We start from the raw sequence: 276,826 nt of genomic DNA on the forward strand, positions 1-276,826 counted from the left end.
TTGCTAGGGATTTTTGTTTTTCCCTCAAACTTTGTCCCCACACCCAGAAATCTACAACCAGCCGTGAATGCAGCCCTTGGGCTGCAATGTCTGTGAAAGTGTGTGGGGGTAGGAAGTGAGTGAGTGACCGCAGCTCTTTCTGTCCATGGTGTCCCCCTATATGGAGGTCTGTGTGTCTCTGTGAAGGTGGGTCTGGCCTGGTAGTGTGGGCTTCTCCAGGTATCTGGGGATCTGAGTCTGTGGAGGCCTGGTTGTATCATGAGGCTCAGGGCATACCGCCCACCCAGCCACACACCACCTCCAGACCTTGGGGACGGGGACAGCTGGCACAGGTGGGGGCCTTGGTAGCCTGGGATAGGAGGCAAGCAAGGATTCCCCCAGCTGGACTCAGAATCTGTGTGGCAGACAAGTTCCTTCCAAGAGTGGGTGCCTGGTTGAGCCTGCTGCCCTGCTGCCTCAGTAGTCCTCAGCCAACGAACAGAACTTGTGCTGTTCTCAAGCCCCCTTCCCCCAGCCCGGGCAGGTCTGGCCCACTCAGGCCCGGGCTGAGTTGAGGTCATCATTCCTCCAGCCTGCCCAGCAGCTCCTGTGCTATCTGAGGTGGGGACCTAGGGAGGAGGTAAGTTGGAGTTGAGTCCCTGGGCAAAGAAACATGATGCCCCCTCCTACTGGAAGGGGAGCCCCAGTTGGGGATGGGGGGCAGAGAGGATAAGGCCTACCTGAGCAAGCCTTCTCCATTCTGCCAGTCGGGATGGCAGGGAGGGACTTTGGTGCCCCCTCATTTGTTTCTCCATATGTGACCCTTCCACATGTGCACCTGGCCCCATGTCTGTGTGTGTGACTGAATGATGCTATGTGTGTGCAGGGGGTTATAGCTTTCTCCAGAATCATCTGTGTGCCTGTTTGTGTGTGGAGGGCAGCCAGATGGGGGCGCATTGTCCTTCCCACCATCTCCTCAGCTTGTGTGGAGCTCTAGCCGCAGTCTCAATTATCTAAGCCAAAGAAACAGCCTTGGCTCCCCTTCCCTCCCCTCCTCTCCACTCCCCTCCCGCACAGGGCCAGGATCCCTGAAGAGAAATTAAAAGGTTATTTAAAGCCCCCGCCTCCGCCTTTCTTGTCCCTTTAAATCGAGCCTAAACGGTTTTGCTTTGGCAGAAGAAATCTTTTCTGGAGCTTTGGGGTGGGGGTGGGGGATCCTGGTGGGAGAGAAGGGTCTAAGCGGCCTAATCCTCTTACCGCCCCCTCCTCTCCTCTCCTCTCCCTTCTGAGGCCCACTGCTCCCCCCACCCCCCCGAGGCACCCAGCCCCTAACTCTGACTGAAGATCGACCCGGACCCTCAACTCTGCCTGTGGCCCCTTCTGCCCCACCCAGCACAAAATTCCTGACGCCCTCAACCCAGGCTGGGGCTCTAAAATCTACTGGCAGTATTGGCCAGCCAGCACCAGCTCCTCCCGGTGCCTGAGCCCCTAAGCAAGCAGCCCAGCTCCCAGGAGGTAGACCTGAGAGCTTCGCTTATAGACCAGAGGGACTGCCAGAAGCAGGGTCCCTCTGCTCTGGTCCCAAGACTCTGTGCCCATCCTGCGCGCAGCCACCTGGATTTGCAGCTACGTTTGAGCTGAAAATTGCACAAGGGCTCGCTACACACACACAAAGGAGTCACCACCATATGAAACCCCACAGCTGCACATGGATTCGTGGTCACGGGAGCACCAGTCACAAGGGCACACTCAACATGTGAGTCACAGTTGCAGCCACTGAGGCCAAAGGCTGGTTGCACAGTGTCCCCTCCCCACCTACCCCACACCCCCCCACACACACTTGGCCAAGGCCTCTCCAGCCACCTCCACACAGCCACATCCACAGAGCCTCCCAGAATCTCTATAGAGCAACTTGTCACCCCTGCATCCACTGGCAGTGTGGGCGTACACCTGCCCCCTGGCACACAGCTCAGACACACACCTTTTGGGAAGCCGAGCCTCTGCCTGATTGAGAGCCGGCCCCAGAACGTCCTCTTCCTATGAGCCGGTTCCCGCCTGGAGGGAGCAGAGCGCTGGTAAGAGCAGGACCATCTCAGGCCCAGGATTTTCCCGAAGTGGACCGGTCGCCGAGTGTGTTTGTTCCCCCAGTCCCGGCGACAGGTGCCTGTGCTGTGTGTGAAGCCGCGAGTTCCAGCCCGCGGCCTCCCGGCCCAGAGGCCAACATCCAGGTGCTAGACAGGTGAGCGGCTGCTAGGAGCGCAAACCAGCGCACCCGCGGGGTGTGTGGGCGGCGAGTTCAGAGTACTGGCTGTGGCGCTGCATGGTGGCGCGGGGGTGGCAGTGTTGTTGCAGGTGGTGTGGAACTGATGGGAAGAGGTATGTGTGCGCGCGTGTGTGTGCGCACAACCTTGAAGGGACAGTGGGGACGGGAGTCCGTCGGGGCTCCCCCAGGTCACCTCTACGGACTCCAGCTGCCAAGCGTCGGGGTGGGACCGGCGAGGGGGAGGTTTCTCAAGACCTTTCAACACCCCAGGGATCGGCCTGCGGCTTCCGCGGACCCAAGAGAGGCAGAGATCCCTGGACCGGGAGCCAGAGCTCGAGGAGCAGAGATTCGGGAGAGGTGACGGACGCGAGCCCGGCGCACAGACCCACCGACTGTCGGGCCACCTTGGTCGGGAGCTGGGCTGCGGCACCAGCGGGGCGGGGCAGGGCGGGGCGGGAGCGAGGCGTGATTGGCAGCCACCAGGGCCATTAGGAAGCGCCCGGGCCCGCGCCGGGCGCCCGGGAAACGCAGTTTAAAACTCCAGCCCAGGCCCCGTCGCGCGTAGATGGCAGCGGAGGCGGCGGCGCGGGCCGGGGTGACCAGGTACGAGCGGGCGGGGCTGGCGGGCCGAGCCGGGAGTAGTGCGGGACAGTCGCTGCAGGGAGGACGCGGGCCGTGAGAACCCGGGGACAGCCTCCCCTCTTGCGGTCCTGCAGTCCCGGACCCACTGGGCGGATCAGAAAGTTTGCAGGGAGCCAGGGACTAGGAGACAGACAGACAGCGCAGGGACAGAGAAAGCGGAGGGATGCCAGAAAGACCGAGTCGGGGACAGACAGAGAGACCCAGGGTGAGACAGAGGAAGAGATACCCGGGGCTGAAAACGGTGGCAGAAAGTGAGCAACTTAGGGAGACAGAAAGAGCGCAGAACTCGAAATTCCGAGGCAGAGAGAGCGGAGGGCAAGCCGTGGGTAGAAACGCGCCGAGGCGAGGACGAAGGCCTTGGCCCGCGGAGACGCAGGCACCCGCGGAGAACGCTTCGGATCCGTCACGGTTTTGCCTCATTTGGAAGATATTACTTCGCCCCTGAAAAAAAAAATACAAAAAAGGTTTGGATATTAAGCGGAGACAAATCCTTCTCAGTTTGGAAGGGGGCGGCGCGGGGAGGGAGGTGGCCGGCGTAATGCGGACCAGATGCGGCCTGGGGAGTTGCGGAGCCCTGGGCGGGGGCTGGGGAGGGGGCGCGGCCGGCAGCCCAGTTCCCAGCCTGCGGAGCGCAGAGGCCGCCCACGCCCTCCCAGCTTCCTGGTCCACGCGAACCCCGCAGTGCTCCGGGCATTGCCCGGGTCTGGCTTTGGTCTCGCCCGCGCAGATCCCGTTCAAACTCAGCTGCCACCAAGTGCGCCTTTTCTCTCTGGATTGCGATTCTGCACGAATTTTCCAGTTGAGGGTGGTTCGGCGCTCAGCCAGCCTCTGCCCTCGAAGACGCGGCCTTGGTCTAGGAACCTTCAGGTGGGTGTTTGGGGCGCAGTGGCCCTAGTTCCCTAGAATTCGTTTTGCCTCCCGCGGCCTCAGCCGGCGTGGGTCAGGCGAGCTCCGGCGAGGAACGGCAGGCTGGGGCCAGTCCCCGGAGCGGCTCTCGGGGCGCTTCTAGGGGAGCAGTCAAAGGGTTGCGAGGACTGCCAGGGTCTTTCCTCCCTAGGCTTCCCACACTGGATGGCCGTAACTCAGTCGTTGACGGCGACAGGCCAGGGGCCCTGATGGACTGTGCAGGGTCCCGGGCACCACCGGCTGAACTTTCTGGCGGTCACAAATTCCCGGAACCTGCGCAGGGGCTTCGTTGGCACTGGTGGTTCACTTAAGGAGCTTGAGGGAAACCTCCTCTTCCCCAAATTCGCACCAAATCTGGGGCCCCGACTTTTCCTGGATTCCAGCCACACTCGGTTTGGGAGGCAGTGGGCTCCTCAGGCTTGTGATTTGCGGCAGGAAGGAGTCCCGGAATGGAAGAACGGGGAGGACGAGATCCGAGGCCTTTTCACCCTCTTTGCAAGCATGCAGTTCACCAAAGCCGAGAACCCACCGGGCCTGGAGCGCAGCCTCAGCGCTGGTTCCGACCCGGGCCCCAGAAGGTCTTTTTCGTTTGAGAAAAGTCCTCGGAGGCCGGGGCAGGGTGCGCCGATATTGGTTTACTAAGGGCGCCTCCAGTTTGAGGGCGTTGGGGAAAGAGGAGGGCTTTATTGACTTGATGGACCTTGGAGGAAAGGGGCTGTCTGTACCGCAAGGGTTGTGTGCTCCACAGCCGAGGAAATTGTGCAAGTTCCTACCTGGCTGTGGCGATGGCAGGGCGACCAGAGTCCTTTCCCCTCTCTAGTGCTAGGGATTCTGTGCGCTGCAGGCGGGTCAGCTCTGTCCAACCCCTTTCTAGAAAGTTCTATGGTCTGTTAGTTTTAGGTGGGTGTAGTGGGGGTTGTTTTCAATTTTTCGGGGATTTGTGTTTCACTTACCCACATCCCTGGTTCTCCCCTCGAATGGAAAGGCACTCTGGCCTAAGGACGAATGAATTTAGTTCCTACCTCCCCTTTCTGCAAACCAGCTGTGTTTATGTGTGTCTAGGTGTTCAGAAAAAAATCGAATTTGCTGCCTAGTGAGAGCAAATTCTCTGGATAATTGGCTCAAATCTCTCTCCTGTATGGCTGGGGTAGACACACTTTTGGGAAAAGAAGCAGGGCATTGCTACTCAGGAGGGGGGTAAACACCTTACCCCACCCCTGCAGTATTTGGGGGCGCCTACTCCTGCAAGGAGGCGGGAATCTGTCAGCCCAGACCCCGAATGGAATGCAGAACAGAAAGGCAGAGGTGCAGAGGAGTGGAAACCCGCCCCAGGCGAAGGCCATGGCGAAGGACAAGCACTCGGGCCTCGGGATGGGCTCTGCCAGATAGTGGGCTTACGGGTCAGCTTCACGGGCATCGGGTGAGTGTCTGGAGGATCCCTGCACCCCTGTCCTAGCCACTTTCACATGCACAACCCCAAGTGGTCAGGAAATTTGAGCTGTTTCTCTGTTCTCAAACATAACTTGCACTTGACACCCTGTGGGCACACACCCACGCACACACTGTGGATTTTGAGCAGGAAATAAAGTTTCCACCCTCTCCTGGGCGTCAGTGCTCTGGGAGTGTACAGCCTAAAATGAGGAGTCCACCATAGCCCTTAGTGCCAGCCTCTTGGAAGCCAGGGTTCTTCTGAGGAGCAACCAATCTGGTTTGACGATTGGAGCAAGGGGACATTGTCGGTGGTTTTTGAGGGAAAGGGAGAAGCAGACCCAGAGGCGCAGTCCCCTATGTCTGAACGAATTCTGTGTGCGCACACATATTTGCCAGCTGTCTAGATTGACGGTCACACACAGACACACATACAGAGGCTGACAGGCACGCAGAGTGGGACTCCTGGGTTAGAGTCACCTGGGCTATGGGTATCACACTCAGACACACTTTGAGAAGTCACACAAGAGGCATGGGCAGATCCACTAATCACGTAAAACCCCTCTGATAGACACAGTTCCATACTCACAGGTTAAACTCACGCAGACACTCATGCTCAACACATGCAGACACCCCGTAGGACAACAGTCCCAAGTGTCACAGCCCCACCTTGCGCAGAAGCCCCAGGCAGCCCTAGGGAGGGTGCGTCTACATTTTTGCTTGGCCTCTGCGCTCCCTATTCCCGCCACTCTCTCCAGGCCTCGAAGTTACTCCTCCTCCTCCGGCCAGTCCCAGTTCCTCAAGGAGCCAGTCTTCACCTCCCCCACCCCTGCCTTCCCATTTCGCCCCCCACCCCACCCCTTTCTCACAGTCCCGCTCGGCCGCCCCGCAGTGCCCATGTAAATGACAGCAATAAATATCTAATCAAGGCCCCGGGCGACGCCACTGCTGCCCGCCAAAGCCCATTACCGAACGAGTAGGGAGGGGCGCTGGGGTGGGTTGGTGAGCTTTCGGCAGGGTGTGTGTTCTGGTCTCCACATTCATCCTGCACTGAGTGCCTCTCCTGTCTGACCTTGAGCGAGTCTCAGTTTCCCTTTCTGTAAGAAGGGCACCGAGCTGGGCTCTCCAATGTCCAGCCCTCCCGCCGTTCAGTGGCCTCTCTTTCTATTTAGTCACCTGTCCGTTCTTCCAAGCTTATTTGACTCTGCCCCAGTGTTGCCTGATGGGTGGACATCCCAGATTGGACAGACCACAGATCCCAGCTCTGGTGGCTCTGGCCCCAACTGTTCTTCGGACTTTAGCCAGGTTTTTGCTGGCAAAGGGGAGTTCCCTGGATATGACAGCGGCAGGAGGGAGCACATTTCCCAGATGGGGTCACTCCTTCCCTCTGGTCTACAGCCACTGTGGGCGCTGCTTCCATGAGCCCCGAGGCCACTGGAGCCCACTGGGTTTCCCGGCCTGTTCCAGCCTCCACAGCTCTATCTCCAGGGTTGCTTGTGCCCCGGATGAGTTGTACATCTGTCAGTGTGCAGAGCAGGAGCCGCAACCGCGCTTTCTGCGCCCGCAGGACAGACCCTCCTCCGAGTTCCTCCAGCCGTTTGGAGGCCCTAACTTGGGCCTAGAGCAGCTCTGCTCCTCAGGGTACTCTGTAGTCCCTGTTTCCCAGCCCCGGCCTGGATCTGGATGGCCAAAAGTGGACCAGGTCATCCCTGACAGACTTTGGGCCAAGGCTAACTGAGCAGGCAGGGCCACCACTTCTGTACCCTGGAGAGGCCAGGAACATCCTGGGGTCTTAACCTATGCCCTGCTCCATCTCGGCTCCGCCCAAGTCTCCTCGATCTCCAGTGTGCTAGCTGTATCTCTGCCAGAAAGGAAGCAGAGAATCAAGCAATTACCCAGACAATTCTACTCTCAAGACTTGCAGTCAGGTCCCTTGGCCTACCCCGCCACCTACCTGCTCTCAAAAGCTGATGGATGCTGGGCCAGATTCGAGAAAAAGCAACAAAAAAGTGGCCTCTCCCATCTTCTTTCCCTTTCCTGGCTGCATTTTGCTGCCTTAAAAGAACAAAAAATTAACTCCAGCCGCCTGATTTCTCTGCACCCCCAACATTAAGGACCTCGGAAAACTGGAGGACTGTAGGCGGAGGGGCCTCCCTCAGTCTCGGCCCATTAGCCTGCGGGGGGCTAATTACCCCAATTAGTGGCTGATTTATAATTAATGGCTCGGACCAAGGGATAATTGGATGTTAATGGATAACAGTTTGTATAGGGAACTAAGAGCCCCGACTCCTTCAAAGGGCCACTGGCCGGTGGTTGGCCCTGAGACCCACCGGGACCCTGGAACTCTCCCAGTGGGTTCTTCTCCTATCCACTGGGCCCCCATCCCTGAGCCAAGAGGGGAGGTGAGAATCTCCTTTGAGGAATTTATGAGCTCTGTGTGCCCGTTATGAAGTCCAGCACCTCTTCCAATCTGACCCTTGCAAAGCCACATACTTCCAAGCCCACCTGCCTGCCATGCATAGCTCCAACTCCAGGTTCACTTTGGGGGCCCTCAGTGGAGATGAAAGGAGGATGAGCAGATTATTTGACCCCCCACAGCTCATCCCCTTCCCATATGGATCAGGCAATGCAGGGTTAACGGTGGCGATGTGGGGGTCATGATACCTATGCCACTGGCTGGGGGAGGGAACATGGCCAAGGTGAGGGCAGTGACCAGGGCTCATGTAGGATGAGGTTAGAGCTTAGTCTGTGACAAGGTCAGGGTCACAGCTGTGGCCAGAAGGTGGCTTGGCTTCTGGTGAGGACATTGGATTTTCCCTGCTGGGGCAGGGCAGAGCAGGCAGGGTGAAGAGGAAACTTTGGACATTGGCCCACTCTCATCTCCCAGAGCTGGTTTCCTCTGCCCTAGGGCATGTGACCATCTGCAATTCCCCTAGAATCTGAGCCCTTCAAGCTGGAATTCATGACACTACCCCCAAAGTCCATCGCTCAACAGGCAGTGGCTCCATCTTTATTTGTGGAATGAATGTCTGATGTCCCTTGCTCTGGGCACTGGGTCCTGAGTACTAGCTGGGGAAGCAGACCCCGCCCTGGATCAAGGTTAAGAGCTCTGGTGGGCACTGATTTCACAATTTGGAGTTAGACTCCCTCGATTCCATCCCGGCTAAGCTGCTTAGCTGTGTAGCTTTGGACAAGTGATTTTACTTCTCTGGGTCTCAGCTTCCTTATCAGTCAAATGGGGATTATGAGGTTGTGAAGATTAAATGAGATGCTGCCAGTCAGGTCTCTATGAGGATAGCTGGTAATAATAGTTATTTATTATAAAACTCTGGCAAAAGGTAGGCAAATTGGCAACTACAATTTGGTAAGGATAGGAATTTAAAGAAGTCACCGGACCCAACTGGTGACTTCTGGACCGAACCACTGCTAAAATTGGATGATTTTAGAAAATTATCCAATCTTTCTCACCTTCCATTTCTGAATCTGTAAGATGGGGATGGCAGGAGAGGCTTCCTGGAGAAAGGCGTGTGCAAGCTTAATGCAAGTCAGGAGTTCTCCAGGTCATGCTGGTGGAGGGACAACATTCCCGGAGTGGGAGGCAGCCACATAGTAGCTTTGGAGAGCCATGGCTCAGTGGTGGGTGGGAGTGTACAGGAGGGAAGGAAGGGGAGATGACAGATTTGGATATGGCTCTTAAGAAATATGGCTTTGAAGGTATCAGAGAGAACTGGTCTGAGAGATGGGTTCATTTGTTTCAAATGAGGCCTGGCCCACCCCACCCTCTGGTGGAGAGCCCTTGTTGGGAAGAATCTGGCCCCTGGCAGGGGGAGGAAGAGGCTGATCCCTGGGCTTTCTGCACCTTTGAGTGCCTGATACTGACAGGAGATTTGGGGAGCATGGAGGGTTCAGCGTAACCCAGGAATGGATATGGGGCTCTTGGAGGAGCCCCTGTAAAATAAGCGGCATCTGAGAGGTAGTAGCTGGGGATGTCATCATGTCAAGCTTGCTCTCAAACTGTGTGCCTGCAGGGTCCTTGGTCAGGGTAGGATCGGGATCTCCACAGCCCTCACATCCTATCCTCCCACTGCAGATTCCTGGCAACTCAGAACTAAGAACAGATGTGGGAACAGGGTACTTACTGGGATGGGGGCTTAGCCTTCCCCATTCCCAAGCAGGCCAGCCAAAGGGACTCACCTTCCTTGAGCCTCAACTCCTCATCTGCAATGTGGAGAGCGCCTCCCTCATAGACTTGGGGTAAGAAATTAATGAGGTGCTGAAGTTGAGGATCTGGCATGTGCCAGGGACAAAGCTTCTTTTAAAATCTTGGACCCAAAAGCTCAGAGTTGGAAGGCTTCTAGGTCATCTTGTTCAGCCAGCCCCACAACACCCACTCACTCATGCACACACACATGCATACACATGAACGAATCCCTCCTTTTCGGCCTCCTTCACACGTGGCTGGCCAGCCCTGGGTTACACACTTCTCATGACAAGGTCTCTTTCCCTCCTGGTTAGTGTCATATCAGAAGAGGTCAGAGATGGTAGGACGCTAGCCAAGGTCACAAAGCAGCCTGGAGTTGGGGCAGGAGCCCTGGCTTGCTGCTCCCGGGTTCGTGTATTCATGATCTTCTACCTGCATGAGTAAAAGTCCTTTTGGACTTCAAACTGCAAAGCAGGAGGGACGGTTGCAGTGGCCTCTCCCCTCAGAGTGTCACTGGAGAACCTCCAGAGATAAAGGGGCAGCAGCCTTTCTCAGGGAAGAGAGTCCATGGCAACAGGCTACTCTCGATCTCTCCCTCTGCCATTGACACCCAGGGTTGGTCCTCACCAGGGCCTATCTCTTGGTCACACTGTGAAAATAAATACCAGATAGCTCTTCAGAGACTCAGAGACCTGGATTCCCATCCTGCCTCCACCACTTACTAGCTGTGGGACCTTGGGCAGGAGACTTTATCTCCCTGAGTCTTAGTTTTCTCATCCATATAATGGGGATAATTATACCTATCTGGAAGGGTTGTGTTGAAGTTTATTAGGTGATATACCTAGAATGAGTGAAACAAGACTTGGCACGTGGTAGATATTCAAAGACTGGTAGCTGTTGTTATTGTTGTTGATGAGATGATGTGTCTCACCATGCCTCACCGTGCCATTCTCTCAGAGAATGTTTGTTTCCTCTGCTTCTCCTTCTCTTTCCTTTCCTCTAAGTAAAGTTTTTCTGCCTTGTTTCCATTGTGAATGGGAATGAGAAGAAACAGAGGGAAAATTAAAAGTTCAGAGAAGGAAAGGGAGAGGCAAAGAGTTGGTGGGGTAGGCCTGTGGGGTGGCTGAGCAGGGTGTGACCCAAGGAAAGGTCCACTTTCTTTTTAATCAAAGACGTCTTGCATGCATTTTCATGGCACTGCTGCTGTTAATTTATAAAAAATGCCCCCTAATAAAATTCTGCTTGATTCTTCGATTGGCTAGGCATTAGGCCGCAGCCAGCAGCGATGCGGGGACATAACGGATGCATTTGCAGATTTGGAAAATTAAAGCCATCTATATGGCGCCTGTGGCGGGAGATCCGCCGATCTGCTTGCTTAATGAAATATAAAGATTCTTTTAACCAATGTAAGCACAATTCGACAGCTTGTGAAACGCGGCCGCGCCGTGATGGATGGCTCTCCTGGCTCGCCAGGAATTGCGGGGCGGCACCTTTTAAATATATAATTGATTCTGTTTGGAGTGTGCAGTGGACTGAGCCCAGGCAGGGCCCGGCCTGGGGCCAAGAGTGCAGGGCCTCTGTTTAGAGGCTCCTGCAGGCCTTGTAGGGTTCCAGCCTGGGGGGGCCTCCCTATAGGGGCCACCAGGACTCAGAACTGGATGTGGAAGGGGTTCCTGCAGCTGGGCCTGGCTGAAGACCTCAGTAGTGCAGGTCCTGGCTGCCCCTATTGCTGGGAAAGGGCCCACTGGGCAGGGGTCACCCTCTTGAGGCCTATGTCCTGGGACAGAGGAGGTAGTGGGCTAGGACTCTGGGTCTCCATTTCCTCCCGTGGACCATCCTGGGCTGTGGTGGTCCTGCCTCCCTCACAATCTCTTGGTCTAAAATTCCTTCCCATTCATTCAACATTTACTATTTACTAAGCACCAACTGTATGCCAGGCTCTGTGCTAAATGTTGCAGAAACTAAAATGGCTAAGACAAATTATTTATTTTCTGTGTTGATCTCTCTCCTTGCTTTTTTTTTCTTTCTCTGTATTTTTCTCTTGTTCTCTCTCACACCTTGTTCAGGGGTGGAAGAGCCACAATACACTGACCTAGCAGCAGGGGACAGGGCCACATGACTTTCTAGGGTACCATTTAGTGTACTGTCCCCTGGTCGCACACTTACAGACACATCATTTGCACACATGGGCTCACAGGCATGTACACCCACCAAGACACATAAAATAGCCAGATATACGCATAAACAGAGACAGATGCATATACAATCATGTGGCCGATCCCAGTTGGGTTGTGTACACACATGGCCGCACATGGACACTGAGGTGGGCTTCAGACCTATGGCTGTGTGGTACCACATGTGTACAGCTCAGATGGTAAGTAGCATCCACTGACAAGGGTCCCTCTATGGCCTCAGAGGAGAGCAGGGGCCTTGATGTCCAGCTGTAGTGAGGAAGAGGAGTATGAGCTGGAGGGAGAGGAGCTTAGCAGGGAAGATTTAGGCTTCCACACAGCTTCATCTCACAGCACACATACATGCACACAGTGTGCACACGAACATGCATACCAGAGGGAATGTGTTTTTTCTTTTCTTTTCTTTTTTTTTTTTTGAGACCGAGTCTCACTCTGTCACCCAGGCTGCAGTGGCGCGATCTCTGCTCACTGCAACCTCCGCCTCCCCGGTTCAAGCGATTCTCCTGCCTCAGCCTCCCGAGTAGCTGGGATTACAGGTGCCTGACACCACGCCTGGCTAATTTTTGTATTTTTAACAGAGTTGGGGTTTCACCTTGTTGGCCAGGCTGGTCTCAAACTCTTGAGCTCAGGTGATCTGCCCACTTTGGCCTCCCAAAGTGCTGGGATTACAGGCGTAAGCCCCGCGCCCAGCAGAATGTGCTTTTTCTTGCTGTCCTCCTATTGCCTTGGACCAAATCAGAGAAGATAGAAATCAGGGAATGGAATATGCTGGGGAAAGATCCTGTGCGACTGGGGTTGGGAAATACTAGCTAGTGGGAAGAACTTCACCTGTTGACACCTGTTTCACCACTTTCTACCTCCATGGCCTTTAGCAAATTATCCAATCTTTCTTGCCTTCCATTTCTGAATCTGTAAAATGGGGATAACATTTTCTACCTCCTACGGTGTTGGGAGAATTGATGGAGATGTCTGATGTATCAGAGGCATTTAATAAATAGTTGTGATTATTAATTCATCATCTGATCCTTATTTCCTAATCCTGCTTCTGCGCTAGACCCTGTGATCTGGGCTGGGGGCGGGGTGGGTGTCCAGAAATGCATGATATAGTTTCTGCCCTCAACGAGCTTAGTCTAGTCTAGTTGGGGAGATAGAAGTGTCATCACAGCACTCTGCTGCAGGCACTAGAATTAAGAAAATACATGGAAGGTGCTGAGTGTGGTATCTGGCACAGAGTGTGTTCAGTACATTATAGCTAGTACTGTTGTTGTTGTCATCATTGTGATCATCCTCATTTCTATGATCTGAGAATACTTATCACAGCCTGGAGTGGAGAGAGATGCCTTGTCAGAGGCGACTTGGGGAAGGCCCCATTTCTGAAGAGGGCTCAGTTGAGCTAGGCCTTATGGAGAGGGAAGAATTTGTTAGGGGAAGGGAAAGAAGAGGAATGGTGTTTCAGGTAGAGGGCCCAGCAAGAGTAAAGGCGTGGAGATGAGAAGGAGTGGTAGGTAGTCTGGTAGTGCTTGGTGCTGGGGAGGGGGAGGGCATCAGGCCATACTGGGAAGATCTCAGAGACCTTCCGAGGGCCATGGGGATGGGGCAATTGTGGGGCCCAGAGAGGGATCTCTCTGGCTTCAGTTAATAAAGCTGCATTGTGCATCAAAAACTGTGAGATCAGCGATAATTAAGTCAATTAAAATGTCACTTACCACATCAACAGCAGTGAGTTCTAAAGCAACAAAGCCCCTGAGTTTGGTGGGGGAGGGGCATTCCAAAAGCAGGAGTTGGGATGGATGAAATTGCTTCTAAACTCTGTTCCCCCTTCCCCACCTGGAGCTTGTGACACTCCAGAGCCTGGTTTCATCCTCATATCCAGCGAAAGACGTGGATACCTCCCCCCAGCCCCTACCCCCCTCCCCCAAAAAAGAAAGAAAGAAATAATATAAATGTGAAAATCACGTGTAATCCCATTTGCTATCTCCCAGAGATAACCTCTGTTAACATTTCAGGTTATAACCTTCCAGACTTTTTTCTATGCATATTTATACATACATTACAAAAATGGATCGTATCATGCATACTGCTTTGTTACCTATTTCCCCCACTCAACAGTATATTGTGAACATCAGCACATACAGATACACATCATTGTTTTAAATTGCGGTGCTGTAGTCCACTGGGAATACCTGTCCCCTCATTTGCTAAACTAATCCTCTCTCGATGGACAGTTAGGTTTTCAATTGTTTGCCATCACAGGCAGTGCTGTGATAAATATTCGCATACACATATCTCTGCATACTTGAAGGGTACGTTTCTAGAAATGGAATCATTGGGTCAAAGACGATGTACTCTCTAAAGGCTTTTGATGTAAGGAATAAATAGCTCTTCTGCCATCAAGGTAGGAGAATGACCATCTGCCACTCCCCTAGATAACCCTGTGTAATAATTTTTCTTTATATTTGCTAATCTGATCGGTAAACAATGACCTTTCTTTTCTTTTCCCTCCCCCTTCCCTCTCTCTCTCTGTCTCTTTCTTTCTGTTTCTTTCTCTCCCTTCCTTCCTTCCTTCCTTCCTTTCTTTCTTTCTTTCTTTCTTTCTTTCTTTCTTTCTTTCTTTCTTTCTTTCTTTCTCTTCTTTCTTTCTTTCCTTCTCTCTTTTTTTCTTTCTTTCTCTCTGTTGCCAAGGCTGGAGTGCAGTGACATGATCTCAGGTCACTGCAACCTCCACCTTCCGGGTTCAAGTGATTCTCTTGCCCCAGCCTCCCGAGTAGCTGGGATTACAGGTGTGGGTCACCACACCCGGCTAATTTTTTGTATTTATTAGTAGAGGTGGGGTTTCACCATGTTGGCCAGGCTGGTCTCGAACACTGACCTTAAGTGATCCCAAAGTGCTGGGATTACAAGCGTGAGCCACCCACGCCTAGCCTTTTTCTTTCTTTGGTTATAAATAAGGCTGAGCTTTTTGTCATGTCAGTTGGCTATTTGTATTTCTTCTTTAATGAGTTGTTTCTTCATTTACTTAGCCTATCTTTTACTAAGGTGACTATCTTTTTATTTATTTAGAGATGGGGTCTTGCTATGTTGCCCAGGCTGAATTCAAACTTCTGGGCTCAAGTGATCCCCTCACTTTAGCCTCCTGAGTAGCTGGGACTACAGGTGTGTGCCACCGCACCCAGCTTTATTTTTTTATTCCTAAGTAAGAGTTCTTTGTATATATCATGGATATTCCCTTTTATTTGATTTGTGCTATTTATTTTTTATGAATTCCTCTATGTCATATACAGTATATAACAGATATTTTTCCAAATTTATTGTTTGCCTTTTAGCTTTGTTTATGGTATATTCTGTTATACTGAGGTGTAAATTCTTCATCTCACCATGTCTATCACTCTTTTCTCTTAGCTTTCTGCCTTGAGGTTATGGTTATGGTGTGTGGAGTGGGCTTCTGCAAGTGAATGTTGTTGGAGGAAGTTAATGTGTGAATGCTGACTCTGAAGTCTGTAAATCTAGCCCTCAGCTCCAGACTTCTATATCCAACAGCCAATTCAACATATGCTTACTTGGAAGTTGGATTCACGTGTCAGTCATTCTTGCCATGTCCCCCAAAACCTTGGTTTCCATTCTCTCCCTCCTCAGATCTGCTTCTCCAACTCAATGCTCTTCATTCAGGAAAAGACCCATCTTCACTCAGCTGTTCAGGATGGAAACCTGAGTTATCCTTTTTTTTTTCCCCTCTTTTCCTCACATCTTATAACTAAGCTATCAGCAATCATGCTGATTCTACCTTCAAAATACCAGAATCTGACCATTTTCGGCACCTCCTCCCACTCTAGTGAAGGCAGCATGGTCACTAGCCTGGACTTCTGCAGTGTCCTAGTGGCCTGGTCTCTCCACTTTTCTTCTTGCATCTCTGCAGTTTTTTCTCTGTATAGCAGCCAAAATGAGCTTTTAAAAACAAACCATAGGCCAGGTGTGGTGGTTCACGCCTGTAATTCCAGCACTTTGGGAGGCCAAGGCAGGAGGACTGCTTGAGCCCAGGAGTTTGAGACCAGCCTGGACAACATAGTGAGACCCTATCTCTACAAAAAAAATAAATAAATTATCCCAGCATGATGGTAGTCCCAGCACACCCAGGAGGCTGAGGTGGGAGGACTGCCTGAGCCCCAGAGATTGAGGCTACGGTGAGTCAAGATTGCACCACTGCACTTCAGCCTGGGAGACACAGCGAGACCCTGTCTCAGAAATAAAAAAAACAAAACAAAACAAAAAAACCCAGATCATATTATGTTACTTCCCTCAAGACCCTCCAGGGGCTTCCCATCACACTCGGGATAAAATCCAGCTGGGATTTCCATTGGGCCGTGGGATTAGTGGGATTACAATGGGCCGTGGAGCCCTCTGGCTAGCGGCCCCTCTCCCTCTAACCTTACCTCCTTCACCTGCTCCCTCCATCTGTGCTCCAGCCACCCTGGTTTTCTTGCTGTTCTACACACACAAGCTTGTCTATGCCTCAGGGCCTTTGTCCTTGCTGTTACCTCTGCCTGGAAAGCCTTTCCTGAGAGCTCCACATGGCTGACTTCAAGTTTCTGCTCAAATGTCGGAGAGCCCTTTCCTGACCACATGTTCTAAAACAATCTCTCCTTTCCCTCTTGTCATTCTCCTCCTCTGCCTTATTTTTCTTCAGAGCCCATATTCCAGTCCGACAGTAGTACATATATTTTTATTCATTGTTATACATCCCTCTATCCAGGAATGTAAATTCCATGAAGTTAGGGACTTTGCTATTTAGTAAGTGGGTGCTTAATAAATATGTGTTGGATGAATATGTGTAATATACAAATGGATGTGAGTGTAATGTTTGTGTGTAGATGTCTCTGCTGCATGAGTAGATATCTGTGAGCATGTCTGTGTGTGGAACTGTGGGAAATGACATTCAGTTTGTGTCTGTGATTAAGGAGGCTTCTGTGAATGCCTTGCCAAGAATGTCTGCGTACGTGTATTTTTGCACGAAACGTTCATGTGCTTGCCTGCAACTGTGTGTGTTTGTGTGTAAGCTGTGGTTGTTTGATTATATATAGCCTGTGTCTGTTTCAGTGAGGAGCTGAGATACCTGCATATGTCTTCCTTTTATCAAATGGACCTGCCATTGCCCCAGCCTTCCCTTTTCACCTCCCACACTTGGGAAATAGGAAACACCTTTGTGTTTTGGGGAGACTCCAGATGCGGAGTCAATTCCAAAAATGACATTTCACACTGCTGCAGACTGGGTGAGGGTCCGGATGGGACCTTGGCAGCCTCTTGTTGAGGCTGGAGCCGTCTCAGTAGGATGGATGTCTTCTCTGATGAATGGAATATTTCCTTGGAACAATTGGCCGTGAAAGAATAAGGCTCATGTCCTTCGCCCACTTTTTGATGGGGTTGTTTGTTTTTTTCTTGTAAATTTGTTTGAGTTCGTTGTAGATTCTGGATATTAGCCCTTTGTCAGATGAGTAGGTTGCAAAAATTTTCTCCCATTTTGTAGGTTGCCTGTTCACTCTGATGGTAGTTTCTTTTGCTGTGCAGAAGCTCTTTAGTTTAATTAGATCCCATTTGTCAATTTTGGCTTTTGTTGCCATTGCTTTTGGTGTTTTAGACATGAAGTCCTTGCCCATGCCTATGTCCTGAATGGTAATGCCTAGGTTTTCTTCTAGGGTTTTTATGGTTTTAGGTCTAACGTTTAAGTCTTTAATCCATCTTGAATTGATTTTTGTATAAGGTGTAAGGAAGGGATCCAGTTTCAGCTTTCTACGTATGGCTAGCCAGTTTTCCCAGCACCATTTATTAAATAGGGAATCCTTTCCCCATTTCTTGTTTTTCTCAGGTTTGTCAAAGATCAGATAGTTGTAGATATGCAGCGTTATTTCTGAGGGCTCTGTTCTGTTCCATTGATCTATATCTCTGTTTTGGTACCAGTACCATGCTGTTTTGGTTACTGTAGCCTTGTAGTATAGTTTGAAGTCAGGTAGTGTGATGCCTCCAGCTTTGTTCTTTTGGCTTAGGATTGACTTGGCGATGTGGGCTCTTTTTTGGTTCCATATGAACTTTAAAATAGTTTTTTCCAATTCTGTGAAGAAAGTCATTGGTAGCTTGATGGGGATGGCATTGAATCTGTAAATTACCTTGGGCAGTATGGCCATTTTCACGATATTGATTCTTCCTACCCATGAGCATGGAATGTTCTTCCATTTGTTTGTATCCTCTTTTATTTCCTTGAGCAGTGGTTTGTAGTTCTCCTTGAAGAGGTCCTTCACATCCCTTGTAAGTTGAACAGACACTTCTCAAAAGAAGACATTTATGCAGCCAAAAAACACATGAAAAAATGCTCGTCATCACTGGCCATCAGAGAAATGCAAATCAAAACCACAATGAGATACCATCTCACACCAGTTAGAATGGCAATCATTAAAAAGTCAGGAAACAACAGGTGCTGGAGAGGATGTGGAGAAATAGGAACACTTTTACACTGTTGGTGGGACTGTAAACTAGTTCAACCATTGTGGAAGTCAGTGTGGCGATTCCTCAGGGATCTAGAACTAGAAATACCATTTGACCCAGCCATCCCATTACTGGGTATATACCCAAAGGACTATAAATCATGCTGCTATAAAGACACATGCACACATATGTTTACTGCGGCATTATTCACAATAGCAAAGACTTGGAACCAACCCAAATGTCCAACAATGATAGACTGGATTAAGAAAATGTGGCACATATACACCATGGAATACTATGCAGCCATAAAAAATGATGAGTTCATGTCCTTTGTAGGGACATGGATGAAATTGGAAATCATCATTCTCAGTAAACTATCGCAAGAACAAAAAACCAAACACCGCATATTCTCACTCATAGGTGGGAATTGAACAATGAGATCACATGGACACAGGAAGGGGAATATCACACTCTGGGGACTGTTGTGGGGTTGGGGGACGGGGGAGGGATAGCATTGGGAGATATACCTAATGCTAGATGACGAGTTAGTGGGTGTAGCACACCAGCATGGCACATGTATACATATGTAACTAACCTGCACAATGTGCACATGTACCCTAAAACTTAAAGTATAATAATAATAAAAAAAAATAAAACATTAACTTCTACTTAAAAAAAAAAAAAAGAAAGAATAAGCCTGCAGGAATGTGGAGTGGGGCAGGCCCTGGACTGGCTGTGTGGCCTCAACTTGTCACTGTTCTTTCTCTGAGCCTCAGTAGACTCAACTGCAAGTGGGGCTTGTCATTCTTGGCCTGCTTGCTTCTTGGAGATATGGTGAGAATAAAGGGAGGTAATGGCGGTGAATGTATGACAGTCATAACAACAGTATTCTTATCAGTATTCTTATGTTTGTGCAGGACCTTAGGGTTTATCTCATTTCTTTTTTTTATTTTTATTTTTGGAGACAGGGTCTCGCTCTGTCGCCCAGGCTGGAGTGCAGTGGTGCAATCTCGGCTCACTGCAACCTCCGCCTCCCAGGTTCAAGCAATTATCCTGCCTCAGCCTCCCAAGTAGCTGGAATTACAGGCATGCGCCACCATGCCCAGCTAATTTTTGTATTTTTAGTAGAAACGAGGTTTCACTATGTTGGCCAGGCTGGTCTCAAACTCCTGACCTCAGGTGATCCGCCTGCCTTGGCCTCCCAAAGTGCTGGGATTACAGGCATGAGCCACTGTGCCCAGCCCTGGGTTTATCTCATTTCAAAGCAAATGCCTCAGTGGGCAGTCTAGCTCTGATCTTGGCTCCAAGTGGGCCTCAATGGATATTGGTTGAATAAGTAATAAGTGTGTGAGTGAATCAATGAAGGTAAAAATGAGTAAGTGCCTGAGTAATTGAACGAAGAGATGATTGCATAAAGCAGCAAATGAATTTGTAAATCACAATGACTAACACTTTTGAGCACATACTATGATCCAGTCCTTTGTAAAGGCTTCTCTTAATCCTTGCAGCAACCCTATGAGATAGGTACTATCATGAACCCCATGTTGCAGATAGAGAAACTATGGGTCAGATAAGTTAAAGCCACAAAGCTCCTGAGTGGTGGACTTGAGGTTTCAGCCTGCCCTGGGCAGTCTGACTCTAGAGCCCAGAGCCCTAAACCCACACTGGCCCTGCCGAGTGAATCGATGAATGAGTGGGTGAATGAAGGAGTGAATGCAGGAACCCCCACACGGTAAGCCACGGGCAAGACAGGCTCCCTTCCGATGGAGGGAGCTTCTGACCCATCAGAAGGTGGGCATCCAGGGTCTGGACTGGGGGTGGGTCTCCCTGAGGGCAGAGTCTGATAGGCCTGCCTCATGGCCCCTCTCCCTTTTCCGTCTGTAGGCGGATGCCGCCATGCAGCACTACGGGGTGAACGGCTACTCACTGCACGCCATGAACTCACTCAGCGCCATGTACAACCTGCACCAGCAGGCAGCCCAGCAGGCCCAGCATGCCCCCGACTACCGGCCTTCAGTGCATGCGCTTACATTGGCTGAGCGCCTGGCTGGTAAGGGCCCTGGGGATGGGACCATGGGGACAGGACTGTGGGGGTTGGGGGAGAAGGCTCTGGAAGGCAAAGAGGAGAGGGAGCACTGGCCAAGCTTGTTCTAGGGGGCTCAAAAAGACTCAGGTCACTTAGCAACACAGAGAGATGTCAATTCAAAACTATGCATGTATATCCAGAGTGCCTTTTGTTTGCCAGCACTGTCCAGGGCGCTGGAGCTGCCCTATGCTTTCAAATTCTCAAAACAAGCCTGTGAGGGAGGCATTCATTAGCCCTATCTCACAGATGAAGAAATGAGGTAGGAGGGTAAGGGACTAGTCCAGAGTATTATGGCTGGGAAGTAGCTGGAAGAGGCTGGAATGCCCAGGCAAGGAGAGTTCAGGCACAGGGAATTGTAAATAACAGCTTCTATGTTCTGACACCAACTGTGAGTTAGGCACTGTGGGAGTCTCTCTCTTTCTGTGTGCCTCAAATCATCCAATCCCCATGTGGAGAGGTTATTATTTCCATTTTATGGACAAGGAAACGGAGGCTCAGAGAGGCTAAATCTGGGCCAAGTGGGGTTGGAACGTAACATGGCTAAAAATATGAGCTTTGGAGTCCTAGACTTGAAATCAGCACGGGCTTTCCCACTCAGCTCTCTTCTCTGAGCCTCAGTTTCTCCTTTTATAAAAAGGAGACAATGGCCATGCCCATCCCCTAGGGTGGTTGGGAGGTGATTTGTGATGACATATGCAAAGCATTCAGCAGAGCCTGGTAGGTGCTCAGAGGTCATTATTACCCAAAGCCCAAGGTAAGTACCCATATATGCCTATGAGGGACCGGCAGTCTGGTGCCCCACACCTGGTTCTACTGACTGTTGCCCTGCCCTGCCAGCCTCTCGGTGGGTGAGAAAAGGATTCAGTGGCATGGATGGGGAGTTTGATGTCCTGGGAGGTGGTGCCACCCACCCCATCCTGTCCCAGGTCCAGCCTTGAGCAGCTGGTAAACCCACATGGGCTCAGCCCTGTGCCAGGCAGGCCTCAGAAAACTTCAGGGAACTCCTAGGGAGAACAGGTGCCCATGACCCATGAGAGGGCACAACAGGAGGGTATCCAAGGTCAAATGCTGGGGCAGCTCAGAGCAGCAGGATCAGCTGGGGTAGTCAGGAAGAGCTTTCTGAAATCCACAGGGGCAGGAACCAGGCCTCAAAAAGGCCAACATGAGCAAAGGCACAGAAATGGGATGGGATCTCCACCTGGGTAGCAGCACTGGCCTGGCAGGGAGGGCATGGCCAGTCTCACTCCTTTAGACCCTGCCAGGCCTCTGGGCAGAACTCAGTGGATAAAGGTTCTCTGGACCAGTGTGGAGGCATTAGTTTCTAGTGTGGGGATGTTGGATACAGTCCTATGCACAACCTGGTGGTGACATCAGCTCCTGACAGTATTCCAGGACCCAAGGACCAGAGCACAGAGAGGAGTCAGGGACAGGGGGCTCATGTCCGCTGGTGGGGGCAGAGGAACTGGGGTGTTCAGCCCACCCCCAACTCTCTAATTCTTAGGAAGGAAGGACATGAACTCCAAGTGAGCCTTTGTATGGAGGCCTTGCCTTCCAGCAGAGGCTCTGCCGGCGGTTTAGAGAGCCTGGCTTCCCTGTGACACCTACACGCCCCCCACCCCCCACCCCCCACCACCCCTGCAGTCCCTGGAGCCAGCAGTAGGATGCTGAGCTGTTGCTCCTTCCCCAACCAGAGTGGGGCTGACAGAGCGGTCCCCACTCCTTCCCCTGCCCCAGGATGACTCAGCTCAGGGCTGAGTCAGGCCTAGGATTAAGGTCAGTCTGTGAGGGGTTCAGGACTCTCTTTTTAAACTGAAGAAGAAGTATCTCAAAGTCTGGGGCTTCCTGGATACCCAGTTGCCTCTTCCTATTCTTTTTTTTTTTGCGGAGGGGGGATGGAGTTTTGCTCTTGTTGCCCAGGCTGGAGTGCAATGGTGCCATCTTGGCTCACTGCAACCTCCGCCTCCTGGGTTCAAGCGGTTCTCCTGCCTCAGCCTCCTGAGTAGCTGGGATTACAGGGGCCCACCACCACGCTCAGCTAATTTTTTGTATTTTTAGTAGTGACAGTGTTTCATAATGTTGGCCAGGCTGGTCTCGAACTCCTGACCTCAGGTAATCCACCCGCCCAAAGTGCTGGGATTACAGGCGTGAGCCACTGTGCCGGGCCTCCTCTTCCTATTTAGGGTGCTGTGGATGACTTCCCATTCCCTGGAGGGCGGGGGAAGGACTCTGGCACCCCTTTGCAGAGGCTGAGATGACTCAAGTTCCCTTCAGCACAAACAGGGCAGGATCCACTTATGACATGATGGGAGGCAGTGAGGAGAGCGGTTACTGTCTATCCTTCAGGGGCTAGTCAAGTGAAAGGGCTGAAGGCTATACCCCAGGATGGAGGCTAGACCTCGGCCCTAGGTAGACACCTATCCTGGGTGGTTATCATGTTACCAGACATGTGGACAGGACTGTGGAATCAATGGTCCATAGTCCTGTCTCCCCTACAAACCCACAGTGGTTGGAACCAGGTCTCTTTGTCCTTCTGTTCTTGGGGAGGCAGCCACAAGGGTCAAGACTGAGTGCAACAAGCCTTACCTGAGACGTGAGCCCTGCCACCCCCACCCTCCCCGCTCCACTCTTACCCCTTAGCCAGGCTCTCTGTTCAGGAAACAGAAGAGTAGGAGCCTGAGGCCCTGCCATCAGAGACTCTAGGCCAGCTGGGATGAGGGGGTTTACATGCAGAGGACAGAGAATCAAGTGCTGGTGAATTCTGTCTGCCTAGTCAGTCCTCCCTTGACTAGACCTTGAGATGGGTACCAGCCCAGCCTGGCTTCTCATGGGCAGGGACCAGTACTCTGATGCTAAAGAAGTCTTAGTATTCAGAATCTAAGGGCTATAGGGTCTTAGAACTCCTGTGATATGGACTTACAGATTATTAGCATCATGGAGTCTCAAAGTATACTCATAGTATCCATCTTAGGGTAATACCCACCTACCCAATCCCAATGCCAAATAATGAAGACCCCCCTCAATCATATGCCTGACAGCCATTTTTGGAGTTGAGTTAGACCTCTGTGGTCCTGATAGTGCATAATGGGGTGGAGAGACCTTGAAAGCCCACAGCCATATGGAGAGGGGATGGCTGATTTCTAAGGGTAAGGGACCAGGGCCAGCTCTGGCAGCAGCCTGGGTGTCCACAGTGGGTCAGAGCAGGATAAGATTCAAAGCTATTTCCCATAATTAAATGGGCCCCCTCTCCTTGCCCTCCAACGGCTGTACATTTCAAGACATCATCTTGGAGGCCCGTTATGGTTCCCAGCACCGCAAACAACGTCGCAGCCGCACAGCGTTCACGGCTCAGCAGCTCGAGGCCCTGGAAAAGACCTTCCAGAAGACTCACTACCCAGATGTGGTGATGCGTGAGAGGCTGGCCATGTGCACCAACCTGCCTGAGGCCCGGGTGCAGGTAGGGCCCAACTCTCCTAACTAGGCCTTGCAGACAAACACCAGCCCATCAGTCTGCCCGCTTGTCCAGGAGCCAGCATGTCATCCCTGTGCCAAGGTGCAACTGATCTCTCCATCAAAGCCTTCAGTGATAGGAGGGGAGTTTGGGAAGGGACAGAGGGTGTGCATTCCCTAGAGGGGTGGGGGGATGTTATCACGTACATCCTCTCCCAGAGCACCCTGCTCCACACCAACCCCACTTCTTTCTTGCCCACCTCGGACTGCTCCTTTCCCGTCCCCAGGTGTGGTTCAAGAACCGCCGGGCCAAGTTCCGGAAGAAGCAGCGTAGCCTGCAGAAGGAACAGCTCCAGAAGCAGAAGGAGGCTGAGGGCTCCCATGGGGAAGGCAAGGCCGAGGCCCCCACTCCAGATACCCAGCTGGACACTGAGCAGCCCCCACGTCTGCCTGGCAGCGACCCCCCTGCTGAGCTTCACCTGAGTCTGTCTGAGCAGTCAGCCAGTGAGTCAGCCCCCGAGGATCAGCCGGACCGTGAGGAGGACCCCAGGGCAGGGGCTGAGGACCCCAAAGCTGAGAAGAGCCCTGGGGCTGACAGCAAGGGGCTGGGCTGCAAGAGGGGCAGCCCCAAGGCAGGTGAGGTCTGAGGGGTACCATGGGAGGGCTGGGGTCTGGGGGCCCTGAGCGTGTGAAGCAAGTCAGAGGCGAGTAATCAACTGCCCCTCAGGGGCATGGCGCATCAGAAAGGACTGACCACAGCAGGCCTGGGCCAGGTTTTCACCCTTTAGTTGCAGAGCCGTGGGAAGGTCCAGGGGGTCCTGAGGGACGGGCTGGGTAGCAGGGGTGGGATACTGCGGGAGCTCGGGGCAAAAATTATTTATCAACCATTTGGAAGTATTCCAATATTTTAACAACCAGTTGGATGTCCCAGTGCATACTGGGCGAATACTGTATTAGTACCAGAGATTCCCACGTGCAGCAGAGACTCCGAGCACATTTCTGAAGGAACAGAGCTCTGGCATGAGGCATATCTCAGATACAAACCCTAAGCCCAGCAGGGAGGGGACAGGGGCTGTGAGCTGAAGGTTGGAGTGAAGGAATGGGAGCTCTGGGCAGGGTGGGGGAGGGGGAAGTTTACAGCCCTTGAAAAGAAAAAGAGACAGACGTGGGGGCCTTGGCAGGGTCCCTGGAGCTTTCCCAAGAAGCCTGGGTCCCTTTCTCCTAGGATTCTGAGCCTTGCTTCAGGGGATGCTCTGGCTGAGATGGGATGGATGTGGTTTCAGCCGAAGCCTGTCTTGTCTATAGTGCCAAGGAGGTGAGAAGGCTGAGTGCACCTCTCCTGGCAGACCAATGCCCTTGTCCTGAGGGCTTTGTTCTTGGGTTCTCTGCTTGCAGATTCCCCAGGCAGCCTGACCATCACTCCTGTGGCCCCAGGGGGTGGCCTCCTGGGCCCCTCCCACTCCTATTCCTCGTCCCCGCTGAGCCTCTTCCGTCTGCAGGAGCAATTCCGCCAGCACATGGCGGCCACCAACAACCTGGTGCACTACTCGTCCTTCGAAGTAGGGGGTCCGGCCCCTGCTGCTGCAGCGGCGGCTGCTGCTGTGCCCTACCTGGGCGTCAACATGGCCCCGCTGGGCTCACTGCACTGCCAGTCCTACTACCAGTCCCTGTCAGCAGCCGCTGCTGCCCACCAGGGTGTGTGGGGGTCTCCTCTGCTGCCTGCACCCCCAGCAGGCCTGGCTCCTGCATCAGCTACCCTGAACAGTAAAACCACAAGCATCGAGAACCTGCGGCTCCGGGCCAAGCAGCACGCGGCCTCCCTGGGACTCGATACGCTGCCCAACTGACTGTCTGGCTTCCAACCCAGCCAGGGGTCTTAGGTGTCCCCTCCTAGCCCTGTGGTTATCCCTAGGTGGCTCTCGAGGAGTTAACTCCATGAGCCCAGGGATCCTAGGGCCTGGGGTCCTGTTCCCTGCTCCGCTTCCCCATACCCCAGCCCGAGGTGAAGCCCACACCTACACACCCTCTGCATGGCCCTGCCTGGACCCCATGGAGGCCGAATAGGGAGGAGGTGAGAGGCTGGGGTGCCCCAAGCTTCCCTCGGAGAAGTGAGAGGCTCTCCCTGGCTAGATCCTCATCTCAATAGCACCTCCTCCCTTTTCTCCCTATCCTTCTGCCCCCTAGTAAGTCTACGTGTGGAATGTGAGATATAAATATAAATATATAAAGCTATATTTTCAGGCTCCTGCCTGCCCCAGGCCCCCTGCCCCACTCCCATCTCTTCTTCCCTGCCACCCCTCCCTGCAGCCTCCGCGGCTCACTCCAGCCATCCCTTCTGTTTCTCCTTCTCTCTCCTTCCTTCTTCCCTTGATCTCCCTCTTCCTGTCTCTGTCCTGGTCCCTGCCCCCGTCTCGGCCCAGCCTCTGTATTCTCCACCCTTGATCTTTCTCCTTGTCTCTCCCGCTGCCCCTGGTTTCTTCCTTTGGTGTTGGCTGTGTTGGTATCATCAGTTCTTGAGCTATATTTTGTTTGGGGTTGTGGCTGGTTTTGGTTTTAGTAATTTTGCGACTTCCCGTTGCTCTCCTTCTATTCCCTTCCTTCTGCCCTGCCTGCCTCCCTGCACCTGCGGCCTCTCTAGGAAGCTGTTCCTTTCTATGCCCAATAGAAGCAACAAGGCCCTAGCTGGAGACTCTGGGGATCTGGAGCTGCAGGCAGGAGGTGGCACTGGCTCCCACTCCCACCCCTGCCCAGGCTGGCATCTAGAAGGCGTCATGAATTACTTTCTCTTCTCTCTTCTCAATTTTGAGGTCCTCATTCCCAAGATTGAGGAGGCAGTAGTTAATCTGGGAAGGCAGTAGAATGGCCAGCATTCCTGCCTGTAAGTCTTCCCAAGACAGAGGCCCGGTGACACAGTTCAGCCAGGACTGACCACAGGGCTCTAGAGCTCTCTTTGGTGAGACTTCCCTGGATGGAGAGCAGCAGCAGGGGAAGAGGTGCTCTCAGAGACAGCAGGGCTGGTGCTCTTCTCCCACAAGCTGAGCCTCCACGTTCAGCAGATACTGTCCAAGGCAGGGGTACGGCTGACCAGGAATGAAGGTTGAACTCTGCTCCTGAGCACGGTGCGTGCAAAGCATATAGCAGCACATAGGCTCAGGCTTCTGTAGGCTTCCTGTCCCAGAGCCAATTATGGAAGTAAGGGCTTCCCTCCAGCTAGTCACTGGAATGGAAAAGTGTGTTCCTGTTCATAGCCAGGAAACCCAGCTCAGCAAACTCCCTTTCAAAGCTGTGTGACCGGCTGGGCATGGTGGCTCACACCTGTAATCCCAGCACTTTGGGAGGCCAAGGCAGGCAATCACCTGAGGTCAGGAGTTCAAGACCAGCCTGGCTAACATGTGAAACTAATAATAATACAAAAATTAGCTGGGCGTGGTGGCACATGCCTGTAATCCCAGCTACTTGGGAGGCTGAGTTGGGAGGATTGCTGCAATCTGGGAGGTGGAAGTTGCAGTGAGCCGAGATCATGCCACTGCACTCCAGCCTGGGCGACGGAGTGAGACTCCATCTCAAAAAAAAAAAAAAAATAAATAAAAGCTGTGTGACCTTGGGCAAGCCTGTAGCCTCTCTGGGTCTGTTTCCCTGTCTGGGTTAGATGGCCTGTAAGGTCCTAGCCAGCTCTACATTCTGCATTTGCTCGCAACCTTGTAACACAGAAGTTTTTAGTTAAATTGACAACAGAAGGTTCTCAAAAGCACAATATATGAAGTAGGAAATTACTATTGCCTTTCTGTGGAGCAAGGGGTGTTGTACACACAAGCCTCACTGTAGACACTGCCTCAGTTTCCCCATAGGCATAATGGGTCCCTTCTAGTTCAGGCAATCTGGATTTGATCTTGAGTTCCAGTGCCAGCCTCTGGAGTCACTCCATTTTCATACCTTTTCATGATCTCAGGGGCTCTGGGCAGTGGGAGGTGATGGCTTGGACAGATTCTTGGTCATGCTCCCCAACTCTTGGTGGCTCACCACTGAACACTCCAAACCCTGCTTAAAGAAGTTGATCTATCTGAAAGCCAGGGTAAAGATTGCTAAGGCTTGTCTCCTCTCCCAGTGGGAAGAGAGAGGTTCTGTTGGTGTCCTGGTTGAATTGCTTTGCAGAGAAGTCAATGCCCATCACCCTTGATGGGGGTCAGCCTAGGCTGGGGCAGATGGAGAAGGCTTTGGACAGGAAAAAAGTGAGCAGGATGGTAGTCTAGGCCAGGAGAAGTGTTTGAACAAAGCAGCAGAGATGAGACTCAGTAGACCATGGGAAGGGGGTGGCTGGCTTCACGAGAGGTGGGGCTAAGGGGCCTGGAATCCAGGCTAAAGACCACACCTACATGTGGCAAGCACCAAGACAGGCATTTGAGGGTTTCCAAATCCTCAGGTCTCTTGCTGGGGTCTGGAATTTGGAAGGGGAATCCACCAGCCATGGGGGCATCAGAGGAGAGACTTAGGCAGCGCTGTGGGAGGTTGGCAGATTCCAGGAGTGACAGAGGAGGTTTTTGGTTTGGGAGGGATTTTGTGGCCAATAGCCCATCAACTGTCCTCTGGGATTAGCCCCAGGAAGTTCTGTTTCTAAAACAAAAAATAATCATCTGGATAGGTATGGGAAGCTTCCTAGCTGCTTTTAGGCTGAAGCTTTTTGTCAGTTCCTGGGTACAAGTGACTGTCACTAGGCCTTGGAATCCAACAGCCTTAGATATCACTACCTCCTCCAGGAAGCCTCCCCTGAACTCCTAAGGGGCAATGTTCTGTCATGGCTGGAGGCAGGCCCACCTTAGGAGCAGCCGAGCTTCCCTCAGATGTTTGTTAACACTTGTCCCATTCAATTGACCCAAATCTGCCAGAGAAGGCAGGGAAGGTACATGTGGTCCCTGCCCTCGGAGGGCTCTCAAGTTTAGGGCACCAGCCTTGGGTACTGAAAGCAGCTGGAGAGCAAGAGGAGAGGACACCTGTGTCTCCTCCAAGCACACTGGTAAGCGGCACCGTGCATCTCCTCTGAGCACGCTTGTAAGCAGCACCGCGCTTCCCTTCTTGTGGGCAGAGGGTACAGGCCCACCACACCTGATGCTGGAGCCCCTCCCAGGCCTGCTGGGCCAACCTGGGCCTGAAAGCCAGAGGCTCAAGCTCTGACTGTCCCTTCCAGGAATGCCTCATGCCTGGCCTCTCCCTGCTGTCTGAGTCTCCATTTCTCTGTTTCCTCACTCCCTCAGAGCATGGTCCAGGGGCCCGGATCCCAACCCCAACTCCAAGGCTGGTGGGCTCTACAGACTGCTTTCCAAACCAGCTGTTTTGTGACCATTTGTGCTTAGAGGTCGTGCCAGCCCATGGCAAAGACACTGTGTACTGTATTTATTTATTCTGTTAGTGGAAAAAAACAAGACTTAATTCACCCCTGCCTGTCCCCTCGCCTGCCCCCTGTGTAGTGCTGCATGACACTCTGTGTATCTGTCCTTCTGTCAGTCTCATTCCCTGTGATGTTGTGACCTGTTCTTTGTCTTACTTGGCGAATAAAAGAGAACCCAGCAGCCCAGACCTCAGTCCATGTTCATTCCCAGAGATGCCCGCAGTGGCCTGAGCAGGCAGTGTCTCCAGGTCTGTTCACTGCCCCTCTGATGCCATGGCCAGTGGGGAGGGAGGCGGACCTACTGCACTATTGGCCATTGTCACACTGACTGTGTAGCTCTCTCTGTGGCCCTTACTAATCTGCAGCCGGGATGCCACTCTGGAGTGGCTGCAGGGGAGCAGATAATGGGAGACAGTTCCATCTTCTCTAGGCTGTTTGGACCTCACCCAAACACAAGTGGCAGAGTAGCCTGGGACATGGGACGCCTGAGACAAGCAATGCCTGGGAGTATTCAGTGTAGCTTGGGAGACGGATGGGTCTGCAGGACAGAGAGAGGCAGGGGACTCTGTGGAAAACTGCAAGTAAGCCAGGGCCAAAGGGGAGTGGTAAGAAGAGACATTTGGATCTACAGCCAGAGCTATTTTCCAGTGGAAAGGGAAGCCTTCAGAGGCTGTGAGCTCTGTCCTCAGAGGTGAGCAAGCAGAGGATGAAGGAGGGCTTTCTGCCATGGTGCGCTGGGGTGTGTCTGTGTTGTTATAAGTCTATCTGCAGGTCTGAGAACCTGTGCTATGAATTCCTAAGTGTCTGCTTGCATCTGTGTGTGTACGAGCACATTCACGATGAGCAGGAGAGACAGCGCGAGATAGACGGCAAGACCGTACATATAGGCAATAAGTGCAGAAAAAATGCACAGCCAGGAAGTTCTTGCTGTGAAACCCTGGTCCCTCCAGCTGCATTTCAAGAAAAAGAAGACAAGAGATCTCTGCTCAGTCCTGGCTGCTTTGGCTCCACCTTCTTCCCCGGTGCTCCAGAGTGCCGGCGCAGGGCCAAGAGCCAGAAGAGGTGGTGCATGCACCTGGCTGAGGTTTAGGGGAGGTGACAGTCTCCTCTGTCTGCGGATTTCCTGGTAGGAGAACCCAGCAGACCTGAATGTATGCAGGCAGCTGTCTGCTAGGCTTCCCAGGGGCGGGCCCTGACCTCCCCACTTCCCAGGTCCACCCCAGGAGACGCATTCCTCTCTCCCCAGCGGGCTGAGGATTAGGGCGGGGAGCGTCTCCCTTTCACCTTGTCCCCTGCCTCCCTGGGAGGGGCTGAGAGATCAAATATCTGCCTCAAATCTCCCACTGCTCCCTCCCCTGGCCTGAGCCATTGACTGCCTCCTACGTACTTCAGCCCCAAGGGACACACCTTCCCTGGCATAAAGGGTACCCTGGTAACACTGCAGTTCAAATCACTCATGCACTCAGCATACACAGAGCACCTGCTGTATGCCTATGCCTGTGCTGGGAGCTGGCTACATAGAAACAAGTAAGGAAAACACTACAACACAGGGTGATATGGTGTTCAAAAAATGGAGACCTTGGGATGGGCACAGTGGCTCACGCCTGTAATCCCAGCATTTTGGGAGGCCAAGGTGGGCAGATCACCTGAGGTCAGGAGTTCGAGACCAGCCTGGCCAACATGGCAAAACCCTGTCTTTACTAAAAATAACAAATATTAGCCAGGTGTGGTGGCGTGTGCCTGTAATCCCAGCTATTCAGCTACTCGGGAGGCTGAGGCACAAGAACTGCTTGAACCTGGGAGGCGGAGGTTGCAATGAGCCACGGCACTACTGCACTCCAGCCTGGGCGACAGAGCGAGCCTCTGTCTCAAAACAAAAAACAAAAAACAAACAAAAAAAAGGATACCTGTGGGAGCACAGAAGAGGACCCCTAGCTCAGTCTAGGGAGATCAGAAAGGCCCCTTGGGAGGGAGACTTTTGACCTGAGTCTCATGGGTCCAGTGTTCACCAGGAAGTCAAAGAGAAGGGTGCCCTGGGAGAGGCATAGCTCATAGAAAGCTGCAGGATTGAGCCAGCTTGCCAAAGCCCTGAGCCCTGAAAGAACAAGGGACTTGTCTGGGTGGGGCTTGAGGATGGTGGGGGTGGTGCCAGCCAGTGAGGATGAGGAGGGAAACAAGGACCTTGGACTGAAGCCCAAGGGCCAAGGGTGTGGGAGGCACTGGAAGCTATTCCCAGTGAGGGAGTGGGGTGATCTATGCGTATTTTAGTAACCCCCACTTTCGCTGCATGGTGGCTCATGAGAAGGAGGTGGGGGCAGGAGATCAGAGAGGAGGCCAGTATCTGTCACGTCCTGGTGAGAGGAGGGTGGCATCCATCTGGACTGGGGGAGGGAGTGCAGAGCAGGGGTCTGATTGATGAGAGATTTCGGAAGGAAAATTGTTGTGGTGATTTTAAGCAGGATGGGGAGGGTCAAGGGTACTTTCAAGTCTCTGGCCAGGCAATAGGGTAGATGGAGACCCCTACTCTGTTGGAGTGGAGTGAGTGTCCGAAAATGATCCTGAGCTCAGGGTAGTCTTGTTTGCTGCATTTGAGGAGACTTCTATTTATTCAAGGGAAGATGTAGGGTCTGTCTCTGCTGCTGACACAGACTTTCTCTGTGCCTGGCACCTTACACGTAAGAAGCCACTTGGCTGGGCATGGTGGCCCACTCCTGTAATCCCAGCACTTTGGGAGGCCGAGGCGGGCATATCATGAGGTCAGGAGTTCAAGACCAGCCTGGCCAATAGGGTGAAACCCTGACTCTACTAAAAATACAAAAGTTAGCCGGGCGTGGTGGTAGGCACCTGTATTCACAGCTACTCAGGAGGCTGAGGCAGAAGAATTGCTTGAACCCGGGAGGCAGAGATTGCAGTGAGCTGAGATTGCAGCACTGCACTCCAGCCTGGGCAACAGAGTGAGACTCTGTCTCAAAAAATAATTAATAATAATAATAATAAATAAAAGAAGTCACTTAATCCTTACACAACTCTATGAGGTAGGTACTATTACTATCCTCATTTACAGATGGGAAAACTGAGGTACAGAGTGGTTAAATAACTTGCTGAGGGGCCACATAGCTAGTCATGGGCCAACCAAGGGATGAACCTGGCTGGCCTCAGAATCCATGCTCTTAGCCTTGATGGTTGTCACAGGGAGATGGTGAATGAAGCCACGTTGCTAAATGAGATTACAGAGAGAGAAGCAGAGGATGGGACCTCAGGGAAACGCTGACCACAAAGAGAAGAAGAAGCTACTGGTGGAGCCAGGATGAGCTAAGCCTGGCTTGCTGTTTACTGAGGGCAAATAACTATCCCTCTCTGGTCTGCAGTTTCCTATTCTGTTGAATAGGAATCTTTAACCAGGTCCAGCCTGCTTCCTGGGTGACTCAGAGGAGGTAAAAAGGAGAAGGCACTGGGGAGGCTGAGAAGCTGAGCAGTTCTAGGCCCAGCATGCCGTTGGTGCTCAGATAGCCCATGGTGGGGGAAATGGGAAAGGTAGGGGGCTCCCCGAAGCTTCTCTCCAAATTCCCCATGTTCTCTCTTTCTTTTTTTTGAGATGGAGTTTTGCTCTTGTTGCCCAGGCTGGAGTGCAATGGTGCGGTCTTGGCTCACTGCAACCTCCACCTCCCGGGTTCAAGGGATTCTCCTGCCTCAGCCTCCCCAGTTGCTGGGACTACAGGCGCTGACCACCACTCCTGGCTAATTTTTTGTATTTTTAGTAGAGACGGGTTTCACCATGTTGGCCAGGCTGGTCTCAGACTCTTGACCTCAGGTGATCCACCTGCCTTTGCTTCCCAAAGTGCTGGGATTACAGGCGTGAGCCACCGCCTGGCTGAGCCATGGCGCCCGGTAGTTCCCCCTTCTCTTAGGCCTTGGCCAATGTTCTTGCAGCTCAGGGGTCTGGTTCCTTAGGGGCCCTCAGGGAAGGGGCCCCTGCTGAGAGGGTCTGGGGAATGGACCCCTTTAGGGCTGGGCACTTCCCTCATCTCTTTCCCACAGAGCTGCTCTGGGCTGGAGCCCTCCACCCCCATCACTCATTCTCCTTTAGCTTCTGGGAAAGCCGATTAGGAGGTGGCCTTCTACCCGCCCCCCTGACAAGTGTGTCTGAACTTCCAACAAAGGCCCTCAGAGGGTTGCAGAGGGAGGGCTCAGCACTGGGAACCTGACACCACTGGCCAGGGATCACCCCAGCAGCCTAGGAGGCAGCTCTGTGGGGCTGCCCACCCCACGGCAGGCAGGAATGTCGCTCTGAGAGGGGACCTGGTCCCACAAAGGCCTGGGGGCTGGGCTGAGGCAGGCTGGAGAGGTCTTCACCTGGGAGGCCTCACAATAAGGAAGACAGCAAGGGCCAGCACCCAGGAAGGCACGTGGGAATAGGCATACACGCCCCCACACACTGACAGCCTCTCACACACATTCCCCATACATTCACAGCACACACGCACACACGCATCCTCTCACACCCCTGGGACATGTTGACTTCTGCACTGGACCACACAATCCCAGGGTGTCTGTCTCCCTGTCTCTCATGCCTGTGTACACAGCCCCACTGCAAACCGGCAGACACACAGCCACGCTCTGTCGCCTGATGCTCCACACACCCGCTCCACCCCCAGACATGCATTCTTCCCGGCTTGCTCACACTCCAGACAGCCCCTGAATGCTCAGTGGCACCAGCTCCCCTGTACAGACAGCCTCTCGAGCCAAACTGCTGGCCTGGTGCCCACAGAGACTTGGTGGCGGCTGCCCTGTGATTGTGGAAGATGCCACCCAAATGCCCACATAAGAGTCAGACACTGGTCCCAGCTGCCATGTGAACACCCATGTGCACCAACCCACACATCCACCCCAAGGGGCTGCCTTGAGCCCACCTCTTCACAGCATGCTCCCTCCTGCAGCAGCCTCATGGGCGTGTGACCCATGCAGTCACACAGGGCCCTGGGCTCAGAGGGCCCGCAATGTTCTGATGTCACCATCTTGAAATCTTTACATTTTAAGCAAGGGGCCCTGCATTTTCATTTTGCCCTGGACCCCATAAAATATATAGCTGGTCTCACTCCCACCCCATTTCTATTTATTTATGTATTTATTTGAGACAGAGTTTTGCATTTGTTGCCCAGGCTGGAATGAAATGGTGTGATCTTAGCTCACTGCAACCTCTGCCTCCTAGGTTCAAGCAATTCTCCTGCCTCAGCCTCCCAAGCAGCTGGGATTACAGGCGCCTGCCACCACACCTGGCTAATTTTTTTGTATTTTTAGTAGAGACAGGGGGTTTCACTATGTTGGCCAGGCTGGTCTCGAACTCCTGACCTCAGGTGATCCGCCTGCCTCAGCCTCCCCAAGTGCAGGGATTACAGGTGTAAGCCACAGTGCCCAGCCCACCCCATCTCTTTCAGCTAAGTCACTGGCCCTTCTGTGGCTTCAGAAACCCAAGGCCTCCAGAAAGCCCTCTGCTTCTCCCACCTGCCCAAGGGCCACCACTTCCTCTTCCAGCCACGGTTTCCTTCTCCACCCCATTCCTCATCAGGCAACTGAGTGTGAGGGGTGGAGGGAACTACCAAGAGCATCCTATACACACCTCCTCCTAGTGTCACCTTGGGGCTCAGTATTCTCCTTGGTAAAGTGGGGCGAATGATAATGCCTACTTCAGGGTTCTTTGTTAGGAATAAAAGATAACATCTGTAAAACACTTAGCACAATTTTGGCATTTAGTAAATGCTCAATACTTGCTTGTTTTTTTTTTTTAAATTTGTTTTTACTTTTATTATTTGAGATGAGGTCTCACTGTTATGCCCAAGCTGGTCTCTAGCTCCTGAGCTCAAGTGATCCACCCACCTTGGCCTCCCAAAGTGCTGGGATTACAGGCATGAGCCACGACGCCCGGCCAATACTTGCTTGTTATTATTGCACTTATTACATTATGATAAGTGCCACTAAACAAAAGTAGACTCAGTTCCTGGCCCTATATATAGTCTAATGGATAAAATGGAGATTACTCAAATAATCACACATATATCCACGTAAAGGAGCAGGGGTGAATGAGAAGTGCACACGTCTCTGACCTCGAAGGGCTTACGGCTAACAGGAGGGGCAATCTGAGGCTAGATTCAGGATCAATCTAGGGCAAGACACAGCTCGATTAGAGGTCAGAGTTGGAGCTCAGAATGGGCCATGGCAGGACTCAGTTTGGGGCAGGGCCGGCTCAGTCTGTGACTGGTGCCAAGTCAGTCACAGTTTCATTTCTAGCACTGACTCACTGTGGACTATTTAATAAGCTGCTAGGCTTCTGGGAACCTCTGTTTCATCATCTGTAAAATGGGGAGGTCTCTGTCTACCCCCAGGCTTGTGGGAGTTGAGTGCGGTAATAATGGAAGTGAAGGATTAAGCTTCTGTTGCCACCACTAATGACTCCAAGCCCGGCCCCCTGGGGCTCTCCTCCCCCAGCTCCTTCCAGGCCGGGGAGGCTGCGTGGCCCTCACCCATGTCTCCCGCTGCGGGAAACTGCCACCTCAGCCTGGGATCCTTTCCAAGAAGAGTCTGGAGATTTCACAAAGACCTCTGAACAACAAAAGTTGCAGAAGCGATATTTCCTCCTGGGGTTGACCGCCCCGTGGCTCCTTTATCTTGGCAGCCAGGCTTGAAGAGCTGTTCTTGGAAAGAGCCTGTGTGGGCGTGTGTGGGTGCACGTGGGTGTGAGTGTGTGTACAAGCTGCTCTTTGTTGTTGGTCTCATCTAAGCGGGACGATAGACCCGCAGGCCTGGGTCCTTCCCAGGTCACCCTGCCCATCTCCTGGCCTCTGCACAGCATGTGCTGGGCAGCCAGGAGGGAGGGAACACATTCTTTTTTACCTTAGGATTCTCCTGAAGAGAACTCCAGAACACAGGAGCCCCAGTGCTTCAGGAAGAATCCAGGGTACCTGAGGCAGAAGCTTCACGACAGGGGGCTGAGGCGGAAACTTGACGACACGGGAGATTAAGGGGAGGTAAAGGCAGGTGCTCATCGGCCCGCCCCTCGCTGTCTCCTTAGCATGCACAGCCCCTGTGGAGGCAGGGCCCGCGAGACGTCTGAAAGGTTCACCTCCTTCAGGTTTACCTTCAGTCTGCCCTCGGTAAGCTGCCTAGAAAGGACCGCGCAGCCTGCAAGCCCCAGCCTGCCTCTTGGACTGTGGGCTATTGGAAAAGCCCTTCTCTGGGCCTCAGTCCCTATTCATTTTTTTAAAGACAGGGTCTCACTCTGTCACCCAGGCTGAAATGCAGTGGTATGATCACAGCTCACTGCAGCCTCACCTTCCTGGGCTCAAGCCATCCTTCCACTTCAGCCTCCCAAGCAGCTGGGACTACAGGTACACATCACCATGCCCAGCTAATTTTTGTATTTTTTGACAGAGGTGGGGTTTCACCATGTTGCCCAGGCTGGCCTTGAACTCTTGAGCTCAAGTGATCCGCCAGCCTTGGTCTCCCAAAGTGCTGGGATTACAGGTGTGAGCCACCATGCCCAGCCCTCTGTCCCTATTTTTTTTTTAAGTGGGGCTTTGGACAACTTCTGAGCCTGATTTAAGCGCCCCACCCTGCTGGGTTGGGTGGAAGCCATAGATACATAGAAGAATAACTGAAAAAGCAGTCATTCTTCTGTCTGCCTTGTTACCTCCCTCTCCCACACTCCAGCCACCAGGGGCCTGCAGAGCCCAGGAGGATGGACAAGGTGTGGGGGAGAGGTCGCCTACTAAAGAGCCAGGCCTGTTGAAGTCTGGCCATTTCTGCTTCAGTTTCTCAGAATAGACATTCTCACCGGTCTCTAGTTCGGCTTCCATCCGGGGAGGAATCACTGATACCCAGCTCCTATCCACAAGCCTGAAGGGGTGGGCAGCTCACTACCTTCCAGGGCAGCCTACGCCAGGGCTGTTGGAAAGTTCTTCTTCATGTTGTCTGAAATCTGCCACCCAGTAGCCTCCTTATCAGGCCTGGCTTGGCCTGGGAGCCACACAGAACATGTCTATTCATGCTGTTGTGGAGTGTGTCACCCAGCTGGCGTGGCACCTCACACACTCACCGTGCCCTCTCCCCGGATACCTCTGCTCTGCCGGTCCCTCCTCCTGGGGACAGGCTTCACTCTTCAGAGCCCAGCCACATGCCACCTGCTCCAGGAAGACTTGCCAGATTATCACAGGGGAGGGAGATGCCCCTCCTCCTCTTGATGCCTCTGACCACTATATACAGTTCTCAACCACTGCCAGATGGGGCTCCCTGGGCAGAAGCTGGCATGGCATACAGCCTGGTATGGAGTTTGTGTTCAACCAGTACTGAACTTGTTAAATTAACTGGGAAGAGCATGTGAGGGACAAGCTCTGCTGAGGACCTCAGGGAACCAGGCTTCTGTCTGGGCCCTGCCATGGCTTTGCAGTACACTTGGGCAAGCCCTGGCTTTTTCTGGGCCTCTGTCTCCTGTGTAGAGGTTGGTCAGGGTGGTCCATACAGGTGCCTTTCTCAGGCAGCCTTGGTTTCCAAGAGTCTTGCTGGGTTTTGTCTTCCATGTGATATCATCCTGTGTCCTCAATTGTTCCATTCAGAGCTTCTTCCCATGCTGGGTCCTCCTGGCTGGGGGTGCAGATGGGGCTTAGAGGTCATCAGAGGGCAAAGGCACAGCAGCCTGGGGCAGTGGAGTGAGCGGATCTCCTGGGACAGCACCCAAGGACAGGTGGACCCTCTGTCCTTGCAGGCCTTCTCACTTTTCCTGCCTGCCTCCCTCATGCCATCTTTAAGAGATGAGGCTAGGTCCAAGGCAGCGGCCATGCCACAGCCTCCTGTCTCTTCCAGAGGACATGGCTCTGTCCTGGCACAGTCTCCTAGTTCTCGGCATCAACATCCAGAGTTTAGGGACCATGTCCCAGTCTCTGTGAGGTGGATGGGAAGTCAACATTAGTTGACTGAGCACCACCTGCGTGGAAGATGCAGCCCCCCCCCCCCCATCACTGGGAATACAGTGCTGAGCAGGACAGCACCTGATGTGCGAGGGGGAAGACAGACAACAAATACATAAGCAATGGAATGTACCTTTGGCAGGCCGATTAAAGGTTATGAAGACACTGTGACCAGGAGTGAGGTGGGGGCTCAATGCATGGCTGGAGGAGACAGATGGAATGACTAGACCAAGAGTGAGGCCAAGATGACCAGGCAGTGCAACTGCCAGGTGGACAGATGTGAGGAAAGAGGCTGGCCCAGGCCCGGAGGCAGGACTGAAGGCTCCTGGGGGAAGGAATGGGGTGGGGAGGTGCGATCTATTACGCTGATGACTCTGGGCCCTAATCCTGTGCCAGGCCCGGCGGGTAATGTGTGTGTAGGGGGAGGGTAGCACCCCCGCTGGGGTGTAATTTCACGCTGAAGGGCCTGATGGGGCGTCCCAGGGACTGATCCTTTCTGGATCAGAAAACCCACTTCCCTTTGTCGCATGCATGGCGATTAGCACCTTAACCCTTTGTGGGCTGGCCCAGGGCCAGCCCTGCCCCATCTCACCTCCAGCCCCTTGGGATCTTAGCCCAGAGCCCTTTGCCTTCAATCCAGCCAACTCCCCAACCTGGTCTTGTCTGCAGGGTGCAGGGAGGGAGAAGCTGTTGACTGAGGAAAGCCAGGGGCTGGATTCTCAACTCCTGTCTGTGTCCCTGTTCCCTGGCACCCAGCTCCCCGAGGCCCTTGTGCCCCCAGAGAAGTGAGCTCACCATGCCATCTTTTCAGGTTCCTGTTACAGCTTGGATCAAGTCCAGTTGCCTTCAGCAAGCCTGGGATCTAGTCTAATCCACTGCCTCGTTTGGGGATACCCCAACTCACAGCCTTCCCACATCCGCTGTGATGGGGAGCTCACTACCTGCTGGCAACACAGCCAGTACCTTCCATTCCCACTAACCTCTCATGGGGAATGAACATTGACCCCAGGAGGCCAGGACCATACTTCCAGCAACATCTCAGAGACGTCCCTGGCCACTTTGTCCGACAGCAGCATTCCAGGACTGGGTAGGTCGTCACAGTCCCCTGCATCCATCCCCTCTTTTGCTCATGTACACTGATTCTTTTCAAAGATTCACCAGGAAGTTGTCTCAGCTTCTTTGGCTCCAATGATGTTGTCCCCTTCCCTTGGGGAAGTCCCCTTGGTCCTCCCAAGGCTAACTGCAATGCATCCCTGGGGCGGCTCCGGCAAGTTCTCCCCTCGGGAGCTCCCCTAGGGTGGGGGAGAAGGCAGGGACCAGGCTGGGCCTCCCCTAAGCTCCCTGGGTCTCTAAAACCCTAGCTCCATTAAAAGAAAGCCCCTAAATGTTATTTACACTTTGGAGTCTTAAAAACCATTAACAAAAGCCACTTAATTCAATTATCTTCCCGGCTGGCTCAGTTCTCAGCTCTGAGCGCCAGCCTCCCCTTGTTGCACCCCCACCCTGCCTGTCCCCCCACCACTGTCATTGTGTCGGGCTAATGAGGTAAACTGAAGCGAGCCCTGTCCCCCCTGACAGGTTTATGAGAATTTAATAAAGCGTGGCCGGGACCAAATGAGTTGCCTCAGCCTCGGAGAGCTCATTGTCTTTGGCGTCAGCGTTTTTTGACTCGAGCTGCCCCCATCCTCCGCCCCAGCTCCTCCCTGGCTCGGCCCCCACCCCCGCCCTTGGTGCCTCCCTAGGTGAGCCTGGAGGCCAGTGGGCCCTGCAGCGGGAGGGCACCCAGGCTGAACCCTGGGGATGGCAGAAATTAAGTTGGTCAGTGTGCCCTGGGGAGGGACTATGCTGTCCTTTGCCCTCACCTACCACACCTTCACAAGCTGCAGACTCCAGGAACATACTCGGGCCTCGGGGACTTCCCACACAACTGCCTCATGCTCCTATGTCTTGGCCGCTGTCAACCTGAGGCCCTGCTGGAGCCGCCTTGAGCCTGATTCACCTTTTCTCGCCTGTTTGGAGCAAGCAGCCAAAGTGAGCTCCCAGAGGGAGGGGCTTCTCTTCCGGCCAGGGCACAGGTTGGGGGCATGGGGCCTTCAGTCTGGCCTGGTTCCACCCCTTGCATGGAATGTCCCTCCTTATTTTCCTGGAAAGCTAGCAAGGGGTGGAGCACAGACCGTGGAGCAGAAGGGAGTCCGAAGTGCAGATGAAGAGGCTGCCAGTCGGGAGGCTCCCCAGATGGACAGGCAGGCAGAAGAGGCCCCGCCCCCACGGCTGTGGGGATACCTTGAGAAGGTACCCAGCTGCCCTTCTTCCCTCATGTCCTGGGCAACCTAGAACCAGCCTTTCTCTGCCTGGCCTCTTAGGGGTCCAAGGCCGAGGAGTTTCTGGACCATTTGGAGACCCAGAATTCCTTCTCTCCCCAACAAAAGTGTTTCCAGGAATTACTTCCTTCTGAGACTAAAGCTTGGCCTGACACAAGAGCCTCTTCTGGAAGGTCCTTAACTCATTGGGGTGTTGGAAGGCAAGTCTTAGGGATCAAGGCCAGTTTGTGACCATGATAAAAGCTCAGTTGTTGTCCAGGGTCAGGATTCAATGCATATGGATCAGGGTCAGAGTTCAGGTTGGCACCAGATTCAGGGTCAGGCTCAGTGATCAGAGTGAGAGTTCAGTGTATGGACCAGGGTCAGCGCTATCTGTTCCCAGGGTCAGGGCTCAGTCTATGGCCTGAATAAGGGCTAATGTGTGTCCATGATCAGTCTGCATGCAAGTCAGGTTCACTATATGGTAATTGTCAGGGTTTAGTTTATGGACTGGGGTCAGAGCTCAGTCTGGGATCAAGGTCAGTGTTTGATGAATGGACAGGCAGGGTCAGAGCTCAGAGTGTGACTAGGGTCAAGTTCAGTCTATGATTAAGGTCAGGACACAGTATGGACTGGGGTGAGGTTTCAGTCTAACATCAAGGTCAGGGTTTAGTCTATAAGCAGTCTCAGGACTTATCTGTGACCTTGATAAAGGCTAAGTTTCTGTCCAGGATCCAGGCTCTCTCTGTAATAAGGTCAGGTTCCAGGGTTGGATGAGTCACTTAGTAAATCTGAGTGACCTAACTCCCCCTCTTCCCCCATTTCTTAGGGCCTTGGACCTCAGAAGAGGAAAAGGCAAAATTGTGCAGTCTGGTTGGGCTGAGTGGTGTCTATCTCCTGCCATGTGCCCGGGGTGCCCTCTGGTGGCAGTCCCCAACAGTGCCGATTTCCTCAGGCTTGGTCCCTCCATCTGGCCATCTCCTGCTTTGGGGAGCCTGGCCCTCAGGCTGGTCCTTTGGCGCTGATCTAGTCAACCCTTCCTTCCCGTGCCATCCCACCTCCCCACAGAGAAATAGAAAACTGTGCAATTGGTTAGGGGAACTCTCAGACATATGAAATCTTCTCCCTTCCTGCCCAGAGTTAGGCATCTTGACAAACCCGTATTACTCGGGACCTGGAATCTCAGCTGTGCGATGAGATCCACACCTTTTCCTTCCTCCTTCAGTCCACAGGTGCTTATTGAGCACCTACCTTGTGCCAGGTGGGCACCGAAGGTACAGCTGTGAACAAGTCAGAATCTGGCCTCTTCGTGCTCACATTCCACTTCTCCCTAATCCCCCACTCCTAGTCCACAGTTCTCATCAGAAGGCTCCTGGCATCACAGAAGGCTGAGTGGGATTCAGAAGTCAGCAGCATGGGCTCCCTGCTCCCCCTGGAGTCTGCAGTTAGACTATTCTATCTTCCGGGTTCTCTGTCTTCCTGTCTCCTTGGAGTTTCACCACCACCCACATGCCGACAGCTTCTACGTCTCCATCCCAGCGCCTCCTCTTCCAGAACTCAGAGCTGTGGCTCCAGTTTCTGTGGGACAGTCCCTCTGGGCTAACAGGTCTTTTGCCTTACCAGGATGTCCCTTTTTTCCCAAATCCAGATCCTCCACCATACACCCTGGTGCTCAAACCAAAATTTTAGAACTTCCTCAGGATTCTTCTCTTTCATGCCCCCAAAACTCCCCCAAGAGGTGCAGAATCTGTCTACTCCAAGCAACCACCCTAGTCCCAGTGCCCATATGTCTCACTGCTGTGACCTCCTAGCCTGCCCCTCCTAGCCTTGCTTTCCCTCTTGCCCCTCGCCACTCTGTTACTTCCACACAGCAGGTGGAGCAGTCTTTACCATCATAAATCAGATCATGTCACTTCCCTGCTTAAAACCCTCCAGTGGGTCCCATCTCACCAAGAATCAAATCCCAACTCCTCACCCGGGCTTACTAAGCCCTCCATGAGCTAAGCAATACCCCCTCCCCGCCTCTCCAGCTTCATCTTCCATCTGTGTCTCAACAGCCTTTCTTTCTTGTTCTGACACACAGAGGCCAGTTCATTCTCACCTTAGGGCTTGGCACTGGCTGTTTCCTGAGCTTGAAATGTTCCTGCTCTAGACCTTTGCATGGCTGACTCACCATTCAGAGCCCAGCTTAAATGCCACCTCTTCAGAGAAAAACCCCCAACCATCCGACAAGTGCCTCTATCTATCACAACATCCTATTGTAATTTTCTGTGTAGTGCTGTTCACTAGCTAAGCTTTTTTGGTCTCATTTGCTCACTTATTTAATTCTTTATTGTCTGTCTCCTCCAAATAGAATGTGAGCTCCCTGAGAGCTTGTTCATCATTATATTCCCTCATAGCAGGGAACATAGCAGGGCTCAGGAATTCTTAAATTAATTAGTAAAAAAAAACGATTCTAAGGCTGGGCACAGTGGCTCACACTTATAATCCCAGCACTTTGGGAGGCCCAGGTGAGAGGACTGCTTGAGCCCAGGGGTTCAATATCAGCCTGGGCAACATAGTGAGACCCTGTCTCTACAAAAAATACAAAAAATTAGCCGGGCATGGTGGGGTGTGCTGGTAGTCCCAGCTACTTGGGAGGCTGAGGTGGGAAGATCACTTGAGCCTGGGAGGTTGAGGCTGCAGTGAGCTGTGATTGTGCCACTGCACACCAGCCTCGGCAACAGAGAGAGATCCTATCTCAAGATAATAATACAAAGAGGTTCTAAGTGGCTGCCCTCATTTCTCCTAGAGGGAGAAGCATGGGGGAAACCTCATTTCCCTTAATGAGCTGCCTTGTCCGGGCCAGCAGTAGTTTCCTTGGGGAGGCAGGGGCCACTCACCACGTGTAGCACCCTAAAGCCCCCCCGCCCCCAGGCCCTGGGGAGTACCCCTCCTTTAGAAGGACCAGCTCTGTGTCCTCTACCACAGTCCCTGTGCCTCTGAGGATAGGCCCTACTGCCTCAATTCTGAGGCTTTCAGGGCCTAGGGTGGGAGTGGAAGGTTTTACCCTCCTTCCAGGGCCGGTCTGCAGCATCCCTGCAGGAACTACTGGTCCCTGCTCAAATTCCCCAAGGTCAGGGAGCTTGATGCTTCTGTGCTGTCAGAATCATGTCCTCTCCTCAACAGAAACCTGCCTCCCAGAGGCCCTTTCAGGGCCTGAAGCCTGCCTGGGAGGGGCCTGCAGAGGTGTGAGACAGAGCACACCCTCCAGCCTCACCATGTGTAGGAGAGTGGGGCTTCCCTAGGGCCTCGCTGGCCATATTGCCCTAGAGGGGCCTGTCCCTGGGTGTCACCCAGGGAAGGGGTGTGAAGTGAGGAGTCCCCACGGTGGCAGACTGGAGCTGTTGGGAAGGTGAGCCCTGGGGCACTGGATCTGGAAAATCTCTTCTGGTGTGCCCGTGGAGGAAGCGGGGCAGAGAAAAGACAAATGATGACCTTCAGCTGGGGGTGTAAGTGGAAGGGACTCCAGGGAGCCAATGTCCCGCCTTCCCTGATCCATTCTACCCACACCATTGATCCATGTCCCACTGCCCTGAGTTTTTATCGTAGGCTCACTCTTCCTCTGCAGCAGCCAGGCTTGCAGAACAGGATCTGGAAGTCTTGTGGGGGAACAGGAAAGAGAATGTAATTCCAGGCATCTAACAGCAGGTGGGAGAGGGGTTCGGCTGAGCCTAGCATTGCAGGGCTAGAATCCTAAGGTGGTAGGAGAAGGGTGGTTCTGACCACACCCCAAGGCTGCATCAGCGGTGGCCCCTCTCACCTACTGCTCTACCACAGCAGCAGGTGGCATCTAAAGCTGCAGACCAATGCACCAGAAGAGACAGGACTGGAGCCTGGGGAAGTGGCCTTCCTTACACACATACAGGGTGGGGTTGGGGAGCTCAGAGAATAGGTCATCAGCTGTAGGTACTGGGAGCTTCAAAGGTTAAGGCCCATTGACACGTGCAAATTAATAGAGATGGCCTGCTCAGCACCTGCTCAGGCAGACTTGCTCTTCTCTAGGTCAGTGGGAGAGGAGACAGCAGGAGAGACAGAGGTGGAGATGGCGCCAGAGGAAGGAAGAGCCCAGGGCTGGTGGGAAGTGTCTGGGTCATGGCAGAGTAGTAGCAAAGCCTGTCTTGGAAACAGAAAGGGAGGCTGGTGATGAAGCCAGGAGTGGATGGGCAGGGAGTCATAGCCAGCCGGGGGCAGTGGGTCAGCATGTGCCCCAGTCACTGCTTGCCTAGGTACCTGCATGGAGACGAAGGGCTGGCCCAGAGTTGCAGTGTCTCCTCCTCAGTCCCCTGACCCCTTTTCTTTTTTGCAAGGCAGCCCCTATTCCTCTACTTGGCCCCCTCACCTACCCCCTCACCTGGACGAACCACAGGCCGGGCCCAAACTCGGCAAGTCCAGCTAGCTTGGGCAGTGTCTGGGCTTTGCACAGCCCCGTGGAGCACTTCTCCCCTCACCCTGCTCAGTGACCATGCCCTCAACCACTACTGCTGCCCTCACACCTCCACATGCATGTGTGATGTCAGACTGTTACCCAAACGCTGCCACTCCCCACCTCTTACAGGAGCCAGGCAATCACACCCACAGTCACACTCCTATGTTCATCCAGTCCCCCAATCTGACCCATCTGTTCCCACATTCATGGGCACACAGTCTTAGATACAGTCTTTTACTCATAGTCACACACTCCTCTCCCTTGAAGCCGCCTTCTAGGTCTCCAGGAGGGGCTGGTACCAGGATGCTCAGGCACTCAGCCACAGGCTGGGAGGGCCCCAGAACCCAGGGTGCTTAGCCAGAGGCCCCACAGCCACCCCTCCCTCCCGGCCTGCACTGTCACAGAGGACTGACTCCAAAGGTGCTTTATTGAGGAGTAAGGCACTGCAGGAATGCATGGTGTGCCACAGTCAGGGTGGGTGGGGGCCAGCATTGCTGGCAGTGAAAGTCACACTAGGACTTTCAGGGCTGCAGAAGCTCCCTCACCACTCACCTCTGTCAGGGCCCCAGTCTCAGCTACTCTTGCTCTTAGTCAGACAGAAAGGGTGGGGAGTGCTCACCCCGGCCCTAATTCTAGGGACCATCCTGGCCCAAGTCAGAGCCACGGCTTCTCAGCCAAATGAATCCCAAAGGTCATGTTGGGGTAGAAACAAGGAAGGTGGGGAGGGGCAGGAGAGGGGACTGGAAGCCTTTCACGGTGTGTGCAAGGACAGAGACAGCCCAGGCTGACATTCAACCCTTCTCCCTCTCTTCCTCCCACCTCACTGGGGGGACTGCTGGTGGTTAGCCCCTTCAGGGTGGGTGCTCCTTGGTTCACAGTGCCCAAATGCCAGGGGGAGGTGGCAGTGTCAGGGTTCCAGGGTCCAGGGGCCTACTTTCAGCAAGCTGGATGGGTAAGGTTTACTAGAGACCAGAGACCCTGTCTAAGGGGCCAAGGCTCTGCTGCTCCCTTCTTTGGGGTGTGACCCCTGACACCATCACCACATTCTACCCAGGAGTTTGGGAGATGGAAAAGATGAGGCCACCTGAGCCCAGCACCAGACCCTTGTAAAAAAGAAAGGAAGGAAGGAAGAAAAGGTTTTCTTTTTTCTTTTTCTTTTCTTTCTTTTCCCCCCTTAAATGGCACTGAAGGAAGGGGAATGAACCCGGACAGCGGAGTCACGGCGGGGCCCTGGTCCGCTAGGGGGCGGCGCGCGCCCGGGGTGGGTTGAGCTGGACTCCTTCCGAGCGCAGCGCGCAGACGGCCGCGGGCGCCGGGGCCTCCAGGGCGAGGGGGCTGGGGCCGGGGCTGGAGCAGCCGGAGGACGCGGCGGAGACGGCAGGGCTGAGCTGCACGGCCGTGGTGTCCTGTGCCGTGGGCTCGCTGCTCTCCATCTCCAGCGCCACGGGCCCGGCGCGGCCGCCACCCTGGCCCGGGCCCGCCGCGGCCGCCGAGCGCCCACGGGGCGCGAGGCCCCGGCGGCTACACACGCAGCAGGCCGCGAAGAAGCCGAGCGCCAGCACCAGCAGCGCCAGCCCCACGACGAGCAGCGCGTTGTGCTCGGGCAAGAAGGAGGCGAAGGCGCCTGCCAGCGTCACGTTCACGCCCGCCAGCAGCGCGCACAGACCGCAGGCGCAGCACAGCGCCGGCGACGGCAGGCCGGGCACCCGGCCCCGGGCGCGTTCCGCGGGCGCCGGGACCGGTGGCCCCTCGCTCTTTTCTGCCGGCGGCATCGGCCTGCGCACGCCAGGCACGCATCAAGCTCCCTCCTGCCGCCGGCCCGGAACAGCCCAACTGCCAGGAGCCTCCTCACGCTGGTCCTGTGGGCAACTGCCAGGAGCCTCCTCACGCTGGTCCTGTGGGCACACAGCAAGAGGGCGGCGTCAGCAGGGTATCTTGACCTCCAGTCCTAGGCTCCGTCTGTAGCTACACTGAGTGCCTGGGTGGGCAGAGGTCATCTTGGCCAGCCCCCTGCCTCTGCCTCTGGGAAGCAACAAACCATCCCATATGTGAAGAATCGACTTGTTTCCCCACCTAGTTCCGGGGGTCCCTCGTGGCCAATCTTGCCATCCTCCCTCTCTCCTCACTTTTTTGTCCTCCAAACAGACGCTGCCCCTCCAACCCCTCTCCTCCAGGAAGCCTACCTGAACTCATTTGAGTGAGATAGTGGCTGGAAAGTGCTCAGCACAGTGTCCAGTTCAGCTTAGGTGCTCATCACATGATAATCATCGTCTTCAGTAGTCCTAACTAGTAAGGCAAATGGCAGCTCTTGGGATTTAGGCAACTCACTCTCTCAAGTGGAAGAGGCCTTGGAAATCATCTGACCTTGCCCCCCACCCCCACCCCCTTATTCAGATGAAGAAACCGAGGCTCCCAGAGGTCTAGCAGTTTATCCAAGATCCAGAACCAGGACCCAAATGACCATGCCACTTGGCCTCAGTATCCCCACCCTAGACTCCGGTAGGCATAGCAATGACACTGACTCTCCTGAACATCAGATGAGGCCCTGGAGTGAGTGGCCACGTGAGAGTGAGGAGCTCCTGATGGTTCAGACGGTCAGTGAGAGGGCACAGTCCCCACATCGGCTGGCTTGGGCTGGAGCAGATCTAAAGCACCAGGGCCCTTTCTAGACTGGGCATTCTATTAAATTCCAATCCTACCTCCATTCCACTCCCCATTGTTTTACTGTTGAACCTGGATTCAAAAGCCTAATTGCTGGATGCTAGAATTCCTTTCTAGGATTCTCTAGATGTCTCTGGTTCTGGGATCTATCACTGGATTCTAGAATTCTGGAAATGCATGCAGAAACAAGAGTAATAAAATTAGAGTCTAGGGATTTATGATTTCTATTTGAGAATTCTGTTCTATAACGCATAAGATCATAGTTGGTACAAAGGCCCTCAAAGGACGAGATCTTAGCTAGTGAGCTGTGTTAGAATTGTGGGGAAAAAATGCCAGAAAAGGGTCCTGGATGGGGATGAAAGGGAAGTAATCAGATGGTACCGCGGGTCTGAGGGGAGCATGCAGGGTGAGGAGCAGTGAGTGAGTGTGACCTTCACAGGGGGCCTGACTCTCCTGCTTCCATCTTCTCTTCTGTAATGTGGGGCTAATCATAGAACCCACCTCATAGGGTACAGTGATAATTAAATACTTTAAGCTAAATAAAGCGCTTAGAACAGTGAGTATTTAATAAATGTTAACCATGCCCTTGTGGTGCTGGTTGACAGAGAAGGGAGTCATGAAGTCTCAAATCTGGGAGGTTGGTCATGTTGGTTTTGGAAACAGAAAAGTTGGGCTGTCTCCCAGGTGGAGGTACCTTTCTGAGTGTCCAAACCCTATACCCAGTGGAGATGGAGAAAGCTTGATGACTGAGTGAAAATGAAGGCTAGTGTCAGATCCTTCACTTGCAACACACAGGATGCGCAGGTCAGAGGACTTGAAAGGCCACCTCCAGGCCTGTCCAGAGCTGATGACTCCAGGGCTCCCTCTCCTGGCACCATGCTGAGAGGTGGCAGCCCTACTGAGACTCTAGCCAGAATCACCTTGTTGCCGTACCAAGCTGGCAGGAAGTCAGAAATCCCCAAATCTTAGCAAAGAAAGCACATGTTGACCCTTGAGGGCATCTACAGACCACAGATTCCTGAGGAAGCTCCTCATCTGCATGAACATTTGCTCTCTAACCTGCTGCTGATGGTCCTGCCAGGCAGGGATAGCAACCACTAAAAGGGTACAGCAGTTTACAGTTTGCAAAGCACTTTTACATCTATGACATCACAATCTACTACTGCTTGATGCCTATTAATAGCCATATTTTGGCTGGGCTTGGTGGCTCACACCTGTAATCCCAGCACTTTGGGAGGCTGAGGCAGGCAGATCACTTGAGCTTGGGAGTTTGTGACCAGCCTGGGCAACATGGCAAAACCCTGCATCTATTTATTTTTTTTTATGAATAAAAAAAATTAAAAAAAATGTTTTTAATAGCCACATTTTGCAACTGAGGAGACTGAGGCTCAGAGAGGGAAGTGGATTGGGGCTCTGGTGGCTGGACTAAAAGGAAGAATAGACATTCTGAGACCAGAGTCAGAAAACAGATGAGCTGGCTCACACCCCACACAATCTTGCTTAATTTTAAAGAGAAGGATTTGATCCTCGGAGGGGCTGTGAGATTCCCAAATCTTCCCCTTTCAAGCCTCTCCCCAACCTCATTCATCAACATCTGACATAATCTGAAAAAGGCAGGGGTTCCCTTCCTGTGGGGAGGGCTCAGTATGAGGGTGCCCCGATGGAGAGGAGGGAGTCTGGTTCACCTCACTTCACATCAGCCTCCTGGAAGCTGACACTGGATGAGGGTCAGGAAGGCCCTGCGGGCTGGAGAGTCCAGGGATCTTGCCTCTCCTTTTTTTTTTTTTTTTTTTTTGAGATAGAGTCTTGCACTGTCACTTGGGCTGGAGTGCAGTGGCGCAGTCTCAGCTTACTGCAACCTCCGACTCCTGGGTTCAAGTGATTCTCTTGCCTCAGCCTACTGAGTAGCTGGGATTACAGGCACCCAACACCATGCCCAGATAATTTTTTTTTTTTTTAGTAGAGACGGGGTTTCACCATGTTAGCCAGGCTGATCTCGAACTCCTGGCCTCGTGATCCACCTGCCTCAGCCTCCCAAAGTGCTGGGATTACAGGTGTGAGCCACTGCGCCCGGCCAAGATCTTGCTTCTTTTCCCATACGGGGAAGACTCTCCTTTGCCTTTAGGTTTTAGCAGTTTTACTGTGATGTGCCTAAGTGAGTTTTTCTTTGTATTTATCCTTCTTTGTAGATATTTGCTTTGTATGTATCCTTCCTGGTGCTTCTACAATCTGTGGCTGCATCATATCACCCCACAGTTCAGGAAACATGTCAGCTCTTATCTTTTCCCCATTCTCTTTCTCCTCTCCTTCTGGGACCTTCATTGCTTGTATGTTCAGCCATTTGCTATTGCCCCACATGTCTCTTTTACACTTTATTCTATATTTTCTAGGCTTTTCCTTCCTTCCTTCTGTTTCAGTCTGGATATTTTTCTACTGAAATATTTTTCTACTATCTAGTTTACTAATCCTATTTTCACATGTGTCTTTTCTGCTGCTAAATCCATCAACGGAGTTATTGATTTCATTTGTTATAACTTTTCAGTTCTGGAATTTCCACTAGATTCTTTTTCATAGATTCCAGTTTTCTATTGAAAGATTCCCTTGTTGTTAATTTTCTTGAACATATTAAACCTTCTAGAGTCCATATCTGAAAACTCCAACATCTGGATCTCCAGTGGGCTTGTTTCTATTGTCTGTTTTATTGCTCTTGTCTGTTTTATTGCTTTTGTTCATTTGGTCTTATCTCCTGAAATGCCAGATAATTTTTTATTGAATGTCCAACATTGTGTATAAAAACTTACAGAGCTAGCATGAGGCTCTGAATGATGCCATCTTTCTCCAGAGGGGATTTACTTTTGCTTCTGACAGGCACTTAAAGGAGGACAGGCCACTTTAACCCAATCGAGGATTATACTGATTGGAAACTTTGTTCCAGTCTTCCTGAGTCTAGTCTATATCTGGTTAGCCATTATTCCTAGAGTGTTTCTTTGGTCTTCCCAATAAAAACTGTTCCCTTTTTAGTCCCCAAATTCAAATTTGACTCCCCAGTCTCATGACCACTGCCTCCTACAAACTGGAAAATGCCTTTAGGGAAAAATCAAAATCTAGTATTACTTCTCTCCACAATCTTGGCCCCCTCAAGTCCTCAGTGCCTTCGTAGCTCTCCCATGCCTTTAAACAGATTTCTTAAATGCTTAATCCAGCTTTTAAAGTTATCCTCAGCAGGTAAATTGGTCTGATAGAAGCTAGTCTACTTTAGCCAGAAACAGAAGTCTAGATGATAATCTGAAATTAGCACAATTAGATCTACAACTAAGTTATGCTATGCTAAGCACTTATAATAATATCCAATTTAATTTTTACAACATAAGATTAAGTATTACTTTTACATCTCCATTTTACAGATGAGGAAACTGAGACAGAAAAAGATTAAGTAAACTCATCCCAAACCGCTCAATTGCAGTGTGGTGCCAGGATTTGAAATCTGGTGTACTGATCCAAAGCCTGAGCTCTCAACCTAGCACAGTGCTAGATTTGCTAAATGTTTGTTGAATGACTGAGGCACAGGGCACAGGCTCTTCTGAGGCCCTGTAGATAAGCTCCTGTAATTAGAACTTACACTGCTCAAACGTCAACCACAGAGGAAGACAGGTTTTCTCTGGTTCAAGGAAGGTAAAAATCACTTTGCTTCTTCCTTGGTTTAGCAAACTAGGTTCAACAGAAAATAATTCCAGCCCAGGGGCTGAGCTTCTAAGTGCTAATTGCTAATGAATGATTGATTCTTATCTGCTCCTGGGAGGCAGAGTGACTATAAGACAAAAGGACCTCTGCCCTGGGCACAAAAAGGACTAAGAACATGTGGGTGTTGGGCTTATTCCCGAGGTTGCCCTCCGCCCTGGTTAATTGGGATCTGGGAGTGTGCAGGGGTGAGGTGTTGAGGCTGCTCAGCTGTTGTAATTCAATTTGCACCACCATTTCATCTGGTGGACTGTGGCCTCCTGTGGCTGCTGTTGCAGTGTTGGTTCTATTTTGTTGTGGGTGTTCTGGCTAGCTCTGTTGTGGGGTGTCCTTGGCACTGTTCACTAAATCTTTCTGGTTTTCCACTCTACTGAGCACAGGTTAAGATTGTACTTTCTGGCTAATTTGTGATTAGGTGGCACTGTGTGACGTTCTGGCCAGGGAATTGTGACACGTGCCACTTCCAGGCTGGCCTATTGGATTATGGAAGCAGGACTCTGAGTTGATGCTATTGCTCTCCCCAGTCCTCTAAGCCCCTTCTATTTCATTCCAAGTCCAGCCTTCAACCCCAGTGCCTGAGCAGGAGGGAGGGACATTGCTCTGACTCTTGAGTTGCGAGGACTGGAAGACCTTCACTTTAGTGAGTACTCCAAGCTGCTGAGCCCATGGAGATCATCTAGTTCAATCCCTAAATCTTCAGAAGTGGGAAACTGAAGCTTGGAGTAGAGGAGGGCTAGGGCCAAGCCAGACCAGAACCAGGCCCTTTCCCAACCAGCCAGGGCTCTGAACACTGCCATTCAGCTGCCCATGACCCTGGCCAAGCAATTCACCCTCCCTGCTGCCCTGCCTCTGGTTAGGGAGGCCTCATGGTCTCTGCATGGGGAGTCCAGTCCACAAGCAGTTTGGGGGAGGAGCAGACACTGGTTGGGCAGCCTGGGAGAGCTGGGGTCCCTCTCTGGGCCTTTGTTGTCTGAATGTGAAGGGAGGGGTATAATGAGGTTATTGTCCCCAAACTGAGGTCCCTCATCAATCAATCTGCTGCCCCACCCTCAACTACTTGAGGTTTGTAAAGGTGGAAATGAGGACCTGTTTAGAAATTACTGTCAGTGTATCAAAAGGTCTCATAAAATGGCACATTTACATATATGTATACATATATGTATATATGGCACATTTATGTATAGGTATACATATAAATGTATATGGCTGTACCTGCTCATTGTACCAGATTATTTGCTTTAGGCTGGGATTCCGTTATTTCCCTGGGAAATCAGCTGCTGCACAGGGGTTCTTGTTGAGGGGGAGGGGCACTCATATTGAGCAGCAACTCTCTGCTAGGCACTTTCCCTACATTAGCACATTTAACCTTCACTACAACCCTGTGAGCTGTTGCAGTCCTGCCCCCAGTTCACAGTGAGGACACCGAGGCTAAAGAGGTGAAGGGACTTACTCTGGTTTACTCAGCTGCAATAGGGAAAGCTGGGATTCAAACCCAGTTTTGTCAGATTGAAAAGCTCATGTTTTTGGCTCATTAGAATTGCTGTTTACTGAAAGGTACAGAGATGTTTGCTTATTTAAAAAATTTGGGCTCAAGGGGGTGGTCCTAAGTAGGTGAAGGCAAGAGCTCCTGGAGAGGGAGTCTCTGTCTGAAGTCCCTTCAGGTCAGCAGGTCAGCCTGCACCCCCCTCTGCCCCCAACCCATGGTTCTGGGATGTTTGTGTTGCACAAGAGCAGTTGCTTGACTAGAGGTAGCTGCCAGGCCTCTTGGCTCCAGATTCCTGGTCCAAAGGCCCAAGAACCTCTGGGCGTGGGGGCTTCAGTCCAGACATCAGCCAGGGGCCCCAGCCCCCTGTCCTCCATGGGAGGCTGAGCCCCTCACTTGCTCAGTCTGAGCTCTTTACCGCTCACTATGAACTCCTCTGTTCCTTTTAGTCTTAGCCCTTCTGTTCCCTCTCAGTCCCTGGAAATCTGGGCCAGCCCTCTTCCCAGCACCCGCATCCTCAGGAACCTCCCACATCACTCTTACTCATCGCCGGCTGGGGCTTATTCACTACCTTGGGAGCTCTCAGCTTCTGCCAACTGAATTCTGCATACCCAGAGCCCAAAGAGCTACCATCACCCTCACCCTAGCCAATCCATGGGCCTGTCCTCACCATAGACACAGGCATATATACATGCATACTCACACATGTGTCCATGTGCGTGTGCGCGTGCGCGCGCGCGCGCACACACACACACACACACACACACACACACACACACACACACACACACAGTCTCCAAGCTGGAAACAAGGTTTGAGGATGAAGCCTGAAGGCATGGCTTTCCAGCTCCTGTGTCTGATTCCTGGGATCTATCATCTTCCTCTCTGAGCCCATGTGCATGCACGAACACACACACACAGACACACACGCAGTGACCGGACATATCCAGAAATACAAACACAGATGCATAGATGCATTGCACACAGACAGTTGCAGACACAGGCCAACATATCACACACTGTCAGTTGCCTGCCTATCTGGTGGAGATGAGCTGCTGCCCTGGAGACTTCTCCTTGCCTGGAAGTGTGATGGTGGAGGGAAGGTGCTTGAGAGCAGGAGCCCCTGGGAGAGGTGATGGGTGAACAGGAATTCCATTCTGGCTTCTCTGATGGTGCCTCCCCATTCACAAGGGGTCTCCATGCTGGCAAAAGGCAAGCACTCACCATTCCCGTCACTGGGGCTCAGCTTTGCCATTGGTAAAGTGTGAGATTGATCTAGATGGTCTTTGCAGGCCCTGCAAGCTCTGGCTTCCAGCACAGCTGAGAGGCCCCAGTGGCACAAGACTCCGAAGGCTTCTTTGAGCGATCACAGGTCTGTGTTGGTTAGACCAAGCCTTTGTAACAATCCAGGCAAAGATGCTCCCTTCCAGTCCTTCCTGGTGCTCTCGCACTTCCCCAACAGAATCCTCAGGCCACAGTCCCCAGCAGGGGTTATATAGGTGGCCAGACTGGGATCTCTAACCTCAATCTGGGCCTCTGCGTCTACCCTAAGCAACTCAGCTGCCTGGATCCAGCCGGAGGGGTGGAGAGAGAGGACTTCAGACTGGCAGGAGTGGAACTGCCCTTCCTGTCTGTCTCCTTCCCTCCAAGGCTCTGGAACTAGCTCCACTTTCCTCTCCAGCCTGAGGAACTTCAGCATCTTTTGCCCAACGACCCAACCCCTCTGGCCTCTTAGTTTCTTGACTTCTCATCTCCAATGCTCAATTCCTTCATTCCACCTCAGCTACACTTCCTCATACCTCATTACCTTCAGGACTTTACCACCCTTGTCATCACCCTGAGCCATTCCACCTCTGAGAAACTCTGACACCCTACTCTCGACTGTAACTCCACTGCTACCTCTGTACAAACACGGGTACAGCACAAACACTGTTCTAAGCCATATATGTATACTTTTTTTTTTTTTTTGAGATGGAGTCTTGCTCTGTTGCCGAGACTGGAGTGCAGTGGTGCAGTCGGCCCACTGCAACCTCCGCCTCCAGGTTCAAGCGATTCTCCTGCCTCAGCCTCCTGGAGTACCTGGGACTACAGGTGCGCACCTGGCTAATTTTTGTATTTTTAATAGAGACGGGGTTTCACCATGTTGGCCAGGATGGTCTCAATCTCCTGACCTCATGATCCACTGGCCTCAGCCTCCCAAAGTGCTGGGATGACAAGCATGAGCCACCGCGCCCGGCCGCCTTTTATATATATTAACGCATTTAAGTGCCATGACAACCCTTAGTTAGCACTACTGCTGTTGCTAATTTATGGATTGGAAAACAGAGGACTGAGAGGTTAGAAGAATCGCCTAAGGTCACAGACATCATGGTAATACAGGGCAGAGCTGTGATTCAAACCTAGGCTGTGTGTCTCCTAAATCTGTGCCCTTCATAACTCCACACTGCCTCTGGCTGTAACTGTTCTCTGATCTCATGCAAACCCTGAAACTCTACAGTTTTCTCCACGATACTGTTGCTTCCAATTCTGTCTGCATCTATCCAAGAACCCAAACTGCCTTATTTCCATTACTCTCTTGTAACTTCACTTGTCCCTTTGTCCTTCTGCCAAAGCTGCCAGCAAAGCCTCAATTGCAACAGTCTGGCTTTCTGCCACCTCAAGTCTATGCCTAAACTGCCAAGCCTTGTAGGTGAAAAAACCACAGCGGGGCGGCACGGGCCCTTTGTACATCCACATCCCTGGCATCACTGTGGTCCTTAAGGATCCCGGGAAACCTCCCACTTCCTAGTCTGAGCTCACCAACCCGTCACTGGACTGTACCTCCCACTGGATGCACCTAAGAAGGCCTCTCCCATCTTGAAACAAAACCCTTCTTCAACCCCACATCTGCCTCCAGCTAACACTCTGTCCCTTTCTTGAAAGCACTGTCTGCAGTATATATCTCATCTCCTTGTCAAGAGCCAATCCACTCCAGTCTGGTTTCTGCCCCATCACACCACAGACTGCTTTCACCAAGGCCACCAGCTGACTCCTTTTTGCTGAATTCCATGAACACTGTTCAACCCTTAGCTAACTTGACCTCTCCAGAGCTTGGGACCTACTGAAGCCTCCCTCCTGGAAACATACTCTTCCCCTGGGATACAGTTTCCTCAATTTCATCTTCGCCCACAGAGCCCACAGACCCAGCCAGAAAATCTGGGCTTCATCCTCAGCTCCTGTCTCCTGAGGCGTCCCTCCACACATTTGCCATCTATCACAAAGCCCTGCAGACTCTCCCTGCCAAGCATCCCAGAATCCATCCCTTCCTCTCTAGTCTCACCACTGCACCATCTCTCCTCCTAGGATCGTCATGGCTGCTGCCCAGCCCTGCCCCCCTCCCCACCCCCACCTTGATTTTGCTCTTGCAGGGCTGACCTCACCAGGTGTGTGAGCTCCCTGTGCCTGAGCCCTGAGCCTACTTTCTCTTCCCCTGGCTGACCCCAGCTCTACCTTCAGAGTGCAGCTGGGATGCTGCTTCCTTCCTTCCTTCTTTCAGATTTCCAAAACTCTGCAAATCAGGGCTCTTAAACTCCCGATACCCTCATGGTGCCATGACTCCTGTGTCCAGGTCTGCAGGCCCCAGCCATCTTCCTTGAGGGCCAAGATTATGTCCACCTTGTTTGTTGCAGTATCCCCAGCGGGGGGGCGGGGGGAGGAGCGGTGCCTGCCACTCCCCAGGTGAATATTGGTTAAATAAATGGCCCAGTGAATACTGGTTAAATAAATGGTGGGGGAGGCATTGGTCAGAGAGGCGTTTTCTGCCCTCCTGGCTTCCCCTGTCTCGGATTTGAAGTTGCTCTGTGCTCTCTTCTCTCCCATCCCCTCCTCACTTTGGGCCTTGGGGAGGATGTGGAGGGGACAGGTGAGATTCTAGGGCAGAGTCCTACCCAGTTCAGAGCAGGGCGGGGTCAGAGTGGAGCAGAGGAACCCCCGAGCCAGCGGCCAGTGCCTGCGGAGTGTCTCCCCTTCTCCTGCTCCCTCTCTATCTTTCTCACCCCTGTCCTCTCACGGCTACAGGTTCTTGACCACTTGTCTGGGCACTGCTCCTGTCTCCTGGAGCTCAGGCTGGATGGAGTCTCTCCCCTAGTTCAGGTAAGCGTCCCCTCAGCCCCCTCCCGCCAGCGTCCCCCAGCTCCTTCACTTGCCTGAGCCCGTCCGTGGACACTCCCCTGCGGGTCCGACCAGGCTGACCCTTGAGCACCCTGGGTCAGCAGGAAGGAAAGACCCCGAGAGCGCAGGACCACCAAGAGAGGCCGGGCCACCTCCTCCGCCGTCCGCTGACTTCTAGGGGCTGGGCCGGCGCACAGCAAGGGGGTTGGAGGTGGGGTCGCCCTCTCCCACGCGGCTGGGTTTCCAGGCGGTGTCCTGGGCCGAGCCGCTTGGAGATCCTAGATCAGCATGTGGGTGGGAAAGGGCGCCCCGTCCTGGGCCCCCCCGCCCCTGCGCGCAGAGCAGAGACGCGCAGACCCGCTCCCACTCCGCTTGGCTCCCTTGGAGCAGCCCCGGCGGCGGCAGCGATGGGCTGGGAGGGGCCGGCACGCTGGCCTGCGCGGGTCCCCAGCCGCCTCCCGCCACCCGGAACCCCTCTCCTTCAAGCGTTGACCGCCGACCCACAGCTCCCCTTCAACCCGGGGCGAGCGGGGTTCTTACCATACACCTCCCCTCTCCGCTCGGTTCCATCCTTCTCCCGTTCTCCTCTAGGCTTCACGGTTTGCAAGCACCCTTGCAAATAACTCCTAGCCCACCCACACCGTCTCGTCCGCACTTTCCGAGAGCCAGGCACGGATATATTGCAACTCACTCTAGGGCAGGGGGCAGGGGTACAAGTCGAACTGGCTCTGCCTTCAACTTCAAATGGATTCTTCTTTCTGGAGCGGGGCTGGAGCTGTGGGGCGGGGGAGGGGGGATTTTTCCAGGGATGGACTTGTTTTCAGCACCCCTTTCCCAATCAACCACCAATCCTGCACCCTAGAAAGGGGTGTGGACATGAGCCTGTCTAGGGAGTGACTCTATCTCCTGGTGGTGTGTGTAGGAACTTTTTGGGATGAGGGCTGGGGAGGAAGTGCTGGGCAGCAGGCCCACCTCAAGGCTGGGCGTGTGGGAGGGAGGACTGAGGTGTGCTGACTTTCCAGACCCTGGAAGAGTTCAGCTGAAAGAGCATCTCTCCAACCTCTGCCTTCGTTCGTTTACTCATCCATTCATAAACCCTACCCGATGTGACTGTGTGCCAGGCAGCCTTCATGCTGACAGTGGCCCTGTGGGGGAGGGCTACCATATCCTCCCTTTGCATCTGGGGAAAGCCAGGCTCAAGGCCCCACAGCCTCTTGCCCCAGCCCCTGGGAACCAGGATGTGAGTTTTATCTCCAGACTCCAGCCCCAGCCTGTGCAGTCCTCCTCCAGGTTGGCCCAGCAGGCATGTGACTTCAAGGAATCTGCTTGGACCAAGTACTCCCCACCTTTAGATCACTTGTGTGTTCTCAGCACCCAGCCTAGGGCTGGGCACAGTCACAGTCACAGTCCTGGTGTGAGAATGGCTATTGGAAAGAACCAATTTCATTTCTTGAACAGACCACGGGAAGAGCTTGGTTCAAGGACCTGTCCCTGTCTACGCCCCTGTCCCATGCTGAAATATTGGAGGGTTCTACTCCCTAACACTACCTACCATACCACCCATGCCAGCTAGGCCTGACCTCACCTTTTCTCGAAGTGTGAGGGGGAGAAGCCACATGTCTCCACATTGACTACTCCTGTGACCACAGGGAGGGAGTGGGGAGGTTGAGGTTGGGGATGTACTTGAGCAAAATGTATTGGGATATTCACCTGGGCTGGAGGGAAGATGTTTCAGGAAGCCCACTGCAGGGAAAAAGAGGAACTAGAGTCCCAGGATCAAGAATTTCCACTCAGTTTAAGGGTCTTTTGAAGCCTTACCCAGTTCTTCCCCAGTGGACATAGCTCTTGCCGTTGTATGCTTTCATTCCTTGATTTATTCCACCTGGTCCCCAGCATCTCTCTCTGCCTGGCCCTGCCAGGCATCGGGGATTCCATAGCCCCACCCTGGGGAGAGCATGGCTGAGAGGGGTTGATGGGCAGGGGGGAGGGAACCACACTCTCCACAGCTCAGTCTCCACATCCCCCATTCCCACCCCCTCCACCCTGGGGCATCTCTGGGGCACTGAGGTGAGGATCGAAGATGGATAGGAGGAAGGGTCTCCTCATTGATTGAGGAGGGACCAGCAGCCTGAGATATTGTTGATGATAATGAAGGAAAGGAGAAGGGGCAGGGAATAGGCAGCAGCTGGGTGGAGAGGAGGGCAGTTCAAAGAGAGGAAGTTGCTTCTCTCAGCTGAAGGAAACGAAGTCTCTACACCTAGCCAGCATTTGTGGAAGGCAGCCCCTTCATGGAGGTCTGTCGCACTGTTGTCAGAGAACTGATCCCTGCCACTTGTGCAGAGGACAGCAGAAGATAGAGCCTTGGATAGGGAGAGATAGGAGACCTGGCTGCAGGCCTGGCCCCGTGATCTTTCACCATGGGACTCGATGAGTCCTTTTTCCAGTGGGGCCTCAGCTTTCCCATCTGAGATGGACTCTGTGCTTCAGAAAACTTTGGTTTTTCCAACATCCACTGGGGTGTCGTCTGGGTGCCTGGCCCTCTGCTCCCACTCTCAAGAGGGGAAATAGACAAAGGCCACTCAGATTGGTCTGTGAAGGAGGGAAACCCTGGGGCTGGGAAGCACAGTGAAGTCAGGGGAGGCTTCTAAGAGGAAGTGCCGTCTCCATTGATCCTGGAAGAAGGACGTGATTTCTAGCTTGTCTTCTGCTCACTAAACCAGGCCAGAGGCCGTATGGAGAGGGTATCTCTGTAGAGGTCAAACAACTCTGCCTGGAGGGTGCAGGTGTGGAGGGAGGAACAATGTTTTCTGTGAGGCCACACCTGGGCCTCCTTGCTCTACCCACGGTAGATGGGACTTTGAAGTGGCTTCCCAGGGAAAGCCTAGGGAATTGTTTTTACATTAAATTGAATCCATTAACATTTATTAAGCACCTACTGGTCTGGTGCTAGACACTAGAGCAGGGGCAACGTTCAGTAGACTTAAGATGGTTTAATAATTGTTTTGTGAAAAGGAAGACTTCAGCCCTGCCTGAAAGGTGGCAAGACAGAGGTTGGTGGAAGAGAATGAGGAAACCACGTGGGTAGGAGATTTTTTGAACGGGGACTTTAAAAGTGGGGTGTTTGATAGGCAGACAGAAGCAGGGAGGGTGCTGGAGAACACAGGGCAAAGCTTGGAGACAGGAATGTGTTTTGCTTGTTCAGGGAGCAGTGAGAAGATGGGAGGAAGAGAGAAGTCAGATCACAAAAAGCCTTGAGTGGTGGAGTTAAGACACCAAGGGTCTCAGGCCTGGGCTCAGCTGAGAAGTTGCCTCCTCTGACCCCCAGGCGAAGTTGTTTGTACCTGTCCCTTTGTGAGCCCCCCAAATTCCCCCATCTGATTCACTGCTGCTCAGAGCCTGTCCCTGAGGAACTGCCAGGAGTTTTGATATTTGGAAAAGAATCTTGTCTAGCCCCTCTATTGGGCTAGTGAGCTCTAGAGCCCCTGGGCTAGACCGTGGGGGTGGAGGGTCCCTGTCTGTGGTTCTTGTGGGCCTGTGGTTCACTTCTGTAGCCGGGTTAGAGCAAGGGACTGGGGCATCCTGGTCATAGTCAGGGCCTTGGACCCCAAATTCCAGAGAAACAAATCAGTAGATTGAACAGGCAACAAAGCTGAGCTGCAGTCCAGAAAGAAAGGCCAGGGCAGGAGCCTGAAACATGGGAACCCTGTGGGGGCGTCCGGCGACACCTTGCTCCAGGTCCCAGCCCACACCAGTGGAATCCATTTTGGAGAGGCTTGGCCGGGCGAGTGCAAAAGGCCCCATTCCAGACACTGTTCCCAGCCGCTCTGGGGTCTGCAGGGCCTGGCTTGTCTCCGGTCCGGGTCTCCTAACCCAGGAGGGCACTGACATAGGGGCAGCAGGCAGGATGGGAGGGCAGGGCATGGGCAGCCGCTCAGACTTTGCCTCAGCATTCCTCAGCCCCCCGGGTCCCCGGCTTCAGCTTCTCCAGGGTCCTGCTCACGGTGGACAGGCTGCTGCGGGCTCCTGGGGGAGAGAACAGGGACGAGGACTGCCTCCGTAGACAGGTCCCCATGGAGTTGTCAGGGTCAGAGGAACTCAGAGGGACCCAAGGCCGGGGTGCCTGGTTGACCCCAGGGCAGAGCTGGGATAGAATGGGGAGAGGGGAGCATCCCAGGGGACAGTTTCAGCCCAGTTTAAAGAGGTACCTCCAGTCAGGATGGCTTTCAAGAGGGCAGCAGCATAGGCCGGGGGTAGAGGCGGGACCCCGGAGCCCACTGCCTGGTTTGAGCTTTGACTGCCGCACTTCCTGGCTGTGTGGTCTTGGGCATGTCACTAAATCTCCCTGTGCCTCGGTTGCCCCTTATGTAAAATGAAACTAATGATAGTGCTGCCCTCATGTGGTTGTTGTGAGACTTAAAAGAGCGAATAATAGATGAACAGGGCTGGGAACAGTGTCTGGAATGGGGCCTTTCACTGAGTATTAGGCATCCAACCCCTGGTGGCAGAGACTGGGCTGGGACCATCTTTGAGAAACTCCTGCCCTGGAACTTTCCAGGTGTGGGGTGGAAGAACAAGGAGATGCCCAGTTTGGGGTATGAACTTTAAACTGGGGTGGTTAAAGCTAGTACCCAAAGCTGGTACCCATGGCCTCTTTAAACTGGGCTGAAACTGTCCCCTGGCATGTCCCCCCCTCCCCATTCTATCCCAGCTCTGCCCTGGGCACTGGGAACCCCAGCTTGGGTCCCTTTGAGTTCCTCTGACCCTGGGAGAGATGGGAGAGGGGAGTGGGAAAATAAACTGAGGTATAGGACCTGGGGGAGGGGAAAGGGAGGGAGGGGAAGGGGCAGGGAGGTGCCCTCATTCCAGTGTCCACGCTGGGCAAGACAGAAGCCCTCAGAGTAAGCAAGAGGAGATCAGTTCAGCTTGGAGCAGCAAGGGTCTGACTGTGCACCTGGGGAAAGTGCCAGCAGTACCGTCTCCCCGCACTGGGGAGGCCCCTTCGGCATGCCGCTCAAGGCTCCCGGGCCCCATGGAGCTGCTCAGTCAGGGAGGGGAGATGAAAGATGGATTCAGGCTGGGCACGGTGGCTCACGCCTATAATCCCAGCACTTTGGGAGGCCGAGGCGGGTGGATCACCTGAGGTTGGGAGTTCGAGACCAGCCTGACCAACATGGAGAAACCCCGTCTCTACTAAAAATACAAAAATTAGCCAGGCGTGGTGGCACATGTCTGTAATCCCAGCTGCTCGGGAGGCTGAGGCAGGAGAATTGCTTGAAACCGGGAGGTGGAGGTTGCAGTGAGCCGAGATCATGCCATTGCACTCCAGCCTGGGCAACACGAGCAAAACTCTGTCTCAAAAAAAAAAAAGAAAAAAGAAGGATGGACTCGGGAATTTCTGGAACTTACCTTCCTTGTTGCCATTGGTGCTGGATCTTCCTTCCCCGTGGTCTGCCCCTGGATGGGGATGGATTCTTAGGCTCCCTGCAGGATGAGACCACCCCAAGCCCCCTGATTACTGAGCCATTCCCCAAATCAAGCCTAGGTTGGGAAGGGAAGTCCTTCTTGCTATCTAGTCTCCATCCCTGATGCTGTCTTTGCTCCACTGCATTCCTTTAGGTCTCACATGATCTGGGCTGATTTGGGCAGGAGAAAAAGAACTGGGCCCTTGAAGGAGAAAATGGCAGATCTTTTAGGGAGGTGAGGTCCCGGGGAGAACTGGGGCCATGAGAAGCCCCATAGGATTGGTGGAGATGGCAGCCTGTATGTGGGGAGCTGAGATGAGGTGGGAGCTGTGCAGAGGCTGTGGGGTCTTAGGGGAAATAGAGGGTCTTTCATGGGGGCTCAGGGATGGAGAGGGAGTTATTTAGAGATGTTGGAGGCTTTGGGGAGTCATAAAATCTCTCAAGGGAGATGAACTTCCCAGCTCTGAGCTGGTTCAGGCACCTTTGCTGCAGGCTGGATTCTGCCGTTCTGTAGTCATGGCAACGCCTGCACAACACACACACACACAGCAGCTCTAACACAGACAGCTAGCGCGGTCTCACACATGGGCTCATCCCAGCCACACAGTGGGTCACAGACGAGCACACAAAGGGTCTGGAACAGTCCTTGGCAGAGGGGTCTGCTGGGGTCAGGGAGAGGCCTCACCTATGGTAGGCAGGATGTGGTCCAGGTTGAACCGAGCCTTCAGGAAGGGGTAGGCCAAGATGAGGAGCCCTGAGAAGAGACACAGGGGGTTCTGTGATGGGGAGGAGCCTGGTGAGTGTTGAGGCTGTGGGTGGGCTGGGAGCCTGAGGGGTGGTTTGTGAGATATGGGTGTGCATGGGAGGAGCACAGTGTGCAGACTTGGGACTGTGAGTGTGTAAATGTGAGCCTGTGGGTGTGTGCATCTGGGTTGGTGGGGGCAGTGCCTGTTTGGGGAAGAGGCTACAGACTGTGAAGGCCCCACCTGCCTGGCTCCACCGTTCCTAAGTGAAGAGCAGGTTGCTGGAATGAGCCTGGCTGACACCACCACTGCGTCTCTGCTGTCCCCACGCTTCCCCAGGGCCCCCAGGGCCGGACTGGGTGCTTGTCCTCAGCATGTTCCTCCCCACCCAGACCTGGGGAGCAGGAGCAGTGGAGCCAGTCCTGCCTTGCCCGCCCCCGCTCCATCCCCCGATGAGCATCTGTGCCAGAACCCGCAGGTGTAGATACCTAAAGCCCCCTAGCCTGATGCTTCTGGTCCTGCCTTTGGCCTGGGCGGGGGCGGGGGGTGGGGTGAGGTGAGGTGAGGTGAGGGATGGCATTCAGCGTCACTGCGGGGCAATCAGTGGGCGTGGCCCCACACAGATAGATGGACACAGCTGCTGTGGAGGCAAACAGGGAAAGAAGACGAAACCCTTTTTCTGAGCTGGAGCCTGTCTTGGCTCAGAGAGTCCTCAGGAGCTCTGTCCTTTTACCTGCCGCCATCAACCCCCTGTTCCGCCCAGATAGGCTGATGAATCCCACCACAAATCCAGGAGCCTAGAGCTTGGGGCTGGAGAGCCAGTGGGAGTAGCCAGAAAAGAGTGTGACGGCCAGCTCTCCTTCTTTTCTCCTCCCTGTGGCTGGAAGGAGCCCCAGCGCGTCGCTCCTCTCCCGCCTGTGCCCCTGATGGCGGCCTTGCTCACACCTCTAGCTTCCGTTCTCCCCAGCTGATTCCTGCTGACCCAGCCCTTCCCTGTTCCTTGTTCACCTGACGATGCCCCTGCCCCCACCTCCAGAATCTCCCTTCCCTATCCCAGCCCAGCCCCTGCTCACCCAGAACAGCAGCGCCAATAAAGACACCGCCCATGGCAGCTGCAGCCTTGGATACGGAGATGCCGATAATGATGCTGCCAGCCACCAGCCCGAGAGCCACGCAGGCCAGCTGCAGGCCGCGGAAGTCTCTGCTGCTGATGGGGATGTCCATGCAGGCCCACCCGGGGCACTGCCTCCAGCCGGTGCAGTCTGGCCCCAGAAAAGTCCTGGAAGTTTCTGGGCTCTTGGATGTCTCCTTGTTGGCGCTCCAACTTCAGGGTAGGAGTTTCTGGGCAGTAAGATGATAGGTGGGGAACCCTGGGATTTATCTGCAGTCCTATTCCACTGCTCCACTACGGGCCCCCCAGTCCCACCTTGACCAGGGATCTGTACGAGGTCACCCAGCTTACTCTTCCTCTCTCAAAGCCCTCTGAAGCTGAAGCCCACCCTTGGGACTCCTGTCTGGCTACATTTCTGCTTTGGCTGCCAGAGTTCTAGGGAGCTGGGCCTGTTCCATAGGATCCTTCCCTGCCAGCCTCCACCCAGGAGAGTTCAAGCTCCCCTGCCCAGGACATCCTGCCCCAGCTTCCTAGAGCCACTTACTTGCCACTGAACCTCAGCCTATGAAAATTTAAAGCAATGAGAGGCAGGGTGAGGGGGGAGTTGGTCCAGCGGCCACAGGCTCCTCAGAGATGTAGGCAGCAGGGAGGTGCTGAGTTATTCATGAGGTTGCAATGTGAGTGGCTGTCTGGGTCCCAGGGCCCAGCGGGCAGTCAGCCCAGGTTCCACTGCTGGTTCCTGAGGAGGAAGAACGAGCTGGTGGCTTTGCATGTCGTTCAGAAGCCAGGGATGTGAGGAGACTCCTGATCACATGCTCAGGGCCCGCTGTAATGTGCTCTGCCCTTTGGCCTGGAGGTGCACCTGGGGTCTCTGCTTGGAGTCTGAGATAGACACACAGCAGGAGGCTCAAGAGACAGGAACTGCACCTGGTATGGAAAGCGGACAGGGAGAGGCATCCCTCCAAGTCTGCTCCCTACCCCTGCCCATCCCATCCCCATCCTGTCCACCTCTGGGCTCCCAGGTAGGGCTGAGGGCGTCCTAGTTTGAGGCTTGATCTCAGGGGACTCCCTTGTCCTCAGGTGGGCTTGGTACCCACCCCCCTTTTAGTGGCCAGTGGAATGGAGAGTGAACCCTTCTAGCCACCTTGGGGATCCCGACTGGGAGTGAAAGGGAAGAGCAGTGGTGGTGCTGGTGTGGGCAGGAGGAAAACACCTAAGGGGTAGGGTAGAGAAGAGGACTTGGTAGGGGCTAGGTGCCGGGAGTGGGAGGCTGGGTCATGGTTGGTGCCTTCCCATCCGCTGAACTGAGCACCTGCACCCAGCCTGTCTGAGTTACTTGCAGGATGCCCCACCCCAAGGCTGGGCAGTGGTCACCAATGCAGCCTAGCCCTGAGCCCTGCCCCGGCCCCCAGTTCCAGCCTTTATCATTCATTGCGTTATTTGGCCCTTTATGGATTGGGGACCCCCCAGTCTCAGAATATGGCCCCGGCCTGGCCCTGCACCTGGGCACAATTCCTAGGGTCCCATAATCCTGCTCGGAGTCCCGTCGCCAGCCTCCCTGGCCTCTCTTTGGATGCCCCCTCTCTGCACTGCATCTGCAGTCTCATATTGCCAGGCTCAACTTCTTGTTCCTCCACCTGCCTCCATGGCTGCCCTGTTCTTGTTCTATCTCCTCTGTAGGCTGAGAGCCCCTTGAGGGCAGGTTCCAGGAGTGAGCTCCCCAGAATGCTGTGGCTGGGAGGGACCTGAGCTAGGCTTCTGAACATGAGGACAGAGTTCAGGGAGAGGGCTTGGACTGCACAACCACCTCCAGTCATCAAAGAGGAGGGCTGTGGACACAAGGGAACCTCTGTCTCTAACAAGAGGCATTCCTTGTATGTGGAGAAGGGGGCCTGAGAAGGCCCAGGGTCACCTGAGTTGGAGCTTCGGCTCATGATGAGTCTGTAGAGAGGGGTGACTGCAGCACACAGATGGGCCCTGGACTGTGTTCCTGTTCCCCACAGAGGGAACACCCCTGGAGCTGGGCATTCCCCAGCCACGGTGCTGCTGCCAGCATCTGCTGTGCCTCCTGCCTGGATGAGATCTGATTATTCCTCTAATTAGGCATCAAATCATAGCCCATGTCTCTGTCACACATAATTGATCCCCCACTGACTTAGTTTTAGAAGGAGCCACCAAAATAATTGTCCATGAAACGTGTTCCTTGCTCCTCTCAAAGTCTAAGGCTGAGGGCGACTCTCTCACACCCTCACCAAGATAGAAGCTCTTGGGGCCGCGTTTTCCACCTCGCACTATGGGGCTCGGGCCAGCCATTCCACCTCCCTGAGCCCACTGCCTTGTCTGGTGATGGGGATGGGGGTGGCAGAGGCACCTGTGCACTGCTTCAGATCTCAGAAAACACTGTGATCTCAAAGGAGAGGCACGTTAAGCCTTTTTCAGTTCCAAGATCACAGAACCAGGGCCGTCCCAGCTCTTCATATAGGTGGGGAATCCAAGACATGGGGAGACAGAGGAATTGCCCCAGAGTCCTCATGGATTCTGCCCCTCTGGGAAGTACTCTGGCCTATCTGCCCCTGAATTTCAACACTGTCTTAGTTGAGGTGGGAGGAACTGGCAGACCCACCTTCAGAGGGAGACATTGAGTTAAAAAATTAGTCAAGGGACCAGGCACTGTGGGATTACAATCCCAGCACTTTGGGAGGCTGAGGCGGGAGAATTGCTTGAGGCCAGGAGTTCAAGACCAGCCTGGGAAACATGGTGAAACCCTGTCTCTACAAAAACAAAAATTATCCAGGCACAGTGGTGTGTGCTTGTAGTCCCAGCTACTTGGGAGGCCGAGGTGGGAGGATCGCTTGAGGAGGAGGTTGCAGTGAGCTGAGATCACACCACTGCACTCCAGCCTGGGCGATGGGTGTGAAATCCTGGCTCAAACAAACAAACAAAACAAAACAATGAAAATCAGTCAAGGCCTGCCTCTTTCCCTCAGGACCAGGAGTGCATCATTAAAGGTTCCCAAAACAGTTGTGATGTAGAGAGGGAGGCCTGCCAATTCTTTCCTCAGTTTGGGCTATATCATCTCTGAAAAAGAAAATGTGTGTCCTTGAGTGACGTGCTCAGAGCAATAGGTAAGTGAGTTCAGGAACCTCTCTGTGAGCCATGCTGAGAGGGAGGCCCAAGGCACCAGGGCTCCATCGCCCCACCAACCCTCCACCCCTCCCAAGGATTGGAGCCTCCCCGCTGAACCTGGGTGCTCTTGGAGGCCACAGTTCTCAGGCATGGCAAGGCCACGGGCACATTGCTGAGTTCCATCACCCAGTCTCTTCTCTCTGTCTCCTGCTGAGGCAAGGACTGTGGAGCGTCTGCCCATGCTCCTTCCTTCTCAGTGCACCAAGTCCAAGTGTGGCGTGGGGGTGGGGAGGAACAGTGGGCGAAAAGGCCCCAGTTTGGTTTGGTTCTGTTTATTTTCCTTGAGGGGTGAGAACCCTGGAAAAGAGCGTGATTAATTCACCAATCCCCCGGGGGACAGGTAGCTTTCTTGGACCATTTGGAAGCTGAAGTCAGGGAAGTGGCTTCCAAGGCAACTGCTACCATGGCAACAAGAGTGCCAGCCTTTGGGGGACCTTGCTCCTCAGCCCCCTCCAGACCTGAAGCGGCTGGAGTGCTGGCATGGGACCAAGGCACCACTATTCATGGGGCTGGGTGTGGGAGGGCAGTCGGCCAGGAGGGAGGAGGCGCCCCCAGAGCCCAGGCAGGTAGACACACAGAGGGACAAAAACTGGACGGTCCCTGTGCCCAGAGGCCCTCAGACTGGAGTCCTCAGGATCCAGCTGAATCAGGGCTGGGGCTGGGGCTGGGGCCAAGGCCTGATCACTAGGTTTGAGAAGAGAGACCTGAGGTTTGAGACACTCCAACTGGCTGGGACCAGTGCTCTCCTTCTAGGCCCCGCCCACGCATGAGCTCTGGAGCTGGGGAGCTGCCTTCCATTATCGCAGATCCTATGCCTGGAAGGGGCTCTGTGGTCTCAGAGCCTCCTCAGTGCATCTGCTGGATCTGCCTCTGTCCAGCAGAGCCAGGACTTCCAAGGTCACCAGTGAATAGTGGCAGAGGCAGTACTGGAACCCAGGGCTCAGGTCCGAACTTCAGGCTCTTCCTGTTGTGCCACAGCTGCCCCTCTGGGCCAGGGACTGCATCCCGGAGGGGTGGAGCAGCCTGTCTGCCGGAGGATCCTACAGAGGGACAGAGTCCTGGCTCATCTTAAGAGGCCCAGACCTACCTCCACAGCACACAGTGCTTCTGTAGAGTGCTCCCGGAGCCAAGGACCAGGGAGGGCTCGTCTCTAGCACTGGGACCATGAGTTGTGTAATTCTGCCCTGGTAGATAACAGTAAATACAGGAGTCCCCCATTATCCCTCGGGGACACGTTCTAAGGCCCTTGGTGGATGTCTCAAACCGTGGACAGTACCAAACTCTATATATACTATCATTTTTCCTATACATACGTATCTGTGATAAAGTTTAATTTATAAATTAGGTATAGTAAGAGATTAACAAAATAGAACAATTGTAACAATATATTGTAATAAAATTATATGGCTGTGGTCTCTCAAAATATCCTATTGTGTTGTACTCACCTATTTTGACCACATAATTCACTTAATTATGGAATTAAGCGAAACTGTGGATCAATGGGGACTACTTGATTAGCTAAAACTATAATAGCTAACATTTATGGAGCACTTACTATGTGGGCCTGGAACTGCTCTCAACACTTTGCATTCATTAATTTGTAACTTTCACAACAGTACCATGAAGTAAGCACTATCATCCCCATTTAGAGTTGAAGAAACTGACTCTCAGAGATTAACTGGCCCAAGCCCCAGAGCTAGTAAGTGGCAGAGCTGGGATTTGAATGCAGGCAGCACAGCGCGGCGTCCCAAGCCTTCCTGGAGGGAATTCCAGTTCCACCATTCCTAGCTGTATAGCCCTGGGCAAGCTATTTTTCCTTTCTCTGCTTGGTTTTCATGTCAAGTGGGATAAAATAATAGTACCTACCTCAGAGGACTGCTGAGAATTAAATGCTAATGCCCGTAAACTTCTTAGAAAGTACCTGTTACTTAGTAAGTGCATGACAATGCTGGCAAAACCAAGGTCAGCCAAAACCAAGGTCATGGCGTTTAAGCAGAGCCATGCAGGATGAGAGGGGCCTTGCCAGGTGGGCCAGGCTGGGGAGGTGGGCTGAGAAAGGGCACAGCTTGAGCCAAGGCACAGATGGGGAGTTGCAGCTGGGCAGGGTGTGGGCCAGGGGTGGAGAGTGCCTGACCCAGGAAGCCCCCTTGAAGACACGTTCCTGTTGGGCCTCCCACTAGGCCGGGCTGGGGTTCAGGGTTAGAACTCACATCCTGGTTCTGGGTCTCCAGGGGCTGGGAGTCTGTGGGCCAAAAGGATCAGATTTTGCAGGTCTGTTTTCCTCACCAAGCCCACTCCAGGTAGATGAAAAAGGGATGTGAGGGTGTCAGGGTTACTGTCAAGGGAAGACTGTCAACAAACAGTATGTATCATCAACGGGGAGGCATTCATGGCGTAGGACAGCTGGGGATGTGGCCCGTCACCTGCCCCAAGTGAAGAGCCCCTAATCCCATCTCCCCTCTCTGCCATCCCGAGGGAGAGCAGCTGTCATCAGCACCCAGTCCACTGCCCACTCAGACCTCCCTTGCCACCTCCTTGGGAACTTATAAAGGTCCTTTCCACCCCAGTCCTCTCCTGTCTGGCTCTGATGATCGCCTGGGACAATGGGCACTTTAGTGCCCACTTTAGTCCTTTGCGTGATGTACATGAGGGCTGTGGATAGGAGGTGCTATTTTTCTTTGTTGCATAGTCCCGGGCACATGACACACCCTTGATAAAGGCTTAGTAATGCTTTAGACAGAGGAGAAATTTGTTTCCTGCTTGTGGGCTGCTGGGCACAGAGGACATCTATTAAAGTACATTCTGGTCTCCTGTGTCATGGTTGCTGACACCACCTCTACCACTTGATGGGGAGATCCTAGAAAGCAGAGGCTGTTTCTTACTCATTTCTGGGTCCTGGCTCAGAAGAAGCAATTGATAAAAGTTTGATGAATTTCATTTCCTCACCTAGGAAAAAAATAGCAATTTCTCCTTCACTTTGTTTTTTGGGTCAAATACGGTTTTTATTCAGGGGTCCCAATAAGAGATACCTTCTCCCCACCTGGCTGGACTTAGACCCAGTTTAGAAGGCCAGTCTCCTCCTCAGGTCTGCAGGTAAAAAAAAAAAAGGACCACCAAATAGGCCACACATAGAATTTCAGTTTTATTAAAATAAGCACAATGTATAAAAGCACCGTGGTGTTGTATAAACGTCTGCCTGACAAATGCAAATCTATTTTCTTTATGTAACTCAATAGTTCCACTTATCTGAATGGCTGTACCTTCATGCACACGGGCAGCAGGCACTGCATTGCTCAAACAGGGAAGTGAGGCTTCACCCTAGTGTGGCTTCACCTTAGGCACAGAGCACTATCTAACTGCCCAGATCTGTGCCACCCACACAAGACCTGGGGACACAGCAGCAGACACCGATGCTGTCTCTAAGTTCATCACAGGAACAGCTTAAAATCAGAATAATAGGGAACTGCTGATTAAAACCCAAGTGCATGGACATTCTAGAAAGAAGAGCAAGCCGTTCCACTCTCTGGGAAGTTCATGGGCTTGCAGTGGGAGTTTAAGGTATCATCTTTGCTGGAACAGCATGGTTAAAAACACCAAACTTTTTTTTTAAAAAAACGATACTACTGACTTTAGCAGCAATCACAAACAAAGGGGATGATAAACGAGGGATACATTTCAGTCACAGCAAAGAAAGATTATGTGCTTTTCCGTGCTGCAGACCGGAAGACTGATTTGATTTCCTGAATGAGGAAGGCTCCTTGCCCTTCCCTGAATTGAGGGGATGGCTTTGCTCAGCCAAGGGAGAAGACGGGCAAAGAGGACATCCGGAGGACAGAGGAAGGTGGAAGGACCGCCAGAGGAGGGTGACAGAGAAGAGAGGGAAGAGGCACGTGTCGGCAGCCTCTGTCAACTGATGCTTCTTGCTTCTCCCTGCAGGCTGCAGCCCCAGCCGCCACAGCTACAGCGGTGAGAGCAGGCTGGATCCCAGATCTGCAGGCGGGTGAGCAGGTGGAGCCCAGTGAAGAGATGTTCCTGCTGCAGGCAATTATGCAAAGTGAGAAGTGATTGCTTTCCTTTTCAAAGACAACCCCTTTGGAAAAAGCTTTTTCCTCCAGGACCCTAGGGAAATGGGGGTTGATGGGAACCTCAGGGCCTTCGTAGATGAAAAAGCCTGAATGGAGCCACAGAGCAGAGGCTGCTGCCTGCTCAGCAGACTTTAGCCACACAGGTTTCCAGGGGACAATGCCTGGCCAGGCCTAGGGCCTATAAGGTGTGACTGGAGCATTTCAGAGTGCTGTGGGCGGGCTCCTGTCTTCACCACGGCCTGCCTGGGCCAGGGCCCGTCTCCGGGCCAGGCGTGACTTGCAGGGAGGGGAAAGCTTCATGGAGCAGAGGCCATCAGCTAGTGCCTCTGGCTCCTCTGCTAGTTCGTTCTCTTCGTGCTGAGATAGCTGGCGGTTAAGGGCGATGGCCTCAGCTGCGAAGAGCGTCAGGTCCATTGTGCTGCTGTTCCTGCAGGGCCAGGGGAAAGCACAGAAAAGAGGGTCAGGACTCTAGGGTCAGCCAGGCCAGCTCCGGGACACTCCCACTTGCTGCTGTGGCTCTACGCTCCCACCAGATTTCCCAGAGCTGGGACGGGCTGCTCTCTCCAAAGTAGTTCTTGCCTAGGTTTGGAATCTTTCTTGACTGAGGGATTTTAATTTGAGCCCCAAGTACCATCCCTGGACTTGATGGTAGGGGCAAGCTCCCCCTTCTCCTCAGAGCACCCTCCTCTGAGCTCCCACAACTCTACATACAGGTCTACCAGAGGCAGAGACTGGGCACATGAAACACACCTGTCCCTCCCTCTCCCAGCCTGCGTGGGGAAAAAGCTCCCAGAGCAAGGCCTGCGCCGCTTATGCCACGTCCCCAGCACCTAGCTCAGGGCTAGCGTGGACAGGCACTTTGGGTTTGCAGAATAAATCTTCTAAGGCGGATCTGAGGTTTGGCATCTAAAGGCATCTGGAGGCTGCTCTAGAGAGTCAGGTAGGAACCCAAATTGGGCAATAGCAACTGGGTCACACGAATTGCGATTATGGAGGTGTATGACTTCCTTGTGTAGCTCCTAAAAGCTGGCCATGAGGCTGGTGCCAAAAAGGTTTCCCACACTGCTTAGCCCTGGCTCTTTGGGAACAGGGCAGTCCAGCTGTAAAAGGGCTCCAGAGTCAAACAGCCCAGGGCTGCTGTGTGGCCTTAAGCAAGTTAACTTGATTGCCACTCCTCACCTCTCTCATCTAGAACACCTCTCTTAAATTCATCGTGAAGATTATGGATATAATTATATCCAGCCCTTAGCACCACGTCTGACATGTGGTAAGGACTTACTATTTTTTTTGAGACAGATGCTTGCTCTGTTGCCCAGGATGGAGTGCAGTGGCGTGATCGCAGCTCACTGCAACCTCCGTCTGCTGGATTCAAGCGATTCTCCTGCCTCAGCCTCCCAAGTAGCTGGCATTACAGCACCTGCCACCATGCCTGGCCATGGTAAGGACTTAATCCTGGTGGCCACTATTATCACTGTCCGTCTAGTACCGTACGTGCCCCTCACTTCTGCTCCTTTCATTAAATACAAGGGCAGAGGGAAGCCTTGTGTGAATAACCCATGGGTAAGGTCTGTCTTTGGGCTGTAAGTTACAGTTCAATGGGCAAAACAGGTTTTTTTTCCTGCCAACAGTGCTAGGAGGGGCCTTAAGGTGCTGGAGGGCAGAGGATCCAATCTAGGTGAAGGAAGGGAAGGGTGGGAGATAGATCCAGAGTAGAGGAAAAGAGAGTGAGGAGGGGAAATGGGCAGGGAGCCCCTTTGGAGAAAGCTACCTGAGCCTAGAGATGGGCTCCCCCGGCCCCCACCCCCATGGTGGCTGAGAGCTTGAGGAAGAGCATGGCGTGGGGGTGGTCAGAGCATTTACCTCTGGAGGACTTGCGGCGTGGGGAGTCCCTTTTCTGGAGCTTGCTAGAATGGGAAGGACAGATGTGTAGGTAAAGCACTGCTCCCTCCTTTCAAGAACTGCCCCACCCAAGCCAGCAGTGGGTAGGTTACTATAGGCTGCTGGCGCAGCACAGGGAAATGGCTATGCTTGCTTGCAGGGTCAGGCCTTCCAAGCAGAGAGCAAGAAAGGTACAATCTGCAGCCGCAGCCCCCAACATAGCTGCTTCTGCATGGAGAGCCCCTCTTTCCCTTTGCCTGGCAAAGTCCTAATCATCCCCCAGGACCCAGCTCAAGGGTCACTTCCCCTGTGACGCACATTTCCCCTTCCCTGCCACCTTCCTGCCTCAGTCTCAGGCCCGGGATGGGGAGTGGGGTCTTGCTCCCTTTGTGCCCCTAGCACTTTTCAGAAGCCTTTATCATGCTGTAACTTATCCCCTTGTCTACTTCTCTCCACTAGAGCACAGAGACAGGGACTGGGTCTCACTTGTCCCTCTGGCATGTGGCAGGTGCTCACTTATGGGTCTGGGAATGAGCCAGTTAGACACTCAAACTGGGTCCCCATCTGCAACATAGGATGGCAATGCTTGCCTCCTTCCACTGGTAGGGTCACTGAGGCTGGCCAGAGCCTGGCACACCAAGGAGACCAGAAAGTCATGGGAGCATCTGGCAGACCCCTTGGAGGGCAGAGGTCAGGTATTGTGAGTAGCCAAGGAGGATTTTTAAAAATGTTTTCTAGTGAAGACATGAATTCTAAGCTTAGGGAAAAAATACGATCATTTGCCTTTCAGGCCAGCTGTACCCAGACTCCCAGACCATGAGGAGAACCTATGTGCCCCAACTCGGCCACACAACAATCAGCGCAGCACGGCCTTGCTCACTTCTGGGTGTCCTCAGCTAATGATGCTTCTATATAAGAGGAGGATGCTACAGACTTCAAATGACAATAGGATGCTTGCGGGGCTGGGTGCATGTACCAAATCCCCAGAGGACTCTGTTGGGGCTTAGTCTGTGGCCAAGTTTACAGCCAACTCTATGGCCTATAAGGGGCTCAGTCTGGGGTAACAGGAGGAGTCGATTCACTCTACACACTCAGGGATAGACGCTGTCCTCTTCAGCTGCACCAGCCACAAGGCTGGTGCTCAGCACTTGCTGGCATGACAGCTTCCTTGTGGCCATGCCACAGGCCTGAAGTGGTGGAAAACACCCCTCCCTGGAGTCACTCACCCCCTGCACCCATGGGTGCTGCAGAACTTGGGCGGCGCTAAGTCTCTGCTTTGCATCTCGCACCAGGAGCTTGGAGATGAGGTCTTTGGCTTCACTGGAGATGTGTGCCCAGTCCTTGTCAGGAAACTCATACTTGCCTTCCTGGATGCTTTCAAACAGCTTGTTCTAGGTACAAAAGATTCCTCCTGAGGCCACACTGCCAGGGATGGGCAGGATGTGCCTGTCATTGTTTTGATCAACCGGCTTCAATTGATCTCAGCTGTAGCTGCAGCTCATGGCTTGGGGATGCCACAGACTGGGGCCTCTTCCCAGACTCACCCCGCACTGTCCCCTAGATGATCAAACTATATAGAATGCCCTTGGCAGGCCAGGATGGCTATGCCCTTGGTGGGCTGGATGGGTGATGAGTGGAGATCACCCATAGAACAAAGCCCAAATTCCTTGGCTCTTCCTAGAGGACTCTCTGTGAACCTCTCAGGCCTCATCTCCCACTACCACCGACCTACTACTCCACTCTTCCTTCCTAGACACTCCAGCTATTTCATGTGCCCACATCTATGCCCGTGCTGTTCCTTCTACTTGTGATTCTTGTCCCTCTTCCGCAGGGCAGGATGCACCCTTTAAGAGTCAGTTCAGGGCTGGGCGCGGTGGCTCACGCCTGTAATCCCAGCACTTTGGGAGGCCGAGGCGGGAGGATCACAAGGTCAGGAGATTGAGACCATCCTGGCTAACACGATGAAACCCCGTCTCTACTGAAAATATAAAAAATTAGCCAGACGTGGTGGCCGGCGCCTGTAGTCCCAGCTACTTGGGAGGCCTAAGGCAGGAGAATCGCTTGAACCCAGGAGGCAGAGGTTGCAGTGAGTCGAGATCGTGCCATTGCACTCCAGCCTGGGCGACAGAGAGAGACTCCATCTCAAAAAAAAAAAAAAAAAAAAAAAAAGAGTCAGTTCAGGCATGATCTTCTAACAATCCTGCCCTGAACTCCCAGCTGGGCGGAGTGTCTGATTATCTCTATTTTACCTTGTGGCCACCGTGACAGGAGCGGGAGAGGGCACTATGAGCCCCCATCCCGATCAGGAACGCTCTCCCAGCCCAGTCCTGCTTGGCATCCCCCAACCACACTGACCCCTAGCAGGGTCTACGCAGTGCTCCCTGGGGCCGCACTCACCTGGCACACCCTGCAGACCTCGCCCCGGTCCCAGCCACAGTCGGCCCCGCAGTGACCCACGAAGGGTGGGTAGCCACTCAGCATGATGTAGAGGACCACGCCCAGGCTCCACAGGTCACAGCGCTTGTCGTAGAATGTGGCCTGGTCCGTGAAGACCTCCACTACCTCAGGGGCCATGTATTCTGCAGAGCCACACTGTGGGGGCCAGGGTTGGGGGAGGGGGAGATGGCAGAGAACAGAGAGGCTTAGTTACAGCAGAGGGGATGGCAGAGAGCAGACTGTGATGGGACTGGAGCAGGAGGCTGGAAGGATGAGATACAGATCAGGAAGGCCAGCCAGTGAGCCGCCTGATGCCACCAAGGCATCTGCAGACTGAGCTCCATCATTTTCCATCATCCAGAGGAGCAGTTCAGGTCACCTTATCCTTCCAGTTCCTCCTCCAGTAGGCAAAGACCCTTGGCCAAGAAGTTCCAGGAATCTCCCCCTGCTTCAGCTTCCTATAAACAGATATTTCATGTACAGGTACTTAAATGCACCAAGAATGTGGCTCTGGAAGGAGATCCAGTTCCACACAGCAAGATTTCTTAAAGTGAATCCTGTCGTGCTCCCCTGCTAGCTCAGAGCAGGAAGTGTAACAATTAAGAGACCGTCAAAGCTACAAAGCTCTTAGAACAAATCCAACCTTCCCACCCCTCCCATTTATAGATGGCAAGGGCAAGGCCAAGAACGGGACAGGGATCTGTTTGAGCACATCAATGGCAGCCCTAGGACCAGAATCCAATATTCCTTTCTCTCACCCTTGTGTAGAAAGCGGCTGATAGGAATAAAACACGTTCTTTTTGCTCCACTCTTCATTATTTCAGGCTCACCAAGAAACAACCACCTCCCGCCTCCACACACCCTGCAAAACTAATTTGACTGAAAGATGGTAAGTGTTCTCAAGAGAGGATATTTTCTTTGTTATTGTCAATTAGAATTAATGACTTTGAAAACAAGGTAGTCCAGTGTGTTAGAAGCTAAGAAAGAAACATTCCTGATAATGTTGTTTAGAATAAGATACAACACAGGCATATTAAATATGCCCTTAAAGGGCATGTCTTAAAAGGGTTATTAGGGGCCAGGCGTGGTGGCTCACGCCTGTAATCCCAGCACTTTGGGAGGCCGAGGCGGGTGGTTCACAAGGTCAGGAGATCGAGACCATCCTGGCTAACATGGTGAAACCCCGTCTCTACTAAAAATACAAAAAATTAGCCAGGCGTGGTGGCGGGCGCCTGTAGTCCCAGCTACTCGGGAGGCTGAGGCAGGAGGATGGCATGAACCCAGGAGGCAGAGCTTGCAGTGAGCCGAGATCACGCCACTGCATTCCAGCCTGGGCAACAGAGCAAGACTCTGTCTCAAAAAAAAAAAAAAAAAAAAAGGGTTATTAGGAAAATTTACTTGTGAAGCATACAAATCTCAAAAGAATCATAATTATACTCTATTAGTTATACAAGAGATGTTTTAGGAAGAAGTAGCTCCAAGCAGCACCATCTGGTCATGAAATGTGAAATCAGAGAAGCAAACAGGCTAACTTGGCCAAGCGATCCCATGTGCATATAGCCTGAGACCTCACAGTTCCCACCACAGAGAGACTATCCTGTCCAGTCAGGGAGAACAGCTCTCCATCCCCCATTACAAGGGGGCTGCGCTGTGCCTTCAGCAGTGGGAATAGGACTTACAGAACTACCCAAATGCTCATATGCAAAAGGGCTGGCCTGGGAGTAGGGTCCATTTTCACCTGGGTCAGGAGTCAGGGCTCAGCCTGTGTTTTTTTTATTGTTTTTTTTTTTTTTTTTTTTTTTTTTTGAGACGGAGTTTTGCTCTTGTTGCCCAGGCTGGAGTGCAATGGTGCTATCTCGGCTCACCGCAACCTCCACCCCTCGGGTTCAAGCGATTCTCCTGCCTCAGCCTCCCAAGTAGCTGGGATTACAGGTGCGCGCCACCATGCCTGGCTAATTTTGTATTTTCAGTACAATGGGGTTTCTCCATGTTGGTCAGGCTGGTCTCAAACTCCTGACCTCAGGTGATCTGCCTGCCTCAACCTCCTAAAGTGCTAGGATTACAGGCATGAGCCATTGCAAACGGCCAGCCTGTGCTTATAGATATAATTTGTCTCTTCATCAGCAGAGAGGACCCAACCCAACTAACAGTCCAAGTGTCAGTTTCGTTAGCAACTAAGGGGTCAGGGGAGGCTTGAGAGCCACGAACACAGAGCAGCAAGCAAAATGATCACTCAGGCAGCAGGAAGATAGGTCCACTTGGTTTTCCATCCTTAACCCTCTGTTCTGGACCTCCCAGCTCTGGATCAGGGAAACACTCCAAATACTTAGGAGCCCAGAGGAAGCATACGTACTGGGGTGGTCAGCTCTGGTGTGGTTATGGGGGTACAGGAGTTGTTCAGTTTCATCCCACTGCCCAAGTCAAAGTCACAGATTTTCACTGGAGACACCTGAAAAGGAAAACAGAAGACAGGGTCACAGATATAAGAAACTACGGGGCAAGAGGAGCCAGGCATGGCTGTACGGGTGCATGGCTCCGTGGCTGTCACACCGCAGCTGGTTTTGTCAGGTCATGTTTGCTCTCCGGAGGTTAACAAGAAGTCCCCTGAGGATTTCTTCCCAAGTGTCTTATTCCCTGAGCTCTCTTATTTCCCATCTAAGGGAAAAATGGGTGGACTATTTGGTGTCAGATTATTGTGAACTCAGACTAAAGGAAGTATGGAACTCTTGCTGGCAAATGATGGTACAGGTTGCAGCACAGCAGCTAGGGAAGTTACTGTGTACTCCTGAGAGACAGACTTCTTGCAGCCCATTCAGTGGAGTGTAAAGGAGCTTGCAGTAAAACCTCTGACCGCCTCAGGTGGCTTAGGGTGACCAACTTGTCTTGGGTGGCTTGCTTGGGACTTGATCAGTTTAAACACGGAAACTCCTGCGTTCCAGGAAACCCCTCAAGCCTGGGAAAACTGGGATGGTTGGTCACCGTAGGTGGCATCAACACAGTAACCAAGTCCACCAGAACTGGATGCTGTGCCTGAGACCACAGACAGGTGCCTCATCTCTGGAGCCAACCAGGAAGGCAGTTTGGGTGCACACATGAGAATGGATGAGAATGGCCTACATGGCATGTAAGCAGCACAGCGAGTGAACTAAATGCTGGTTCTCTGAGACCCATGTCCTTGCCGGGAAGCCTGGGCAAGTCCCTCGACTTCTTTCTCCCCTTCCTTCCTCCCTCCCCTTTTCTCTATTTTTTCTTCTTTTCTTTTTCCTTTAGCCTCTTATTAGTGGTAAAATATAAAGCATAAAATATGAGATTTTAGCCATTTTTAAGTAGACAGTTTAGTGGTATTAATTAAGTACATTCACAGGGTTGTGCAACCATCACCACGATCTGTTTCTAAAACTTTTCCATCACTCCAAACAGAAACTCTATACGCATTAAGCAATAACTCCCATTCTTTCTTCCCCTAGCCCTGGGTAACTTCCAATCTGACTTTATTAATTAAGACTTTCTGTCTTTATTAATTTGCCCATTCCAGATATTTCATATAAGTAGATTTACACAATATTTGTCCTGTTATGTTTGGCTTATTTCACTTAGCATAATGTTTTCAAGGTTCATTCATGTTGCAGCATGTATCAAAACCTCATTCCATTTTATGGCTGACTAGTATTCCATTGAATGTATGTACCACATTTTGTTTATCTGTTCAGCTGCTGATGACCACTTGAGTTGTCTCTACCTTTTTGGCTGTTGTGAACAATGCTGTAATGAATACTGCTATACAAGTATCTGTTTTCAATTGTTTTGGGTAATACCTAGGAGTGGAATTGCTGGGTCATATGGTAATTCTGTGTTTAGCCTTTGAGGAACCGCCAAACTTTTCCACAGAAGCTGCACCATTATATAATCTCACCAGCAATGTATGAGGGTTACGATTTCTCCATAACCGTAACAACACTTACTATTTTCCATTTTTTAAATTACAGCCTACCTAGTAGTATGTGGTGGTATCTCATTGTGGTTTTGACTTGCATTTCCCTAATGACTAAGGATGTTGAGCATCTTTTCATGTACTTGTTGGACATTTGTGTACCTTATTTGGAGAAATGTCTGTTCAAGTCCCGTGTCCATTTTTAAATTGGTTTGTCTTTTTGTTGTAGAGTTTTAGGAATCCTTTATATATTTTGGATATTAAACCTTGACCAGATATATGATCTGCAAATATTTTCTCACATTCTGTAGATTGTCTTTTCACTTTCTTGATAGATAATGTCCTTTGAAACTTAACCTCTCTTTTTCTTAAGAGACAGGGGTCTCACTATATCACCCAGGCTGGCCTCAAACTCCAGGCTCAAGCAATTCTCCTACCTCAGCCTCCTGAGTAGCTGGGACTACAGGCATGCAACCGCTGTGACCAGCTAATTTTTAAATTTTTTGTGGAGATGGGGTCTCGCTTTGTTGCCCAGGCTGTTCTTAAGCTCCTGGCCTCAAGGGATCCTCCTGCCTCAGCCTCCCGAAGTGTTGGGATTATAGGCGTGAGCCACTGCCTGGTCCCAATTATTCCTCTCTTTCGCCTTGCCTTTCCTCACGTTCTTGTTATGAGACAGAATCTCTGCTGCCCAGGCTGGAGTGCAGTGGTGCAATCATGGCTCACTGGCTATACATGTTTCCTAACTTGAGTTTCAGTTTCCTCGTCCATAAAATGAAGGTAATAATAGTATCTACCTCATGATATTTCATAAACACTAAATAAATATAAGTGCCTGGCACAATGTAAGCACTCAAGAAGTGTTCACTGTAATTATTAGTAGTAATCATCATAATAATGATAAATTATAAAGGTCTACGACAGAATCAGTGACAGAAGTCACAAGATCTTATTTGAGCGAATCCATTATTATTCCCCATAAAAGAGTTGTGAGTAGCAGACTGACTCATTCATTCAAGGCCACCCCTTATTTATGAGCCGCGGCTTCATCCAGACCACAATATATATGCTCTTGAATACACACATGTATATACACGCAGAGCTGTGAACGTGGGCCCCAACACCACCAGTGCCTAAATCTCTCCTAATAAACACAGAATTTGTCAAATTCATACACTTCCGTTTACTTAAAGAGATCTGCTTCACATAAGATTAAGTTGTTTGGCTGGGCATGGTGGCTCACGTTTGCAATCCCAGTACTTTGGAAAGCCAAGGCAGGTGGACTGCTTGAGCTCAGGAGTTCGAGACCAGCCTGGCTAACATGGTGAAACCCCTGTCTCTACTAAAAATACAAAAATTAGCCAGGTGTGGTGGCACATGCCTGTTGTCTCAGCTACTTGGGGGGCTGAGGTGGGAGAACCACTTGAGCCTGGGAAGTCGAGGCTGCAGTGAGCTGTGATCATGCCACTGCATTCCAGCTTGGGTGGCAAAGTGAGACCCCGTCTCAAAAAAAAAAAAAAAGTATTTACGACTTCCATCAACTGATATAAAGATAGATGCATTGGACTAGAAAATATTAATTTTGTGCAGGTCTCATATATTTTCCAAACTCTCAGGCTTACATCAATCACACTGATGATCAAGAGCGAAGAAAGGACGAGGATGGGCAGAAACATCACACAGTAAGTGTAACATTCTCACATGTCCAAGACGATCAGTTCAAGTTGGTGTCTGAGGCCAACGGAACTGCTAACAATCCATCCTGAAAGCAAGGGTGGCTTCCTCGGTAAGTATAAACTATAACATTCCAAATCAGGCCCAAAGTACCTTTTCTGGAGATTCACACAATATATTTTCTGGTTTCAGATCACGATGAGCAATGCCTGACATGACAAAGAGCAAAAAAATGGTTAACATATGCAGATAATTATCAAACATTCCACACACAATTAATTTTTTCCAAATGCTGTAGTTCGCAGATTAATTCCCAATTATGGTACATTAAAAAATCAACGAGCTGCAGGAGGCAGAAGTAACCAGCGACACAAACCAAAAGCACAGTTGATTCTGCGGGTTCTTTTGAAGAGGAGGCTTTAGAAGTCTGGCAGGGATAAGAAGGGCTAAATGAATCCCAGCCAGCCTACCCCTCAGTACCACAGTGACCACCAAGAAGAAGGCCTAATGCAGAGCAGAGCAGAGAGCTCTGCAAACGGCAATGCTTGGAACAGCAATGCAGAAATAATTAGTGCCTTGTTTAAGAGCATCTCAGGGGGCTTAACTGCTCTACCTCATTTCTTCTTGTGTGGCCGATTTAAAAAAAAAAATTCCTTCAGTGCGACTGTCTGAATGTTCAGAGGAGCAAGTGTTAGTTACCAAATCTCCCAAAGTGACCTATTCCCTTCTCACCTGCTTTGCATGTCTAAGGCAGCCCTGCCAGCAGCAGAGCAAAGACCGCTTTGGCACCAGGATGCTGTTATTTTTGTTTTTTAAAATAGAGATGGAGTCTCGCTATAGCCAGGCTGTTCTTGAAATCCTGGCCTTAAGCAATCCTCCTCCCTTGGCCTCCCTAAGCATGGGGATTACAGGTGTGAGCCACCTCGCTAGGCCCACTGAGGGTTGCTGTTTTTAAGAGAAAACCTCTGCACTTTGGCCAGGCCTCCTGAAGGCGACTGGAGATAGCAGCTTAGCCCATGAGGGGTTAACCTGCTGACCTGGCCAAGAAGGCACCTCGGGGAGAGCCCTCTTCTAACCAAAGAAAGGGACAAAGAACTAACTCTGGGTCATGGTGTTTTGGTGGAGGACACAGAAACCTCCCTTTTGTCTTTCCTTCCACAGCACATGCAGCACAGAGACAGGGCTGGAAGGCTGAGCAAGAGTCAGAGCTACAGTTGGAAGTATTGGAAAGCGGCAGCGGATTCTCGGGGTGATGGGAAAAGCAAAATCTGCTTCACTAAAACTCCGTCGGTGATCAACTTTTTCAGCAGTCCTCCGATTCCCGACTAGAAGGCAAAAGCCTGGCCCAGGCCACGGGAGGCACTTCACTAAAGAAGAAAAACCTGAGCTCCAGCAAGCTCAGTAACTTCATCAGTCACCTAATTGAACGAGAACCCAGAGCAACTCAGTCCAGGCTGCACAAATTGAGTAGCACTGCTCTGCAGCTCGCTGCACTAAAAGTGGAAGATATTTTCCATTACAGCAAGTGCTCCCACAGAAGGATCACGAGCCACACACGGAGCCTTACTCTCCAAATAGGCGCCCATGGCCCAGTCGTCCCTTAGCCTAAGAACTCAGAGAGCCAGGCTGTAATAATGGGGCTGCCGTGTGAGCACAGCAGCCATCGAGCTGCTCCGGTTCATTTCCCAGAGGTTGAGCTGCAGTGTGTCCAGTATTTAAAAGTATGGAACTTGTTTCAGGGCTGACCCATTCTTGCCCAATTCATCTTCCCCGTGTGAAGTTATTTAGCAAACAGCCAAGTTCAGCTGGAAATCGTTTTTCATCCCCTCCAACTTCTAGTCACATGGGCAGCTGGCCAGCTACATGTTAACAAGCGCCTCAGAACTCCTAAGACACCACCGGCCTCTGTTCCCTTCAGTGCATTCTTGTAAATAAATAAATAATAAAACCTGCCTTTACCACCCCCTCCAAGGTGTGGATCTTGTAAAAAGCGTGACCCAGTTTTGCAATCTACAGAGGCAGCTTGGGGAGCAGTTGTAAATCTTTGTCAGGCAGGTGTTACCTCTATGCATCCCAGCTTTCAGAAACAGAGCTGATGCTATTCATCATGCTGCGGAAGGTACAGACACCCCCTTCTAGTTTTCATCCTAGGTGCAAGTCAGGGCCCCAACATGGGCACTGTCAGTATGCAGACCTCTTTCAGCCACTGGAGGAGGGAGGTGGGGTCAATGAACCTGAACCTCCTGGACATGCGCCACACTGGTCTGCACCGGATTGTGGGCACCAGGTGGGATGTGTGAGTGGCATGCCTACCACTGGTCCCGGGCACCCACAACCAACATGGCTGGCCAACATCCGCAACAGCAGAGGGGGCAGACCTAAGTCACAAGTTATTCATTTCACTCCCACCCCCAACAGGCAGAATGCTTTAAGGGAATTAATATTAGGAATAAAAATGCTTTCTTCCTGGTGGGAGGTGAGGATGGAGGAAATCGTTATTTATTGAAGAACTATGACATACCAGGAACTATGCTCCATCTATGCTGCACATATACAATACAAACACAAGATACACATTTTTCATCTATAAAAAGCTTAGAATAGTGCCTAGCACATACCAAGTGCTATATAGTGTTAACTACAGTCGATGATGTTATTATCTCAAATTCTCACCATAGGGTAGGCATTATTACTGAGAGAACACATAGCTAGAAGAAAAGTGAAACCAGAATTCATTTTTTCCAGGGTACTGCTGTTAGGCAAATTTAAAAAAAAGTATGTAATAGTCAAACAGATTTATGGAAATGTAAAAACAATTTGTGGAAAGATTTAATTCACTACAAAAGTTCCTGAATAATCAGTCATAGGAAAGGGGCTGTAACCTGAAGCGTAAATCAAATACTAGTAACCTGTGAGTTACCAATGTGCTTTTCAACAGATACCTCAAATGTACATGTTAATAGAAAAGTATAAGCTGGGCACAGTGACTCACACCTGTAATCCCAGCACTTTGGGAGGTTGAGGCAGGAGGATCGCTTGAGCCCAGGAGTTTGAGACCAGCCTGGGCAACAGAGGGAGACCCCATCTCTACAAAAAAATACAAAAATTTCCAGGTGGTGGCACACACCTGTAGTCCCAGCTACTTGGGAGGCTGAGGTGGGAGGATCACTGGAGCCCAGGGAGGTTGGGGCTGCAGTGAGCCCTGATGGCGCCATAGCACTCCAGCCTAGGTGACAGAGAGAGACTTTGTCTAAAAAGGAAAAAAAAGGAAAAAGAAAAATAGATTTTTCATTTACTGTGAACAAGATATATTAAACTACATATATCCTATCATGCCAATTTTGAAAAGAGACAGAGGTGATGTATATTTTAAGACTAGAAGGAATAACATCAAGATATTCACACTAAGAAGGTTGTATTGTGTATGAGCTTTATATTCCTCACACGATAAGAATCTAAGAAAAGAAACATCATCCACACACAGTCACACATACCCTGTTCAATGTGAAATTTATTCTTTCTCCTCCCTGCTCTTTCTCCTGTATCCCTGTGCTGCTCAACAGCTTCACCACCCACCCACCATCCGCAGCATAAGCCTAGGAGCCATCCTGGACTGTTTCTCCCTCAACTCCCATGGGTGAGCATGTTCACACCTCAAGCTGCCTTCCAGCCACACCATCTCCTGCACCAGCCCTCTGCCTGGCCTACCACCTCCCTTGGTACCCAGAGGCTGGCCAGCCCAACCCACCCACCAAGGCAAAGGCTGGGTTCACCTTTGGTATGCAGGAAGTCAAGGGCAGCAGCAACGTCCCGCACCACTCGGCTGGCTTCTCGCTCATTGAAGTGCTTTTGCTTCTGGATGTGGGCTAAGATGGAACCTGGGGAGCAGAGGGGACATAGAAGAATGCCTTTTTGGGCTCTAGTAAGTATAAGTTTTTTTTTTAGACGAAGTCTCACTCTGTTACCCAGGCTGGAGAGTAGTGGCACGATCTCGGCTCACTGCAACCTCCGCCTCCGGGTTCAAGCGATTCTCCTGTCTCAGCCTCCTGAGTAGCTGGGATTACAGGCAGGCACCACCATGTCCAGCTAATTTTTGTACTTTTTTTTTTTAGTAGAGATGGGGTTTCACCATGTTGGTCAGGCTGGTCTCGAACTCCCGACCAAGTGATCCGCCTGCCTCAGCCTCCCAAACTGTTGGGATTACAGGCGTGAGCCACTGCGCCTGGCCGTATAACTTCTTAGAGGCCAAGTTTTCCCAAGTTTGGAAAACTTGGGGTGGGGACATAGGGATTCATCGCTGACTCATCACTACCTGTCCAGCTCCAAGTGTGGGGCCTGGTACGGAGGAGGTACCAGCTTGTATGTCTGTTAAACAAAACTGGACTACTCTCTTCTGTACCTGTCTATGAGGAGCTCAGAAGCGAGAGAGAACAACTATAAATAGGGCCAAAAAACACTAATGATGCTGAGGCTGATTTGGCTTCTGCAATCAAAAGGAATAAAACTGAAGGCACTTGGAGCTGAGGGGGCCTTTCTGCAGCAACGTTTTCTCCCCTGCATCTGATCTCTGATCCAAACAAGAGCACAAACTTTCAAATGGAAATGCCACACCCTTGCCAGACATGTAAAGGCCTGGGAAAAGGGGGGAAAAATGGGTTTTCCGCCTGAGCTTTCCCATTCATTATTGTTTTGTTGGCAATGGCTAACATTTACTGAGTAGTTACTAGTGCCATGTGCTATGGAATACTCTTGAAATAAACTGTCTTATTCTCACCACAATTGGACAAAATGGGTAGTACACTTATTCTCGTTTTACAGAGGGAGATCCTGAAGCCAAAAAGAAAAATGGTTGAGCAACTTGCCCAAGATTACGCACCAGTAAGGGGTGAGGCCAGGACTTAGGCCCAGGGCGTCAGTCAGGCCTCCGAGTCTGTGCAGACATCCCCCAGCAGGACTTGTGGTCTGACTGCTGCAGGGATGGACTCTCTTGAGCCAACCACACTGGGTCTGGCCTCAATAAGCTACATTAAGTTTACTGATATGGCGACAGAGGATCCCATCTGCATGTAGCATTTCAAACATGTAATTAACAGTCAGTCATGTGTTATTGGGTGGTGCAGGGGCAGACACAGGCAGGAACATGTGGCTTGGCTTCATGTGGTTTATGTTTACTACTAGAAGCCAGCATTTCTGGGCTGAAGGTATTATCTCTCTGTCCTAAAAATGGCACATGTCTACTGTTTTTTAGGGGGGATGGGGAGGGCATGAGAGAAGGGGAAGAACTGCCAAAGATTGTTCGCTTGCCAGATTAAACAACGGATCCCAATGTGCTAGGGAACATTCCCAGAAAACCGGCTCATGACTAGGTCCTAGCTTGCTCTGCTGTAGTGAGCCTCGTTTCCAAATCTGTTAAAAGGAAAAGCAGAGAATAATGCTTTACATACTTTTTTTTTTTTTTTTTTGAGACAGAGTCTCACTCTGTTGCCCAGGCTGGAGTGTAGTGGTGCGATCTCGGCTCACTGCAACCTCTGCCTCCCAGGTTCAAGCGATTCTTCTGCCTCAGCCTCCTGAGTAGCTGGGATTACAGGCATGTGCCAGCACACCCAGCTAATTTTTGTATTTTTAGTAGAGCCGGGTTTCACCATGTTGGCCAGGCTGGTCTTGAACTCCTGACCTCAAGTGATCTGCCCACCTTGGCATCCCAAAGTGCTGGGATTATAGGCGTGAGCCACTGTACCTGGTCTACTCTACATACTTCTAAGACATCCCCCAGCATACCAAATTGTTTTAATAATATTAGCAGCCAACATTTATTGGGCCCTTAGTGCCTACCAGACACTGTCCTAAGCATTTCACATGAATTATCTCATTTAATCTTCACAGCAACCCAGTGAGGTAGGTGCTATCAATATCTCTATTTTATAGAAGGGAATATTGTTTAGAAAAGGTTAAGTGACTTGCCCAAGATCACATGGCTAGTAAGTGATGCAGCTAGACATAACATAAGCTTTAGCTGTGTTGGTTTCTAAAGCACGCTCCCTCAACCACCAAGCCCCTCCGTGTGGCCCTCCATGCAGTTCCAGACATCCCTGCAAGTGTGTCCTAAGATTGGGGGAGTGATGGGAAGGGAAAGGGTTTCTCTACCCCACCTCATTATGTCAGAAAAGCAACTTAAGTATACACCCCAGTGATTATGTGTGTGGGTGATGGCATCTTTCCATCTGAAGGATGGCACATTCTCAGGCTTCCCCTTTATCCTGGGTCTGTGTCCCAAACAATAGGACCCTCCTCTCCTCTGTTTTAGCCTTTCTAGACTTCGCAATGTATTTGAGAGCTTCCACCCCATAATTAATGTAGTTAAACAGTGAACATGTCAAAACGGGATTGATAAATCGATGACTAAATGTATCTATATATGACTCCTATTATAATGAAAAGGCATTTATAAAATACCCACACAGGTGACATTCTAAGCTCTGCAAAATGCTAATTATCATCCTTCCCTCCGGCCTCCCTTCTCCCAAATCAAGGGCAGTTTTTAAGTCCTTCATCCTTTTTATTAGCTTGACTCGTTTTGGAAGTCTCTGGGATTCATGATGGATGATCACCACCCTGGGTCTTAATCAGAAGTCCACACACATACTCAACGGTAAGTACCTCCTTGCAATTTCTCAAAGACCAAGTAAAACCTTGTGTCATCTTCAAAGAACTCAATCAGCTCCAAAATGTTCCTTAAATAGGGAAAATAGGAGGAGAGGGAAAAGGGGGGAAATGGTATTATATATTAAAGTCTACTTACAAATATACAATGAAAAAAATATACAACACCTGGTAGTGGGGCAGAAACCAACTTGAAATCAGAATGCTTATTAAAGACCCGCGTATGGAAGCAGCCAATGGTGTTAGCAAGATTCAGGTCACCTTATCTTTCCATAATGTTTAGTCTCTGGTGTTTTCACCAAGTCTGTGCTGTCAAACCCCAGCCCTAAAACCCACTAGGTAGAGTTATAAAAAAGTCCCGGTCACATTAAACTGAATAAAATCTGCAGCCGACTGGAAGCAATTGCGGCTAATAACACTGAATACTAGGTGTGTGTCCTGGAGGCAAGCAGCAAATAATTACTTGCCCTCCCTCTTGCCCATAAATCACGGGGCAGTATTTACATTGCCTGGAGAAAATGGAAACATCTGTCAAATGGACTTGGGGCCTAACATGGGCACCGCTAGACCCTAACTGCTAAGCGCTGCTTAATGAAACGGCCGCGTTCCTGGCCACTGTAGCACTTGTGGCCTTCCCCGGTGAGCACTCTCTGTCTGCCCGAGTATTTCAGTGCTCTGCCAACAAGGTCGTCTTGTAACTCAGTAGGGAAGCCACCAGCCTGGATATTGGAGGTGTTGTGGGCTTTTTTTCTTTTACAAAATAAAATAAACCAAGTAGAGTCTCTAATGCTGAACTAAGAAGCTGCAGGGCTGAAAATAAAAATCTGTCCCTCATAAAAAAAATGCTGACTACTTTGGGAGATATGAGGCTTTTACTAGTGTGAAGGCATCCAAATAAGATGGGCAAAATGGCCTAATTTGAAAGAAGATTGTGGAGGCAGTGCCTGGAGTTAAATCAACAGCAGCCCCCGTCCTCCAATCCTCCAAGCTTAATGACAAAGCCATCAATACCAGGCCACTGGCTCCCTGCTGACCCTACCGTGGAGGGAGAGAGGGGGAAGTGGAGTCTTAGAGGTGCCCCTGATTTAAAGCCACAGTGGGAGAGCTGCTCATTTGGAGCTGGTGGTGGGCAGAATGAACTGGGGCTAGAGATGAGCCGGACCCAGCTATCTGGAAGGTTCCAGGATCTTAGTGGTATCTGCACATATGTAAACATTCTAGGAGCAGAAACAGCAGCAAATATTCTTAACAGTTCTCCTCATCTTGGTATTAAGGCAAGTCCTTAAAGATTTCTACCAGGCAACACTCAGTCAACCTAGTTTCCACAGGTACCGAAAGAAATAAAACCCCATTTCCCCCCAACAACCACTGATTCAGATAGTTCATTCTTCTAACTTGCTTGAATTGATGATATTTACAGTATTTCAGAAGAGATAATAGCTCCTTTGCTGTTACTGCTGCTTTTCCTTTCTCTCCCTAACACTGAAAGGGGCGGAAGGAGGTACCTGCCTTGTGGGGACAGGAGTGAGAGCTAAATGCTGGAGTCAGGAGATGGTAAGAAATAGCCTCCTCTTCTGTGGCCAAGCGTCCCCCCAGAGAAGCAGCGAGAATCACATGATACTCACTTGTTTCCCTGACACTGATACAGCGTCTCCACCTCTCGAAACACCCTACTCCGACTGTGCCCTGCTTGTTTCTCGATGATCTGTGGGAAGAATAAAATCTGTCATGTACACCCACCTGACTTCCAAACAGCCCTTTGGCAGGAGTCCTCTGGGAGAATGCAAGGCCACACTCAGTCCAAATCCAGTGTCCAGCAGAAGTCTGGCCTAGGCCTTGGTGACACCGGCACTGTGGCTCTGTTGGCAAAGCAGCAGACTGGCCTCAGGGCTTTCCAGCTCAGCTGAGCCCATTCCACTCTGGCCAAGCACAACACCAAGGAAGTGAATGAGGCTGCTGCCCCCAGCTGCCCAGGGGAGACTGAGGCAGCCGGCAAGACAAAGAGCTACCTTACTCAGCTCCACCTCCTGTGGACACCTCTTTCTGCCTTAAGGGTAAGCATTTACTGCATCTACTGAAGGATCTTCTCATGCTGGAGGGAGAGGCTGATGCAGGACACCGTGGCGAGGAGCTAAAGCTTTGACACCCAGCTCAGAGGCTGCCTCCACGATCCCCCTGGCAGAAGTAGGCTCTTCCTCTTCTGAGAACTTACTCTCTGGCAGATACTGTGTTAAATGATTTATTTACGGCCGGGTGTGGTGACTCACACCTGTAATCCCAGCACTTCTGGAGGCTGAGGTGGGTGGATCACCTGAGGTCAGGAGTTCTAGACCAGCCTGGCCAACACGGTGAAACCCCGTCTCTACTGAAAATACAAAAAAATTAGCCAGGCGTGGTAGTGGGTGCTTGTAATCCCAGCTACTCAGGAGGCTGAGGCAGGATAGTCACTTGAACTGGGGAGGCGGAGGTTGCAGTGAGCCGAGATTGTGCCATTGCACTCCAGCCTAAGTAACAGAGAGACTCCATCTCAAAAAATAAATAAATAAATAAATAAATAAACAATAATAATTTATTTACATAATCTCAGTTGACCTTTATGACAACATCAAAAGATAGGGAGGTATGAAACATTTGCCTGCAGTCCAGAGCTGACTCCTAAGCCCTTGCTATCCCATACCTGCTTAGATGCTCTAACTTCTTCGAGGACCTGGAGGCTTTGTCTCTCCTGTGATACGGTGGGCTGCTCCCCCTCCACACTTTTACCTGAGATGCTTGTCAAATGCTGACTGAAGGAACAGATAAGCCAACAGATGGGAGGGTGGTTTCCAAAGGGACTGGCTGCCTCTGCAAAGCTCTCTGGACCCATCTGGAGCCTCAAACCACTGCACACCGAGCCTGTGAGCAAATCTGCAGAGCCTAGCTCTGCCTTACAGCTCCAACGTGCACAGTGGGCAGCACAATGACATCCTCTTCCTTCATTGAGACTTCAAACTTCTCCGATATGATGTGGCACAGACATCTGTGACCAACTGCAATTTTCTAAATAAGTGTGTCTGTTTGTAAACCACAGTGGGCCCATTATCTGAATGGAGAGGTGTAGTGCTGGGGAACAGAAGTGATTCAACTTCATTCCCCAAGCATTTCAGATCAAAGTCATGAAGAACTTTCTAGCAGGCAAGCCTTCCACAGCACAGTCTTCTCTGAGGAAGTAATGGGCTCTTGCTACTAGAGATGGGGGAGCAGAACATGGACAACTATCTGGGGAGTCAGAGGAAATTCAGGGTTATCTTGAAATTCCATCCCAACCTTGAGAGTCTAGGATCAGCTGGGTGCCTATAGGAAAAGCTGTAATAAGCTAAGTATTGTGGGGCCATGTTGGGAGAAGTAGCCCATCTCTAGGGAGCTTTGAAAGAGTAGGGGAGAGAAGAAACATGGGCAGAACTGCTGAAACCAAGGAATTGCCAAGCCAGAGTCCAGTGTTTGCCTCAAAGATGCCAGGGGGGATGTGGAGGAAGGGCCAGGTTTTCCTCCCATTATCCAACCTTGAAGAAATATACCTCTCATCCATAAATGTATTGAAACCTTTGAAAATCAGTTTATGTTTGTGGTTTTTACCGCATTTAGACAGATATATCAATTTTTTTTTTTTTTTTTTGAGACAGAGTCTCCCTCTGTTGTCCAGGGTGGAGTGCAGTGGCACCATCCTGGCTCATTGCAACCTTTGCCTCCTGGGCTCAAGTGATCCTCCCACTTCAGCCTCCCAGGTAGCTGGAATTAGACGCACATGCCACCACACCAGGCTAACATTTTTTTTTTCTTTTTGTGACAGAGTCTTGCTCTGTCGCCCAGGCTGGAGTGCAGTGGTGTGATCTCGGCTCACTGTGCAACCTCTACCTCCCGGGTTCATGGGATTCTCCTGCCTCAGCCTCCCAGGTAGCTGGGATTACAGGAATGCACCACACCCGGCTAATATTTTTGTATTTTTAGTAGAGATGGGTTTCACCATGTTGGCCAGGCTGGTCTTGAATTCCTGACCTCAGGTGATCAGCCCGCCTCAGCCTCCCAAAGTGCTGGGATTACAGGTGTGAGCCACATGCCTGGCCTAATTTTTCTATTTACACTTAGGCGTATGTTTTAAAAATCACTTGTAATTTATACTGAGCTGTTTCCCAAAAGAAATTAAGACAGTGCTCTTGTTACCATGTGAAGCAATACTCCAGCTGAAAGGAACGTGGCTTAGCAGACTTGCTCAACCTTCTAACCCGCAGCTGGGACTGTGGAAAGTTGGTTCAAAGAAGAGAAAACATTTCCTTCAGGAGCCCACTGGGCTGGGATTGCCAATGTGAGGTGGCATTTGACCTGGTGGCTCAGGTGGGTGATTTGAAATCAGCTTGGATTTAAAAAGACCCTTTCTCTAGGTCAGTTAGTCCTCAAACTTTGGTGGCTATGAGACTCAAGTGGGGAATCTGGTCAAGCCACAGAGATCCAGACCCTATCCTACATCTGGAAACCTGGATCTGTGTGTGCTTTGTTAGAGCTCTAAGGGCTTCTAACACATAGTAGCATTCACAACTGCCCTTCCTACAACAGTAGTCCTCAAGGATTAGTGAGTGTCAGAGTCACCAGGAGAGTTTGTTAACATTTGTATTGCTGGGCCCACCCCTGTTTCTGAGTTGGTACTTCTCAGGTAGGGCCAGGTAGCTTCTATTTCTAACAAGTTCCCAAGCGATGCTGAGGCTGGTCCAGGGCACACATTTTGAGAACCACTGCTCAAGATCCAGCTCTTCTTCCATGTGGAGAGGGCAAGTGGAGGCACAGAGGGGTGACATGAGCCACTCCAAGGCCTTACAGCTAATTAAAGGCAGCAATGAGGCCAGAAGCCACTTCTCCTGCCCCAAAACTGAGTGCTCAGTCGCTTTAGTTTTGTTTTCTTCTTTTAATTTTTTTTTTCTGAGACATCATTCAGATGTTACCAAATCAGTCACCTTAGTTTTTAATCCTCACTATCATGCTAACATCTAACACTTGGATAGCATTTTGTGACGTGTAAAGTGTTTCCACCTCTCCCAGGATATTTTAATTTTCATCTTCATAACTGCCTCAGGAGACTGAAGGGCAGGTATCATCATTTAGAGATGTAGGAACTGAGGCTTACGGACATTTGATGACTTGCCCAAAGTCAAACAGTTATAGTTTGTCAAAATAGATATTCAGGTAGGCCTTCTAATTCCAAATCTGGTTGTCCACTCCCTGAAGCTGACTTCATTTGTCAGAATAATGAGAAACTTACTATGAGCCAGGCATTGTGCTAAGCACTTTACCTATATTAACTTATTTAATCCTCACAACAATTCTACATAGGTTCTAGTATTATACCCATTTTACAGATGAGAAAACTGAAGGACAGAGAAGTTAAGTAACTTGCCCGAGGTACACAGTAAGTAGAGAAACCAAGATTTGAATCCAGTGAATACAGCTTCAGAGTCCCCATTCTTATGGAATATAACATTTATTTGGTTCAAGATGAGCTAGGAATGACTATTTGCAAAGTAAAGCCTGGCATTCAGCTGAGACACTCACTTTGACGGCATACTCTTTGCCATTCTGTAGGCTCACGGCACCTTGAACTTTGGCATAGGCTCCCTCTCCAAGCAATTCAGAGGTCAGCTTGTACATATCTAGAGGTGAAATGGATGAGAGGAATAACAAGATGAGTCACCCTACTGCAAGCTCAGATGGGAAGAACTTTTGTGGCTCAGCTTCCCTGATCAGACGACACAGGCACCCAATGACTCTAGCACTCAGTGACAAGGAAGACAAGTAGCTTTCCCAGCCACCTGAGGACCCAGTTTCTCAACAACAAGACCACATACAAGGCATCCTGTTCCTCATTTTAGCGATGAGGTTAGCAAAAGGGTCTCAATTCGGCACATACTTCCTGAATATCTACTATGTGCCAGACAGCATAACAGAGTAAGGAATAAAATAAAGGCCAGGTGCAGGGGCTTACACCTGTAATCCTAGCACTTTGGGAGGCCAAGCCAGGAGGATTGCTTGAGGCCAGGAGTTCAGAACCAATCTGGCCAACATAGCAAGACCCCATCTCTAAAATATATATACGCATGATCCCTCTCCTCTAAGGGTCGCAGTCCAGTGGGGAAGACAGACACATACACAGGTGACCCCAGAATAAACCAGGCATTGGTAAATACTATCACAGAGGGACAAAGTACAGTTAAAAAAAAAAGTTGGGGGAAGAAAGGGTTAAATCTGTTCAGAGAGGCTGGGCATGGTGGCTCACACCTGTAGTCCCGGCACTTTGGGAGGCCGAGGTGGGCAGATCAAGAGGTGAAGAAATCGAGACCATCCTGGCCAATGTGGGAAACCCCGTCTCTACTAAAAATACAAAAATTAGCTGGGTGTGGTGGCACGCGCCTAAAGTCCCAGCTATTTCGGGGGCTGAGGCAGGAGAATCGCTTGAACCCGAGAGGCGGAGGTTGTAGTGAGCCAAGATCGTGCCACTGCACTCCAGCCTGGTGACAGAGTGAGACCCCATATCAAAAAAAAAAAAAAAAAAAAAAAAAAAAAATTGGTCAGAGAATCTGGAGGATCATCAGAGGAGAAGTGGTATGATTTGAATGAATATTCATTTACTCATTTACTGAGCACCTATTATGTGCCAAGTTCTGTGTAAGCACTGGCTATACAAAGGAGAATAAAACACTGTTCTATTTTATACCCCATACATGGAAGTCATTGGAGGCTTCTGAGAAGTCTCCAGAAGTCACCCACAGGAAATAGAAGTAGGATGCAAAGGACACCTTGAGGTTTTTAGGGTACTGAGTCATAGTTGTTCTAACAGAGTAATAGACCTGGGTTAAAGGAACATCTAGATGACCTGCCCAAGCTCACAAAGAGCACAGCTCTTTGAGCCCCTTCCAAAGGAGGCTACATCTCCATCACAGCACTAGCTGCCTGACCTCATCCCCACTCGGCCTCCATTCTTCAGCCTTTTCCTCTTGAGGCACCTAGCATTGAAACCCACAGCCTGAGCAGAAGACATTTCAACCATGAATTAGATTTTATCACTCTCAGTCAGGAGAAGTCCTGTCATTGCACAAGCTGTCCTTAAAAATAGGAAGTACTCTCTTGTGTTAACTGAAAGAGCAAAAGAGCTGTTGATTAGGAAACTATTTGAATACCTTGGGATCTTTGTCTCTCCCCCATCCCCATACCCTGACACACACAGACACACACACACAGACACACACCCCTGCTGTTTGAGTTAAAGGCAAACAAAAAACCCCTGCTGAAAGTACCTTCTTGGTTCCATCACGGTTTGGTCTTTCAGTTGTTTATAAGAGCAGATGGCACACTGTTATTCGTAAGTGTTTTAAATGACATGCTTCTCACAATGGACACATTGGCATTAGCCCTTTACACATATCAGGATAGGTGGGTGGCTGGAGGTCCCATATTCCCAACCGATAAAGTGCTTGTTATTGGAACCACTTTACAGAACAGCCAATTCACTAGTGTGTCTGGAAGGCTGGAAGGAGGGACCAAGAGGCGAAGCTACTTCAGACCTCACAACGAAAGAAAACAAAACAGATGAAGTGGGGCACGTTACTCCTAGGAGTAGCTACTGATCCTCTTGGTGCTTTGCACAAGTGTCCAATCACCCCATCACATGCCCAGTGATAACAGGACCCACACTGAGCCTAGTGCCTCGCACACAGAGAGTGTCAAAAAATGTCTGATGACCCAACATCGTTTCTACTGAACACAACACGTATTCTTTAAAATGTAGTCAAACACACACAGCATAAGTAGCTACAATCTGAGAGACAAATTCTCTGCTTACAGGAGACTGAAGTTTCATTTGCGGCCATGGCCTTTGGTGTTTCTCTCTTCCTCTTATATAGTTCTATCTCTCAGCAGCCCCTCCAGGAATAGCTGAGGGAAGAATCACATCTGAAAAAAGGAAGACCCCAGGCAATGCCACTGATAGATGGGTCTTCCTGCTCCCTGAAAAGGAAGCAGTACCTGAGCCATTCACAGGAGGCCAGTGCATCATCTGAGAGCTTTTTCCATCCCTGCTCTCTTTCTGTAATGCCCTGTGTAAACTCCCTCATCCCCATCTTATCTCCCTACCACACAGATAACCACCATCTGGCTCTAACTTGACGCATTCTGTGATCGGACCTGTGGCTCCCGGGATGCTCCTCCCATGCTTGGGAAGCTGCAGGCCCAGATATAGGGAAGTTGTGTGACCAACCTTCAAACTTTCCTGGCAAGGAGTCAGTGGCCCGGCCCCTCCGCTTCTTCTTCCTCCTCCTGTCACCATCTGCGATGGGAAGGGGTTCGCTACTGCCCATCTCTAGGAGATAAGAGGAGATGTAAGGGAAACATCACTGTACTGATCAAGCTGTAAATTTACCCAGAAGGAAAAAAAAAAGGTAGTGGGGGAGGACCCAGGAGGTTTACACTGATGGTTTTTAAATATCTGTGAAGACTATTGATTTGTTTTGACCTAGGAGGAAAAACTAAAGGCAAAGCCATTATGGGAGATCATTAACTGTGGAAAGGAGCTCAGACAGGCAGGCTAGATTAAAAGAGGCCAGCGGAAGCCTGCTTTAACCAAGCTCATTAGCGCGTGGATTTAGATCTGCCACTGGTCAAACCATATTCCCCAAACAGAACAATGACTCCATAGGCAGAACCCCACCTGTGACATCCTCCAGCCTCAGCATCAGAAAGGCAAAACCGAGAGAGCTAGGCAAGAAGGGGGTTGGGAGTGGGGGACCATGCAGATGAGTCATAGGCTCAGCAACATCGCTATGGATGCACACAGGGCACAAATGGCCTGGAGTGGAGACAGCCTCTGTGAAGGTAGCAATAGGGCTGGGGTTCAAAATAGCCCCAAATTACTTCATGTCCAAGAGCACGGACTTGAGTGCCTATGGAGCCTACGGCATCCTCTCCTCCCATAGCTCCTCCATCGGAAGGGCTGCAGGTAGTGCCCATTCAGAAGTCGGCAGTTGACAGGTCTGTGCCAGGCTGCTGGATGAGGTCACTTATTGCAAAAAACCTTATTATCTTTCATTGGCAAGCACCTGGCTCCCAATCTTAAAAGGAGGATTTGTGAGGCAGGCATTCAGACACTGCACAGATTGGGCAGAAAAAGTCCGGATGGAAAGAATAAGCAGGACACTGAGATAGGAAAGAGAAAAGGAGGAACAGTGAACCAGTGCCCAATCACAGTCCTGTTTCTAAGACACTCTAGTATGGGCCTTTCCCTGTTAAAGATAAATTACTTATAGAACATGTCATGCCCCTGATCCAGAGTGGAGCTTTAATACTCTTTGCCTGCAGTTAGAAATAATAAGATTTCTCCGAAGTCTCTGGGTCTAAATCCCCACCAGCGTGATTAAACCTTTACATCCTTCTAAAATAGAGGCACTCGAGTGCTGATGGGGCATACGATGTGAGAGACTTTTAGACCAACCTTCAATAAACACAGGCTCTTGGTTGTTGGTGTTTTTTTTTTTTTTTCTTTCTTTTTTTTCTGAGAGCTTTTAAAATGGAAGCTGGTTCTTTGCCCATTGAGGGGAAAGGCCCACTCTCTTCTCAGAGGATCTGGCGGCATACGACCAGAGAAAGAGCAAGTCTGCTAGGAAGACTGATTAGTGCTCATGCAGGTCCATACACTGTTCTCAGACGCAAGTACGTGACAGCCATCCGGAGAGAGCACACAGGATGGCACTTTCAACACCACAATCCAGAAAGCATGGTTACGCAGCCAAGTGCCTGACAGCTCAATTTAGGCGCATTCTTCCATCCATTTTGGGGATCTGATGACAGCACATTTTAAATTATAGTTTAGAATGGGGAACAGATAAACACACAGATAAAAGAAATCCACAGAGCATCTCAAAATATAACTCTAGCCAAGAGCTTCAAACACAAGATATATCTGGGGACTGCAACACCCTATGAATTGAAAGAATTAAACATCTGGCTAGGCACCATGGCTCACGCCTGTAATCCCAGCGCTTTGGGATGCCGAGGTAGGCAGATCACTTGAGGTCAGAAGTTCGAGACCATCGTGGCCAACATGGTGAAACCTGTCTCTACTAAAAATACAAAAATTAGCTGGGTGTGGTGGCGGGTGCCTGTAGTGCCAGCTACTCGGGAGGCTGAGGCAGGAGAATCGCTTGAACCTGGGAGGCAGAGGTTGCAGTGAGCCGAGATCACGCCATTGCACTCCAGCCTGGGTGACAGAGCAAGATTCCGTCTCAAAAAAAAAAAAAAAAAAAAAAAAAAAAAAAAAAAAAAAAAAAAAAAAAAAAAATCAGCACCTCAACACCCACCCTCACCAAGGTAAATTAAAAGGAAAAAAGCTGCCCAAATGTATAACATGGTGAGAAATTCAGCAGAAATAAAACACAGGGTCACTCATCTTCAGGAGCTCAGGGAGGGGGTGCTGGCCATCGGGGCAGCAGGCTGAGAAGGAGGAACCATTGTCTCTCTCTCTTGCGCTGACCTTGAATGCAGTCCAGTGGCAACCCGTGTCTGCATCTATTTTCTCATCGGCACCGCAGGCCCAGTGCAGAGGAAACAGATTTGGGTTTCAGCTCTTTCTCCTTCCCCTGTCCACACTTTGATGGAGGGCCCCAGGACAAGCAAAACAGCCAAAAGACAGGCAGAGCAGAGGAGCAGCAAGAGGGCTGGAGGCATTATAATTCACAGGGGACACTCAGGCACACGACTCTAATGAGAAAACCCTGTTAGCGACAATTTATACTTGGTCTTTACCACAGCAGGGCTGAGGGAGCCGCTTGCACGAGAAGCATACCTCACAGCACCACCGCACACGTAACATTAGATTTTATGGCTTCACACACACACAAAGACAGAGTACCTGGTATATTCTGCATGGATTTCAATGAAAGAGGGTACGCCAGAAGGGACAAATGGTTAAGACTTTCCTTGGAAATGGAACTTGGAGAGTTGTTTCTGAAACTAGGAAGGAAAAAATGTAGGAAGATGGGTGAAGTGAAAGAAACATGCTTAGCTTCCCTGGTTACACAGGGGGAAGCGAGAGGTGTCATAATCTCACCAAGGGGTCGCTAGTTGCCCATGTGGAGCCTGGCCACACACTATTTTCATCACAGAGTCCACTAGCAGGTCTGTGGGGCCTTAATTCATCATGCAAACACTCATGGGATAAATGCTGCCTCAGGGAGTGGGACCCCCGCAGTAAAGCTGCACCTTGGCTCACCTGCTTCCCTTGGCCTAGGAATTCTTCTTGGTCATCAAAAGCCGGCTCGATAGTCCCAACCCTTTTGCAGCTCCCTGATAACTCCAGATGAGTTAAGGTTTCTACAGAGACTCTGGAAGTCAGTTAGGTGCTATGCAAATGGAGGGTGTTACTGAGCAGAACTAGTAGTTGGTGCTCCATCCTCTGCTCCCAAACACCCTGCGAGAAGCTCCACGAGGGCACTGATTTTATTTGGCCTTGAGTGCTCCCCTGTGTTCCTAAAGGCTGAGATTGTCCCCTGTTCACTTGTTTCTCCTACAGATCATGGCACAGTGTCAGACACATAGCAGCCATCAGAAATTGCACTGAAATAGAAATGATATGAAATGACATGCATACTGTTAGGTGTGGGGTATGTCACACTGGCCTTTTAGGTACCCAGTGCACATCCTGAAAGAAACATGGGTACAACTTTGCCCTGTAGACAATGCAGAGTAAGGCTACTTAGTTTTATGAATCCAGTTCAGGAATTCTACTAATTCCTGGATAAACTCCCTTTCGAAAAAGGGTCTAGGACACAAAACGTCCTTCACTTTCTTATCTTTTCTTTTCTTTTTGAGATGGAGTCTTGCTCTGTCACCCAAGCTGGAATGCAGTGGAGTGCAGCTCAGTACAACCTCTGCCTCCCGGGTTCAAGCGATTCTCCTGCCTCAGCCTCCAGAGTAGCTGGGACTACAGGCACATGCCACCATGTCCGGCTAATTTTTTGTACTTTTTAGTAGAGACGGGGTTTCGCCATGTTGGCCAGGCTGGTCTCAAACTCCTGACCTCAGGTGATCCGCCTGCCTTGGCCTCCCAAAGTGCTGGGATTACAGACGTGAACCACTGCGCCCAGCCAGGTCCTTCACTTTCTAAACAGAAGCCTGGTTCTTGCTATAGGATTGGGCAATGTGTCTGTTATTACAGAGGAAGAAGTGAGCACTTCTTTTCAGTTTCAGGCAGATCCCAGCTGGTCTGGAGGCTCCCAGCACTTCCGCTGCCTCCAGCCCTTGCCTTCCTCTTGGGAACGGCTCGGCGGTCCACCACATGTGTCTATTAGTGGAGGTGGAAGTGGAACTGAAGAAGCAGCATGCTGCTTGCTGACAGGGAAGGCACACAGGCTTGGCATCAGGCGAGCAAGGCAGAAGCCCTGGTTCAGATATTATAACAGAACCAAGGCCAAGTTACTGTGCCTCTTAGAGTCTCAGTTTCCTCATCTATCAAATAGGTTTAAAAACACACCCGCCCTGTCTACCTCACAGGTTGTTGTAAAGACCCAATGATGGCCAGGTGTGGTGGCTCACACCTGTAATCCCAGCACTTTGGGAGGCCGAGGCAGGCAGATCACCTGAGGTTGGGAGTTTGAGACCAGCCTGACCAACATGGAGAAACCTCGTCTCTACTAAAAGTACAAAATTAGCCAGGCATGGTGGTGCATGCCTGTAATCCCAGCTACTCGGGAGGCTGAGGCAGGAGAATTGCTTGAACCCCGGAGGCGGAGGTTGCGGTGAACTGAGATCGCACCATTGCACTCCAGCCTGCGCAACAAGAGTGAAACTCCGTCTCAAAAAAAAAACAAAAAATACCCAATGATATACTTCACATAAATATGTTTCCAAAAACATATGCATATGCACAGGTATGTATGCCCATATATGAACCCAACAGAGTAGAAAGACTAGACAGAAATACGTAAAACTGCTAATACGCTACAATTTTAAAAAGTGCCAACTACATGGATATTCTGTACATATTATCTCTAATTCTTATCATAATCTCAAAAGGTAAATATTTTTGCCATATTTCAGGTAAGGAAAGAAGCTCAGAGCAGGCAGCCAGTAGATTAAATAACCTACCCAATGCCAAACATCTAGTTAGTGGTTTAACTGGGATTCAAACTCAATGCTGCTCTTTCAAGTCCAGACCATTTCTAATCCATAAGAGTTTTCTCTATGTGATGGGGTGATTTTTATTTTCTTTTTTATATTTTCAGTATTCTCTAAATTGTACACAATGAAATTTATTTTTCCTGCTATTATTGTTTAACTCACGTTTTATTTTTAAATAAAGTACACCATAATCTTTCTCTAATACACATTGGAATTTGGTATCTGATTTTAGTTTTTAAAAATGTTTCTAGATTTCTCTGTATTAAAATTCAACATTCAGTGATGAAAGAAACATTTTAGGAATATTGGTGCCATGAAGATACTAATTTCGCAATCATTCAAAACAACCAATGTTATTTTTATTTTTTAAAAAATGCTACTTCTTGGCCGGGCGTGGTGGCTCACGCCTGTAATCCCAGCACTTTGGGAGGCCGAGGCGGGCGGATCACGAGGTCAGGAGATCGAGACCATCTTGGCTAACACGGTGAAACCCCATCTCTACTAAAAATACAAAAAATTAGCCGGGCGAGGTGGCGGGCGCCTGTAGTCCCAGCTATTCGGGAGGCTGAGGCAGGAGAATGGCGTAAACCCCGGGGGGCGGAGCCTGCAGTGAGCCGAGATCGCGCCACTGCACTCCAGCCTGGGCGACAGAGCGAGACTCCGTCTCAAAAAAAAAAAAAAAAATGCTACTTCTTAAAAGTAAATATTTTATAAAAACAAATGAAAAAATGTGCTGAACATTGGAGCCTGAGAGCTATGGCTCTCCTCCACTGCACGAACTGCAGCAAGCTGCTTAGCTTCTCTGAGGATCAGTTTCCTTGTATATGAAATGAGGTAAGCAGAAGGCCTGGGCTGCCCATGCCACAAGGCTGCTGTGAGGATCAAATAAGAGACTAGAAGTGAAAGCACCACTGACTTACTCTTCAATAATGCTATATTTATTGGGCACCTACTGATCGTCTGGTGCTAGACAGTGAGAGTATAAGAGAAGACACAGTCTCTTCCCTGATGGCGTTTAAATCTGCTGCTGACGCTTAAAACAATTTCAACATAGTAGGACAAGTGCTGGGACAGGGAGGTACCAGGTGCTGTGGAGCAGGAGAGAGGAAGCTAACCCAGTTGGGTAACTAGAGGAAGACACAGCTAAGCCTCAATACCTGAGGGATGAGTGGGACAGGGCTGAGGCCTGGAAGAGAGTGTCCCAGACCAAGGAAGGGCACAGGCTGAGGCCTGGAGGAGGGACACAGGGCCGGTGGGGGCCACTGGTGATCACTCAGGCTGGCAGGGGCACAGAGCACATGGGAGGAGGGATGACATTAGCTCACAAGCAGTCTCATCGTCATCGATGATAATAAATGTCTCCATTCCTAGGCATACGTTTATCTTGTTTTCTCCATTAAAATAGGAATGCATGTTTCGTCTCTTTGTAAAACCTGTGAGTGAACGAGCACTGATGGTACTGAAGGTATAGTAAGTGTGAAGGATACAGATCCAGGAATCATCCTGGTTCCTGCAGGGGAGATTTACAGAGAACTCATAGAGCAGATGAGGAAGGGTTATGGAGGCTCCCTAGAAGGACTACTGCAGCACAGAGATTCCTGACATGCAAGCATCCATCCACCATTCTGCTCCAGAAAGTGACCTCGAGGCCCACCCTCTGGAAGAACTGTGTTACTTCTCCATAGTCTTATGAGCCACATTGTCCCCAAAGGAACCAGATCTGTACTCCAAATTTTGAAGAGCCTGCAGAGAACTCATCAGCTTTCATATCTGTGCATGAAACCAGAGATGATCCTCTCCCCACTGAGAACCCGACTTTGCTGGCTAGCTCAGCTCTGCAAACTTAGCTCACACTCCTCTCCCAACCACTTCAGAATTCTTTTCAAGGTCTCCCCAACCTTTAAGAGCGATTTCCCTCAGCCACAAGAGCTTTCTTGAGAAGAAATAGTGGTGAGAGCAAGCAGAGAAGTGTAATTACCAACCCAGCTGCCTTCTCGGGCATCAGCTAGCTGAGCATTCCAAAACAAATGGAGAACGGAGAAAATGATCAGGAACTGAGGGACTGAAAGGAAGTGTCATGGGCACTCTTAAGGAAGTGGCCAAGACTAAGAAATGTGACAGAGGAGGCAATGAGGGGGTACCTGGGGAGACTGACCCCAGAACATTTACATCTTTGAAGTAGTAGCCGGAGCAGTATTAGAGTCCACATGACTACTCCTAGTAGTGACATTACTCACACACACACATGCTGCTTACTGTAGGCCAGGCAGCATTCTAAGCACTTTACCAACGCTACACTTTACATATACTAACTTATTTAATCATCACTACTTTATGAGCTAAGTATCCAGATTTTACAGATGAAGAAACTGAAGTACAAAGAGATTAAATGATTTGCTCAAGGTCGCATAGCTTGTAAGTGGCAGAGCTGAGATCTACATCTAGATGGTCTGGCTCAGAATTCAAGCTTTTAACCATTACACTGTATTTAAACCTTAATGCTGAAAGGCAGAAGGGGTAGCTAGTAAAAGTAGCCAGGCACCAATGAGAATGCTTTTGTTTATAAACCTTAGCACAGAGCTTCCCTGCTGATGTGCTGTGAATGAGGTATTGATCCCCTCATCAGGCCTCCAGTCACTCACTGTTACTTAGGTGTGCAGAACAGTATCATTTTCAGCGTGTGCTATGATGTGAAAAGGTTGGGCAGCACTGCCCTAGCTTCTGGAAATATGAAGGCATTATTACCACATTATCATCGTCCTATTAATCAAAAACTTCATTTATCAGAAGTTTCTTCTTCTTGCTCTGAGCTTGCCTTGTATTTTGTGTTTTGTCATCTTATGAAAGATGAGCTACCAACCAAAGTCCACCTACATTATTTCATGGCAGTTCTGGTGTCAGGGACAGGCTACGTTCTTCTGTCTGACCCATTAGTGGGAAGATTTGGTTTTGTGGCATCATGATTATGCTGGGACAAGGAAAGGGTACACTCAAACAGACACTAGTCAGATTTAACACATGATGGATGAAAGGAGCCACTTGTAAAGTCAGCTCAATCAAAGGACCGTCTGTCCATAGCGATACTGCAAGGGGCTAAGGTATTCTTTCCCCAAGAGTCTGGTGTGAGGGGAGGCTGGGCTGCAGCATGCAGGTGGCAGCATTTCACTCCGCTGCAATGAAACTGGCAGGTGAGGCCTGCTAGGGTGCCAGCAAAGGATCCCCCACAGGCCTCAGACAGGACTGGGGGCCTGAGAGTCCTAGAGACAAAAGGTCACAACTCCAGTCCATCTTCTACCTCTGTTCTGATTCTGGGATCACAGGCAGCCTTCAGAGCTGTCACTGCATCTCCTGGTGGAAGGAACAAGAGGAAGGACATGGAAGGGGAGAATGAAGTGTGTGCTGAAGAAAGAGCAAGCAGGAGGAAAGGGCTGGATGGGAGTGGGGAGCAGCGTGTAGAAAGCTGACAAAGGTGGGCTGCGCTCAAGGCCCCCAAGCACAAACGCAGCCCACGAGGCTCTCCAACCCCAAGCCCCTGTCTACCTTCCAGCCTCAGCACCCAACACAGCCATTGTTTCATGTAAAAATGAAACTAGTGGCTAGTTTCACTTGCCATTCAAGGGATCCCACATGTGCTTTTCCTTGCTTTTCCTTGAGTCAGGTGCTATACTTTGGTTTGCCGCAGAAGTACTTTATGAGCATTTCTATTTTGTTACACAGAATATTAAAGAGATCCGTACTCAGGGTTGGAATTCAATAAAACTGACAATTTTTGCTACTTCATCAAAGACATTCTTGTGTGAAAATGGCATTAAAAAAAAGCTGGGTGTGATGGCTCATGCCTGTAATCCCAGCACTTTGCGAGGCTGAGGTGGGCAGACCACCTGAGTTCAGGAGTTCGAGCCCAGCCTGGCCAACATGGCAAAACTCTGTCTCTATTAAAAATACAAAAATTAGCTGGTTGTGGTGGCAGGTGTCTCTAATCTCAGTTACTCAGGAGACTGAAGCAGGAGAATCACTTGAACCCGGGAGGCGGAGGTTGCAGTGAGCCGAGGTCATGCTGTTGTAGTCCAGCCTGGGTGACAAAGTGAGACTCTATCTCAAAATAAAAACAAAAACAAAAACCTGGGAGTACATAGCAGTGGAGAATATAGTGGCTACTGGCACAGTTCAGCATCACCACCTTGACCAAGGCACCAACAGTCTTACTCATTGTTGCTTTCCAGCAACAGACAGCATCTTAGTACGATTACAAAAATCATTTTAACTGTGCAGATTCCTAAAGGAGTTTTGGGGACCCCCATGGTCTGCAGTGTATGCTGCGAACCACTGGCCTAGGTGATGGGGAGGGACTGGGTGTGACTGGAGCTGTGCCTGGGGGCCACGGAACTGACTGTGATGTGAAGAACAAACTGGAGGCTAGAGCAAGAGGGCTGAAAGAGGCTGCTGGAACAGCCCGGGGCAGGGTGAGAAAGGCCTACAACAGAGACAGGGAGAGCAGGGAGAGCAAGGAAGAGGAGGTGAGGTGTGTAACAGAGTGAGGGAATGAAGTCATCGAGGCAGAACTGGTTCTAGTCCTACCAAATGACTGAAGAAGGTGGGGGCAAAGACCACAGCCCTCCTTGAAGGAAGGGACAGTGTTTAATTCCTCTGTATCCCCACTGCCTAGCATGCAGCCAGGAAGAGGAGGGCCTCATATACTTATGATTACATGTTTATTAACCAAAGTCAGGTCACCATAACAACAGTAGGACCATCAAACAGGGGGAAAATTCAGGAAGTGGAGCTGGCTGGGGACGGGGAGCAGGGAAAGACAATGGCACCACCGGGGACCTTCAGATGAAGAAGGGTGACACACAGCCACCAGGGACTATGAAAACTCACCGATCAGGCTAAAACCACTCTCACTCAGCCCTCATCTGACCCAAATCTGCAAATGAGGCATTATTCATAATCTCCCAGGCATGACAAAACCTCTGGTGACAGTGTAACACAGAACACTTCAAAATGTCATCATATATATCATATATACGTTAAAAAAAACCTGAAAAGACACATCTCAAATTATTATTATGTTTTGAGCTACGGTCTCGCTCTGTCATCCAGGCTGGAGTGCAGTGGCACAATCTCGGCTCACTGCAGCCTCCGCCTCCCGGGTTCAAGCAATCCTCTTGCCTCAGCCTCCCAAGTAGCTGGCACTACAGGCGTGTACCACCATGCTTGGCCAGTTTTTAAATTCTTTGTAGAGACAGTCTTGCTATGTTGCCCAGGCTGGCCAAATTATTAGCAATGGTTATTTGGGGAGGGACAGTGTCTAATTCCTCTCTATCCCCGCTGCCTAGTATGGAGCCAGGCAAAGAGGGGCTTCATATACTTCTGCTGTATTTTATCTTGTTTTGTTATGAAGTAGTTGTTTTAATTTCATAATTAAATAGATCTGGCCAGGCGCAGTGGCTCATGCCTGTAATCCCAGCACTTTGAGAGGCCAAGGCAGGCAGATCACTTGAGGTCAGGAGTTTGAGGCCAGCCTGGCTAACATGATGAAACCCGTCTCTACTAAAAACAAAAATTAGCTGGGTGTGGTGGTGCACGCCTGTAATCCCAGCTACTCAGGAAGCTGAGGCAGGAGAATCGCTTGAACCTGGGAGGCAGAGGTTGCCGTGAGCGGAGATTGCACCACTGCACTCCAGCCTGGGCGACAGAGGGAGACTCTATCTGAAAAAAAAAAAAAAAAAAAAGTAAATAAATATGTTTTAGTTACATGTTTTCCTTATGACCCTTCCATGTCATTCTGTAGAAATGTGTTCCTCCTACTAAGCGTTATCTGAGTCGTACCAGGGCAGCTCCGCTATTCCTAGCTAACTAACTAAGTGCTGAAAACCACGGTCTCTTACCCGCCCTTTCCTCTGGATGTATCAGATCATTTCAATTTGAAGTAATCTAAAAGGATAACTAAAATGTACACCCAATCTTACCTATAGGTTTTTCCAACTTTTGAGAAGATACCATCTGTAAACTTGAAATCCCAAATGAAATAAAGCTCCTGTCAGGAAGTTGGTGTCTTCCAGCTACACGAAGTGTCTCAATGGCCTTTGTGCGTAGGTGGCAATCTTCAGTTCTCCATCGGCCTCTGACATGGAAACCTTGAAAAAGCAGAAATAGAAAGGAAATCAAAATGCTGACTTCTTTAAAAGGACCAGAAAAGAGAAAGATCAATCTGAACGTGCCCCAAACCTATGAGTTACCCCACTAAGTAGATATACACGCAGCAATCACAGGTTTCCCATCTTTAAAATCAGACATTTGAATTAAATTTTTTGTAGAGATAGAGTCTTGTTATGTTGCCCAGGCTGGCCAAATTATTAGCAATGATTATTTGGGAAGGGGTGGCTTCTAATTCCTCTCTATCCCCACTGCCATTAAGCACTGGAAGATTTAACAAAGGTCTGAGTGAAATTTTTCAGATTCTGTTTCCATTATGGGATTCCAGACCCAAAAAGATGTAACTGGACCTGGATGATAGAGATAAGACACCTCTGCTCTGAGGAGTCTCAGGCAAAAGATAAAAGTTGACAGGCCAGGTGTGGTGGCTCATGCCTGTAATCTCAGCACTTTGGGAGGCTGAGGCAGGTGGATTGACTGAGCTCAGAAGTTCAAGACCAGCCTGGGCAACATGGTGAAACCCATCCCTACAAAAATACTAAAATTAGCCAGGCATGGTGGCACACACCTGTAGCTGCTTGGGAGGCTGAGGTGGGAGGATTGCTTGAGCCCAGGAGGTCGAGGCTGCAATGACCCAAGATCATGCCACTGCACTCCAACCTGGGTGACAGAGCGAGGCACTCCTCTGCTATCCACGTTTTTAGAGAAATGAGCTGGGCTCTCTCTCTTAGTGGCCAAGTCCAAGTCTCACAGGCAAGAGGAAACAGAGCCCGAAAGATAAAGTAGATGCTGAGAGCAGGAGGTGGCATGAATGGGAACAAGGTTTTGTGTCGAATACATAATTATTGCTAGTTTTCAATCTGATGACTTCATTTTCTCTATGTTCACTGTTATTTTAATACCATGGCTCTAGCTATACAAGTCAAAGTTGCTTTGTCAACTTCCCTATGAAATAAATATGCATTTCCCCTTTTCTCGGTGGAAAAGCCCTGAAAATGCAGTTTAACTCTGAATTCTGAGCCAAAATTTCTAAAAAGGCTTTCTAACTGGAAGTTGGGTGTGTTTCACCATGACCTCAAACCACATGCCCCAAGTGGGACTTGTGCCCAACCCCCACCCACTGCCTCCTTCCTCTGACTTCTCTTCTTCCCTATCAGATCACGTCATCCTGCCAGTTATTCCTCAAAGGCAAGCACTTACCTTTTTCATCTTTGCATTACCAGCATCTAACATAGTATCTGGCAAAAATGGGCTCTAGTGAATCTGAATGAATTACTTAATACACGAAATATCTCTTTAACATCCAATAAAGATGTTAGCACATTGGACAGTCCTTCCTACTATGCTCTTTATTCCCAAACAAATCTGAAACCCAGTAAAACTGTTTCCAGGGCCTAAGGAAACTCAGGGTATGCTCTCTTTCTTCACTTCTACTACCACACTTCCAGGGACAGCCTTGAACACCATCCAACGACAGGATCTGGCTCCATTAGCCAGGCTGGAGTGCAGTGGCATGATCTTGGCTCACTGCAGCCTCCACCTGCCAGGCTCAAGTGATCCTCCCACCTCAGCCTCCCAAGTAGCTGAAACTACAGGCACGAGCCACCACGCCTAATTTTTGTATTTTTTGTAGACACAGGGTCTCACCATGTTGCCCAGGCTGGTATTGAGCTCCTGAGCTCACGTGATTTGCCTGTCTCAGCCTCCCAAAGTGCTGGGATTATGGGCGTGAGCCACCACGCCTGGCCTTGAGCTTCCATTCTGTCTTTAGTCTTGTCATAGGTTTAGACCCCCACCTGGTCCCTTCTTGTTACCTATGGTAGGAGTTGGCAATTTTTTTTCTGTAAAGTGCCAGATGGTAAATATTTTAAGCTTTGTGTGTCACATGATCTTTGTTATGACTCAATTTTGCATTTGTAGAGAGAAAGCAGTAGACAATATGTAAATCAATGATTGTAGCTATATGTCAATAAAACTTTATTTTTGGACACTGAAATTTAAATTTCATAGATTTTCATGTGTCATAAAATATTGATCTTTTCTTGATTTCTCCCCAACCACATAAAAATGTAAAAAGTACATTAGTTTGCATCCACACTAAAACAGGCAGTGAGTCAAATATGGCCTGTGGGCCATACTTTGCCAACCCTTGGCCTACAGTAGAAAAAAAACCCCTCAGAATTCCTTATGGGCTTTGTGTTATTTTGCCACGTGGAGCCACCTTAGGCTGGGGAAGTAGAAAGCACAGGGCTTTTGGGCATTAGGTCCTAGGTTCCAGTTCTGGCCCTACCATCTACCAGCCGGGTAGCCTTGGACATAAAATTCAAACTCTCTGAGCTTTACTACCATCATCTATAAAATGGGGCAATAACACCTAGATCACAGAGTTGTCATGGCAATTAAGTGAGCTAATGTATATAGAGCTCGTGGCACCAGTATCTGGCATACAGTAGGCACTCAATAGTAACTCTTATTCCAGCTTCTGACATGGCTTCTCCAGATCAACTGCAGCTCTGGAAAGCAACCCAGCCAATCTGTGAACCACAGTTGGCCGCAGGAGGGAATAAACTGACAGCAAATACAAAGGCAGAGAGAGAATGTGGAGGTTTTCAGATACATGTCACAGGATTCTAAGTGCCTGGTTAGCCCTAATTCCTTCTGGCACCATTTAAAATTCCTCTGGTCCCTTTTTCCTCCTCAAAAATTACTTCTGACTCTCACAGTTCTTAAAGATTCTTAGCATTCTTTACCAACTACCCAGATGGACCCTGGAGCCCTCTCCTCATTCCTGTACCTCCTGCTGGTATAGGGCTGGGGTGGGGAAGGGTGACCATGGCCAGACCAAACCTACACAGATCCATCGGCCTGCAGCTGGGTCTTAAGTAGGCTGGGCCTGGCGAGGCACCCAATTCTCTCTCAATTGTTCATGAATTTCTTGCTGTACTGGGAATTAAATTTCTTCAGTGCTTAAGAACTAGACCTTCTACAGACGTTTTAGAGCAAAAAAAAAAAAAAAAATCACCATGTATACAAACAAAAGATCCATCACATTACTTTCAAGACAGAAAACATCAGTGAGGCACAGGTAAGGCTAAGGTTTATGGCATCTCTACCCTTGGTCCAAAAAGCCAGATCTCGACCTGTTACTTCCTTGCTCTAAAACTTCTAATGGGTGTCCACTGCCTCTGGAGTAACCAAGCTTCTGTGCTGTCACTCACGGCCTCCATCAACTTGTCCCAGACCAACCCTCTATGGGAGTCTTAACCTGCAGTCTCGTCAAAAGGGACTGTATTTCCACCTGATTGCTCTAACCAATTCCCAGCTTCCTACACTTGTGCATAATTAAATTACCTGTAACATTTTATTACGCATCTTCCCCTAGACTGTTAGCCAGGGACAGGGTAGAGACTATGTCTCCTTCATCTCTGGGACCCCTACACCTAGCAGAGGCTCTGGTATGGGGCAACCACTTCATAATTGTTAATGAATGGATGGAAACAGCTGAAGTTATTCTTCCCTTAAGCTGTTTTAGCTGGACTCTTATTAGAAGACCGAGTACAGTCTGGGTCACTGCCACAAAGCAGAAAAACCGAAGAGAAAGAAAAGAGGCATGACCAATGTGATCCAAGCAATGGAAAACAGGTTTTAAGAGTGAGGTTAAAGAGACCAAGGCTGTTTAGCCGGGAGAAGAGAAGATGAGGTTTAACTGGATTCTGGCTTTAAGTACAGAAAAGGTTCTCATGAGAAAATCTTGATCTCATCCTCCCTTTAAAATCAGAAGAAACTTTTCCATATTCATGGAAAATGGAACAAGAAGAAATGGCTTAAGTTAAGGCCTGAAGGGTTTAAGCTGGACAGAAAGAAGAACCAAATTAGGCACCACTTTTCCAGAGATACTGTTATTGTACTTTTGGCAAGTGAATTGGAGGAGTCTTGCTTGGCACTCTTGTTGAAGGCTGTGAAAAAAGTAATATATGTGCTGCTCTGTTCCTGTTTACTGTGGAGAGAGGTGAAAACACAAGTCAGGTAAGATTTTCTAACGAGCCACTGATTTTTATTGACCCATTTCCTACAGGCACTTTCTGCCATGTTATGCATTGCAACCATGTGCTGGAACAATCTAGTATCTCAAAGGTTCCTGACAGGGCAATGGAAAGAAAGAGAAGGTAACAATGCGGGGGAAGGGAAAATGGCCCTAATAAATATACTTTCTATAAAAACAGTACCAAACTGGGCATTCATATATTTATTAATATTATTACTATTAAAGCTCACATTCATTGAGCACCTACTGTGTGCCAGGCACTGTGCTGTTGTATCTCAATTCTCATAACAACCCCATGAGGTAAGTAATATTTGTATTCTCATTTTACAGATGAAGGAACAGAAACTCAGGAAGATTAAATAACTTGCCCAAGTCACACAGGTAGCAAGTGACAGAGCCAGGACTCAAACCCAGATAGCCTGACTCTAGAGTCCACATACCTAACTACTGTCTCTCTGTAAGGATGAGAGGCTGGAATATAAACTCTAGTCTCTCTGAATCCTGTTTATATTCTCAGTTCTTCCTCATACAGTCCCAAGCCAGGACATTAGCAAGAGTTGAGGCCTCAGAAGTGAACCAAAATACTCCTCTGATTATCAGCATCTATAAAATGGGGGCAATTACACCCACATCACAGAGTTGTCATGAGAATTAAGTGAGCTAATGTATATGGAGCTCATGGCATCAGTGCCTGGCATACAGTAGGCACCCAATAACTAGTAACTGTTATTCCCGCTTCTGATATGGCTTCCCCAGATCAGCTGTGGCTCTGGAAAGCAACCCAACGACTCTGTGAACCATAACTGGCTGCAGGAGGGAATAATCTGACAGCAAATACAAAGGAAAGAAACAGACTGAGGACTCTCAGATGATAATGAGCAGGTGCAGGACTTGAATGCCAGCCTCTGCACTCCAAGTTAGTGCTCTGTCCTACTTACAGACTCTTGTTGAATTTGAGGGTGAGAAAATGAAGAGACAGGATGTGCCAAACAGGCTGCCTCCCCCGACAGACCCTTTTGTAACGTCAATCTCCCATCAGAACCCATGCCTGAAATACCAGGGTCCTGCAGCTTCTGTAAACTGGTTCTAAGATTCTACTAGCTAAGGATGGCAATGCACTGATTTATGGCACTGTGGGTGCTGCCAAAATGATCACCTATTAAACCTATCAAGCAGACCTAGTCCATGCAGCTTCCAAACTAGGCCAGTGATTCACCGTTTAAGCCTCTTCACTGATGTCCCCATTCTGGGACCATCTTTGCTCCAGTCTAACCTCCGTCCTGCTGCCAGAGAAAACCGAGCGCCAGTCAGGGCATTTGGAGCCTCTAGCATAAGGAAGATAACATGGGCCTTTGAACTCAGCACTGCTAGTTTTGAACCAAGCTGTGCCCTTACTATCTATCTAACCTTGGGGAAGTCACTTTAATCTTTCTGAGGTCTGGTTTCCTCATCTTTAGATTGGAGATAAATAGGCCTATATTACAGGATTAAATATAGTATGTAAAGCAACCAGCATACTGCAAGCCACAAAGCAAAGGAGACACTTTATAAATGCTAGTGTTCTGCTCCCTACTCCACTCTCTACATTTTAGCCAAAATCTGCCAATTCGGCTTACTTCTTCTCCTCACCAACTCCTCTCCCCTCCCACAACACACACACACACACCCCTACACCTGAGCATTTCTGCCTCTCAACTGTTGCTCAAGCTGTTCCTTCTCCCAGGAATAAACTCCCTCCAAGGCCCAGCATAAATTCTCCACCTTCAGGAATCCTCTGGTCATGCTGGGATTGATTTCTCCTTCTTCCAAACTCCCACTTTGTTTACATTCCTTACTACATTTACCATAGTCAGTCTGATTTCAGTTATTTATGTACTTATCTATCTTCCCAACTACACTGGAGGGAGAAGGTTCTGAGAAGACAATTATTTATAGGAGGGCAGGAAATGTGTTGTTTTCCTCTGTGTATATTTCTCAATACCAGGGTCTTGTACATAGCAAGAGCTCAATATGTGCTTACCGAATTGAATCTTTCCATCCTATACTGGGAATCTTTACAGAAAGATCCCAGACTGAGTTCATTCTAAAACTGCATTTACTGCCTAACTTGATAAATAGGCAATTTTTGAAGTACATGAATATTCCTAAACTAAGATCCGCTAATACTCATGTGGGCTTGTTTCATTCCTTCATCCATTCTTCCAATACACTCTGGACTCTTCTTGGGATCTCTCTCCAGCATATAAGGAGACATTGCTGGGACAACACTTCTCACTCACGGAGATCTGGGAGCAAGCTCTTTGGAGAACTGTTCCACCCCACTGGGTAGGAGGTGACTGCCATTAAAACCACACTAAAACCCAGAGTTGTGGAATTGGAAAATAGATCTGAATGATCTGCCTTAGTTTCCAAGCTATAACACAGAGTTAAAAACACTTTTAAAAACAGTGTCTGGAACACAGCAAGTGTGCAATAAATGTTCGATGTTGTATTAACAACGTAGTAGACTGAAAAAACAGAGTCATGACATTTCACTTCTAGAACTATCTCCACTACTGACTGATTCCTTGTGTAATCTTTTTTTTTTTTTGAGACAGAGTCTCACTCTGTCGCCCAGGCTGGAGTGCAATGGCACAATTTCAGCTCACTGCAACCTCTGCCTTCTGGGTTCAAGCGATTCTCCTGCCTCAGCCTCCCAAATAGTTGGGATTACAGGCACCCACCACCATGCACAGCTAATTTTTGTATTTTTAGTAGAGATGGGGTTTCACCATGTTGGTCAGGCTGGTCTCGAACTTCTGACCTCAGGTGATCCACCTGCCTCGGCCTCCCAAAGTGCTGGGATTACAGGCGTGAGCCACACACCGGCCTCCTTGTGTAATCTCAATCAAGTCCTTTCCCCATCTATAAAATGAAAGTGGCGGAACCAGATGGTTGGTTTCCAAGCTCCTTCTACCTTCAACCATGTAAATTTTTCTCTGATCAAGAAATAACTTTCTCTTCCACATGCTGAGGCTGTTGGCAAGGGAAAATGTGCATTTATAGCTGCTGGTCCCCAGATGGGAGGAACCACTGTTTCCCAAGGCCAAGGGCAGAGTAAACTGATTAGAAAACCACCTGTGAGCTTTCCCCTGTTTGAACTGTACTATTAATACACCCAGTGCAGGTCTCTGAACACAGCATTACCTACCTTCCAACAAAACTCACGGTCAAGGCAAGACAAGAGCCTGAAAACAATGGCTGCAATGAAGAATGCCTGCTTGTGCAGAATTCTTGTACTTTCTTGTTTTTGATGCCTGTAATTAGGGCATCAGTCTAAACTGGGGCCCTCCTTAGGCACAAAGAGGAGGAAAAACACAAAGTCCCATTCTGAACCTGACAGCTCATAAAACAAGGGCCAAACCTAGTAAATAAAAAATGTCACTGACTCACTTAACCACAAACACTGAAGAGGCCTACTATGTGCTGGCCCTATGCTGGACAGAGGAGGAAGGAAAGAGACATGGTCCCTTGCCACCCACGTACTCAGAGTACATATGGAGTGTACATATCCCTAGGCAGACTATGATGAGAGCTATATTAGAGGGTCAGCCTTTGCTACAGAAGATGGAAAGGGGAACAACTAATCCAGCAGAAGGCTCAGAAAAGCTTCACCATGGAGGCCACATGAGATGTAAGAGATGTAAGCCTTGAAAGATGAGGAGGAGGAGGGAAATCCAGGAAGAGAGAATATAAGCAAAGGCTCGAGCAGGAACATGCAGGGAGTGTTTGAGAAACAGAGATTTGGCCGGGCACGTTGGCTCACATCTGTAGTACCAGCACTTTGGGAGGCCCAGGCAGGCGGATCACCTGAGGTCAGAAGTTTGAATCCAGCCTGGCCAACATGGCGAAACCCCGTCTCTACTAAAAATACAAAAATTAGCCGGGTGTGGTGGCTCATGCCTGTAATTCCAGCTACTCAGGAGGCTGAGGCAGGAGAATCACTTGAACCTGGGAAGTGGAGGTTGCAGTGAGCCGAGATTGTGCCACTGCACTCCAGCCTGGGTGACAAAGTGAGACTCCATCTCAAAAAAAAAGGAGAAACAGAGACAACTAGTTTATTTTGACTGAAGCACAGGTTGCAGGTTTGGGAAAACCAAGGGAAACAGGGAGGGGAGAGGTGTGGGAACAAATTGTGCAGGAACTTGTCTGAGGCTGGAGTCCAAACTCTACATCCAGCTTGTCCAACCCGCGGCCCTGGATGGCTCTGAATGTGGTCCAACACAAATTCATAAACGTTCTTAAAACACTGAGATTTTTTTGCAATTTTTTTAAAGCTCATCAGCTATTGTTAATGTTAGTGTATTTTATGTGTGGCCCAAGATGGTTCTTCTTCTTCCAATGTGGCCCAGGGAAGCCAAAAGATTGGACACCACTGCTCTATATAGTAGGCAATGATGCCCACCAAGGTTTCCGAGTAGTGTCTCAGGAAGAGCACAAGGGCACCCATGAAGAGGATGCAAAAGGAACTAAGTAATTCAATTACTCTGGGACCACATTACAGGAGACCACATGCACTTTCTAAGCACGTGCTGGGCTCTGACAGCTCCTGTTCACAGAGCTTCCCTCTCCCATGGCTTCGCTTCATGCAATCTGAGTTGCCATCCCCCACAACTGTCAACATCTGCAAAATACCAGAGTAACAGGACTCCTAACCAACTCTCTGGATTACAGAGAGAGAAGTGTTGAGGTGGGAGCAGATGGGCAGAGGGGGCACCAAAGCCTCTAGCTGGCTCAGTTCCATATAAAACCCAACCCTGGATTTCCTCTTCACATCACTTCCAGCCCAGCCCTCTAATGAAGGGCTGAAGCTAAGGAGAGTGGGCTGAAAGCACCTGGCTGATGGGTGGTGATCCAGTGAGACATTACACCTACTGTCCAGCATGTGCCTGGCGCATGGGCAGTGGTGCCCTTCCCATTCTGCAGGGTCAGTTCCATCTGTAAATCCCACTGAGGCTTCAAGGCCCAGGTCACAACAACTCTTCTCTCAGAGCCTTTCTAAAGTACCCCAATCCAAAATGACCAAGCTCCTAGAAATCACAGCTACCATGTATTCAGCACCCATTACATGACAGGCGCCATACTAGGTGACTTCCATATAATCCTATTCACCCTTCACAATGACCCTATTATGGCCATTTCCTAGGGAAGAAAGTGAAGCTCTGGGAGGGGAAGCAGACTTGCCCCAGGACACACAGCTAAGAGGTGGAAGAGATGAGATCTAAACCCAGGACTCCCTGACCCTGAAGTTGAGCACTTCTAACAACACTTCATTCCTGTGAGCCTGCCTGCCTCTGATCTGCCACTGTCAGGGAGCTTGGAGCTCTCTAGAAGACAGGGTGCACCTGACACTCTTATTACCTTTCCCTGTGGACAGCCATCCACACAGGCAGGAGCCTTTAAATACTGAAAATAAATGAAAACAATTAACTTAAAAATAACGCAGTACACAGATTTCACAAATTCCTCACGTGAAAAACTATTCATGATACTGGACTGCCTGAGCCCTGCGCCCAGCCATAGCCTCGGTCCTGATCCCTGGGAGAGACTGAGTCTCAAACGGGCCACAGAGTAAGCGCCATCTCGGACACCGGCCACGCCCCGACCCCAGGCACAGAGGTCGCAGACAGCTCGGGACAGTCCTGAAAAGCGTCCCCTTAGGCTGTCCCTCCGCAGCTGAATCGCGTCGTGACCTCGGGCAGCCGTGAAGGCCCTGACTGCCCCCTTCCGGGCACACGAGCTCACTCACAGACCCCGGCCCCATTTAGCTCGGAGGAATACCTCGCAGGTCTCGCTTTTACCTTCGCTGGCTCCCGCCGGGGAGCGGTCGCGCGCACCCCTACCTGCAGATCGCTCCTCCGAGAACGCGGAAGAGGCGGTGCTAGATCCAGGGGGTGGGCCCGATCAGAGAGGAGGGTGAGGGGGCGGAGCTGCGCCTGCGCCCTGATGGCTACCCAGGGCCGCCTGAGGGCAGGGGGCTCGAGCTGAGCGAACTGCGCAGGCGTGACAGGGAAGAGGCGGGGAGAGGGGAGATTGCTGGCAAGCGGGTGGGGCTTAGCTCCTCCGGCGCTTTCTTTTCCGAATGGAGGGTGGAGAAGCCCGGGAAGGTAGGAGGCCGGGCGCGACAGGTGTAATTAACATGTACTGAGAGCTTCTGCAGGCCAGGAAGGAATTTTAAAATGCCTTTTATATGTGGGGAAATGCTGCTAGTCTTTTCTAAAACGGGGGCCAATTCTGTACAATTTCTTTAAAAGTCTGAGTGCCTAGAATTTCACCATAAGAGTTTCTCCTTGAGTACAACATTATCCCCAGTATTTCAAAATTTTTAAAACTTTTAAAAGTTCATTTCTTGGGGAAAAACAACTGTAAATAGGTTAATGCCTCAACCAGTCTCCCCACATCCCCTTCCCAAGTCTGCAGCTGCGATGAGAAAGGATGAGAGTGTGGACTGGGATTTAATTCAGGCGCTGACTCCGAGTGATGGAGGTGAACATCCCTTCCCTGCCTGTCTCAGGATTATCGTGAGGATTTGGTAAGCCAAGCTAGTTAAAGAGCCCCAGGGACTTGCTTCCCATCATCCACCTGACAAACATTTGTTCCCTGTCTTGTCGGGGCTGTCTTTTCATCTGTATGATGGAAGGAGATTGGGAATATTAGTGAACATTCAGGACTTTGCTAGATTTCCCAATCTGGGTGAAGGCCGGAGAGGCGGAAGATCAAGCTTCTGTGTTCATTCCCTTCTGGAATCCTGCGGTCCAACCTGAGGGCCCCGATGTATCCTGACTTCTCCCACTCATTACCTTCCGTGGAGGCCGATCCAAGCTTCAAGTCTTCAGAGGCCCTGCTGGCCTGTTCCCTTCCCTGTTGCCTGTGGCAATAGCCCAAGAGATTCAGGACCTATGTTCCAGGTTCTCAAAGTTGCTATGTCCCTCACATGGCAATCAAATTCAGTTAACATCTTTGAGGGCTCTGGGGGTGCTCAGAGGAAGGAGGGCTCCCCCAAAGCAGGTGGAGCTCTAGTCATGACTGTGGCTTATTTCACCACATATTCCACAGCTTGCTGTGGGGTAGGGAGGAGAGGCAACAGGAAACCTCAGAGGCTGCAGTGTTTATGGGAGCCGAGGGTGATGCGGCATCCTTTACTCAATAGGTGGATGCTCTGCCCCAGGCTGGAGAGGATGGCTTACTACCTAGGTCCCTGCTCCAAATATTGTTTTGGAATTTTTTTTCTTTTTTTTTTTCTGAGACAAGGTCTCACTGTGTTCCCCAGGCTGGAGTGCAGTGGCACCAGCTTTGCTCACTGCAACCTCTGCTTGGGCTCAAGTGATCCTCCTGCTTCAGCCTCCTGAGTAGCTGGGATTACAGGCATGCACTACCATGACTGGCTAATTTTTGAATTTTTTTAGAGGCAGGGTTTTGCCATGTTGCCCAGGCTGGTCTCGAACTCCTGAGCTCAATGATCCTCCCACCTTGGCCTCCCAAAGTGCTGGGATTACAGGGAAGAGCCACTATGCCCAGCTTTGTTATGGACCTTGAGCCAACAGGAAAATAAAGCCCAGCCTGACTTCTCAACCAAGCTGCCACTCTACCTCCCAGGACCCTTTGTTACTAGGTTTTGCCCCATGGGAGTGTGCTCTTTTATCTGCATCATTGAGGCCCTATCTCTTTCTTTTCCCCTTCTCTTCCTTTCTGTCTATTCTTCTTTAAGCATCCCTCTGTGAATCTCTCAAAGCAATTTTGTGTCAGCTTCCTAATGTATTTACAGATATTCTCATGTAAGGTGCAGGTCTTGGGTCACACAGTTCTAAGATAAATCTACTCTCACTGCCATGGTCATATTTCAAAATGACCATGAACCCAAAGCATGGGACTTGTAACAGTCTGAGCTGTCCAATGACAGAGGAGGTAGTGAGCGATCTGTTATAGGAGGTGTGCAAATAGCACCCTTTTAGAATGCTGGGATTGGGCCTCCTGTGGTGAGCCAGAGGAAGAGGCAGCAGAATGGAGGGCCTTCCAGATTCTAGAGGAGTGACTAAAGGCAGGGATATTGGGGGCTGGAAGGGAAGCAAGGCAGCTGGCCAAAGACACACTTGATTCAACAAGCTATTATATGTCAAGCACTTAGAAGTGTACCTGACACATAATGAACATTAGCTGTTATGATGACTGTGAATGATTCATAGACTATATAATGAAGGAGCTGAGATCAATCAGTCCTTCACTCCCATCACTGATAACAAAATAGATGAAGGGTTGGGGTCTAGAGGGGGAATGGGCTTGCAATGGAACTTCAGGAGCTGGGCTGGGGCTACAACCTATGCCTTTGCCTCCCAGGAGAGCCTCTGCACAAAGCCAGGCTGGCTCCTTTGCAGGAAGAGGGAAGAGCTCTAGATGGGCCTTTGTTGACTCTTAAGAACCAAGCTGCTTTTTAATTCCTGCCCAGGCAGCTTGTGAGTTGGGGCAGTGGAATGACAGCAAGACCTGAGCCAATAGATGCAGATGTCTACTGGGGAGTAAGCTCAGGAGTCAGGCCCATGTCCTGCCACCCCCACCGTAGCTCCAGCCAGCAACAAGTATCTTCCTCTTCAGGATGGCCTCCTGTCCTGTAATTAGTGTTGGGATTGTATTTCCACTCTGTCCTTTTATCTACTACCTCAAAAAAAAACCACCCAGAGTAAGGGGCTGGAGTGAGAATAGCCAATGCCAGGCCAGGCGTGGTGGCTCATGCCTGTAATCCCAGCACTTTGGGAGGCCGAGGCGGGTAGATCACGAGGTCAGGAGATCGAGACCATCCTGGCTAACGCGGTGAAACCCCGTTTCTACTAAAAATACAAAAAAATTAGCTGGGCGTGGTGGTGGGTGCCTGTAGTCCCAGCTACTCCGGAGGCTGAGGCAGGAGAATGGCATGAACCCAGGAGGCGGAGCTTGCAGTGAGCCAAGATCGCGCCACTGCACTCCAACCTGGGTGACAGAGCAAGACTCCATCTCAAAAAAAAAAAAAAAAAGAAAAAGAAAAAAAAGAATAGCCAATGCCAGGCAACCTGAGATGAAACAAGGAACGATTCCTATCAGACTGAGTTCCCGGAAGGCAAAGAAAAGCCAGGCTTCTCCACCCCAAGCGTCCTAGCCTAGCTCGGTCTAGAATTTCCAGAGCCCCAGGAGAATCTTTGTGTCCCCACCCTAGAGAGCTGGGCCAGACATGACCACACCAGCCAGCCCTCCACATGGTCCAGTATCTCAGGACAAAAAGCCTTCCCAGCCCCATTCTGGCTCAGTTCCTTCCATGGTCTGCCAAGAGCCATGTGGCACCCAGATCACCGCTTCCCACCAGTGGCTGCTTTAGTTTGCCTTTTATTTTACCAAAAATAACAACAATAAAGTCTTCCCTCTGTTTCATAAAAATAAATTTTCCAACCCTCCCCCTATCCCAGAAATCAGCCCTTGCCACAGCCTAGAATCCATCATGCAAGTCACAGCACTCTGGGAAAAGCTCCTACTACCCTCGCTCCACAGCCTCTGGCAAAGCTGCCAGGCCACTCTGGAGGCGGCAGAGGCAGAAGTCCCAGGCCCAGCTGGCTGGGCCCAAGAGCTCCATCTGTTTCCCCAAAGTACAGGCAGCTTCTAGGCCATTGAGTGGGGCATGATATTGGATGCTTGGCTCAGGAAACAACCCCAGCCAACCCAAGGGGCAGTGGGACATGTTGGCCTCAGGTTAGAAATTATTGCTCAAAGCAGAAACAGTTGTGTCCTAGAGAGGGTCTGTTAAACCCTCTTTCCATGTGTATCTCTATGTAGCAATTGATGGGCCCTGCGGTCAGGATCCCTGGTTTCTCCAGCTCCATGAATGCCTCCCTGTGAGGCCCTGGACAGTTTCTCCCTCTTCTTCTCCTGGCTTCAGTTTCCCCGTATGTACATTGAGACAGTAAGACTGGATGATTCTCAGGTTCCCTCTGGCTTTCCATTCTGGCATCCCAGAGTGGAGGCTCTGGGAGGGCAGAACCCTGTTCCTGCCTCAGTTTCCCCACCTGTGGGTCTGCGTATAGGGCTGGGTATGGAGGTACTGAGTAATGGAGTGCTGCGTGAACATCCCAGTCTCCCTGTGGATAGCTGTGCTGTGAGATCCAACTGGCTGGAATGTGTCAGGGATGGCTGGGAAGGAGGCAGGTACTTTTAGGATGGAGGATCTCCATGCCTGGAAGAGTCCATTCACCAACTACATCCTCAATGTGCTGGGATGGGAGACAAGACTCCAAAGTTCCCAATTCAAGTTCCACAAGCTCCTTGGACGGGGAGATTATTTTGTGCTGGGCTTCAGATCCGAGGAGCCAGGTCTGTAGATTCTGGGAGCTAGAGTGGAGTATATGATTCCCAGATGAAGGGCCAGGGGACCTTTGTGTACTTGAGGGATCATCTCCAACCCCCAGGAGGACACGTATAATACAGGCCTTCTTGGAGGCAGAGGGATGAGTAAAATGTCAGCTCATGGGCATCTCTGGGTAAGAGAATCAGAGCCTGTGTCTGCAGTGGGTCGGTTTAGGAACTCAAGGCAAGGCTCCTCTTCCTACGTTCCCCCAGCTCTCCAGGACTCATGCTGATGGAAGAGTGTAGCCTGGAAGGTTTGAATGTAGAGCAACATCTACAACCACATTTTTGTGCACTTACACACATGGTCAGATACACTGAGTGGGGACGCTGAGCTGTCATCACTCCTACAGTGGTCATGGTCTGATGGTCCCATGGTCTGATGGTCCCAATCTATTTATCCATCCATCCAACATTTATGGAAGGCCTACTATGTGCCAAGGAGGGGTAAGGCAGCTAGCTCTCACAGACACACCCCACAGTGAAAATCACACACACACACACACACCCCGGCATCTGTGCTCACTCACAGGCAGACTGCTCACTTTCTTGCACCTTTCTTGCCATCACCTCGGCCACACCCACATTCCTCCAATAGGCTTGGGAACCAGCATGGAAGGGTCAAGTGTCATAGAAGAAACCCCCTAGCCTACCCTACTCCCAGACTTCATGCCAGAGGTTTAACTCCACTTCCCTTCTGTTTGCCTGCCTAGATGCTCTCCCCTTCTCCATCCACAAGCGGTCAGGGCGACAGGTAGGCAGACTCCTGAGAACCAGAAGTCCAGAGGCTTTGGGTGTGTGGAGTGATTCCAGTGCCTTCAGATTCCTTCAGGCTCCTGGGGGTCCCCTCTGCCAGCCACCCTATGTTCAGATCGTCCATCTGATGGCCAAAAAAGTCCAGACCTGGGCTCAGTGGCAGATCCGCTCTGTCATCTCCCTCTGTAGAGACACAAGGTAGGGAGGGGTCAATTAGAGCTCAGCCTACTAGGCAATCCCTTCCCAAACCATAGGGCCTAGCTGCTCTTCTGTCTGAGCCTGGCCTTCCCCCAGCAACCCCAACTCTTAGGCTGCAGATCTGGGTTTGTAAACCAACACTTGAATGAATTCTCTATTGAAGTACAGAATTCACTGTTAAATGAATTGCCTTCCCCTAATTCATCTACTTGGGCGTTGGAGTTACTTAAAGCAGGCAGCTTTTGGACGTGAAAACTCAGAGGCTAGCCTTGGTAGGGGAGGGTGGTAGGGCTTGGCCTCACCAGTGGCTCCAGCTCCCGCTGGTCCACCAGACTGAACTCGCGGATGAAGTAGTAGAAGTGCTTGTAGCAGGTGTTGACGTGCGCCTCTGCCCCCATGCTGAGGATGCTATCGAAGTGGTGGATGTAGACATGGACAAAGACTCGGAAGAGGCGGGTCAGGATCTTGGTGCAGACCTGCTGGAAGTTCTTAGGGAAGGGAACTCCTAGAGGGCAGGGGAGGGCAGAAGGGGATCAGTATCCTGGTGCCAAAGCTCTGCTCAACTTTTCCCTCCCACACACAGGCAACCAGGATGGCTTTTTCCCCAGCACACTTTTTAGTACACTTCCCTTTGGAAAACAGAGAGTGGTTTGACTTTCTCCCATACTTTTCTTTCTTTCTTCCTTTCTTTTTTTCTTTCCTTTTTGAGACGGAGTTTCACTCTTGCCCAGGCAAGTGCAATGGCATGATCTCGGCTCACTGCAACCTCCACCTCCCAGGTTCAAGGTATTCTCCTGCCTCAGCCTCCCAAGTAGCTGGGATTACAGACATGTGCCATCATGCCCAGCTAATTTTGTATTTTTAGTAGAGACAGGGTTTCTCCATGTTGGTCAGGCTGGTCTTGAACTCCTGACCTCAGGTGATCCACCTGCCTCGTCCTCCTAAATGCTGGGATTACAGGCATGAGCCACTGTGCCTGGCCATACTTTTCTTTCTAATGAAGCACAAATCTGACTGTGGCTCTCCCCTGCTGGAATATACATCATCTTCCACATTTTCCCATTACCTAAAGCAGGGCTTTGCAAACTTGTGGGGGTCACTGACCAACCCTTTTTAGACTATGATAAAAGTTACGACCTAAACTCTCCCCAGAAATATGTGCAATTGCAGAGATGCTCACATCACACTCTTGTATACAACTCCAAGGAGAGTTCAACAACTGGGTCCATTTAAAAAATCCCTGGGCCTTCAGGATTAAGTCCTAACTTTCCAGCAGGACGCTGCTCAAGGCCTTTCATGATCTTATCCTGACCTCCCTCTCTAGCCCCACCCCATGTCCCTCCTCTTTTCAACATTCACACAGAAGTCCTCAGACCCCCAATCCTGGAAATTATGAATTCTGCAAGAGTTAGTTCAGACAGCCCTCATTCCTTCAAATATTCAACAACACGAAGAACCTTCCATTTATGAGCAAGGCCTTGTGCTGGGCCCTTCACACCTTTTGCCTCTAATCCTTAGAACAATTCGCCTGATGTGTCTGATTGTCACTTTAGATATGATAAAACAGAAGTGCTTATAAAGGTGAAGCTGCTAGCCCAAGGCCACATAAGTATTAATCAGTGCAGAATGGAGACTGGATTCAGACCCTCTTTGCAGTGCACTGCAGCGACCCTCACAGATATTGGGACCCATGAAAAAGGCCCCGCTTCTGCATAGTCCCCCATGCTCAAGGCAGAGATCTTGGTGGCTTATGCCCTCTTCTCTGTGTGGCAGTCACCCAGGGTTTTAGGCATCGATACCTGGAGTCCCACAGGCCCAGGGAGGTATGGCCAGCAGGGACTATGAATCTACATTCAGGTCCACAGCTGGCCCACCCGGCTCTGTAGACCCCCTCCTCTTCCTCACCATTCCCAGGTGGGGTCGAGCCTTCCCTCCCTCTGAGCCCCTCCAGCCCAGCCCAGATTCCTCAGACATATCCTGCCCATGTAGACTTGGGGTCCTGGGCTCCCACAGATCTGAGCCCCAGTTCGGAATTCCTCCCAGTTCAGTGCACTTTCCCTCAGTAGCCTCAAGTTTCCTCCTATGTAAAATGAAGGTGCTCCTTGTCGGGCATGACAGTGCAAGAAACAGCAGGCCACTGGCTGGGGAGGAGCCGTGGGCATTGAATTGTGACTCAGTGCCCAGCTTCCTTCAGCATTCAGACTTCTCCCCTCAGGGCTTGACCACCCTGCCCCACCCACCGCTGATCCACACAGCCTCTGCAGAGATGAGCTCCAGGCCAGGTGGGGGCTGGGCCCAGCTACAGGTGCGGCTGGTGTGATGAACACAGTGTCATGCCTGCTCAGCTCCTGGACCAACAACCCCCTCCTGCTGCCCTCGGGTGGGTAAGCAGTGCCTGGGTGACATCACTCATCTCCCCTCCCTACCCTCACCCGCCCAGGCTGCCCAGCTGAGATAAGAAAAGGCCCCACAGCCTGTGCCTGGCAAGGGAAAATTCTGTCCTCAGAGCCCCAATCTGAGGTGATGATACCACCAGGGCCCACCCAACCACCAACTCCCTCCTTTTCCTGAGGCCAGGAGTCAGAGGGAACCCCGGGAGGCTGGAGGTCAAATCAGCTATGAACACCTCGGGGCAACTGTTCTGGAAGGTTCTGAGAATCACAGCATCTGTGGTCTTGCCAGAGTGGTCCTTGGTGGGACCACTTATGCTTTAGAAAAGAAAAGCCCTCTGAGGTGGGTGGATCACCTGAGGTCAGGTGTTCGAGATCAGCCTGGCCAATGTGGTGAAACCCTGTCTCTACTAAAAATACAAAAATTAGCCAGGCGTGGTGGTGGGTGCCTATAATCCCAGCTACTCAGAAGGCTGAGGCAGGAGAATCGCTTGAACCCGGGGGGCAGAGGTTGCAGTAAGCTGAGATCTCACCACTGGGTGAAAGACCGAAACTCTGTCTCAGAAAAGAAAAAAAAAAAAAAAGAAAGAAAGAAAGAAAAAGAAAAGAAAGAAAAGCCCCAAATTGGGAGTCAGGAAGTCCTAGCAAATGCTTGACCTTGAGCAAGGCACTTAACCTGTTTCAACCTCGCTTTCCTCTTCCACAAAATGGGGATGAAAATCAACCCCCAACCCTGCAGAGTGTCTATATCAAACTAAATCCTCATCTGTGGAATGGGCTCCCAGTGGCTCCCTCCCCGCCAGGTGACACTCACCAACACGCGTGGGAAAGACCTCTTCGTCGTTGATGAGGCCTTCGATCCAGTCCATGAGCAATGCCATATAGCGCGGCGCAGAGAGCTTGGCGGGCCGCCGGTACTGGCGCTCGTCCTGCCAGCGGTACTCGTAGCGGGGCCCGCCGGCCATGACCGGGCAGCTGGTCTCACTGCAGCGCTCCGCCATAGTGCCGTAGATGAGGTTGATGCGGTTGAAGAAGTCCACCACGTGCACGGCGATCCAGTCGTCGATGTTCTCCCCGGGTGGTAGCCTCACCACACTGCGCAGGTCCAGGCCCGACTTGAGAGAGGCCTGTGCCTTCTTGTACAGCTCAAAGCGCTGTGTGCCCGGCTCAAAGCGCTTCCGCGGCCGGAACGTCTTGTCCTTGGCGAACACCTGCTTCAGGCACAGGGCCATGGCCAGCTGGGCCTGGGGCTGCTGTCCAGGGGCTCGGACCTGAGGATACCCTGCCAGGGACAAGGGCATAGGGGAGCTGGCGGTCAAGGCCTTATCATCTGGGCTCTGACTTCCCAATTCATCATTTCCCTGTCACCTCTCAGCCTTTGCTCAACCTCTGCATCCTCTGCCTGGAATCTAAGTCCTCAGCCCCTAGGTCCAGTGCCCCGCCCTCTTTCCAGGCTATGTTAGTCCCCCTTGCTAAGCCCCCACAGTCCTCCCATCTTGCTTTGTCTCTTTTCTGCTTTCATTGCAGAGCTGGGCCTGGGCTCTAAACAGGTGCCCCTCAGACTTGCTGTTGGTCACGAGAGAGGTCGCAGAGGCTCCCTGCAGGCCCACCAGCAGACAGGGGCTTGGACGAGATGACCTCTGGGAGCCCCCTTGGCCAGCTGGTGCAACGTGGGAGAGCCTCGCAGCATTGTGCTGGGGGCAGGGTGGAGGGGGGTCGGGGGTGGCTTTCGGCTTCCTCTGGGATATCCCGTAGTCCATCCGGCCACCGGGGATTCCCAGGGAGCAGCAGGGAACTTTTCTACCAAAAATGTCCTTTCCTTTTTTTTCACCCTGAAAGAGGAAAGGGCCCTCCCGCTGCCAGCTGGGCGGCTTCTGAGTGTGGCTGCAAGCACTGGAGGAGGGGGAGGGCGGCAGGCCAATGAGGGCGTCGCTTCCTCTGACAACAGCTGGAGATCCTTCCCCTCAAGCCAGCCTCCTCCAGCCCCAAATCTGAACAAGCCACTGGCTCCTCCCGTTGCACCTGACACTCAGTAGACATTCCTCTAGCAACTACTATGTGCCTGGCACTGGGAGGTAGAAGAGTATAGTCAGATGCACCCAGGAGGGCCCATCTAGAGCTCAGGCAAATTTACTTTGCCTCCTAGAATTTAAGGATCCCAGATTCAGAACAAATTTTGGGAGACAGTGATCAGGGCCCTAGGCTCAGAGGCAGGAGTCCTGGGTTCTAGTCCCAGCTCTACCACTGGCTTACTGGGTGACCCCTGTATCACCATGGATTTAGCCCATCCAGGTCCTGGGTCACTCTGCTATAGCTAGGTTTCTAAGACCTGAGTCATCTCATCTCAACTGTGAGTGTGTGAGCTACTGGGAAATGCAGACCCATGTACCTACCAAAACTAGAATTTAGCCACCCACTAAGCACACTGCCCCTGCCCCTAGACTGAGCACTAAGGCTGAGTATAAGCTAAGAATTGCATTCTGGTTCCTGGCTGACCTCTGACCTGGGCTCTGGCAAGTGTGAGCCCTGACTCTAGCCTTTAGCCCTACCCTGAGGCTTGCTTATGGCCAAAGCCTGGGCTTGACCTCTGACGCTGGAGCACTGTCCTTTCTCACATCTCTGGTAACCCTGGGACAGGATTGGGGAAGGGAGGGTGGGAACCAGGTGACACCTGGGTAAAAGCAAAGGGATGGCACATATTTCGGGGAGGGGTATTACTTCTGGCAAGAAGTCAAACTAGCTGGGGAGCTGTTTGAGACAAAGGTCCTTCCTTGAACCCACAAAGGCAGGCCAGGATGGGGGCAGTCTGGTAAAATGAGAGCAGCTTGGAGAGTAGAAACAGGCCATTCAGCAGGAACTTGTTCTCTTGAAAAAAACTCACAGATGTGAAAGGTCATCTCATCCATCCCGACTCTTCGACTTCTCACCCAAAGAAGTCCCCAGGGTGGGACCCCAGTTTCCAGAGCAAAGAGATTTCTGCGCTTCATTTGCCATCTCCATTTTAAACTCTGCTTGGGGCAAGTGCTTCCAAAATCCCTCACACTGCAATTAGGCGGGGCTCCTGGGCTCCCCACATTGCATGGCCCCCTTTATGACAGTTAGAAATAGGCCCCCACCCTGGCATTCAGCACCTTGTCCTACCTTTCCTGCCCCACTTCCCACCTCCCCACACCAACCACCCTGGGCTTCTTCCTGATTCCTGAACACGCCCCCACTCTTTTGCCTCTGCATGTTTTCTTATCCCTCCACCTGCCTGACCACACATCCTCAGATTGGCTGCTACCTCCTCCCACAGCCTCCTCTCCTGAACTCAGATCTCCTTCTCCTTGGGTAGAGGCTGCTTTTGGTCATTGCAGTCTCCACTCCATCCCCAACCCACCCCCAGCTTAGGACAAGGCCTGGCACAAAGTCAGTGTTCAGGCTTTAAGGAAAGCTTAGACTAGAATCTTAGAGTTAAAATAGCCCTGATAGATCAGCTGGCCCAACTCACTTGTACAGATGGGGAAACTGAGGCCCAGATGAGGAAACTGAGGCCTAAAAAGAGGACTTGAGGAGCCTGTGTCCACATAGCAAGTTACAAGCAGAACTGGGAACTGGGATAAGGTGGGGCTCAGCTCATGACCAAGAGTAAAAGACCATTTTCCTGCACTGGCTCATCAATGGTCTGGTGGAGACAGAGAAGAGGAGGGGAGTGGAGGGACAGTGGAAGCATCTTCTCCACCAAACAGCCCAACCTGCTTCCTGTCCCCAACACACTGACTCCGCACAGCAACTGGGGTGTCCTGACCAGTGAGCTAGAGTTCCACCTTACTCCTGTGGAACTTCAAGGCCTGGGTCTCTTTCCAGGAAAATGTAAGCTCAGGGGGTGGGTGCAGGGCAGGTGCTCTTCTAGCCACAGGGTTAACTCCCTTCACTCCCCACCCCCATGCCCTCACTGAGTTTCTATCTGTCACAGAACCTCTGTCTCTCCCTGAACCACTGCCGTTCCCCGTCCTAGCCCCCATTTCCCAGTGATGGCTATCCTTTCACTCCTGGAGTGGCAGTGCCTTGCTCGTTCCCTGGGTGCGGATCTGGGCTTCTCAAATGAAGACAGCAGGCTGACCCTACCTGTTTCTGATATTTAGCCCCCTGCTAGGCTACATCTACCACTCCTTGGGCCTGGCCCAGGATCTGGGCCAGAGGATGGCCCCAGTTTGAACCCAGAATCCATCCTGGGACTCTCTCTAGGACAGAGGTCGAAGAGAAAAAGTAGAGGCGAAGACTCCACGCTCTCCTCGCGGCGCGCAGCCACCCACGCCCACCCCCGGCTTCCCTGCAACCTCAAACCAGCTCCCAGGGCCAGGAAGGTCGTAGGACCCAGAGGAGCCCGCCTGACATTTCCGCTCCCCGAAAACACGCCCCCCAACCCCTCCCCTCTGCCCCGTACTCCCCCACCCCGACAATCCCCCCCGCAACTTTCGAAGCTCTGAGCCTCGGACGCCAGCCTCAGGACAGCGGCCAGCCTGCCTTCGGGCGGGACTCTCCTCCGGACTGTGCCACGCCAGGACGGCCGAAGAAATGAAAGTGGAAGCCAGGCGGGCGGGGTGCGCGGCGAGGCCGCAGGGGCACGGCGCACACTCACGGGTCCTCTTCTGGCCGTGGGGTCACATTCCCAGCCACAGGATCGCCTTTCTCCTGCAGGTCCCGCAGTGCCTGTTCTCTCTCCTGTCAGCCTGTCCGTCTGCCTGTCCTGCCGGCCGCGGCTGCCCTCCTGCCCCGGGCGACGCCAGCTCCGCCCCGGCCCCGCCACGCCGCGGCCACGGGGCGGGGAGGGGCGGAGAAAGGGGACTCCCCTCCACTCCAGTACACAGACGCACTCGCCCCCACCTTCCCGGAAAGTCCATATGGGGCTCCCAGCTTCCCCTTGGACAAAGGACTAACTGAGCTGCCCGCCCTCTCGGTGCTTCCTTGGACCTCCACCAAGGAGGCAGCCTCAAGTTCCCAGACAGTAAAATGGGAAAACGCTCGGCTTCTTCTGGAGCAGAAACAAGAGCTGCTAGATAAGGGTGGTTTCTTTGCCCTCCTAGAATCGTCTGCGTCACACTTGTCCCGGGACCCAATAAGGGATCGGGACCGTCCTATCCACTCCCATATCCTCAGCTCCTGGCACATAGCAGGAACTCAAAACCCACTTGATGAATGAATGAATGGGTGAGTGAAGGAATAAATGAACGCCTTGGGAATCATGAGCTGAGTCCTTCACCCCTGAGGGACAAGCCCCAGAAGAGCGCTCAAATCACAAACTTCATCTCCTCACCAGGGAGGGGGCCTGGCTCAGGTTGGGCTGATTCTCCTTGCTCCTTACCCAGAGTCACCCCATTTCTTATCTCCAGACCCTTATCCCAGCTGTTCCATTTTAGAATACCTTCTCTCCCTCCTTCCTTCTGACAAATCCAAACCACTCAAGATCTGATCTGCTCTCCCTACCACCTGGGTTCCTTCGAGGACAGACAGATATCCCACCAGCATTCAATGCACACCGTGGCCCCCAGGCCCAGGGACCAGTTGGCTGCTCTGTCTGGGATGGGAGGGAAGATTGGAGGCTTTCTAGGGTAGGAAGCCCAAAGCAGAGAGCTTAGCCATAGAAGCCACTCTGGAGGGGTGGGAGGTGAGTAGATGCGGGTAGGGGAGAGCTGGAGGCCAGAGGTGGGCATTTACCATGGCACACTGGACCTCCCTTGTGTCTGGACCTTCTGTTGCTGGATGACATGAGAACACGCTAGATCCTTAACCCAGATCATATCCTTTGCAGCAACATGGGCTGGAGCTGGAGGCCATTATCCTAAGCAGACTAACACAGGAATAGAAAACCAAATACTGCATATTCTCACTTACAAGTAGGAGCTAAACAATGAGAATACATAGATACTAGGAGGGGAACAGCAGACACTGGGGCCTGCTTGGGAGTGGAGGGCGGGAGGAGGGAGGATGAGACAAAAATACCCATCAGGTACTATGCTGCTTACCTCGGTGATGAAATTATCTGTACACCAAATCCCCATGACACAGAGTTTACTTATATAACAAACCTACACATGTACCCTTGAACCTAAAATAAAAGTAAAGAAAGAATCCCAGCTCATAGAACTGTGGGTATGTTCTTTTGTTGAGCACCAATTTTTGCCCCAGTCTAAAGTTCTCTGTATTTTTATGTCTGACTCTTAACTCTCTGCCCTGAATCCCCTATAAACAAACACTTGCTTATGGAGCAAATTAAACTATGCTTCTTTATTTATTTGATATCCTAATCAATATCTTTTATTGAGTATAACTCTCCACTCATATCAGATCAGGGGACTGGGTGATAAAGCTGACCTGGTTGCCGACCTCAGGTGCTGACAGGTCAGTAAAGGGGACAACACACAGAGATACACAAGGTCACAGCTCAGTCACCCAGAAGTGAGAATGTGGTTGTGGACTGACGGACTTTGTAAGAGTCGGGGTATTTGCAGGAAGCACATGGAACACCCAGAATGGGTATGTTTAATGAAGACATTATTTACAGGTATGGTCAAGGTGTAGGGAAACCACACAGTGTATCACCAAAGGGCTCACAAGAGCAGAGGCTGTCAACCCCAGGCTGCAGGAGTGTGGGGAAGGAATGGTGAAAGTGGGAGCTATGAGGAGGGCGCTGCTGTGGCCTAAGGTGGAGGGGCATACCCAGCTCACAGCAATCATACAGGGAAGGACAGGGGGCAAGTAAGAGGCCTCACTCTCCTCCCTCTCTCCCTCCGTCTGATCTCTGGCCAGGTTTCCCCCACTAGCTGAATCCTCCCAGAAGCTAAGAACAAGGGAACCTGTTGCTGCAGCCCATAGACGTCAGCCTCCTAGGGCGTAGAAATGGGTAGAGGGTGGAGAGCCATCTGAGGAGCCATGTGGGGTCAGGGCTGACTTCATAGGGGAAATGATTTGGAAACTGCTTGTGTTTTCCTTATCATTCAGTTCTAAATAGTTCATAAATTTCAGTGTAATTTCCTCTTTAACTCTTGAATGATTTCAAAGTATGTTTTTCAGTTTCTCAGCCTATGGGAGGTTTATGTTTTTCTTGTTGAGTTCTAATTATATTGCATTGTGGTCAGAGATCATGGTCTGGAAGATTCTTCAGAATTTGATGTGACTTCCTCTGCAGAGGCTTTGTGCAGGGTCATTTTCTGGACCTCTGAGCTGGGTTTTACAGGATAGGCAGGAGTTTTTCTGGTGAAGAGTGAACAGCACAGAACCTTACACTGTGGGAAATAGAGATGATCCATTTTGAAGGAACATCAGAAATTCCCAGCTCATCCTCAGAGTCCCTGGGTGTCTGTGGGATGGGAGGCAGGTGGAAGGGTTGGGGGAAGCGAGAGAGCCCAGATCTCTCAACTACCTGTACCCTCTTCCTGCCCTTCTCAGTCTTGGTTAGAGAGACTAGTTCTTCTAGGAGGCTCTGCTGGGGCTGAAAAGACCCAGACCTTGGAGAACAGTGTCCTGGCTTTACCGTAATTTAGCTGTGTGGCCTTGGGATGGTTCTGCCCTCTCTGATGAGACACTGTAACCCTCCAGCACTGGAGACCTACACAAGATGGGCTCTGTTCCCTGCCACTGTGTCTTGAGTATGATAAATGGCTCCAGAAGACTTCAAACAAGGCTCATCTCTGAAGCTTGGCGTGAGCCAGTGAGGACCTAGGAGAGGACGTGCCCTTTTCCACTACTCAGCCTGGGCACATGCCCCCCTCGCAGTGGGAACTCTGAGTGGCAGCAGGGTGGTGTCTACCTGCTGTGTGCCTTTGGGAAAGCCCTTGCCCCTCTCTGGGCCTTAGTTTCTACACCTCTACCATGAAAGCATCTTCTAGCCATACGAAGTACCACTCCAAGTACCTTATCAGAACCAGCTTCCTGTGCCTTCCCGCTGTAGGCCTGTATCCAGTGACTCTACTGATACAGAGTGGCCACTTCCTGGGGACTCCCCAGCCCTTCCTATGCCAAGAAAGCTCCCCCACTCCCACCCTGCCCCCCAGAATAAGATACTGCACCCTCAGTTCACCTTACCAGATGTCTGGCAGCTACTATAGCCTGATAGGGCCCACCCTCTACTCACTCTCTCCCAAGAAAGAGTTTCCATTTCAGCTTCTGCCCCTCCCTGCCCAGGAGGCAGGATCATCCGTCCTGGATTTTCCATCCTGGCCCATTGAGGAGAATGCCATGGGCACCCTTACGGCAGTCAGAGGAATTGAGGTTAAACTTCCTTTCACTTGAAGAAGACAAGGTTCAAGGGAAGATGGCAGGGGAAGACAAGGTTGACAAGGACATGCACTAAAATTCTGTGTGACCATGGACAAGGCACTTGTTCTCTGAGCCTATTTCACCTTCTCTAAAGTAAAGACAACAACAACAACATCTGCCCCACAGAAGAGCTGAGAGAATCAAATGTGATAGCACTTGTAAACAGTAGAAGGCTGTGGTCAGTCTGTTTCAGGGGTACTGCCTTCAAACACCCAGCAGGTGTTTGTGTGGAAGAGGGACTGAGCTTGTTCCAGGGTCCTGGAGAGCAGTGGGCAGACACCCAGGACAATATGAAGGGGCGCTTGGCACATCAGAGCTGTCCAACCATGCAGCCGGGATGGCTGTGCTGTTCTCTCAAGAGGGAGTGGTGCAAGCAGAAGTTACCAGTCCCGGGTGACATGGACTTCAGAGGGTTTCAGTCCCTCCAGAGACGGGGAGGGCCGTCTTGCCTCTAAGAACCTCAGGCTCCAGTGTTCTCTGCTCCAAGCTCCTCCTCCTTCCCAGCCATCTCCCCTTAAGGTAGAGGCATTCCTCTCATCTCTTCCATCTTGGGAAGGAGACCTCTGGAGGCTGGGTGGAAGCCTAGTGTGTATAAGTGCCTGAAGACAATTTCACAGCCCTCAGACCTCACCCTCAACATGGCCCCAGTAGGCATTGTCCCCTCCAACCACTTGGGTTAGTTCCCAGCCTGGGGTGCCCCACGAGTGGAGGTGATAGTTGTGGGGGAGGGGTGGTTTCACCAGTGTTCCAGGCTCAGCTTTCCATGGAACCCACTATGAAGGCTGCCCAGGAAATTCTGTCCAACCTAGCCCCTTCTCTGCTGCTGGGGTGCCTCCATGTCAGCCTCTGGGGCTGCCGCCTGGAGCAACCCCCACTTAGTTCAAAGCTCTTCTATAGAAAGCCCTCAGATTGCCCCAGTCTGGATGCACCCTCCTCCTTCCTCCACAGCACAGCATCCTTTCTCCAAGTGTGTTCAGTAACACCTGCCTCCCTGCCTCAGAGTTGCCAGCAGGGATGGGGGTTTCTTATGGTCCCCAGAGAGCTGGGTGTTATCTTTTAGCAATAATGGTAGTAAATTATGGCTGGGCGCAGTGACTCATGCCTGTAATCCCAGCACTTTGGGAGGCCAAGGCGGGCGAATCATAAGAGGTCAGGAGTTTGAGACCAGCTTGGCCAACATGGCAAAACCCTGCCTCTACTAAAAACACAAAAATTAGCCGGGCATGGTGGCTTGCACCTGTAATACCAGCTACTCAGGAGGCTGAAGCAGGAGAATCGCTTGAACCCAGGAGGCAGATGTTGCAGTGAGCCGAGATCCAGCTTGAGTGATACAGCGAGACTCTGTCTCAAAAAGAAAAAAAATAAAATAATGGTAGTAAATTATGATTTCAACTATTATGGTGGTGTGAAAACACATCAATTTCTTCTATTTGTTCATTCATTCTTACATTCCACAAGTATTTACTGAGGGCCCGTTAGATGTCAGGCACTGTGTTGGCCAGTTGCAGACCTTCCCCTTGCTTTGTGGGTGGTGACAAAGGCCTCGGTCTTCTAAGGAACTTCCACTGGGCCCACGAGTCCCACTGGCTACAAAGGAATATTATTGAACAACAGGTCAGGGAGGAGTGGCTTGTAAAAGGGAAAGGTTCTTGGATATCATTTAGTCTAATCTCCTCGAAGTATGTGGAAAACTGAGACATAGGGAGAGGAAGAGATCAGCCCAATGATGAATCATGACAATAAAAACCATTCAGTGAACCTTACGTATGCCTCTCCCTGAGAGGCATATTCTCATTTCTTCTTCTCAGCAACCCTGGGAGAGAGGGAGGTTTATCTTTCTAGAGCTTTTAAGTTGTTCTTCCCTTCAGAGAGGGACGGAGGGGCTGGAAAGAAAGTTCCACTAAGTAGAGAGAAGGGATTGGCCGTGTTTAGATGACGTTCCAAACTCTACACTGCAGCTCTCTTTGGGTCCCATCTTGGCTTCATGTCCAGGAGATGGGAGAGCTGTGTCTGCTGCAGCGGGAAGCAGCAATTCAGTGGGTGGAGTCCACTTCTTATTGGAGACTCATGCTGCACCCCGTAGAGTCTGGATTCCACACAAGTACAGCTTGTGACTTCCTGCAGAATGTCATCAAATTGCATTTGGGGCCTTTTCAAGAAGTAGCTGTAGGAGCTCCGCTTTGCCTAAGGCTAAGCAGACTAAGGGTATGCTCTTGGCTTTCCCAGGAAGTTTTCCTAAATTACACCAGCTGCCTGGAACCAACCCTCCTCAGGGGGGAGCCCTTGACACAAAAAGTTCTCAGTGGTTTGCAGATGCACTCCTTGGTTAAGCCCATGGAGGTTGTGTCTTCCCTTTTGGACTATAAGCCCTTAGAATTGGGTTTTTATTTATTTTGCCTCCTCCCATGTTACCTTGTAGCAGCAACTGACAGTTGTAAGGAATGTTCTGGTTTACAAAGTGCTTTTACTACTCTTTTTTTTTTTGAGATGGAGTCTCGCTCTGTCACCTAGGCTGGAGTACAATGGCGTGATCTCGGCTTACTGCAACCTCCGCCTCCCAGGTTCAAGTGATTCTCCTTCCTCAGCCTCCTGAGTAGCTGGGATTACAGGCACACACCATCACGCCCAGCTAATTTTTGTAGAGACAGGGTTTCGCCATTGTTGGCCAGGCTGGTCTTGAACTCCTGACCTCAGGTGATCTTTCCGCCTCAGCCTCCCAAAGTGCTGGGATTACATGCGTGAGCCACCGTGCCCGGCCTACTCTGGTCATTTTTGAGCCCTGTAACAACCTTGGAATGTGAGTATTGGCTCCAAAAGGTGAAATGACTTGGCCAAGAAGCACAGCTTGAAATGGCAGAGCAGGGCCGGGTGGGGTGGCTCATGCCTGTAATCCTAGCACTTTGGGAGGCTGAGGTGGCAGATTGCTTGAGCTCAGGAGTTAGAGACCAGCCTGGGCAACATGGCGAAACCCCATCTCTACTAAGAAAATACAAAAATTAGCCAGGTGCGGTGGTGCATGCCCATGGTCTCAGCTATTCAGGAGGCTGAGGCAGGAGGATTGTTTGAGCCTGGGAGGCGGAGGTTGCAGTGAGCCAAGACTGTTCCAAAGCACTCTAGCCTAGGTGACAGAACAAGACTTTTGTCTTTAAAAAGCAAGCAAGCAAGCAAGCAAGCAAGCAAGCAAGCAAGCAAGCAAGCAAGCAGAGCTGAGACTCAAAAACAGGTCTCCCAGCTCCAGTCACAGGGTCTATCCTTCTGCCTGACACTGCCTGAGCACTTAGCAAATATACTGTTAGTAAGTTAGGCAAAGAACAAGTCAGTTTGAATTGGGGCTAGACACTTTCTAAAAAATGCTCTCCTGGGAAAGTAGATGATAATGAAGACATCTGTGCCTGGATCCATGTTAAAGCAATTGGCAGCATTAAGTACATTGACCATCCTCAGTAACCTTGACACCACCTTAGACTTCTCACTCACTCTTTTGATACCCTTGCAAAATCTGCTGGGGCAGGTCATATTCCACACATTCTACAGATAGCACCCAAGGGAGGAAGTCATTTAGTGTGAGCTGAGAGTTGAAAAAGAGATAAGAAGGAGGCCAAGTACAGACAGAAGAAAGGGGTTTAGGAAACAGAAGGCTGTCTGAAGGTCACTCGGCTTCTAGAGTGCAGAGTTGCCTGCCTCTGGGAAGAGGGCATGAGGTAGACCATCACTGAGAGACCCAAGCTTCCCTGACCTTGAGAACAATTCCCTCTCCACAGGGGTGCCCAGAGGACACAGTGCAAGCTGCTGGCTCTGAGACAAACTGAGAAGGGTGAGAAAGTTCCAGCAATCAATCCCAGCTCCAATGGGGTGTGAGTTTCCCAACTGAGCTCTGTAGTTGAGTTCCCATCAATCCCTCATTCCCCTCAACCCCCCTCCCCTGCCACTGCTGCCTGCCTGGCTTTCCATATATCATCCCCCTCTGCTCACTCACCACAGGCGAGTACAAAATGCACGCAGGATGGATGGAGAGCTTCAGTCTGTGCAGGCAACACACAATTCTCTATGCAGCTGCAGGGGCCAGGCACAGATAATCCAGCGCAACAGATAATCCAGCATTTGTTTCCAGGGGTCATGAGCCAGGGAAATTCTCAGCTTTCAACATCAAACAAGGAAAACATCTGAAGTCCAGGCATCTGGGAAGGCTTTCCTCTCTTGCCCCATAGAGGTCTTATCTAATGGCATGCTGGGAACAGCTAGTCTCATCCAAGGAATCTTTACTAGAGGCAGACAATAATAAAAATCCTTGTCTTTTTCAGATATTTTTCAGTTGGGTTGCCTTGGACTGAAGTGCAAAGAAAATTTGGAACAAAGAGATAGAAGGAATGCTGCTACTGATACCCTGTGTGACCTTGGGGAAGTCACTTCACCTGGGTTGGAGCCTTTTTCCTCAGGTGCAAAGTAAAAGTAAAAACTTATTGCAGGGGCTCCCAAATCAGGCTGAGTTTCAGAATTACCTGGAGAGTTAAAGAAAAGAAAAATATTAAGTTGGTGGAAAAGTAATTGCATTTTTGACATAAATGGCAAAAACTGTAATTACTTTTGCACCAGCCTAATATTTTCTCAGGCCCCACCCCAGGCCAACAGAATCTATATCTCAATGGTGAAGCTCAAGAATGGACAGCTCTGACAAGTGCATCAGGTGTTTCTGATGCCCAGTCGGGTAGGAAAATGACAAGGTTACATGGATTTGGTCTCTTTAAACTATAAACAGTTATGTTTAATGAGTTGCCAAGGAACTAAATACATAGACATCTGTAACCAGGAATAACTTTGTCTCAGATAAGCCATCTACGAATAATCAGGCAGGCCTGCACCTTGGCCCAAAACTCCAGACGTTACCTGGTTTCCGACCTAGATGTTAGCTGCCAGGCTTTGGGTCTGCCTGCTCACCTGCCCACCTCCCAGATTCCTGATGCCTGTCCCCTGGTCTGGTATGATTACCACTGCTCAAGCCTCTCTAAATTCCCGGAAGAGATTTTCTGAAAACAAAACATGGTGTAGAAAAATAGTACAAAAGAAACATGTTCTAGAAATGAAAGGTCTATGTTCTAGGAGAAGATTTATGTTCCAGAAACAGAAATTCCTCCTCCTCTGTATAGATGTGCATCTTGAAAAGGTACTTAACCAGCTACTGTTTTGCACTTTCATTATAGTGCTAAGCACTCTGTGTTTGCTACATCATTTAATCCTTTCTTATATTTTGAGATAGGGCCATTATTATTTTATTTACAGATGAGAACACAAAGGCTCAGAGAGATTGAATAACTTGTCTAAGGCCAGACAGTGAACGAAAGGCAGAACTGGGATTCTAATTTAGTCTTGACTCTTCACATCTATGATGGTGTTTCCCCAGTGTCCTCATCTGTAAAACAGGAATAATATTGGCCAGGTGTGGTGGCTCATGCCTGTAATCCCAGCACTTTGGGAGGCCGGGGCGGGCTGATCACCAGAGGTCAGGAGTTCGAGACCAGCCTGGCCAACATGGCGAAACCCCATCTCTACTAAAAATACAAAAAGTTAGCTGGGCGTGGTGGCACACATCTGTAGTCCCAGCTACTCTGGAGGCCGAGGCAGGAGAATCCCTTGAACCAGGAGGCGGAGGTTGCAGTGAGCTGAGATCGCGCCACTGCACTCCAGCTTGGGCAACAAGAGTGAGACTCTGTCCAAAAAAAAAAAAAGAGAAAGAAAAAGAAAAAAAGGAATAATATTACTTTTTAAGGTATTGTTCAAAGATCAAATGAAAGAAACTTAGGCATCTCAGGGAGTCTTCTGGGGGTCACACAACAAGTGAGATTCAGCAAAATACCTCTCTGCTCCCTCTCTTCCCCTGCAAAATTAGTGCCAAAATGTAAGATATGTCTGCTACTTCTTACCTGACCAGAGGCAAGGTCAAAATGGGAGATTGAATGTGGGTTGAAGAAATGAGAGTGCAAGATGGGGATCCATACCATATTGTGAGTGTGGGAACAATAGCAGTAACAAACATGATGTGGGGTCACAGTGGACCACATATCAAGCAGGACCCAGTAGTGATTGTTTCAAACCATGGCAAATATTTTTTGGGTAAATGAAGATCTTGAGAGGATACCACTAAGCTATGGTTACTGCCATGGCAGATGTAGAAGGGGACCAAGGTAACGTGAATATCACATCTGTTAGGAGGGACATGGGTTCTGGGCAATACAGTGAAGATTCAAGTCCAGATGTGATGGGAGCACTGGACTGAAACCAGCCAGATGAAATGGGGCTATGTGTGGCGGTCCAAAGGACTAAAGTTCTAGGCAGGAAAAGCAATGTTTGACAACAGATTATGGGAAGATAGCAAGGTGGGAGTAAGGACGAGGGCCAGGAAAGGTGGAGTCAGTGAGATGACTTTAGTAAGTGGCTATGGGGGGAAATGACTTCCAGGTGGGCCATGCCAACTCCCAAGGGATGGCCACCCAGAATCCACTCTGATTACCCCACAAGGGCATCTTGGGCTCAACTCCAGGCCCCAACTGTGAGGCAGACACTGGTGACACTGGCTAGTCTGTCCAGATGCAGGTGAGCCAGAGGGTGAGGGGCTGGGGTTTTGGGTAATATAACTAAAGACAGACGGTTCTGCTGAAGAGATGCCAAAGCAACTTGAGAGTTATCTTTGCTTATCAGCAGGAGAGGTGGTTAGGTAGAAAAGTGAAGACTCTCCTGGGAGTTTCCATCTACAGCAGGCAGAAGGAGGTGAGGGTAGTGAGAAGAGGCCAGATTTTGGCTAGGGGTGGGGAAGAACTGGCTCACCCAGAGCTGCCTCAGCATGGTGCAGGTCAGTTAGCAGGTAGAGAGTTCCCAGTCCCCAGGAAGATTTTAAACAGTTGTCCAATGGCTTAGTGGTGCTGTAGGGAGGCCTACAATGGTGGGCGGGAGAATTAGACTAGACCAGGTTTTTTTTTTTCAGTCTTTCTTGAAAACTGTTTTTTCAGATGACAGCTTATGAGAAGCCCAGTAAATAAAACACAGATTCTCTGGTTGAGTTGGGGGTCAGAATCCCAAGGTCCCCATCTCTGGACTTTGGGGATTTCTTGAAGCACAGTTTGAAAACTGGTGACTGGATAGTCTGTAAGGCCTTTTCTTTTTTTTTTTGAGATGGAGTCTTGCTCTGTCGCCAGGCTTCGGCTCACTGCAACCTCCGACTCCCTGGCTCAAGCTAGTCTCCTGCCTCAGCCTCTCGAGTAGCTGGGATTATAGGCATGTGCCACCATGCCCAGCTAATTTTTGTATTTTTAGTAGAGACAGGGTTTCACCATGTTGGCCAGGATGGTCTTGATCGCCTGACCTTGTGATTTGCCCACCTTGGCCTCCCAAAGTGCTGGGATTACAGCTGTGAGCCACTGCTCTCGGCCGCCCACCCCCCACCCTTTTTTTTTTTTTGAGACCGAGTCTCACTCTGTCGCCCAGGCTGGAGTGCAGTGGCGCGATCTTGGCTCACTGCAACCTCTGCCTCCCGGGTTCAAGCAGTTCTCCTGCCTCAGCCTCCTGAGTAGCTGGGATTACAGGCCCCTGTCACCATGCCTGGCTAATTTTTGTATTTTTAGTAGAGATGGGGTTTCACCATGTTGGCCACGCTGGTCTCGAACTCCTGACTTCAGGTGATCTGCCCGCCTTGTGCTAGAATTACAGGCATGAGCCACCGCGCCCAGCCTGTAAGGTCTTTTTTTTTTTTTTGGAGACGAGTCTCGCTTTATCCCCCAGGTTGGAGTGCAGTGGTGCAATCTCCGCTCACTGCAAGCTCCACCTCCTGGGTTCACGCCATTCTCCTGCCTCAGCCTCCCGAGTAGCTGGGACTACAGGTGCCTGCCACCACACCTGGCTAATTTTTTTGTATTTTTAGTAGAGACGGGGTTTCACCATGTTAGCCAGGATGGTCTTGATCTCCTGACCTCGTGATCTGCCTGCCTCGGCCTCCCAAAGTGCTGGGATTACAGGCGTAAGCCACCAACCCAACCAGGTCTTTTTTAATGTTAAGGTTTGGCAAGGCAAGACAAGAACTTGAAAGTGCCAGCCTGGTACTTAAAATAATTGTTTTGCTCCAAAAGTTTGTTCACATCATCATCTCTCAGTTCTTTCTGCTTACAAACCCTGGACCTGACTGCCTTCTCTGTTGGTCCCTTGGCTTGGTTTTCCATATGCAGCCTCTGCAATAAGAGCAAGCAAAATGACCACTGTCTTGGGCTGGGACATAACCACAATGTGTTTGCCAGAGCTGGATCTCACTGTGCAAGCGATGTTTGTAGGCTCAGGTGGTCTGAGTTTAGTGGTCACTCAAACGGAGTTTGTTCAGCATCCACAGAGTATCTTATCCCTCTGCCGGGTTTCGTGCTGGACACTTGGAATATAATGTCCAGTAAGATATGATCCCAGTCTCCAAGGGCTATTCATTCTGGTGGGGAAGCCAGCCTTGCAGGGGGGCCATGTGGAGGGGAATAGGTCTCAGGGAAGGCTTCTCATAGGGATACTACAGTGAAGCTTTGAATTAACTTAAGGAGGAATGGGCATTTGAAGCAGGCAAATGTATTAGAAAAGAGCAGAACAGAGGTAGGAAGAGCACAATGTGTTTAGGGAACTGCAAGTTATCCAGAATGGCTGGAGCCAAAGGAGTAGGTAGGAGAGGCACAAAATGAGCCTGGAAAAGACACCATGCACTGGATCCTGAAGCTCCTGTGAGCTGATCTAAAAGGACTTTGTCCAGAAAGCCCTAGGGAACCTGTAATGATTCTTAAGTGGTTTGAACCAATTTTTCTTGTAGATATTCCAGTTCCTAAAGCCTGAAGAGCGTAGAAGTAGCCCTGTTCAAGTGAATGTGAAGAATGAGCCTGCTCAGTGGACATTACAAATGATCCTATTAAGTGTGGAGCATGGACACACTTATTATTATTCCTGGGTTGGCTCCTGATGCAGACAGCAACCTTGAAGTCATCTCTTCCCTTTCTGTGCTCCTACTCTCCCTTTTAGCAGAACAAGGATAAAGATGTTGTTATCAACCTGTCACATCAGAAGAATTGACAAGACCAAAGTTCTCCGAAGGAAGTCTTCCCTAGTTAGAACATGATGTCTTGCAAAATTGTCTGGAGGAATCAGAGGTATATAATGCATGCATTTTGTTCTTTAGTTACCAGCAAGAAAATTGGGAGACATGTTTCTCAGGGCTGGTTCCAGAGCCAACCATGACTTACTTTTTTTTTTTTTTTTTTTTGAGACAGGGTCTCATTCTGTCACCCAGGCTGGAGTGCAGTGGCACAATCTGGGCTCACAGCAACCTCCACCTCCCAGGTTCAAGTGATTCTCGTACCTCAGCCTGAGTAGCTGGGATTACAGGTGTGTGCCACCACATCCAGCTAATTTTTGTATTTTTAGTAGAGAGGGGGTTTCGTTATGTTGAGCAGGCTGGTCTCTAACTCCTGGTCTCAAGCGATCGGCCCACCTTGGCCTCCCAAAGTGTTGGGATTACAGGCATGAGCCACTGTGCCTGGCTGGTTGCTCTCTTTTCTGAGCTGGAGTTGGGGCATGAGGGTACAAGGAGAGAGCAGCACATGTCACTGACCAGCAGGTTCCTGCCAACCTCATAGGGTTGGTAGGATTGAGATAATCCATGTAAGGGCTTAGCACAGTGCCTGGTATATGGTTAGCCCTTAGTAAATGTTAGTGGTTATTGTTAATGTGTATATAGTCAAGTGTTGCTTAACAATGGAGACTACATTGAGAAATGTATCATTAGGTGATTTGGTTGTTGTGCAAACATCATAGGATGTATTTATACAAACCTAGATGGCATATAGCCTATTGCTCCTAGGCTGCAAACCTGTACAGCATGTTACTGTGCTGAATACTGTGGACACTGTAATATAAGGGTAAATACTTATCTATCGTATCTAAACATAGAAAAGGTACAGTAAAAATACAGTATAAGATAAAAAATGATATTGCTGTATAGGACACTTACAATGAATGGAGCCTGCAGGACTGGAAGTTGTTCTGGATGAGTCAGTGAGTGAGTTCTGAGTGAATATGAAGACTGAGGAGGACATTACTGTACACTACAGTAGGCTTTATAAACACTGTACACTAAATTTATAAAAATATTTTTCTTTTTTCAATAACCTTAGCTTACTATAACTTTTTAACTTTATAAACTTTTTAATTTTTAAAACTTTTGACTATTTTATAATTGCACTTAGCTTAAAACACACTGTATAGCTGTATAAAATATTTTCTATCTTTATTCTGTAAGCTTTTTTCTTTAAAAAATTTTATTTTTTACTTTTTAAATGTTTTGGTTAAAAGCTAAGACACAAACATGTACATTAGCCTAGGCCTACACAGGGTCAGGATCATCAACATTACTGACTTCCACCTGCACATCTTGTCCCACTGGAAGGTCTTCAGGGGCAATAACACACATGGAGCTGTCCTCTCCTATAAGAACAATGCCCTCTTCTGGAACAACTCCTGAGAGACCTGCCTGAGGCTGTTTTACAATTGACTTAGTATTTTTTATACGTAGAAGGAGCACACTCTAAATAATACAGTAAATACATAAACCAGTAATAGTCATTTACTATCAAGCATTATGTACTGTACATAGTTTTATGCACTATACCTTTTTATTTTTTGAGATAGGGTCTTGCTCTGTGGCCCAGGCCGGAGTGCAGCAGTGTGATCCCAGCTCACTGTAGCCTCAACCTCCCGGGCTCAAGTGATCCTCCCACCTTAGCCTCCTGAGTAGCTGGGACTACAGGCGTGCACCACCACGCTCAGTTAATTTTTAAATTTTTTTTGTAGAGACAAGGTCTCGCTATGCTGTCCAGGCTGGTTTTGAACTTCTAAACTCAAGGGATCCACCTGCCTCGGCCTTCCAAAGTGCTGGGATTACAGGCGTGAGCCACCGTACCCGGCCCCTGTACACTATACTTTTATACCCTATACCCCTATACACTATGCTGGTGTAGTAGATTTACACCAGCATCACCACAAACACATAATGCATTGTGCTATAACATTACCACAGCTATGATGTCACTAGGCAATAGGAATTTTTCAGCTCCATTATAATCTTATGGGACCACAGTTGCATATGCAATCTAACGTGACCAAAACATTGTTATGTAGTACGTGACTGTAGCTTGGGAGGCCAGCACTGAACCCACAGTACCTCTTGTCTATTGCAAGAAACATATAGCCTTTGAGACTTTAACACTGTCTACCTGTTATTCCCCATTAAGCCATAAGTGCTTCATGGGTGGGTACCAGAGCCTGGCAAGCTTTGCATCCTCCATAGCATGCGGGGGGAGTTCCTTAACTCTCTTTGCCCCTTCTGAGACGGCATTGATCAGTTTGTCTTGTATTGTAATCATTCATGTCAGGTCATGCCGCTGAACTGTAGGCTCCTAAAGGGTAGATACTGAATCTTTATATTTGTCCAGAAACAAGCATTCCTAGCTTGGCTCTGCTCCGGGGCGTTAACACTTGCTGTTCTCTTTACCTGGTTCTCTTTCCCCAGCTCATGTATCAGCTGCCACTGCTGCAGAGATGCCTCTCCTGACCATTAAGTTATTGCCTCCACTCCATAGTCTAAAATATTATTTTTAAATTTTCATAGCACTACCAGTATGTAAAATAATTTTATTGATTTACTTGTCTTCTTTACAAGAATATAAACTACATGAGAACAGGAGCCTTATTTGCCATGTTCATTGCTATATTATCCAGTTTTTTATAACAGTGCTTGGCAAAAAGGTGCTCAATAAGTGTGAATGAATGCTGACTCAATGCCAAATCAAATGACTAGGAAGTGGGCATTAGTACCTCTTCTCCAAGACTGAACAAAAGGTCAGTATGGAGAGTGCAAAGCAAAACATGTGGCTCCAGCTTCCAAACTGGTTGGAGAAGAAAGAAGTACCAGTATGAACATCCAAGAACTAGACAAAGCAAACTATAATCAGGTGTAGGTGTGAGGCACTGAATCAGAGGCAAGAGAGAAACAGGCAGTGGCTAAAACAGAGCCTGCGAGCAGGAATCATACTCTACTCATCTTTCTGTGTCCAGCACTTAACATAGTGGCTGCAGAATAGATGCTCTGTGAGCAGCTGTTAAGTTGTACTGTGTAATGGTCCACCAAGGTAATGCCAGTGGATTAGGTGAGGTACAGAGAACTGTGTATAACTTGGTATCTTGGTTTGCAAATATTTCTACTCAACAAATTCTCGATCTATGTGTATTAAGAGATTCTTTTAAATCTAGAGTATTTACATGCAGGTACATACACAAGACAATGTTTTGGTTGAAATCCATATTACCTATTTATTCAACAAAAAACTGAGTATCTTCTATGGTCCAGGCCATGTCCTTGGCACTGCGAACAGAGATAAGTCCTGGCCCTCAAGGAGCTCACAGTCTAGTGGGGGAAAAAAGACACAAGAATAAATAAATATAATGTATTTGGAGTTTGCAAAGGGGGCCACTATGGGAGACAAAGAACAGAGGAACCTAAATATCCTATAGTTAGCATCCACAGGAAAGAAAGACCTGGCAATGTACATTTTTGTAAAGAATAGATAAGGCAGTGGTTCTCAAAGTGTGGCTGGCTAATTACCTACATCAGAATCATTTGGAGCACATATTAACAAGTAGATTCCCAGTACCTTCTGCACATATTCTTGATTTAGTACGTGTGTGGGGGGGTGGTGTACGGTTGAGGCCTGAGAATCTGCATTTTAAAAGCACTTTAGGTGATGCTACTGCATCTTAAAGTTTCAGAACTGATGAGATAAAGTTTGTTCTTTTAACTGGAATAAAGAATGATCTACACATCTGAAATGCTAACTTGTATTAGTCTTTAATGAGGGGCAAGGGAAGTAGAGAAAAGGATGGTAGTTGATATTTTCTACTATAGTGAAGTTAATTTAATTCTCACAATAATCCTATGAGGTAGATATTATTATCCCTATTTTAGATGGAAAAAAAACCCCAAAATTAGATAGTTTAAGCAATTTGTTCAACAGTATAGAGCTAATGAATAGCAACACTAACATATGAACCCAGATTCACTTAACTCTAAAGCCTGTCCACTTTCTATAACACCATGCTAGCACCAGGGGACAAATTTACTGATTAAATGGTACAATTTTCTTTGAGTTCTTTGCCAGATCTTTCTAGGTAAATAAATATAAAGAACAGCTACGTGGTACTTTAGTCATGCCCCACACATTTATCCATGGACACATCCTACTTGGCAGTTGGGGACTGAGGACAAATCCAGGAGGAATGATTAAAACGAATGGCCACTTCTTACTCCTTTTTCCATCATTTCCTCACCCGCTGGTGGAGGTGTATCAATGTACTATGTATGGCTAATAACTGGGCCCATCTGGAAAGACAAGCAAACATAACTGGATACCAATAAAAACAACCCCATCTGATGTCAAAAATTCTTGGGACCCAAAACATTCAGAAGGTCAGAAGGCATTTAATGAAAATGGCAGGGCAGATAAGACTCAAGTTTCTCAAAAGATAAACTGCCAGGACCAGAAGCAGGTCCAGAATTTACATTAGTTAACAGCTCAACCTTTAGAGAAATAGTGAAAGGATAGCAGCTTCCCCAGTTTAAAAAAATACTATCTGTCTCTCTCAATACATAGACTCAAAGGTGCAACAAAATAGACACGGCTCAGAGAATAGTGGGATGTCCACCCTATTTAAAGAGCTTAGGGACAGGCCCAACCTATAAAAATTCTTCTGGAAGGAAGAAAACACACACACACAAACTGCGAATACTGCTTAAATTCCCACTCACCACATTCAGTGTCATATAACCAGATCTTAGGCAGGAGCAGCAGAGTGGAGCATGTTAGATCAATAAAGAAATGTCAGGCCAGGCACGGTGGCTCACACCTGTAATCCCAGCACTTTGGGAGGCCAAGGTGGTGGATCACTTGAGGCCAGGAGTTCGAGACCAGCCAGCCTGGCCAACAAAGTGAAACCCTGTCTCTACAACAATACAAAAATAAGCCAGGTATGGTGGCATGCGCCTGTAATCCTAGCTCCTCAGGAGGCTGACGCAGCAGAATCACTTGAACCAGGGAGGTAGAGGTTGCAGCGAGCTGAGATCACGCTACTGTACTCCAGCCTGGGCAAGACAGAGCAAGACTTCATCTCAGGAAAAAAAGAAAGAGAAAGAAATGCCATGGTAAAGGCAGCTGACAACAATACTGGGGGCCTTGGGTTCAGAAGGCTGGTGTGTAACCACCGTCCTTTCCTATCACTGAGCTTGGAGCCACAACAGTGACACTACAAACGAAAGATGGGTTTCCAGCTCTGGAGAACAACTTTCTTATTTCTGGCATTCCAAACAATTTTTCAGTCCCAAGATGAGTTTTGATAAAATCAGCCCATAGCCCTGACACAATGGACAGTACATAACTCAGATTTCATTATTTTGTATAACAAACATTGTAAGCCAGACTTAAAAAAAAAATTATTGCTATATTTTCCCCACATCCAATCTGGGAACATTTGCTTTCATCCACTTTTTCGTATCATGTTTAGAGTTGTTTTTAAAAAAATCATGCAAACCAGGATTAATCTTCTCCTTACAAAAGAATTTTATTTATACTGCACTGATTCATTCCTTCAAACACATAGCTTCTAACAGGTGGAGTTAGAAAAGCGGGTGCCACAAACTATGGTTTAATAGTATGCAGGCCCTGTACCTGTTTATCTAACTATACCTGAAATTTGCTGATACCCCAAGCCAGCTACTTACACTAAAGGCATCTCTGGGGGGCATCATCTAGATGAAGTCTTTAACCTGATGGGAATATCTGGTTATTCTACAGTTTAAACAGGATGTTTGGCTTATGCTTTTGTTCAGCTGACTGGTGCCTGGGAAGGATTAAAGCCCATATCTAACTACAGCAGGTCTTCAAGCTTATTATCCTGTCATGAGTTCATAAAGATGACAAACTCATCATTTGGGAGCTATAAGGTCAAAGTGGCCAGAATGCAACTGCGCTGTTACACTGTGCAAAATCAAGTCAACTGTCTTGTAGGTCCTTGGCTGTCTCTTGTTATAACCTCGAACACTTAAAAAAGGAAACCTCAAGTATGCTGAGATAATTATCAGAATGTTCAGGTACCTTTGTTCCTGAATATCAAGTAATAGGGCTCATCTCTGTGACTGCTTGCGACAAGCACATAGGGCAACTCATTACCAACTGCTCATTATAAATGCTGAGCTCTTGAGTTCCTGAGGAGGGGGTGGGCTCTAGACTATCGAGGGCTGAGTCAACTAGGTGAAGGGCCAACCTGTACAGTTCTAAGTCTTATTTTGGTTCTGGGCACATTTCAGTTCTGCTCCAAGTCCGCTTTGCTCCAATTCAGCGATGACAGACATATATTTGAACTCATTTGGTCTGAGGTTAAAGGTCTCCACTAACCCGTAGGTCTCTTTCCGATCAGTAGCGTAGAAGAGCTGAACTTGGTTGGCGATGCACTGTGCCTCAGCAACATTCTGTAAGGTAAAAAGAATAATGAGGTCCTTTCTTGCACAGGGCCACAAAGCTCTTGTCTGAATTGTGTGGTGGGTGGGGGCCCTCGCCCAGGAGTCACCACTTCCAGAAAGTTTCCTTAACTTCTTGAAGTCCCTAGTCTTGGTTAGGTGCCCCTTCTCTGTGTACCAAATCATCCTGTGCTTACCACTGTCATAGTATTTATCACACTGTATTGTATTTTTCCTTTTCTTTTTTTGTCTATTTTCCCTAGTACAAATTCCTCAAAGACATAGACCGTGGTTTGTTTTATATCTCTGCAGAGTGACATCTGGTGAATGTTTACTGAATAAATTAATGTACATGTTCACATTATTCCTCTTCATCCAGTTCCCTAATAACTGTTAAATATATTTCAAGGGGGGAATAAGACAGCAACAGTTACCCAGCTCTAAGAACCAGTTTGTGAGTGAGAACTAAGTTCTTGACTAACCAGATATACACTTGAATAAAACCTGTTATGATACTACCTTGGTCAGAAAAGTACTCCCAGAGCCAGCTGTGATGGTTTTAAAATTTGCCCACAAATTTTAAGATATTCCTCCCTTTGATGGAGCCTAATTTCCCTTTCCTTGGGTAATGGCTATACTCAGTGACTTCCTTCTAACAAGTAGACTATGACAAAATGGTTGGGGGCATTGGTGTGAGCCTGTAGTCCCAGCTACTCAGGAGGCTGAGGTAGGAGGATTGCTTGAGCCTGTCTGGGTAATGTAGTGAGCCCCTTAAAAAAAAAAAAAGACTATGAAAAAATGAAAAATGATGGAGAATGAGTTCTGCTATCAAGCCATAAAGGTTGTAACTTTTCTCTTGCTAATTTTCTTGCTCTGGGAAAAGTCAGTTGCCATGTAGTGAGGACATTCATGCAGCCCTATGGAGAAACACGACAAAGACATGAGGCCTCTGCCAAGAGCCATGTGAGTGGGGCTGGATGCAGACGCTCAAGCCCAATCAACCTTCGGATGACTATACCCCTAGATAACATCTTGACAGCAACCTTGTGAGACCCTGAGCCAGAACCACTCAGCTAAGCTGCTACTACAGAAACTGCGAGGTAATAAATGTTTGTTGTTTTAAGCCACTAGATTTTGTATAATTTGTTATGCAGCCATTTATAACTAATACATCAGCAAAGGCCCAGGGAAGAGAAGGGCAGTAGCAGAGAAATGGTGAGCAATAGCAGAGAAATGGTGAGCAGGCCACCCTACATGACAGAGGCAGAGAAATTAGCCAGATGTGGTGGCATGAGCCTGTAGTCCTAGCTACTCGGGAGGCTGAGACAGGAGGATTGCTTGAGACCAGGAGTTTGAGGCTGCACTGAGCTATGGTCATGCCAGCACACTCCAGCCTGGGTAACAGAGGAAGACTCTATCTCTAAAAATAAAAATTAAAAAATGACAGAGATGGGGGTTAGAACACGGGCTACACTCTCAAACTTTGCAAAAGAGTCACCTCAGACAACTCTTACTTTTGCTATACATTCTGCAGTTCTAGTCGGTCAGAGGTACTTGTCCATTATCACCATGTTCATATAGCCAAAATTAAACCCCAAAAGGTCATGGAAAATTCCCACTAAAAACTTACTGCCAAAAGTGTGCTATGTCTAGCTAGAGAATGATGAAGACGGGTTTATAAATAACATGGGCTGTGCTCCATCTCTATTCCCTCTGTGGGACTTTCAGGACATTTCTCATGAGCAGGCACTAATCTCTGAGACTGCATCTTCAATCAAAAACCTTTTCCCAAAAAGCTGGCTACTTCAAATTAATAGAATTTTAGAGCTAGAAGGGACCTCAGAGATCACCCAGTTCTCATTTAATAGGCTAGGAAACCAAGGCAGATGAGGTTCAGGGATGGGCTCAAGGTCAAGTGGCCAGCCAAGGTCACAGCCAGGACTAGACCTCTAGACTCCCTGGCTGGTATTCCCCCCAATTCATCCTTCTGTTTCTGGTAGGGCAAGATAATTAAGATTGATGAAGGCCAATAACTACTTCATCCATTTTACCTTTCTTAAATTCACACATGCCTCAAGAGCAAATCATTTCTGAAGCAAGTGCACTGCTATAATCTGAGGATACCACCACTCTCTCAGCCCCTGGCTACAGGGCCTCTGACATCAACTTTTATCTGAAGCTTGGGGTGGGAAGGTAGGAGTAAGTTCAGCTGTGTTCACACTACAACACTGCTGTTCAAACTATTCTGTAGAGTCCTAGGTGCTCTGTGGAGGTGCCTCAGGTCCCTTCACCTGTTTTAGCTGTCATATCCTGGGGTTTTACATAGTAAGATTTTGTTTGGATAAAGGGGTCCTCCTACTACTTTAAAAAGAAGTTTGGGCCAGGCGTGGTGGCTCACGCCTATAATCCCAGCACTTTGGGAGGCCGAGGTGGGCGGATCATGAGGTCAGGAGATCGAGACCATCCTGGCTAACACGGTGAAACCCCGTCTCTACTACAAATACAAAAACAAAATTAGCTGGGCGTGGTGGTGGGCGCTTGTAGTCCCAGCTACTCGGGAGGCTGAGGCAGGAGAATGGCGTGAACCCGGGAGGCAGAGCTTGCAGTGAGCCGAGATCCAGCCACTGCACTCCAGCCTTGGTGAAAAGAGCAAGACTGTCTCCAAAAAAAAAAAAAAAAGTTTTTGAAGACCACTAGTACAGTGAGTAGGATAGGAAGGTAAGACACAGAGAGAGATGTCTACCTCTCATGGAGGGTTATAGAAAGGCAACCCCCACCAGCCCTTATTCTCCCCCTGCCTTTTATTCTCTTGGCTTTCAACATGAAGCAACAGTCTCCTCCTTTTCCAAGACCCAATAAGATAAACATACTAATTCCCTGTGCTGCTCAATAAAGAGGTATTTTAACAAGTTTGATTCCTCCCTCTCTTTCAATTTTCAAATCTACAATCAACGCACCAAGTCCTGACTATTTTATTCCCTACATATTCCTGGGGTCATTCTCTTTCCTCCATCTCTATACCACTGCTGTAGTTCAAGTTTTCACCACTTCTTGTGCAGACTATTGCAACTGACTTCTAAATTATCATACTGACTAGACTTGAACTACACAATGTTTAGGAAGCAAATAATTAAAGTTAATAATTAATAGGCTAGGTCTTAAAATCCATCTCTTTATGGGTTCTTCTCTGTTCAAACCCTTTAATGACTCTTTTCATGCCCTCAGGGTAAAGCCAAATCTCTAAACAAAAACCACCAAACCTTACATATACACACATACACACACACACACACAAGTGATACCAAACTCTTTACAATACTCCAAGTCATTTTATGTCTCTCAGCATTTACTTATGCTATTCCCTCTGTCGGAAACATTTCTCCCCTTCTTTATTAGGCTAACTCCTGCTGTTTGAAGGTTCAGTCTGGGTGTCATCTCCAGGAAATATTACTCCCTTTGGGCCAGGGATATCACCCCACTCTCTATCCCTAGAACCTTCTGCATGTCTATCCTAGCACTTACTGCATTTCAATGAAATCATCTATTGACATAGATGTGGAGCCAAATAAAGCTAGGTTTTTAAATATTCCATTAGTTTTTAGCATTAAAGTTAGTTCAGAAGAAATCTCTAGTTTCCATGTATTTCTATTCATTTGACATTAATGCTTTACCATAGTTGGAAATACTATGCCTAAAGTGCACAATTCATGCATGAGTATACAGGGGATCATATATTCATCTTATACTTCTAAGTTTCTCTTCTCTAAGTCATGTACAACAAGTTCTAACATGTCTAGTTCTACACTACATCGGAACCTCACAGTCAAGTTGATTTATACAAGGCAAATATGTATTGTCTTGTATGCTGTCAAATGTTAAAAGGCCAGGAAGCAAATTTTAACAATGATGAGAACTGCACAGCAGTTTGAGACCACCAGAGTGAGGTGGTAAAAATGGCAAACAGCAGAATGGGCCTCCTCTGACCTTTAGGATCCACTTTTAATATGATTAGATGCTGTGCTTTGCCGAAGACCAGAAAATATAGTACAATCTCTATATTGTCACTCACTTGCATGATCAAATTATTTCCTATCTTTTCAGCTCACTTCCAACTCCCACAACCCATTAGGACTCATAATTCTTACTGTCTCTAACCTCCCTTATATTTTCACTTTCCTCATTACCCAGCTTCCATTCCATGGTCAATAATCATTCCTTTGCATTCACCTTTAACTTCCTTCAGGCCATAGATAATATGTAAATAAATGAATATGGCTGTGTTCTAATAAAACTTGAAATACTATTTTTCTTTAATAATAGTTTTTGTTATTAAATAATTTCTGTATTTCTTTAAGAATAAAGAGTTTTTGGCCCAGCGTGGTGGCTCATGCCTGTAATCCCAGCACTCTGGAAGGCCGAGGTGGGTCGATTACCTGAGGTCAGGAGTTCGAGACCAGCCTGGCCAACATGGTGAAACCTCGTCTCTACTAAAAATACAAAAATTAGCCAGGTGTGGTGGCACATGCCTGTAATCTCAGCTACTCAGGAGGCTGAGGCAGGAGAACTGCTTGAGGCTGAGGCAGGAGAACTGCTTGAGCCTGGGAGGTGGATGTTGCAGTGAGCTGAGATTGTGCCACTGCACTCCAGCCTGGCCAACACAGCGAGACTCTGTCTCAAAAACAAACAAACAAACAAACAAACAAAAAAAGAGTTTTTCCCCCTAATCATTTAAAGAGGTAGAAAACATTCTTAACTCGTGGGCGTTATAACAAGCAGTGGGCTGGACTTGGCCCATAGGCTGTAGTTTGCTGACGCTTGTCCTAGACAACAATTTTGTACTTCCTCTTTTTGACTCAAATGTCCAACATTTTTCCAACCTTGCTTTCAGCTGATGAGAACTTTTCTTTCTTTTCACTGAGCAATCTGTAGGAAACTTATACCACTACCTCTATCCATCTAATTTTATCAGTGTCCTTATACTCTGGCTTCTCTCCTGCTGTCATATTCCTGGTAAAGATCAACCCCTCATTACCAGACTTGCCCACTCAAAAATATCACTTCCCGCTTTCTCCTGTATCATCAACATTTCCCTCTCCACTGGATCTTTATTTATTTTATTTTATTATTATTATTTTTTTAGACAGAGTCTGGGTCTGTCGCTCAGGCTGGAGTGCAATGGTGCAATCTCAGCTCACTGCAACCTTTGCTGCTGGGGCTTAAGTGATCCTCCTACCTCAGCCTTCCGAGCAGCTGAGATTACAAGGTGCATGCCACCACGCCTGGCTAATTTTTGTATTTTTTGTAGACACAGGGTTTCATCACATTGGCCAGGCTGGTCTCAAACTCCTGAGCTCAAGCAATCCACCCACCTTGTCCTCCCAAAATGCTGGGATTACAAGCATGAGCCACTGTCCCAGCCTCAACTGGACCTTTCCCATCAGCATACAAATATGTTTTCTTTCTCATATTTGAAACAAAAGATACCCTTGGGCGCACTTCTCCACCTCCAGCTAATACCCCATTCTCTCCTTCCCTTTATAGAAATGCCCCTTGAAAGAGTTTCTATGCTGATTCTTCGGAGTTTCTCTTCCCATCCTCTCTTAAGTCTACTCCAATCACACTTTTATGAAACTGCTCTTATAAGGCCCCCAGTGACTTCCATGTTTGTGAAATCAGTAAATTCTCAGTTCTAATCTCATTTGCCCTAATAAACAAGGGAGATTTGGTGAGTTGAGCAGTCCCTATTCCTTGAAACATTCAATTTTAGCTTCCAGGGCATTCTACCATCTTAATTTTCCTTTTACCTCATGGCCATTCCTTCTTAATCTTTGCTGATGCTTCTTCATCTCTCCAGGGATGGAGACCCCTCGCTCAGTTCTTAGATCTCGTCTCTTCTCTATTTTTACTTACTTCCTTGGTGACTTCATTCAGTCCTATGGTTTTAAGTACAATCTGTATGCTGACAACTCCCATATTTATATCTCCAGCCTGGACTTCTCCCATGAAGTCCAGGCTCATATATCTAATTGCCTACTACTTGGATATCTAATAGGCATCTCAGATTTAATACATCGAAAAGTGAGCTCCTGATTTTCCTGTTAGGCCTATTCCTCCTGCAATCTTGCCTATCTCAGTTAATGGCAATTCCATATTCTTGGATAGAATTTTGGCTTTCAGTTGAATGTGATGAATGGAAGGGTTAATGTGGAAGGAAGAATGGGAGAGATGGTACTGAATAGCTTCAAGAATAGGGAAGTAGAATCCTCACTGTGTCCTAGGTTTGTGGGTTACTGCTACTGTGAGATATCAGCTGAGTGATATCACTTCTTTCTCCCTATGCAGCTGGTAAGAGAAAGAGAAAAAATAAGTGGGTGCTGTAATGAAGACTGTTAGGGGGAAGTGTCCACTGTTTGGGGACATTCTGAACTTAACCTCTGCCAGATAAAAGGATATGTGACTGAAATGAGCAAGGACTAGACAGACAGTGTACAGTAATCACAACACTGCTCCTGGCACCTGGATGTGCAGAGAGAACACAGTGGGCATCATTAACTATGAGCATATGGTCAATGCTCTATCTCAGTGATTCTCATCTAGGAGTGGGAAAAGGAGGAAAGAAAAACACTATAAATGATGAATGTTGTATAAATGAACAGTATGAAGGAAGATAAAATATTGAGAGCTATCCTAGGCTTCAATACAACTCTTCCCTATAATTAAGAAGCCATTTACTTGTCTACAATCTCTTATCTGAAACCCTTAGGGCCTGATGTGTCTTAGATTCAGAATTATTGAATTTTAGAAAGATAATAGGTATAGATACTATATAACTATATTATGTGACTCCCCATACTCAAACACATTAATATTTCCCTAGTAAAATGCATAATACTCCACACCAAGTGGGATTAGTTATATAAATAGTTTCACATCAGTTTAAAGATTTAGTTACCAAATGAGTTCAAGTTTACATAAGGTTTTGTGACCAAATGAGAACAAAAACATTTTGTTCTCAGAGCCCATGGGTTTCAGAATTGTGAATAAATGATTGAGGATCTGTACTAACTTCAAATTGGAAGATCTTGAGCAAGACAACTTCACTGTCAACTTTAAAATAAGTAAGAAACAAGGTATATGTAGCTCTTTGAAATTTTCTCTCTCATGAGCTTTGGCAGAAGAGTAATACCTTCAGTGCCATGAGGTAAATCCAAAGAGTTTTGCAAGTTAATTCTTACCAGAAATGTGGAATCCATTTCTGCAGTCATCAGCACTATGCCCTTTTCTTCCTTAAGTTCAGGATAGTGATATAAAATCAGCTGGCTGGCTGCAGCTTCCCCTCGGGTCTGCAAGGTGGAACACTTATCAAGGCTCAATAAGGTACCATCACAACAAACTGCAATTTCAAAGCAATAGACAGTCTAGAGGAAATTCTGGCTCTTAACAGCCCCTTGGGTGGCTAGTGAGTTGGAGGACTGGTATGTGGTGGTAAGGTCAGGCCTGCAAAGGCACAGTGAAACTGACAGTTTGCACAGTGTTATTTGTGTCTTCAACTGGAAAAGGTTTGGCTTTTTTCCCAGAAAATGTTTACAGTAGGCAGTGAATCCATCATTGTGACCATACATTTAAAAACAAAATGGCACAAGCAGCTACCAAATCAAGTTCTAAAGAAAGCAATGTGCCTGTGTAATTGCCACTTTCATGGACTAGTGCATTTCACAGTTGAAATCTACTCCCCTTGGCTGGCTCTGAAGACTGAGCTCTTTTAAGCTGTAGCAGGAGCTGCAGAGTTTGCACATGAGCCAGATTTGTAATGTGCAGCTCTAAAATATAATCTGGGTTGGTGGGGGGTGAAGGGGAGAAGAAGGATGGAAACACCATGATTTTATGAAGAATGATCAGGGCAGTGGTTACTAAATCTCAAGTCTAGACTAGGTAGAGAGGATGGGTTCAAAGCTAAAGCCCCTACATAGCACAGGTGGAAACAACTACATTCAAAAGAAGATTCCTAGACTTTATCTCTAAAATTTCAGCGAGTCTTTTTAATTATAAATATCCAACTATCACTAGGGTACTTGTAATAGTTCAGCATCTCATTTTTCTTGAACATACTTCTAATGTTACACTGATCATTTTGGTCATCATTCTAATATTATACTAATCACTTTTATTGTAATTATGTTTCTGGATCTTTCTCCTAAAGCTGAATATTAGCTCCATGAAGGCAGGGACCTTGTCTCACAGATCTCCAAGTCTTAGCACAGTTCCTAACACAATCCCATAATGATTAAGTTCACAGACTTTGAAGTCAGATAACCTGGGCTCAATCCTGGCTCTATCACTTATTAGACAATGTAACTAACATCTGAGGCCACTTTCTTCTATGTAATTAGAAATAATAACAGTAAATATGGCGTATTATGAGGATTAAATGACATAATATATATAAAACATGTGGCACATAGTAAGTACATCAAATTGTTGGTTATTAAAGTATGTACTCAATAAAGGGTTGTTAGACATATTACAAAATAGCAAAGTAAAAAGCTGTTCCTTCATTCTATTTTGCATTCTTTACCCCAACTTCAAAGCCAATATAATTCGTGCTTGTTTTTTGCCACATTTGACCTCCAAATATAGAATGCCAATCCTAGTTATGATTTAAAATATTGACTTTTATTTTAAAAGTTTTAAATGTTTTGAATCTAACTTTTAAATATAATATTTAAAAGTTAATATTGTTTTATTGGAAATAAAGAAATAAAGGAAGAAAGCAAACAAAATAACATTAAACAGAAACTATTCACTTAGCATGTTGGAAGGTGTTGACTTAGGTAATAAAACACATTTAAGACTTGGAGCTTTCCTCAAGGGGCTTCTAGCTTGGGTTAAAAAGATAGCCATCATAACTCAGGCATGTTTGTTAAGTGAGGCACATGCAGTATATACAACTAGAGGTCTGGGGAAGAGACAAAAGAGAACCAGAAGTAGTCAGAGAAGGTGTTTTGGAGTCTTTTCCAATTTCTAGGTATTGAGGAGGGCCTAGAAAACTAGTCCAACACAAAAAGTATGACAATTCATCTGCGCCACAATAATAAATGCTGGGAGTAAGCAGCTATTCTGTGTCCTTGAGCCTCAGCAAGGGTTTCTAGTCCTACCAAGGGGTAGTCCTCTTTCCTCTAGAGGAAGGGCACAAGCCACCTACCTGAATATTTATAAGTGCAGTGAAGTGGAGTTCAGTACCTGTCCATTGTCCTACAAAAAACTCATAACCTTCCCTTCTTGGCAGAGCACATAGAAACTGTGAAAAACAGATATACAAGGAGACAGATGAATAAATGAAATTATTTGCTCTATATCCAACCACCTGTAACATTCATTCCATTTCCTCCATATTTGGTTTTTAAAATATTTTTTTATTTTTTTGAGACAGGTTCTCGCTCTGTTGTCCAGGCTGCAGTGCAGGCATGATCACAGCTCACCGCAGTCTTGATCTGCTGGGCTCAGGTGATCTTCCCACTCAGCCTCCCAAGTAGCTGGAACTGCAGGTGTGCACCACTAAGCCTGGCTACTTTTTTTTTTTTTTTGGTAGAGATGGGGTTTTGCCATGTTGCCCAGGCTGGTCTTGAACTCCCGGGCTCAAGCAATCTGCCTCCCTCAGCCTCCCAAAGTGATGGGATTATAGGCATGAGCCACTGCTCCCAGCCTAAAACATTTTTTTAAAATTAAGAAATTCATATGTGGCAATAAATACTCATGTACTTATCAATCCACCTAAGAAAGCATCAGAAATACAATTGAGGTTCCCTCTGCATTCCCTTCTAATCCCATCCCAGAGTTAACATCTATCCAGCATTTGGTGTCTATCCTCCTTTTTCATATTTTAATACTTTAATGTATATGCGTATAACTGTAAGTTAAGAAGTAGTAGTTTACAGGCTGGGCATGGTGGCTCACACCTGTAATTCCAGCACTTTGGAAGGCCAAGGTCGGAGGATCACTTGAGCTCAGGAGTTTGAGGCCAACCTGGACAATACAGTGAGACCCCGTCACTACAAAAAAATAAAAAAAATAGCCAGGTGTGGTGGCATGTGCCTGTTGTCCTAGCTACTCGGGGGCTGAGGCAGGAGGACTGATTGAGCCCAGGAGTTTGAGACCAGCCTGGGCAACATAGTGAGACCCTGTCTTTAGAAAAATTTTTTTTAAAGTAGTAGTTTATATGTTTAAAAACTTAAATCTTATCAAAGTGTGTGTATCCTTTTGTAACTTTTTTACTTCATAGTATGCTTCTGAGATTTATCCATGTTGATATCTATAACTCTGAATTCATAAATATCTCACTGTTGTATGGAATTCTATTGTAGAAGTTTATCACTATTTATCCTTCTCTTGATGGATGTTTCAATTTCTAAACTTTCTAATGCTGCTGAATTAGCTCGTTCCAATTGCTGTAATTACTTCACATTCTATCAGATAAGGCTGATATTGGAGCATGGCTCCAGACTAAACACCAAAAAATAAGTTTTATGCTCAAGATGTTTAGAATGGGGATGAGTAGTAGAGAAAAGAATGGTGCCAGAACAAAACAAAAGTATAAAGCAGCCCAATACACATTAGTCACAAATTATCTTCTTATTGTCAACCACTCAGGCTCCAATTTATTATTATTAGATGAGATAAACTTAGTGCCTACTTGACAGATGATCCCTTGCTAGGGAAAATATTTTTTTTACAGCTTTATTGAGGTATACTTGAAATACAACAAAGTGCACATATTTAAAGTATACAATTTGATGAGTGTGACATATGTGTACTGTGAAACCATAACCAAAATCAACAAAATGAACATGGTTATCACTTCCAAGTTTTCTTTGCCCTTTGAAGTTCATACTTCCCTGTCCCTTACTGTCCCTAAGCAACCACTGATTTGCTTTCTGCCACTATAGGTTAGTGTGCCTTTGTAGAATTTTGTAAAAACGGAACCACAAAATGAGTACTTTTTTGGTTTGGTTACTTTCAGTCAGCATAACTGTTTCATGATCTATCCATGTGTAGGAACAAGAGTGACTTTATTTTAAATGCTAGTCCACCGTGTGACTTCTGACTAACCCCAAGTCCAGGAATGCCTCCCAAATGTCTAGTTGATGTATTACTCTTTATGTAGAAACATCTATTCTTCCAAAACAATCCTTGATGTTGTTGCAGAAATCATAGGCAGTGATGACTGTATCCACCTACACATTCCTTCCAGAGCATGTATACTTTCCCCAAGATATAAGACATATTGGGTCTGTCTGGTTGTGGTGTGGAGATCTACCTGTATTGCAGCCACCCAATACGACATTCCCGTCTGTAAGTTCCCCCAATAAATCATCCCATACCCACAAATTGGATTTGTCTGCCTCCTTCTTTGGTTTTTCAGCTCCTTCACCATTTGGGGGTCGTTTTGCACATATGGCCCTTTCACAGAACACCATGTTGTTGCATGTATCAATAGTTCATTCCTTTTACTGCTGAATATTATTCCATTGTGTATGTATACACACATACACACACACACACACACACATGCACATTCTCTCTTTCCACAATTCCTGTGCACTAGTGACAGACATTTGCATTGTTTCCAGCATTGGTTGTTACAAATAAAGCTGCTTGAATATTTGCGCACAAGTCATTCTATGGACATATTCTTTGAGTTCTCTTGGGAAAATATCTAGAAATGGAATGGCTAGTTAGTATGGCAGGTATATGCTTAATTTTTAAAGAAACAGCCGAACTATTTTCTAAAGTGGTTGTACCATTTTGCAATATGACCGGCAGTATAGGAGAGTTCCAGGTGCTTCACATTCTTACCAATACTTGGTATGATCAGTTTTTGACATTTTAGTCATTCTAATGGTATCTCACTGTAGTAATTTGGATTCCCATTATGACTAATGCTGTCAAGCATATTTTCAGGTGCTTATCTGCTATTCTTTGATAAAATGTTCAAATCCTTTGTCCATTTGTCTATCCTCTTTATTATTGAGTTATAAGAATTTCTGATATAACTTGAGCTATACACCTTTTGGCTATTGTGACTAATGTTGCTATGAATGTAGAAGCTATTTGGGTATGCAAATAGAATGTTTTAATTTTGATGAAATCTAATTTATTTATTATTATTTTTTTGAGACAGAATCTCACTCTGTCAGCTAGTCTGGAGTGCTGTGGTGTGACCTCGGCTCACTGCAGTCCCTGCCTCCCAGGTTCAAGCGATTCTCATGCCTCAGCTTCCGGAGTAGCTGAGATTACAGGCACACACCACCACGCCTAGCTAATTTTTGTATTTTTAGTAGAGATGGGTTTTCGCCATATTGGCCAGGCTGGTCTTGAACTTCGGACCTCAAGTGATCCACCCACCTTGGCCTCCCAAAGTGCTGGGGTTACATGCGTGAGCCACCACACCCACCCTATTTTTATTGTTTTGAGACAGGGTCTCGCTCTGTTGTCCGGTCTGGGCTCACTATAACCTCCACCTCCAGGGCTCAAGTGATCCTCCCACCTCAGCCTCTTGAGTAGCTGGGACAACAGGTGCTTGAAAAATTTTTTTTATAGAGACAAGGTCTCACTATATTGCCCAAGGTGATTTTTTTCTTTTATAGTTTGTGCTTTTTGTAATGTACTTATGACATCTTTGCCAAACCCAAGGTAATTTAGATTTCTTCTTTTATTTTCCTTTACAAGTTACATTTATGGGCCAGGTGCGGTGGCTCATGCCTGTAATCTTAGCACTTTGGGAGGCTGAGGCAAGTGGATCACTTGAGGTCAGGAGTTTTGAGACTAGACTGGCTAACATGGTGAAACCCTGTCTCTACTAAAAACATAAAAATTAGCTGGGTGTGGTGGTGGGCTCATGTAACTTCAGCTACTCACGAGGCTGAGGCTCAAGAATCGCTTGAACCTGGGAGGCAGAGATTGCAGTGAGCAGAGATCATGCCACTGCACTACAGCCTGGGCAACAGTACAAGACTCTGACTCAAAAAAAAAATGGTCTCTGCTAAAAATACAAAAATTAGCCCAGTGTGGTGGCAGGCACCTGTAATCCCAGCTACTTGGGAGGCTGAGGCAGGAGAATAGCTTAAACCCAGGAGGTGGAGGTTGCAGTGAGCTGAGATCATACTACATTGCACCCTGGGTGACAAAGCAAGCTCCGTCTCAAAAAAAAAAAAAAAAAAAAGTTACATTTACTTTTATGATCTACTTTAATTTTTGTATACACTGTGAGGTAAAAGTAGAGGTTCCTTTTTTTTGTGCATGATATTCAATTGTTTTAGCAGCATTTGTTGAAAAGATTATCCTTTCTCTAATTTATAGACACCTTTGTTGAAAAACAACTAACCACATATATGTTTGTCTATTTCAGGACTCTACTCTGTTCCATTAATCTACATGTCTATCTTTGTGCCAATACCATACTGTTTTAATTACTGTATCTTTGTAATAAGTCTTGAAATCAGGAAATGTAAGTCCTCAAGCTTTGTTCTTTTTCAAAATTGTTTTAGCTATCTCAGTCCTTTAAATATCCAAGTAAAATTTTAAAACCAGCTCATCAATTTCTTAAATGCCTAGTGGGGTTTTGATTAGTATTGTATTTCATCTAGAGACCAATTAGGAGAGAACTGATACCTTAACAATAACAAAGCCTAGGCACAGTGGCTCACACCTGTAATCCCAGCACTTTGGGAGGCTGAGGCAGGAGGATTGCTTGAACCAAGGAATTTGAGACCAGCCTGGGCAACGTAAGTGAGATCTTGTCTCTACTAAACATACAAAAAATTAGCTGAGCATGGGGGTGCATGTTTGTAATCCCAGCTACTTAGAAGGCTGAGGTGGGGGTATTGCTTCAGCTGAAGAGATTGAGGCTGCAGTAAGCTATGATCACACCACTGCACTCCAGCCTGGGCAACACTGTAAGATCCTGTCTCAAAAAACAAAACAAAACAAAATGTAACAAACTGAGCCATCCAATCCATGAACATGGTATATATCATTTCCATTTATTTAGGTATTCTCTGTTTTCAGCAATGTTTCCAAAAATGTTTTGAAAACCCGAGAAATCATTACTGATACCAAGTTAGCTGGTCCACCCCACCTATTCCTTTTCCCTTAGGCCTTCTGGCAGCTCAGTATTTCAGCTACGACCTCTTAATTCCTTTAGGCACATATTACCAGGATAGCATAGCCAAAACTGTGAAGAAAACTGCCAATAAAACAGGCATCTCAGCCCAGTTTGAACAGCTATTACGAAAAAAAAAAAGACAACCTGTAATCCCAGCACTTCGGGAGTCTGAGGTGGGAGGGTCATTTGAGGCCAGGATTTGAAGCCCATCCTGGGCAACACAGTAAGACCTCATCTCTAAATGAAAAAAAAAAAAATGCTGGTGAAGATGTGGAGAAAGAGGAACTTTTGTATAATATTGGTGGAACGTAAATTAGTATAGCCATTATGGAAAACATTATGAAGTTTCCTCAAAAAACTAAAAAGAGAACTACCACATGATCCAGCAGTCCCACTACTGGATATATATCCAAAGGAAAGGAAATTAGTATGTTGAAGAGATATCTGCACTCCCATGTTTGCTACAGCACTATTCACAATAGCGAAGATATGGAATCAACCTAAGTGTCCATCAACAAATGAATGGATAAAGAAAATGTGGTATCTATACACAATGGAATACTATTTAGCCACAAAAAAGAACAAGTTCTGTCATTTGTGACAACATGGATGAGCTTGGAGAACATTATGTTAAGTGAAATAAGCCACGCACAGAGAGACAAATACCACATGTTCTCACATGTTGGAAGCTAAAAAAAAAAAAAAACCTGATCTCATAGAAGGAGAGAGTAGGAGAGTGGTTACTAGAGGAACGAATAGCCAAAGTTTGGTTAAGGGATACAAAAGTACAGCTAGATGGGAGAAATATGTTCTAGTGTTCTACGGCACTATGGAGTACTATAATTAACAATAATTTATTGTATATTTTCTTTTTATTTATTTATTTATTATTATTATACTTTAAGTTTTAGGGTACATGTGCACAATGTGCAGGTTAGTTACATATGTATACATGTGCCATGCTAGTGCGCTGCACCCACTAACTCGTCATCTAGCATTAGGTATATCTCCCAGTGCTATCCCTCCCCACTCCCCCCACCCCACAACAGTCCCCAGAGTGTGATGTTCTCCTTCCTGTGTCCATGTGTTCTCATTGTTCGATTCCCACCTATGAGTGAGAACATGCGGTGTTTGGTTTTTTGTTCTTGCCATAGTTTACTGAGAATGATGATTTCCAATTTCATCCATGTCCCTACAAAGGACATGAACTCATCATTTTTTATGGCTGCATAGTATTCCATGGTGTATATGTGCCACATTTTCTTAATCCAGTCTATCATTGTTGGACATTTGGGTTGGTTCCAAGTCTTTGCTATTGTGAATAAAGCTGCAATAAGCATACGTGTGCATGTGTCTTTATAGCAGCATGATTTATAGTCCTTTGGGTATACACCCAGTAATGGGATGGCTGGGTCAAATGGTATTTCTAGTTCTAGATCCCTGAGGAATCGCCACACTGACTTCCACAATGGTTGAACTAGTTTACAGTCCCACCAACAGTGTAAAAGTGTTCCTATTTCTCCACATCCTCTCCAGCACCTGTTGTTTCCTGACTTTTTAATGATTGCCATTAAACTAAAGAGCTTCTGCACAGCAAAAGAAACTACCATCAGAGTGAACAGGCAACCTACAAAATGGGAGAAAATTTTTGCAACCTACTCATCTGACAAAGGGCTAATATCCAGAATCTACAATGAACTCAAACAAATTTACAAGAAAAAAACAAACAACCCCATCAAAAAGTGGGCAAAGGAAATGAACAGACACTTCTCAAAAGAAGACATTTATGCAGCCAAAAAACACAAGAAAAAATGCTCACCATCACTGGCCATCAGAGAAATGCAAATCAAAACCACAATGAGATACCATCTCACACCAGTTAGAATGGCAATTATTGTATATTTTCAAGTAGCTAGAAGAATGGATTCTGAATGTTACCAATACAATGAAATGATAAATGTTTGAGGTGATAGATGTGCTAATTATTCTGATTTGATCATTACACACTGCACACATGTATTGAACTATCACACTGTACCCCATAAATATGTATAATTATGTGTCAATTAAAAATAATAATAAAAGCAAAAAAAAAAAAAAAAAGAAGTTGAAAAGATTAAGGTCTCAGATGTCTTCCAAAACGCACTTGTACCGATAGATTAAGATCTACATCAGAAAGGGCTGATGTGGTAGGGAGCTAAAAAGCCAGAGGCTTACTGGGTCAAACCCACATGATTTCATAAGGCTGAAAATGTCACTTATTAGTACAATCAACGTGTGAGCATCTTTATTAAGTAAACAGAGCACTATAACTTATTAGTACAATCAACATGTGAGCATCTTTATTAAGTAAACAGAGCACTATAACATGTGAGACAGTATGGAATATGACGTGATGGGCTGGAAAATACTTGTTTGGCAACATTGATAAGCAACCCTTACGTGATCACCAGAAACTTACTGTTGGACAGGACTGAGCCCGGTTCCAGATCAAATCAAACTTTTCTGCCTGTAGGTTGGAAAAGAATAAAGTTAACCTACACATAGTAAAACACAAAAGGCCACTATCACATGTAATTCACCAAGACTGAATTCTAGAATTATAATACAACTAAAACAGTCATTTAAGTTTCATCATTTTCAAATCACTCTTATGACAGAAAGACAGGAAAAACCAGATGTCTGTTTTGCTGTTTATTGTCAGAATTATGTGTAAAGACTAGGTGCACCAATGCTCCAGGGAACTTTAACAATTGTCAGAGACATCAAGTCACCAAGTCAGTTTGAGGGAGAGGTAAGAAGGCCTGTTTAAACAATGAGTCAGTATCAGAGATCTAAAACATCACAAAAAGCGCAGACTCTTCTTCTGGCTGTTGAATTCATGTAGGATAAGGGTATATATATATGAGAGATTAAAAAAAAAGATAGCGATACCATCATAACCACCAAAAGGCCTGGCTTTATCCTTCCATCTATATGTTTTCCTCCTTAATCTTACACTTACTCATGTAATCTCAATATATATTTGTGTGCTTGATAGAAACTTAACCTAAGCTCCCACCCCTCCTTCAGGGAAAAACAAAGAACTAGCTGATAATCCAGTACTTCAGATGCTTTATTATAGTGAAGGCCAGCAAAACATTAAACCAGAGAAGCCAGCAGCATCCCTTCTCTGTCACAGACCTTAATGGTCAAGCAGTAGATGGTGACCATCTCTAAGAATAATTTCAAGAAGGGAAAGACCAAGAAAATGCCACTTGCTAAGGGGAATATTCACCAGAGATAGACTAGGAAGAGGCTCCAAGTCAGCTCAGGTATAGGTCACTTACAGGCAAGAAGGGAAAAAAGCTGTGCTAGAGGCCCTGTCTTAAATTCCAACAGCTTGGTTGGAAAACATCAGTAAGAAAAAAAAGACATCTGGAAATTACTCAGCAACATGAACTTATACCACGCTCCCTTGTCAGAGACTTGACTCAGAGACATTTCTAAAGTAGAAAGGAGGAAAACAAGAGCCATAAATATACCATATGGAGCTTCCAATCTCTGGTGCTCAGGGCATAATAAAAACTCTCAGGGCTGTAAAATGCAGCTTCTCAAGAGGCAATAAACATAGGAAAAGTAAAGGCAACTGCCTGCTAAGGTTAGAGAACTGACTTTCATGTTGTAACACTTTCACTTTGCCCTCCAAACTACTTACAGGAATAACTGCGTAGACTGTATCTTTTGCTGCAAAATATTGCTGCCAAATCTGTACAAAAAAGAGAGGGGTGTCTGTGACATGTGGGTAATCTTTTCAACATGTGCCAAGAAATGGTGACAGTTTTCATTGCTCAGAGGAATATGCTATTTGATAACAGAGAGGAAAAACCCAGTATAACGCTTTCATTACTAGCACATCACAAAAAAGATTTAATACAATCCACTCTTCTAGATGATTAAACTGTAACTCTTAATAACAAATTCCTGACAGAGAAACTGATTCTCTGACTTTAAAAGTCATTCCTCTTAATATGTGCCTTGTGTGTGATAGACAACTTCTTTTTTTTCACATTTTTATTTCCTCCCCAAACCCACACCTCCCCAGCCAACTGAGCCTTCCCAGAGAGTCAGGACTAGAGCTCAGGGTTCACAGTCAGGCAGACCTGGATGCGAATCTCAGCTCCAGTCATTTACTAGCTATACTACCTTGGGCAAATTACTGAAAACTCCCTAAAAAACATCAATAAAATAGCAATAATAACCTCACAGAATTGTCATGACTAGCTGAAATAATGTAGGTCTGTGCTTAGCTCAGCACTTGTCACAGAATAAACACTACAAATAATGTTAGCTTTTGTTAGATATTGTATTAGTCCATTCTCACACTGCTAATAAAGATATACCTGAGACTGGGCAATTTATTTATTTATTTATTATTATTATTATTATTATTATTATTATTGTACTTTAAGTTCTAGGGTACATGTGTACAACATGCAGGTTACATAGGTATACGTGTGCCATGTTGGTTTGCTGCACCCATCAACTTGTCATTTACTTTAAGTATTTCTCCTAATGATATCCCTCCCCCAGCCCTCCACCCCCTGACAGGCCCCAGTGTGTGGTGTTCCCCACTCTGTGTCCATGTGTTCTCATTGTTCAACTCTCACTTATGAGTGAGAACATGCGGTGTTTGGTTTTCTGTCCTTGTGATAGTTTGCTGAGAATGATGGTTTCCAGCTTCATCCATGTCCCTGCAAAGGACATGAACTCATGCTTTTTTATGGCTGCATAGTATTCCATGGTGTAAATGTGCCATATTTTCTTAATCCAGAGACTGGGTAATTTATAATGGAAAGAGGTTTAAGTGACTCACAGTTCCACAGGGCTGGGAAGGCGTTAAGAATCTTACAATCATGGTGGAAGGGGAAGCAAACACATCCTTCTTCACATGGTGACAGGAAGAAGAATGAGCAAAAGGGGGAAAAGCCCCCTATAAAACCATCAGATCTCGTGAGAACTCATTATCATGGGAACAGCATGGAGGTAACTGCCCCTATGATTCAATTACCTCCCATTGTGTCCCTCCCATGATGTGTGGGGATTATGGGAACTACAATTCAAGATGAGATTTGGGTGGGGACACAGCAAAACCATATTAGATATTATTGGCATGTTATAGGCAGCTCTTAAAATCCTGCTTCCAGAAAGTCTTCTACATGTGGAAGAGATAAGGTCTGTTGGATCTGACTATGGTATATACCAATCAGAAGTCCTACCTCTGCTTGACACTAACGAACAAGGAAGCTACAGTTGACCTTCATGATGCAAATACCAAAAGGTGGGGAATAAAAAAATTATATAATAAAATTTGAAAATTAGAAAACAGGGAAAAGGAAAAAATGCCCATAGTCCTACCACCCTAACAAAGACCACTGTTACTTTATTTCTTTCTAGCATGTCTTTTATAGTATACATAGATGTAGCATATATGCAATATTGTGTCTTTTCATTATTTACCATTAATATCATATGGATGCTCTGTGTTCTTATTTTTTACTACCTTTTTTTTGCCTTCCCATGCCTTTTTACATGTTATTGGCTCTGACTAGAAAGCCTCTCTCTCCTACCTCTGACCTCCCAAATTCTTCCTGTACTCTGAAGCTGAGCCTATATGCTTCTTCTTCCATGCAGTTTCCCTTGATATTACAGTCAGAAGTTTTCCTATGAGCTGCTTTTCTATTTTATTTATTTCCTCCCCCTTGCTTTCATATTTTATATCTCTCTTAAGATGCCTAGGATATGCTACTTCATAATAAGATCATTTGCATATGGATCTATTTCCCTCACTAGTTTGCAAGCCCCCTGTAGGCAGGTATCTGCTGTGTTGTCACCAATGCCTTGCAACCCAAAAAGTACTCAGAAATGCTGGTTGAATGATAGATGATTGTGAAATAATAAGAAACATGTAATCTAAAAGAGGCACTTAACCCAGGGTAGGGAAGAGTGCCAGAGGAAGGGACACTTGGAACTGTATCCTGAAGAATGATTAGGAGTTAGAGTAGGGAAATAAGGAGGCTGGGAAGATAACAGGTAGGGCAGGAGAAGGAGATAAGAGACACATTTGAAGCAGAGAATGACAACACTAACAAAGGCATAGAAGTAGAGGAGGGTATCATAACCAAGGTGACACCAGAGTGAGCTAGTGTTGAAGAATGGGTCAACTTCCTTTAGAGTTGGTCTGTTTTGTCAACATTTCTGTTAAAATATGGGGCCCCAATTGAAGATACTAATCAAAGTGTGATCCATCTAATCAACACAGAGCACAAAAGGACTATTAACTCCTAGGACCTATGGAAACTACTCTCAATGTGGCATAAGGTTGCTTTACCTTTTCTTTTTTTGCATGTCAAAACATTGTCTTCTCATTTTAAGGACAGCATATTCTGATTATTTTTATTTAATTTATGATATTAGCAGACAGTTTATGAATCAAAACTGAAATTCATGAGACTGATATATGTTTCCTTATATAGTTGAATTTAGCTACTCATTTCAACAAACACAAATTTATACCTAAAACTATAGGTCTCAATGATACTTGTCATATGATCAGGCCTCCTGGGCCTGGCTTCTTTTTCCCCTAAATGACATGTTTTGTGTCCATGTTCCTTTGGTACTTCTTCCCAAAGGCACAGCCAGAGTTCTCCCTGACACTTTGCATATGCCTCTATTAATAGAAAGAACCCTGTGCTGATCTGATCCGTTTTGCGGAGGCTAAAACTCCTTGGGGATGAGGATTCTCTCATTTATCTCTGTATCTGGCACAGAGTCTGACATTTAATTGGTATGCATTAAATGTGTGCTAAAATAAATGATACAGCATACAAAGGAAACCCATGGCAACTGGCACAACTTCCAGTTGTGGGAATATGATGCAGAGTCAAATAGACATGGGTTTGAGTCCCAGCTCTACCACTGACTAAGTTACATAATCTCTTTAAGTCACAGTTTCCTCAACTGTAAACTGGGAATAATGGCACCCACTTCACGGGGTGGTTAAGAGAATTTAATGAAATAATGCATATGAAGCATTAGGCATTGTACCTGATACAGAGTATGCTGCTTTTATTATTATTTTGATCCTCTCAATCTACCTAATGTATAATTCATGGAACTATAAAGAATGCCAGAAAAATAGCTTATTAGAGAGAAAAGAATCACAGGTATAAAAATATAAATGACCAAACAGGCAGGATAGCTCATGAGTGCTTTGAAGGAAAGTGTTCAGGAAGCTTCCTGAAGAAGGTCCTGTGATAATGGAGAGCTATGAATGCCCAGAAAAGGAATACAGGAAGTCACTGAACATTTGTGACCAGGTTCCTAATACATTTTTTTCCCATTTTTTAAAAAACATAAATATAGCACTTACTCTATGCCAGGGACTGTTCTAAGTGATAATAAATGTTAACTCATTTAATTATCCAAATAACTCTATGAGGTAAGTGCTATTATTTGCTCCACTTTAAATAGGGAAACTAAAGCCCAGACAAGTTGATTAACTTGTCCAAGTCCTATAGATAGTGGCAGAGCTAGGACTTAAAACCGGCAGCTTGGTTCTAGAGTCTGTGTTTTTAAACCAATACACTATACTTCTCCATAATGAAAGGAGAAGTTTCAGAGGACTCAGTTGATGAGAATATTATGGGTGGAGTGGAAAAAAAAGGAGAAGGGAAACCTATTTGGAAAGGTAGTGCAGTAATCCAGGTACAGAGTACTGATGAGGGTTACACGAGATGTGGATTATGGGAATGAAAAAGAAACTAGACATACAAGTTGATTAGACATATAAGAGTGACAAAGAAGACAAGTTTTCTTATGACATTGTTCTTCAAGTAATTCATCACTTTTGCCTTTTATTATTACCTTTCATTGTGGCTAGAAAGAGGTGTCAGAAAATGTACTTTCAGATTTGGTTCACAGAATTCACATTTTCATAGAGTAGGCCAGCCCATTTCCATTCATTACCTGTTTTATTTCTTCTGCAGTTTTTTCTTTTACCATCTCAATGTTAAAGATTGAACTGAGAGTCTTGAAAGAGACAATAAAAAGCAATTAACACATAATTAAAAAAAAAAAAAAACAGCTTAACTCTATCTCTAAGCCTGTGGCAAACATGTCAGGACAATGAAACAGATTTCCAAAAGTAGAAAACAAGTATAAGAAAACCCACATGCTCAGAGAAAGTGAGCCCCCAAGCCTAGACAGGTTTTCATAGTTCTGTTCCTGAGGAGTCTCTCTTAGGTTGCCATGTACTTCCCAAAGGCTTCACCCTTACCAATGAGTCCTGCGGCACTTTGCAGCTGGTAAGAGGAGAAAGTTTGGTTGTTATTTTTAATTAAACTGCTATGCTAGGGGTCATGGTCAAGGACACAAAGTTCATAGAAATATTTCTCACTTCTACAGCTGGAAAATCACCTTACACAAAATCACTGAGCCACAGTACTTATGTTCAAATTTGCAGCCTCTTGTTCTAGATGTCCCATATGACTTCAAGCTTTTTTTCCTATATTTAATTAGAAACCTACCTTGTCCTTAGTGAATCCTCTGTTCACAGACTGTTTCCCCAAGGCATCTGTCTGAAATATATAAGACAAGATATTAATCTACACTTTACTCATAAGAAAAAAGGTAACTAAGCTAGGTGAAGTACCCAATCTCATTAAATAATTTTGCATGTGAGAACTCACTTCTCTCCACTTTTTATAATAATTGTTCTAAAATTTTAACACTATTTTAAAAATTATTGTTGGCTGGGCGCAGTGGCTCACACCTGTAATCCCAGCACTTTGGGAAGCCGAGGCGAGAGAATCATAAGGTCAGGAGTTCGAGACCAGCCTGGCCAACATGGTGAAACCCCGTCTCTACTAAAAATACAAAAAATTAGCTGGGCATAGTGGCGGGTGCCTGTGATCCCAGATACTTGGGAGGCTGAGGCAGGAGAACCGCTTGAACCCAGGAGGCGGAGGATGCAGTGAGCCGAGATCACGCCACTGCACTCTAGCCCGGGCAACAGAGTGAGACTCTGTCTCATAAAATAAAATAAATAAATAAAAAGAAATAAAAATAAAAATTATTGTTTATAAGAAAACAACTTTCTTCTAAGATTCTGAGATTCAGAGATAAGATTTCTCTCTCAGTAAACTATCATCTACTAGTACTGAGAGTCCATTCTCCACCTGCCACTGTGGATATGAGGGATTTCTTCCCAGAATTAGGCCTGCTTGGGATTACTGTGCTCTGTCCTGACCTATTCCACACTGAGCCATGGGAGAGGTAAGAAATGGAAAGATGTGTTATCCAAGGATACTGCTTATCTCTGACAACACTTTGATGGTAGGCATCCTCAGCAGACTAGAGTCATTTTGAGTGTTCAATCTTAATGTTTCCTCTATCAAATTAGACACCCTTAAAAAAAGGCCACCAACAACTGAAAGTGATTATTTTGTCTCGTAGCCATTATCTCTCATAAAGGTCATAGCTAGTAAATCCTGTTTTGAGTAGTTTCTGGTAGTAGGGATGGGTTGTTCTGAGTCTTCCACTCAAGGCTGTGCTTCTCAGAAGTACATTCGACACCTGGGATTCTGAGGCTGAAAAACACTTTCTGCATAAAACCTTGCCTTTAGTCACTTTGTGCTTTAATTAATCCACACTTTTCATAAATGATGGTCATAGAACCTGTACCCACAAATTAGAGAAAAGCCTGTTGAACACCCTTTAGTCTTTTTGGTCACGCACCTATACACTGACAACATCCCAGTGTAGCCGTTCCTTCATATGTAAACCATCTAAAAAGGAGTTAATTTCATTTTCTTTCTTTCTTTTTTTTTTTTTTTGAGACAGGGTCTAGCTCTGTTGCCTAGGCTGGAGTGCAGTGGCACAATGTCGGCTCACTGCAACCTCTGCCTCCCAGGTTCAAGTGATTCTCCCACCTCAGTCTCCCGAGTAGCTGGGTCTACAGGCTTGTGCCACCATGCCTGGCTAATTTTTTGTATTTTTAGTAGAGATGGGGTTTCACCATGTTGGCCAGGCTGGTCTTGACTTCTGGCCTCAAGTGATCTGCCCGCTTCGGCCTCCCAAAGTGTTGGGATTACAGGCATGAGCCACTGTGCCTGATGAGAATTTCATTTTCATACCACTCATTCTCAGGTGTACCATGAAAACGAAACAAAAACAAAACAAAACCTCCACTTGCACAGCTGCTTTCACCTTTCAGTCATGAAGCCTCATGTATCGGTTTTTACACAATGTCTCTCCAATCTATTATTTGTATCCATTTTCACTTATAGAAATAAAAAATTTAAGCCCTAAGTATAAGCGTATTGCATTTTATCAAATCTAAGACATCATATCTTAAGATGCACCATTATTTTATGCATCAGAAAATGATGCCAATTAAATAGCACAATATTTTCCTGTCATATCAATTATAAGACAATTTTAGTGATGTTAAAATGAGAAAAATAAGAGTGAGCTTTAGATTTGATGAAATAAGGTAATTAAAGCAGTTGAAACTACATGTCAAAAATCAGAAGCATTTAATAAGAACTTTAAATGGGTATTTTACTTCCCTACTATGGATGCTTTGGAAATCTGTGCAGATAATTTTATGGTTATCATAATAGTTTATTGGATATTGATATCTACATTATGGGAGGGGTGTCAAATGGGTGAGTTCTACATAATAAAAAAAATTTCCCTCATCCTGTACAACTTTTCAATGTCTAGCTAGACATTCTTGCAGCTGAAAATACCTATAATATTTCAATATTTATAATTACTTGGGCCTAGAACCTTTTTTTTTTAAACACTGCTTTAATACTAAAATTTCCAGAAATGCAACTACTATATAACTTGAAAGATTCCACATTGTGGAATCATAGGTCACTGATAACAACACTGCTCATGGTTTTGGAGGTTTTTTTTTTTTTGGAGACAGAGTCTCACTCTGTCGCCCACGCTGGAGTGCAGTGGCACAATCTCCGCTCACTGCAACCTCCGCCTCCCGGGTTCAAGCAATTCTCCTGCCTCAGCCTCCTGAGTAGCTGGGATTACAGGCATGCGCCACCATGCCTGGCTAATTTTTCTTTTGCATTTTAGTAGAGACGGGGTTTCACCGTGTTGCCCAGGCTGGTCTCGAACTCCTGACCTCAAGTGATCTGCCACCTTGGCCTCCCAAAGTACTAGGATTACATGTGTGAGCCACTGCACCCGGTGGTTTTAGAGTTTTTATAATTATCAACATAACACCCATTTGCCAGTCAGTATTTGCTGCTTACATGTTCAAGGTTATTTCAGAAATGGGTGGAAGCACCTCATGACTACATTAGGTCTCACAGTGTAGTCGTGCCCTAATATTTACATGCTAAAATATGTATTTTGTTAAAAAATACTTTTCTTTATATTATGGTTAGGGCATTATATTGATTTTCCCACCTGAGGTTATACATACAGGTAGGTTATATTTTTACATACCTATTGTTTTATTTCAGGGTAGAAAAGGGAGAATTTTTAAAAAATGTATTATAAAAGGGGGATGTTGAGTCCCATGTGGTGGGGAACCAATAACTCAAAGTAGTAAAGACAAGACTGTGGGAATGGAAAATATGTGTTAGCCGTTAGCCTTCCTCTATCTAGCTAGATACAGAAGATAGCAAGTGAATATTTACCTAAGAGCTGCCACAATTTAAATTAAATCTTTACATATTCTACATTTTATCATAAAGCTAAATTTCTTTCTTTTTTTTTTTTTTTAAGATGGAGTCTCACTCTGTCGTCCAGGCTGGAGTGCAGTGGTGTGATCTCCGCTCACTGCAGGCTCCGCCTCCTGGCTCCACGCCATTCTCCTGCCTCAGCCTCCCGAGTAGCTGGGACTACAGGCGCCTGCCACAACGCCCGGCTAATTTTTTGTATTTTTAGTAGAGAAGGGGTTTCACCGTGTTAGCCAGGATGGTCTCAATCTCCTGACCTCGTGATCTGCCCGCCTTGGCCTCCCAAAGTGCTGGCATTACAGGCGTGAGCCACCACGCCCGGCCTCATAAAGCCAAATTTCTAAGTCTGTTTACCAAAAAGGGGCAAAGAACATTCCTATCTAATATTTAAAGTTTATAATATAGTAATATTTCCAAGAGCTATTGACTTGTAACCTTACTACTATAAGTGTTTATTATAGGAAATGACAATTGTTAAAATATTTGTAGTAAAGAATTGTTTGCTCACATAAAGTTGTAAACTCTATTTGTCATAGGAGTTGAATTTGCTCCCCAACCTTATTATAATTAACCCATCTGTTATTTTTTTTTTTTTTGCCCAGGCTGGAATGCAGTGCCATGACCTCAGCTCACTGTAACCTCCGCCTCCCAGGTTCAAGCGATTCTCCTGCCTCAGCCTCCCAAGTAGCTGGGATTACAGGCGCCTGCTACCACACCCAGCTAAGTTTTGTATTTTTAGTAGATACAGGGTTTCACCCTGTTGGCCAGGCTGGTCTCAAACTCCTGACCTTAAGTGATCTGCCCACCTCAACCTCCCAAAGTGCTGGGATTATAGGCGTGAGCCACTGCGCCTGGCAACCCATTTACTATTAATCCTGTTCTAATTAACTCAATTAGTCATTTTATTTTATTTTTTTCTATTTTTATTATACTTTAAGTTTTAGGGTACATGTACACAACGTGCAGGTTTGTTACATATCTATACATGTACCATGTTGGTGTGCTGCACCCATTAACTCGTCATTTAACATTAGGTATATCTCCTAATGCTATCCCTCCCCACTCCCCCGACCCCACAACAGGCCCCAGTGTGTGATGTTCCCCTTCCTGTGTCCATGTGTTCTCATTGTTCGATTCCCACCCATGAGTGAGAACATGCAGTGTTTGGTTTTTTGTCCTTGCGATAGTTTGCTGAGAACGATGGTTTCCAGCTTCATCCATGTCCCTACAAAGGACATGAACTCATCATTTTTTATGGCTGCATAGTATTCCATGGTGTATATGTGCCACATTTTCTTGATTCAGTCTATCATTGTTGGACATTTGGGTTGGTTCCAAGTCTTTGCTATTGTGAATAGTGCCGCAATAAACATACATGTGCATGTGTCTTTATAGCAGCATGATTTGTAATCCTTTGGGTATATACCCAGTAATGGGATGGCTGGGTCAAATGGTATTTCTAGTTCTAGATCCCTAAGGAATCGCCACACTGACTTCCACAATGTTTGAACTAGTTTACAGTCCCACCAACAGTGTAAAAGTGTTCCTATTTCTCCACATCCTCTCCAGCACCTGTTGTTTCCTGACTTTTTAATGATTGCCATTCTAACTGGTGTGAGATGGTATCTCATTGTGGTTTTGATTTGCATTTCTCCAATGGCCAGTGATGATGAGCATTTTTTCATGTGTCTTTTGGCTGCATAAATGTCTTCTTTTGAGAAGTGTCTGTTCGTATCCTTTGTCCACTTTTTGATGGGGTTTTTTTTTTCTTGTAAATTTGTTTGAGTTCACTGTAGATTCTGGATATTAGCCCTTTGTCAGATGAGTAGTAGTCATTAAGACTCAGCAGATTCACTTAAAATTCAGGATACCCAAGGCAAAAAAAGTATTTTCCAAGTAAAATAAACACCTCTAATTTGACTTTAAAACACAATGTAGAATCCCAATTTTCTACTGTAACTACCTTAATTCAGGCTTCTGCAGCCCACACCTGGATTACTCCATATTCTCCCTGGCGCTGGCCTCTCCTACACCAGTTTGTTCTGTGCACCATCCTAGGTTAGAATTTTTCAAATAATAGGTTGTGAAATACATTTAGTGGATTGTGATCAGAGTTTTTTAAAAGATGAAAGAGAATAAAAAGTAATAAGAATGGACTGCATGTTGTAAAAGTTAGCATTATTTTATACATTTTTTTTTCAGTTACAATCATATACCTACATGTGTACTGAATTGCAATGTAAAATATATTTCTTATTGTGGTCATGGTCAAAAAGTTTGAAAAACACTGCATTAGAATAATCTTCCCAGACACAGTTTTCAACATGCTTTTCCTCAGCTTTGATTCCTATTTAAGGATAATAATGGCTAATATATATTAAGTACTTATGCCAGAGACGGCGCTAAAGAGTTTTAAATGGTATTATCTCTTCAGCACAACTCTGTGAAGTAGGTACTGTTATTATTCCTGTTTTACAGATAAGCAAACTGAGGCATGGAGAAGTAACAATTTGCTCAGAGTCACCCAGCTAGTAAGTGGAAGGGTTAGGATTCAGTCCTTGGCATCTGGCCCCAGAGCCCATCCTCTTAGCAGCTAAATTATCCTGCCTGTACTCCTTAAGCCCAAAGAGTTTAATGCCTAACTTATTTCTTTAGCCTTAACACTTCCCTCTCCATTTTAACTGGGCATAGTACCTTGCTGTCTCCTGAAACCCCTTTTACTTTCAAAGCTCTTCCTCTGTTTAAGCTAATTCCTCAACATGGGAATGGATGGGGGTGGGTTGGCAGGGTTGGCTGGTTGTCAGGAAACTAAATCTAGTCTGCCAAATATTTTTGTAGATTAAGTTTTACTGGGACAGAACCATACCTATTCATTTACGTACGGTCTAGGCCTGCTTTTGCACTATGATGGCAGAGCTGAGTAGTCACAAAGAAGACCATACGGCCCACAATGCCTAAAATATTTAACATCTAGTTCTTTACAGAAAAAATTTGATGACCCCTGCTCTACATCAAAGTCCCATTCCTTCCTCTCTACTTAATTTAAATCCCCCACAACGTTCCTAGCCTAGGTCAGGTTCCATCTCCCATGGGAAATTTTCTCTGATACCTCTAGCCTACTACCATGTGTGCCTTGCCTTGACCACCAGACTGCTCCTCTTGGGAGCAGGAAGTACCCCTCTCATACTTCTATATCTCCACCATGACCACAGTACTTTGCCTAGAAAGAGCAGGATAAACATTTATGGATGGAAATGGAGTTGGGAGAGACTATGTTCAGTTCACCCAGCTGACCCATCAATAAACCAACTTTAAGGATAAGGGTGAGGGTAAGGAGGGTGAAGGAGTGCTGGTAAGCAAACACCACAAATGGGGGAAGGTCTTACCTTCTGTTCCACACATTTGATAAAATCACCTTGCCTGGAATGCCCCACTGGCTGCTTCCGAAATTCACTGCGTTTCTCCAGGCGGGACTCAAAAGCAGCTGGGTCTGACCTGATCAGAGGTAAACCAAAGGGTAAACCAACTGGGCCTTTTTGAATTCTAAAATAACAAAGCATCACTTTCCACCTCTACAGAGAAAGGACACTGCCATTCAGAGAGGTTGAAAAATTTGCCTTCAGTTAGTAAGAACTGGGCACAGGCCTAGAAATAAAGAAACTGGAAAAAGAAATCCTGTTATTCAACTGTTGTTAATCCTCAAGGGGCCTGTGTAACATTTTTCTTTTGCAGGCTGTTCCCTAGGTTTACACAGGGCTTAGTCTCTCAGGTACTTACATTCAGGGTACTTAGAATTTTGAGGTCATCTTGCTGGATCACCTCTTCAGACAAGAATCCTATAGCCTCCTTACTAGGTGTCAAGCTTTTACTTGAATACATCCAGTTCTTGAAAATATGTCCCCCCAACCAGGTTAAACATCTGCTTTATTCAGATCCTGGTGATTCAGAGGCTTTAGGTAGCCTATTTTGCAGAAGATTTAGCATCTGAGTATCTCCCTAACCTACCCTCCAAAGAAGCTGCTCTTGGAGATGAAACAACAGAACACATTGTTTATGTCAAAATGGGGTTGGTCTTCAGGTTTGAAGTCCAGGCTGGGGTGCTGTCCCTATTAAGAATTCTTCAGACTGTGTAGCTAACCATGGGATATTTGGTTTTGTACACTTTGGTGAAGATATCATCCAGGGATTCCAGCTCTTTGGCCATGAGACCCAGAGTTTCATGGGTGAGGTCTGGAGGACCCAGGGACATCTTGGCTATCCCTCTGGTGGACTTTCCTGGTCAATGCATTATAGGGGGCCCCTTCTTCCATAAAATTCCTTTCTGGAGGTGACATAAAACACCACTCCCTTCACTGTCATGTAGATGGGATGTTTTTCTTCTCTCTGTAGTGGGCCGGCTCCTCCTCAATAAAGAGCCTCACCAGGGGTTTCTGCTTAGTCGGGCATGGCACCTGCCTGGCCAGAGCTGCAAGCAGCCCTGGGGGCTGTACCAGGACCAGGGTCAACCCTGCTAGTGGCTACAGCTGCAACTGGGCCTGCCATAGTGAAGGGGTAGAGAGGGCAAGGGACAGCCTGGGCAGTGAAGCTGTTGCTGGGATCTGAGGATATAGAAATAAATAAGTCAGACTCCCTACCTCAAGGAGCTCACTATCCAGTGGGAGAGACAGGCATAAAAGTAAACAAATGAAAGTACAACAGGTATTATGATGAAAATTTGCTCAAACATCCCCAAATGGTTAAGGTGGTTTCATGCCTCTGTACCTTTGTTTATGTTGCTGCTCCCCTTACCTGGAACATCCCCTCCTCTCCATTCTTTTTCAAAGGAAGTTTGCTAACAGATAAAACTAGAGAGAGACTGGCAGGGACTAGGGTATGAGGAACTTGTGTGAAACATTAAGGAGTTTGGATGTTATTTAGAGGTCAGTGGGGGGATAACAGTATGTGTAAATGTTGATGGGAATGATCCAGTGGGGAAGGACGGTAAAACCAGTTATTTATTTGTTCATGAGTGGGTAAGAATAAATGGATGCTGATAAAGTATTCAAAGTACAAGTAGACAACTCTTCAGAGATGCTTGTGTGTAAAACAGATCAAATACAGATCAACGAGAGAAGCCTGGAGGGGAATGTACATCAAAGAAAGGCTTTTAAGATGACAAATACTTGAGACTATCTCAATGCTGCTGGAAGGAGAGCAAAAATACTCATTCATTTACTGCATAACTGTTTCAAATGGCAAGAAAGATCACTACAGTAGCAGTGAGAGGAACTGGGGTAAAGTAGTCCAGGAATGGAAGTAGGGAACTCTAGTTAGAGGATAATGGCAACAGCCCAGGTGACGATGATGGAGTAGATTAAGGCAGTGGAAGTAGAGATGAGACAGAACTCAAATTTACAGTACTAAGTCTTTGGTTTCCTTTCATAAGACAACTACCTTCTTACCCTGCTAAATTCTCTCCCAAGCCCCTTTAATTTTCACCTCTGATCTCCTTTAGCTCTTCCCACTTGAACTCTTCAGATGCTCCTATAGCCCCTCATATGCACCTTAAGCCCCTCTAAGCTCCAGATCCTTCCCTCTGGAAGCTAAGAGGTGGTGTTAGGGACCCTGGACTCAGAGTCAGACAAATCCCAAACAGCTGTGTGACCTTTGGCAAGTCTCTTACTCTCGCTGATCCTCAGTCTCCTTAAGAGGGTTCAATGGGTGATCCGACTGTGACACTATTAGTCTTTGATGCCCTCCTCCCATCCCCAGTCGCCTTTCCTTGCAGTCAAGGCCCTAAGCTACCACCAGCCTGGGAACTCCAGCTCTGAGCCAGGCCTCAGCTATCTTAATATGTGACCTTGAGCAAGTCAAGTCCCTTCTCTAGAAGGCGTTTTCCCATTTCTATAATGAGGACAGGTGTCTCTGAGCTGCCTGCCTCAGGGCTGTCATAAGAGTCCACCTTAGCGTTTGGAGAACCAAAGCAGACAAACGTGGAACGAGCCAGGGCTTTGCAGAGACTCCCAGCTCTGACACCAATTAGCTGTGTGATCTTGGGCAAGTGACCTAGCCTCGCGGAGCCTGGCTACATCATCTGAAGAGCTGGGACAGTACTAGTGCCCACCTCACAGGGCTGTCCTAAGGCCCAGCAGCCCGGGCCGCCCCTCCTCCCGCCTCCTGCCCGCCTCCAGCCAACCCAGGCCCGCACCTGCGCAGCAGCTGGATCTTGTCGCGGTAGCGGTCGTAGAAAGGGTTGGCCTGGAGCTCGGCCTCGGCCCCGACCCCGCTGCTGTCGGCGCCCCCCTCGGGCCGGCCCGAGCCGGGGCGCACTGGGAAGACGCGCAGCTGCGCGGGTGACACGAGCCCCAGGCCCAGGGCGCGGCTGCGCACCGCGCACAGGCCCCGGTAGAGACCGGCCACCTGCAGGACCGCCGGTCCCGCGCCACCCGCAGCCGCCACCACCACAGCAGCCATGGCCGCCCCCGCCTCCTCCTCCTCCTCAGGCGCGTCGGCCTCGGCCCGCGGCCCGCGCGCCCGCTCCATCCCGCTCCGAGTGCGCCGCGCCCGCGCTCCGGCACCGAGGTTCCGCGCGCCCAAGGTTCCGGGCGCGGGATAGCGGCGAGGCGGGGCGGGGAGGAGGGGGCGCGCCGCTCTGGCCCCGGCACTGCGCGCTCTCGCCGCCCTGTGTATGCCACGGCCCGCCTCCTCCAGGGAGGCTGCCCAAATTCAACGCCCTTCCTCCCTCTGGGACCAGCAGCCTCTGCGCGCCAAGTCCGTTCTCTAAAGCCAGCGGATCTCCATGTCCTCGCGGTGCTTGCCCCTGGCACTCGCTGTAGTGCCAGGCACTCGATGTAGTAGTCCGTCCTTCAGCATCGAAGGTCTTTTCATCAACTATAATCACAGCAGCAAGCTTCTCTTTACTGAGGTTGCTATGTGCAGGACACTGAGCGGCTTCATACTCTGTGTGGCAGTATTATCCTCATCTAACAAATAAGGAAACTGAGGCCGAGAGTAATTATGTGACTTGTTCAAGTTCTACCCGACAGCTGAGCTCTTTTCAAGATGGCAGCTGCCTCCCAAGCCTCCTTTTCCTCTGCTTCCTGACATCCTCCTTGAACTCCAGCCACAGTGACCTATTCTCTCCCAAAGAAACACCAGGATTACTCCTTGAAGAGTCCTTATTCAGGCCCTTTTTGACCCCTGGAATCCTCTCTCCTTCCATTCTCTCAACCCAAATGCCACAATCTTCCTTACCGTCTGAACCAGGTGTGAGCTCCTAGGGTCAGGGACAGTGACATTAACATCTCTGTGTCCCACCTGCTCACAGAACAGGGCCAGTCCTGGAGTGGGCTCTCTGGGACAGTACTCATCATCAGGTCCTTCTTGTCTGGGTTTTGTCTGATTGAAGCCCCTCCTGGGACAGGGGCAGAGCCTTCAACTCTGCTCAATCCAACCTATGCTCATGGAGATCAGCCCTGAGCCCTGCCCTGTGCGAGGAACAGTGTAATGGAAGATGAATAAGTCCTTCAAGTATGCCAGCCCATACCTGGCTCACACTCCTAACACTTGCTGTTTTCTCTGTGGATCTGCATGTGGCTGCCTCCTCATCATCTAAGGGCTCAGTTCACATGTAAGCACCTCCAAGGGACCTAAATGACAACCCCTCCATCTCTTTATAGTCTTTATCCCATCACTCTATTGCATTCTCTTTATAGCAGTTATCATTATCTGAAGTTCTTAGATCCTTGTTTATATTAATTCATTGAGCTTACATTCTAGTGGAGTGAAACAGACAGTAAATATATAATGTTAGGTGATGCTACATGGTATGCAGAAAAACAGCAGGCCAAGAGAGATAGAGATAAGGGGACACTTGAGCAGAGACCTGAAGGTAATGTGGGAATGCTGGGGGAAGAGCCTTCCAGGTAGGGGAAACAGCAAGTGCAAAGGCCCTGATGAGGAGGTTATTGAGTCTGAATGAGTGAGGGCACAGCAGCAGAAATGAGACCAAGAAGGTATAGGGAGGGCTAGTTAGATTGCTTAGGCCTTGGTTAAGGACTTTGATTTTAAATCGAATGAGATCGGAAGTTACTATATGTTTTAAGCAGTGGAGTAACATGATCTACTTTTTAAAAGGATCATGCTGGCTGCTGGTGGGATTTAGGATATGTGGAGGCAAGGATGGAAACTCTCCCAAGGGTGACTAATTTATTCCAGTTTGCCTAGGACTTTCTTGGCTCTAGCATTGAAAGCCCCATGTCCTGAGAACCCACCCCAAGTCCTGGGCAAACCAGGATGTTGGTCACCCTACAGGGAACAGTAATCCAAGTGAGAGATGGTGGTACTTGGACTAAAGTGATAGTGATAAAAAAAAGTGGCCAGATTTTGGTTATATTTTGAAATAAAAGCCTAAAGATCTTGCTGATGGAGTCAGTGTGGGTGTGATAGAATGAAAGGAGTCAAGGATGACTTGCAGGTTTTTGGCCTGAACAACCCGAAGGACAGAGATACTACTTATGAAGAGGAGGAAGGCTGTAGGTAGGGTAGACTTTGGAGGATGGATAATCAGAGTTTGGTTTTGGACATGTTGGTTTGGGATAATTTAACAGACTGGCAAGGAGGGATGTCAACCAGGTATTTGGGTATGAGTCTAAAGTTCTGAGGAGCATTCCAGGCTGGAGAGATACAGTTGCGTACTGTCAGTGTATAGTGATATTTAAAGCCAGGGGTCTGGGTGAGATAACTGATGGAATGAATGTAGATAGAGCACTAAGAACTGAGCCCTAGACATGCCTACATTTAGAGATCAGGGGAAAAGGGAGAAACCAGCAAAGGAGACTGGAAAGTAGGGGCCAGTGATATACGAGGAGAACAAGGGTAAGTGGACCCTGGAGAGAATTCTGTGCTAAATAGTTCCCTAAGTCACACATTGGAGGACTATAAAGAGGGGAGTCATTAAAATGGTGCTAAGAAGCTGAGCTACAAGCAGTGGTGCAACATACTGGGAAGGCTGACTTAAGCTTAATTAGGGAAGGGCTTTCTAACTGAGCTGCCCATAAATGCATCAAGCTGCCTCAGGAGGTGGTGAGCAAGTTCCTGACTCAAGTGAGTCTTGAGTCCAGGGAGATTAGTTGCTGTGTGGGGAAAAATCTACCCCCAGGAGTCAAGCATGGCCCTGATGGTGGGATCAGATGGTGGAGATGAACTAGACAACTCTCAAAGTTTCTTCAAATTGGCGATGATATGATTCTGGGCAGTCTGTCACAGAGTAGGGGGGCTGAGCTGAGTCTTGAAGGATGAGCAGGTGTTCAGTGGTGGAAAAGTGGGCAGGGGCACTCCTGGGTGAAGGAGCAGCATGGGCACACCTCCAGAGATGTGAATGAGCAGGGTCTGTTCAGGAGTACGGACTAGGCAAAAGGGAAAAGTGTGTGGAGGACGAGGAGGGAAGTAAGGCTGGAAGTAGATGCAGGCCAGATGGTGGGAAGCCCCACAGGGCCTGGGGCCTGGGAAACACTTGTCAGCACTTGAAGGAAGGTAATTAAATAAAAGACAGATTGTTGGAGCCAAAGAAGGAGGTATTGACCACTTGGTTCCCTTGAGCAGGTTTCTTCCTGCCAACTTGGTTAGATACTTTTTGAGAACAGGGCTGCCCAATGCTGTGTGTTCCTTGTTACATTCCTCACTGGGGACAGGTATCCCATCAACCGTTCCCTAAAGACCAGCAACATCCGTAAGTACCTGAGGGACAATGGCCCTTTTCTGGGGTCTGCTCTGTGGGTTCACCATAAGGGGTAGGTACAGACAATTCAATAGGTGAACCAGTCTCTGATGGAAGTAGTAGTGACATTCCACCCAAAAAATGCCACTGGATGAAGTCCCCTCCTTCCATTAACCCAGGACCACTTCACAAGCACTGCCCCTAGAATGCCCAATTCTCAGAACCCAGTGACCTCTCCTTTAGAGAACAAAGGGCCTGGGCATTCTGGAGACTCTGATTGGCTGGGCAGATGGGCTGACTGGCTGGGCAGATGGGTGGGTGAGTTCCCTCTCCCCAGAGCCATCGGCCAGGTACCAAAGCTCAGCTGTATGGATTCCCAACAGGAGGACCTGCGCTTCCCTGGGAGTAAGTGCTCCTCCAGTCCCTGTCACTGGACTTGTGCCTTAGGGCTTGGGGACAAACACTCAGGGAAGGCCCTTTGCATGGATGGGACAGTGCCTGGCTGCCTGGAGGAGAGCTAAGCAGTTAGGAGATAGTCTACTCTAGAAAACTAAGAATTATTTTAAGGCAAAGACCATGCTCTGATCAACCAGAGAAGATACTATCAATAGCCCAGGACTATCACAGCTGAATGGAATGGGATGGGACATTGGTGTCTCTGTCAACTGATGAACTTTCACTTTTTTTTTTTTTTTTGAGATGAAGTTTTGCTCTGTTGCCCCGGCTGGAGTGCAGTGGCTCAATCTAGGCTCACTGTAACCTCCACCTCCTGGATTCAAGTGATTCTCCTGCCTCAGCCTCTGAAGTAGCTGGGACTGCAGGCATGCACCACCACACCTGGCTAATTTTAAAATTTTTAGTAGAGACGGGGTTTCACCATGTTGGCCAGGCTGGACTTGAAGTCCTGACCTCAAGTGATCTGCCCACCTGGGCCTCACAAAGTGCTGGTGAACTTTTGCTTCTTGATGGACTTGCCCATAGTGAAACTTCTCAGTCTGATGGATTGGATGGGTCCTGGGTTAGGAATCAGAGGCTTGACTGAGCCTGGGCAGCACATGCCCCCGCTAGACCTAGCTTTTGTGATCTGTAAAGAGTTAAAGGTGGTGCTTAAGCTCCCTGGAAATCTAGCTTTGACTGAATAAGGGAATGATGAGGCAAGTCAATAAGGGAGGGAAGGAACGGTGAGAGTAGTTAAGTGGATGGAGCGATTGATGCATGGGTTAAGTGAAAGAGGAATGAGAAACAGCTCAGGCCCCAAGCTACAGCTATCAGCCAGCATGCCTCTTTTTCTTTCTTGCTGCCTTAGTGTGGGTCTCATTGTACTTTGGAATCCTGGGGCTGTGTTCTGTGATAACTGGAGGGTGCATTATCTTTCTGCACTGGAGGAAGAACTTGAGGCGGGAAGAGCATGCCCAGCAGTGGGTGGAGGTGATGAGAGCTGCCACATTCACCTACAGCCCATTGTTGTACTGGATTAACAAGCGACGGCGCTACGGCATGAATGCAGCCATCAACACGGGCCCTGCCCCTGCTGTCACCAAGACTGAGACTGAGGTCCAGAATCCAGATGTTCTGTGGGATTTGGACATCCCCGAAGGCAGGAGCCATGCTGACCAAGACAGCAACCCCAAGGCGGAAGCCCCTGCTCCCCTGCAACCTGCACTGCAGCTGGCTCCACAGCAGCCCCAGGCCAGATCCCCATTCCCACTTCCCATCTTTCAGGAGGTGCCCTTTGCCCCACCCTTGTGCAACCTACCCCCCCTGCTGAACCACTCTGTCTCCTATCCTTTGGCCACCTGTCCTGAAAGGAATGTTCTCTTCCATTCCCTCCTGAATCTGGCCCAGGAAGACCATAGCTTCAATGCCAAGCCTTTTCCTTCAGAACTGTAGCCTCCTCTCACTGAAGGTGGGAGCTGCAGGAATCAGGTGCAGAGTAGGAAATGGAACTAACCTCAGGAAGGTGGTATTGACAGAGGTCAGGACCCACCTGGATGTCATGCTATGAAACATTAAAAGAAAAAAAAAAAAGTCCAAGGCTCCCTCGTTTCTCATTTGCTGTTAGGAAGGCAATGTCCTTCCTGTCTGATGGGGTCACTTTGCAAACCAAGTTGGTTGCTGAGTCTCACCAATATGAACTGGCACTGGTGGTTGGCTGTGGGGAGACACACTGAACCAGTACTTGTGGATGGACTCAATATCCCTCTGTTCAGTATTTAAAACAAAAATGTGTGCCAGGCCCTGGCCTAGGTACCCCAAGGCACTGGTGTTCTGTGGGATGTGAAGCACAGCTGCCACCAGAGTGATAGCTGCTGAGGGTACGTGAGCTATGTTGATTTACAGTCGCTATGTCACAGGCAAAATGAGTCATCACGAGCCCTGTGAGCCACACTGCACTATGGGCTGAAATGCATTCTTTGTTATTATCTATGATGTATGCAGCTCTTACGTGGTTGCCTCTTTACATTATTTCTAATAATTCACAAGAACACTGCCAAATGGATATCATGATCCTCCTCTTATGGATGAAGAGACAGGTTCCAAGGGCATATGCCATACCTTTCTTAGTTGCAGAGCCAGTTCTCAAATCTACATCTGCCTTGCATCAAAGTTACTGGTATGAAAGTTATTGATCATCAGTTGCTTGGCATCAAAGGTACTGATCTTCCCACCATACGCCATAGTGCCCCTTCCCTAATGATATGTCGTGTTAGAAAACACTTGGTGAATGCTTCGGATTGTATGTAGGGTGTCATTAAGTTGGTCCATGAACTGGCTTGGAGGAAGGGCTGGTCAGTGAACTGCCTAAAATTATACGTAGACATATATCCATAGTTTTTACCTTTCCTACAGGAATCCATGTCCCCCTCCCAAAAGTTAAGATCCACCACATGGGAATATTAATAATTTTTGTACTTCTGGAAATGGTTCTAAAAGGTGAGACAAAGATAATACTGCCCATTTGGCTGCAGTTTTGAGGTAAGAAAGCCCAGCTCTATCACAGGATATGTGTTTCTCCCTTTCCTTTTGGAAATGAACAAATCCTCTCATTATATTTGTAAATAACAAAAGCTTTATGTATAGTCATTTACATAATGACTGAGGGGGAAGGTCACCAGATTCTGTGTTGCGGGGAGGGGGGGAGGTATCCAGAATCTAGCAAACATGTAGAGTTATTTTTTTCTGTGTGTGAAAAAGTTTTAGCTTGTGTATGACCCCTCTTTAGCAACGGATTTTAAGCTTTTTTTTTTTTTTAAGGTGGTGGGACATTTATGGCAAACACGCTTTTATATTGACTCTCAAAAAATAAAACAGGCCTAAGTGGAGCATCTCGGGTAGACACAGGGGCAGGGCTCACTCCTGCCTCACCTCACCCCTCCCATCCTCTGGATGCAAAAAGCCTGAACCCTGCAGCCTTTGCTTCTTCAGGCCAAATATTGCAGTCCTTAAGGCAGACTCTTAATTACTTTGGGCCCACCATGTGTTACTCCTTGCTTTCAAAAGGTGTAAGGCGTCCATAAATATAGAAATCAAAGCAGATTTTTTTTTTCCCTTAAAAATCGCAGGGGAGTGAGAGAGGCTTTAGTCAGACACATTGAGAGAAAAAAGAAATTTTTTTATTTAGCTAAATTAAAATGGCTGTGTTACTTATTTGAAATATGCAAAGCTCAAATCAAGTCATGGAAACCCTGAATTCTCCCTAAACAGAACCAAAATTGCTTATACATTACCAAAATAGCTTCACTAAAACAAAGTAGATTTAAATTTCTTAATATGAGAAAACAACAAGGTAGGTTAGGTTCGTATAACAAACAATACACGCTCTATAAAGTCTCAGGAATACCCAAATGTGTTCTGGTTTGGATATGAAAGAGGGACCACTTCTAGCTGGTGTTGGTAAGCAAGCCAATGAGGTGTGCAGCAAACAAAACCTGTCACTAAAAACAACTCAACAGGCCATTATGAGTATGAGCCCATCACAGCCAAAATCCTCAACTGTGACCGGCAGGACCAGCAAGGGGGGGTGTTGAAGGGGTTATGAACAGCAACCATAAAGAAAGGAATCTCCAACAGAAGGGACAATGGCCAGCAGTAGGTGAAGGGAACCCATTCTTCAGCTCTGTTGCATCATACACATTCCTGAGGGTCAGGCACCTCTGCCTTTTAGATGACACCACAGTCATCTAGAAGTCAGGTTTTCTCTTCTTTTGGTTCTTCTTTTTATATGCTACCTTTTTGCCTCTCTGATTTATGGGGAGGCTCTTTTAGTAAACATTATACAAGATAGTACAAGGCAAAAGAAAACAAGGACCAAGAAGCAGTGCTTTGAGTAACTTAGGAAAGCAGCAGTAGGAGCTGCCAGACTGAAAAGGTAAAAGGGTTTAAAACCAAAACCAAAACCAAACTCACTATCCAGTCTTCCTCTCAGAGATGAGATATGGCTGGTGAGGCTTGACTACAGCTAAATACAAGTCACAGGCTTAGTAAGTTAAGACAACATACAAATAAAAGTCCCAAATTCACACTAAATAATAGGCTTATGGGATGCTTAAGCCAGTGAGTCTGCTCAACTCAGAAGAAAGGAGTTCAAGATACCCTACTTTTGCCTGGAAGATGTACTTTCTCAGGCAGGATGACAAAAATATTCATAGATCTGAGAATGCAGTATAAACACCTCTGCCAAACTTGGTAGGGGGAGAGGATGGTACTGTATACTGGCTCAGGGGTGATACTAGTCAGACAAGCACAAGGTAGGAAGAACAGAAGATAAACCAAAAAACAAAATGGATTTCTCCATGTATAGTTATCTGATGCAAGGGAAAATACACACAACAAAGAGTTAAGGTGTCTTCAAAGTATCTGCCTATGAATAAGAATTTGAAACTAAAAAGGACAAGCTACATTACCCTCAAGTATATTTCATATAAATCAGTTCTCAAAAAAATACCTTCCAGGTACAGACATACTATTTATGGTACAGTATATACAAATATAGCAGTATAATTCAATTTATTGCTAGAATTTTATTTGGTTGTTAGAAAATCTGTAAGGGTGTATATATATTAAAAAAAGGTGTGGGGTGAGAGTGGATGGAAGGCAGTCAGAAGGGTGAGAGTTATTTTCAAGTTACCTAAAGTGCCAGGCTAATTTGTTTTAACCTTTCCAAGAAAGTGAAACTGAGCATAAGCTATAATGAGATAAGGGGACACATTCATGGGAAAAGACTTCATCTTGCTTTAACTAAATTTTAATACTTCTGGAAAAAAAATTTAAGTTTGGTTAATACCAAGCTGAACATCATGTAAAGAAAAAAAAAACAGCCCTTAAATGTTTAAGGGTACCGGACTGTATCCATGGTGAAGGGCAACCTGAACAAAGTTAAAAAGGAAATGATCTCCACTAAAGAAGTCTGTGGCATGACAGCTTTCTCTACTTTCTCCCTGACTTGGCCTATACCAAAGTTAAGTTTTTGTAGTTTTTTTTTCCCCTTTCAAGTTGTTGCCCAAAGACTGCTTCTAAGAACAACACAGCAATTCTAGACTCAACATACAGGAGACATGGAGGTATTATTCCTTTCAATCTAGGGATCTTTCATGCCAGGTCCACAGAAGCATTTAAAGGAAGTATTGTACTTGATTGTATTAGATTTGAAAAACTTGCTACCACCATGTGAAGGCCCTAGCTCCAGGCCTGCCCTGCTATACTTTGGCATCCTTTGGGTAGAAAGCCTCTAGCTACTTCTGAGCTGGTAATGGTAAGGAAACTGAATATTATTTCACATGTTTCATCTCACAGCCTTTTTGGCTTTAGTCATCCCCCAGAGAAACATATTAGGCTCTTGGTTAGCCTCTAGGTAAAATCTCAAGGGGTATGGTTTTCTGGGTCAAAATTAGAAGCACAGCTCTCTTCTAAAGCTCTGGGTGGTCAGTGTGAGATAATGGCTGGGGGAATTTAGCCCTGCCATTCAAATGGAGATGGTACTGGTGGTGGGAGCCAGCTACGGCTTTAAGACAGACTTAAGTGGGTGGGTGGGGAAGGCAATCTAGCTCACTCAGCAGGGAAAATGGAGCTCCCCAATGGATAACTTTTTATGCTCATAAACCCTGAAATAGTACTAAAAATGAGAAAAATCCCCAAGACTTCTCTGATTCCCAGGTTGGGATTAGCTGAGGGAATAGGAACAAAGAACCAGAATCCTACTTCCATGAGCCATGCCTGGAGTCAGTATTGTCTCCAGTGTCTACTCCCTGAAATCGGTTCCTCCAGCTACCAGGACAAACCCCCTGGCAGCGCCTGGGCCTTTGAGGGATACCTTATGGAGACATGGATGTAGTTTCAGCTGCCACCTACACCAGATCAGCAATTTTTAATAAGTCATTTGTTCATATCCTGTTCAAAACCATTCTTCCTACTTTCCACACAATATGCACAATGCTTTCTTTCATTTAAATATTTACAAACAGAAAAGGCCTATCTTTTAAAGAAAAGACATTTTCTGAGTCTCTATAAAGTGCAGCTAATTTAAGGCAAATTTAAGTGAAATATAAAAGTGGCTTATTCTCTCTCTATATACATTTCCCAGCTTTAAAAGATAAGGTCTCCTCCCCTCAAAAAAAGGAAAGAGAAAAAAAGAGGGCTTTAATTTTTTTTCTGGCAATTTTAAAATGTAAGATCTTACTGGTTGTAGGAAATCATAGATTTCTGAACATCATAAGTAAAATGGTCTTCTTCTTTAAAAAAATAACTTTTATATAGCTTCTTCAAACAAGTTAAAAGGTGGCAAAGTATCTGCTACAGTAGTTTGGAGGACTAGAGGACTGATGGGTAAGTAAGGGTTGTTTTGTTGTTAGGTAAATAGATATTAGGCAGTCCATTTCTAAAATATGCCTGATGAAGCTAGATACCTAAAGCTACCCTTAGCTCCAGGAATGAGTATCTTCCATCTCCATCGGAATCAAATGCTCTCAAGCTCTCTGGTTCTGGCATAGCAGAACCTAGGGAGGTCCAGATTTCCTGGTAGGTCAGCTTCCCATCCACGTCCTGGCCAGTCTTGCGGAATAAATCCTGAAGATCTGTCAAAAATGAATTACAAAAAATGTATACGTCTAAACATACAGCTAAATTTAGTTAAAAGTAGTCTCAACTGAATTTAAAACACTAAAAGAAAAGCTACTCCGCAAATTTTGTTTCCAAATGGTAAAGTTTAGGATTTCACTAAATCAGGAAGACTAATTTTTGATCCCTTAAAAATATATTAAAAAAAAAAAAAAAAAAAAGGCTGGGTGCAGTGGCTTATGCCTATAATCCCAACACTCTGGGAGGCTGAGGCAGGAGGATTGCTTGAGGCCAGGAATTTGAGACCAGCCTGGGCAACACAGTGAGACACTGCCAAAGTAGAAGCAGTGACAGATAATCGCAGGAGAATGAATGGTCTCATCTTCTCTCTGTCCAGCGTCTTCCCTTTAGATTTTCCTGAATTTATTCTTATGTTGAAGGGGTGAAAAGGAATGCAGAGGCCTAATGAGTTATGTGATAGGAGCTAGCTCATAAAACAGACTGTGGCATATTGTGAGATTTCTTGTTGGATGGCTGAGTGGAGACTGGAGGAATGACTTGGAAGCCCATAAAACAATCCCAAACACTCATAGCTTTCTCAGTTTTGACAGGAAATCCAAAGCTCAAAGAGGAAAGTAACTTGCCTACGGTCATGTAACTCTTAAGTGGAATACAATACAAATTTCTTTTCTTTTTTTTGAAGCTAAGTCTCACTCTGTCGCCCACGCTGGAGTGCAGTGGCGCGATCTTGGTTCACTGCAACCTCTGCCTCCTGGGTTCAAGTGATTCTTGTGCTTCAGCCTCCTGCGTAGCTGGGATTACAGGCGCCCGCCACCACGCCCAGCTAATTTTTTTTAATGTTTAGTAGAGATGGGGTTTCACCATGTTGGCCAGGCTGGTCTTGAACTCCTGACCTCAGGTGATTCGCCCACCTGGGCCTCCCAGAGTGCTGGGATTATAGGCGTGAACCACCACGCCTGTTTTTTTTTTTTTTTTTTTTTTTTTTTTTTTGGTGGAGTCTTACTCTGTCACCCAGGCTGGAGTGCAGTGGTATGATCTTGGCTCACTGCAACCTCTGCCTCCTAGGTTCAAGCTATTCTCCTGCCTCAGCCTCCTTAGTAGCTGGCATGACAGGTGTGTATCACCAGGCCTGGCTAATTTTTGTATTTTTAGTAGAGATGCGGTTTCATCATGTCGGCCAGGTCTCTAACTCCTAGCCTCAAATGATCTGCCCACCTCAGCCTCCCCAAAGTGCTAGGACACCACACCTGGCCTAGAATACAAATTTCTTATTACCTAGTCCAGTGCTCTTTCTACTATGTGACACTTGTCTCTCTGGATCCAGAAATTAAGCAGCTCAAGAACCAGTGACTCAAAAGTGTAATGAGATACCATGTCATAATCACTACGATGGCTATAATAAAAAAAGACAGGCCTTACCAAGCATTAGGGAGGATGTGGAGAAAGTGGATTGAACCCTCACACATTGCTGATGGGAATGTAACATGGTACAGCCACTCTGGAAAAGTGTAGGAGTTCCTCAAAAAGTTAGGGCTATCATATGACCCATTAATTCCATTCCTAGGTATATATATACTCAAGGCAAATGAAAACATATGTTTACATAAAAACTTGCACATGAATGTTCATGGCAGCATTACTCTTAATAGCCCAAAAGTGAGAACAATCGAAATGTCCATCAACGGATGAACAGACCAAAATGTGTTAGGTCAACAGAATGGAATATTATTCAGCCATAAAAAGGAACGAAGTACTGATACATGCTCCAACATGAATAGACCATAAAAACATTATGCTAAGTGAAAGAATCATATTGAAAGAAAAAGCACACACAAGGCCACATACTGTATGATTCCATTTATGTGAAACACCCCAAATAGGCAAATCCATAGAGATAGTGATTAAGAGACTAGTGGTTGCTGGAGACTGGCAGGAGAGGGGACTGGGAGTGACTGTTTAATGGGTACAGAGATTCTGTGAGGGGTGATGAAAATGTTCTGGAATTAGATAGTGGTGATGGTTGCATGACCTTGTGAATACACTAAAAAACACTGGATTAAAAACACTGCATTTTAAAAAGGTGAATGTTATGGTATGTGAATTGTATTTCAATAAAAAAGAACCAGAGGAATTATCTCTCCAAAGTGCATGCTCTCTACTTTTTAAAAATCAGTAAAAAGAAAAAGAGCAATATTACCAGTTGATCTGTATCTTTTTTATTTCAATGGCAATATTGAGCCAAAATGATTAGAGAATGTCTATCAATAGTTTCTTCTGGCATTTTCTCAAGGGCCTCATCACAAACACTTAGGAAGGTCAGTTATATACATAACTTTTTTTTTTTTTTTGAGACAGGGTCTCCCTCTGTCACCCAGGTTAGAGTGCAGTGGCATGATCACAGCTCACTGTAGCCTCAAACTTTTAGGCTCAGGCTATTCTCCCGAGTAGCTGGGATTACAGGGTGTGCGCTACCACGCCTGGCTAATTTTTGTATTTTTTGTAGAGTTGGGATTTCACTGTGTTGCCCAGGCTGGTCTCGAACTCCTGAGCTCAAGCCATCTGCCTGCCTTGGCCTCCCAAAATGCTGGGATTACAGGCATGAGCCACTGCACCTGGCCGTATATACATAACATTTAAAAAATACTTGTGTCCCCATAATCAAATAGAAGATTTAATATCTAATACCAAAGAAGGTCAATGAGCTTTATGTTTCTTTAAAAATCTTCCCAAACTCCTTTAATTTCATCATTTATTCCACACCATACCTAGGTAAAATAGGCCTCTTGATGTTTGGTATTCAGGAAGAATAAAAATAGCTTGAAGGGAGGGAAAACAGTTGCAGTGCAAGGTCCAGTCCATCAAGGAGCTCCTATAAACAAGCTCCTGAATAGGGCCCTACTCTCACTCCTACAATAGGTGCAGCAATGCAGCTAATAAAATGTCAAAAGCTCTCTGAAAGGCAGGAAAGCAGTGGGACACTTGTTCCCAATGCCTTACACCAAGTGGCTAGCTGAAGAGTTCTGTTTTTTTTTTTCTTTTTTTTTGTGGCATGAGTTTATACAACATGCTACACTACGCACTTGGTAGCAGTATTCAAATAAAAATATGATTGCTGCCTCAGGTCATTCCAAAAGTATAGTCATCCAAAAGTATTTAAGGCCTATGCTGAGGACTGAAGCACAAGTGTTAAGACTGCTATTCCTTACTCTGACCTAATAGCTTTCCCCCATTCATTCTCATCAAATATTGATTTAACAATGGAAAGTGGCAGGAAGCTTGTGTTCCCATTAAACACAACACTTCCCCTCCTCCCCAGAAAACAGAAAAAAAAAAAGTCAGGAACAGGGAAGAAAAGTAATCACATTTAAATGGTGATAGAAAAATTTAAGTCTTCTATGCTTTAAGCATTTAATTGCAATGTGTAGGTAACTCATTCATTTATTTAACAAATATTCAGGAGTACCAGGTACTGTGCTAGGGGCTGGGAGTAAACAAGACATAGTCCTTACCCATAGGAAGTTATATTTTGTATCTCCCCAGGAAATTCCAACAGAGTGACATGTGCTAAACAGGGGCAAACAAAATTTAAGAGCACACAGGAGGAGCCTAATCCAGTCACTGGAGGTAAGGAAATGTTCCTGGTAGAATGGTATCTAGGCTAAAGAGAAGAGCCAGAGGAAGGTGTGGTGGACAGGAGCAAGTGATTTGCCAGGCAGCCAGCTAATACAAAATCGGGAGGCACTAAACATCACCATGAGGGATAGAACATGCACTGCTGGAAGCAGTGCAAACACATTTTTCTGTGAATCATATCCTTTGTACTAATATTTTGCTGATTTTCAGTAAAAGGGTCCTTCATTTTTGGAGGGCCCTGACAAACAGGGTCAACTTTTACTTTATTTTACTAATCTCATGGTATTGTATTTGCTTTTATGCCTTCTCCATTAGACTGTAATATCCTTGAAGAAAGAAAATGAGACCATATCTTATACTGTATTCTTATTGCTTAGCACTAGGTTTAATGAGGCACTCAGTGAATGAAGACCCTAAAAAACATTAACAGAAAGATAATATAGTACACTGGTTAAAAGTGCAAGCTTCGGCCAGGTGAGTTGGTTTGTGCTTGTAATCCCAGCACTTCAGTAGGCTGAGGCAGGTGGGTCACTTGAGGTCAGGAGTTCAAGACCAGCCTGGCCAACATGGTGAAACCCTATCTTTACTAAAAATACAAAAAATTAGCCAGGCATGGTGGCACACACCTGTCCCAGCTACTTGGGAGGCTGAGGCATGAGAATTGCTTAACCCTGGGAGGCAGAGGTTGCTGTGAGCCCAGATTGTGCCACTGCACTCCAGCCTGGGGGTCTAAAAAAAAAGCACAAGCTTTGGCATCAGACTGTCTTGGTTTGCATTCTGTTTCAACCAATTATTTGCTGTGTGGACTTAGGCAGTTTCCCTATCAGTAAAATGGGTATAATACATAAATACTTATGTTCATGGGATGGTTATCAGGATTATATGACATAATGCATATAAAGTATCTGGCACTTGATATCTCCTCAATAAATGTTAGATCATATATATTTTTGACAAGTGAAAATAAACATTAAAAAGTTATTACTTTGAACATTCCCATTACTACCCCGTGGTATAAAAATTTACCTTCAGTGCTAGAAACTCCTGGTAGGGAGATAGGTCTTAGTTGGGCAGCTTTCTCAACTGGGTCTCCAAGAAACTGTGAAAATTTTGGCAATGCTGATGGCTTTGATGTGAAACTCTCTACTTGCTCTGTAACAAATACATAAGGTTTTATTTAGTATTATTGAATCTAACACCAAATTAAACTAGTATCGAAGGTCACCTTTTAGGAAAATTGGATATACAATTAATTTAGAGAAACATTTGAAGATAAAGTAGCATAGTGACTATGTGAAGTTAAAGGCTTGGATTGAGACATATTTGTGGGCAAGGGAACACCAATCAGTATTATATTACGTTAAGGTTTGCAGCAGCAGTCCCATTAGAAGATCTTACAGTACAAGCTAGCATTAAACATGTTTAGATGGTAAGAGCTTAAGCTGTCAAGTGGCAAGAACAGTGGCTGGATATCAAAGATCTTGACATCCTGGGAGATGTGCTTTAAACCCAGTCTAGGGGTATGTGCCACCCGCTAAGCTGGTGCTAAGAGTGCAACCGTAAGATGATGTAGCACAATGTTAGGACAAGACATTCCACCACAGTTCTGTCTCCTACTAAAGGAGAATTCAAGAGAGTTTGTACTGCTTTTCTAAAATAGAAAAATACTTGTGTGGGGGAAAAGGTCAAAGCTAACACAGTCCAGTGCCTTGGTTATGTCCTCACAGGGTCTAAATCAGTGGAGGCTCATGTATCTGCTAATATTGATTAGACAGGTCCATACCTAAAGCCAAAGACCCTTCCAACCCAAAGATCCCATCATTATTTTTGTTAACGATTTTCAGAAGGGCGAATATTTATTTTTAAATACATGTTATGCACTTACAGAAAGGAAAAGACTCTCATAAACAACTTTTAGGGCTGGCTTAATATACTCTATGACAGTAACATTTTTGCCTATAATTGGATGCAGACAGCATGGAGAATTCTATTTCCAGCTAAACATTACCAATTCTTCCCTTAATAGACTAGAGTACAAATCATGTACAAAATGGGCCTTTTCTAAATGAAAGCAAAGTGTATCAGCTTCATCTCGGTGCGTTCAGGCATCACTCGCTTGGTGCGATCAGTACTGCTGGAACACCTTCCCTGCTCCCCATGTGAGAGGCAAGCTGCTCAAGCCTCCATGAAATATTAAGAAGCCGGCTCTGCTCTCACCTTCATCGGCGGTCTCTGGAGGCCTGTTGCTCTCAGGTTTGTTTGTAAGAGCACTGATCAGCTGGAGTTTCTCTCTTAGCTTGGATACCTGAGAATTTGAACTATCTTCTTTCTGCACAAAACAAAGATTATAGAAGGTTTAAGGTGGTAGTAAGACTTCATCTAAGTGTCCACTGTATTCCCAGAGCCTGTTTAGCATGTAGTGTTTGACCCTCAGTAGGTTCCCTATAAAGACAATAAAAGAATGAATCAACATATACTGGTGATGTCTTTGGTCCTCAGCACTGATAAGTATCTTGCTGGATTTGAAACCATTAAGGGAACATTATGCTACAGATGATCTGATTCACTGTGAACATTTGGTTGATGGGGGAAGGAATGCATGTGTCAGCAGTAAAGGAAATGTACCCTTGCTCAGGTGCCTATGCGACACCCATTTCCTAAATAAGCAGGATCTTGTTTTCTAGGAGCTATTTCACACTAACTAAATAACTTTCCGAAATATCTTGCTTCACCTTGTGACTAGACCACTTTAGGCAGAATTTCATGCTCTTACCACCTTACAAAAAGAAGCAACTGAACAAAAACAAACCACAAGTTTTCCCCTGATCTTTCCTCTGTTTCTCCCTGGTGATGAGTCAACTGGTGGCAGAAACTGTTAAGACATAAAGAAGGAGCTGTAATATTTCTAATTCAAAGTCTTGCTTGCTCGTATCTTTTAAAAAAGTTTTTTCGCCCATACCCTGCCTCATTCCCAGGAGTATCAAGAGTGGCATATACAAATACATTTAATTATAAAAAGAGAGACATCTGGTTTCTATGAGGCTCATTTCTAACTGCTTAGATGAGTGTGAAAGGTCCTGATCCTATGTTTAATTAGAACACCAACTCATTACACATTTATTTTATTATTGATTTACTTTTCTTGTATAAGTAATTGTTAACTTCTCTTGCCCCATCTTATTTCTACTCTAATAGTTACTGTATAGTAGTTCACTCAGTTTATTTAGGGAGCTAAAATATGAACATATGTAGTGAAAACTAGGTACTAAATGTTTGAAGAACTAATGGTAAGGAGAAATTGTATCTGGTTAGGATGTTTGGATGAGGTAGGACAAAGGAACTGATACCCTGCGATGACAGTTAAAAACAAAAAAGGCCTGAAAGTAAAGCCAAGATGAAATTTATGTATACATGTGTACTGGTGTGTTCTGATATTTATTGTTAAAATGTGAACTGTGGCTGAAATTGCTACTACTTTCTAATAGAAACCACCTATTAGTTTTTTTGTGCTCAAAATTTACATCTGGCTCTTAAGTTTTTCTGTCTTCTCTAGGTGAGGTTTAAAAAAAATCTGCAGAAGCAGTTAGAAAACTCAACAAAAGCTTAGCTTATGATGCATTAAAACCTTAATATATTGTGACTTTATCTAGATAATATAAAACTATTAAGGTAGGAAAAATAAAGATATAAAGCATTACATCAAAAGCTGCCTTTACTGTGTGGTTCCAGTTCAAGTTCATTTTCTCTGAACCTCAGATCCTCCCAACTTCTCAAACATAATATGCATTTGAGATGGTAATTTAGTCACTTGGTCATAATCTTCCTGGCTTTTCTTTTATCTTAGCCCAGAGTTTAACACTCTAATCAGAGAATACTGTAATCACACTTTCTTTCCTGGAATATCAAAGCATATCATAGATTGCTGTCTTGACAGTATGTCTAGGAAGAACAAAAAAGGGGAAGGTACAAGGTGAAGGGAACTGGCTGAGGTTTAAATGGACTATGAATACATAGAGATTGCAATACAAAAATAGGAAATAAATTTTAGATTAGACACCATTTTTAGATTATCTCTGCCTCTGTCCCCCATCATTAGTACAGATAACTTACTGTCTTAGTGTAAAAGTCATTTCCTTAGGGAAGCCTTCTTGATCTTATCATATCCTGTATTTGTCCTTTATAATACTTATCATACTCATGATTCATGACCTGTTCAATTATGTGTTAACGATTTTCTGACTGACAGGACTTTGAGCTCCACCACAATAGGGGTCACATGTCTGCCTTGCTCACTATGGTCCCCCCAGCTCCTACTAAAGTGTTTGGCACAGGGTAGGTGCCTAAAAAAGTATTCATTTATTCACTAACATACTAATTTACTAATTGCTTTGTTTTGAAGTTTCAGCACATGAGAACAAAAGTACGCCCTTTGAAAAAGTAGCAGTAGATCAAAAGCACAGAGATGCTGCTGCATTTACTTTTACTTCAGGGTAAGCCTCCCATTATTTACCTTTATGCTTTGGATTTTTACTGTATCTGTTCTGTTGGTGACTTGATCCAAAGACTGTCTTTTCAGAGTGGCAGATCTATCACCCATCTTAAAGGGCAAAACAAAAACAAACAAACAAAGGGAAGATTAAAGGCAAACATTAAAACTTGAACACCTAGCACTTTTAAACAAATTCGTCAAACTTATTTAAAGGATCTCAGAACACTCTCAACAGAAATTGCAGAGGAGTGGGAGATGGGAGGAGAGAGGGAGAAAGGCCAGAGACGAAGTTGAAACTAGTGCTTCTAGCTGTTTCAGTCACAAACTTTAAGGCTTTGAAGGATAAAAGGTGGTAGAACTTTTACTCAAAATACCATGCTGAGCACGATACTGCTCTAAGAAACAGTAGGACAGATGGATACTATTACCTATTTTCTCTGCTGGAGAAATATAAAGTAGGGGGAGAGGGCAGAGACAGTAAAGAGAGTTTAGGAGTGGTAAGTTTTCACAATAAGCCTTGAAAACTTTCAAGGCATAATACTCATCATCCAAAATTCTTAGCCAACCTAGTTTAGCTGAGTTCAAAAGGGCTTCGTAAAATAAAGCTCCTTTAATCTTCACAGCTTTGTAGTAAATTATACAACTCTGTAAAGCAGGAGGGGGAACAGGTCTTCCAACTCCACCCTTCAAAGCCAAGTCCAGGCAACTTGCCAAGGCTCCACTGTGGCAGAGCCAGTTCAAATGCTGCTTTCCATGAACCAGAGTTTGACTTTATTTGTGGGCTTACTTCCAGCTTTGGTGGTTACTTGAATTTATGGCACAATTTCCTGTATTTGGTTTCTATTTTTAAATATATGCCTGTGTCTTTGCTATATGAAATCTTTAAGGGTGGGGGCTGCAGTTATTAAAAAAAGAATCCATGTGGATCCCTGCACAAAGTTTATGTGAAACTGCACATTTTATTCACAACAATATGAAAATCAGTAAGCCGTGCACAGTCGGCCAGCATCAGTGACTTAGTAGGTCAGTTTCCTTACATGTAAAATGAGGAGGTGAACTCAATGACCTCTTAAGTTGGGGAGCTGATCTGACCTGATCTGTTTCCTGACATACGCAAAAGGTTCCCCTTAATATATAGACAGCAGGATAAATATGAAAGCCAAGTTCAGGCTTAAAGAAATGATAAAAGATTTTTGGTTACTATCATTTTCATGGCTCCCACCCCTAATAACTTAAAAAAGAAAAGACCCAAAAGGCCCTCGGAAATACGTGCCAGCACTTCCCTACCAGATGGCGCACTGGTAACATGACAGTAGCCTTGTCATCTCTGCCAACAACTAGTGGTGAGGCCTTGGTAAGCGACTCGACCTCTCCGCATCTCCCTCTCCAAATCAGGACAAACACTGCCTGGCCATTCACATCACACAGCTAGTGTGAGGATTAAATGAGACAACACATTGTGAGGATTAAGCACAACACAAATGTGTGGCCTCTCAAATATGCCAGAAGGCTGTTCTCAAAAGGTGGTAGAATGTTATCCATGCACAGACAAAACACACTGCATGTCACAAAAGATCAGAAAAGGCTTACCATGCTGAAGGACAGGTTTGCTTTCTTTTCTACCTTGCTCATAGCAACCACATCGCTTTCTATCAGGTTGACTCTCTGGGTAAGATTACTGACTGTCTCGTTCATTCCCTCGAGTTTAAGATCATTCTGTCTCTGGTACCCCACTAGGGCACTGTTTACCTCCTCTAAAGAGTTGTGAAGGTACAGGATATCCTAGAGTGGAAATAAATAAAGTTATGGAATCCACTAAAGACGTAAATTAGACAAGCAGGCCAGCAGCACCGAACAACCATTACTATGTCAAGTACTGAAGTAAACTCCTTTTCCTGGTTTTGACCATCAATCGTCTGTCTTTGCTTTGTCCCTCGCACTCTAAATTGCTCCTTTTGGAATTGTTTGGCCTCAGCTAGACAGGAGGGGGAAAGAGGGAAGAGGACTACCTACATGATTCACTCTTTGGTCCCAGAAAGCTGAGAGCTTGGGAATTGATTTCCCCAATGTTTACCTCACCTGCTGGAGGAAAGGCTTGCTGGGTTATTAAATGAAAGGTCCATTAACCTAATTTGTCAGAACAAACCTACCTCAGGAACAATACCGATTACTGAATTGGCTCATGTAACAATACCATAACAAGTAGTGCATTGTTTAGTATAAGATTCAATTATTTTTACTGACATCCTCCAGTACTGATTGCTACTTTAAAAAGAATGATAACTATAGGTTTTAAAGGGCATTAAACTCAGGACAGGAATTCTTCTGAGTGAAGATTTCCTCTATTCTCTTTAATGTGATTCTGAACTCAAAGTCTTTTTTCCCCCTCTTGCCTTTTCGTCTTTAGACTTTAGAAAATCCTGATTTTCAAGGATATGCTTTCTAACATTCTTAGAATTTACTGTGGCTCAAAATAGCCATCACTCTGGATTACTTAGCTATCCATTCATCTTTAACCTGCCCAGATAGCTATTTTTTCATAAAGAGTTTCAGGATAATCTGCTCATTCTATGTCTTTCAAGATAAGAAAAGGAATTTACTCCACTGACTGACATGCAGGGAAAAACTGCAAAGTGCCAAAGAAGGGAAAGGACAGCAATATGGATCCCCGAGATACCAACACACATTCCTCTCTGCTCAGCTCCCAGGCAGGCAAATAAATACAGGATGCACCTGCTGAGACACCAAACACTAAGCCCAAACTATTTGGCTGCCTCTGCAGTGCACTGTGGTCACAGGGAGTTAAGCCAGAGATAAAAAGCACCTGTTTCAAATTCTCACTGTGGGTTTTATTGTCAAGTTCTGATGTGGCTGAAGGTGACGGAATGATCTGGTTGCTTCCAGGAGTCTCCTTCAAGAAGTGCTGATTCTGTTAAGAGGAAAGAAGTTTAGTGTAGGCAACAAGGAATTATTAGGTCTACTTAACTATCTGAGATTGTCCTAGAACATTCTAGCCTCCCCCAGAATGCATCCACAGATTAATCAGTAAGTATTGCCAGGGAATGTACAGGCTAACCAGTCTTGTGCTAGGTTCTGAGAGAACCCAGCTTGAGCATGCACTAGGCCAGCAGCACCAAGATTACATTAGGGAACTGAGATCCTCCTAGTCTATTTCTCAATCTCTTAAAGGAATGAACTCTCTAGAAACCATTTCTCCTTTGCCCCATTGCCTGTGCTCCCAGAGAAACTATAGCATCACTGTAACTTTCCAGGGACCAACTCGGTCTCAACCTGGGACAGTGTCATTGTTTCCACTGGACTCAAGAGCTTTGACATTAAAAAGGCAGCCAGTCATGTAACCACTGGCTTGGGCATTTAGCATAACCACCAATCATGTGCATTATTAGTTTTTCCCTTATAGCATTATGCTAAGTAAGACTTATGTTTGAGGGTTATCTTTCCTTTCCCATTCCCTTCCCACTGCTCAAGTTTCTTTCCAGAGACTGAAGTATAACATGTTTATATACACTTTTCCTTTAGTGAGGAAAACTTTGCATGGCTTAACCCTTCAGAGCCCATAACTATGACTTATCTAGCACAAAGAATGACAGTAGGAGGATTACCATTGGCAGCTATGGAAATTTAAAAGAAGTAGATTTAATTATAACAGAATGCAACTGGTGAAAATAAGTTGTTTTCCTTGAAATCTGAAATCAACCCTGTTTTTATAAGAAAACCAAAAGGCAACAATAAAGAGAAAAGGAGGAGAGAAGGAGGGGGGAATCCATGGTTCTAGAAGGCAGGAAATTTTTTAGTTAGGAAAAATTATTTTAGAAAATAGTGAATTACTTGAGAGCATAATCAAGATATTAAAATAATAAAAGAATTGCTGAATTAGAGGGGTCTTTGTTACTATGGGTCACACAGTTACTCAGCGGCAGTTAGAACCAGAACCAAGGGTCTTGACACCCAGATCAATGTTTTTTCCTCTGGGTTAGCCCCACTAAGTAACAGTGAGGTGTGCCAGTCCTGAAGAAAATGGAAAAAAACTCTCTTCTAGAGCTCTCTAATATAGCCCAGGTCTCCTTGGTACAAACTTCCCAATTTAAACTTGAAATTCTGAAGCTTGCAAAGAGCAGGTGGGGGTGGGAGGGCAGATCCAGAAATTGGCAGAGAGACTAGGGAACTTTTGTGTGCCTTGAATAGTCCTGATTTCAGATGAGTTACATATAACTCATCTCCCCAGCAAGATGGCAAGGGCTGCACCATCCTTTTTTTACTCTTCATAAATCCTTCACGGGGCTGTCACCCATTAAGTGATTGATTAAGGCCTCCAAATGACTGCAGACAGCTTACATCTGCAGCAGCACTAAGTGATCCAGAGATATTTGAAAACAATTCCTAGGCACTGCAGGGGTTTGATTCTGTCAGTTATCTGTTGCTGCCTAACAAATTATCCCAAAGCTTTGTGGCTTAGAACAACAACAATTAAGTATTTCTCATGATTCTGTGGGTTGACTGGGCTCAGCTGGGGGTTGAGGGATGGGGGTGGTGCTGTTCCATGTGTTGTAGGCTGCATTTAACTGACAGCCTGGCTGGAGCTGGAACATGCTAGACAGCCTGCCTTTCATCCACGAGCACATGTTTCAGCATTTGGGAGTCTAAGAGCCTTGCTCAAATTCCTGATGCACAGAATAGTGAGAAATAATTACTTGTTTTAAGCCACAAACTTCTGGGGGTGCTTTGTTATGTAGTAATAAACAATGAGACACTTTTCCACTTCCTTTCCTTCTTTTCCATTTTCTGTCCTACCCATTCCATCCTCAGGAACTGTGTCTTATTACCTTACCTCCTCCAGTACTATGTTTGCAAAAGATTTGGCTTTTAATTTTATCTACCATAATTGCTTTATTAACAAATTGTAGAACAATCAATGTATACTGCTTATTAGATCTTTTGAACAGATGCATAGCAGGGCCTTTTCAGATTAGTGGAAAGTTGGCAACATGACTCTTACACAAAAAAGGGTGAGCAGGAGCATGCTGACTTGCTGGGTCTCCTTACCATATCACTCTGCAGTAATTCCATCGTTTTCTTGTGTTCATCCACAGTTTTCTGTAGTGCTTCCACAGCAAGATGGACGCTGTTTAAAGTATTGCCAATGGAAGCTACACTCTGAATGGAAACATATAGGAAGGTGTAAAAAAGCTTTAAGAGACAACTGACATGCAATAAACTGTACATATTCAAAAATGTATAATTTGAATGTTTTGACACATAAACAATTGTGAAACCAGTACTACAATCAAGATAATAAACACTCATCACCTCTGAAAGTTTCCTCATGACTCTCTGTAATCACTCCCTTGCCGATCGTTCCCAGGCAACCACTGATCCACTTTCTGTCACAATAAATCAGTCTTCATTTTCTAGATTTTATATAAGTAGAACCAGTGAGCAAGTAGTGCTTTTTAAAGTGTGGCTGCTTCTACTCAGCAGAATTGGGATTCATCCATGTTGAGGCTACTTGGCAGGCTGCCGAGCAGCATTCCATTGTGTGGCTCTATCACAGTTTATCTCTCCCCCTGCTCATGGACATTTAGGCTGTGTTCAATATTTGACTATTACAAATGAAGCTGCTATAAACATTCGTGTTCAGGTCTTCATGTGGACTTATAGACATTCCCCTTTATCATATGCTTTCTAATCGCCATAATACCTAGCAGGTGAATGGCTGATCATATGGCAGGTCTATGCTTCACTTGTTAAAAAACTGCCCAACAATGTTCTAAAATGGTTATGCCATTTTACATTCCCACCAGCAGGGAATGAGAGTTCCTGTTACTCCATATCCTCACCAATCCTGTACCAATATTGGTACAGTCATTCTTTTCAACTTCAGCCATTCTAATGGAAGTGTATATTGTGATTTTAATTTACATTGCCCTAATGAAACACTGCCCTAATGAAAATCGGTGTTTCTGATTATTTCAAATATCTTCAAACTATGATTACATGTAGTGTATACTGAGATAATTAACAGGACTCTTTCTCTATCAATCAAACAAGTAATTTTCTTAATTTAAATGATTTTTCCTAGAGGAAAACCAAATCTTCCCTAAAGAAAAAATATTAGTTTATAAATCTGGAACCCAGGGATAAGGTTCTCTCACAAACTGCCTCTGTCAATCCCTGCTGTGGGAAGGCAGATGGCCGAGCTAACACAGTAGACTGCCACTTGTTAGGAGCAAAGGACACTTCGAGCAAAAGTGGGAGGGAACCATATCTGGCTTTGGGAAACTCAATACTGCAGAGATGAAAAAAAAGTAGAATCCTGTCAGCAACCACTGAATAGGGATATGAGTAGTGGCTTACTTTGCTTTCATTAGCCCTAAAAAGCCCAAGTGGACAGGGAACTTGGAGATATAATTCAGAAGCCATGTTTTAAAAAAAGCCTGTCCTAAGGGAACATCTAAAAGGGTGTTACTATTCAGTGAGTTTTGGCCTTTTCAAGACATGCTGACAGTTTTACAGTGCCACATTAGTATTTTTAACCAAGGTCATTTTTATTACACTGATATCCAAGAATCCAAGAGAACACGAGATGACACTAATAAAAATTACATGAGATACAATAAAGTTAGGTATTTGGCATGACCTACCACTTCAAAACTGAGCCACTTGAAAGAAACACAGTGCCTGGCATGATAAACACACAGATTTGCAAAGAGACAACACACTGGGTAAAAGTATCTAAGCTGGTTTGCTATCTATGTAAGCTCTGTTGCTATCTATGTAAGCTCTGAATGCCTGTTGCAAAAGCTACAGGCATTCAAAGACACCTACTGTTTGTGAATCCAATCCTCACTGGCTGGATGTATGAACCCATTGGGATGCCAGAAGATAGTAAGCTCTTGTTTAAGGATTTTTTTTTTCTTTTCTTTTTTCCCCTAAGGAAGCAACTGACAGAGCCATGTGAACTCTGGAGCAAAACTCTGAAACTAGTATTCCCATCAACAGCAAAGTGCCTGGTACATACTGGAGGAAGTTCCACAAATGTTTATTGAATGAATAAATTCAAGAATAAACCAGTTTCCTTTTCTGGTACCAAAACAGAGATATAGACCAATGGAACAGAACAGAGCCCTCAGAAATAATACCACACATCTACAACCATCTGATCTTTGACAAACCTGACAAAAACAAAAAATGGGAAAGGATTCCCTATTTAATAAATGGTGCTGGGAAAACTGGCTAGCCATATGTAGAAAGCTGAAACTGGATCCCTTCCTTACACCTTATACAAAAATTAATTCAAGATGGATTAAATACTTAAATGTTAGACCTAAAACCATAAAAACCCTAGAAGAAAACCTAGGCAATACCATTCAGGACATAGGCATGGGCAAGGACTTCATGTCTAAAACACCAAAAGCAATGGCAACAAAAGCCAAAATTGACAAATGGGATCTAACTAAACTAAAGAGCTTCTGCACAGCAAAAGAAACTACCATCAGAGTGAACAGGCAACCTACAGAATGGAAGAAAATTTTTGCAATCTCCTCATCTGACAAACGGCTAATATCCAGAATCTACAAAGAACTTAAACAAATTTACAAGAAAAAATCAAACAACCCCATCAAAAAGTGGGTGAAGGATACGAACAGACACTTCTCAAAAGAAGACATTTATGCAGCCAACAGACACATGAAAAAATGCTCATCATCACTGGCCATCACAGAAATGCAAATCAAAACCACAATGAGATACCATCTCACACCAGTTAGAATGGTGATCATTAAAAATCAGGAAACAACAGGTGCTGGAGAGGATGTGGAGAAATAGGAACACTTTTACACTGTTGGTGGGACTGTAAACTAGTTCAACCATTGTGGAAGACAGTGTGGAGATTCCTCAAGGATCTAGAACTAGAAATACCATTTGACCCAGCCATCCCGTTACTGGGTATATACCCAAAGGATTATAAATCATGTTGCTATAAAGACACACGCACACTTATGTTTATTGCGGCACTATTCACAATAGCAAAGACTTGGAACCAACCCAAATGTCCATCAGTGATAGACTAGATTAAGAAAACATGGCAGATATACACCATGGAATACTATGCAGCCATAAAAAATGATGAGTTCATGTTCTTTGTAGGGACATGGATGAAGCTGGAAACCATCATTCTCAGCAAACTATTGCAAGGACAAAAAACCAAACACTGCATGTTCTCACTCATAGGTGGGAATTGAACAATGAGAACACTTGGACACAGGAAGGGGAACATCACACACCGGGGCCTGTTTTGGGGTGGGGGGAGGGATAGCATTAGGAGATATACCTAATGTAAATGATGAGTTAATGGGTGCAGCACACCAACATGGCACATATATACATACGTAACAAACCTGCACGTTGTGCACATGTACCCTAGAACTTAAAGTGTAATAAAAAAAAGAATAAACCAGTTTCCTTTTCTAATGCAAGACTGTGAGAGCTGCTTCTGTACTAATGGCTACAGAAGCCTATCATTTCCTGAATTGGCCCTAGGAACAACGGCAAGAATCTGGCCTCATCAGAGTTGTCCCTACCCCTTTTTTTTCCCCCCGAATTTGTAAGTAGATGGCCACATTGGACAAGTAGCAAATTATGGAGACTGAGCACACACAGATGGTGTGGCTATAAAATAGCAAATTTTGTCTTCGCTTATGGCTTAGAAATTTCTTGCTCCTTTGTGGAAAGAATTCATATGCTCATAGACCCTGGCACATAATCTGACCAAACTTAGCACATATTTTTATAATTCAAAGATCCTAGATTTGATATCCACCGTTTGGGGAATCCCTTCTTCCATTTCCTGTGTCAGGGGATGATGTTCTTTATGTTCGAATTAGGCACCTCTTCTGCCTTCCTACCCCTATCCACTCTTCCCGTCCATCTCTAAGGATCCCTGAGTACTATTCATCTGGTTGGTCACAGCTCACTGTAGCCTCAACCTCCCAGGCTCAAGTGATCTTCCTACTTCAGCCTCCCATGTAGCTGGGACTACAGTTGTGTGCCACCATGCCCAGCTAACTTTAAAATTTTTTGTAAAGACGAGGTCTCCCTATGTTGCCCAGGCTGGTCTGTAATTCCTGGGTTCAAGTGATCCTCCTGGCTCAGCCTCCCAAAACGTTGGGATTACAGTCATGAGCTACCATGCCCAGCCTCCAAAGTGATTTTTACCAATTAATACTCCTAGCAGGAGCAGGAGTGTTTGAAAATTTCCTTCGTTCCACATATCCTTGCCAACACTTGTTTCCTGAATTTTTAATTTTTGCATTTCCCCAGGTCATCTTTTTTTTTTTTTTTTAACTTTCTTAATTATGGAAAGTAACAGAGATTTAGGGTAACTATCATGTACAATTGGTCTGCTTTGATGAAGATATTGTGAGTGGTGAACTGAAAAAGCAAGCTGAAAAGCGAACCCATATATGCTAACACAAGAGTGCCAGCAGAGCAATTCTGGGACTCAGAGAGCCAAATAAAAAGGTATGAACCCATATAAATCACAGCTGAGGTAACCTGTTGCAAATTAAAGGCCTAACTAACCAGACCAAAACAAAATTGTTCTGAATTCTTTAGGACACAGTGATACACTCCATTACTGCCCTCTTGGAGCAGCTGATTTCAAATGCTAGGCTTTCAATGAAAACTTATAAGAAGCTAGAATTATGGCAAATAGTACCCACACATGGCACCTACCTTCTGAAGTCTCTGTACCCACACATGGCACCTACCTTCTGAAGTCCCTCTACAGTGGTAGGCAGGCTAATCAAGTCTGCAGCTGACTTAACATTGGCTTTGAGGTGGTTCACTGCAGAAGTCAACAGAGAAATCTGAACAAAAAAGAGTAACAAACAATGAAAACAAATGAGAATTTGTAGAGGACACGTTACCTTCACAAACTCTACGGTTGGTGATGTCAAGATAGTCTAGGATTTTATGTGTTTCTGCAACCCTGTCAGCTCACAGAAGTAAAGGAGACAGTACTTTGGATAGAGTTGGGATCTGGGAGGCAACAATAATACCCCTTCTTTCCCTGCCCAATTTGAACACTAGTGTCAAAGAGTGAAGGCAAGTGTTATTCTTTACCCTGTCCTGGCAGCACAAGATCCCAAAATCTTAAATTACTCAAAAGATGCTGTAATTATCACACACTCCCTCAACAATTGGACAGGAAGAAAGCTAATGATGAAGGATCACTTCAAAATTTCATTTTGGTAAAATGTAATACCTCAGTAATTTACCAAACTTTTGTTCCTGCCCAAGTGGGAACATATAAAGTAAAAGCCCATCTCACAAAATACAGTCTACAGGAACTGCACTCTGACAATTTGAACAGCACTTTCAACTACTTGGGGATTTGGTTTTGGTTTAAAAATGTGACTAATATTTCAAACTCAATAGCTCTACCAGAGCACTACTTTGTATCCTGAAGGGGCTCAATAAATACTCACTGACTCACTGACTGATGCAATGTATGTATTAAAATAGGAATTTAATCAAAATAAAATGAGGCTTCCGTTCTGCTATTTAGGCATAGAATTCTAAACATCTAGACTTCGCTCTTGAATGGGAACTGGGGGAACCTGTGTAATAGTCAGTTTCAGGCTGCAGAGACAATATTCTAAAAGCTTTGCAGTTTGGCTCGAAACACTTGAAAGACTCTTAGTTCTAAACCGCTTTCCCATTCTAAATTCTAGGATGAGAACACAGATCTACCAATAGCAATTATATTCAGAGTGGCCTCAGAGTACCCACCAGTTTCTGGGCACTTGTTATGGGCCAAGCACAGTGGTAGGCACTGGGGGGTGTAAGACAAAACAGAACCTGATTCCCTACTCATTCCTTTAGCAAATGTTTGGCATCTCTGTGCCAGACACTGCTGCAGTCATTGTGGAGACAGCAGAGAGGCAAACAAGACCATGAAGCTCTGCTCTCATGGAGCATACATCCTAGTAAAAGGTGACAGAAAAACAAAGAAAAGAAATCAGATTGTAATAAGTACTGTGCTAAGAATTTTTTCCTTTCTCTCTCTCTCTTTTTTTTTTTTTTTTTGAGACAGTCTTGCTCTGTTGCCCAGGCTGGAGTACAGTGCAGTGATCTTGGCTCACCGCAGCCTCTGCCTCCTGGGTTCAAGTGATTCTCGTGCCTCAGCCTCCTGAGTAGCCGGGATTACAGGTGCATGCCCCTACACCTGGCAAATTTTTGCATTTTTAGTAAAGATAGGGGTTTCGCCATGTTGGCCAGGCTGGTCTTGAACTCCTGGCCTTAAGTGATCCACCTGCCTTGGTCTCCCAAAGTGCTGGGATTACAGGCATGAGCCACCATGTCCGGCTATGCAAAGAATTTAATTTAAACAAAGCTCCCTGAGTAAGTAGTAGTAGCTTGGTCTGAGACAGGGAGTCTGGTAAGGAGCCTGGGAACTCGGGAACTCAAGTTCTCTTTTCCCTCTTTTCTTTTAGAAGGCAAAAGTTCAGAGGCTTAAGATGAATTTTCAGCCACTCACTAATAAAACAAATACTACTGGACCCTATTATTCACCACTGGTGAACAACACAGATGTCAGGGATCCTGTGGTGTTTACATTTTAGTGCAAGCAGACAGACACTTTTATATAGAAAAATATCAGATAGTGGGAAGCACTAGAAAAAAATTAAAATAAAGTAACTTGACAGGAGTGACTGGGTAGCAACTTTTAGACTGATCGGTCTGAGGAGGCCTCTGTAAGGAGATAAAATTTAAACTGAGATCTGAATAGTAAGAAAGAATTAATCATATGAAGATTGGATGAAGCCTATTTCAGGGAAGAGGGAACTGCTAGACCAAAAGTCCCAGTACAGGAAAGAGCTTGGCATATTCAGAGAACAGAAGTTTAGGTGGCAGGATCTCATAATGTGTGTGTGTATGTGAGAGAGACAGAGAGACAAAGTAGGTGGTGAGGCCAGTTGTGCAGTAAAGTGCCAGAACAGACAGGACTCTGTAAACCAGAACAAGCACATGGGTTTTACTTGAGGTGTGATAGGCAGGGGTGTGTAAGCAGGATAATTACATGAATGGAGACACCTTGGAGGAAGACTACTATGGCTGTCAGTAGAAATGGAGAGACCAGTAAGAAGGAGATCTGTGTAGTCTCGGCAAGAGATAATGGTGGTTTAGACTTGAGTGGTAGTAGAGGTAGTAGCAGAAGTAGAGATGATACGATTTGCTGGGACTGGGTGTTAACAGTGGGGAAGATAGAAGAATTAAGGGAAACTCTTAGGTCTCTCACCTCAAGGAGCTTTCAATATAACTGAGAGACAAGGCAAGAGTACATTAAAGAAACAATTAAGCATTAAACGTGATACTGAATAAAGTTCTGAGAAAAGGATATCAATGCAAGCTGAAAGAAACAGGCTTCGCTGAAGGAGGACTCAAATTGGACTCTGACAGAGAAGTTAGAATTTTATACATAAAAACCAAGCAGGCATTCTTTCTAGGTTAGAAGGGTGAGGGTGGCATCGGGGGATAGGGAACACAGTATGAACAGGCTCAGGAGTACTTTCTTTTCATAGCACTTCTCAAAGTGACAATGATTTGTTTAGGTGGTTATTTGATTGAGGTTTCTCTCTTCCACAAGACTATAAGCTCCACATGATCAAGGACCATGTCTCTTTTACTTTCCACAATACCCGTGATACAAAGACTGGCATTTGTTGAATGAATGGCTGAGAATTAACACTCTGTGTCTGGGATGGACATTGAGAAGGCTAGTCTAAGCAGAGTAGAAGACAGAGGCCGGGGGGTAGGAGATAAGGCTAGATAAGTAGTGAATTTATTCTTTTCATCAGTAACTGGGTATAATAATAATAACAACAACAACTATTTAACAACTATCTTATAAGGATACGTGATGGTTTCAAAATATGTCTACAAATTCTTTGATAGTCTTCTTCCCTTCAAGAGGTGAAACCTACTTCCCCTTCCCTAGAGTGTAGCCTGACATAAGTAACTTGCTTCTACAGAAGAGAATAAAGTGGAAGTGACAACTGGCAACTTTAGAAATTAGGTCACAAAAGGTCCTATGCCTTCTTCTTTGCTCTCCTTGGATTAGTCACTCTGGGGAAGGGAGCTGCCATGCTGTGAGGACACTCGAGTAGCCCCAGAATGACAAGTCCATGTTGGGAGGAACTGAGGCCTCCTACCAAAAGCCATGTGAGTGAGGAACCTCCAGCCCCAGTCAGACCTCCAGGTTATAAAGACCCGGATGACATCTTAATTGCAACCTTAGAGATCTTGGCCAGAACCAGTCTGCTAAGCTGCTCCCAAATTCCTGACATATAGAAACCGTAAGATACTAAATGACTGTTGTTTTAGGCCACTAAGTTTTGGGGTAATTTGTAACCAAGGAACAGATGATCAATACAGGCTATGAGAATTAAATGAGACATATAATCAAAGCTCTTAGCATAGTACCTGGTACAGATGAAATATCAAATAAGTGACAGTTCTTTAATAGTGAAATTAATAAGCACTAAAACATGCAATTCTACATAAGGACTCCAGAATAACCAGACTAATCATCAACATTGTAACTCTGTTCATTTAAAAACAAGATGGGTGAGAAACCTCAGTCCACAGAGATACTCTCAGCAAACCATAAACTTCCTAAGAGAAGCAATTACATTAAGGAGGTTTTCACTCATGCCTTTAAAAAGATATGAATGATATCCAGGTTTGAAAAGGACATATAGAAACAGGCATTTTCATGCTCTGCTTATGGGAGTATAAATTAGAGAAGACTTGTAAGAAGTTTATCTAGGAATATCCATCAAAATTTGAAATGTTTATATTCTTTATTTTAGCAATTTCATGTCTAGAAATCTTATAAAATAGCTCATGTACATGATATATTTTTTAAAATAATTTTTCCTTATTTGTAACAGCAAAATACTAGAAACAATTTAAATGTATATCACTAAGAATGTGCATATATTCAGTGGAAAAGCAAGCTGCAGAACATATATTGAATGACCTTATTTATTTACAAACACACACGCATGTTAACCCATAGGCTAATTCATACTAAAAACTATTATGATTTTGTAAATAGAGAACTAGGAGGATGAAGCCCACATTACTGACTGGACACCTATGGGGGCATGAGAGAGAGAGAGAGAGAGAGAGTGAGTGAGTGTGTGTGTGTGTGTGTGTGTGTGCATGTGAGATGGGAACACAGAGATGGGAATTGAAGGAAAATTTTCATAGGATTTCTGTATGTGTTTTATAGTTTAAACCTTATATAAGAATCCACTCACAAATTACTTAAGAAATTTTTAAAAAGACAAAAGATGAGAAAGAAATACACACACAGGAAAAAGACGCCACATAACTTTGCAAAGGGTTTGATGGGTTTTCTTGGCTGACCCTTTCTTCCATGCCCTCACGGGGCTTTCTGAGACCACTGTAACATGCCCAATCATAAAATGCTAGGAAGGGTTCCTGCCCCAGGTATGTTTTCCTTAGTGCCCCAAAGTATGTACACAGTTGGTTCAAGATCAGTTTGAAGGGCAAGACTATAGTTATTCCTAATACTCTTATCAATTATGTAGTTACCTTTCAGCCACCTGAGGGGACAAACACCTTCCTCCACTGACAACTGGCCAGATCCTAAAGGAAGAAGCTGTTCTTTGGGTAAAAACTCTTCTTCCAGGTACTGAAAGTTCCAACCTCCTGAGGCTATGGCAGAGTGCATGGCTAATCAGAAGTATCTCGGGAATGGTAGTGGTCTCACAAAAAGCCAGTGTGACTGGTTGGCAGCTGCCGTTTCACCCAAAGTTAAGAAGCAGCTGAAAGCCAATGCCAGCAGGATCGAGTGAGGTGCTGCTGCACTTTTCTCTGTGCTGCAAACACTCTATGCCTAGTGTATCAGCTGCCTCACTGCAAAAGCATGCTCTGGAGAGCTGACCATTAACTTTCCAGGTACCAAACATCACTTAGGTCTTCTTACTCACTTATAAAACCTGGATCACCCACTGTTCCCTAGGACTTGGCTATTTAACCCATAAATTACAAAGCTGGATTCCGTCTTCTAGCATTTCTCTCTTCAGTAAAATAATGCCAACATCTGTGGAAAGCTATAGCAAAGCTTATATATGTAACTAAAATGGAGATGAGGCACCCTCCCATTACTTTCTCTGGAATTGCTCTGGCCTCTAACAGATGCATTCTAGAATGTCAGATCAGATTCAGGCATTAGAAAAGTCACACTTTGGAATTCAGAGTCTAAAAAGTTGAATTAAATAGAACCCATTAAGAAAAATCCATATTCCAGCCAAAAGATGAGTCATGACTTTTATGCATATTACATGACTTTTCATTAGAAAAATTAAAAATAGCTACAGTAGACCATTTGCTTAATACATCATTTTATACTATGAAGTTGGAAATGCTGCTTTTTTGCTTTGGGGTTGAAGTTAAGTGTCCTTTAAATAGTAAAGAAAAAGTTATTAAAACAGACAATCATCAATGATGAGTGATTATTAGTCCTAGCAGGGACTCAGCATCATATCCTTTCAGCTTTATCTACTGAGCACCTACTGAATCCTACAGGGGCTACCAAGATGTAACGCAGCATGGGAAGCTGGAAAGAAGAGAGGCTTCCAGGACTTGAATATTTTACTTTTAGTATTGCTACACAGCTGAGTGACTGTGGACAAGCTACTTAACTTCTTTGAACCTCAGTGTTCTTAACTGTAAAATGGAGAGAACACCTCCTACTTCATAGGACTGTAGAAGCCAAGAAAGGAGATCACATGTGCAGTGCACCTAATAATGGCTGGCACAAAGAAAGCATTTAATGAATGGCAGTTATCGTCAATACCATCATCGTTATCATCATCATTGCCATCGTTTTCTTTATCATCATGCTTAAGGCTTAGAGTACAGTGTACAACTTTCTAGTGCAATTAGAAGTATATGCAAATAAGCATCACATAAGGTATTTGGACTGAGTGCTAAAAGAGAGCTACACAGAGTACTATAGGAGAAGGGCACTCAAGGTCCTTCTTGATACGGCTCTTGCTGACTTACTTATCTCTGGCCTTTTTTACCAAACCATACTGTAGCTATAATGAGTGACTAAAATTCCCTGAACACACCATGTTTTCATTCATCTATACTTTTGCACATATAGTCAATTCTCATTATTAGTGGTAGTTATGTTCTAGAAAACTTGCAACAAAACATTCAATTAGTGAATATTGAACAACTGTTCCTTGGGGAAACACAGGTTAGGTTCCTGTGAGTCCTCTGCTCGTACTTTTTTTTTTTTTGAGACAGAGTCTTGCTCTTGTCGCCCAGGCTGGAGTGCAATGGCACGATCTCAGCTCACTGCAACCTCTGCCTCCCGGGTTCAAGTGATTCTCCTGCTTTAGCCTCCCAGGTAGCTGGGATTACAGGTGCTCGCCACCACGCCTGGCTAATTTTTGTATTTTTAGTAGAGACAAGGTTTCACCATGTTGGCCAGGCTGGTCTCGAACTCCTGACCTCGTGATCCACCCACCTCGGCCTCCCAAAGTGCTGGGATTATAGGCATAAGCCACTGTGCCCGGCCTGCTCAATTTTTTTAAACTGATCAATACAATACATAACCTTGTTGTATATGTATTTCTGTTTAAAGACATCTTATTTAATGCATATTGTTGACTCATTAGCATTGAACCCACAGCCAGCAGAACCATAACTCATGCCTGAAAGAAGCCTATCTAACACATGTATTTTTTCCATAGGGAACATCACAGTCTCCCTGCACTTTGGAACAATAGACAACACATTAGCACTATGGCTGAGGGACATTTTTGAACATGGAAATCACCAAAAACAGCACAAAAATATAAAAAATATGGCATTAAATATATTGTGAAAAAGACACTGTTTACAGTATGAGAGCTGAACCAAGAAGGCAGCATGTCACCTTGTTCAAACTCAGCTGTATATATGCATGCTGGGTGACTCAAATTCCTTGCTGCTCTGCATGTGTTGATGAATGACTGCAAAAGTGCCACAAGTATAGATTTTGAGATTACAAATAAATTTACCAAGTACAGAATTGATAAATTATGAGGATCAACTGCACTAATGTTCTACCTAAAATATTCTTCTCTCTTTCTGTAGAATTCAGCTGGCCAACTCCTATTTGCCCTTCAGGACTCAGTTCAAGATCTCTAGGAAATCTCACCTGGCTCCAATCTAGGTGAGATACATACTTAAAAATGCCCTCACAATACTCATTTGGACCTATTTCTTTTTGCTTATCAGGCTGCTTTACAACTGTTTACTTTTCTATTTCCTCCATCTGATTATAAGATCCTTGAGGGAACTGGGGGCAGTGGCTCACATGTGTAATCCCAGCACTTTGGGAGGCTAAGGTGGGAGGATCACTTGATTCCAGGAGTTTGCAACTAGCCTGGGAAATAGTGAGACCCTGTCTCTATAAAAAAGAAAAAAGAGAGAGAAAGAGAAAGAAAAAAAATTAGCCAGATATGGTGGTGCGTGCCTGTAGTCCCAGCTACTCCAGAGACTGAGGTGGGAGGATCACTCGAGCCTGGGAGGTCGAGGCTGCACAGTGAGCTGTGATTGCATCACTGCACCCCAGCCTGGGTGACACAGTGAGATTGTGTCTCAAAAAAAAAAAAAAAAAAAAAAGGTCAGAGAGCTTGTTTGCCCATTCTGTTCTGCCATGTGAGGACACAACAAGAAAGTGCCATGTATGAAATAATGAGCCTCCACCAGACACCAAATCTGCTGGTGCCTTATCTTGGACTTCCCAGCCCCTGTTGTTTTTAAGTTACGTAGTCTACGATATTTTGTTATAGCAGCCCGAATGGATTTAGACAGAATCCAAAGCCTAGCTCCATAAAAGCAGCTAGGTAATTGTTGAATAATGTCTTCAAGGAAGGAGACTCCCTATAACAGTCAAGAGGGAATGAGTATAAAACCAGAGGTTTCATGAATAAAACAGAAAAGTAAATTAGATTTCAACTACTAATTTAAAGCTTTTTCAAGGGAAGATTTGATTTTAACTTTTTTTTTTTTCAAACTAATGGCTTTTTTTTCAGATTATATTAACTTCAACTTACATTGTGATAAGAACAGTTCTCGTTAAGTGATATAATAACACTTCTTGTTTGAGCCAGTTTGAATTGCTTCTAAAACAACTGCCACTAAAAGCATCTTAAGTGACAGTTATGTTTAGATATGGAAACATAGTTAAATATTACTTTAATTTTTCTACCTACTTTGGTTTAGGACAGATGCCTCTGACTTCAACAGACCATCAGAGATGTGTAACATTAATTTTAGAAAACCACTCAGACAGAGAGTGCTGAGCTCCCTTAGGAAACAACACAAGTCTCTGCTTTCCCATCACCAATGCTCTGGGCCTGCGCTCATGGTGAAGTCCTCTGTTATCAGGCTGGCTTCATAAGTCAGTCCCAGCATCTTTGAAGGCATATTGATGCTGAAATGGAAAGGGTTTCACTGCAATCTCTTCCAGTTTCATAGATGAAGCCCTAGGACAGAAGCAAACTTTCCTATTTATAGCAGGTTCTTGAATAATATTTTGTCCAATGTCATTTGGTTATAACGTTGATGGGAAAAAAATCTGACTCCTGGCTGGGGCCACTGTCTGTTTGCATGTTCTCCTCATGTTGGCATGGGTTTTCTCCAGGTACTCCCACATCACAAAACTGTGCATGTTAGGTTAGCTGGCATGTGTAAACAGTCCCAGTCTGAGTGTGAGCGTGTGTATGAGTAAGCCCTGCGATGGGGGTGGCGTCCTGTCCAGGGCTGTTTCCTGCTTTGTACCCTAAGCAGGATAGGCTCTGGCCACTCATGACCCGATCCTGCGCTGAAATAAACGGATAAATATTTTACTTGCTTTTATTCATCTTTTGTAAATGTATGTATCGCTCACGTTTATTTCAATGTTGAATACTAGATGTGTTTTGGTCTTTATCTAGAAGTGTAGTGATTTTTTTTTGTGGCCAGAAATGTGCCCTAGGAATTTAACTTTTTTTTTCTTTTTTTTGAGACAGGGTCTTGCTCTGTTGCCCAGGCTAGAGTGCAGTGACACGATTACAGCTCACTGCAGCTTCAAACTCAAAGGCTCAAGCAATCCTCCTGCTGCAGACTCCTCAGTTACTGGGACTAAAGGTGTACGCCACCATGCCCGGCTAATTATTTTTATTTTTTTCTAGAGACAGGGTCTTGCTTTGTTGCCCAGGCTGATCTGGAACTCCTTGGATCAAGTGATTCTCCCACCTTGGCCTCCCAAAGTGTTGGGATTACAGGTGTGAGCCACCACACCTGACCTTAAGTCTTCTTTATATTAATTAGCCTATGATAAAACTGGTTTCATTATATGCCATTTACTTAAGTTTACAGTTTCCAAAAACCTATCAATGACATTGAGATTTACTGTATCTGCCTTCTCAGGTGCTTCTTGCATTAAAAATAATGGCAGGCTAAGAATAAAATGATTACTTTGTGTCTAGCTTCCTGGTTAAAGAGAACTCAGAAACCAACATATGTACCAAAGATTTGAAAATCTATGTGTTTTCTCCCACCATGTACCAATATCCCCTTTGACTCTTCCTATAATGTCAGTTTACAAGAACGAGATGAAAAATAGATAGCTGACTTTGCCTTTTCATGCTGAACGGTATCATCCTCCTCTCAGAATGGTAAACTGCATGGCTGGCTACCTATATGGAATCCCCAGTTTGCCCCAGGAGAGATGCTGATTATCTTTCAGTGCTTCAATGTGGTCTACTTTCACCTGATGTAATTTGCTGTGTGAATTTAGGCAAGGCCAATTTCTCCCATCCTTTTTGCAAAAAAGGGGTGAATACCTGCTTTTCTCTAATTACTTAGAGTCCAAAGGTAAAGGACAGAGGGTAAATACTAGACGGCTGTAACTCATGAATTATTTCATGAATAATTTTGAAAGATTAAATAGAACTGAATGGAAAGTGTCATAAGGCACCATACACATTAAGAGTGAGCTACTGTTTCAGAAACGTTTATGTCAGTTACAAATAGGTATGTATGCGTTTACTGGGTAATGATGTAAAACATTTTTTACTGCAGGTTCCAGGCAAAAGTTTGGAAGTCACTGCCCCACACTATTTATCATTGGTCTTAAGTGCTGAACTGCCCCACTCCTGGACCATTGCTGAAAGGTGTGGCTTCAGATACATTTGCAAGCACTTTCTTCTAGCACAGCACTCCTTGTCACTACTGGCTCATTCTGAACTTTGTGATTCTACTCTGAACAAGACAATACCTTCTCAGCCCCAAGAAAAATAATATCTATTTTTAAGCACTTTGCATGTGTGTCATTCATCTGGTACTTGACTTTTCTTTTCTACACATATACATTTCCTAACTAAATGGAAAAAGTAGGGATGGGGCTATAGTTACCCTGTGACAAATATGGTATCCTTATACATACAAGATGCTTGATCAACATCCTTAGAATAAGCCTTTATTCTCTGGCAGAGTCCCACTTCTGGAATCAATGCCTACTCAACTCTGGTCAATTTAGGGACTGGAAAAGTTTATGTTGTATTAGGCTTATTTGACTGACCAAGGTATTTAACCAACTCCATCACCCACTCCTAAGCTATTCTTAGAATGACTACTGTTGATGATTTCCAGATTTTGTAAACTCAAATGAAATAAGCTCTCATTAGCTAATAAAAATGGGTTATCTACTTTTCTTGGGGGTTAGATGACACTCCTTTTTTATCTGACACCTATTCTACTATGTAGGAAAGGGTGATTCAAGAAACTTCCAACTTTCTCTCAACTGCTGTATTTAGTAGAATTATTTTCTTTTGCAGAAAGGATTAACATTTTAAATATCTGGTAAATGCATAACTATTTTACCTGACTTTAACATGCTGGGATTACAGTATGCAAAACCCCATTTCAAAAAGTAAAACAAACTGAAATGAATTCCCTATACCTACAATTCTCTATATCCTATTCATACTAAACAACCAAACAAATATTCATAGCTTACACAGCAAAAATCAAACTTTTAGTACCTGCTTATTCATTTCTGTGATGTTTATCCAGACTTTGTTCAAACCCATCTCTCCAGATTCAATCTTCTCAAGTTGTTTTTGCTTGCTGAGTAGTTCTTCATTAAGTTTGGGGATTTCTTGGAATGAGCTTTTCTGATTAGATTCCACTAAAAAGACAAAATAAGAACAATCATAACTAGCATAAAGTGCCCTCATGGTCCTAAGATGAAAAAATCATCAAACAGTAGGAAAGAAGATGGATTAATAAAAGTTAATTCTGACATTGTTCTTTTATTTATGTAAATATATATCTTTCACACTAAAGCTCCCATTTTAACTGGGGCTATTTCACTGCTGGCAATGCAACTTTTAAAAGTTAGCCAACTAAAAATCATAACAGAATGTGAGCAGAAAGAGTTGGCTTTGAATCTCAATTTTGTGACTCACTATGATCTTGAGCAAATTACTCAAATTCTTAGAGCTCAGTTTCCTCATCTGTAATACAGCGATAAAATATACTTTCACAGGACTGTTAATATTAAGTGAGAGAATGGCTGCAAAGCACTTAAGACAGCTGGTCATAGATGATAAATGCTAAGTACTGACCAGCTCAATTAAGGAGCTTTTAGATTAGTCAATTAAGATTTATAAATCTACTCCATTAATGCCCAAGGTGAGATTATAAGTTATATTTCTAAATGCTTAAATCTTTTTCTACCTTAGTCAACTGCAAGGGGGAGGTTTTACCACCTTTCGAATGCTGTTACGAGGGCTAAGATTTTTAATCTTTTTCATAAGTAGTAAACAGTATTTTCTTAAGTCTTAAATCACCCCAAAACTCAAAATGAAATAGAAGATAAAAGAATATGCTAGGTGAAGTATAGTATGATATTTGGCCTTTCTTTTGGGAAACAATAGCTCCTGAATGGTTTAGGGATTTGCCAGCCTGAAGGCAGAGGCCTGAAACAATGCTTTCTCTTCTTTCTTTAAAGAGCATTTTCCCTTTTCATAGAAAATAAAATATTAATAATGGCTGGTCCTCCAGAATAAAACCTACATCCTTTTTTTTTTTTTAAAGCCACAGACCGCCTTAGTTATTATATGCTTCCTTAAAACTAAAAACTGGCATAAAAGACCCATATAAAATAACTTCCTAAAATGTAAGCTCCAAGACTATTTTGTTCATTTCTACATGGTCAGCTACATTTTGTTCATTTGTTCATGTGCTATTTTGTTCACTTCTACACTTAGAACACTCCTGACACATTAAAATGTTAATTAAAATTAAAATTTTAAGCACTCAATCAATATTTATCACCTGAATAAATATTTCACCTTTGCTTAACTTCCAATTACATTTCTCATCACTTTACCTACCTCTTCAACCTACTTGTGGCCAAGCTGATCTTCCTGACACACTAACCTTTGAAGCCTCATGACCCTTGCACATGCTATGGTTTTTGCCTAGATGCCCTTGGCTTGTCTCTTCTTTATTTCTACCACTTTGGCCTAGTTCATTCCTTCTAAGATTCAGCACCAACAGCCAGGACACTCGGACCACTGCACCTCTTTTCACTCCAAATTCTACCATGCACTTAACACGTGGTACTGTAACTTTACTCATCGGTCTCCTCTACCAAATGGTGAGATGCTTGAGGACAAAGACTAGATCTAACTTGGGTATGCATTTCCAGCAGCCAGCACAGAGCCAGGTACTCAGAAGGGTTCAAATGCTTGTTCTGTGAAATAATTGCAGGGTATGAAATGGAGTTAATGTTATACTATTAAGTTAAACAAAAAAAACCCTCAACAAATAACCCAGGCTGGGTGCGGTGGCTCACACCTGTAATCCTAGCACTTTGGGAGGCTGAGGTGGGTGGATCACCTGAGGTGAGGAGTTTGAGACCAGCCTGGTCAACATGGCAAAACCCTGTCTCTACTAAAAATACAAAAATTAGCCAGGCGTGGTGGGGCATGCCTGTAATCCCAGTTACTCGGGAGGCTGAGGAAGGAGAATCATTTGAACCTGGGAGGTGGAGGTTGTGTTGAGCCAAGATCTTGCCACCGCACTCCAGCCTGTGCGGCCGGAGCGAGACTCCATCTCAAAAACAAACAAACAAACAAACAAAACCAAATAAAAAACCCAAACACATTTAACAAGATCCCCCACAAAATGAGGAGTGATGGTGGTATCCTTATTTTAAGCAAGCTTACTACTGAAAATTCAGAATAATTAAAAGAAATGAGATATATTTATTCATTTTCCAAAAATGTTTGCCAAAGGGCTTCATTATAATGACAGACTTCCTACATGCTTTAAAATTAAAAAAAAATTGATATATGGTAATTGTACATATTTACAGGGTACACAGCAATGTTTCCATACATGTAATGTATAGTGATCAGAGTAATTAGCATATCCATCATCTCAAACATTTATCATTTCTTTGTGTCGGGAATATTTGATATCCTCCTTATAGCTATTTGGAACTATCTAGTGTTAACTCTAGTCATGCTACAGTGGTACATAACACTAGAACTTTCTCCTCCTATCTAGCTGTAATTTTTCATCCTTTAACCAATCTCTCCCTATCCCTTCTTCCCCTATTCTTCTCAGTCTCTAGTATCCTCTGTTGTATTTTTTACTTCTATAGAATCAGATTTTTTTGAAATATATTTTTATTTTGTTTAGACATGAGATCTCTGTTACCTAGGCTGGAAGGCAGTGGCATGATCATAGCTCACTGCAGCTTCAAACTCCTGGGCTCAGGCGATCCTTCTGCCTCAGCCTCCTGAGTAGCTGGGACTACAAGCTTGTGCCACCACGCCCAGCTATTTTTAATTTTTTTAGAGATGGTGTCTTGCTATGCTTCCCTGGGCTGGTCTCAAACCCCTGGGCTCAAGTGATCCTTCTGCCTCAGCCTCCTTAGTTGTTGGGATTACAGGCGTGAGTTACCATACCCAGTGAGATAAACTTTTCTTATCTTCCACATATGAGTGAGAACATGCAGTGTTTAACTTTCCGTTCCCAGCTCATTTCACTTAACAACGTCCTTCAGTTCCATCCATATTGCTGAGAATGACAGGATTTCACTCTTTTTATGGCTGAATAGTATTCTACTGTGTATATATACTACATTTTCTTCATCCATCTGCTGTTGGACACCTAGGTTGATTCCATATATTGGCTATTGTGAATAATGCTATAATAAACATGGGGGTGTGGATGTTTCTTCCACATACTGATTTCCTTTTGCCCAGTAGTTCCCAGCAGGTGCTTTTAATGTAGCACTTGATTTACACATGGTTTACAGGAATCTATCTATCTCATACAGTAGAAACATTTTACCAGCCAGTCTAAATTCATTTCACTGAATTTCCTATACATTTTCAGTTAGGTTATAAAGAAAAACTCATCCAACAAACATCTGCCATACTCAGGTACCCCGAAGGGGCAAGGGGCGAAGTCTCTCTTTCCTGCAGTCTATACGCATGAACTAGGAGGTAGGAGTGGAAGAGGAAATAGACAAATACATAAATAACCTGGGTTACAATTATTAACTAAGAAACACATAAAGCTGACCAGCCCTGAAAATATTCTGGATCCTGAGGACTCTATGAGCCAAGAGGGGATCACAATGATTATCTGGTTTGGAGCTTTTTAGGAGAGACAAGTCAAGTAGAGGTACTTTTATTACATAAATGGGAGGAAGTGTAGCAAACAAACAACTTCTGATTACTAATTCATGTTTTTCCAACAAAGGAAGCAAACAACTTAAAATTTTGTATGTTAATGCTCAAAAGAATTTACCTAGTTCTTTTGATTTCCTAATCTTTAAGATGAGGAAATGGAAAAATGTAAACATATACCACTCAAATAGTAAACATATTGCTGACAGCAATATTTTATATTTATACAATGTCTTTCCAGTTTGCAATAAACTTTTATGTATTAATTATTCAACAACTTGTTATTAAGCCCCCACCATGTGTCCATCCCTGCACCGGCACTAGTATATACAAAAGACCCTGAAGCTCTTAGTCTAGTGGGGAGCCAGGCACGGTCACAGAATTACTATACAGTGTGACCGATGTTATGACAGAGGAATGCCCAAAGTGCTTTGGTAGCACAAATACATCTTTATGTTTTATAGATGAGAAAGTGAAGGCCCAGAAAGAATAAGTGACTTGTCTAAGTTTTACAGCTAGTTTTGCAAAGCCAGAATTCAAAAAGTCAAACCTTCTGCTCCTAGGACCAGTACTTTTTCTAGTATACTTTAGAGGTCACAGATACCTATATTCCCTAATGCCCTCGTTAGCACAAGACCATCTTTAACTTCTGTGCTAAATGACCAAGTCACTACTTTGTCTGTATGGCCAGAAAAGGAGGTGCCTGATTTATTTATACTTTTCCAAATTTCTTTTCATTTACTCAAGTCTTTCATAGTGGAGTGACAGAAAAGGATGGTTGAGAATAGAATCTTCCTTAGAATAACTGTGGAGGTTTTTTGAAGTATCTGGTTTTGGAAAAAAGAATACTGAGCTAAGAGTTTCAGGGCCAGTCAGTACTTTTAGCTTAAGGATCAAGTTTCTCTTTGACGAGAAAAAAAAAAGAAAAAAAAAGGCCAAGCCTATCTGCTTTGCTTTCTATTTCAGGTATTTTAGCAATCCTTCCTTTCCTTGCAAGTGTCTTGGAAAATTTATAGAAATAAAATCAAGAAGTTCTGGATTTCTCAAAAAGGTATTAAAGCCAGACAAGCAGGTGGTCTTATCCAAGTTCGTGAATCCCACTGTCTTCTTGAAAAACAAGAAAAAAAAATTAACCTTAAAAAATATATTTAGGCAGGGCGTGGTGGCTCAGGCCTGTAATCCCAGCACTTTGGGAGGCCGAGAAGAGTGAATTACCTGAGGTCAGGAGTTCGAGACCAGCCTGGCCAACAAGGTGAAACCCTGTCTCTACTAAAAAAAAATACAAAAAATTAGCTGCATGTGGTGGCATGCGCCTGTAATTCCCAGCTACTCAGGAGGCTGTGGTAGGAGAATCACTTGAACCTGGGAGTTAGAGGTTGCAGTGAGCCGAGATCATGCCATTGCACTCCAGCCTTGGTAACAAGAGCAAAACTCCATCTCAAAAACAACCAACCAACCAACCAAAAAAAAAAAATTTTTTTTTTAAAGTAGAAGCATAATTCAAAGAAAGATTATTTAAACCTAACAAGATTGGTTCCATTTAGTCAAGATATTGGTTCTCACAAAATAACTCCTAAGTAGTCTATGATGGTTTAGCCTATGGACTGACTACACCCCATTCCCTACCCTCCCTCAGGAAGTCCTGCTTTGCAATGTCAGGAAGACATTGCAGGTGCTGGCATTTCTATTGTAGCGAATCAAAGCCAACAAAACAGCTGGACTGACAATTCCAAATCTGCTTCATTCAGCTGGCTGACAAATGTAGTTAGGGTCCCAGGGGAATGTGGCTCAATGGTAGAAAGCAGGGTCCGCAGTCCAGGGTATAATTCTTGACATCTCCTGAAGACAATATAGTATTTCCAGGGATTGGTATTAACAAGTGTTCAATAAATATTTGTTGACTGATTGCCAGGTCTATTATATGTACAAGTACTACATTTTTAAAATGTAGTACTTTATTTGCATTCCCAAAGAAATTACCTGAAAAGCTCAGCTAAGCTATAAATTACATAAGTATCCTGTAAACACAGGTACAGAGCAGTCAGAAAAAGGAATCCCTGGATAGGTGAATTGAGCAATGTTTTGAAATATATAAATAAATAATTGCTATATGTGATCAAAACAAGCTACAGCACAAGCCTATAGCTGAACTACAAGCCTAACTAACTACAGGGCTGTAGTTAGGAGACCCAATTAACTACAGAGAGATGACGGCACAGACAGGTGTCTTCAGTGGTTACTTATGGTTGAACACTGTTTCTGAGAACCTAATTTCCAAGTTATGCTTACTACTTACAAAGGAAAAATTGGCCTCAGAGACACTGTACAATACTGCAAGGACAACTATAAAGGAGGAAAAATAAATATGGGGTATATATCTCATTGTTTCTTATATCATACTCTAAAAATTGGTAATCCAGGTTAGGATTCTGGCAGAGAATTGTGGCATACTGAATCCCCAGCCCCAGAATCAGAAACTCAGAAGAAAACCAAAGTCAGTATTTTTTTTTTAAGCAACATCACTAGAAACATCATTAACACACTAAAAATTAGCTGTTCTTAGGCTGGGTTCAAAACTTGAGTAACTGTAGGCAGCCAAGAGAAGTTGGGATATTGCAATCTTCTAGGCTTCAGATGGGAAAGTGAGGATACTGTAATCTAGGCTTAAGATCGAAAGTAAGAACTTTAATTCCAGTTCTGGAGCCAGATTTCTTTATGACCTTGAGAAAGCCTTGTGGTCAGTTTCCTGGTGTGCTCATGCTATTAAGGTTAGGGTATTTGTGATTAAGTTGAAACTGGTTCCTTTGCTTAGAAGATTAACCCTTAAACCTAGAGCCAAAAGTTTCAGTGTTGCTAAAAAAAAAAAAAAAAAAAATTCTATGTTAAATTCGGTCAAAGCTATTATGCAAACATACCTTTTGGAAAAAGTAATTTGGGCCGAGCACAATGGCTCAAAGTTGTAATTCCAGCACTTCGGGAGGCTGAGGCAGGCAGATCACTTGAGCCCAGGAGTTCGAGACCAGTCTGGGCAACATAGCAAAACCCTGTCTTTTACAAACATACAAAAATTAGCAGAGGGTGGCGCGTGCCTGTAGTTTCAGCTATTGGGATTGGGGGTGTGGGGTGCTGACACGGGAAGACTGCTTGAGCCCATGAAGTCAAGGCTGCAACGAGCCAGATGCCACTGCACTCCAGCTTGGGTGACAGAGCAAGCAAGACCTTATCTCAAAAAAAAAAAAAAACAAGAAAGAAAAAGAAATGAAAAAGTAATTTGGATGTGTAAAATATAACTTTACAATTTAGAATATACAAAACTCTGTGACTTCAAAACCTCCTTAAACTTTAAAACTCACTCATGAGATAAACATTTCTGACAGTTGCACAGTGTTCAAAGTAGGTATGGTTGTTGTAAGCCCTTCACGAGTATGTAACTTAGTTCAAGTTTCCTAAAACTTTAAAATGATAACACTCATTAATGGTATTTAAATGTTTTTTTCTTGAAAGAGATCGTGTTACTAGTATAAGCACAGCTAAGGAGAGAAATCTATCAGTCCTTGCTCTAAGCTTGAAAACTGATAAGTATGCAGAAAACCAGTTCTTCCTGTTTCTTCTACTAAACTTCTTTTAGATTACTGACCAAGTTGATATCAAAGAGATCTGTAGGCACTTGAAGAAATGTGCATAGGCTTACAAGGCCACCAGGAACAGTGGTGCAGACAGTAGTGTTATAAATGTGAATTTGGGCAGCAAGGGGCAAGAGGACGCTCAGCTCTGTCATACTTAATCACTGAACAAATTACTTAATCCTTCTAAGAGCACAAAATAATAAAAATAATACCCATCTCACCGGATTATTTTGTAAAGAAAATGATTTGAGACTTGGCACAGAGTAGGCCTTCCACAAATGTTAGCTACTCTTATTATTGCCCATTCCTATGCTCCTATTCAGTCCTTCTAAAGAGGCAATCGTTTGACAGATGCTCCCACATTCTTTCTCAAATGGCCCTGTGAGGTGGAAGGAATAGCCCAGTGTTGTCATTGCCACTTTATGCTTGGGGAGATGCAAGCCATAAGTAGAGGTTACACCAAGTTCTAGACTCCTACCCCTAGGGTAGGAGTCTCTTGCCTTTTGCACGCTAAGCATTGACTGCAATGCCATTATTTCAGATGCTACTTGTCCTGCTGGTGCATAAGCACTGCCTTTTATTTGTGAGTTTAAAAACAAATAAGTGTTACAACATTCAAGCAGAGAGCTCAAAAAGAGTATAAAAATACTGAGAGGAACGTATAATTGCTTCACTAGAATGGGCAAAAATCTTCGTTCAGCAGGGTTGACTTTGTCCCAGAACCTGGAAAGGAGTCCAGGATTACACCCTGAAAAGAGTGACCACTGCTGGGTGTGGTGGCTCACGCCTGTAATCCTGGCACTTTGGGAGGCCGAGGTAGGTGGACCACCTGAGGTCAGTAGTTTGAGACCAGCCTGGCCAACATGGTGAAACCCCGTCTCTACTAAAAAGACAAAAAAATTAGCTGGGTGTGGTGGCACACACCTGTAATCCCAGTTACTCAGAAGGCTGACCATGAGAATCACTTGAACCTGGGTGGCGGATGTTGCAGTGAGCCGAGATTGCGCCACTGTACTCCAGCCTAGGCGACAGAGCAAGACCCTGTCTCAAAAAAAAAAAAAAAAAAAAAAAAAAGAGAGTAACCACTTACTTACTTGTTCGAAATTTTTCCTTGAGGGCATCCAGATCCTCCTTGAGAGCAACCTGCATCCACACCAAGCCAACACAGGCCACAACACAGGCAGCAAGGATGACAAAACCACAGAGCGGATAACAGATCTTGCAGCATCGTAAATAGTCTCCCCTGCTCAAGAGGACAAATTCAACCATGAGTACAAAAGTGATTATGGGTATAGCTTTATTAGCAATAGTACACGTTTTGCCATGCAATTATCTCCTTTAAATGAATAACCAGTGAATTAACCAGGGGAGGCAGGGTAAAGCACTTAAATGAATAAATAATATGACCTATTAAGGGTTCATCTACTGGATACAAAGGTTTCAAATGTCACATAAAACAGAAGGAGTTCCTGCAGGTAAAAGGAAGAACCTAAAGGCACTGCAGCTGTCATTATCAGGAGGGAGGTCTTTGAATACAAGCTCAGGTCACAAAAGTGTAAAGACCAATGTTTCTCTGCAATTCCATCTCTGCACTGGAATTTGCCTATTGATTTCTCTCTGAAATACATACTCACTCCGGGGAACCTTGCTCCAGTTTACTGAAACTTTATAAACTTTTGAGCAAGTTTTACTGCAAAAGAAATGAAAGAAACAGGATCTGTAGTTTTAAGTGGACACCTGGTGTATTCTAGCTTATTGGCTCAGAAGTAAGGAAACATAGAAGGGGCTGGATTTCACACAAAACATCAACCAACCTTCAAGGTCTAAACTAACTTAGTAGGGTTACTACTCCAGGTACCTTCTGATGAAGGTAACACTTCAACTGATCTTCATAACCCAAACCCAGGATTGCCCTTAACAGCCTTAGCTGACAAAGCTCATTAGAAATCAAACTCTTCCTTTAACAAAACAAGACATTTTAAACCAACCAACCACTCAATGTCAGCACCCCGACCTTCTGCCTAGCCATTGTTTCTACATCCTCAGCAGAATCCTCTTTTCTTTTAGTGTGCTCTGAGAGAGTCAAAGGACGTTTTTGAAGTTCCCTTTAGTCCTTTCCCATCCTGAGCCCCAATCCCAATGTCCTCAAATCTTACTACTTGATTTGCCTAGTGGTCTCTCCACCTATGAATGGCTAGGGAAAATGATGCCTCTTCTTTTGCCCCCCGACCCCACCTACTCTCAAGGCTCATACTTCCTACAGTATATCTCTCACCATATTTCCCCACCACCAATATTCAGACTCATCAAGAGTGCAAAAACGAAATAATCTGCAGTCTTAAAGTCTCTGCTTCTCCTTTGTTCTACACTGTTTTAAAAAGTCTAGTCCCCAAAGCTTCTCTGCTCCTCTGTCTCCATTCTTTGCTTCTTTAGGACTCCCTGGGCTCTTGGCACATTCTCCAAGTCCACATTTCCACCTCAGATTTGGAGCTTTTCTTTCTACACCTAAAGACAGATCTCTAACTTATTCTTCATTCAGGATCTGAACTTACCTTCTCCCTAAAACCGTTTTTCCCTCTTTGACTTCCAAGGCCTACACCCTTTTTTCTTCCTAAGGACTTCCTTTCTCCTTCCTGTCAATGTGGCCCCTTGGTAGTGCAAGGAGATGCCTTCTTCCCATTCCACCTTTCACCACTACTCACTTGGCAAAGCGAGAGCGATTTCCAACCACACCGAATTCCTCTTCCTCTTCGGAGCTGGACTCAGAGTCTGAGTCGGGAGGCTCAGTGCGAAGCAGGCGGTGACTGCTTGGGCCTTTCTTGGGCTTCTTTCTCCGGCTGTCCCCAGCCAAACCAATCAATGCATTGAGCTCTTTGCGCTTTTTCATCTTTTTGTGTGGGGTGAGTGGAGCCCCGACTCCTGAGCTGCCAGGTTCGTACCCGATGCCCAATTCTCTTCCTGCCTTGGAGCTGCCTTCCAGGGTTGGGAATCCTGGGCCAGAGCCCCCTGGTCACTCCCACCTAGGGGTGGGACTGACCAGATCCGCCAGGGACTGGAGATTGGAGCCCAGAGGAAACTGGAACTCAGATGGGTGGGGGAAATCACATAGAAATGGCCAAGGAGCTGGTGACCCCAAAGGATAAGGCCTTGGGTGCAGAGTGTTAGTAGAGGGTGGAGAGGGACCTTTATCTCCCAAAGGGCGAAAAAAAAGCCAGGTCAAAAATGAAGGATTCTCAGCCCGGATAAGTAGGCAATACTTCTAAGGGTGCTCCAGGAGGTGAGGAAGGGCACGCTTAAAATACGTGTTTCGGACCTCCGGAGCAAGATTTCCAATGGAGAGGGAAGAGAAACTCGTTCTTGAATGGGAAGAGAGTGGGGAGGTGCAGAGTAAGAAAGTGGGAACGCGTCAGTCCCTTCCTTGCAGGAGAGGTGGCGGCAGGAGGGGGCTCCCAGCAGCTACAATCCCAACACTGCTTGGCCGCAGAGAAAATGCCCTGGCCAGGAAGCCGGCTGGGGTGTGTGATGATCACCGTTCTCCGGCCTCCGTCCTGAACGTGAAGGGGGCCCGAGGCCGAGGAAGATCCGGAGCCCGGCTAGAAGGGTCGGCCTGAGAGAAGCCAGTCCCGCGCCTGATAGACCCCCGCCCCGCTGTCTGGGCCTTGGGGACACGGTGCCGCGGGCGACGGCGGCTCGGCCGACCGAAAGCGCTCCCGCCCGGAGTTTGAGGTCTCCGGCACGGGCAACTCTCGGCCACTCACACGCGCAGGCCCCACTCCAGCCGCGACTCCGGCCCCTGCTCCGGCTTCGGCCGCGGCTGCTCCCGACACGTTGTTGTTGGCGTTGGTGGCGGCGGCTGCGGCGGCGGCGGCCGCGAGCTCCAGCCCCGGGCCATCGCTCCAGCCCCAGATCACTTCCCCTTTGGCAGCGGCCGCCTGCGCCGCCTGCCAGTAAGCCGCACTCCCATTGGTCGCCCGCTGGGGTGACGTCACGCCGGGGCGAAAGTCGTGGCGGAGAGGTGGGGCGTTAAAGGGGCCCTGCCCCGGCTGGGGCTGGGTCCCACCTGCCGATTAGGGTGGCCCCGCCCCCAGGAGGGCTTCCGGGACCTGCTGCGAACCTGAGCCGGGTGGAGTCCTGCATCCTGCGGAGCGCGGGCGGGGCAGGCAAAGCGCCCGGCTGCTCGACCTACTTCGAAAGTTCATCAGCCGCCCACGCCCCCTGGACTAACCAAGTCTGAAGGCTCCGCCTCTCTGACTCTCACACAGGCTGTTAAAAGTTTAGGCGCGTTTCAGATTAATTAACACATTCATTCAGTCAATAAATATTTATTGAGAGCTTACTTACTACGTGTCAGGAGCTGTTCTAGCGCTGGGGATACAGCCATGAACAAAATAACCAGGGTCCTTGTCTTCCTGTATAGTGTTGCCAGATTTAGCAAATAAAAATGTAGGACACCCAGTAAAGTTTGAATTTCAGAGAAACAGCAAACAATTTTTTAGCATTAAGACATCCCATGCAACATCTGGGACATCCTCACACTAAAAAATTATTCATTGTGTATGTGAAATGCAAGTTTAACTGAGCATCGTGTATCTTATCTGCCAATCTATTCCTGCAGTTTATTTATACTCTAGAGGGAGGAGAGCAACAATAGGCAAACATATTAAATGTCAGGAGGTGATAAGTGTTATGATGAAAATTGAAACACGGTCAGGTGATGGGGAGTGCCTCTGTGAAAAGGGAACATTTAGTCAGCTTATCGGAGGAGAGGTGAGGGAATGAGCTGTGCAGTGGCTGCAGGAAGGAGTGACCAGGAAGACCTGTTGTGGCTGGACCAGAAGAGCAAGGAGCAGAGTGATAGGAAATGAGGTCAGAGAAGCATCAGAGGCCAGGGCTTTAGGGCCTTATGGATCACTGAAAGGACTTTGGGAAAGCACTGGGGGCTTTAAGCTGAGAGGTAGCATACTCTGGCTTTTCCGTAAAAAAAAAAAAAAAAAAAAAAATTCACTCTGGGCCAGCGCGATGGCTCACGCCTGTAATCCCAGCATTTTGGGAGGCTGAGGTGGGCGGATCACAAGGTCAGGAGATGGAGACCATCCTGGCCAATATGGTGAAACCTTGTCTCTATTAAAAATACAAAAATTACCTGGGCGTGGTGGTGCGCGCTTGTAATCCCAGCTACTTGGGAGGCTGAGGCAAGAGAATGGCTTGAAACCGGGAGGCGGAGGTTGCAACAAGCCGAGATTGCACCACTGCACTTCAGTCTGGCAACAGAGCGAGACTCCGTCTCAAAAATAAATAAATAAATAAATAAATAAATAAATAAATAAATAAATAAATAAATAAAATAAAATAAAATAAAGGAAAAAATTACTCTGGCTACTTTGTAGAAAAAAGTGGGGGGAGAGTGAGGAACACAGGAGAGCAGTTTGTTACAGTCCAGCTAGAGATGATGCTGATAGATTAGAGAGGCAGTAGCAGAGATGGAGAGCATTCTGGATGTTTCTTGAAGACAGAGCTGACAATTTTTGCTGATAGATTAGATGAAAGGTGTGAAGAGAAGAGAGGGTTTGGCGGTGGAAACACTGGAAGCAAGGAATTGTTATTTATTGAGATGGGGTAGAGCAAGTTTGGGACAAGTTTGACAAGCCAATTCAATATTCAAATGGAGGCTGTTTGGTATACCCATTGAGAGTTCTCTGGGCACAGGTTGGGGCCTGAAATATCAATTGGGAAGTCATCAGATATAAATGGAATTTAAAGCAAAGTGCTTTGAGCTACTTGGAAGAAAGTCACTTAAAGTAATTTTTATGCCCATATTCTTACTGTGGCAATTACGCTGCTTTTGTCCAAGGATTCTCGCAAAGCCTGGGCCTGTATCTGATTTGTTTTTAAGTGTCTAGCCCAGAAGTGTACTCCTAAATAACGATGACCCAATAAATATGTGATGACTACATAAGTGGGCAGTGTTGCAAAGAGGTATGAGTGGACTTTTGGAATCAAAATCAAGAAACCTGGGACTCAATCATGTCTCTACTTCTTCCTGGCTCCATCAGCATGGAAGCCGTTTAGTTTCTCTGAGCTTCAGTTTTCTCCTCTGTAAAATGGGGATAAACACCTATTTCACAGGACAATGAGATGAATGTGAAAGTGTTTTTGAAGCCCCAAGTCATGGTGTATTGTCCCCTTTTGTTTCTAGAGCTTCATTGCCCAATACAGTAGCCAAACTGGCCACATATAACAATTTAAATCTACATTTAACATAATTAAAACAAAATACAAATTTTAAATTGGTTCTTCAGTATCATTGGCCACAGTGTCCAGTAGCCATATGTGGCAAGTGGCTACCAGGCAGCAAGTAATAGTACAATTCCACCACCACAGAAAGTTTTACTGGAGAGTTCTTCACTAATGCTTCCCTGAAGGACTGGGGATAGACAGGTGAGGCTCCTGACTTCAAGAACCATTTCTGAAACACATCCTGTGGTCACCAGAAGCCCCAGGCAGGAGAGGTGGCTGGCCCGAGGGTGGGGTGGCCCTCCTTTGTTGTAGATGATACAGGTTCCCAGGGAACCAGGGACTGAGGAACCCAGGGGAGTGGGGCAGGGCTGAGGACATACCACCCCCGCTGCAGGGACTTCTGGTCAGCCAGAGCCTGTGCTCTCTGTGGGTGGAGATCTCTCCCATGACTGGCCAGTGGGCTGGTCATGGGTGGGGAGGCTGCAGGAGTAGAATTGACAAACAGGGGAATGCTTCTGCTGGATCTGCCTCTCAGTCCTTCTGTCTGCCTGTTTGCTTATGATCTGTAGATAACACCCCTCCTTGTTGGGTAGACATCACACAGGATGCTGTCACCCTTTGAAAGTTACTGGCCAGCTGTTTCTTTTCCTTCAGGAGCTCTTGGATACCTCTCTGGCCTCCTTCCTCAGACCCGGGACCCTCAAGGCCAGGGATTAAGCCACCCCACTCAGAGTGGGGCCTCCTGCTGCCCTCCCACACCAGGACTCCCAAGGTTGTGATCCATCTTCTCCTTTGGGGTTGTTCATATTATGATCCTGGGGAGTCTGTTAACCTACTCAAAACTTGCCTGAAATGCAGTGAGTTTGGGGAAGTCACTTTAGAGTTCTGGCGCTTCAAAGTTTCTGTCTGTGATATGGGGATGATAATATTCCTAGCCCAGTCTTCTGCTTCATGTTGTTTGGGGCAGGGAGTAGCATGGGCGTGCTTTACATGCTGTGAAGTGTCATGCAGAGTGGGTACATGTCTGCTGAATGCTTCTGGCAACTCTATGGGGAAGGTAGGCAAAGATGATTTCCCTGTGCTCAAAATCACAGCCCATATAACTGGCAAAGCCAAATCTTGAGACCCTGTGCTACTTTGGAAGACTCCATAGAGTGCTTTCACTTGGGCAAGCTGAGGCACAGAGTAGGGGCAAACTTGCCAAGGTCATAGTCAAAAATTGGATCCAGCTCTCCTAATTCCTGGGCTGAAAGCTCTTTAAGATCTTGGAGTCCTCTCTTACCTGGGATCTAAGTCTGTGTCTGAACATTGCCACTTGGCAGCTGTGTGATCCTGGACAAAGTACTGAGCCTCTCTGAGCCTCAGTGTCCACTATGATTGCCACCTCAGTGAAATAGAGGCAATCATAGTACCCAGGACTGGCTACATAATTTATGAGGACCAGTGCAAATGCAAATGCAGGGTTCCTTTTCTCTCTCTGCTGTCTCTCTCAACCTGTCTTCCTGTTTATTATTCACTATTTAATGTTGTATTCCCTTAGGCCTGGTGATACAAGGTGAGTGTAGACCCTCACATGAGACAGGCAAGAGGCCTGTTTCATGACTTGGCATGCAAACTCTCTCTTCCTCTCCCTGTGCCGACACCCAGGCCCCTGCCTGGGATGGAGTTGTGGTGGCAATAGGGATGTGGGGTGTTTAGGGGAACAGACAGCTGAGAACCCATCTCAGGGAGGAGGAGGTGGGGAGGTGACAGGAGGCAGGACCGTGTATGAACCAAGGCTCCAAATAACCAGTGTGTGCTCCACTGCTCCACCCAACTTTTCTTATAAGACACAAATTAAAAGATAGAATGATTAAGAATTTCAAGGTGGTGACCACAGGAAATTAAACCCCAAGTGCATGGCACCCTTCTGAGTGGGGGGCCCTGTGCAGCTACTCTGGTCATACACCCATGAAATTAACCCTGGAGTACTTAACTCACAGAGTATCTGTGCAGAAGTGATGTGTCTGACACATAGTAAGTACTCAATAAATGTCAGCTGTTCCATTAATGTGATTATAAATTACTAAATGGGATTTATTATAGATTTGTTCAATGTGATTTTTCAGATAACCCAGTTGTGGGAAAACATCTTCATTTACTGAAGAGAAAGCACTGCTTCCACTTGTCACAAGAGTCCTCTTTGACATAATCTTTTTTGATACTTTGCTATGGCTGAGGTGGGGGGAAGGAACAGAAATGAACATTTAAAAATATTTAGGTATCATGCATTTTTGTGTTACTCCTCAATGCAATAAGTCATTCTTCACTAAGCAAGCATCTTATTCTTCCTCTAACCAAGAAGGAAATTGTTGCTCAGAGATCAAAAGAGACTTGCCCAGGGACACACAGTATGTCAGCGGCAGATACTGGGGCTTGAATCTGGATCTCTCTGCCTCTGAAGCCTGAGTTCTGCACCCAGTGCCCAGTGCCATGCTGGCAGAGCCTGCTGCCTGGGGTCTTTGTCAGCAGCTCTTCTGAAAGGGACCACCAGCTGAAGCCTCTCAACTTTCCTGGGATCTACTTCTCCCAGCCCCTTCCCATTCTTTTTGCTGCTGTGCCGGCAGCTGCATCCTGTACCCTGATGAGGGGCCTGAGGACAATGGGAAGGGGAAGGATTGGGTGGTAGGAAAGGCGCCAAGCACCAAGCTAAACAATGGCTTCTCTGCCGGTGGGGCCCAAACAGCCGGAAGCAGCAACTGGTTCACAGCATTATTGTGGGCAGGGGTGAGGACTGCCCCTCCTGAGATTCTCCTTCTATTCCAGGCACATCCTCTTCTGAATTGCTGCAAACTTTTGTGTCTCTGCCAAGTAGTGGTCTCAGTTTCCCCATTTATGTGTCTTTAGCATCCAAAACAGGGCCTAGTGCTCGGGAAGGGATGGGAATCTTCTGGGCCCGTTTGCTGAATTAAAAGATGAGACGCTAAAGACTCTAAAGAGTTCCCAGGCATTGCCCTTCATCTTGATGATCCTATTTATCCATCCATCCATCCATCAAACCCACCCTGGGTGAGCCCCTACTGTGTGTGAGGTCCTGGAGAACATCAGTAATAGTCAGGTTCTGCCCTACAAGAGTTCCCAGGAAGCAGGCGATGCTGTCTCCCCCTATGCCCCATGCCCCCCACCCTGTAAATGTCATAGAAAGGTTTATAGTGGGGGTGGGGTGGGGGGAGGAGAAGCAAGCCTGGAGTAACTAGCTTTATTTTAGGGTGATAATAAAAATCCTGGGAGTAAAGAATCTGTACTGTGACCTCCCACCCTCCTGCCCATGCCTCCACTCCTGTCCCTTTCCCTGGGGCTTGAGCTGGAGTGGAGGCTGCAGCTGGCTATGGAGGGAGCCCAAGGCCAGCACCCCTGGGTTTGAATCTGAGCCTCTCCACTCACTAGCTGTGTGACCTTAGACCAGTTCCTTTTCCTCTCTGAGTCTGTTCCTCACCTGCAAATTGGACCTAACAGTGCTGACCTCCTGGCAGTTCCTGTGGTAAGAATGAAATTTAAATGGTGAACGTTAAAAGCCTTCAGGGGAATTGCTAAGTGCACTGAGTGGACAGGGAGGCTGGGAATGGAACCTCTGAGGAATCCATTTGACCTAGAAAGCCTAAACAGCACAGGCTGGGAGAGAAGGTGATTGCATCATGAAGGCAGGGCTCTTCTGACTGAGGAGGGGTCTGTGTGCATGTGTGTGTGTGTGCACGTGGACCTGTGCTCCTACTATCAAGGCTGGGTGTTTGTGGATGGAATACACAGTAGGACATGCTGAGTCAGCAAGGCCGTGTGAGAGACCCCCTAGAGAAGGCTGCCTGGGCCCTCCTGAGTTCTCTTCTGAGGGAATAACACTGGCTCTGTGTTTCTAAGTCTAGCTGCAGCTCCAGTTCCATCTGCTACCAGCCCCTCTCTACTTAAGACTGGCACTACGGAGGTGAAAAGAGAGGCACAGCTTTGTGCTGCCCTCTGCTGGTTTCTTGGACACTGTGCTTCTTAGATGGGGACAATTTCCATGCACCCAACTCACCTTCGTTAATCCCTGTGTTGGATGGTGGGGACACACAGATGAGGTCCATTTCTGCTGTGTGTGTGTGCGTGTGCGTGTGTGTGTGTGTGTGTGTGAGAGAGAGAGGAACAAAGTGTGATCAACAATATGATACAAGATGCAGAAAAGATAGGAATAGCGTGAAGGAAAGTTTTCAAAAGGTAATGATCCTTTATTCATTCATTCATTCATTCATCTGTCAAATATGTATTGTATTCCAAGACCTAACCTTTGTGCTGGAGCTATAACATGGAACAAAATACACAAAATTCCTGCCTGCATGGACCTTACCTTCTAATGAAAAGAAACAATTCGTAAGTAAGACAGATAGGTAAATTGATAGTGTTGGTTGATGAGTACTATGGAGAAAAATGAAGCAGGAATGGAGGACAGGGAGAATTGTTGGGATGATTGCCAACTCTTGTGTAACATTTGAGTAAAGACCCAAAGGAGAGGAACTTTATCTTCTGAACGTGACTGAGTAACTGGCATTGGACTTTCTGGCCTGCATAAATAACTAGACAACTGGATAAGTGTATGAAACAACTATTTAGACAACGGACAATAGTTAGCATGGAACTATGATCCCTGAGAGAAGGAAAACAAGCAAAGTGAGCCTGAAGACAACCCTAGCTTTCTGTTTGAAGGCACTTTTGGGCAGAGCAGGGAGGGGAAATCCAAGTAGATCACAGGGGTCTTTTTGTGTTGAAGTTAGAGATCTTGACATTAGGAGGGTCTGTGGCACTATAATTTCCAGGGAAGAGTACCAGAGAGGAAGAAGCTACTCAGAAAAAGAGCTTCAGAAATCTGTATAGAGGTCTCCCTTGAGTCCTTGTCTAAATACTCATGAGTATTTATATGCATGAGTTGTGCATGCATATAATAAAACTCCATAAGTGTGGGCAAATGAAAACTACTGGGGAGCTATAAGCTGAACAATTTTCAGAGTTCAGACAGGGCTGAGAGACATTCATGTTACAGTTGGAGAGTGAAGAGAACTTATCGGACACCCACAACATTCAGTAGAGGCCTCAAAAGGGTCTTGGTAGTAGGGCTAAACTAGCCCTAAAGTCTACTTTAGCACCATCCTAATAAGTCTTAAACACAAGCCTTACAAGGAACAAGCTGATGATCAAGTAAGTTAACTCCTACCAAAACAAAACAAAATTCAACATTATTGAAAGGAAGGAAACAAAAATTCAGACCCTCAACAACAGAATATTCACAATGTCCAACATCCAATAAAATTAGATACGTAAAAAAGCAGGAAAATATGACCTATAACCAGGAGAAAAATCACTCTATAGAAATAGACTCAGAAATGACAGGAATGATGGAATTAGCAGACACAGATTTTGAAGCAACTGTTCTAAATATACATTAAAAGATTTAAATGAAAACATAAACTTAATGAGGAAAGAAGTGGAAGTTATCAAATGGAACTTTTAGATTTAAAAGTATAATATCTGAACTAAAAATGCACCATATAGTTCAACAGCAGATTATATAGTATATATAGCATATGGTGTATATATAGCAGTTATATACTAAAGAAGAAAAGATCAATGAACTCGAAGACATAGCAATAGAAAACTCAGAAAGGTTAAGGGCAGAAAAATATTTAAAGAAATAATAGTCCAAAGTTTCCAAACTTGAAGATCAAAAACAGTTGTCTCAAGAAGCTCAACAAATCCTAAACAGGATATACACACAGAAAACCATACCAAGGTACATTGTAATCAATGTACCAAAAGACAAATGATAAAGATAAGACATTAAAAGGAGACAGAAAAGAAGACATATATACAAGGGAATAAAGATAAGAATGATCATTGATTTATCATTGACCAAAAGACAATGGGATAATAACTTTAAGGAGCTGAAAGAAAAAAAAAGTCAAACTAGAATTCTACATCCAGTGACAATATTCTTCAAAATGAAGGTAAAATAAAGACATTTTCAGAGTATATACCCAAAGGAATAGAAATTGTTCTATCATAAAGGCACATGCATGCATATGTTCATTGCAGTACTATTCATAATAGCAAGGAGATGGAATCAACCTAAATGCCTATCAGTGGTAGACTGGATAAAGAAAATGTGGTACATATACACCATGGGATACTATGCAGCCATAAAAAACGAGATCATGTCTTTTGCAGAAACATGATGGAGCTGGAGGCCATTATCCTTAGCAAATGAATGCAGGAACAGAAAACCAAATACTGCATGCTGCTCACTTATAAGTGGGAACTTAAAGTTGAGAACACATGGACACATAGAGGGGAACAACAGACACTGGACTACTGGAGAGTGGAGAGTGGGAGGAGGGAGAGGATCAGGAAAAATAACTAATGGGTACTAGACTTAATATTATACTTTATTAATAATCTATACAGCAACCCCCCATGACATGGGTTTACCTATATAACAAACCTGCACATATACCCCTGAACTTAAAATAAAAGTTAAAAAAGAAAAAAATAAAAAAATTAACCCCATTTACAATAGCCACATGTAAAATTAAATACCTGGTGGCTGGCAAGATGGCTGAATAGAAACAGCTCCGGTCTGCATCTCCCAGTGAGATCAACGCAAAAGGTGGGTGATTTCTGCATTTCCAACTGAGGTACCCAGCTCATCTCACTGGGACTGGTTAGAAAGTGGGTGCAGCCCACAAAGGGCCAGCTGAAGCAGGGTGGGGTGTCGCCTCACCTGGGAAGTGCAAGGGGTCAAGGAACTCCCTCCCTTAGCTAAGGGAATCCATGAGGGACAGTGCCATGAGGAATGGTGCATTCCAACCCATGGTTTTTTCCATGGTCTTCACAACCTACAGACCAGGAGATTCCCTAGGGTGCCTATGCCACCAGGGCCCTGGGTTTCAAGCACAAAACTGGGTGGCCAATTGGGCAGATACCAAGTTAGCTGCAGGAGTTTTTTGTTTTTTTTTTTTCATACCCCAGTGGTGCCTGGAATGCCAGTGAGACAGAACCATTTACTCCCCTGGAAGGGAGACTGAAGCCAGGGAGCCAAGTGGTCTAGCTTAGCAGATCCCCCACGGAGCCCAGTGAGCTAAGATCCACTGGCTTAAAATTCTCACTGCCAGCACAGCAGTCTGAAGTCCACCTGGGACACTCAAGCTTGGTGGGGGAGGGGCGTCCGCCATTACTGAGGCTTGAGTAGGCGGTTTTCCCCTCACAGTGTAAACAAAGCCTCAGGGAAGTTCGAACTGCATGGAGCCCACCACAGCTTGGCAAAGCCACTGTAGCCAGACTGCGTCTCTAGATTCTTCCTCTCCAGGCAGGGCATCTCTGAAAAAAAGGCAGCAGCCCCAGTTAGGGGCTTATAGATCAAACTCCCATCTCCCTGGGACAGAGCACCTGGGGGAAGGAGTGGCTGTGGGCGCAGCTTCAGCAGACTTAAACTTTCTGCCTGCTGGCTCTGCAGAGAGCAGCGGATCTCCCAGCACAGTGCTCGAGTTCTCCTAAGGGACAGACTGCCTCCTCAAGTGGGTCCCTGACCCCCGTGCCACCTGACTGGGAGACACCTCCCAGCAGGGGTCGACAGATACCTCATACAGGAGAGCTCCAGCTGGCATCTGGTGGGTGCCCTTCTGGGATGAAGCTTCCAGAGGAAGGAACAGACAGCAATCTTTGCTGTTATGCAGCCTCTGCTGGTGATACCCAGGCAAAAAGGGTCTGGAGTGGACCTTCAGCAAACTCCAGCAGACGTGCAGCAGAGAGGCCTGTTAGAAGGAAAACTGATAAACAGAAAGGAATAGCATCAACATCAACAAAAAGGACGTCCACTCAGAGACCCCATGTGAAGGTCACCAACATCAAAGACCAAAGGTAGATAAATCCATGAAGATGAGGAAAAACCAGCGCAAAAAGACAGAAAATTCCCAAAACCAGAATGCCTCTTCTCCTCCAAAGGATCAGAACTCCTTGCCAGCAAGGTAACAAAACTGGACGGAGAATGAGTTTGACGAATTCACAGAAGTAGGCTTCAGGTCGTGGGTAATAACAAACTCCTCCGAGCTAAAGGAGCATGTTCTAACCCAACATAAGGAAGCTAAGAACCTTGAAAACAATTAGAGGAATTGCTAACTAGAATAACCAGTTTAGAGAAGAACATAAATGACCTGATGGAGCTGAAAAACTCAGCATGAGAACTTCGTGAAGCATACACAAGTATCAACAGCTGAATTGATCAAGTGGAAGAAAGGATATCAGAGATTGAAGATCAACTTACTGAAATAAAACATGAAGACAAGATTAGAGAAAAAAGAATGAAAAGGAACAAACAAAACATCCAAGAAATATGTGACTATGTGAAGAGACCAAACCTATGTTTGATTGGTGTACCTGAAAGTTATGGGGAGAATGGAACCAAGTTGGAAAACACTCTTCAGGATATTATCCAGGAGAACTTCCCCAACCTAGCAAGACAGGCCAACATTCAAATTCAGGAAATATAGAGAACAACACAAAGATACTCCTCAAGAAGAGCGACCCCAAGACTAATCGTCAGATTCACCAAGGTTGAAATGAAGGAAAAATGTTAAACGCAGCCAGAGAGAAAGGTCCGGTTACCCACAAAGGGAAGCCCATCAGACTAACAGCAGATCTCTCTGCAGAAACCCTACAGGCCAGAAGAGAGTGGGGGCCAATATTCAATATTCTTAAAAGAATTTTCAACTCAGAAATTCCATATCCAGCCAAACTAAACTTCACAAGCGAAGGAGAAATAAAAACCTTTACAGACAGGCAAATGCTGAGAGATTTTGTCACCACCAGGCCTGCCTGACAAGCGCTCCTGTAGGAAGCACTAAATATGGACATGAAAAAACCAGTACCAGCCACTGCAAAAACATACCAAATTGTAAAGACCATCGACAGTATGAAGAAACTGCATCAACTAATGGGCAAAATAACCAGCTAGCATCATAATGACAGGATCAAATTTACACATAACGATATTAACCTTAAATGTAAATGGGCTAAATGCCCCAATTAAAAGACACAGACTGGCAAATTGGATAAAGAGTCAAGACTCATCTCATGTGCAAAGACACACATAGGCTCAAAATAAAGGGATGGAGGAATATTTACCAAGCAAATGGAAAGCAAAAAAAAAAAAAAAAAAAAAAAAAAAAAAAAGCAGAGGTTGCAATCCTAGTCTGATAAAACAGACTTTAAACCAACAAAGATCAAAAAAGACAAAGAATCAAAGAAGGGCGTTACATGATGGTAAAGGGATCAAGGCAACAAGAAGGGCTAACTATCCTAAATATATGTGCATCCAATACAGGAGCACCCAGATTCATAAAGCAAGTTCTTAGAGACCTACAGAGAGACTTAGACTCCCACACAATAATAGTGGTAGACTTTAACACCCCACTGCCAATATTAGACAGATCAGTGAGACAGAAAATTAACAAGGATATTCAGGACTTGAACTCAGCTCTGGACCAAGTGGACCTAATAGACATCTGCAGAACTCTCCATCCCAAATCAACAGAATATACATTCTTCTCAGCACCACATTGCACTTATTCTACAATTGACTACATAATTGGAAGTGAAACACTCCTCAGCAAATGCAAAAGAATGGAAATCATAACAGTCTCTCAGACCAGAGTGCAATCAAATTAGAACTCAGGATTAAGAAACCCACTCAAACCCGCACAACTACATGGAAACTGAACACCCTGCTCCCGAATGACTACTAGGTACATAACAAAATTAAGGCAGAAATAAATGAGTTCTTTGAAACCAATGAGAACAAAGACACAATGTACCAGAATCTCTGGGACACAGCTAAAGCAGTGTTTAGAGGGAAATTTATAGTACTAAATGCCCACAGGAGAATGCAAGAAAGATCTAAAATTGACATCCTAACCTCACAATTAAAAGAACTAGAGAAGGGAGGGATAGCATTAGGAGAAATACCTAATGAAAATGAGGAGTTAATGGGTGCAGCAAACCAACATGGCACATGTATACATATGTAACAAACCTGCACATTGTGCACATGTACCCTAGAACTTAAAGTATAATAAAAAAAATTGCAAAAAAAAAAAAAAAAAGAACTAGAGAAGCAAGAGCAAACAAATTCAAAAGCTAGCAGAAGACAACAAATATCTAAGATCAGAGCAGAGCTGAAGGAGATAGAGACACGAAAAAAACGTCAAAAAATCAATAAATCCAGGAGCTGGTTTTTTTGAAAAGATTAACAAAATAGACCACTAACCAGATTAGTAAAGAAGAAAAGAGAGAAGAACCAAATGGACACAATAAAAAATGACAAAGGGGATATCACCACTGATCCCACAAAAATACAAACTACCATCAGAGAATACTATAAACACCTCTATGCAAATAACCTAGAAAATCTAGAAGAAATGGATAAATCCTGGGACACATACACCCTCCCATACACCCTCCCAAGACTAAACCAGGAAGAAGTCGAATCCCTGAATAGACCAATAACAAGTTCTGAAATTGAGGCAGTAATTAATAGCCTACCAATTAAAAAAAGCCCAGGACCAGATGGATTCACAGCCGAATTCTACCAGAGGTACGAAGAGGAGCTGGTACCATTCCTTCTGAAACTATTCCAAACAATAGAAAAAGAGGGAATCCTCCCTAACTCATTTTATGAGGCCAGCATCATCCTGATACCCAAACCTGGCAGAAACACAACAACAAAAAAATTTCAGGCCAATGTCCCTGATGAACATCGAAGCGAAAATCCTCAATAAAATACTGACAAACCGAATCTAGCAGCACATCAAAAAGCTTATCCACCAAGATCAAGTTGGCTTCATCCCTGGGATGCAAGGCTGTTTCAACATATGCAAATCAATAAACATAATCCATCACATAAACAGAACCAATGACAAAAACCACATGATTATCTCAATAGATGCAGAAAAGGTCTTTGACAAAATTCAACAGCCCTTCATGCTAAAAACTCTCAATAAACTAGGTATCAATGGAACGTATTTCAAAATAATAAGAGCTATTTATGACAAACCCACAGCCAATTTCATATTGAATGCGAAAAAGCTGGAAGAATTCCCTTTTTAAACCGGTACAGGACAAGGATGCCCTCTCTCACCACTCCTATTCAATATAGTGTTGGAAGTTCTGGCCAGGCAATCAGGCAGGAGAAAGAAATAAAGGGTATTCAAATAGGAAGAGAGGAAGTCAAACTGTCTCTGTTTGCAGATGACATGATTACATATTTAGAAAACCCATAGTCTCAGCCCCAAATCTCCTTAAGCTGATAAGAAACTTCAGAAAAGTCTCAGGACACAAAATCAATGTGCAAAAATCACAAGCCTTCCTATACACCAATAATAGAGAGCCAAATCATGAGTAAAATCCCATTCAGAATTGCTACAAAGAGCATAAAATACCTAGGAATCCAACTTACAAGGGATGTGAAGGACCTCTTCAAGGAAAACTACAAATCACTGCTCAAGGAAATAAGAAAGGACACAAACAAATGGAAGAACGTTCCATGCTCATGGATAGGAAGAATCAATATTGTGAAAATGGCCATACTGCCCAAAGTAATTTATAGATTCAATACTATCCTCATCAAGCTACCACTGACTTTCTTCACAGAATTAGAAAAAACTACTTTAAATTTCATATGGAACAAGAACAGAGCCCATATATCCAAGACAATCCTAAGCCAAAAGAACAAAGCTGAAGGCATCATGCTACCTGACTTCAAACTATACTACAAGGCTACAGTAACCAAAACAGCATGGTACTGGTACCAAAACAGAGATATAGATCAATGGAACAAAACAGAGGCCTCAGAAATAATGTCACACATCTACAATCATCTGATCTTTGACAAACCTGACAAAAATGAGCAATGGGAAAATTATTTCCTATTTAAGAAATGGTTTGGGAAAACTGGCTATCCATATGGAGAAAACTGAAACTGGACCCCTTTCTTACATCTTATACAAAAATTAACTCAAGATGGATTAAAGACTTAAATGTAAGACCTAAAACAATAAAAACCCTAGAAGAAAACCTAGGCAATACCATTCAGGACATAGGCATGGGCAAAGATTTCATGACTAAAACACCAAAAGCAATGGCAACAAAATCCAAACTTGACAAATGGGATCTAATTAAACTAAAGAGCTTCTGTACACCAAAAGAAACAACCGTCAGAGTGAACAGGCAACCTACAGAATGGGAGAAAATTTTTGTAATCTATTCATCTGACAAGGGGCTAATATCCAGAATCTACAAGAAACTTAAACAAATTTACAAGAAAAAACAAATAACCCCACCAAAAAGTGGGTGAAGGGTATGAACAGACACTTCTCAAAAGAAGACATTTACGTGGCCAAGAAACATATGAAAGAAAGCTCATCATCAGTGGCCATTAGAGAAAGGCAAATCAAAACCACAATGAGATACCATCTCAAGCCAGTTAGAATGGCGATCATTAAAAAGTCAGGAAGCAACAGATGCTGGAGAGGATGTGGAGAAATAGGAACGCTTTTATACTGTTGGTGGGATTGTAAATTAGTTCAACCATGGTAGAAGACAGTGTGGCGATTCCTCAATCGCCAGAAATACCATTTGACCCAGCAATCCCATTACTGGGTATATACCCAAAGGATTATAAATCATTCTACTGTAAAGACACATGCACGTGTATGCCTATTGTGGCACTGTTCACAATAGCAAAGACTTGGAACCAACCCAAATGCTCATCAATGATAGACTGGATAAAGAAGATGTGGCACATATACACCATGGAATACTATGCAGCCATAAAAAAGGATGAGTTCATGTCCTTTGCAGGGACATGGATGAAGCTGGAAACCATCATTTTCAGCAAACTAACACAGGAACAAAAAACCAAACACTGCATGTTCTCACTCAAGTGGGAGTTGAACAATGAGAACACATGGACACAGGGAGGGGAACATCACACACTGGGGCCTGTCAGGGGGTGGGGGGCTAGGGGAAGGATAGCATTAGGAGAAATATCTAATGTAGATGACGGGTCGATGAGTGCAGCAAACCAACATGGCATGCGTATACCTATGTAACAAACTTGCACGTTCTGCACATGTATCCCAGAACTTAAAGTATAATAAAAAATTAAATACCTAGAAATTAACCAAATAAGTGAAAGCCCTTTATGATGAAAACTATAAAACACTTATGAAGGGAATTGAAGAGGACACCAATAAATGGAAAAATATTCCATGTTAATAGATTGGAAGAATCTATATTGTTAAAATGTCCATACTTCTCAAAGCAATCTATAGATTCAATGCAATCCCTATCAAAATACCAATGACATTCTTCACAGAAATAGAAAAAAAATCCTAAAATTTATATGGAAACACAAAAGATCCAGAATAGCCAAAGCTATCTTAAGCAAAAAAGAACAAAACTGGAAAAATCACTTTATCTGACTTCAAATTATACTACAGAACTATAGTAACTAAATAGCATGGTACTGACATCAAAACAGACACATAGACTAATGGAACAGAATGGAGAACACAGAAACAAATCTATACACCTACAGTGAACTCGTTTTTTGACAAAGGTAACAAGAACATACACTGGGGAAAAACAATCTCTTCAATAAATGGTGCTGGGAAAACTGGATATCCATATGCAGAAGAATGAAACTAGACCCCTATCTTTCTCCATACAAAAAATCAAATCAAATGAATTAAACACTTAAATCTAAGACCTCAACCTATAAAACAACTGCAAGAAAAAAACACAAAAAACAAACAAATAAAAAAAACAAAAACATTGGGGAAAGCCATGGGACTGGATTAGATCACTAATGGGATGAGTGGTGAGTGGAAATGGAAGGACAAGGGTTTCAAGAGCTGAGCCCTGGTGATCCTCCAATCCCCAGCTTGAGGGCGTGGAGGGAATAATTAGAGAAGTAGGAGGAAATCTTTGCTATGAGCAAAGTTGTGTAGGAACGAAGGCTACCAATAATGTTAGAAATAAGGGCAGGGAAGGCCATGAAGGGCCTTGAATGCCAAGCTAAGGGCATCACTGGAGGTTTCCTAAAAATACAAAGTCATGGTCAGATTCATGATTAGAAGGATTGATCTTGCAGCACTGAAGAGATGCAATGAAAGTTAGGGTGGGGTAAGCCCATAGGCAAGGAGACCAGGAAAGAGTCAAGGCAAGCATGCGGCCATTATAGCAGTCTATATCAGGGCCAGTAGTTTCGTGATCTGGATTTTTTTTCCCCTTGGGCTCCTCTAGCCCAGAATGTCAAAGTTTTCAGGGAATTGTTAGCCAAAAATTCCACTGGACTTTGCTGACTTGGCCTGAACTCAGAGAAAAAAGGAACTGCTGAGACCTCTGTCCATGGTGCTGATGTAAATCCCCCATTTCCACCTCTAGAACGCACACTTGCATTCCTGTCTCAGCTCTCAGGACTGGCACAGAATCAACAATCCCAGCATCACCCCACATATGGCCAGAGGCTCAGAGGCCTTGGGCCTGGTGAAAGGATGGTTTTGGGATGTGTGTCTGGCTCTACTTCTGTTTAAATGCCCCAGGTCATATTTGCTTTGATGGAGTCTTGGTAGCCAGACTGAGAAAAGCTTCATATCTAGGAAACAGGAGGGCTCTGACCTTGCCATTTCCCACCCTATAGTTGAGGCTGTTAGAGGTGGCCAGAGCTTGCCTAACCCTTAGTCTTGTTTTTCATAGTGGCCTTATTCCCACTCTGCTCAGCAGTTATCCTGAACAACCTGTAGGTGCAAACCTTCTGGCATTTTGTCTTTGCCTGTTACCTCTTCCTGAAAGGCCCCTTTATGATTCCTTCATCTAGATAAATTCTCAGTGTTATTAAATGCTCAACTTGGGTATACAGGCATACCTCAGAGATATTGCAGGTTTGGTTCCAGGAAACTACAATAAAGCAAATATAGCGTTAAAGTGAGTTACACACATTTTTGGTTTTCCAGTATATATAAAAGTTATGTTTACACTATACTGTAGTCTATTAAATGTGAAATAGCATTATGTCTAAAAAGTGTATATACTTTAATTTAAAAATACCTTACTGCTAAAAAAAATGCTAATGATCATCTGAGCCTTCAGTGAGTCATAATCTTTTCTCTGCTGGAGGGTCTTGCCTCCATGTTGCTGGCTGCTGACTGATGGCTGCTGACTGATCAGGTAGTTGCTGAAGGCTAGGTTGGCTGTGACAGTTTCTTAAAATAAGACAACAGTGAAGTTTTCCACATCAGTAGACTCTTCCTTTCATGAAATATTTCTCTGTTGTATACAATGCTTTTGATAGCATTTTTCTTCCAGTCAAACTCTTTTCAAAATTGGAATCAATCCTCCCAAACCCTGCTGCTGCTTTATCAACTAAGTTGATGTAATATTCTAAATCCTTTGTTGTCATTTCAACAGTGTTCACAGCATCTTCACCGGAGGTAAATTCCTAAGAAATTACTTTCTTTGTGCATCCATAAGAAGCAAAGCCTCACCCATTAAAATTTTATCATGAGATTGCAGAAATTCAATCACGTCTTTAAGTTCCACTACTAATTTTAGCTCTCTTGCTACTTCCACCATATCTGCAGTTACTTCTTGCACTGAAGTCTTGAAACCCTCAAAGTTGTCCATGAGGGTTGGAATCAACTTCTTCCAAACTCCTGGTAATGTTAATATTTTGACCTCCTCTCGTGAATTATAAATGTTCTTAATGCTGAATCCTTTTCAGAAAGTTTTCAATTTACTTTGCTTAGATGTAACTGAGGAACCACTATCTTTGGCACCTTTAGCCTTAAAAAATGTATTTCTTTCTTCCTTTTTTTTTTTTTTTTTTTTTTTAGACAGGGTCTTTCTCTGTTACCCAGACTGGAGTGCAGTGGCATGATCTTGACTCACTGCAACCTCTGCCTCCTAGGCTCAGGCAATCCTCCCACCTCAGTCTCCTGAGTAGCTGGGACTACAGGCAAGCTTGACCAGGCCCAGCTAATTTTTGAATTTTTTGTAGGGACAGGGTTTCTCTATGTTTCCTAGACTGGCCTCAAACTCCTGGGTTCAAGTGGTGCACCTACCTTGGCCTCCCAAAGTGCTAGGACTACAGGTGTAAGTGACCACACCTGGCTGTATTTCTTAAATAATAAGATTTGAAAGTCAAAATTACTTCTTGATCCATGGCTATAGAATGAATGTTGTGTTAGCAGGCGTGAAAACAACGTTAATCTCCCTGTATATCTCCATCAGAGCTCTTGGGTGACCAGGTGCATTGTCAATGAGATGTAATATCTTGAAAGGAATCTTTTTTTTTCCTGAGTAGTAGGTCTCAACAGTGGGCTTAAACAATGCTGTAAGCAAATGTGCTGTCATCCAGGCTCGTTGTTTCATTAATAGATCACAAGCAGAGTAGATTTAGTATAAATTTAGCCCTAGGATTTTTGAAATGGCAAATGAGCATTTGCTTCAACTTTAGAGTTACCAGCTCCATTAGCCCCTAACAGGAGAGCCAGCTTGTCTTTTGAAGCTTTGAATCCAGGCATTGACTTCTCTTCTCTAGCTAGGAAAGTCCTAGATGACATCTTCTTCCAATAGAAGGCTGTTTTATCTACATTGAAAATCTGTTTAGTGTCATCATCTTTATCAATGATCTTATCTAGATCTTCTGGTTAACTTGCTGCAGCTTCTACATCAGCATTTGCTGCTTCGCCTTGTATTTTTATGTTATGGAGATGGCTTCTTTCCTTAAACCTTATAAACCAACTTCTGCTAGCATCAAACGTTTCTTCTTCAGCTTCCTCACCTCTCTCAGCCCTCATGAAATTGAGGAGAGTTAGGGCCTTGCTCTGGATTAGGTTTTTGCTTCAGGGAATGTTGTGGCTGGTTTGATCTAGACAGACCACTAAAACTTTCTCCATGACAGCAATAAGGCAATTTTGATTTCTTAACATTTGTGTCTTCACTGAATTAGCACTTCAAGAACTTTTCCTTTGCACTTATAACTTGTCTAAGTGTTTGGTGCAAGAGGCCTAGCTCTTTGCCTATCTTGGCTTTCGAAATGCCTTCGTCACTAAGCTTAATCATTTATAGCTTTTGATTTAAAGTGAGAGATGTGCGACTCTGACTCTTTCTTTCACTTGAACACTTAGAGGCCATTGCAGCATTATTATTATTATTTGAGACACAGTTTCACTCTGTCACCCAGGCTGGAGTGCAGTGGTGTGATCTCGGCTGACTGCAACCTCCGCATCCTGAGTTGAAGCGATTCTTGTGCCTCAACCTCCCCAGTAGCTGGGATTATAGGCTTGCACCACCATGCCCAGATAATTTTTATATTATCAGTAGAGATGGGGTTTCACCATGTTGGCCAGGCTGGTCTTGAACTCCTAACCTCAAGTGATCCGCCTGCCTCGGCCTCCCAAAGTGCTGGGGTTACAGGTGTGAGTTACTGCGCCTGGCCTAGAATTATTAATTGGTCTAATTTCAATAATATTGTGTTCAGGGAATAGAGAGGCTCAAGGAGAGGGAGAGAGATGGAGGGTGGCTAGTCGGTAGAGTGGTCAGAACACACACAACATTTATCAATTAAGTTTACCATCTTATATGGGTGTGGTTCCTGGCTCCCCAAAACAATTACAATGGTAACATCAGAGATCACTGATCACCATAACAGACACAATAATAATAAAGTTAGAAATATTGCAAAATTACAGAAATGTGACACAGAGACATGAAATGAACACATGCTGTTGAAAAAATGGCACAGATAGACTTGCTTGTTGCGGGGTTGCCACAAACCTTCAATCTAAAAAAAAAATACTCAGTATCTGTGGAGTGCAATAAAGTGAAGCATAATAAAACAAGGTAGTCCTGTACTTGGTTCCAGAAAGCCTTCCCTAATTTCTCTTAGGCTGCTTAAGTGTCTCTTCCTTTTCTTCCTCCTCTTTTGCTTGACACTATGCAAAAAATCAGCTGATTTTTAATCTTGTCTCCTGACGCTGTCATCTTTGACTCTTGCATACACCTCTTTCCCTTCTTCCCTCCTTCCCTCCTTCCCCCTTTTCCTCCTTTCTTTTTCCTCCCTCCCTTCTGCCTTTCTTTTTCCTCTCTTCTTCTCTCTAGTCTCTCTCTCCACATTCACGCCCACAGTCCAACTCACAACCCAACCCAATCCAAGAAGTAACATCAACAGCAATAATTTACATTTAGGCGTTCATCACCCTTTCCCATCCCCTGGTAAACATCATCCTGAAATTTATATTCATAATATTTTTGATTAAAACTATATACCCAACGTATATTTTTAGTTTTAGTTTTTATTAAAATTTATGAAAAAGGGTATCATGCTGTACACCATCTTCTGAGGCTTGCTTTTTCTCTTTCAACAAAATGTTACCAAGATTTGTTCAAGTTGTTATACAGGCTACAGTTCATTCAATTTTGCTGGTATATACAAAATATTCTTTTGTGCAAATATATTACAATTTATTTGTCAATTTTCCTGTCAATGAGCATTGGAGTTACTGTCATTATTTTGCTACTACAAATAGTACTACTGAAAATATTGTTGTACATGTCTCCCGGTGCATGTCTTTTTGTACATACACACACACATACACATATACACACATATTTTGAAGTGAAATTTCTGGGTTATAGAGTATGTGAAAATTCAACTTTACAAGATAATACTTTTCTTTTTTCCAGAACGGTTGTGTCAAATTACACTCCCACCAACAATGTATAGTAGAATGGTTGACCCACATTCTCTCCAATACTTGCTGTTGCCAGACTTCTTAATTTTTTCAGATTGAATGGGGGTAACTTGAATTTCATCTTTGTCTTTATCTTCCCTTATTAGTAATGAGATTGAACCAACATTTATTGAAGATATGGTTCCCTTTCCTGCAAAATGTCTAATCATGATTTTTGTTCATTTTTCCTACTCTGAATGTCTGAGGCATTTTATAGATTTTTATTTTATTTATTTATTTTTTTTTTTAGATGGAGTCTCACTTTGTTACCCAGGCTGGAGTGCAATGGTGCAGTCTTGGCTCACTGCAACCTCTGCCTCCCAGCTTCAAGTGATTCTCCTGCCTCAGCATCCTGAGTAGCTGGATTACAGGCACGTGCCACCACACCTGGCTAATATTTGTATTTTTAGTAGAGACGGGGTTTCACTATGTTGACCAGGCTGGTCTTGAACTCCTGACCTCATGATCCTCCTGCCTTGGCCTCCCAAAGTGTTGGGATTACAGGCATGAGCCACCACGCCTGGGCTCTATAGTTTTTGATATAAATCCTTTGCTGGTTTTTGATATAAATCCTTTGCTGGTTATTTGTTACAATTATTTTCTCCCAGTTTGTAAATTATCTGTTTTCTTTCTTTAAAATGTCTTTCATCAACAGAAGTAATTATTTTAATATAGTTCAGTTTATTAATCTTTTCTTGTATGATTAGTGCCTTTTTGGGTAGATTTTTCAAGGAATTGTTCCCTAGATCAAAGTGATAAAGATATTAACCTACATTTTATATTAAATGTTTTGAAGTTTTTTATTTTCCCTTTTGGTTTTTAGTCCATCTTGAGTGGATTTTTTTGTGTGTATGTATAGGGAAAAATAGGAATCCAATTTCACCTTTTCCATTTCTATAATATTGTGTGATAGATCTATTTTGGGGCTGTCTATTCTAATCCACATTGACCAATTTTTACCGCCACACTGTCTTAATTACCATGATTTCATAATATGTTCTGATAGCTGGTAAGACGAGTCCTTCCTCCCTATTTTTCTTCTTCAGAAATACCTGGGATATTCTTGGACCTTTCCTCTTCCATATTAATTTACAATACATTTGTCAAGTTTTATTTTAAAAAGCCTGTGGAGATTTTAATTGGGGTTGCAGTCAATCTAAAATTAATCTTTTAACTATATTGAGTATTTCTATTTATGAACATGATATAAATGTTGCCTTCATTTGTTTAGATCTTCTTTAATATCTTTCAGTAAGTTTTTTTCCTGAACTGTTTATTTTGCAAAAATTGTCAGAGCTACAGAATATTCATAAGAGCAGTAAATCAATACCTATTTACCCTTACCACATTTGCCTCAGCTGCCTATATAAGTATTAATATGTTTTTTATTCTAACCTCTTTGAGGTTAATTTTCTCCTAAATTATGAAACCTCCCCCTTCCAAATATTTCTACAGGTAACTCCTAAGTACAAGGACATTCTTCTGAATGAATACAACATAATTATCACACTGAGGAAATTGAATACTGATACACTGTTATCCTCTAATATATGATCCATATTAAAAACTCACTAACTATCCCTTTGATGACCTTCACAGCTAATTATTTAGCAGATCAGGATCCAATTAAAGATCTCAGATTATGTTTTGCTGTCTTGTCTCTTTTTTCTCCTTTAATCTGGAACAGTTCTCTAGCCTGTTACTAACCTATGTGAATTTTTTCTTTTATGATGTTCTTGGAAGTATAGGCCAGTTGTTTGGACAATGTTCTAAAGTTTGGATTCAAAAGGATTGGGCTAATTTACAGTCCCATCAGCAATTGTTGTATGATTGACCCAATAATTGGGTCAGGCCAATTTACAATTCCACCAGCAATTGTATGATTGGCCAGCCTGCACAGCCATGGTTAAGTGAAGCTGGAGAACCCACGCTGGATTGTGGAGGAGCAGGAGGATGGAAGCAACGTGAACAGCTGGCACTGAGTGGGATGCCACCAGCTGGTCCAAAGAGAAGCTCCAGGAGCTCCTGGTGGTCATTGTTGTGGAGGATGAGGCTGGCCACTGAGAGATCAGCGAGCTAAAGCAGGTGGAAGGTAAGGCTTCTTGCAGCATCCACAAAGGAAAGGTGATTTTCTTGTGTGAGTGAAACATCAAACTGGGCTGGAAAGGTATCATTAAAGAATCTGACGTGAAGCATAAGGGATTGATTGAAATACCCAATCTTTCTGAAGAAAATGAAGTAGATGACACCGAGGTGAATGTGAGTAAAAAGAAAGGAGATGGGGATATACTGAATGATCTTATGAAAACTGCAGGCACTGCTAAGGTCAGGGAGGAGGTCCTTGGAGATTACCTGAAGACACTCAAGACAGAATTTACAATGGGAATGGTTTTACCAGTGAAAACTATGGCAACCTAGGAATTGACTGTTAAAAGAAAATGGAGCGAGAATATCTTGCAGGTTCGGGCCTCATCTCCAGTGGCACTGGGTGTAAGAATTCCCGCTATGGCTCTTCCCATGAGGGCACAGTTTGACGTAACTGTAGAACAGTTGTACAGCATCTTCACTATGAAGGATTTGGTGCAAAAATTTTCTAAATCTTCTGCTGTATTAGAAGCTGAAAAGGGAGGGAAATTCCAAATGTTTGTTGGGAACATCACTGATGAATATATAGAATCTTTAACAAATAAAAAAATCATAATGAAATGGAGATGTAGGAACTGGCCAGAAGGGCAAATGGAATTACAATTCGACTGTAAAGGAGTTCCTATCTGTAAAGAAGAGAACATGAAATTCTGTTGGCAGAAGCAGCATTTTGAAGAAATAAAAGATTTACTGCGCTGACCACCCTGAATGGTTGAATTAGTTAAAATTTTATAAGGCATTACTTTTTCTAAGCAGAAAATGTGTCACATTTACCTTTTCCCTATCCTTTCTTTTCCTTTAAAAGAGGAAAAAAATCCATGAAAGTATACCAAATTTAAAGCATTGTTTGACTCTTTATTATAACTAGACTCTGCATTGAGTTAAAAGTAGCAAACAACCTGAAATTAGGTATTAACCTGACCTTCCATAGATGTTCCCCTGGAAATCGATCAAGTCCCTGAGTGCAGATAGTTGATGTCTCTCAAGCTAAAGTTTGTCCTACAGCAAGCTTGCTTGCAGCTGTACTTTTAGTTCAAGATGACAAAAATAAATGGCATGTTGATGCTGTTCCTTTTCCTTTAGGGTTTTTAAGGTGTGCAGATTTTTGGTAGTGAGACAGTGGCATGTTGCATTTAAAAGCATGCTGAGGCCGGGTGCAGTGGCTCATGCCTGTAATCCCAGCACTTTGGGAGGCTGAGGCAGGTGGATCACCTGAGGTCAGAAGTTAGAGACCAGCCTGGCCAACATGGTGAAACCCTGTCTCTACTAAAAATACAAAATTAGTGGACATGGTGGCGCATGCCTGTACTCCCAGCTATTTGGGAGGCTGAGGCAGGAGAATCACTTGAACCTGAGAGGCGGAGGTTGCAGTGAGCCAAGATCGCGCCATTGCACTTCAGCCTGGGCAACAAGAACAAAACTCCATCTCAGAAAAAAAAATCATATTGAAGTGAGGGTGAATTGGCTAATTGGCTATGTTGTGCTCCACTTCTCCCTGCTGTGGTTTTGCACTTTGGGCTGGAGAGGAATGAGAAGTCTATGGGGATAAGTTAATTTTGTGGACTGCCAGTAACACTTCTAATGAAATAGCATATGGTGGATAAGTGTTTCACCTCACTTACGGTTTTCTCACTACTTTCACCTGAGAAGACTGAAGCAATGTATGTAAACAAATGAAAAGTCATCACAATCAGTTTAAGTGCACAGAATAGCAATCAGTCGTGTCTATAAAAAAACAATTATTTTAAAAATTGTTGTATGATTGTTTCCTCATGATAGATTTAGAGTAAACATTTTTTTTTTGGCAGGAATGATATTATAGATCAGTGACGTGTATCACATCTGAGGGCATACAATGCTACTTGTCTAAATATTGGTTATGTTAGCTTTAATCACTTTATTGAGGAGATATCTCTCAATAATGTGTTATACTTATTTGTACATAGATCCTACACAACTTTGTGTTACATTTGTGCCTCAATACCTTATAATTTTGTTGCTATTAGAGATGGTATCTTTTAAATATTGTTTTCTACAGTAATTTTTTTGTTGCTGGTGAATAGAACTGCACTGACCTCTGTATATTAACTCTCCATCCAGTTGCCTTGCTATACTCTCCTAATAATTCTAATAATTTGTCTACAGATTTTTTTTTGTTTCATTTTATGCAGACAGTTATATTATTTGTACATAGTGACAGCCTTACCTCTCCCTTTCCAATCATTTGTGGCCGAATGTCTTTTTCACTTATTAGGGCTGAAGTTGTGTTCTCTAAGCCCATGGGCTTCCCTCAGCCACAGCACTGATAGTTCTGTGTAATTATTGCCTGATCATTTGCCTATCTCCTTTACTAGCCTGAGAATTCTTAACAAATTGATTGGTCTCTGAATCTATGTTACTCGACACTGTCCTTGGGGGCTGTCCTTGGGAGCAGTAATATGCTAGGGGTTCATAGTAGAGCAGGTCATCACAGCTCTCCATAGCAGGGATGGCCATGTCTATTTTCCAGATGGGGAGACTGGCTCAGAGATTTAGTCATTTACCTGAAGCCATTGAGTTGTTAACTGGTTTGCCTGGGATTTGAACCTGGTCTGCTGGTTCCAACTCTCTTACCAGGCCCAGGACAAATGTCTGTTGAAGGATGTCAGGGCCCAGAGTGGATGCTTGGGAATAACAATAGCCACTTATTGAGCTCTGTGCTATGTTATATAAATAATTTACTTTTAATTTTTATTTACTTGTTTTATTTCACCACACCACAGATGTGGTCTATTTCTTTTATTTATTTTTGAAATTAAACATTTCGTCATACCACAGTACAGTTTATATAAATAATTTCATTTAATCCTCCTAACAACACTATAAGATGGGTACAATATTATCTGTCTTTTTCTTTTTCTTCAAGAGAAAAAGAAAAGTCTTGCTCTGTTGCTCAGGCTGGAGTGCAGTGGCATGATCATGGCTCACTGCAGCCTTGGCCTCCTGGCTCAAACAGTCTTCCTACTTCAGCCTCCCAAAATACTGGAATTACAGGTGTGAGCCACCACACCAAGTTTATTATCTCCTTTTTGAAATGAGCAAACAGACTCAGAGAAGTTAAGCAACTCACCATAGTAGCTATAAAGTGGAAAACCTTGGATTTGAACTCAGATTTAACTCCTAATACTTTTGTCTTAATCACTATTCTGTAATGCTTCCCCAGTGAACTGACAATTGAATGGGTTGGAGGAAGAATCGAGGTGCCTTCCTCAGTCTCCAGGGGGATTAGGAAGATCTCAGGGTTTTTTTTTTTTTCTTTCCCTGGAGAGGTTTGAGCATTAGACTTCTGGTTTTGGTTAACTCAGGAAGTCCTAGCCGTCTCTCCCGCAACATGCAGAGGCCCATTTTACATTCCAGGGCTCCTCAGCTGTCCTTAGGGGCAGTAATATGCTAGGGGTTCATAGTAGAGCAGGGTCATCATGGTAGCTACTGTCCTGGGACAGCCCTTATCAATTCAGGCAATTTTGGAGGTGGACTAAGACTTTTCTTTGGGTCCAAGGAATGAGCAGGCAGTTCTGATTCCTCAGGGATTATGGGGTCACTATCTACCCTAGCGACTTCCCCAGACTTGGCAGCAGATGGTCTGTAAGCCTTCACCTTGAGAATTCCCAAGAGACAGTCCCTCAAGGGACAGTCTTTGGCTCCTAGTCTTGTGCTGCATCCTTAAGGGGCTGGGAATAACCAGACCTAAGATTCAGGGGGTCACATTAATGAGCCTGGAATAGAGCCTAAGGGTAGTCAGGGGTGGGAGGAAATGTTACACTCTCTGTAGCAACATCTGTCCTATAATGCTATGGAATAATAGCAATGTCTTGTCCAGGAATCCTGAAATATTACTAGGGGAGATAATTCCATCTCAGACCTGAGCTATATGCTTTCTGCCATATAAGCATTATGGTTAACATTGAGCTTCCTGGAAGCTAGGGCACAAAGGGAACCACAATAGATATCAGCATTTAACTTCATGAAATTCTTGAAGTCCCATAAGATGTTAATAAGAGTGTCTGGAATAAGCAGTTCATTAGTCAAATAAACCTAGGAAATACTGCATATACTACACTCCATTCTGTTTGAGGAGTCCTAATGGCATTAAATAATGAAGGCTCTGACGCATCTTGCAGCAAAATTTATTTTTTACTCAGTTTCCCAAGTTTAATTGATCATGGAGCCCCTTTCCCATGGAAAATTTATTGACGTCTAGCAATAAATCAGCATTTTGAATAGTTCATTTTGGAAAATGCTTATTTATATGTTTTCCTTGTCAGACAAAAACATTTTCTTTCCTGATTTTAAATTCTAAGGAAGGGCTAAGTATACCTCGGTTTCCCTGCCAGTTTATTCCTGTTTGACTATTTGAACCTCCCTCTATCCCTGTAATTTTTTGTCCATACCCATGTCCTCAGGAGTTTCTATAGATTTAGGAAACCAGGGTAAGTTTCCTTGGTGGAAACCCAACTATGGTGATCTAACAAGTTTAGTGAGGTGAAGTCAAAATAAAGCTTTGGAGGTGAGGGTAATTGTGAAGCCCATTAGGGGTTGGCCCAGGAAATCTGGTGAGAAGGTATTACAATGTACAGCAGTCTCTTGAGAGTCTTACCCCAATATGAGGTGGTTTCTATACTTGGAGACAGCTGTGGTTTTAGCCTGTGGACTCTGGCGACCCCTTTCCACATTTCCCTGTTCACTGCTTTGGGGAAGATGGCCTTGAGGGGCAGAAAGGAGGATTATACCAAGATATGCAATAGTTGGAGACCTATTGGTCATTCTGGACGTGGCTTCAGCCTCTGCACTTTTAGGGATGAAAAACTGGGGGTCTTGGAACAGGCCAACAGAACAGCAGGTCTTTTCTTGTTTCCTCTGGGCACACAGAGTCCCCATCCCATAGCATCAATAACTGCCTGAAGCATGACTTGTCTCCCTGACTGGATTGGAGCTCCTCAAGGATGGGGGCAGCTTCTTATATTTCTCATGCCCCTTCCCCACCACACGAGGTGCTCATGCTGGGTGCTCATGAGCACATACCCAGCCAGCATGAGCACCTAGCGTGGTGGGGAAGGGACATCAGAAAGTGCCTGATCACTAACATTTATGCGTAGCTCAGGTTTTCTAAAAAGTTCCATAGACATAATCTCATTTGGGATTCACAGCAACACTGTGAAACATGTCAGAGATTATCACCCCATTTTATAGCCAAGGAAACAAAGTCTCAGAGAGGTGAAGTGATGCATCCAACTTCACACTGTTGGTAAGTAGCTGGTGGTCTATACGCTACATCACATCTGCTGCCTTTGGAAGGATTCACCCTGAGGTTCAATATAAGAGGATTCTTAGTCTAGGTAGGGGGCGGGGAGCTGTGTCTGGTCTTAGCATCCTGCGATTCTCTCCTCAGTGGAGACTGCCTCTTTTGACCAGCAGAGGGAAGCATGGAAACACAGAGCCTTCCAAAGCCTAGGACTGTTTAGGTTCACCCTCACAGTATGTGATTAGAGCCTCAGCAGAGTTCTAGGCAAAGAATACTGACTGCCATTTGCTGCACACCCACTCTGTGCCCAATTACTATAATACATATTATTTATAACTCCTAAAGCAGCTCTCCATGGCAGGGATGGCCATCTCTATTTTCCAGATGGGGAAACTGGCTCAGAGATTTAGTCATTTACGTGAAGCCATTGAGTTGGTAACTGGTTTGCCTGGGATTTGAACCAGGTCTGCTAGTTCCAACTCTCTTAGCAGGCCCAGGACAAACGTCTGTTGAAGGAAGTCAGGGAAGGGTCTTCTTCCCTCCCAGCCATCCTACTTCTCCAAGTTCATACCACACAGTGCTGAGTGCAGCTCCTTAGCTCAAGGAAGAGGTCATGCTGCAGTCCGCCTCCTACCTCCCAATTCTGTCACTGCTCAGCGTCTCATACCTTCCTTTCCTTTTTTTCTGCACCTCCCTCTACTTCTTTTCCATCCAAAGCTGGGACAGGCAGCAGGCGCATGGGGCCAGAGGCTGGAACACTGGACTGGGCTGAATCTGGATCTCTGGTCTCTGACCTTGTTGATTATCCTGGTCTTGCTGCTGTTCCCTCTGCTCCCCCAAACCCCTGCATCCAGGTACTCCTCCATGGCCACTGCCCTAATATAAGCCTCCATCATCTCTTGCCAGCCTTTCTCACTGATGTTCCACCCTCTGGTCCACCTGCATAAATTAATATCCCCATAATAATCATATTAATGAGGATCTAACTCCTCACATCGCTCCTCACATAGCAGCCAGAGTGGACATTACTGCCAATGCCTTAATTCCCTTAAAGCCTTCTGATGCTCCCCATGGCCTGTAGGGTAAAGCCCCAACCCTGCTCCATCCCTGCAAGGCCAGGGATGACCTGGGCTGGCCTGCCCCTCCAGCCTCCTCCCTCAGCCTGCCCCATCCTCATGCTCACTACCCCAGGTTTATCCAACAACTGGCCAGCTGTACTCCGCCTCAATGGCCTTGTCTACCTAAACTATGTTCCCTGCTAGGGAGTGCTCATTTATCTTTCCAGACTCATTTCTATGGCCCCTCTTCTAGAAAGGCTTTCATGACTTTCCTTTCCACCCTGGTTGGAACAAATTTCTTCTCCACTCCCCTCACCTTGGTCCCAGCAGCAAAAAATGCGTAACTGCCTTGATTTGTTCTGTGTCTTTCTTTTCCACTCATCTGTGAGCTACTGGAGGGCAGGGATCATGTTCGAGATAACTGTGTGTTCCCAGCCCTTGTGCTGGGCTGGCACACAGTAGTAGCTTAGTGGGTGAACTTGACCTCAGATGGCTTTACTGCTCAGGCCCATGGCTTTGGGTTCCTGCTGCTTCAATCTCCTCCTGGGTGATGGGAAAACATTGCAAAGATGCATGAAGAAAGAACTAGCCTCAGTGTCCCTGCTGGTCAGGGTTTTCCTTCCTCCAGAACCCAACACACAGTTAGGGCACACCTCCTCCCACCCTCCTCACCCTGCCATAGCCTGAGGGAGATCCTGTCTTTGAATTCTGCCTTGGTATAAGCTTTGAGGTCTATTCCCTCCTGCCTCCTTCCTCAACCACTTTCCTTTCCAAAAGTCTGCCCACAAGTCTTTATAAAATCTCTGTGTAGCTCCTGGCCTCTTGTATTACTCATCATCTTTTCTGTCATTTATCGGAAGAGAGGGAGAGGGACAAGATGAGGTTGGAGATAGAAGAAGGTGAGTAATACATTTATGTTCCAGGGCTTCCATCTTTTCAGTGAAGTGGAGAGCACTGATTAAGCAAAAGTAATTCCTCCTCTTCTGCACTTGCTGCTGGAAACAGTTGGGAACCTCAATATCTTCCTGAGGGAGGGTCCTAGAGGCAGCTGGCTAGAATAGTCAAGCCCCAGGCTTTTTCTGGGGGTCTTATTTTGGCAGAATCTAATTCACATTTTCTGCCCTTGTTGTGTCCTCTCCCACTGTCAGACACGTTTGTACTATGTATGGTTTGATTGTTTTATTATTAGGCACTAACCATGTTGTAGAGGAACCCATTTCGCAATCCATCTGTGCTGATTTTAACTGCCTGGCTTCGTTTGGGAGTTTTGATCACTGAAGAAACCATTACCCACTTCTGGGTGTGTCTGGCAGAGCTGTAGTCGGTCCCAATGCCAATTCCAGACACTCATTCCCAAGTCTGCAAATTGTTGTATCCTTTCTTGTAGTGACGCTCCCTCGAGCATCACAGATTTTACACATTTGTTAGATTTAAAGCAAGCATGTGCACCCTGTGGAAACAGAAACTCTGAAGAGTTCCAGTTGTCCTGTGTTACTCCATTGCTCACACAGTCAAATGCCTGGGGCATAGAGTAGTGAGTTCACTATGTACTGGGAGTGTCAGGCAGGCAAAACGCCATTGCTGTCCTGGGTTCCCCAGAGACTTCCAGCCTCTTGGATCACTCTGCCCTTTGGCACTCAAATAGAATCATCTGGGATCTAGTTCCACACATGGTGGGAAAACTAGCACAACCCTCACAATCAATATTTTCAGAGATTCTCAGAGGCTTATGTTTCTCCTGGTGATCTTTTGGTTTTTGTAGTGCTTTTAAACATGTCTGCAAATTCTTTGATACCCTTTCTATCAAGAGGTGGAGTTTAATTCTCCTCCCCTTGAATCTGGGCTGGATCTCATAATTTGCTTCTAATAAGCAGAAGGAAGAGGAAGTGATGCTGCTTGATTCTTGAGGTTAGGTCGTCAAAAAAGACGATTGAACATCTATTAGGCTCTCTCTCTTTGGATGCTTGCTTTGGAACCCAGCTGCCATGCCGTAAGGAAGCCCAGGCCACATGGGGAAGGCTTGTGTAGGTGTTCTGGCCAATGGCTGCAGCTGAGATCACAGGTAACATGTGAGTTACATGTAAGCGAGGGAACCTGTGGGAGGACTCCATCGCAGTCACCATCTAACTGCAACCTCTCTGCATCCTGGGAGTCTTTTCCTCTTCTTTTGCTGGTTGGTTCCATACACATCATTTCCCACTTTTTTGCTCTGGCAAAGCATCGCCAATGCAAGGTGAGTGTCTACAGTGGGTGATTTTGAAGATGTGGGGCCGGGGGTGGGGGGGTGGTGATTGCAGCAAAGGCCAGAACAAATGAGAATTTAAATTTGAGTACTACTCTTAACTTGAATGAAAATTCATAGGCACTCTGCATCACAGGGAATTCTTGCAGGTCCTGTCCACCCTTGCGTGGCAGATTTCTGCCATCATCTTGGGCCCCTCTTTCACCTGTTCCCTTCAATCCTCTTCTCCTTTGCCAGTTGCATTAATTTTTATTTTCATATGTAGAGTCATCCAATGTTAGATTCTTAGTCCATAAACTTAGGGCTGTAAGAAACAAAATGTTATCTCTCCACATTTAAACTTATTTTATTTTCCTAACTCCCTTTCTATAGGTGACAGAAAAAAATTTCAGTCTCTTTCTAGGGCACTGATCTCTTTCATGAGGGCTCTGCCCTCATGACCTAATCCCCTCCCCAAAGGCCCCACCTTGTAATAGCATCACATGATTGATGATGATTAGGTTTCAACACATGAATTTGGGAGGACACAAACATTCAGATGATAGCACCAGACTTGTGTCAAGCTCTAGGAGTTATGACAACATTGGTGAGACTGGGTTTCAGGGTGTCTAGTCTCATGGGGATGCCCTGAACTGTATACAGTTCTTTCTTACCCTTAGTTGTCAATTCATGGGGATAGCTCCTGTGTCACCTCTCATTTCCAACCAGAAGGCCTCTCCAGGCCCAACTCTGCCAGCTATCCCTGAACTCCACCTGAGTGCACGCAGCACTCTTTTTCTCCCCTGCCATTTGGTTGTTAAGATCATCAGCCTAGGAGCACTGTGCAGCCCCTTCTATTGCACCTTCATGGAGTGGTGATGGGCTTTGCGGCTTTCCTGGGTCAACTCAGAAAGGGCATGTGTCCTTTTAACTCTGTGAGCTCCTTGCAGAAGTAACACAGGAGCTTTTTCAAGGACTCATCAGTCTTCATCTCGTCTTCATTCTGGCTTTTTCTCTTTCCCTGGCTGCCCCCACTCAGTTCGGTCCTGGTTTCAGCTGCGGGAAAATGGCTCCAACCCATCATGTATTTTTCTGAATCTTCTATTTTTGTTGTAGAATTCATACTCCAAATCCTTCAAGGCTTAGGCATCTGAAGTTAAAAAGCTTGGGTTTTTGCAACTCAAAGTCTTGGCTTTTGAATCTTTAAATCAAGAATTTAATTCTGCAAAGAACCTCAGACTCAGCTGCTGGAGCAGGGATTGGGAAGGGAAGGGAGGAGGAGAGTGGTGCATAGATATATTGGGGAGTACCAGGAAGCAAACATCTTATGCAGTGATTTAAAGTCTCTTTAATCTGCTCATCTTACATTTAGCCTTTGGCCAAGGACATTTTATTTCAAGATTTACTTCTTATTGTTTTTCTGTAAGCAAAATAACATTCTATTCCTAATATTAATTCCACATTCTTCCTAGGACAATTGGCCCAGATTGCAAGTGACTGTTTAAAAATGACACATTCCCCCTTCCTGTTACATAATTATAAAACAGTGTAATAAGAGCTATGGTGGGAGTTGGCACCAGGGACTTAGGGGCAGAGACTAGGGAGAGACTGGTTGTGAGGGTGAGCTACAGAAGGCTTCCTGGAGGAAGTGACATTTGAGCTAGGGAGAGCATTTCAGGCAGAGGTTGCCCTGGACATGATGAGCAGCAGATGAGGGAGCATGAGGGTAGCCTGCAAGAATCAGCTTGTGTTGGGACTGGGGGGCAAAGAGTTTGGCTTCCATCCCTAGAGTAAGAGGTCTGAACCCATAGAAAGTTTCTAGGCAGGGCAGTGCCCTGATTCAAACACTTTCCTCTCTCCGCCCTCTCCTGCTATTTGCTCATCCCATTTTCCCCACCTGACCAGTGCCATTCTCTTCCTCATATGGAAATAATTTGTGGCTTTGTTCAGCCTGGCACCCTTTCTTCTTCCCCTCTACTCCTGAACTCTGCATCTAATAGCACTTTCTTTACAGCTGCCCTGAGTTTGCAGGCTTCTGAATACCCTCTTCTGTTTTCTACTCTCAAGCCTTTGCTCTTGGTGTTGTGTTCACCAGGAATACCTTCAAGCCCCTGTCTATCTGGCTGTCTCTTTTTGTTTTTGATGAAAACTTTTTTAAAAAATTATACTTTAAGTTTTGGGATACATGTACAGAACATACACGTTTGTTACATAGGTATACACATGCAATGGTGGTTTGCTGCACCCATCAACCCGTGATCTACATTAGGTATTTGTCCTAATGCTCTCCCTCCCCTTGCCCCCAACCCACTGACAGGCCCCAGTGTGTGATATTTCCCCTCCCTGTGTCCATGTGTTCTCACTGTTCAACTCCCACTTATGAGTGAGAACATGCCGTGTTTGGTTTTCTGTTCTTGCATTAGTTTGCTGAAGGTGATGGTTTCCAGCTTCATCCATGTCTCTGCAAAGGACATAAACTCATCCTTTTCTTATGGCTGCGTAGTATTCCATGGTGTATATGTGCCACATTTTATTTATCCAGTCTATCATTGATGGGCATTTGGGTTGGTTCCAAGTCTTTGCTATTGTGAATAGTGCTGCAATAAACATACGTGTGCATGTGTCTTTATAGTAGAATGATTTATAATCCTTTGGGTATATACCCAGTAATGGGATTGCTGGGTCAAATGGTATTTCTGGTTCTAGATCCTTGAGGAATTGCCAAACTGTCTTCCACAATGGCTGAACTAATTTACACTCCTACTAACAGTGTAAAAGTTACTCATTCTTCAGGTCTTGGTCTGGAGCTGTCTCCCCAAATCATGTCCAGGCCCCTCGCAGAACCAAGCCTCTCTCTCTGTGCTCCTATAAATATTTCTGATCTGTGTCTTCTCTAAAGTGTCCCAAAGTAGACCCCAGCCTAACCTTTGAGCTGTAGGCTGATTCCCAGCCCAGATCTGCCTGGGCAGGGTGGCTGAGTTGCTCCCTGGGGTGAATTCCTTTGGCAGAGGGAGCAAGAAAGAGGGAGTTGGTAGTACTCCCAGGCCCTGGAGTCTTTCTGACCCAAAGGTCGAGGAGTATAGAATTTAATAGGATTAGTGGGCAAACAATTAGGCAGCTACAAGGGTTTGACCCCAGGGAGGGGATTAAAAGTTGACTATAGGTTCTATGCATCTAGCTCTGGTCTGAGTCAGCAGATTTGGGTTCTAATCCAGCACCAATATTGATTTGCTGTGTGACCCTGGCAAGTCCCTTCCCTTGAGTCTCAGTTTCCTTACCTGTGATAGATATTATCAGCATATTATAGATATTCTTATCTATATAATGAAAGGATTGGACTACATGACCTGTCTCTAGATTCTCCTCCACAAATACTCTCCATAAGTACCATTCCGGGTCTGTTGGTGGAGACGGACTGGACTCCATTCCTATGTGGTTCTAACACAGTGGCAAAGTGGAAAGGATGGGCTTTGTGGCCAGGGTCACCCGGGTAAGTCCTGGCTGAATTGCCTTGGGCAACTGTCTTTAACGCTTTGAGGCTCAGTTTCCCCCTTTGGTAAATGAGGATGATAATTCCTATCTATGGAGAGTGTGTTATGATGGTTAAAGTGAAAAAAAATCAACATGTCTAAATATCTTGGTGCTCCAGGCATTATTGTAGTTGTGGGATATGATGAGGTTTCTCTTCAAATAATCTGATCAATATTTTATTCTTTAATTCTAGTACCCACCCCCACCTTTTTTTTCTCCTTTTTCCTTTTTGCCTTTGTTAGATGCCCAGGCACGCCTCAGTACCAAGGGTTATCAGTACCAGCTCACATTCCTTTCCTTATTTGGAAAGAGGACTAACTTTCCAGCTCATTACTTCCTTCCTCTCCACTTTCTTTTATGTGCCCATCCTATCTAAAAAAAATCAAATGTTTAGCCAACTGGGATTAGTTTAGATTGTATGAACCGACCCTGGCCAATGGGGAAAGAGTACAGGGGCAGGACTTGCATCAGGAATAAAGGCTCCCATGCCCTTTGTTCAGGTGTGCTCTCATGGCAACTGCCAAGGAAGCACCCCTCTACGCAGAAGTAAAATTGCTTTGCTAAGAATCCTTTGTTCGAGTGTTCAATTTCCTTAGGATTTCGAGCGTTATTCCTAACCTAGGGATTGCAATGATCAAGAGAAGGCTGTGGGGGCTCTCAGGAGGGAGGGGTTCACTCTGCTTTGGGTGGAGGTGGACTGGGAAGGTTTCCCAGGCTGGGCCTTGAAGGATGAAGATGAGCTCCTGATGGAGGCTCAGACTCCCTGTCACTGGTCACTGGGCTGAGCTTTCCATCCAGGTTGCGATTGTGGCAGGCCAGGTCTCACTAATAGCTGAGCAGGCAGGCCTCCATGACAACCGTTTTAGCACTGACTGAGTGGTTAAATATTAAAAGCTGATAGAGCCAGTGCCCTCATACAAAGGCTGGAATGTAACAAAAGCCCACCAAGAGTTTTGCCTAGGCCTTTCCTGGACCTTGAAGCATGACAAGATAATGAAGGAATTCTTAACAGGACCTCTTTAGGATTAAACAAGTTTTATTGGGGGTCTGAAGGAACTCCCCAGACCTCCACAAACTAGCTTTATTGGGGACTAAAGGAACTCCTCAAACCTCCATGATTTAGCAGGAGACATGATAAGGGTAATCACCGCAGCACCTGGACCCATTAGATTAAGTAAATTTACTGAGGCTCCAGAGGAAGGTCTTCAGGACTCAGATCTCAGTTATAGATTAAAAGAAGTTAATCACATATGTCTTTAGATGAATGCACACTTACACGTAGACATATAGCTTAGAAGGTGTATAAGCTTTGGAAAACTTTGTAATTTTGAGTTGGTCTGGTGATATTTTCCTGGCCTTCTCCCTGTACCCAGTTACAGAAATAAACTCCCTTCTTTCCCATTTCACCTGCATCTTGTTATTGGGCCATGAGAATAAGCAGCCTGACCCTTGGTTCAGTCTGGGAACACTATGAGAGTCCTCATAGGCTCTGCCCACCTGCTAAGGGTGGCTTCTCTCCCCCCGGATATGGCCAGCGCCCAGCCCCTACTCTTCTCTGCGTCCGTTCTCTTGATTGTCCCTAGGCTTCTCCAGCTGGCCACCATTTCCTAGTCACTTCTCCCGCTCAGGGCAGCCTCTCCTCTGCCCAAGGCCTGTCTCCTTCCACCCTGAGGAGCATTCTCAGAGCCCAATCCTCACCTACCCCACTCTCCTGCCTCTGCTTCACCTGGGCCTGGCTAGTTTGGCACCATAGTCCTCTTGTTCTCCTGCATGTTGGGACCTGGATCCATCTCTTATTTCCACCTCCGTCCTATAGTCACCACCTTATTCCTTTTGGCATGTAAAAATGCTCAGGTCTCTCCATTTTTAAAGTAGGGAAGCCTTCCCTGGACCCTTGATGCTCCTCTGTTACTCCCCTTCACAGCCATACTCAGAAGAGTTTGTTGTTGATGTTCACATTCCTTACCTCCTACTCACATTCCTTACCTGTAGGGAGACCCCCTGAAACTATTGCTACGGAATAAAAGATGAAATGCTCCTGATTATTGTAAATACAAAATTGCATGCAGGATTGTGTAAAGACAATGCCAGCTTGGACTGCCAGAATGAGCCAACAGTGCGTGATGTGCTTCCCCCTGCAGAGAGCCTATGAATGGACGTGCAGTCAGGGAGGTTTCACATCACCAAGACTCCTATCCCAGAAAAGCAGATGTTCATAGCTCTGGGAATGGAATGCCACCCTGGTGGAGAGCGTATAAATGGACGCATGAGGGGCGCCTGTCCATATGGATAAGATAGGGCTATAAATGCCCTCATCTTGCCACGGCTCTTCTAGGCCTCTTTAGGGTTAAGGCATACTCCCTTCTGAGAATTTCTGGTCTAACCGGTTGTCTAGCTTGACGTCCTGTTTCTATGGATTGTTTGTAACCAGCTTTTGCTGCAACTGTTACTGCTGATTAATATCTTGCTAATCATAGGTTATGGAAAGCCTGTGTTTCTGTTTTAAGGCTCTGCTAGAAATTACTGATGCACACACTATATTGTAAATTCTTATCTCTGTATAATGTACTTCTGCATACAGATGTTATGTTAAAAAATTACTTCATCCCCATGTGACCATCTCACCTCATAATCAAATGACCCTAAATCCCTCACTAACCTACCCCCACCCTCACTAAACTTAATAATAAATGCTGGTATATCCAGTGCATTGGTGGCACCAAGGGACCAGAAGGCGGTGACTCCCCTGGACCCAGCTTTCACTATTTTGTGTGTGTCTATTATTTCTCCACCTGCCAATCACCTGGGAACAAAGAGAGCCCCATTGCATTGCGGGCTGCTGGCCAGATCCTGCAATACTTACCACTGTTCACATTCCTTACCTCCCACTCACTCTTCTATCCACTCACTCCTCCATCCACTGTTTTCTAATTTCTGGCCCCAGAGTCATTCTGCTGGTGTGGTTCTGACCCAGGTCGCCAAAACAGCCCCACTCCTCCTGCTTAACAGGATGTTAAGTGAAAACAACTGCTTAATACAATTAAGCAGTTTGTCAGAGCAAACAAGGTTCTGAGCACAGCTCTTTTTCTAAAGGTGCTCAGCTTCTACCACCAAGCCTGAGGGCCAGGCAGTGTTTCCTGACCACAAAAACAGAGCTGTTCCCAGGGCAGGGTGGGAGACCAAACAGGGAGACAAAGGTACTTAGCAAGCCTTCGCATTTTTGAAATTCATCCTAAGCCTGAGTGCTAATCACCTGAGCTGCCAAAGGGCAGGGGCAGAACCCACAGGATGGTATTACTGTAACCTGAGCTCTGTTAATTTGATTACCTGCCCCGACCTGCACCTGTGCCAGCAATTCTTGGTTGTCCTTGCGGGAGATTGGGTCACCTGCCACCATCTGGCTCAAAAGTGAGTCCTGTTCCCTGAACTAGAGAGGAAGGAGCTTCTGAAAGCATTGACTTAGTTACCTTCCTCTCCCCTACTGATGGGAGCCCCAGCCCCTGCTTGCTATGAGATAGTGGGGAGCTCACTCATAGCTCAGAGATACCTCCTTGGCAGGTTGGTTGTGTAATGGCCATGGCATGCTGAGAGTTTTTAAACTGCTAGCTCCTGTTCTCTTGTCCCTTCTGTGTCTCCAGGCAGTGTGGCATGTTGACATTTTTCTTTCATTGCATCTGATACCAAGCCTGTTACATTTTTGATGAATCCCTACAGTTGGCTGAGCTCTGTCTTGTAGTTCAGGGGAAACCCAATGGAATTTCCACTAACATGTCCAGAGCACCTTCTATCTATGCACTTGCAAATTAGATGATAGCATTTAATATTCACAAGAACCCTGGTTGGAATGAGTGGTATGTTTTGGGAGTGGGGTGGGGAGTACCTAGAGCACTTGTTTTCTGCATTTTTATAGCAAGTACTATGCTTTTCTTAAATTGTATATCTGAGGAATGCATTGGTGGGAGGCTCTTGAAGATTAATGGGGGTGGGCTGACACACCATGATTGTATGCATCTGTAGCCCTTCCGCTACTCTCCCCTTACTCAGCTGAGTCCAACATTGCCCCCTTACCCTCCACTCCCTTCGCCAGGGGTCCTATCATCTTTCTTCCATTTTATTTTGTACTATTTGCCCCACCTTTCTGTGTTTCTTTTTCTTACTTTCCTTGCTTTCTTTTAGAGTGATTGAAATATTTTCTCAATCCATCTAATACCTACAAGTTTGAAAGTTTCAAAATCATATTTTCAAGTGGCTACTTAGGAGTTTTAACATGCATACCTCAGATAACAAAGTCTAAAGTTAAAGTTTATTTAATTAGATAAATTAAATAAATTAAATTTAAATTATGGATACTTTGTTCCCTTCTGAAAATTCAAGGACCTTTGAACACTTTAACTCTCCCCCCAGGCCTATATATGATTACTGTTGGCTATTTTAGTTCTATCTTTAAAAAAAAATTCCACAGACATTATTATTGTTGTTTTACACAGTCAATGTTTATTTAAATTTACCTGTGCATTTGCCACTTTCTCTACTCACCATTGCAATTCAGACTTTCCTTCTGGGACCGGCCTTCTTTTTTGAATTATATTCTTTAGACTTTTCTTTGGTGAGGGTCTGTTGGTGACAAACTCTCAGCTTAATATTTACCTGACAATGTCTTTGTTTCTTCCTTATTCTTGAAAGATAATTTTTCTCCATATACAAATCTAGGCTGACAGTTATTTTCTTTTAGACTTTGAAGTTATTCTACATCTTCTGGTTACACTGTTGCTGTTGATAAGAAAGTCACTAGTCTAATTGTTCTTCCTTTGGCTACATGCAGTGGCTCATGTCTTTAATTCCAGCACTTTGGGAGGCCAAGGTTGGAGGCTTCCTTGAGCCCAGGAGTTTGAGACCAGCCTGGCAACATAGCGAGACTTTGTCTCTACAAAAAATAGGGAAATAAGTCAGGCTTATTTCCTGTAGTTCCAACTACTCAGGAAGGCTGAGGTGGGAGGGTCGATTGAGCCTGGAAGGTCAAGGCTGCAGTGAGCTGTGATCATACCACTGCACTCCAGCCTGGGTAACAGAGTAAGATCCTGTCTCCAAAAAAATTTGTTCTTCTTTTATTGGTGATCATCTTTTTTTCTTCAGATTCACTATGATGTATTGAGATGTGGATTTCTTTTTTGATTTAATTCATTTAGAATTTATTAAAGACTTGAATCTGAAGATTGTTGTCTTTTATTAGTTCTGAAAATTCTCACTTATTATTTCTTCAAATTGTCTCTTTTCCTTGCACTCTCTCTGCTTATTCTAGAACTCTGATCAAATGTAGATTAGCTCTTTTCAGTTTTTCTGCATGCTTATTAGTTAATTTCCTGTATTAAAAAAAACCTCTGTGCTATATTGTAGAACATTTTCTTATATTTCTCTTCTAGTTTATAATTCTCCCTTTAGCATAGTTTTATCTGTTATTAAAATTATCTATTCAATTTTTAATTTTAATTGGTATGTTTTTCATTTTTAGAAGTTGTATTTGATTCCTTTTCAAATATGCATTGGTATTCTTTAGTTTCTTGCTCCTTACTGTTAAATAAAATTTATAGGAGGCTGTTGATTTGGACTGTGCCTCCTTCACCTTTGGCTGTGAGTAAAAATCTCCTTGAAGCTTCACCAGAAGCCAAGCAGATGCCAGCACCATGTGTCCCGTAAAGTCTTCAGAATGATGATCCAATGAAAACTCTTTTATTTATAAATTACCCAGTCTCAAGTATTTATAGCAATACAAGAATAACCTAATATACCCATCCCCAGCTCCTTTCCCCCAACTTCAGAGGGTGAAGAGTCCCTCCTCCTGTTTAAGGCCAACTCTCCACATGTGACATAGACTCCATCCTTCCTACTTCTCCTGGGCTTGTGTCATTGTTCATCCCCTCTCTTCTCTGCTTTCTATCTTCTCTCCAGCCTGTAAGCTTGTCCAAGTCCCCCCAGCACTTGCCAAATCCCAAAACACTCACCTGACACCACATTCCTTCCAAATACCACCCAGATATCTGCCCTCCACTTCTTATCTATAGGTCTTGGAAGAGTTGTCTATATACCCTGACTTCTTGTCTCTACCAACATCCTGTACTCATGCTTCTACCCCCATCTCCACTGACATGGTGCTTTCCAAGGTCACCAATGACTTCCTAAATCCAGAATCCTAGGGATACTTTTCGTCCTTGCAGATTTCTTGGTGGCTCTGCACCCAGTGTTCTTCTTCACTTCCTCTTTTATTCAACTAGTATTTATTAAGTGCTGTGGAGATAGTAGTGGAAGAAGACAGTCATAATCCCTCTCCTCATGGAGCTTAAATTCTAGTCGGGGATACAGGCATTGAACAAGCAAGTGAAAATAATTGCTGAGAGTTATAAAAAATAAGTGCAAGTTCTTGCAAAAGTACAGAAAACAGCTGAACTCAGCTTTTTTTTTTTTTTTCAGGAATTCATAGAAACTTTCCTGGAGGAAGCAATGTTTAAACTGAAAGATAACTCAGACTTTTCAAAGAGAAAGGAAAGAGGATTTCTGGCTGAGGGAGGAATATGTGGGAAAGCCTGAAGGCAACAAGGAGCAGTGTGCTCTGGAAGACCTGAGTTGGAGGCAGTATCAAGGGAGGGTGGAGGGAGAGCATAAGCTGGGTGGGGAGCAGTCGCTGGATTGAGCAGTTCCATGAGGGCTGAGTTAAGGACTTCCCCTTTGGCTGAAGGGCAAGGGAAGCCATAGAAGAGGTTTAAGCAGAGGAGTGATGTGGCCAAATCTGCACTCTGGAAATACTACTGGTTGTGGCATGGGGTATGCATCTGACAGAAGCCAGAGCAGATTTGGGAGGACCCGTTAGGAGACCATTGCAGTAGTTCATGTAAATATGATAGTGGGGTACACTTAGGCAATAGTAGTGGGATGGAAAGAAGTGGATGGATTTGAGAGCTCTTTGGAAAGTGCAGTCTGCTGAACATCCTGACAGATTGCATTCCAAATGCTACTCTGAGAAAAGTAGTGGATAGTGGGGCCATTCACTGAGATGTGGTACGCAGGTGAGGAACAGTTTCAGTTGGGGGTAAGAACATTGAGTTTGCAGTGCCTGGAACACAGGTGAGTGGGGATGTCAAGCCTGAATGTGGATATATAGAGTTTAGAGGAGTGGTTTGGGCAGGAAATATACACTTGAGAATTGTTGGCATACAGGTGGGAATGGGGAATTGTCCCCAGAGAGAATGCAGAGGAAAAGGGCAGGAGGCCTGAGACAGAACCCTGCAGCCACCAACATTTAATGGTCTGGTGCAGGGTATAGTAGTCAGCCTCTAAGATGGATCTTAATGTCTCTGCCTCCTGGAACTTATATCCTTGTGTAGCTCCTGCCACATTGTACCAGGCTGCAACTGTGTGACTAATAGAATATGGCAGAAGTGATGACACATCACATCTGAGACAAACTGAGACAAATGATAAAAGACATGATGGCTTCCTTTTTGGTTGCTCTCTATTTTTTTCCTTCCTTCCTTCCTTTCTTTCTTCCTTCCTTCCTTCCTTTTTTTCTTTCTTTCTTTCTTCTTCTTTTGTTTTTTTGACAAGGTCTCACTCTGTTGTTGTCCAGGCTTGAGTGCAGTAGTGCGATCACGGTTTACTGCATCCTTGACCTCTCAGGCTCAAGCAATTCTCCCACCTTTGCCTCCAGAGTAGCTAGGATGACAGGCACATACCACCACACCTGGGTTTTTTTTAAAAAAAATTTTTTTTTCGTAGAGACAGGGTCTCACTATGTTGTCCAGGCTGGTCTTGAACTCCTAGGCTCAAGTGATTCTCCTGCCTTGGTCTCCCAAAGTGCTGAGATTGCAGGTGTGATCCACTGTGTCACTCCTCTCCTGTGCTTTCTCTCTGTCTTGAATCACTTACTGTGGGGGGAAGCCAGTTGCTACGTTGTGAGCAGCCCCAGGGAGGGAGCCCCATGGTGTGGAACTGAAGCCACGTGTCACCAGCCCTTTCAGGTGACAGCAGCCTCAGCCAACAGCTTGGCTGCAGCCTTATTAGAAACTGCGAGCCAGAACCATTTACCTAAACTGCTCCCCAGTTCCTGACTCTCAGAAATTATGTGAAAAAATGATTGTTGTTTTTAGCTGTTAAGTTTTGGGATGGTTTGTTCTATAATAATAGATAATGAATACAGAGAAGAAGGAGCCAGTAAGGGGACTGAGAAGGAAGAGCCACCAGGTGCTTCTGGATGGAGAGGCTGTGTGCTGATTAATTTTATCTGTTAACTTGACTGGGCCACGTGGTGCCCAGATATTTGGTCAAACATCATTCTGGGTGTGTCTGTGAGGATGTTTCTAGTTAAGATTATCATTTGAATCCATAGACTGGACAAAGCCAATTGCCCTCCCAAATGTGAGTGGGCCTCGTCTGATCAGTTGAAGCCCTGAATAGAACAAAAGGGCTGAATTAAAGGGAACTCATGCTGCCTGACTGCCTTCTAGCAAGGACATCACTTTTTCCTTGTCTTTGGACTTGAATTGAGTCTTGAGCTTACTGGCTTGCACTGGAGTTACACTGTCACCTCTCCTGGTTCTCAGGCCTTTGGACTGGGACTGGGACTGGGACTGTATCATTGGCTTTCTTGGGACTCCAGCTTGCTGATAGCAGACCTTGGGACTTGTCAGTCTCCACAATCCATGTGAATAAATTCCTTATAATAAAGCTTCCTCTGTCTCTATGTTCATCCTGTTAGTGCTGTTTCTCTGGAGAATCCCAGATAATACAAGCTGCTTCTCCCTCATTACAGCTGGGTAACATGGATAGTGCTAGAAAAAAAAGATAAAGCCAAGGAGGGTGGCCAGCCACTGTGACCATCCTGCCAGACTGTCTGCTGTGACATCCTCCTGCCAGCTTCGTGAAGGCAGCCATGTGAGCTCCTAGTGGCTCTTTGCTTCCCCACTGTCCTTTCCTCTCCATTGCTTTGTTGGAGCTGGAGTTTGCTTTTCCCTTTGACTCCAGGTTGTACCCTCTGGGTGGACCTAGAAGATTAGAGAAGGCCCTGGGGTTTTTCCCTAAGACCTTGCCTTCTGGCCACAGAGCTCAGGACCCTCTGGCTACTGCAAGCTCCCTTGATTCTTCAGATTTCTGAACTAATACAGCTTCTAAAACTATTGCTGCTCCAGGCTCCCTCTGTGTAAAGCCCTGAGTAATGTATATCTCCACATGGACAGCTCACAGACTCCTGGTTGCCAGGGACCCCATCCCATGAGCTCTGGCTTCCCACTCTGGGCTCCATCACTAGAATAGCTCAGATGTCTCTCCTCCCTTCCCTGTGTAATTT

The 276,826-nt window shown here is 46.3% G+C and overlaps 8 protein-coding genes, 4 long non-coding RNA genes and 1 pseudogene across 55 annotated transcripts, besides 38 other annotated features; 4 read left to right on the forward strand and 9 right to left on the reverse strand.

The window, feature by feature from the left end:
- On the forward strand, window positions 2,804-29,184 carry DMBX1 (diencephalon/mesencephalon homeobox 1). 4 transcript variants are annotated; one of them, NM_147192.4, is made up of 6 exons: window positions 2,804-2,845; window positions 3,612-3,751; window positions 19,967-20,132; window positions 23,429-23,622; window positions 23,903-24,251; window positions 25,011-29,184. In NM_147192.4, the coding sequence occupies exons 3-6, from the start codon at window positions 19,979-19,981 to the stop codon at window positions 25,460-25,462; spliced, it is 1,149 nt and encodes a 382-aa protein (NP_671725.1). In that variant the 5' UTR covers window positions 2,804-2,845; window positions 3,612-3,751; window positions 19,967-19,978; the 3' UTR covers window positions 25,463-29,184. The 4 variants fall into 4 exon arrangements, with proteins under 4 accessions (NP_671725.1, NP_757379.1, NP_001374705.1 ...); NM_172225.2 differs by having other exon boundaries at window positions 23,444-23,622; NM_001387776.1 differs by lacking the exon at window positions 3,612-3,751.
- Window positions 3,012-3,816: an enhancer, noted in NCBI's record as "H3K27ac-H3K4me1 hESC enhancer chr1:46955716-46956520 (GRCh37/hg19 assembly coordinates)". NCBI's record gives its function as "activates a minimal SCP1, AML or CMV promoter by ChIP-STARR-seq in naive and primed H9 embryonic stem cells {active_cell/tissue: H9 hESC(naive and primed)}" and the evidence as "EXISTENCE:reporter gene assay evidence [ECO:0000049][PMID:30033119]".
- Window positions 4,625-5,278: an enhancer, noted in NCBI's record as "H3K4me1 hESC enhancer chr1:46957329-46957982 (GRCh37/hg19 assembly coordinates)". NCBI's record gives its function as "activates a minimal SCP1, AML or CMV promoter by ChIP-STARR-seq in naive H9 embryonic stem cells {active_cell/tissue: H9 hESC(naive)}" and the evidence as "EXISTENCE:reporter gene assay evidence [ECO:0000049][PMID:30033119]".
- Window positions 5,279-5,930: an enhancer, noted in NCBI's record as "H3K4me1 hESC enhancer chr1:46957983-46958634 (GRCh37/hg19 assembly coordinates)". NCBI's record gives its function as "activates a minimal SCP1, AML or CMV promoter by ChIP-STARR-seq in naive and primed H9 embryonic stem cells {active_cell/tissue: H9 hESC(naive and primed)}" and the evidence as "EXISTENCE:reporter gene assay evidence [ECO:0000049][PMID:30033119]".
- Window positions 24,721-25,366: an enhancer, noted in NCBI's record as "H3K27ac-H3K4me1 hESC enhancer chr1:46977425-46978070 (GRCh37/hg19 assembly coordinates)". NCBI's record gives its function as "activates a minimal SCP1, AML or CMV promoter by ChIP-STARR-seq in primed H9 embryonic stem cells {active_cell/tissue: H9 hESC(primed)}" and the evidence as "EXISTENCE:reporter gene assay evidence [ECO:0000049][PMID:30033119]".
- Window positions 29,905-30,756: an enhancer, noted in NCBI's record as "H3K4me1 hESC enhancer chr1:46982609-46983460 (GRCh37/hg19 assembly coordinates)". NCBI's record gives its function as "activates a minimal SCP1, AML or CMV promoter by ChIP-STARR-seq in primed H9 embryonic stem cells {active_cell/tissue: H9 hESC(primed)}" and the evidence as "EXISTENCE:reporter gene assay evidence [ECO:0000049][PMID:30033119]".
- Window positions 35,144-36,216: a transcriptional cis regulatory region, noted in NCBI's record as "candidate enhancer chr1.5850 targeted for multiplex CRISPR interference". NCBI's record gives its function as "positively regulates DMBX1 gene expression with high confidence in K562 cells {active_cell/tissue: K562}" and the evidence as "EXISTENCE:mutant phenotype evidence [ECO:0000015][PMID:30612741]".
- Window positions 35,144-37,090: a biological region, named in NCBI's record as "H3K4me1 hESC enhancers GRCh37_chr1:46987892-46988843 and GRCh37_chr1:46988844-46989794". NCBI's record gives its function as "regulatory_interactions: DMBX1".
- Window positions 35,188-36,139: an enhancer, noted in NCBI's record as "H3K4me1 hESC enhancer chr1:46987892-46988843 (GRCh37/hg19 assembly coordinates)". NCBI's record gives its function as "activates a minimal SCP1, AML or CMV promoter by ChIP-STARR-seq in naive H9 embryonic stem cells {active_cell/tissue: H9 hESC(naive)}" and the evidence as "EXISTENCE:reporter gene assay evidence [ECO:0000049][PMID:30033119]".
- Window positions 36,140-37,090: an enhancer, noted in NCBI's record as "H3K4me1 hESC enhancer chr1:46988844-46989794 (GRCh37/hg19 assembly coordinates)". NCBI's record gives its function as "activates a minimal SCP1, AML or CMV promoter by ChIP-STARR-seq in naive H9 embryonic stem cells {active_cell/tissue: H9 hESC(naive)}" and the evidence as "EXISTENCE:reporter gene assay evidence [ECO:0000049][PMID:30033119]".
- Window positions 37,091-38,041: an enhancer, noted in NCBI's record as "H3K4me1 hESC enhancer chr1:46989795-46990745 (GRCh37/hg19 assembly coordinates)". NCBI's record gives its function as "activates a minimal SCP1, AML or CMV promoter by ChIP-STARR-seq in naive H9 embryonic stem cells {active_cell/tissue: H9 hESC(naive)}" and the evidence as "EXISTENCE:reporter gene assay evidence [ECO:0000049][PMID:30033119]".
- Window positions 38,042-38,991: an enhancer, noted in NCBI's record as "NANOG-H3K4me1 hESC enhancer chr1:46990746-46991695 (GRCh37/hg19 assembly coordinates)". NCBI's record gives its function as "activates a minimal SCP1, AML or CMV promoter by ChIP-STARR-seq in naive H9 embryonic stem cells {active_cell/tissue: H9 hESC(naive)}" and the evidence as "EXISTENCE:reporter gene assay evidence [ECO:0000049][PMID:30033119]".
- On the reverse strand, window positions 45,134-48,483 carry TMEM275 (transmembrane protein 275). 2 transcript variants are annotated; one of them, NM_001396071.1, is made up of 4 exons: window positions 48,079-48,483; window positions 47,423-47,551; window positions 46,907-47,009; window positions 45,134-46,618 (listed from the first exon to the last, which is right to left on the reverse strand). In NM_001396071.1, exon 4 carries the CDS (start codon window positions 46,493-46,495, stop codon window positions 45,962-45,964), a length of 534 nt encoding a protein of 177 aa, NP_001383000.1. In that variant the 5' UTR covers window positions 46,496-46,618; window positions 46,907-47,009; window positions 47,423-47,551; window positions 48,079-48,483; the 3' UTR covers window positions 45,134-45,961. The 2 variants fall into 2 exon arrangements, with proteins under 2 accessions (NP_001383000.1, NP_001343992.1); NM_001357063.3 differs by lacking the exon at window positions 47,423-47,551 and having other exon boundaries at window positions 48,444-48,483.
- Window positions 45,948-46,147: a silencer, noted in NCBI's record as "silent region_846". NCBI's record gives its function as "represses an Ori minimal core promoter by ATAC-STARR-seq in GM12878 lymphoblastoid cells {active_cell/tissue: GM12878}" and the evidence as "EXISTENCE:reporter gene assay evidence [ECO:0000049][PMID:35858748]".
- Window positions 46,278-46,367: a silencer, noted in NCBI's record as "silent region_847". NCBI's record gives its function as "represses an Ori minimal core promoter by ATAC-STARR-seq in GM12878 lymphoblastoid cells {active_cell/tissue: GM12878}" and the evidence as "EXISTENCE:reporter gene assay evidence [ECO:0000049][PMID:35858748]".
- Window positions 49,010-49,106: a transcriptional cis regulatory region, noted in NCBI's record as "candidate enhancer chr1.5857 targeted for multiplex CRISPR interference". NCBI's record gives its function as "positively regulates RAD54L gene expression with high confidence in K562 cells {active_cell/tissue: K562}" and the evidence as "EXISTENCE:mutant phenotype evidence [ECO:0000015][PMID:30612741]".
- On the forward strand, window positions 51,664-83,223 carry MKNK1-AS1 (MKNK1 antisense RNA 1). The gene is made up of 8 exons (NR_038403.1): window positions 51,664-51,762; window positions 53,898-53,977; window positions 56,662-56,736; window positions 71,193-71,310; window positions 72,638-72,779; window positions 76,480-76,544; window positions 81,174-81,265; window positions 81,450-83,223. It is a non-coding gene; the product is annotated as an MKNK1 antisense RNA 1 (long non-coding RNA).
- On the reverse strand, window positions 58,609-64,615 carry KNCN (kinocilin). 2 transcript variants are annotated; one of them, NM_001322255.2, is made up of 4 exons: window positions 64,033-64,615; window positions 62,902-62,970; window positions 62,161-62,235; window positions 58,609-60,777 (listed from the first exon to the last, which is right to left on the reverse strand). In NM_001322255.2, exons 1-4 carry the CDS (start codon window positions 64,181-64,183, stop codon window positions 60,698-60,700), a joined length of 375 nt encoding a protein of 124 aa, NP_001309184.1. In that variant the 5' UTR covers window positions 64,184-64,615; the 3' UTR covers window positions 58,609-60,697. The 2 variants fall into 2 exon arrangements, with proteins under 2 accessions (NP_001309184.1, NP_001091080.1); NM_001097611.1 differs by lacking the exon at window positions 62,902-62,970 and having other exon boundaries at window positions 58,612-60,777; window positions 64,033-64,183.
- Window positions 60,300-60,800: an enhancer, noted in NCBI's record as "H3K4me1 hESC enhancer chr1:47013004-47013504 (GRCh37/hg19 assembly coordinates)". NCBI's record gives its function as "activates a minimal SCP1, AML or CMV promoter by ChIP-STARR-seq in naive H9 embryonic stem cells {active_cell/tissue: H9 hESC(naive)}" and the evidence as "EXISTENCE:reporter gene assay evidence [ECO:0000049][PMID:30033119]".
- Window positions 60,801-61,301: an enhancer, noted in NCBI's record as "H3K4me1 hESC enhancer chr1:47013505-47014005 (GRCh37/hg19 assembly coordinates)". NCBI's record gives its function as "activates a minimal SCP1, AML or CMV promoter by ChIP-STARR-seq in primed H9 embryonic stem cells {active_cell/tissue: H9 hESC(primed)}" and the evidence as "EXISTENCE:reporter gene assay evidence [ECO:0000049][PMID:30033119]".
- Window positions 62,738-63,377: an enhancer, noted in NCBI's record as "H3K4me1 hESC enhancer chr1:47015442-47016081 (GRCh37/hg19 assembly coordinates)". NCBI's record gives its function as "activates a minimal SCP1, AML or CMV promoter by ChIP-STARR-seq in primed H9 embryonic stem cells {active_cell/tissue: H9 hESC(primed)}" and the evidence as "EXISTENCE:reporter gene assay evidence [ECO:0000049][PMID:30033119]".
- Window positions 68,835-69,336: an enhancer, noted in NCBI's record as "H3K4me1 hESC enhancer chr1:47021539-47022040 (GRCh37/hg19 assembly coordinates)". NCBI's record gives its function as "activates a minimal SCP1, AML or CMV promoter by ChIP-STARR-seq in primed H9 embryonic stem cells {active_cell/tissue: H9 hESC(primed)}" and the evidence as "EXISTENCE:reporter gene assay evidence [ECO:0000049][PMID:30033119]".
- Window positions 69,337-69,836: an enhancer, noted in NCBI's record as "H3K4me1 hESC enhancer chr1:47022041-47022540 (GRCh37/hg19 assembly coordinates)". NCBI's record gives its function as "activates a minimal SCP1, AML or CMV promoter by ChIP-STARR-seq in naive H9 embryonic stem cells {active_cell/tissue: H9 hESC(naive)}" and the evidence as "EXISTENCE:reporter gene assay evidence [ECO:0000049][PMID:30033119]".
- Window positions 70,375-117,236, reverse strand: MKNK1 (MAPK interacting serine/threonine kinase 1). 30 transcript variants are annotated; one of them, NM_001377337.1, is made up of 14 exons: window positions 117,195-117,236; window positions 107,081-107,248; window positions 98,842-98,942; window positions 96,196-96,297; window positions 93,498-93,595; window positions 89,543-89,622; window positions 87,915-87,988; window positions 85,031-85,135; window positions 81,411-81,466; window positions 78,009-78,104; window positions 75,617-75,811; window positions 74,446-74,610; window positions 73,202-73,245; window positions 70,375-71,768 (listed from the first exon to the last, which is right to left on the reverse strand). In NM_001377337.1, the coding sequence occupies exons 3-14, from the start codon at window positions 98,855-98,857 to the stop codon at window positions 71,543-71,545; spliced, it is 1,257 nt and encodes a 418-aa protein (NP_001364266.1). In that variant the 5' UTR covers window positions 98,858-98,942; window positions 107,081-107,248; window positions 117,195-117,236; the 3' UTR covers window positions 70,375-71,542. The 30 variants fall into 30 exon arrangements, 26 of the variants coding, with proteins under 26 accessions (NP_001364266.1, NP_003675.3, NP_001364267.1 ...); NM_003684.7 differs by lacking the exon at window positions 98,842-98,942 and adding an exon at window positions 84,385-84,507 and having other exon boundaries at window positions 117,153-117,236; NM_001377338.1 differs by having other exon boundaries at window positions 117,153-117,236.
- Window positions 71,631-71,800: a silencer, noted in NCBI's record as "fragment chr1:47024335-47024504 (GRCh37/hg19 assembly coordinates)". NCBI's record gives its function as "represses an EF-1alpha promoter that drives an FKBP-Casp9 reporter gene in an ReSE screen in K562 erythroleukemia cells {active_cell/tissue: K562}" and the evidence as "EXISTENCE:reporter gene assay evidence [ECO:0000049][PMID:32094911]".
- Window positions 116,550-117,050: an enhancer, noted in NCBI's record as "H3K27ac hESC enhancer chr1:47069254-47069754 (GRCh37/hg19 assembly coordinates)". NCBI's record gives its function as "activates a minimal SCP1, AML or CMV promoter by ChIP-STARR-seq in primed H9 embryonic stem cells {active_cell/tissue: H9 hESC(primed)}" and the evidence as "EXISTENCE:reporter gene assay evidence [ECO:0000049][PMID:30033119]".
- Window positions 116,818-116,867: an enhancer, noted in NCBI's record as "active region_1004". NCBI's record gives its function as "activates an Ori minimal core promoter by ATAC-STARR-seq in GM12878 lymphoblastoid cells {active_cell/tissue: GM12878}" and the evidence as "EXISTENCE:reporter gene assay evidence [ECO:0000049][PMID:35858748]".
- Window positions 117,198-117,417: a silencer, noted in NCBI's record as "silent region_848". NCBI's record gives its function as "represses an Ori minimal core promoter by ATAC-STARR-seq in GM12878 lymphoblastoid cells {active_cell/tissue: GM12878}" and the evidence as "EXISTENCE:reporter gene assay evidence [ECO:0000049][PMID:35858748]".
- Window positions 120,687-129,779, reverse strand: MOB3C (MOB kinase activator 3C). Of its 2 annotated transcripts, none has more exons than NM_201403.3 (4): window positions 129,679-129,779; window positions 125,872-126,339; window positions 122,970-123,172; window positions 120,687-122,652 (listed from the first exon to the last, which is right to left on the reverse strand). In NM_201403.3, the coding sequence occupies exons 2-4, from the start codon at window positions 126,287-126,289 to the stop codon at window positions 122,623-122,625; spliced, it is 651 nt and encodes a 216-aa protein (NP_958805.1). In that variant the 5' UTR covers window positions 126,290-126,339; window positions 129,679-129,779; the 3' UTR covers window positions 120,687-122,622. The 2 variants fall into 2 exon arrangements, with proteins under 2 accessions (NP_958805.1, NP_660322.3); NM_145279.5 differs by lacking the exon at window positions 129,679-129,779 and adding an exon at window positions 127,939-128,101.
- Window positions 126,229-126,852: an enhancer, noted in NCBI's record as "H3K27ac-H3K4me1 hESC enhancer chr1:47078933-47079556 (GRCh37/hg19 assembly coordinates)". NCBI's record gives its function as "activates a minimal SCP1, AML or CMV promoter by ChIP-STARR-seq in naive H9 embryonic stem cells {active_cell/tissue: H9 hESC(naive)}" and the evidence as "EXISTENCE:reporter gene assay evidence [ECO:0000049][PMID:30033119]".
- Window positions 129,204-129,273: an enhancer, noted in NCBI's record as "active region_1005". NCBI's record gives its function as "activates an Ori minimal core promoter by ATAC-STARR-seq in GM12878 lymphoblastoid cells {active_cell/tissue: GM12878}" and the evidence as "EXISTENCE:reporter gene assay evidence [ECO:0000049][PMID:35858748]".
- Window positions 129,674-129,953: a silencer, noted in NCBI's record as "silent region_849". NCBI's record gives its function as "represses an Ori minimal core promoter by ATAC-STARR-seq in GM12878 lymphoblastoid cells {active_cell/tissue: GM12878}" and the evidence as "EXISTENCE:reporter gene assay evidence [ECO:0000049][PMID:35858748]".
- Window positions 134,663-138,789, reverse strand: LOC105378697 (uncharacterized). The gene is made up of 3 exons (XR_947297.2): window positions 137,332-138,789; window positions 134,804-134,942; window positions 134,663-134,696 (listed from the first exon to the last, which is right to left on the reverse strand). It is a non-coding gene; the product is annotated as an uncharacterized LOC105378697 (long non-coding RNA).
- A 6,915-nt stretch (window positions 138,790-145,704) lies between these two features.
- ATPAF1 (ATP synthase mitochondrial F1 complex assembly factor 1) lies at window positions 145,705-181,525 on the reverse strand. 5 transcript variants are annotated; one of them, NM_001256418.1, is made up of 10 exons: window positions 178,615-178,846; window positions 178,224-178,332; window positions 176,801-176,891; window positions 171,655-171,705; window positions 171,095-171,157; window positions 166,785-166,835; window positions 165,549-165,596; window positions 158,129-158,224; window positions 156,162-156,269; window positions 148,007-148,938 (listed from the first exon to the last, which is right to left on the reverse strand). In NM_001256418.1, exons 5-10 carry the CDS (start codon window positions 171,128-171,130, stop codon window positions 148,744-148,746), a joined length of 534 nt encoding a protein of 177 aa, NP_001243347.1. In that variant the 5' UTR covers window positions 171,131-171,157; window positions 171,655-171,705; window positions 176,801-176,891; window positions 178,224-178,332; window positions 178,615-178,846; the 3' UTR covers window positions 148,007-148,743. The 5 variants fall into 5 exon arrangements, with proteins under 5 accessions (NP_073582.3, NP_001381494.1, NP_001243347.1 ...); NM_022745.6 differs by lacking the exons at window positions 176,801-176,891; window positions 178,615-178,846 and adding an exon at window positions 181,025-181,525 and having other exon boundaries at window positions 145,705-148,938; NM_001394565.1 differs by lacking the exons at window positions 176,801-176,891; window positions 178,615-178,846 and adding an exon at window positions 181,025-181,332 and having other exon boundaries at window positions 145,705-148,938.
- Window positions 173,363-173,422: an enhancer, noted in NCBI's record as "active region_1006". NCBI's record gives its function as "activates an Ori minimal core promoter by ATAC-STARR-seq in GM12878 lymphoblastoid cells {active_cell/tissue: GM12878}" and the evidence as "EXISTENCE:reporter gene assay evidence [ECO:0000049][PMID:35858748]".
- Window positions 178,778-179,307: an enhancer, noted in NCBI's record as "H3K4me1 hESC enhancer chr1:47131482-47132011 (GRCh37/hg19 assembly coordinates)". NCBI's record gives its function as "activates a minimal SCP1, AML or CMV promoter by ChIP-STARR-seq in naive H9 embryonic stem cells {active_cell/tissue: H9 hESC(naive)}" and the evidence as "EXISTENCE:reporter gene assay evidence [ECO:0000049][PMID:30033119]".
- NENFP1 (neudesin neurotrophic factor pseudogene 1) lies at window positions 178,878-179,343 on the reverse strand (annotated as a pseudogene).
- Window positions 179,308-179,836: an enhancer, noted in NCBI's record as "H3K4me1 hESC enhancer chr1:47132012-47132540 (GRCh37/hg19 assembly coordinates)". NCBI's record gives its function as "activates a minimal SCP1, AML or CMV promoter by ChIP-STARR-seq in naive H9 embryonic stem cells {active_cell/tissue: H9 hESC(naive)}" and the evidence as "EXISTENCE:reporter gene assay evidence [ECO:0000049][PMID:30033119]".
- Window positions 180,902-181,521: a silencer, noted in NCBI's record as "silent region_850". NCBI's record gives its function as "represses an Ori minimal core promoter by ATAC-STARR-seq in GM12878 lymphoblastoid cells {active_cell/tissue: GM12878}" and the evidence as "EXISTENCE:reporter gene assay evidence [ECO:0000049][PMID:35858748]".
- Window positions 180,949-181,119: a silencer, noted in NCBI's record as "fragment chr1:47133653-47133823 (GRCh37/hg19 assembly coordinates)". NCBI's record gives its function as "represses an EF-1alpha promoter that drives an FKBP-Casp9 reporter gene in an ReSE screen in K562 erythroleukemia cells {active_cell/tissue: K562}" and the evidence as "EXISTENCE:reporter gene assay evidence [ECO:0000049][PMID:32094911]".
- Window positions 181,632-181,781: an enhancer, noted in NCBI's record as "active region_1007". NCBI's record gives its function as "activates an Ori minimal core promoter by ATAC-STARR-seq in GM12878 lymphoblastoid cells {active_cell/tissue: GM12878}" and the evidence as "EXISTENCE:reporter gene assay evidence [ECO:0000049][PMID:35858748]".
- TEX38 (testis expressed 38) lies at window positions 181,854-186,562 on the forward strand. 4 transcript variants are annotated; one of them, XM_011541421.4, is made up of 2 exons: window positions 181,854-182,446; window positions 185,841-186,562. In XM_011541421.4, the coding sequence occupies exons 1-2, from the start codon at window positions 182,407-182,409 to the stop codon at window positions 186,422-186,424; spliced, it is 624 nt and encodes a 207-aa protein (XP_011539723.1). In that variant the 5' UTR covers window positions 181,854-182,406; the 3' UTR covers window positions 186,425-186,562. The 4 variants fall into 4 exon arrangements, with proteins under 4 accessions (XP_011539723.1, NP_001138946.1, NP_001287792.1 ...); NM_001145474.4 differs by lacking the exon at window positions 181,854-182,446 and adding an exon at window positions 184,822-184,939; NM_001300863.2 differs by lacking the exon at window positions 181,854-182,446 and adding an exon at window positions 184,822-184,939 and having other exon boundaries at window positions 185,920-186,562.
- A 441-nt stretch (window positions 186,563-187,003) lies between these two features.
- EFCAB14-AS1 (EFCAB14 antisense RNA 1) lies at window positions 187,004-205,066 on the forward strand. 2 transcript variants are annotated; one of them, NR_038827.1, is made up of 4 exons: window positions 187,004-187,187; window positions 195,149-195,232; window positions 199,641-199,731; window positions 204,842-205,066. It is a non-coding gene; the product is annotated as an EFCAB14 antisense RNA 1 (long non-coding RNA). The 2 variants fall into 2 exon arrangements; NR_038828.1 differs by lacking the exon at window positions 195,149-195,232.
- Window positions 188,127-232,082, reverse strand: EFCAB14 (EF-hand calcium binding domain 14). Its single transcript, NM_014774.3, has 11 exons — window positions 230,871-232,082; window positions 229,263-229,411; window positions 220,874-221,019; window positions 209,519-209,617; window positions 204,795-204,905; window positions 202,555-202,659; window positions 201,321-201,512; window positions 199,752-199,838; window positions 197,459-197,570; window positions 196,268-196,393; window positions 188,127-191,604 (listed from the first exon to the last, which is right to left on the reverse strand). Exons 1-11 carry the CDS (start codon window positions 231,053-231,055, stop codon window positions 191,429-191,431), a joined length of 1,488 nt encoding a protein of 495 aa, NP_055589.1. The 5' UTR covers window positions 231,056-232,082; the 3' UTR covers window positions 188,127-191,428.
- LOC105378698 (uncharacterized) lies at window positions 198,051-199,745 on the reverse strand. Its single transcript, XR_947298.3, has 2 exons — window positions 198,940-199,745; window positions 198,051-198,113 (listed from the first exon to the last, which is right to left on the reverse strand). It is a non-coding gene; the product is annotated as an uncharacterized LOC105378698 (long non-coding RNA).
- Window positions 202,285-202,579: a silencer, noted in NCBI's record as "tiled region #7632; K562 Repressive non-DNase unmatched - State 15:Elon". NCBI's record gives its function as "represses a minimal TATA promoter and a strong SV40 promoter by Sharpr-MPRA in K562 cells {active_cell/tissue: K562}" and the evidence as "EXISTENCE:reporter gene assay evidence [ECO:0000049][PMID:27701403]".
- Window positions 231,887-231,936: a silencer, noted in NCBI's record as "silent region_851". NCBI's record gives its function as "represses an Ori minimal core promoter by ATAC-STARR-seq in GM12878 lymphoblastoid cells {active_cell/tissue: GM12878}" and the evidence as "EXISTENCE:reporter gene assay evidence [ECO:0000049][PMID:35858748]".
- Window positions 232,257-232,306: a silencer, noted in NCBI's record as "silent region_852". NCBI's record gives its function as "represses an Ori minimal core promoter by ATAC-STARR-seq in GM12878 lymphoblastoid cells {active_cell/tissue: GM12878}" and the evidence as "EXISTENCE:reporter gene assay evidence [ECO:0000049][PMID:35858748]".
- Window positions 240,709-241,550: an enhancer, noted in NCBI's record as "H3K27ac-H3K4me1 hESC enhancer chr1:47193413-47194254 (GRCh37/hg19 assembly coordinates)". NCBI's record gives its function as "activates a minimal SCP1, AML or CMV promoter by ChIP-STARR-seq in naive H9 embryonic stem cells {active_cell/tissue: H9 hESC(naive)}" and the evidence as "EXISTENCE:reporter gene assay evidence [ECO:0000049][PMID:30033119]".
- Window positions 241,551-242,392: an enhancer, noted in NCBI's record as "H3K27ac-H3K4me1 hESC enhancer chr1:47194255-47195096 (GRCh37/hg19 assembly coordinates)". NCBI's record gives its function as "activates a minimal SCP1, AML or CMV promoter by ChIP-STARR-seq in naive H9 embryonic stem cells {active_cell/tissue: H9 hESC(naive)}" and the evidence as "EXISTENCE:reporter gene assay evidence [ECO:0000049][PMID:30033119]".
- Window positions 257,904-258,131: a silencer, noted in NCBI's record as "fragment chr1:47210608-47210835 (GRCh37/hg19 assembly coordinates)". NCBI's record gives its function as "represses an EF-1alpha promoter that drives an FKBP-Casp9 reporter gene in an ReSE screen in HepG2 liver carcinoma cells {active_cell/tissue: HepG2}" and the evidence as "EXISTENCE:reporter gene assay evidence [ECO:0000049][PMID:32094911]".

This window comes from Homo sapiens, chromosome 1, assembly GCF_000001405.40.
Source record: "Homo sapiens chromosome 1, GRCh38.p14 Primary Assembly".
Taxonomy (NCBI): domain Eukaryota; kingdom Metazoa; phylum Chordata; class Mammalia; order Primates; family Hominidae; genus Homo; species Homo sapiens.

Coding starts and splice junctions, on each gene's coding strand:
- MKNK1 (NM_003684.7), bottom strand. CDS start 96,295: ATGGGCAGTAGCGAACCCCTTCCCATCGCAGATGGTGACAGGAGGAGG. Junction 93,596..96,195: donor CTTGCCAGGAAAGTTTGAAG/GTTGGTCACACA, acceptor TTTCACCTCTAG/ATATGTACAAGCTGACCTCT. Junction 87,989..89,542: donor TATCAGTGTCAGGGAAACAA/GTGAGTATCATG, acceptor TCCCTATTTAAG/GAACATTTTGGAGCTGATTG.
- DMBX1 (NM_147192.4), top strand. CDS start 19,979: ATGCAGCACTACGGGGTGAACGGCTACTCACTGCACGCCATGAACTCA. Junction 20,133..23,428: donor ATTGGCTGAGCGCCTGGCTG/GTAAGGGCCCTG, acceptor TGCCCTCCAACG/GCTGTACATTTCAAGACATC. Junction 23,623..23,902: donor TGCCTGAGGCCCGGGTGCAG/GTAGGGCCCAAC, acceptor TCCCGTCCCCAG/GTGTGGTTCAAGAACCGCCG.
- EFCAB14 (NM_014774.3), bottom strand. CDS start 231,055: ATGAAAAAGCGCAAAGAGCTCAATGCATTGATTGGTTTGGCTGGGGAC. Junction 199,839..201,320: donor CAAACCTGTCCTTCAGCATG/GTAAGCCTTTTC, acceptor TTGCCCTTTAAG/ATGGGTGATAGATCTGCCAC. Junction 197,571..199,751: donor TAAAAATCCAAAGCATAAAG/GTAAATAATGGG, acceptor TGTTTTGTGCAG/AAAGAAGATAGTTCAAATTC.
- TMEM275 (NM_001357063.3), bottom strand. CDS start 46,495: ATGCCGCCGGCAGAAAAGAGCGAGGGGCCACCGGTCCCGGCGCCCGCG.
- ATPAF1 (NM_022745.6), bottom strand. CDS start 181,359: ATGGAGCGGGCGCGCGGGCCGCGGGCCGAGGCCGACGCGCCTGAGGAG. Junction 178,333..181,024: donor AAGATCCAGCTGCTGCGCAG/GTGCGGGCCTGG, acceptor ACCTCTGATCAG/GTCAGACCCAGCTGCTTTTG. Junction 166,836..171,094: donor CTGCAGAAGAAATAAAACAG/GTAATGAATGGA, acceptor TTTTTTGTACAG/ATTTGGCAGCAATATTTTGC.
- KNCN (NM_001322255.2), bottom strand. CDS start 64,183: ATGGACATCCCCATCAGCAGCAGAGACTTCCGCGGCCTGCAGCTGGCC. Junction 62,971..64,032: donor TATTGGCGCTGCTGTTCTGG/GTGAGCAGGGGC, acceptor GTCTCTTCTCAG/GGCTCCTCATCTTGGCCTAC. Junction 62,236..62,901: donor CCACATCCTGCCTACCATAG/GTGAGGCCTCTC, acceptor CTCATCCTGCAG/GGAGCCTAAGAATCCATCCC.
- MOB3C (NM_201403.3), bottom strand. CDS start 126,289: ATGGCCCTGTGCCTGAAGCAGGTGTTCGCCAAGGACAAGACGTTCCGG. Junction 123,173..125,871: donor GGTCTTTCCCACGCGTGTTG/GTGAGTGTCACC, acceptor CCTGCCCTCTAG/GAGTTCCCTTCCCTAAGAAC. Junction 122,653..122,969: donor AGCGGGAGCTGGAGCCACTG/GTGAGGCCAAGC, acceptor GTGTCTCTACAG/AGGGAGATGACAGAGCGGAT.
- TEX38 (XM_011541421.4), top strand. CDS start 182,407: ATGTGGCTGCCTCCTCATCATCTAAGGGCTCAGTTCACAT. Junction 182,447..185,840: donor TCTAAGGGCTCAGTTCACAT/GTAAGCACCTCC, acceptor TTGCTGCCTTAG/TGTGGGTCTCATTGTACTTT.